General features: G+C 40.7%; 21 protein-coding genes, 1 long non-coding RNA gene and 4 other non-coding genes across 57 annotated transcripts in view; 17 read left to right on the top strand and 9 right to left on the bottom strand.

Annotated features, from left to right (window-relative positions):
• Positions 1-1,353: 1,353 nt before the first annotated feature.
• Positions 1,354-19,485, bottom strand: chd4b (chromodomain helicase DNA binding protein 4b). Of its 6 annotated transcripts, none has more exons than XM_086077610.1 (40): positions 19,249-19,485; positions 18,875-19,038; positions 18,239-18,360; positions 17,176-17,424; positions 16,965-17,080; positions 16,749-16,848; positions 16,451-16,673; positions 16,155-16,270; positions 15,950-16,073; positions 15,698-15,870; positions 14,308-14,553; positions 14,034-14,237; positions 13,729-13,940; positions 12,796-12,927; positions 12,605-12,704; positions 12,248-12,439; positions 11,692-11,892; positions 11,445-11,582; positions 11,183-11,304; positions 10,900-11,073; positions 10,671-10,812; positions 10,330-10,579; positions 10,107-10,231; positions 9,525-9,617; positions 9,286-9,427; positions 8,828-8,997; positions 8,555-8,744; positions 7,806-7,892; positions 6,133-6,224; positions 5,915-6,048; positions 5,398-5,542; positions 5,133-5,289; positions 4,918-5,003; positions 4,601-4,826; positions 4,475-4,519; positions 4,119-4,283; positions 3,904-4,012; positions 3,633-3,765; positions 2,525-2,720; positions 1,354-1,718 (listed from the first exon to the last, which is right to left on the bottom strand). In XM_086077610.1, exons 1-40 carry the CDS (start codon positions 19,353-19,355, stop codon positions 1,501-1,503), a joined length of 6,120 nt encoding a protein of 2,039 aa, XP_085933736.1. In that variant the 5' UTR covers positions 19,356-19,485; the 3' UTR covers positions 1,354-1,500. The 6 variants fall into 6 exon arrangements, with proteins under 6 accessions (XP_085933736.1, XP_085933733.1, XP_085933739.1 ...); XM_086077607.1 differs by having other exon boundaries at positions 18,875-19,110; XM_086077608.1 differs by having other exon boundaries at positions 1,375-1,729; positions 18,875-19,110; positions 19,249-19,484.
• Positions 19,486-26,419: 6,934 nt separating this feature from the next.
• Positions 26,420-34,909, top strand: wnt4b (wingless-type MMTV integration site family, member 4b). Of its 3 annotated transcripts, none has more exons than XM_086077716.1 (9): positions 26,420-26,712; positions 26,836-26,923; positions 27,583-27,805; positions 29,175-29,328; positions 30,085-30,169; positions 30,255-30,386; positions 30,894-31,252; positions 32,209-32,371; positions 32,532-34,909. In XM_086077716.1, the coding sequence occupies exons 3-9, from the start codon at positions 27,717-27,719 to the stop codon at positions 32,699-32,701; spliced, it is 1,152 nt and encodes a 383-aa protein (XP_085933842.1). In that variant the 5' UTR covers positions 26,420-26,712; positions 26,836-26,923; positions 27,583-27,716; the 3' UTR covers positions 32,702-34,909. The 3 variants fall into 3 exon arrangements, with proteins under 3 accessions (XP_085933842.1, XP_085933843.1, XP_085933841.1); XM_086077717.1 differs by lacking the exon at positions 26,836-26,923 and having other exon boundaries at positions 30,894-31,036; positions 31,112-31,252; positions 32,532-34,906; XM_086077715.1 differs by lacking the exon at positions 26,836-26,923.
• A 65-nt stretch (positions 34,910-34,974) lies between these two features.
• On the bottom strand, positions 34,975-39,299 carry cdc42l (cell division cycle 42, like). Of its 3 annotated transcripts, XM_086077722.1 has the most exons (6): positions 39,142-39,298; positions 37,843-37,947; positions 37,673-37,745; positions 37,476-37,585; positions 36,221-36,418; positions 34,975-36,002 (listed from the first exon to the last, which is right to left on the bottom strand). In XM_086077722.1, exons 2-6 carry the CDS (start codon positions 37,945-37,947, stop codon positions 35,913-35,915), a joined length of 576 nt encoding a protein of 191 aa, XP_085933848.1. In that variant the 5' UTR covers positions 39,142-39,298; the 3' UTR covers positions 34,975-35,912. The 3 variants fall into 3 exon arrangements, with proteins under 3 accessions (XP_085933848.1, XP_085933846.1, XP_085933847.1); XM_086077720.1 differs by having other exon boundaries at positions 37,476-37,745; positions 39,142-39,299; XM_086077721.1 differs by having other exon boundaries at positions 37,476-37,745; positions 39,033-39,200.
• Positions 39,300-39,481: 182 nt separating this feature from the next.
• Positions 39,482-45,145, top strand: mlf2 (myeloid leukemia factor 2). Of its 2 annotated transcripts, none has more exons than XM_086077719.1 (8): positions 39,482-39,824; positions 40,914-41,025; positions 41,103-41,138; positions 41,277-41,351; positions 41,553-41,681; positions 41,924-42,083; positions 43,131-43,353; positions 44,187-45,145. In XM_086077719.1, exons 1-7 carry the CDS (start codon positions 39,781-39,783, stop codon positions 43,340-43,342), a joined length of 768 nt encoding a protein of 255 aa, XP_085933845.1. In that variant the 5' UTR covers positions 39,482-39,780; the 3' UTR covers positions 43,343-43,353; positions 44,187-45,145. The 2 variants fall into 2 exon arrangements, with proteins under 2 accessions (XP_085933845.1, XP_085933844.1); XM_086077718.1 differs by having other exon boundaries at positions 43,131-43,345.
• A 61-nt stretch (positions 45,146-45,206) lies between these two features.
• On the top strand, positions 45,207-54,999 carry LOC147172903 (gamma-enolase). 2 transcript variants are annotated; one of them, XM_086077713.1, is made up of 13 exons: positions 45,207-45,283; positions 47,341-47,426; positions 47,676-47,771; positions 49,625-49,683; positions 49,768-49,837; positions 49,910-50,043; positions 50,810-51,032; positions 52,283-52,480; positions 52,819-52,895; positions 53,816-53,940; positions 54,025-54,133; positions 54,347-54,405; positions 54,632-54,999. In XM_086077713.1, exons 2-13 carry the CDS (start codon positions 47,342-47,344, stop codon positions 54,699-54,701), a joined length of 1,305 nt encoding a protein of 434 aa, XP_085933839.1. In that variant the 5' UTR covers positions 45,207-45,283; position 47,341; the 3' UTR covers positions 54,702-54,999. The 2 variants fall into 2 exon arrangements, with proteins under 2 accessions (XP_085933839.1, XP_085933838.1); XM_086077712.1 differs by lacking the exon at positions 45,207-45,283 and adding an exon at positions 46,669-47,079.
• A 1,356-nt stretch (positions 55,000-56,355) lies between these two features.
• atn1 (atrophin 1) lies at positions 56,356-65,705 on the top strand. 4 transcript variants are annotated; one of them, XM_086078816.1, is made up of 10 exons: positions 56,356-56,595; positions 57,829-57,948; positions 58,049-58,150; positions 58,368-58,487; positions 58,656-61,414; positions 61,562-61,778; positions 62,183-63,722; positions 63,849-64,016; positions 64,123-64,303; positions 64,974-65,705. In XM_086078816.1, the coding sequence occupies exons 2-10, from the start codon at positions 57,922-57,924 to the stop codon at positions 65,005-65,007; spliced, it is 5,148 nt and encodes a 1,715-aa protein (XP_085934942.1). In that variant the 5' UTR covers positions 56,356-56,595; positions 57,829-57,921; the 3' UTR covers positions 65,008-65,705. The 4 variants fall into 4 exon arrangements, 3 of the variants coding, with proteins under 3 accessions (XP_085934942.1, XP_085934943.1, XP_085934944.1); XM_086078817.1 differs by having other exon boundaries at positions 63,849-63,992; XR_015095391.1 differs by lacking the exon at positions 64,974-65,705 and having other exon boundaries at positions 63,836-64,016; positions 64,123-64,272.
• Positions 65,706-67,607: 1,902 nt separating this feature from the next.
• On the bottom strand, positions 67,608-72,038 carry LOC147172905 (uncharacterized). 2 transcript variants are annotated; one of them, XR_015095392.1, is made up of 3 exons: positions 71,782-72,038; positions 70,035-71,441; positions 67,608-68,299 (listed from the first exon to the last, which is right to left on the bottom strand). XR_015095392.1 is itself a non-coding variant. In XM_086078819.1 (2 exons), the coding sequence occupies exons 1-2, from the start codon at positions 71,945-71,947 to the stop codon at positions 70,861-70,863; spliced, it is 747 nt and encodes a 248-aa protein (XP_085934945.1). In that variant the 5' UTR covers positions 71,948-72,038; the 3' UTR covers positions 69,888-70,860. The 2 variants fall into 2 exon arrangements, 1 of the variants encoding a protein (XP_085934945.1); XM_086078819.1 differs by lacking the exon at positions 67,608-68,299 and having other exon boundaries at positions 69,888-71,441.
• A 702-nt stretch (positions 72,039-72,740) lies between these two features.
• Positions 72,741-74,642, bottom strand: LOC147172906 (uncharacterized). Its single transcript, XM_086078876.1, has 2 exons — positions 74,398-74,642; positions 72,741-74,320 (listed from the first exon to the last, which is right to left on the bottom strand). The coding sequence occupies exons 1-2, from the start codon at positions 74,558-74,560 to the stop codon at positions 73,692-73,694; spliced, it is 792 nt and encodes a 263-aa protein (XP_085935002.1). The 5' UTR covers positions 74,561-74,642; the 3' UTR covers positions 72,741-73,691.
• An 806-nt stretch (positions 74,643-75,448) lies between these two features.
• On the bottom strand, positions 75,449-80,932 carry tpi1b (triosephosphate isomerase 1b). Its single transcript, XM_086079309.1, has 7 exons — positions 80,727-80,932; positions 78,565-78,688; positions 78,388-78,472; positions 78,172-78,304; positions 76,996-77,081; positions 76,092-76,179; positions 75,449-76,010 (listed from the first exon to the last, which is right to left on the bottom strand). Exons 1-7 carry the CDS (start codon positions 80,833-80,835, stop codon positions 75,892-75,894), a joined length of 744 nt encoding a protein of 247 aa, XP_085935435.1. The 5' UTR covers positions 80,836-80,932; the 3' UTR covers positions 75,449-75,891.
• A 1,198-nt stretch (positions 80,933-82,130) lies between these two features.
• On the top strand, positions 82,131-82,185 carry LOC147172908 (U7 small nuclear RNA). The gene has a single exon (XR_015095477.1). It is a non-coding gene; the product is annotated as a U7 small nuclear RNA (small nuclear RNA).
• A 301-nt stretch (positions 82,186-82,486) lies between these two features.
• LOC147172909 (U7 small nuclear RNA) lies at positions 82,487-82,543 on the top strand. Its single transcript, XR_015095474.1, has one exon. It is a non-coding gene; the product is annotated as a U7 small nuclear RNA (small nuclear RNA).
• A 301-nt stretch (positions 82,544-82,844) lies between these two features.
• Positions 82,845-82,901, top strand: LOC147172910 (U7 small nuclear RNA). The gene has a single exon (XR_015095475.1). It is a non-coding gene; the product is annotated as a U7 small nuclear RNA (small nuclear RNA).
• Positions 82,902-83,205: 304 nt separating this feature from the next.
• LOC147172911 (U7 small nuclear RNA) lies at positions 83,206-83,262 on the top strand. Its single transcript, XR_015095476.1, has one exon. It is a non-coding gene; the product is annotated as a U7 small nuclear RNA (small nuclear RNA).
• Positions 83,263-83,857: 595 nt separating this feature from the next.
• On the top strand, positions 83,858-103,991 carry lpcat3 (lysophosphatidylcholine acyltransferase 3). 2 transcript variants are annotated; one of them, XM_086079491.1, is made up of 13 exons: positions 83,858-84,148; positions 85,556-85,663; positions 89,391-89,500; positions 91,567-91,660; positions 91,840-91,877; positions 93,203-93,381; positions 93,470-93,578; positions 93,661-93,747; positions 95,457-95,620; positions 97,332-97,479; positions 97,747-97,902; positions 100,998-101,128; positions 102,480-103,991. In XM_086079491.1, the coding sequence occupies exons 1-12, from the start codon at positions 84,064-84,066 to the stop codon at positions 101,115-101,117; spliced, it is 1,398 nt and encodes a 465-aa protein (XP_085935617.1). In that variant the 5' UTR covers positions 83,858-84,063; the 3' UTR covers positions 101,118-101,128; positions 102,480-103,991. The 2 variants fall into 2 exon arrangements, with proteins under 2 accessions (XP_085935617.1, XP_085935619.1); XM_086079493.1 differs by having other exon boundaries at positions 89,394-89,500.
• Positions 103,992-104,351: 360 nt separating this feature from the next.
• Positions 104,352-132,620, top strand: clstn3 (calsyntenin 3). The gene is made up of 19 exons (XM_086078013.1): positions 104,352-104,650; positions 105,465-105,531; positions 109,354-109,476; positions 110,663-110,873; positions 110,950-111,158; positions 113,026-113,175; positions 114,070-114,255; positions 115,413-115,700; positions 117,132-117,244; positions 118,330-118,489; positions 120,092-120,139; positions 121,686-121,834; positions 122,078-122,226; positions 126,380-126,606; positions 126,739-126,900; positions 127,735-127,880; positions 127,997-128,126; positions 128,328-128,512; positions 129,578-132,620. The coding sequence occupies exons 2-19, from the start codon at positions 105,465-105,467 to the stop codon at positions 129,743-129,745; spliced, it is 2,871 nt and encodes a 956-aa protein (XP_085934139.1). The 5' UTR covers positions 104,352-104,650; the 3' UTR covers positions 129,746-132,620.
• Positions 132,621-133,387: 767 nt separating this feature from the next.
• Positions 133,388-146,653, top strand: pex5 (peroxisomal biogenesis factor 5). Of its 4 annotated transcripts, none has more exons than XM_086079314.1 (17): positions 133,388-133,612; positions 135,843-135,999; positions 136,087-136,125; positions 136,210-136,327; positions 136,416-136,562; positions 137,797-137,881; positions 138,143-138,233; positions 138,468-138,590; positions 139,198-139,311; positions 139,612-139,695; positions 139,890-140,009; positions 140,100-140,243; positions 141,123-141,193; positions 142,020-142,241; positions 143,237-143,402; positions 143,629-143,786; positions 145,028-146,653. In XM_086079314.1, the coding sequence occupies exons 2-17, from the start codon at positions 135,886-135,888 to the stop codon at positions 145,278-145,280; spliced, it is 2,049 nt and encodes a 682-aa protein (XP_085935440.1). In that variant the 5' UTR covers positions 133,388-133,612; positions 135,843-135,885; the 3' UTR covers positions 145,281-146,653. The 4 variants fall into 4 exon arrangements, with proteins under 4 accessions (XP_085935440.1, XP_085935441.1, XP_085935442.1 ...); XM_086079315.1 differs by having other exon boundaries at positions 135,846-135,999; XM_086079316.1 differs by lacking the exon at positions 139,198-139,311.
• A 446-nt stretch (positions 146,654-147,099) lies between these two features.
• Positions 147,100-150,745, top strand: cdca3 (cell division cycle associated 3). Its single transcript, XM_086078672.1, has 6 exons — positions 147,100-147,221; positions 147,825-147,987; positions 148,301-148,412; positions 148,879-149,676; positions 149,773-149,822; positions 150,478-150,745. Exons 2-6 carry the CDS (start codon positions 147,856-147,858, stop codon positions 150,568-150,570), a joined length of 1,185 nt encoding a protein of 394 aa, XP_085934798.1. The 5' UTR covers positions 147,100-147,221; positions 147,825-147,855; the 3' UTR covers positions 150,571-150,745.
• Positions 150,746-150,853: 108 nt separating this feature from the next.
• Positions 150,854-162,145, bottom strand: gnb3a (guanine nucleotide binding protein (G protein), beta polypeptide 3a). Of its 2 annotated transcripts, XM_086079264.1 has the most exons (10): positions 161,907-162,145; positions 158,799-158,880; positions 158,599-158,694; positions 155,646-155,791; positions 155,494-155,557; positions 154,280-154,442; positions 154,122-154,188; positions 153,155-153,356; positions 152,858-153,074; positions 150,854-151,659 (listed from the first exon to the last, which is right to left on the bottom strand). In XM_086079264.1, exons 3-10 carry the CDS (start codon positions 158,653-158,655, stop codon positions 151,553-151,555), a joined length of 1,023 nt encoding a protein of 340 aa, XP_085935390.1. In that variant the 5' UTR covers positions 158,656-158,694; positions 158,799-158,880; positions 161,907-162,145; the 3' UTR covers positions 150,854-151,552. The 2 variants fall into 2 exon arrangements, with proteins under 2 accessions (XP_085935390.1, XP_085935389.1); XM_086079263.1 differs by lacking the exon at positions 158,799-158,880.
• LOC147172917 (uncharacterized) lies at positions 154,032-174,222 on the top strand. Of its 3 annotated transcripts, none has more exons than XR_015095432.1 (9): positions 154,032-154,183; positions 154,335-154,469; positions 155,355-155,460; positions 168,815-168,927; positions 169,899-170,175; positions 170,710-170,831; positions 173,310-173,401; positions 173,556-173,826; positions 173,924-174,222. It is a non-coding gene; the product is annotated as an uncharacterized LOC147172917 (long non-coding RNA). The 3 variants fall into 3 exon arrangements; XR_015095434.1 differs by having other exon boundaries at positions 173,680-173,826; XR_015095433.1 differs by lacking the exon at positions 169,899-170,175.
• p3h3 (prolyl 3-hydroxylase 3) lies at positions 165,692-174,664 on the bottom strand. Its single transcript, XM_086079262.1, has 16 exons — positions 174,321-174,664; positions 173,659-173,843; positions 173,306-173,464; positions 171,571-171,763; positions 171,355-171,486; positions 170,668-170,810; positions 170,330-170,419; positions 170,201-170,253; positions 170,057-170,136; positions 169,861-169,988; positions 168,807-168,902; positions 168,588-168,738; positions 168,408-168,525; positions 168,084-168,159; positions 166,901-167,041; positions 165,692-166,658 (listed from the first exon to the last, which is right to left on the bottom strand). The coding sequence occupies exons 1-16, from the start codon at positions 174,592-174,594 to the stop codon at positions 166,485-166,487; spliced, it is 2,193 nt and encodes a 730-aa protein (XP_085935388.1). The 5' UTR covers positions 174,595-174,664; the 3' UTR covers positions 165,692-166,484.
• A 1,026-nt stretch (positions 174,665-175,690) lies between these two features.
• usp5 (ubiquitin specific peptidase 5 (isopeptidase T)) lies at positions 175,691-185,681 on the top strand. 4 transcript variants are annotated; one of them, XM_086079261.1, is made up of 20 exons: positions 175,691-176,001; positions 176,499-176,627; positions 176,706-176,772; positions 177,537-177,664; positions 177,938-178,083; positions 178,810-178,913; positions 178,986-179,080; positions 179,163-179,356; positions 179,628-179,699; positions 179,781-179,868; positions 179,953-180,078; positions 180,165-180,318; positions 180,555-180,717; positions 180,795-180,883; positions 181,743-181,928; positions 182,574-182,717; positions 182,817-182,956; positions 183,107-183,257; positions 183,352-183,436; positions 185,054-185,681. In XM_086079261.1, exons 1-20 carry the CDS (start codon positions 175,894-175,896, stop codon positions 185,145-185,147), a joined length of 2,463 nt encoding a protein of 820 aa, XP_085935387.1. In that variant the 5' UTR covers positions 175,691-175,893; the 3' UTR covers positions 185,148-185,681. The 4 variants fall into 4 exon arrangements, with proteins under 4 accessions (XP_085935387.1, XP_085935385.1, XP_085935384.1 ...); XM_086079259.1 differs by having other exon boundaries at positions 176,709-176,772; positions 178,729-178,913; XM_086079258.1 differs by having other exon boundaries at positions 175,693-176,001; positions 178,729-178,913.
• A 2,015-nt stretch (positions 185,682-187,696) lies between these two features.
• On the top strand, positions 187,697-204,354 carry cd4-1 (CD4-1 molecule). Its single transcript, XM_086078523.1, has 14 exons — positions 187,697-187,800; positions 187,918-188,061; positions 189,315-189,364; positions 189,462-189,582; positions 190,650-190,823; positions 193,745-193,860; positions 198,154-198,211; positions 198,281-198,442; positions 198,526-198,684; positions 199,923-200,168; positions 201,453-201,839; positions 203,467-203,831; positions 203,894-203,937; positions 204,074-204,354. The coding sequence occupies exons 7-14, from the start codon at positions 198,160-198,162 to the stop codon at positions 204,144-204,146; spliced, it is 1,488 nt and encodes a 495-aa protein (XP_085934649.1). The 5' UTR covers positions 187,697-187,800; positions 187,918-188,061; positions 189,315-189,364; positions 189,462-189,582; positions 190,650-190,823; positions 193,745-193,860; positions 198,154-198,159; the 3' UTR covers positions 204,147-204,354.
• A 6,586-nt stretch (positions 204,355-210,940) lies between these two features.
• On the top strand, positions 210,941-225,403 carry cops7a (COP9 constitutive photomorphogenic homolog subunit 7A). Of its 2 annotated transcripts, none has more exons than XM_086078547.1 (8): positions 210,941-211,065; positions 215,231-215,353; positions 218,066-218,141; positions 219,086-219,174; positions 221,011-221,213; positions 221,327-221,432; positions 222,637-222,798; positions 224,485-225,403. In XM_086078547.1, the coding sequence occupies exons 2-8, from the start codon at positions 215,231-215,233 to the stop codon at positions 224,530-224,532; spliced, it is 807 nt and encodes a 268-aa protein (XP_085934673.1). In that variant the 5' UTR covers positions 210,941-211,065; the 3' UTR covers positions 224,533-225,403. The 2 variants fall into 2 exon arrangements, with proteins under 2 accessions (XP_085934673.1, XP_085934672.1); XM_086078546.1 differs by having other exon boundaries at positions 222,637-222,806; positions 224,485-225,395.
• Positions 225,404-229,050: 3,647 nt separating this feature from the next.
• Positions 229,051-245,105, bottom strand: pianp (PILR alpha associated neural protein). Of its 4 annotated transcripts, XM_086078200.1 has the most exons (6): positions 245,065-245,105; positions 244,599-244,651; positions 244,151-244,527; positions 243,738-243,816; positions 233,101-233,247; positions 229,054-232,757 (listed from the first exon to the last, which is right to left on the bottom strand). In XM_086078200.1, the coding sequence occupies exons 2-6, from the start codon at positions 244,607-244,609 to the stop codon at positions 232,736-232,738; spliced, it is 636 nt and encodes a 211-aa protein (XP_085934326.1). In that variant the 5' UTR covers positions 244,610-244,651; positions 245,065-245,105; the 3' UTR covers positions 229,054-232,735. The 4 variants fall into 4 exon arrangements, 2 of the variants coding, with proteins under 2 accessions (XP_085934326.1, XP_085934325.1); XR_015095353.1 differs by having other exon boundaries at positions 229,051-230,645; positions 232,612-232,757; positions 244,151-245,082; XR_015095352.1 differs by having other exon boundaries at positions 229,052-230,717; positions 232,612-232,757; positions 244,151-245,082.
• A 413-nt stretch (positions 245,106-245,518) lies between these two features.
• Positions 245,519-261,327, bottom strand: LOC147172923 (uncharacterized). Its single transcript, XM_086078198.1, has 13 exons — positions 261,056-261,327; positions 258,397-258,503; positions 257,225-257,421; positions 256,019-256,142; positions 255,620-255,741; positions 253,811-253,897; positions 252,141-252,230; positions 251,796-251,884; positions 250,143-250,356; positions 248,889-249,011; positions 247,784-247,949; positions 246,699-246,784; positions 245,519-246,600 (listed from the first exon to the last, which is right to left on the bottom strand). Exons 1-13 carry the CDS (start codon positions 261,143-261,145, stop codon positions 246,497-246,499), a joined length of 1,599 nt encoding a protein of 532 aa, XP_085934324.1. The 5' UTR covers positions 261,146-261,327; the 3' UTR covers positions 245,519-246,496.
• Positions 261,328-262,461: 1,134 nt separating this feature from the next.
• Positions 262,462-279,193, top strand: part of znf384b (zinc finger protein 384 b) — a 20,685-nt gene continuing 3,953 nt past the window's right edge. Inside the window, exons 1-7 of one of the 3 annotated variants that reach the window (XM_086079051.1) lie at positions 262,462-262,661; positions 264,054-264,121; positions 264,703-264,916; positions 265,158-265,271; positions 266,534-266,664; positions 267,875-267,966; positions 268,392-268,616. In XM_086079051.1, the coding sequence (XP_085935177.1) occupies positions 264,059-264,121; positions 264,703-264,916; positions 265,158-265,271; positions 266,534-266,664; positions 267,875-267,966; positions 268,392-268,616 (839 nt within the window). In that variant the 5' untranslated portion in view covers positions 262,462-262,661; positions 264,054-264,058. The remainder of the gene's footprint in view (positions 262,662-264,053; positions 264,122-264,702; positions 264,917-265,157; positions 265,272-266,533; positions 266,665-267,874; positions 267,967-268,391; positions 268,617-279,193) is intronic. The other 2 variants (XM_086079052.1, XM_086079053.1) reach the window with 2 other exon arrangements.

Genomic DNA, 279,193 nt, shown 5'->3' on the forward strand with positions numbered 1-279,193 from the left:
GCTTAAAAGCAGAAATAGGACACAAAAAAAGAAATCCAGATCCATCCAATTAATGTTGAGAAAACCAAAAACACTTTGGGAAAAAAAACAGTTGACCTTTTATTGTGGTCCATTGAAAAACAAAATGTGATAAAAACAACAACGTGGTCATCTTCATAAACGATACATGTACAGAAATTAATTTAAGTTAAAGATTGCTGACATGTCACAAAAAAAAACTGTCCCCTTTCTTCCCCCTCCTTACGCGTACCTTATTTTGAGCAAAATATAGGAGCTTCCGGGGATTTAAGGAATGTCGGGGTGCATGTTGGTGCGTGAGCTGAACTGGAGGCCAGTTCAAGTGAAGTATTTTGGGATGGAGGTAACAACGATAGTCTTGTCGGCGTATCCTGCAGTGGTGCACCAAATATGGCCTGTTTCATTCACATATACAGACAGTATATATATATATATATATATATATATATATATATATATATATATATATATATATATATATATATATATATGTATGTATATATATATATATATATATATATATATGTATGTATGTATGTACAGTGCAAAAGTGTTAGGTGAACACATTTAGTTGCTTCGTTAACTATCCGTCCATTTTCTATTTTGTCCTCATGAGGGCGATGAGTGAGTTGGAGCCTATCCCAGCGGTTTAATTTTTGAGAGGAGCAAGAATTTCGGGGTACAAGTGAGTCATCTTATGAAATGGAACCCCTACTGTTTTTAATGGCATTGATAATACTTGTGTTATCTGTTTTAATGTGCATTTATTAAACAGCAATGCTTATGGTGACCTAAGACTTTTGCACAGTACTGTACATATAATTATATCGTCGAAAAGTTCCTTTAATTCAGAAGTTCAATTCAAAAAGTGAAACTTAAGTTATAGACATACATTGGACAATGCTTCCTAATTTCTAAATTGAAAATCTTTTGGATTATTTTGTAATATTCTGATTTGTTGAGATGCTGACGTGAAAGAATTTCCCTTTTTTAATTTTTTTTATTTGAACTACTGAATGAAATAAAGTTCTCCACAATATTTGACGTGAGATGCGCCTGTACATACCATTGACTGACAAACACGTAAAAGGTGAGAAGATTACAACTTTTCAAGAAAAAAAAAATGCTTTAAATGCCACAATTTCCTACAAGGGAAAATGAGCCAAAAATAAAAATCAGTTCAATTCTCCAGCCGTCTCCAAAAGTCCAAACACTGCAACAAAGATCCGGGATTTCTTTTTTTTCTTTTCTTTTTTTCTACAGTGTACACAGATGCGCATGACTCTGGACAGTTCGGCCATGTTTGAGGAGTTCCTTCTTTTTATATTTCCAGTCTTGGGCGTCCCGTTACACAACTGATATCCTTTGTGTTCAGAGGCAAGTTGTGTGTGTGTGTGTGTGTAGGCCGAGGAGGACTAACCTGCCTGTGCTGTACAAGGTGTTTGAAGGGGCCGGTTTGGGAGTGGGGGGGGGGTCCCGCCGCTACATGGCGGTGAAGAGTTCCCACCTCAGCGCGAAACCTGCAACTGCTGCACGCTCTGCGACTGGTTCTGGGCGCTCACCTCGGGCCCGCGGCTGGCCAGCCTGCTGAGGATGTTCCTCTCGGACATTTGCAGCCGCACGGCCACGGGCGGGATCCTGGCGATGGTCGCCGGGAGGCGCGTGACGTCCGCCTTCATGTCGCTCAGCAGCTCCTCCAGCTGTTTGAGAACTGGAAGGTGAAAACAACTCAAGCTTGAGCATGTTTACTTCCTACATATTTTGACTTTCGGTTTGTCCCGGTTGCTACGGTCAGCAAAGGTGATGATTGTGATAAACGTGCAATTTGGGTGACATTAAGTCGATTCTCCTGTCTAAGGGGTCCCGAGACCTAAAAATCTGATATCTCACGTTCTGAATAGAGGTGTCAAAATGAGTGCGTTCATTTATAGTTCTTTTATTTTTGAACGTACCATTAATGACCGCCCCTTACTCGGAATGCCTGTACTGGGGTAATTCCAGTCGCGACGCAGCAGACACGTCCATGTCAGAATTTAGCTGTAATCAATTTAATAATAATGCATATATTTGTGGGGACTTACAATTTTTAAAATGTGCAGAATTTCACAAGTTCATGTTAAAGATTAGATAGCTCTTAACTTGAACTTTAATATGAAGAGAAAAAAAGCACAGAGCTGTCACAATCTTACAAATGCAATTACACCACCTAGTGTCAGAAAATGACCTCAACTCAAATCAATATCACACTCAAATTTAAATTTTTTTACTCAATTTTATGAATTATGAAATTACTGTATCAATGACTAAAATATGCAGCCATATTTCTATTAGTTTATTTCCCCCCAGTTTTATGCTAACAAGAGTACATTTAGAACAGATGTACATTTTGCAATTAATTGCGAGTTAACTATTGAAGTCATGCGATTAATTACGATTAAAATTTTGAATCGCCTCACACCCCCTAGTTCTAAATATTGAGTTACTGTCAGCGTCACTTTGTCTTTACCTTTATGCAGGACTGCATTGGCTGGCTTGTTTCCCGACATGGACTCCTTGCTGAGGTGCTGGTGGGACTCGGCCAGACACTCCACCTCGCTGAAGCGCGTGTTGAGCGCCATGGAGGGGTGGGCCGGGTCCTCAGTCATGTTGAGGTAGGCCGCGCGGCGTAGCTGCTCCTCGATTACCAACGCCTGCTCTAGTAACTGAGAGAGGAACATCATTGGCCAGTGAGACGCAGCACAGAGACGACACGAAGGTTGCTGCCATTTGATGAGAAAAAACTAAATGCATAGTGGACCATGGTGGTTGGTTACAGCATATCAAAAGTCATCTCCAAAAGCGTGAGCAGAAGTTGATGATCTTTTTTTTTGTCTTCTTGAGCATCTTGATTGGTGGCTACTACCCTATGATGAGGGAGTTGCAACAAAATGCGAATTTGTACACCATAATCTATCACTAACCTGTCAGGGTTAAAGCAGAAAATCCGCTTGGAGACAAGATATAAATGTTTATACACAACCAACAGTCTAATACCTTCTTACGACACTACGTTGAACAAGTTAATAATACTAATTATTGAATACACAGGTTACATGTGTTTAAATGGAACAGTGTATATACATTTTCCTTCAAATCATATCAGTCAAATCCCAATTGCAGTAAATATTTGGATGACAGTAAAATGGCAACCGAGCGTGCTTTTGTGTGCTGCGTGACGACATATTTTTATTATTATTATTATTATTATTTTTTTAGAGCTCAGTATTGTTCATTCGGAAATTTCATCATCATTGCTCTTTTATTATTATTTTTTTATATATATATATATATATATATATTTTTTTTTTTTTGTGTGTGTGTGTGGGTGAGTATGTGTATGTGCGTGCGTGCGTGTATTTGTTAGCTCACCAGAAAACCTATTAGAAAAAATCTCATACCCAAAAAAAATCCCAATTGCAGTAAATATTTGGATGACAGTAAAATGGCAACCGAGCGTGCTTTTGTGTGCTGCGTGACGACATATTCTTACGCCATTGTTCAAAATACGCCGGGACCCGATGTACATTAATTGCGTTTCAGCATTCACACAATTGCGGGTGGATGTTCAAGTTCACCTTGAACCTGCGTGCCAGGAACTTGTTCTTGATCTCCAGGAAGTTGCCCCTGCTCATTTCCCCCTTGAAGGGTTCGTTGAGGATGGCGAACCTTACGTCGTTCTGCACGTCCTGCCATCGAGCATAGCCGTGTCTGGGGAACGTGACGGTCAAGCTTATAACAATTTACAGATCTTAAGTCAGCTTTTTTTGTTTTATCACAAAACTTGTTATAATACTCGTAACAAGTGTTTTGCTCAAAGTTTGACTCAAATGTGCATCGAAAGGATACTGTATGATGCCGGCCAGGAGCCAGTAGTCATGACGACGGTGCCAAATCTCAAAGGTCTTCTTAGTGACGGTCGCTGCCCTCTCCTCATTCTGCCAGAGGGAGTGAAGCTCTGCAGGGCGGAAAGGTTATGAAACAAAAAAAATAAAAGCAAGGAAATGTGTGCGTGTGTGTGTGTGTGTGTGTGTGTGTGTGTGTGTGTGCGTGTGTGAGTCTACCTGTGAACCCGCCGTCTGCTATGTTGAACATGAACCTCTGTTTGCTGGCTTTCCTCTTTTCTTCGCTCACATTCAACATGGACAAAGCTGCTTCTCTGGTGTTCTCTCCATTCTGAAGTCTGCTCGATTCGTCCGATTTCACGCCGTCTTTGTCCTCTTGATGATCTGTGGGAAATTACATGAGGAGGCACAATAATGAGATCCAGTACAAGTAGTGTGTCGAAACATTCTATGGCACAGCAAGGGCGGTATTAAATGAATAAAGTTGGTATTAAGGTAGATTTGTATTTCATCATAATGGGAACCTTTTCAAGGGCACTTTGAGAAAATGCATAATAAAAAGTGGGTATGCGCACCTTTCTCTGTGTCCATCTTTTCATCTTTAGCCTCTTCAGCTGAAACTGAATCAATTCGATTTAAAGCACATGCCAACACACAAAAAGTAGCTGGCAAAAAAAAAAAAAAAAAAAAAACTGCCTCACCTTTAGATCGATCCTCCAAATCTGTTTTCCCCTCTGTTCCTTCACCTTTGAGATCAGGAGGAACACCCTTGTCACCCTTCTCCTCTCGGTCCTTGCTCAGGTCGTCGGGCTCGTTCCCTTCATCTCCACCTCGCGTCTCCTTTTCTTTGTCCTCCTTCCCCGCAGGATCATCATCTTTGTTTTCAGAGGCTGGCGACTTGTCGGACTCATCTGGGATTTCAATAATCTAAGGCAAAGAAAATGACGATGAATTGAGTGAAAATAATGTCATTGATTACGTTCGCGGCATTGATTGGCATGCAAGAATGAGAAATTACCTCTGGATCGTCTGTCTTTCTGGCTAATTTGCTGTCCTCTGCATCCTTCTTAATGTCCTCTTTGTCTTCTGTTTTTGATAGATCTTCTGTTAATACAAAGTCAGAAAGAGCAATTTTCATCAGTATTGTTGGAATGCAAAAAAATAAAAAAAATAAAAAAAATAAAAAAACTCAAACGGCTTGCCATACTCTAGCAGCTTTGTGTGTGCGTGTACCTGGAACAGGAGTGTTCGGTTGCGTATCCGCAGGCGTCCCACTTGAAGGGGTCTTGGGATCTTCACCCGCAGCCAAAGCCGCCGCCCTCTTGTTTTCCTCCAGTTCTGCCATCCAAGGCATGGACCACTGACCATTCACATGCTCAAACTCCTGCACCTGTCCAATCAATACATGCAATCAAGTGATCCATTGTGTCATGATGCTGGATAAATCAGGTATCCGACTGGATGTCGATGACTTAATGCAATGCGGGCATAATCCTACCTTTTTCCTTATGAGGGACATGACGCCAATGCGAGTGAGCACGTGTTGCCTGGACAAACCCTCTCGTGGGACGCCATCCGCAAAAGTCTCTGCTCCGTCCGCTCCCGGCTCGCACAGGTGCCTCATGAACAGAGACACGTAAGCCCTGTAGGCAAAAAAATAATAATAAATGAAAAAAATAAAAAATCACATCAGATGGAAAACACTTGAAAATATTACAAATGGAAACGACTCAAAAGAAAAACTACCCATAAAGACAAACATTGCAATAAACACAAAAAAATTCTGTTTCTAAACATATTAGTAATACTTTTTTGAGTGACAACATCGGACTTTACTATTCAGCCTAGTTTGCTCTTGTGTGGAATTGCAAAGCATCATTTTGACAGTTTGACACTTAATACTCTATTAAAAGGGGTTCTTAACAACAGAGTAGCAGACAAATGCATTTTTATTTTTAAGTAACTACATTTTAGGTCTGGGCGATATGGCTCCCCAAAAAAAAAAAAATCCTCACTTGAATTCCTTCTCAGACTTCCCTCGAAGGTCCCTGACAAGCCACTGGTTGGTGAAGGCATCCTGGGGAGGCATCCCGTAACGCATCACTGCATTCAGGAAAGCCTTCCTCTGCCGCGCGTTGAAGCCCAGAACCTGACAGGTGATTCGACCGAAACAAGTCAGAAATCGGTCAAAAACAACTGAAAGCCAAGTGGAAAACATGTAGACGAGACTCACCTCAATGTTTCCGCCCACTCGGGCCAGGAGCGGAGGCAGAGGCTTGTCCCGGTCGTTTCTTAACCCTTTGCGGTTCGGTCGGCGGGCGTTTGCTGCGGTGGGACAAAAAAAATCATCAGAACATCTCACACTAAAAAGCGTGCACGTCACTGACATTTGGAATGCTTGTGCTGGAACTTAATTGAGTGTTTGTGTCCTGTGGGATCCACTGTAAGAAGGATGTCGACTGGACTTACACACGATAACGGCACCCTTGTGCTGAAGGTGCCCCTCTCGCTCGCTCGCTCTCTTTCTCTCCACACCTTTACATCTATAGCTGCCATTTCCTTTCAGGACACTTAGAACTAACTGTAAGCAGCACCATTTAATGCAATTCCAGTAACAGCGAGAGATCCGTGATTAAGGGCAACAATGGTTTACAGTCGATACAAAATGTATCAATTTGAGAAATAAACGAAGTGCTAACAGTTACACTGAACATGTGAACAAATTTAACTTTTGAGTGCAAAGAACAATTTTTCTTTTAAATGCAGGCCACTTTCAAGGAGGCGTCTATTGTTTTCTGCTGCTTCGCCACCGCCACCTCCTTCTCCACCTCCAGCTCCACCAGCTTTTTCTCATCTTGGCTTGCCATTGTACGTCCCGAGCAGATGATACATGGACACCTTCTGCTCTTTTCTGGGCTTAAGTCGTAGCCGGTGTAGCTTCCGTCTGAATCGGTACACATATCTGCAGGGCGGAGGTGGTTGTGAAGCTTGTTAGTAAGGGAAAGAACTGCAGCTTGAAGAAGCCTATCAGACAGTTTGGCTTAGTATGTTAAGACGGACTGATGGAGAGGAATTTTTTCATCTTAAATTAGCTGCAGTGGAACCTCAAAAGTTGGACAAATGATATATCTTAAATTCAACTCCGCAAGTGTGTTGTGTGTTTTTGGGGGCTTTTGCCGCTGATTGTGTAGCAGCACAGGCAGGCGGCGTAGATTCTTCTTTAAAATGTAAAATGTTACTTTTAAAATATTTTTTATCCATCCATCCATTTTCTGTACCGCTTGTCCTCACAAGGGTCGCGGGGTTGCTGGAGCCTATCCCAGCTGGCTTCGGGCAGTAGGCGAGGTACACCCTGAACTGGTTGCCAGCCAATCGCAGGGCACACAGAGACGAACAACCATACTCACAATCACACCTATGGACAATTTGGAGTGTCCAATTCACCTGCCATGCATGTTTTTGGAATGTGGGAGGAAACCGGAGTACCCGGAGAAAACCCACGCAAGCACGGGGAGAACATGTAAACTCCACCCAGGAAGGTCGAAGCCCGGACTTGATCTCACAACCTTTGCACTGGGAGGCGGACGTGCTAACCAGTCAGCCACCGTGCTGCCTTTTTATATTTTTTATATTTAATAATAATTATTTGACAGTAATTATTTATTTTTTATTATTTATTCTTAAAAGTGTCATGAAAGACTAGTTATGAAAGTGACAGTTTATGTCTGTAAGCGATTATTTCTATTTTCAATATTCTGAAGGGTAAACCGGTTTTGAGTTTGTTAAGTAACGCCGCTTTGACCTTAAGAGGTTCCACTGTGCTTTGATAAATCCTACAGAGAACAGAGAATTGATAGATGACTTCTGCAGCACCGAAGCCGACACAGCCCAGAAGAGCGGGTGTACCTTCAGCGCGCTCATCAAAGTCCTCGTCGCCCTCCTCCGACGCCACCGAGTAATCAGACTGGTTGTCGGATTGGTCCTCTTGCCAATCTGGATGGAAGAAGGTGACAGGAAACACTTCCTTAACTCTTGGTCAGAATCTAATTCATAGTCAAGTCCACTAAAATATCTTTAGCTCTTTGTTTTTAAATTGTTGTATTTTTAATCGCATACCATAAAGCACCTTGTGCATGAAATAGACTATATAAATAAAGCTGCCTTGCATTAAAAAAAATATCTAAAACATGCATTGTTTTAGCAGGTTCAATTTTATCCACATCTTTATAACTTTGATAAAACAAACAGCAGACTACTAATTCAAATAGAAGAAGTTGCAGCTTTCAAATTGTGCATCATTTGAAAAAGTCAAATATTCAATTAAGCTGAATCTCTATAACACCAAATAAACACCACACATTACTGTTTGAACATTTACTCCATATCCCTATTAAATAGCTGCACACTATTTGCAGTACAAGTGAAACACTAGATGTTAGCTAGTACAATTTTATAAAGTCACTAGTAGCATACATTTATCATTTTTTTTGCCTCACTACGGTACAAGCGAGGGCACTTAATTGGATATTAAGAATATGGAATAAACGCTCAAATGTCTTAGCATGCACTCACAATACGGACACAAACACAAATGACATCACCATCACAGCACATAACAATAAGAAGAAGAGGTTGCATTATTTATGTTTCTGTACCCTGTCTTATGCTTCGGTCCTCCTGAGAACCATCATTGTAGTTAACCGGCTTTCGAGTTCTTTTGCCTTTGCCCAGATTGCGGGCCAGATCCTCTTGCTGCTGCTCATAGTGATGACGAAGCAGCTTCTCCCAGTAGTCGGGGTCTACGCTTTCCTCCTGCTTGATCACTTCCCGCTCCACTTCCTCCTCCTGAGAGGAAACATTGATCAACATTTCTTTGCCAACCGTCCTGCCTGCCGCCGCCCCCGCCCGCTTTCGCTTCTATTGCGTACCTCATCCTCCTCATCTTTGACCACATACTGGGCAACTTTAAAGGAGCTGAGGTATTCGTTCATGCTCTGAATCTCGGTGTCGTCTGTAGCGTCCCGGTTCCGGTCCAGCAAACGATCGATGGCTTGGTCATCGTAGTGGATTACACTGCTGTCGTCCTCCTTATTGTCCCCTTTAGCGCAAGAAAAATGAGTACCTTAAGTATAAAATGCACTGATCCAATTGCAAATTGAGAGCCGAGTAGAGGTTGAAATGCCTTTTCCATCAACTTCAAGCACTTTCAGAGCAGCATTAAAATTCTGTCTAAATAATAATAATGCTCATTTTGTATTAAGTCAATAAATATTGTTGTGTATTATTGCAAACTGAGCATTATTATTTGTTATGTTCTGTAACATTGTTAATCATTAAGCTTAACTGTTAACGGTTTATCATTAACAGTGGACATGCAATTGCAAACCTTCTCCAGCCTCATCTTTAAATAACTCCTCGGTTCCAAATTTGAGGATATCGTCCAGTTCCTGCTTGGACATGGAACCGGTCTTGGAGCCGAGGCCGGGTCGCACAACCAAGTGGGTGAGCATCATTTTTTTCTTTGCAACCTGATAAGAAAATGGGGGACAAATAAGCAATCAGAAGGTTGAACAGTAAATAAGGACTTGGGATTTTTCTTCTTTTTTTTTTTTTATGCTACTTCACCTGTGTGATCCTCTCCTCTACGGATGCTTTGGTCACAAAGCGATAGATCATCACCTTCCTGTTCTGGCCAATACGATGAGCTCTGCTGAACGCCTACAGCACACAACAGTTTAAACCCTTCTGAAATATTTTTTTCTTAACTTACAGGGGAACATCATAGCCCAAATTATTGGCATTTCCATTATTTCCTATGGGGAGAAATTCTGGAACAGATTGTTTGACCTTTGTTTTGACAGTTCTAACAATTTTTAATCTCCTTTTACGCTGAAAGGGGATATACGTTTTCCAGATCAACCCGCAATAGGTGAAAGCCCACGATACGGCGAGACCATAACATTGACACAGATTTTAACTTATTAAAACTGACTTTTTAAATTTCATTGTACACAAACTAGGAATCGTGATATAGCATTTTTCCTATGTAATGTTAACCTTCTTTGTGTATTTCCTCATTGAAGATGAAGCAATTTAATTATGTATTTGTTTGCATAACTCTCCTGCATTTTTTTTGTAGTTTGTGATCAAACAATGGTACAAAAAGTGCTTTATAATTGAATTTAATGAGTGGTGGGCGCGTCATACCTGGATGTCATTGTGAGGGTTCCAGTCAGAGTCATAGATGATAACGGTGTCTGCAGAAGCAAGATTGATGCCCAAACCTCCTGCTCGAGTTGAGAGGAGAAAGGCAAACTGGGGAGCACCAGGAGCTGTTGAAAAAAAAAAAAAAAACCCCACCAAAACAAAAGTTAAAAACATACAAACTGTGCTATTTAATTAGTCAATAATATGAGGGGTAAATGGTCACCATTAAAGCGGTCAATGGCTTCCTGCCGCATGTTGCCGGTGACTCCGCCGTCAATTCTCTCATATTTGTAACCCTCATTTTCCAGGAAATCCTCCAGCAAGTCGAGCATTTTGGTCATCTGGGAGAAAACCAGCACTCTGTGACCTCCTTCCTTCAGCTTTTTCATCATCTTGTGCAAGAGCATCAGCTTGCCAGATGCCTTGGTCAGAGCTAAGCCCTCATACATGCCGTTTGGAAGTTTCGGGGCCTCCTGTCATGAGAAAGGATCATGTGGATTCATGACATGTTCATGTTCATGTTCAGGCAGTCCGTCAGCATTATAATAAGACAAAAGGTCATACGGCGGCAGCAGCAGGAAAGAGGTATGGATGATTGCAGCACTTTTTCAGATCCATCACCACATTTAGCAGAGAGACTTGGTTTCCTCCTCCGCGGGTGTTCAAGGCGTCGAAATTCCGCGTTAAAATAAACTTGTAGTATTTCCTAGATGAAAACAAGTAAAAAGTCATTTTGAGAAAAGAAAAGAGATTCCTGATCATAGTCCAAATGACTTCATAACGTAACACTGACTTCTGCATGGGGCTAAGCTCCACTCTGACAATGAGTTCAGTCTTGGATGGCATGTGTTTGAAGACGTCAGCCTTCAGCCTCCTGAGCATGTGCGGGCCCAGCATGTCGTGGAGCTTCTTGATTTGGTCCTCTTTGGCTATGTCGGCAAATTCCTCCAAGAAGCCTTCCAAGTTGCTGCAGTGGAAGAGGGAGGGAAAGCAACATTGAGCAAAACGAGGGCACGCGTGGGTGTCGCCGGCCGCCACTAATGCGGCACTGCTCATGGTGAGGATGATGTACTGACTTGAATCTCTCTGGAGTCAGGAAGTTAAGCAAGTGGAAGAGCTCCTCCAGGTTATTCTGAAGAGGCGTGCCAGTCAGCAGCAGCTTGTGTTGCAGTGGGTAGTTGTTCAGCACTCGGAAGAACTGACGGAAGGGGGGGGGGATGCGTTAGAATATGCAAATCCAGGGAAATACAATCACAATGTAGTAGCTCTACCAAATTGTATCCCCAAAGAAGCAAAAAAAATAAAAATAAAATAAAAATATAATAAAAAAATTCTCACCTTGGACTGGTTGTTTTTCAGCCTGTGAGCCTCATCCACAACCAGACAGGCCCATTCAATGGAGCCCAGCACAGCCTGGTCGATGGTAATCAGCTCATAGGATGTCAGAAGGACATGAAACTTAACTGTTGAGTCTTTCTGCACAGCGGACATGAGAAAGGGAGAGAAAACGTAAATTTTAGGCCTGGGAGCCACAAGGTATCGGTTCAATTTAACGATACATAATGTTATGTTGGTTCTTTCTCACCTTCATCTTGGATGCCTTTTTCCCACCTCGGATGGCGTTCCCTTCGAAAGAGAACTCGTTCTCGCGGATGACAGCCCTGCTGTCCTTGTCGCCCACGTACGTGACCACGTACATGTCTGGGGCCCACATCTCGAACTCTCGCTCCCAGTTGATGATGGTGGAAAGAGGTGCGCTAACCAGGAAAGGACCTTTGGAATGACCCTGACAGAGAGGAGGCAAGGCAGAAAGCATAATGTCAACATAAAAAAAATTCAACTTGCAAACAAATGTCTTGCCCTGCCTTTAGGATAAAGCTCCTGACTTTGAGCTGCTCCCCTTTGATGGGCACTGTTGCTGTATGTCACATGTCCGATACCCCCAACTGACACTGACTGACAAGAGGAGAGCCGACGAGACAAAACTGAATTTATACTGTACAGTGGTATCCTCACCTACAAGTTTAATCCATTTGGCAACCAAGCTTGTAAAATAAATATTCCCCATTGAAATGAAATGACATGAATTTGCTCCAGTCTCGCCAAAAAACACCACAATTACTCGTCTCTTCCCCTCGTACCTCCTTGTAAAGCGAGTAGAGGAAGACAGCGGTCTGGACAGTCTTGCCTAAGCCCATTTCATCGGCAAGGATGGTGTCGGTGGCCTGAGCCCAGGAAAACCTCAGCCAGTTCAAGCCCTCCAGCTGGTAGGGGTGAAGAGTGCCCCCGGTGCTGTCCAGGTAGTCGGGCTGACGGTCAAACTTGATTGTAGGCTGCAAGAGGAAACATGGAGAGTGATGAATGACACTTAATATCCTCCTTCATGATTCCTAACTTGACAACATTTTGATTGTTTAACAATTGATGTTATGACTGTTCAAGTGCAGTTTACGACCCAAGAAATGCAAGCGTGCGGTTGGAAAGGTTGGGTTACTTACATCTACCACTGGGTTAGCAGGTGGACGCTCCGTCTTCTTAATTTTGACAGGCTTCTTCAGCTTCTTACCAGGTCTGCCCTCATCACCAATCATCAATTCTCTAGTTTGTTTGAAAAAAAAAAAAAAATATATTTGTTTTAGTGTGAAATGACACAGATGACTCCTGTTGGAGGACGCAAGCTTCTGCATACCTGTGATTCCAGTAGGTCTGCTTGTAAAGGTCAAACTCGGGGATGTCCATGTCTTCGTTCTCCCACGTCGCCTGGTCGTAGGCCAGATCTCGCCATTTGATCAGGTAGTGCACGTTGCCCTTCCTGTCCACACTGAAATGGAAACAGGGAAATCAGTTAAACAGCTCGGCGGATTTTGATCATTTTTGTGTGTGTGTAATATTACATATTATAAAAGAGTGGTTTTCGTCTGTTTCTATAACTAAACGTGAGAGGCCAAAGTGAGTGAACAATATTGTGAGAAAAATTTAAACTTCTTCCCTGGTTTTGGAGCTTTTTTCAGTTTTCACAAGCCTGAAGTCAAATGTACACATTCAGCAAAAAAATTTAAATATTTATGGCGGTTTAACCCCTTATCATTCAATTTGAAGCTGTTCTTGAACCATTTGGAGTTTCGGCATAGTTTTGGTCTCTTTTTAAAGATAATACTTTGAATTTTTTTCTCCCAAAGAGTCAGATTCTGTTTAAATGCTACTGGCACTGAGAAATGGAAGTTTGAATACAAAAAAGACGAATTTTATGTTTGTCTAATAATTTTTCACAAAATCTGCTTCGAAAATGAATGTAGAATGCTGTGGTGGGCTGGAAAACACTACAGGATCAAAGCTTGAGGTCTTCCCTAGTTCCAGTTCCAGTTTGACAGGTTTTTCCAAAACAGGGGTCCAAACAAACAAGTGTGCCATTTGGGCTTTAATGTAACTTTCTATCAAGTCAAACTATACTTCTTAAAAAGTGATATTTTACACCAGTTTAATAATTTGACCTTTTAAATATTAGCATCTTGCGTGTTTAAAATCTACAATTAAAAAAAACGGTGACAATAAAACAAAATCAATAATATAGTGTCATTAAAGGGACTTTGCATTCATTTGACTTAATGCCCCAAGCGTTCACCTGTGGTTGAGGATGCGGTGTATCATCAGCCACTCCATCTTGACTCCGTAGCGGTAGAAGTCCGCCTCCATGTGGACAAAGAGAGGATCCTTGTTCTTCCGCTTGGTGCTCTTGTCGTCGTCACCCTCGCCGCCAAAGTCCACGGGCGGCGGCTCGTCCATGTCGGTCTTTCTCTGGTAGTTGCGGAACATCACCTGGCAGTTCAGCTCCAACTGGCGACCCACAAGCGGGGAGGTTGGAAGGTGCGTAGGTTCAAAAAAAAAAAAACGACAACAATGTGCAGTTCTGTCGGCTTCGGCATGCACCTGTAGCTCGAGCACCCACGAGCAGTGCCAATAGGACATATTGCACCATTTTACAAAGAACTCCCTCTCCCTGCGGCCAACCAATGGCGGGGGATCAGGAGCGTCAGCGGGCAGGTCGGCGGGCCGGGGGACGGGGGCAGGGGCAGGCAGTTCTCCCCAACGCCATGTTATGACCTTCTGGACTTTACCCTTCATTGGTGGGCACTGTCAAGAAGACGATAGGAAGTCGGCGTTGCTTTTATTGTTTCCAATCAGAGGCCACTTTATCGGGTACCTTGCAGCGGGGGCAGATCCACTCGCCGTTGGGGATCTCGGGGAGGGGCGGGTTGAGACAGTGGATGTGATAGGACGAGGGGCACGTGTCGCAGCAAAGGAGCTCCCCTCCGTCCTTGCACACCCTGCAGTACTCGATGTGGAGGTCGTCCTCTTCCTCGGCGCCGTCGTCCTGCCTGTCGTCCTCGTCGTCCACTTCGGCGTCAGAGAGTTCTTCCCTGGCCTCCCACTGGATGCCCTCCTTCTCCTGGTATCGCAATCAAAAGGTAGAGGTGGGGTGCATGAGTAAAAAACAGATTCTTATTGATTATTAAGGAGGTCTTAGGCAGCTCGGGAAGGAGGTTAAGTGTTGGGTTGGTAAAAAGGCAGCAACAAATTTCAGGCACATGGAAATGTAAATAGTCAGGTAGGTAGCCCTCTAGAGTGGTTTAGATCCTATTTGGCAGGCAGGACTTTTTTGTGTTGCTCTGAGTCCCACTCTGACCACTGTCATATGGCGTTCCACAGGGTTTACTGATGGGCCCCCCCTGCTGTTTTCATTGCATTTGCTACCCCTATCTTAAGAAAGCATGGTATTTCCTTTCACTGCTATGGGGATGACGGTCAAATTATGTCGGCGCTAAGCAAAGAGGATGATTTCCTCTTAGAAATCAAAACCTGGATGGCACTGAACGTCTTGAACTTCAACGAAAAGAAAACACAAGTTATGGTGTACTCTTTTTCCATCTCACCCGGTTGACTTGAGTTCCCTGCCGTCAAACAGTCTCGAATTAAGAGTTTTCAATTGGACAGTCATTTTAAATTGAACCAGCCAATTGGTGCTTCAAAATCTAGCGTTCTATTTCGTCCCTCCCGACCGCCAGATGGCTGTGCTTCAAGCACTGGTTGTTCCCTTCGGTGCTTGAAGCACCGCCATCTGGCGGCCGGGAGGGACGAAATAAAACAGTAGTTACAGTCGTAACTTTCATTTTGTATCGTAGGCAGCGAGCTAAATCAAAGCCTCTTCTTTTGCAAAAGCACTCAGTGACCCAGTAACCCATGCCTTTGTTACGTCCTAGTTAGATTACTGCAATGTACTTTATTTTGGAGTCAGCCAAAGCTCCCTCAAGCGTCTCCAGTTAGTCCAAAATGCCGGAGCTCGAAGGTGAGAGCATATAACGAGGATAGACAAATAGGTAAATAAGTCTTGAGTAAGTATGTAGGAAAATAGGTAGGACAGACAGAATGTAGGTAGATATTGAGTTGGTAATGGTAACTTATATCTCAAACGTATTCGAGTACTGTATTGGGAATGACATGTAAAATTACTTTATTAAGACTCAAAGACATGATCGTCATTTGTATTACACATTGAAAAATGGCGTAAAATGAGCCACAACAACAGGACTCACACAATGCGGGCAGCTCCACTTGCCCTCGGGTGCCTTCTCCATGTCAGGGTCCAAGCAGACCATGTGATAAGCCCTGGGGCAGGTGTCGCACAGAATGATCTCTCCTCCCTGCTGGCACACCTCACAGTAGTCCTGGTGGTCCGTCTCATAGCCGTCGCCGTCCTCTGTCTCCACTGGGAGAGGAAGCGAGTGGACACGTGAGTTGGGATTCTGAGTCGAGGACAAAAGACAGAAGTGAGTTTCACACCGCACCTTTCTTCCTTTTCTTCGCACTCTTGGGCTTCTTCTTGTTGCGGCTACCGCGGTTGGCGCCTTCTGACACGGAGAAGTTGCTTTCGTCAAAGTCGCTGTCCGCATCAGGCTCATCCTCATCACTCTGATAGGGAGAGCAGCGATGCGTTCTAACACTGACAAGTCGGCAAAAGACAGGAAGACAAGGAGTTGCGAAATATCTTACAGAGGAGCGCTTCCTCTTGTTGTTCAGGCCTCCCAGTTTGATCTTGAGTGGAGCCACTTTCTTGGGTTTGGGCTTTGGTGGAACTTTAGGCTTGGACTTTTTACGGGCGTTAGGGCCTGACACGGGAATGAATGAAGAAAGGTTAATTCAAGCAAATAAACTAGCTGTGTTCAAAATGTCTCCCCATCCATTAGAATAGTCCACTATATAAAAATCTCTACAGGTATATCGCGATAAGTGAGTCATTCCGAACACAGCCCATGATGTTTTTTTCATATACACTTCCATCCAGTCACCTTTGCCTTCTTTGGTTTTAGCCTTGCGGAGAGGTGGCGGCGGCGGCGGCGGCGGCGGCGGGGCTGGCGCCGGAGCAGCGGGCGGCGTCTGAGCAGTGGCAGCAGCGCCGTCGGTGGGTGCGCTACCACCGTCGGCCGCTCTGTCTGTCCCAGCCACCACCATGTTCTCCACCGCTGCGGCCACGTTGGCGGCTGCCAGGGCTGCGTTGGCGGACGCCGAGCCCTGCGAGGGAGACAAACACGTCAGAAACGAGGAGTACGCCATTCGTGTCATTTTAATGGGAGTCGATGTAATAACCTTATGGGGGTTGTTTGTGCTGAACTCCCTCCACTTGGCCATCATTAAAGTCATCATCTTGGACACAGCGATTTTGGGGTTCTTGGCTGCAATCAAGGGCCTGAGGAGAACAACAAATGCCACAGGTAGATCAAATTGACGCGTTCTGATATTTGTGTTTTAATAATGGCTGTAGAAGTTCTTTTTTTCACATCAAATAAAGTAAGGTTTTCGCACCTGACAAACTGACTGAAGGCCTTGTAGTTGGTGAGGGAGTTGTAGTCTTCCTGAGTAAAGACGTGGTCGATGTCTTTCATGCCCCAGGCCTCCAGCATCTGGGAAGAGCTTTTCGGCTAAGGAGGGAGGGGACAAGAGAGGGAAAGAAATTAATCCCCAGTGGAAATGAACACCCCTCACGGCACCTGCCATGTGAAAATTCCCAGTTTACCTGGCAGTCGTCATCGTCGTCTTCATCATCATCCGGCTCTGGATCTTTGCGTTTGCTCTTGGACGAGCCCCCTTTCTCCACAGACGCGCTGGATTTCTTCTTGTCTTTGGTCGAGCTGGAGCGCTTTTTCTTCTTCCTCCCCGGGGCGTAATCGCTTCCGTCGCTGTCCGAGCGCAGGATTCCCTCATCCGGGTCCCTCTCTGTTGCATCCCCTCCAATTAGGTGCTCGGGAGAACTCAGCGGCAACTCCTGTTTGTGTTGAAACGGCATCGAAAACATCAAGTGACGCCAAGGCAACCGCATTAGTACGGAAAACTGGCCGCATCTGGCATCCATGACGGGCAAAAATTGAAGCGATTCCAACCCAGGTCCCATCAGAGAGCATTAGAGGTAATTAACCAATTTAATTTATCAATTACAAATATATCTTTGTTCATCTATCTATGCCTGCGACGTATAGTGAAAGGCAGAACAATGAAATGCTCTTCTATTAGATGGCCGAAGGTGCAATAAACCTGTGTATGCGTATATCAGCTTTGTGTTCAATTAAACACGCACAGAAAACAGATCATCATTACGTCACTATCACTATTGGGAAACACCGGCACAAATTGACAGAGACACGGACAATGGACAATACATTTTAAAAAAGGACCAAATAAAAACTTTTACATCTACTCTATAAATTATATTAGTTTCCACAGATGCATCTATTGATTTGTGATTGAAAACACATTAAAATGATGGACACATTATATTGAATCTCATTAATTAGTCATTAGTGAAGGCAATCTATATGTTATTCTCATTCAGATTTAATAATGCTCTTGGTTTTAATCATTACAACTGTGCAGTGCTTTTGCACCACTCTATACTACACTTTTTTTGTGTTTGTTTGATGGCGTGCTATGAGATCTCTCTCATGTAAAATGAGTGCATCCACTCAATAACTGTTGGGAAACACGGATGCTTAAGTATTTCTTCCTATACAGCTAATGTGAGTACATTTAAGTGGCTGTGCGTGCATCATAAAATCATGTGACATCCAAGTGATCCGACTAACCTCTCTGACAGCTCTCTGCCTCTTGTTGCTTCTGCTCTCCCTGCTGCTCTTCTTGGCCTTCTTCTTCTTCTTGGACTTGGGAGCCTCTTCCACTTCGGACATGACGTCCTCGGGTTTGTTGTCTGCAGGTGACATTCAAATGGCTTGTCACTCTTTTCATTCACACGTTTATTCTCTATTTGTGTGTAGGGGGGGGGGGGGGGGGGTTGTGGCGCAGGCGCAGACTTGCACGCCCCTGCAGGCTCGACAGAGTGGAGGAAGAGGAGGGAGGAGGGGGAGAGGTTGGGGGCGCGTGCACAGAGTGGCGTGCACACACAAATCCGCGTGCACGCCTAGCGTGTGGCACAAAACACTATGCTTGAACAAGTTGTGGGGTTTTCTTTTATTTGGCACAACTTTGACAGTCGGCGGTGGCCCCCCTTGGCGAAAGCGCGCGTCAAAATTGTAAATACGGAAAAGTAGGGGGTGGGGGGGGACACCTGCACGTGAAGTTAGCTTAACTAACCTATCGTGACCGAAGCGACGCGAAGCTAGCTCGGGCTAACGTTAGCCTCGCTTTGAAGGCGCCCCCCCTCCAACACGCACGCACACCCCCGGTCCGAAACAACAAAAAGTAGACGAACGGTTGGAGCTTACCGTGGAGTAGCGAGTGCTCCTCGACGGCCCCGAAGTCGTCCCTGTCATCGTCGCTGCCTGACATGTCTCCAGTGTCCCCCCCCACCTCCTCGCTCGAATTAATCCCTCCTAAAGCTCTCGCTCCTCGGTCGGTCGACGAGGGAGGAGGGGAAAATGACGTGGGACTGCTGGAGAGTGGACCGAGGTGGGTGTACTGTCCAAGGGGGGGGAGGAGAGGGAGAGGGAGGGGGCGGCTACTGTGTGTGGGGGGTGGGAAATGGCACTGTGTTTACATTATCAAACAAGTTGGCTAATTAGGTGTAAACGCACACTACACACTTGACACCCGCAAGTTGGAACACGGCAATGGAAAGTTGAAGCCAAAAAAGGCCTACCTTGGAAACTTGCTGTAGCGTGCGCGTGCGGTCCCAGGTCGAAGTGAAGCGCTCTCTTCCGCTCGTATTACCTCAACTCGGCTGCTTTTTGTCAACCCAGCGTTCATTCATTAGGGGACAAACAAAAACACCGTCCCCTGTCCTCTCCCCCAGCCTCAGAGCTTAGCTAACATCCTCGCGAGCACACAAAGGGGGCCAGACATCCCATAATAATCCCCCCTCCCCTCCCACACGCGCGCAGGACTCTGCATGGTTACCTCGCAACCGGCAGACCATAATACTCACAGGGCCCAGCCTGCCCCCACCCTCCCCCCTCCCCCCTCCCCCCGCCACGCGCGCGCGCCTGCTCACTCGCACGCATTCACGCACATTACCACTCCAAGACATGCATGCTCCGGCCCTCGGAGCCACCTCGTTGTCATGGCGACCCCCCCCCCCCCTTCCGCCCATGTGTGCCTCGCCAGACCATAATATTCCAAACGCGCTACATCCCATAATATACTACACCTTCAAAATACAAGGAAATAGGAGGGAAAACATGGTCTCTAGAGGTAGGCCGAAACCCACCGGTGACAGCCCATAATAGTCACTGAATGAGCATCTACCTGGGATGACCAATAAAACAATGTGCTCAAAACAATATCCACCACTGTCTACCTGACTGACTGTGATCGGGTTCAAGTCCAAGGTCCGCTCAAAGTGTGTGTGTGTGGCTGTGTCAAGTTTGTGCCAGGGTTCGAGGAGGAGAGGGCGGTGGAGAGGCCTAAATGGGAAATGTGTTGAGATGAAGATGTTGATGCAGCATGATGCCTTGAGTGGTTAGCACATCTGCCTCACACTCCTGGGGTTCAAAGTTCAAGTTTACATTCTCCCCAATCCCCATGCATGTTAGGTTAAGGTTCATTAAATACTGTTTTTTATAGACAGTTTCACCTCTTCCACACTCTTTAAACTTATTAAACTCATTCACTGCCATTGACGGCTATAGACGTCAAAAATAAATGTGAACTATTTCTATTAAAATTGTTCCATTTTTGTTAAGAAGAGTATGAAAACCTAGACAAAATATTGTATATTTAGAACAGATGTAAAATTTGTGATTAATCGTGAGTCAAATGAATTTTTGACGTTTATAGGCGTCAATGGCAGTCAATGAGTTAAAATACACTTTTTAAAGTATTTCTTGGCACTTGTTCTTAGTTTCTCACTCCAAATTTTCCAACTTTCATTTACCGTAAAACTGACAGAAAACAAAAGAGAATCAAACATTGTATATTTAAACACCACAACGTTCAACCAAACCATATTTCATCTAACAGTCTAGCTAGCTTAATGCTAACATATAATGCAAAACACAACATACAGTCTAATGAAATTAGCATAGCATTCTCTCTGCTCTGTGGGAATGATACGACTTTACAATTATGTATAGCTGGGATCTGCCCAGCATGTTGTGGCACAATGTGGTGGTACTCCATCGAAGGCTCACAACTAAAACCCACAACAACAACAAAAAACAAACAAACGTAACACCGGTCTGTACAGAAAATGGGATTGTGATGTTGACGTGCTAAACCACTATAACCCCAACTACATCAGATCAAAACAACATTCTGTAATTTTACCTACAAGTTGTATACAAACAAGCGTGAAGTGAATGTAATTACTACAGCTACAGTCAACTTTTAATGGAATTATTTCTTTGATCTGTGATCTTGCTGCTGATTATGCCATTTTGATTCACTGCTGCTTCGCTCTCGCATTGAGTTCATTTAATGTTAAAAATGAGAACAGCAGTAATATAGCGCTCGCATCCAATCACTAATGTGTTGCTTCCTTGAAAGCTGCATGGAACAGTCACTGATGAGAGACTGAAAGCAGCGTGGTAAACATCTCAAGCCCCTGTAAACATGGCCGCCATGTACGGCTCTACGTTTACTTTGATGGGAAAGCCGCCCCTGCCAACATGGCCACCACAATGGCATGTCTGTTAGCCTGCTCTAGTCTACTGTGACCAATTGCCGCCAATTCTAGAACTAACAGACTTTGACGCAGCAACTGTACTTGGAGTGAATTGGACACTATTTTCTGTCTGTTAAATCCGGAGTCCTTAGTTCCAGGTCCGTTAAATCGAGGATGATGATCCTTATTAGAGTGGGTTTGCTAGCTAATCACTTTGCAGTTTCTTAGCTTGTTTGCGTTCACTGTGGTTACTGCCTAGCCTGAAATGGCCACCACCTGATGTGGCGGCCATTTTAGGCAAAATAAAAGAAAATTCGTAAACGTGGTCGTTCGTAAACCGCGGTTCCAGTGTAATTGTTATTTTTACAGGTTTTCCGCTTCAATGGCCTCCTGTCATACAGTACAGTACGCACACTTCGCATAGCAACAAAGGCCGCATGCGACTCTCCGTCCGCCTCCTCCTGGCATCTCAGCCGTCTTCCTTCCACCTCTCACGCACAGGCCCTCGGCCCCCCTCTCTCCCCTCCCCCCGCCACCACTGTGCACTTTTCCCTGCCTAACAACACGGCCGCCATCCCATAATATTCGTTACACCGCCGCGCGCGTGGCTCTTTGTCAGCGGGCGCGCGCGCGCAAGCTCACGCGCGACGCAGTGATCCTAGGATGCGTAGGTAGCAGGTGAAGGTGACATGTGGAGATGGGGGAAAACGCAGTGGTGGTGGGGGAGTGTGGTGGTGGTGGTGGGGGGGATTAGCATTAGTGTTTTGACATTATTATCATCTTAACTGTCACTGAAAGAGCCCTCAGTGGTCAGGCTGCCTCGTACTTGGTGGATCTGGTGTCATTTTATTGTCCTGTTAGGTCGCTGTGGACTGCTGACTGCTTTTTACTTCCTGTTTGTTTACTCAGTTGAATTTCATTGATTCGGAAAGTGTGGTAAGGTAAATAATCAATGTCACTTCATGTATATGGCATTTATATTTAGGCTGTCATCAGCATAAAAAAATGTAAATAATAAGTGATGGCATGCTTTCGGATGATGAAGTAGCTCGATGGAGAAGAGGCCCAAGAATGGAGCCTTGGGGGACTCCGCATCTGATGGGAATTGTGGAAGACTCAGCAAGCCCATGAACATATGCTCACGAAATGGCTTTATTATTGTCCTAAAGTGGAAGTCAACCATAAACATTTCTTGACAATAATATGTTATATGTGACCTCACTAGTCCAAACATGACATTCTGATGAATATTACATTTGTGGAAAATAAATTAAGAAGCAAAATCCATCCATTTTTATCAATCTCAAGGGGCGGCCATTTTGCGAATCACAGCTCACCTGTTTTCTGAAGCTGAGCTGTGATTGGTTGTTACCTGAGACCTGAGCAACATTGATGTCACTTTCAGTCGACAGCAAGTAGCAAAATGGCCGCCCCCTGAGATGGATAAAAATGGCTGGATTTTGCTACTTAACTCATATTCCACTAACACAATATCAACCAGAATACCATATTTAGACTAGTGGGGCTGCATAGAACATATTATTGCCCCAAAAAAATTTGGTGTGTGTGGGGGGTGGGGGAGGGAGGGGGGGGTGGGGGAGGGAGGGGGGGTAACTTCCCCTTTATAGACTAGTACGCTATTTGTCTTTACTAGTAAGCAGAGGGGGCAAATCAAAGTCCATAAAGTAAAAACTCTGTCACAGTTTGGCTTTAGCCCCTCGTTCTAGCTAGCTAGCTCCCTAGCTAGCTGGTGTTCGTTTACATGCCAGGGAGCTAGCTAGTTAGCTAGCATCAGGGGCTAAAGCCAAACGGTGGCAGGGTTTTTACTTTCTGGACCTGGATTTGCCACCTCTGCTTGTAAGATAATTCCACATACTAGTAGAATTACAATATGGTGCACTAGGAGACCAACTGTGTTTTACTAGTAAAAATGTTTCCACTATTCATGCCACTTTTGGCATACTAGTCCACAGTTTAACTTTTCAGTAAACTATTTTGCTGCACTAGTAACAGTACTAGGCCCAACTAGTCACCATGTGTCGTGCACTAGTAGCCCTCTGGACCTTATTAGTACCACCAAAATGCCCACCGCTCGTAGTTTTGTCTCACGAGTAGCATCTACGTATCCTACTAGTACGCAAAAAAAAAAAATGTAGTAACACAATCTTTCTACTAGTGTGCTGAATTGTCTTCGTACTGAGGATGAAGAGCATACTAGTGCATGCGTATGGAGGATATGGAATAAACGCTACATCGGCTTATTATTAGACCTTGCAGCTCAGCTACAGTCAATCAGCAGCGCATGATAAAATGTCCCCAAAATGGAGGAAGGGGGGGGTTTAGATAAAGATTTCAAAAAGAGGAAAAAAAAGAGGGGGCAAGTTATTTACGAGAGGAGGCTGAAGGAAGGGGACGGGCATAACAGAGGCGCCGGACGTGACAGCGGGCCGCTCATCACCATGGCGTTGCCGTGGGCGACTGCGGAAGAAGACGTCACCGGGAGAGCGGTGGGTGGGTGGAGGGATTACACAAAGGAGGAATATGACATGAGGGGGGCGGGAAATAATATACTAATTTGGGTGGGTGTGGGGGGTGGGGGGGGGGCAACGGGACAGCAGGATTCCTGTCTTGATAGGTGGGGGGCAGATTTTCCTCAGGAAGCGGGTGTCACAGGGTTCACGGTGATGGGCCGCCGGTGTGAGGACCAGCGTGGCGACGGCCGTTGTGGCGAAGTCTGCAAATGTTTGATGGCAGCGGCGCACCGACCGATTCAACCAAATGAGCCCCAAGCCCCCCCGAGTCGTAAATAAGGCTTGTCGCGGGTGTAGCTCAGAGCCGTTTTCGCTTTGTTGGCACGTCAGAGGGGGGGAAAAAAACGAGAAGTCTCCACTTGATAAATCCATAAAATCCTGGGAATTAAACTGCCTCTGTCAGGATGAACCAAATGGCTTATCAGTGGTGAGCGTTTGGGGTCATCAAGGCCTTCTCTGCTGGTCCAAACATCAGAAGCACTGATTTGCAACCTAAATCTTACAATTGTCCCATTAAATTGTAGTCATTTATTCCCAACAGTCCTTTCATATTGTATATTTAGGCTAAACTGCTTCCAGTATGTTTTGAATATTTTCTCCAATCAGATTTCAGCTTCTAATGGTTTCTACGGTAATCTAATCCGCTCTGAGCCTTCAGACTCAGTCGTGCTGGCCTGCACGTATTTTAGCGATTGGACTTTAGCCAATCAGATTTCAAATTTGTCCTGGTAGGGCCAGAGAGGTGGCCTTTGATGATGTCAGCATTTTTCCGTCTTCTGATTGGTTGGTCGGGGCAAAACTTGTTACATCCTAGCATTTCAACAGGGGTGTGTAGACTTTCTATATACACTGAATGTTGACAAAAAAAGGAAAATAGATAGCTTCAGTCTTTTTACAATTGGAAAAAAAAAAGTCTTATTATATACATTCATGTAAATTAACAATAGGAATCATGTAATAATCCCAGCCCGTTTGCTTATCCCTCGTCGGCTCCCACCGCCCAATTATTTTGCCAGCATATCGATAAATTGCCGCATTTTCTTCAGCTCAGCGTTGTCAAGCGCTGCTTTACGGCCCCTTCCCTGCGGCCAATGTAAATGGAGCCGCGTCCCATTGGCCGCCTGTGTCCCTCTGCCCTCCTATCTGGCGTGATTTATTTGCCTCAGTTCCAATATTTGTCGGCACTGTGTTTTCCTCCCCCTTGTCTAAATGTCACCCCTTCTTCCAAGACAATATAGGGGAGCGGGAGAGACGGAGGGCAAGAGTGGGGGTGGGGGGTGGCATGGTGAGGTGGGACGGTGGGGAAGACGTAGGGAAACTCGTAAAAAGAGCAACAAAGTTTGGGAAAATTAAACATTCGCTAAGCTGCGCTCTCTCACGTGCGACTACTGTACGGGTTGCACGCACCCAAGTGCTGTGTCGGTGTTTGGAAATCATGCGTTTACTCTTTAACTATACACTTCACTTCAGTCAAGAAACTTTATTTATATATTTTTTAAAAAATCCGTTGAAAATTCTTCAAAGATATAATATATTAGTTTGTTTTTTGAAAAGGCTGTCAAAGTCATAGAAAATACAAATAAAATACAAAAAACAAAAAATATATAAAATAAAAAAATATATATATACAGTGGAAAATTCCAGAGTAATTATTAGTCTTATTGTGTCATTTTTGTTTTACAATTAAAATGTTTTTAAAACAATAGGAAAAAAAATTTCTAACTTCATTTAAAAAAATTCAATAAAATACAAAGAGTTTTAATAAGGTTTTAGCAGATATTCTATTAAAGTAATTGCTTGTCCTATTGTGTTCTTCCAATTAAAATGTCCTTAAATAATACATCATATTAATGTAACACAAATTCAATATGACATTTAAAATATTTTGAAAAGGTTTTCAGCAGAAAATTATAATAAATAAATAAATAAAATATAATAAATAAACAGTGTGTGTTCTTCCAATAAAAATTTCCTTAAATAATACATAATATTAAATATAATACATAAGATTAAAATATTTTGAAAAGGTTTTCAGCAGAAAATTCCAGTATAGTACATTTTATGCTCAATTTGTCCTCCTTACAATTGATTTTTTTTATTTATTAGAATAATAGCAAATATCTACTCAGTTTCCCAAAATAGAAATGGAATGTAATATTAATTAATGTATTTTATTAGTAGTACAGTATTTTTTTAACCACTTTATTGTTTTTAAAACAGCAATACAGACTCAAATATTACTCAATAAAAAAAAAAAATTAAGCATTTAATTATTTTTCCAATTAACATATTTATTAAATCAGAGGAAAAACAACTCCCCGGACTACGGGTTTTTTTTTGCTACAATTTTTTTCAATAATAGAATAAAAACGATTCGAAGTATATTCACAAGTTAAGTAAAACAGCTCAAGTCACTTCTATTCGGCCCATGCCCTCATTTCACGCCACTACAGGACCAATAAAGAGCTTTTATACACTGTTGCCATCTCTGTTAAATACTGTACGTGACTATCACCCCCCCCCCCCCCCCGTCTCCCCCCTCTCCGTGCATCCATCCATCCCTTCCACATCCCTGGATCACGCCCGTCCATCCTCGCTCCCACCCTCACTTGGCCCGCCTCTTTATAACCCATCAGTGCTTCGTTGTGGCCGTTTACAACCTGGAATTTGTTGTGCGCGCACAATGGAAGCCGCTCATGACGCAGTGCTCCAAACTGATTCTTGATAGATGCTTCCGGAAGTGTGAGAGTTCATTTCTTGTCAACGGAGGAGCCGTGGTTTTGCTCCGGTCCAGTCAACACGTGGACTTGTTTTGTGGGAAGTCTGAAGAACCCGCGTGCAATTTGTGGAAAAGATCCACATGAGCATGCTTAGTGGGAAGTGAGGCGAGAAATATTTGTTTAGAACAACTTGGATTACATTTCAGTTTGATTTGCAAATATTAAACTGGATACCACAGCACTGCAGACTGGTAAGATGAACTATTATCTATTATACTATTAGAAGTTTACAGCAGAAAATTCACCCACCAAAAAAAAAAGAAGATCGTCATTTTATAGTTTTTTTGTGTGTGTGTTTTTTTTTTTGATAACAGACAAACAGCATTCTGGACAAATCGGAAACTGCTGGGTCAAAAGCAACCGAATTTGGGTCAAAAATTGGACCAAGCCGCTAACTTTCTGGTGTGTATATATACAACAACAACAAAAATTAGGGTAACAAATTGACCCAAGTTTTAGTGGGTCGATCCATTTTTTGACCCAGCTGTTTTAAGTTGTGTATGCATTTTTTTGGTATTTTTTAAGACTCTTTTTAAAGTCAAATTAAATCTTTATTTAGTCATAGAAAAACAGCACTAAGGCTAAAAATCAAACAATGCTTTTAAATATTTATCTATTTAATATATTTTTTAATTTTGAAAATTCTTCAATTAAAGATTTATTATTTTATTTATTTTTACATTATAGTGAAACAGCAGTATGAATTGTCAATTGACAATTTTCAGTGGAAAAGTCTTCAAAAATATATGACAGTTTGGGCATTTTTATTTAATTATTTTGTCTCTCTCAAATATTACCTTAACAAACACTACTCTAAAAATGTATTTGTTAAAAATTTATAAGAATAAGATTCTTTAAAAATAAGACATTAAATAATTAATTTTAGTATAAACATTCCTGGAATGGCTGGCAACCAGTTCAGGGTGTATCCCGCCAAACAAAAGTCACAAAAAGTGCTGACACGGGTCAATTGTACCTCCTGCCATCTAATGGAACCTTTGGTTCATTGCCAAAGTAAGTCTCCGTCAACTTTGTTTTTGACCTGTGACCTTCCCACCCAGCTATGAGGGGCTCAAGCCCAGGTTCAGGAGCAGGAACATAGAGCAGACGGACGGACGGACGGACGGACGGACGCGCTGTCCAAAGACCCCGCCTGACCTGACGCACGCAGACAGAACGCCTGCCGGACAGTCTGATGCCAAGCGTCTCCACTGTCAATCTCACGGCACCGCTCCTCCTCCTGTTGCTATGGGCGACCCAGCCCACCATGGCAACCAACTGGCTGTAAGTCGGACGCGCGCGAGAAAGCGGGAGGGAAGTTTGTTTGTCATGCTATAACGTTTAAAAGATAGTGACATGTCTCCCCATCCTTTTCAGCGGCTACCCGCTTTTTTCTTTGTCTCCCCGCCGGTGACCTTTCCCTTTTCTTTCTCTTTGCCGTCATTGGAGCTTCTCCGTCTTCTTTGCCCCGTTTGTCCCCTCGTTTCCGTCCACAACCCCCCACTAAAAGTCGGACAACTTGTTACCTTGTCGTTCTTTATGCGCCCTACCGAGTTCTTTGCTGTGTCCTCCTGAATTATGCCCGCCTTTGGGCCCCCTCAATCCCGCTGTGCGTCACTAAACTGTGTAGTAAAAGCACAGATTCAGGTAAAATTAGTCATTTGAATCTTGTAAAGTGTATTCACTTATTTATGAGATGATAAATGTTTGAAGACAATTGTGAAAGCGCGCAAAGACTGAGAACTAGCTTGTTGTTATTTTTTGGGGCGTGGCTAAAATGACGCCCAGTCAGGTAGTCTTATGCTGCATTCGAGAAAGGTGGGAAGTCGGACACATGCCACTTGGATTCTTCCAGTTCCGACCTCAAAGCATTTGAAGCGAATGTAAACAATAAAGATGGCTGATTCCGATAAATTGTTTGTTCTGGTTAACAGTCAGTCGAAATCATGTCGGGTTACATTTCGAGTAACATCAGATTCAAACCGCTTGGTGAAGTCGGAACTTTATTTGGATGTATATGAAACCCCTGGCTGTCATGTGTGTGTGGTGTTAGTTTGTTTTCTTCATGTTGTACACTAGTATACTAATATATAATGTATGTTTCATTTTGTTTAATTCGGGTATAGTGTTCTGTACTTACTCTATAATTCAATAAAGCTGATTTAAAAACAAAAAGAAAAAGGCTGTGAATGGCAAAACATAATTTACACAATTATAAACATATTTGCCTATTTATTTATTATAACATTAATTTAGTTATTCAAAAAAAAATCACTTTACGTAACCAAACGGGATTCGACTGATTGTGTTAACCAGTACAACAAACAATTTATCAGAATCAGCCATCTTTGTTGTTTACATTCGCTTCTAACGCTTCGAGTTCGGAACTGGGAGGTTCCAAGTGACATTTTTTTCAATTTCCCACCTTCCATGAATGCAACATTAGCATAGACTTTCAGTCCGCTAGCCTGATGCTAATGCTAATTATATTCTGGTGCGGAGAAACAATGTAACAATAGCTTATTGTCACATACAATTTATTTTTCATTTACCATAGTTTTGCTAACTAACAAAAAAAAAAATCGCTTAATTAGTTAATAACGAATAAAAGACACCTTACGGTTTTTGTATTACTTCTGCCCTATGACCTCAGCTCCCTGGCGAGGCTGCCTCGCTCCAGGCCCGTGTCGAGTGCTGCCCCATGTGCGCGGCTGAGGGGGCTGACCCCGGGGCAGGTGGGAGTGTGCAGGGCGCGGGGGGAGGTCATGGAGTCCGTACGCAAGGCTGCAGAGATGGTCATAGAGGAGGTAGGATATTATTTTAGTACAACAGCCATGCATCCCTTTTCTATAGCGCTTGTTTAGAGTCTGCAATGGCACTCGTAGCTAACCACTCGTCCACCCTCTGTCGCCCTATTCTACAGCAGCTCAGCAATAAATGTTCCCGTTCTGTTTTTTTTTTATGGAATTCATTTTAAAAGCGCAGAATTTATTTTTATTTGACATCCAGGACGCCGTGATTTGTGGCTTGAATGGAATTTAGGCGACAGTGAAAAGCGTTGCTCATATTTTAGGACCATAAAATATGAAGGACGCCTCTTGCTGTCATAAAGTGGAAGTAACTTCAATAATTTAACGATAGCCATTAGAAGAGCTGTATTTTACTGTAGGGCCCTTATAAAGATTATAATGACAGTTTTGATTTACAGTTTGAGAGCATGTCACTAATGGACGTGGGCTATTTTAGAGTCTAAATTATAACATATATGTTTTTGGAAGCTGCAGTAACTGAGGGGGGGGACACAAAAACAAACGAGGGATTGTTACACATTAACCACATGCACTATAATGCAACTTGTAACAGTAGTAGTGAGTACACCCCAAAGTGAAAATGTTTAAAAATGGTGTGAAATATTTCAATTTGTGCAAAGTGAGTCTACCCAATTAATTAAATGGACAAATCGATTATTATCCTGTTTGTAAAGGCAGATTAATCTTCTAGGTCTTCTGATAGGATTGTGCACGTGTACCTAATGAACTTCATTTTAATCACGTCCAATCCAGTGCCAGCACCAATTCCGGAACCGCCGCTGGAACTGTTCCACCACCCCCCGAGGGATCAATGTATTTGGCAGAGTCATGAACCAAGGTATATGCCCACAATTGAACCAATCACAAATGTGTGTGCACGTGTTTTTTTTTACTAGACTTTTTCTGGATTGTTATTAAAACAGGCACTCGCGAGGCAGCCTTCGTGCACGCGCTGTCCTCGGCGGCCGTGGCGGTGGCCGTGACGCGGGCGTGCACGCGCGGCGAGCTGGAGAGGTGTGGCTGTGACAGGAAGGTCAGAGGGGTGAGCCCCGAGGGTGAGCATGGATTCTGTTACATGGAGAATTGCGGCACTGGGGGAGGGGGGTGGGGTGTGGGTGGGGGGAGGGTTGGATGCGCAGTGACTCAAATCGAAGGACATGGAAGCGCACTACTGCCAATCAAAAGTGTCACAGTCCAGTGGCAATGTTGTGGGTTTGAAAAGAAAAAAATGCCATTTAGTCACTTTCATTGATAAGGAAAAAAAAAAATGCTCATACTCTTCAATATCATTGATAGCGAGCCTCTGTGTGAAGATTATGACTCCGTATTGGGAATTTCAATTACAATACTTTTTTTTTTTTTTTTTTTTACTCACCCGTTTGTCACCGAACCTGTCACAGGAAGGATAAAGCAGATTCGAACCCAGAACCGAAGAACTCTTAAGGCAGCTTAAGCTAACCACTATTCCACCACGCTGCAGACCTGGAAAAATATTTGGGAAAAATGTCATCAATAATAAAATAGCACTCAGAAAGTTTCAATATTCTTTCTGTCCACCACAGGTTTCCAGTGGTCGGGCTGCAGCGACAACCTGTCCTACGGCGTCGCCTTCTCCCAAACTTTTGTGGATGAACCCGAACGAGCCCGGGGGCTGTCTGCCGGCCGACCGCTGATGAACCTTCACAACAACGAGGCTGGACGAAAGGTTGCTCATCACTTCTTCCGTTTAAACCCCCCCCCCCCCAGTTTCAACCATCATTTCCACGTCTTCCGTCCTCAGGCCATCCTTCACAACATGCAGGTGGAATGCAAGTGTCACGGCGTGTCTGGCTCCTGCGAGCTGAGGACCTGCTGGAAGGTCATGCCGCCGTTCCGCCGCGTCGGCATCGTGCTCAAGGAGCGCTTCGATGGAGCCACAGAGGTACGGCGCGCGGGCGTAGTGGGTCACTCCATGTAAAAGTGACAATAAAAATGGATTCACCCTCAGATTTTCTTCCAAATTTTGAGGTGTGGTTGGAAATGAAAACGACTTAACACAAAACAGTTTTATAGCTTAAAGTTTCTCTTGATTTTTAAACATCTTTTAAGAAGTTTACAATTTCCTATAAACGCCACAAATTGGCTCAACTCACTTCAACATAATTCCTTGACAACAAGATGGCACTAAAGCAACACTATAGCTACAGATTAATAATAAAAAAGGAAGTCACCCCCCCCCCCCCAAATCTTTAAAATATTATGTCTATGTAGCCCCACTAGTCTAAATACTGTATTTTGGTTAATATTGAGTTAATGGGATATGAATTAAGCAGCAAAATCCAGCTGTTTTCATCAATATCAAAAGGCAGACACTGCTGTTGAGTGAAAATGACATCACAGTTGTAACTACCAATCACAGCTCAGCTTCAGAAAACAGGTGAGCTGTGATTGGTTGTTGTCTGAGCAACTGTGATGTCAATAAGTGGCAAAATGGCCACCGTGAGATAGATATAAACTGCTTGATTTTGCTGCTTAACTCATATTCCACAAATGTAATATTAATCAAAATGTCATGTTTAGACTAGTGAGGTCACAAATGACATATTATTGTCAAGAAATGTTTTAAAGTTGACTTTAAGCCTAAAAATCTCTCAAATACAACTAAAATACAGCAACAGTAATCTGCAAATGCCGAAATCCAGAATAGAGGGTTTACTGTATCGGTCTATTGATAATATTGTACACAGATTGCTGATTTTAGGAATGGACATGTACCGAACGAAAACAAAAACAAACTACCGGATCACTTCTATTTTTAACCACACCAGAAAATTGGGAGAAAAACGGAAAAATCTTGGGTTGCTTTCACACGGCATGACCCTGCGATTCCTCCGGCAGGTGCGCCTGACTCGCATCGGATCCAGGACGGCTCTGCTCCCTCGCGACCCCCAGGTGAAACCCCCCGCTGCCAGAGACCTGGTGTACCTCGCACCGTCCCCGGACTTCTGTCACCTGGACCCTGACAACGGCATCCCCGGGACCGCCGGCAGGAGATGCAATGGTGAGATTTATTTTTTTCCCCCCCTAGAGACGGAAAAACAATTCATTGCAGTGAGCTTGTTTATTGCGGGGTTCGCGCACTAAATCCGTGATATGGAGGCAGAAGTTCTTTATTTATGATTTTGATTATTGATGTATTTTTTTCCAATCCACGCCCTCAGGAACGTCACGGTTGGCACCGGACGGCTGCGAGCTGGTGTGCTGCGGGCCGGGCTACCGCGCGGGCCGGGCCGAGGTGGTGCAGCGGTGCTCCTGCAAGTTCTCCTGGTGCTGCTCGGTCCGCTGCCAGCAGTGCAAGAACACGGTCACCGTTCACACCTGCAGAGTTTGAAGCCGCGCCTGTCCCCGACACGCAGCCCCCTTTTGATTCTCGGTATAAAAATAAACCTAACACCTTAGAAGAGAGACCCCCAAACAAACAAACAAAACGCCAGACAGACACTCCTGAACCACGGGACGAGGATAGAACTATTTGACCACAGGTGACACGTTTGTTTATCTCTTAATCATCGTGCTTTTTTTTTTACAGCGCGGCCGTTCTGAATTCTAACGTACAAGTTGGCCCGCATACACGCTCGTAACACTCAAACCGACAAGCAGCAAGCAGACGCGCATGCGCACTAGTATGCTCATCACTTGCTACGGAAAATGGTTTGAGCATTTATTCAATATACTTGATATCCATCTTAAGGTTCATGTGCTAGTAGTATGCTTTTTGTTATTAGTACTAGTAATGCCTTTTCCACTACTAGTATGCAATTAAAACTGATTAGTTACCTACACCTGCACTAGTAACACTATAAGTATTTTGTACTACCAATTGATACTAGTACCACCAAAATGTCCACTAGTTGTTTTAGTTGTAACAGTTTTCCTACTAGTATGCCGATGTTGTCCTACTAGTTAGCTTAGCATACAAACTTCGCTAGCAAGACATTCACTCTACTAGTACACCTTGTAGGACTGACTTTCTTTGAGTAGTTATTTGATGTAAGGTCCATGTACTAGTGTTGTTGTCGAACTAGTACACACAGTTGTGCATAGCACATAGAGCATTTTTATACCTTGATTTATCAAATGACATCAAGTGCTCGAGCTACTAGAACAGCTAGGGGGCACTAGTAGAACAATTTTGTCTTACTATAACCTTTTTTCCCCACTACTGCGTTTCCATTTCTGCGCACTAGTAGGACAAATTTGGCATATAACTACAACGTCTACAAAGAAAATCGGTGGACTAGTTGACAACTGTATGCAATTAGTACTAATGACATCATGAAATGCTACTAGTGAACATCTAGCGCTTCACTAATAGCATGCAAACATCAACTAGTGCAATTTTGCCAACAAGTGTGCAGTAGTGTGTGTTGGGAGAATTCTACTAGCAAGGGGTAAAAAAAAAATGCTACTAGTAAGACACCACAGCTATTACTTTATCCTAATACACATTTTCCTCACTAGTACGACAATTAAGCATTCTAGTAGAATGACTATCTTACTAGTAACTTTTTTCACTACCATCTGACTGCACACTAGCATTCTAGAACACCTACATGTTAATGTGCACTAGTTGACAACTGCATGCTACTAGTACTACTAGTGAGTCGTGACATAAAATTATACTAGTTAACATCTAGCTTCTTTATTAGAACTAGAAGCATACCAACGTCAAATAGTTCATAACTTTGCCTCACTAGTAACATGTAGTTGTCCTACAAGTATGACAAAGTTGTCGAGTGCAAAGACGTCAAGTAGTAAAACCGTTTTTTTTTACTAGTACGCCCAATTATCCTACAAGCGAGGACAAGGAAGATACTAGTACATGGGTCTTAACTGGCTATCAAAAATATGGAATAAACGCTCCATTTTCCGTCATTCGCTCAAACGTATCAGCTAATCAATCATCTACTGAACCGACAACGCTCTCAAAGCTGAACGCGATCGACACTAATGGAAACGTTACGGTACTAGTATCCTCTCCGTTGCCGTCTTATTTATTGCACACCGGAGCCGTTGCTGCACTTCCGCCTCCAGCAGACACGTAAGCCGCAGAGAATAACTTCTACTGACACCCGTGTCCGTCTGTCTTGTGTTTCGCACCGCATCGCATCGCATCGGTTGAGCCCGTACGCGCACTCGCAGTGCTTTTCGCTTTGCTCGTGTCGTCTTAATAAAAATGCAGTAGTTTTGTCCCACTACGACATGAAGTGCTTTTCTTTGGTCACGTTTCAAGACACGCTTCGCATGTGAAGTTTCGAGTCTGCTTCCTTGCCTAACTGGGAATGGTTTGAGAAGCGAGAGGATATTTGAAATTGAAATTTTGATTGATGAACGAACCCAACACATTTTGACATCATCGACGCCCAACAATTGATTACCGGTCATCTGCGGATTCAAACAAGATGTCATCAGCGGGTCGCAACAGCGATACTGGAAGAGTCTCAAAACGGCATACAAGTGGACTTTGTTGGGAATTCAGTGCTAAAAGTACTCCCAAAGAAGCACCGACGTATGCAAGCTCAATTTTAGCACGAGTTCCATGAAATTGTCTTCATTTACTCCCAACAGTAGAAAAAAAAAAAAAAAAAAGCAGTTGTGTTCATGTCAGTTCAACCATTTTATTACAAATATTTTGCAATTACAAACTCCCACCAATTTACTAGCAAAGGTTAACATCTTAACCGCTCATGATTAAGATCTATGCAAAATATTACAGCTTAGTTTTTTGTTGTTTTGCATTAACAATCACCCTGTTGGTAGTCTAGTGATGTCACACAAAAAAACTCAAGTTTCAAAATGGAAAAAAAAATAAAAAATTACTGCTCAAAAGGTCCCAAAATAAAGTCACATAAAATCAATGCAATATACACAAAGAAAGAATAAAATATAAATTCTTTAAGTCACCCGCAGAAGGGAAGGAAAAAAAAAGTGAACATGGCCTCCCCCCACTAATCGCCGAGTGCTCAGGAGGAAGTAGCGGCTACAGAGCACTTTGTTTGGAGTGTACGAAATCTCTTGTGCTCCCATCATTCAAATCAGTCAAAAAAAAAAAAAAGATATGAGAGTACCACTTATCATTAAGTTGCCCCTTTACATTATAACCAAAGTTGACTAAAAACTTAAAAGTATTTTTTTTTTTTTTTTTACTCCATCAAACTGGGGGGGGAAAAGCCCCAGCAGGCCACGTGAAGTCAAAAGCAAGTGATGGAATAATAATACAAATCTCTTGAAAGGGGAGGAGGAGGGTTCCCGCCCCCCTTTATGGAGAACACTATCTTTCTAAAAGCTTTCAGCGAGGAGGAGACGGCTGATACCACCCGCGTTTACTGTACTGCACACTGACTTGTCACTCCCTTTGCTTCTTTCAACTCTTTATGTTTGAAGGCACGCTCACCACAATCCCCCTTTTAAGTCTCTTTGTACCTTCCCCATTGTCTCAATTGGCCACTGAACTCAAAGACATTTTCACCCCAACCACCCCCACCCCCCTCCCCCCCATATGTTTTTTTTTTTATACCGTTTGGTCTCGGACTACTGCTCATCTATAGCAGGACGCACTTCCTCTTGGTTTTGGTCTCGGGGGGCTCCAAAGCAGCCAGGATGGCCTCGTCGAACACGTTTTTGAGGCCTCGCTGGTCGACAAAACAAAAAAGGAAGCAGGCGTCACATGCGGATGCGGTCTCAGAATCGGAATGCAATTATGTGATTTGTTTCAAGGGGCGGACCCCGCAAGAAAATGTATTTCCTTCTTAAGGGAGAACATGAATTGGATTTCGTTTCAGGATTCAAACAGCATGGTCTCGCTACCATAGAACGCGCGTCGTTTCGGCAAGTACGCGCCGCGTCGTACCTGTGTGAGGGCCGAGCACTCGACATATTTGACGGCCCGGAGCTCCCGGCCCAGCTTCTCGGCACTCTCGGGGTACAGGGGGCGCTGTTTGTTCTTGGCCAGCTTCTCGATGGTGTTGCTGTCCTCCCGCAGGTCCACCTGAGTGCCCACCAGCAGGAAGGGCGTTCGTGGGCAGTGGTGGGAAATCTCAGGAACCCACTGAAGTCGTGGGGGGGGAGAAAAAAAAAAAACGGATTTGATGCTCAGGAATGAGAACAATTTACCTTAACAGATTAAGCAGTGTTCTAACCACTATATTGCCGTGGCCACATTGCATTGAAGATTTTGCAGTATTTTAAAGCATCAAATATTTGCTACATCACAGAAATCTGCAGTTTATAGTAGTTTTTTTTTTTAAATGGGGTTTTACATTAATATAAATAAATACTGTATTGTCAGTTTCAAAACGATGCTCTTTTCCCATATCTGTAATTAGGGTCTTCAAACAAAGTATTTTTAAATTCACGTTTTCAAAAGTATTGTTCTCACACTCTAGGTAGGCTCTTTTAGTAAGCACATTTTTATTTAAATGTCGTACTTTTAATTACAGAATGTGCAGCATACTGAGTTACATTGTGTATGAAATCAGCTATAAATCTGAGTCTAGTTTTTTTTTTTAGGTACTGTTAAGGTATCGGGAAACAGCTAAACAAAGTGAAAAATTATAATTATTTCTTATTAAGCCCCTTGTATAATACCCTCCTTTAATTTGGGATATTGTGTGTATTTTTTTTTTTTAATATATATATTATTTTTATTTTATTATTATTATTATTCACAGAATTTTACAGTAGTTTTGCGTAAAGCCATACGATGCCCCCCGCCCCGAGCACCCTCCATCTGCAAAGGTTTCTAGTTTTGAGCCTCGAGCACCAAATGGTCCGATTCCAGACTGTCTGGAGTAAATAGAACTCCTGGATATGCTTCAAGAAGAACCACCGTGCTAGGCAAGTGTATTCTGAACGCTTCATTTAAAATTATTTTTTCAACCTAACAACCAGCTACGGAACTCTTAACACCTTGAGCACAGCAATATTGATACTGTACAGCAGTATGTTTACAAATGTGTTTTAATACGTTGAAACGAAAAGAGGGACAGAACTACACAAAAATGTGTGTTCTTGCTGATGAGTGCGAAACGTATACCCCGCGTGGCAAACAAGGTGTCACGGTCAAGTTGAATCCTGAACCCTACCCGGTTAAGGGCAAAACTGACCTTCTCCTTGACATTTTCAAATGATGACGGGGAGACGACAGAGAAGCACACAAGGAACACGTCTGTCTGTGGGTAGCTGAGAGGACGCAGCCTGTCGTAGTCCTCCTGACCTGAGCACGCGGGAAAAACAATGATGCTTTTGTCATGTGGTCCGAGAGCGACACAAACAAATGACAAATCCAGTTCAAATTCCTTACCTGCAGTGTCAAAAAGGCCTAGTGTGTAGGGCTCGCCCCCGATCATCACTGTCACTGCATAGTTGTCAAAAACCTTTAAAAAAAAAAAAAAAAGAAAGAAAAGATGGGCCATCATTTCCTCAAGCAAATCAAAAGTAAAAATTAAGATTTCCTAGAGGAGATAATCTTACCGTAGGCACATACTCTGATGGGAACTTGTTGGTCGTGTAAGAGATGAGTAAGCAGGTCTTTCCTACCGCACCATCCCCGACAACTACACATTTTATAGTCTGCATCTAATGAAGCAAACACAAAATAAAGAATAAAACATCAAAGTGCAGACATGGTTGCCATTGAATTTCTTTTCTTATGAACTCAACAGAGGTGTTACACATCAAGTTAACAAATGTACGGTATATCTGACAGGTTCCCACAGTTGTAATCTCCGTTTATGCCATAGCCATTTTATTGGCATCACATGCTGTTTTTTTTTTTTTTTTAAGTATGCAGCAACCAGAATGCCAAACATTGCAATCCAACTTTGAAAGGTTTTAAGCCTTTTTGTGAGTGTGCACTATTAACACTATACAGAAAAATAGAAACAGGAAGGAAGATTGGGTAAGATTTGCTGCATGACGCTAACTTTAATATTACAGCCCAATCTTGTGATTTATTTTTACACATATAGACACAAAATTTAAGTCATGATATCAGAAACTCTGTACTTGTTACCTTAGGTTTTATTGGTTTGTAATTGTGGTTTCCATCACCTCTACAGCACCATAATAAACATTTAATGAGTTGTTTAAAAGGGACAACTATTCATACAGACATCGCTGTCACCTTATTTCACCCGTTAATCGCAATTGAACTTCATATTTTATAAGGCAATAGTTTCCCCCCCTGCCTTAAGAGGATTTGCTCGGAACCGAGGGAGGCTCGTCGTGCCAGACTTGTTAATACATGTACAAGCAGAAAAAGAAAAAACATTCACGACCGTGGATCACTTCCGCACAGGCCACATAACAACGTCCAATAAAAAGGTAGCATCAAAATCATCTCAAATAGTCGCTTCTGCAATTATCATAAATTAATTAGCATAAAAGCCCGTTATATAAACGACATAAACTTCAAAGCGGTGAAAGTAAAAGGCCACAAATACACAAAGGGCAGTAGAAAACAACAAAGTAGTACGTGTAGTAAGTTGCCTTTATCGTATCAAAGGGTTGCCAAGCGATATTTAGCAAAGAAAAACGTTTTTAAATATGTAAAGTGTACCAAATGTGACAAGTGCATAAAACAGATTGATGCTAGCCCCAACATTACACACACACACCCGCGCACACGTACAGCTCGGCGGCAGGCGGTCGAATTTACTCACTTTTCACTCGCTGTGAGTCGCGAATGCTCAAAATGTTCTCGTGCGTGTGTCCACTTGTGGAAAGAGCACGAATTTGTCCGTTAAAAGCGGCTTTTACAACTCTACTCACCGTTTTTTCCTTCCGACAGGTTAGGCGTTGGTTACATCCGGGTTTGAGGGTCGAAAGACTTTATGCGCGTGCGCAGAAGAGACGTACCGCAACCTCGTCCGAAGATGAAACAGCGCCACGCAGAGGAAGCGGACACACGAGAGACTATAAAAATAAAATTGAAATGTGTGTGTGGAAAATGATCTTTCTTTTCTTTGTATTTGAGAATTGTGAGTTTTCATTATCATTTGTGTGATAATCATAGTGACATATTAGCATGTGATTTGTTAAGATAGCCTATGAAGGTATGCATATCACTGTGGTTTTTACACTTTTGTTTTGATAAATGTATACCCGGAAGTACCGATGGTCTACACAAGCGGCCCGTAAGCTAATTTTGCTTCTCTTTGTCAAAATTTGACTTCCGTTTCTCATGTTTTGTTCGGGCTTCTGGAATCTGCCATCCCGGCTTTACGGCGAATTCGTTTTCCGCTTTGCTTCCCCTAAAGTATTTCGGACAACAGAGTTGCCCCCATTTTGATCCGGGAGGGGGGCTCGAGTACATCGTGTGGTCGTTGGTGGCAAACAACGTCTATTTACCTAGCAAGCTAGCTAGCTGGCTAACAGCAGCCAGCTGAGTTGCATCACCAGCCGCCGAGCATGTTTCGATTCCTGAATGACGTCGATGACGACCCCTACATGCTGTGAGTAAACACTCCGAAATTGCAGCTTAAAGACACCGATTGCATTTAGAGCTTCGTTTTGGAGCACATCGCGTGTGTTTCTCGGTTTGCTCGGAGGCAGGTTTACTCGTCCCCTGGCCTACTGTGTTGCACCAGACCTGTGTTACTATGAGCCCGGCGACATCACTTTTCAATCACGATGACTTGAAATTGCAGGTCGATTGCGATGCTAAAGCATGTTGCAAGTATCTCCCAGAGAACGTGATGTGATTGATGGTGATGCAATCGCTTTGGTTCAGAGGTTGCTTCTGCACAACAGCATTGCACGTCATGCTTATTAAATATTAAATATAAATCAGGGCCAGCAATATGGCACTTAAGTGAAAATCGAGTGCAGAAGTAAATCCGACAAGAGATATGACTGGCAGAGCCACCCATGAACGTAGTTCATATTTCGATTCAAGTGCAATTAATGTCTCATTTAATGCTAGGATATTTATATAAAATGCTAGATCTATAATCTGATGTCTATTTGTTCTTTTTTTGGGGGGAGGGGGTGTGAAAACTACCAGGTAGTTGATGGATAGGTACTTTTTTTCCACTCTGATGGTAATTAAATGGTCGGATTTATCTGGGTTTTGTCTTTATTTGCACTATGTAGCTATAATCATCTGGAAATTATTTGGTGATAAAATGACATCTAAAGAATCGGAATGATACAAATGTATTTACTCAAATGTCACAAATTATTTTTTTTCAGCGAAGTCTCTTAAATTTGGGTCTGGAAAAAGTATGACTTTTTGAAAGATGTGTAGTAACCCTTTGATATTTTTTGAGTGATATTAATTGACTCAACCCAGTGAATGCCAATCAAAACAATTTTTACCTTGACTCTCAGACTTACCCGCAGTCTATTCAAAAGTAACACCTGTAGTATATTTAACAGGAAATATTTTGGTTCCTTCCACGTGCAAAACAACACCTACATTCTCATTCATCATCCACCAGAACATGCTGAAATTCTGTAGCCAACGCATAACTTTTGTGTCTTATTTCACCCAATCACAAAGTGAAAGGTTAGTGACACCCCTTGTTGATTTTGCCACGTAGAGATCCATTCGCCGCTCACAGGCAGCAGATGAGGAGCATGTTTGGACCCTTCGGCATGGAACCTTTTGCACTGGCGCCGCAGATTCAAGCGCCTCGTGCACCACGACGGCAGGTAACGGAACAAACATGTCTGGGATGTGTTTTTATTTGAGGTTTTTGCGCTTACATTCGCTACGCATCATTTTCCAGGCTGGTGCACTGACCCCGTTTGGCATGATGGGAATGGTGAGCGTCTCCAATATCTTCTTTCAAGCGAATCAGTAAAAATAGATTTTGAAACGGGACGTCACAATTGTTTCCATAGTCAACCCTTGAGATGTTTTGAAGCTGGCTGTGCTCAAGAAAGGATTTTCTTCTGTGCAGGGCACACACTGTTTGCAGGGCGGAGGAGGGTTCATGGACATGTTTGGCATGATGGGGGAAATGATGGAAAACATGGTGAGTAATTCAACGGCCCACTTCAGAGTCAAATCTCTTGATTTGAGAAGTACACAAAAAGCCTTGTTTCCATCGAGGCGTTCAGTTCCATCTATCCGTGATCTACAACGCTTGTATAGACAAAAAAAAAAAAAATCACAGCTATGAACATTTGGGATCTTCAATGAACCTAAGATGCATGTTTGCTTTGTTCTCTTCCAGGAGAGGATGTCCGGATCACCCAACTGCCAGACCTTCTCCTCTTCCACAGTGATTTCCTACTCTTCTATGGACTCCGGGGCTCCTACCATGTACCAGCAAACCCATCAAACAAGACATGGCCCAGGAGGGGTGAGAATATGCCCTTAAATGCTCACAGAAGACCTTGCCACAGTGCTCTCCTTATACCAATTCCAAACCTGGGTCGTCGCGGGCTAAATCATAGTTAAGGTTGCCCTTTGGGGCCACTTATGAAACCACATAATACAGAAAAAAATTATAGCAGCTTCCGCTTGGCCCGCGGGCCTCGAGTTTGACACCTGCGTGTCAACGTTATCAACCGGTTGCGTAAACGCAAGGCAATTTGTTTGCAGATCCGCGAGACCCGTCAGTCCATGCGAGACAGCGAAAGCGGCCTGGAGCGTCTGGCCATCGGCCACCACATTGGCGAACGCGCACATATCATGGAGCGCTCGCGGAACCGCCGGACCGGAGACCGCGAGGAACGGCAGGACTACATAAACCTGGATGAGAGTAAGTCGTGGTTTTATCGAGAATGCTGTGGCTGTGGGCAAGGAGGGTTTTTAATTCTTTTTTTTATTATTTATTAAAAATGGAACATAAAATTGTTTTTGGCGAGTCTGGAACAGATTAACTCATTCACTCACAGCCATTTTCACTGAAGCAACCCCCTTCGCTCCCACCCGTTTGACTGGATTTTGACTGATTTTGCAAGGCTCACAGAATATTGTGTTCTATTGCTATAAAAAAAACATGGAACCTACCAAAAGAAAGATTCGAGTCTCTTTCATCAGGAAAAAAATATTTGTATCTGTTTACGTTTTGCAGAAATTAGCATTAGAATATAGCTAAGTTTCATCATTATTCACAAATCTATTGAAAACACTGGGAAAAAGAGGTTGTTGCAATGTTGCTCTGATCTCTTATACTCTGCTGGCCGTTTTTTTGTGATAACTACCATTGCTTTAAGCTGTATCAAAGCTTTCTGTATGCTCTAGCATAAAAAACAACATATAAACATTTTTGGGGGAGTGAAGGACAAAGTAATAAAAAATATTTATACGTTTTTGGGTTTGAATGAGTTATAATTAAATAAAAATTGTCATAATTTCTGAGATGTTTATATACAGTTTCATCATTATTCACAAACCTGTTCAAAACACTGGGAAAAAGAGCTTGTTGCAACATTGCCCTGGTTGATCTCTTATACTCTGCCGCCACCTGCTGGCCGTTTTTTGTAATAACTACCATTGCTTTAAGCGACTTCTTCAGGTCAGAGGCTGCAGCAAAGCCTTCTGTATGCTCTCATATTAAAAAAAACATAAAAACCGTATAAATACGTTTTGGGGACCATGGCAATATTTAAAACAACGTTTTTGGAAGCAAATGAGTTCATGATAGGGGAACATTTATTTGATATAAAAAAAAAAGAAAGAGTTACAAGCTTGGTCACTGAATAAATCAAACTTGTAAGTCAAGGTAGCACTTTATTTGTGTTATTTGAGGGCTAACGTTGCTTCAGGCTTCGCGTTTTATTCACTGAACCTTCCTGTCCGTCAGCCGAGGCCGAGGCATTCGACACCGAGTGGAGGACTCAGGGGGGGCGATACGCTCCCCCCAGCGCCCGGGGGCTGGACTACGGCCGAGACCGACGAGCAGGGGGCCAGCAGCTGGCTCTCACCGCGCCACCCAGCTCCACGACCCCGCCAGGACACCGGCAGGACTCCCCCCGGCACCAGCCGCCCCAGTCCCGCCCCCGTTACGACTGGTGAGAGGTACGGGGGTGCGTATTATGAATTGCCTTCTATATGGGTTCCACAGTTCGGCTTTGCCGTTTAACATCTTCATCAACTTTGGGGGTTCATTTTAATTGTATTGATTTTGGTATTACTGTTTGTTAGTACATAAAAAGGAAGGTCTAACAGTCATTTGAGAATTGTAGTTTACATTATTACTACTTAGTGACTTTTTTTTATTTTTTATCTGGCATCTGAAAAGTACTCCCATTATATTGAGGAAAAAATAAAACTACTGGTAATACAAAAAAAAAAAAAAAGATAGCGAAAACAAAGCATTTTTGAAATAACTAACAAAACTGCTCTAAAATATATCAAAATGAAATTAAATAAAAAAACTACAATGAAAAATCCCAAACTATTAAAACCTTAGCTCCATGACCACATTTGTTTTTCGTGTGTTTTTTTTTTTTTTTTTAAGGGGGAGTCGACCCAAAAACAAATTTCTTAACAATAATATGATATGTGACTTCACGAGCAAAATCTAGCAGTTTCTGTCAATATCAGAAGGCGGCCAGTTTGCCACTTGCTGTCGAGTAAAAATGACATCACAGTTGTTCAGGTCTCAGGTAACAACCAATCACAGCTCAGCTTCAGAAAACGGATGAGCTGTGATTGGTCGTTCCCTGAGCACCTGCGAGTGGCAAAATGGATGTCACACTGAGCATATTATTGTCACGAAATGTTGACGTTCAACGTATGCCCCGCCTATTACCCAAAGTCAACCAATGGGATAGACTCCCGCTTACCGGGCGCAATAGAAAATGGATGACTGGATAACCTGCCTGATAAAGTGACCCTCCTCCTCCTCCCCCCACAGGAAACCCACCTGTAAACATGAGCCGACCGGGGGGGAGCGGAAAAATCTTTCCACGGATGCTGTGAACCACGTTGATCGTTCCAACTTCCTTGTTGATGTTCGAGTTGACCGGACTGTCTATACATAAACACGTAACATAGCCCCCCCCCCCCATCCCCATACAGTTGATAGTCTTAGAACGAGTCCTCCGCACACTCCCACACTTGTATAAAACACTCTCGCTTCCTCCTCAAGATTTGATGTGTGTGTGTTTTTGCCCACTAAAAGTGCTCCAAGTATAAAGTGCATCTGCTGTACAGTTCGTTTTATGTTTGTGGAGACACGCAAATGTGTCTGTGAAATGAATTGTATACTGTTGGCTAATTAAACTAGCTAGATTCAGGTGTCTCAAACTCACGGCCCCGGCGGGGGGCCATTTGCAGCCCCATAGGATGATGTTTTGCGGCCCCTAAGCTGACATCAAAGTATTGCTAGGCGCTTCCTGGTTTTTTTTTGTTTTGTTTTTTGCCGTGTTGTTAACAGCCCAAGGTGTTTCATGTTTTTATTTATTTATTTTTTTAATCACTTTTGGGCTACTATAGCTCAGTTTTTTCGGCAACATGTAATTGCGAAGTGACACCAAGTGGAAGGAAAAGATATGAAGAGAATTTGGTGATGAGGATTTTACTATTATTATTATTGTTATTTTTTTTTGCACACAGGCACCTCCACATGAACAGCCAAAGTGGCAGTGCTCAAGAAATCAGTCGTCATTGCTCAAGAGATGAGATCATGTTCATATTCTGAAGAACCATTAATGTTCTGAAGAGTTATTAATGATTGAGAAGATTGGATTCGTTTTTTGAGGAATACTTAATGTGGCGCAGACTCTTTTCTCCAGCGGCCGCCCCCCCCACATAAGTTGAGCTTGAGACCCCTGAGCTAGATGAAAGTTAATTAAACATTGCTAGATAACTACAGGCTGTGTCTTTTCTGTTCCGTGCGGTGTTTGTGACATGTATACTTCAAAGCGGGAATTGTTGGCTTTAATGCGATGAAACCTGGTTAATCGAGAGCGGGGAGTTCTAGACAGTAGTACAGTGGTTCAACAAAAAAAGGTATTTGAAAAATAAACACTATTTGTATATCATCAAATTTATAGAGAAGTAAATGTGTTAACTTTTGGTCTTTCCATGGTTTGCTGAAGATCTGAATGATGAAACTTCCCGCATGACATGTGACCCATGTTGAATATCGCTGGCGTCGGGCCAAAACCTTGTACTTCCAAAGTTGTCGCTTTTCAGGACAACTCAAAAAGGGCGAGTTTGTTCAGCCATTAACATTGCATCATCAAAGAGGAGAACACCATTCTCAACACTTTACATTGGTTAATAATCCGTAAAAATTATACCTGCACTTGTGGACTGACCAAAAGTATAGATTTTTTTTTTATATGAAATTTGCCAAATTGTGACTTAAGAGGCTTCGGCCCTTAAAATGTGTCAAGGTAACATATCTGTGAGAAAATCTAAGAATAGAACTAAATTGAACTTTATTTTCTTTATCAAAAACTAACTTAAAGGATAGTTTTGATAAGGAGTAACACATATGTAAAAAGGATATGCTGTTCATAATGAAATCTGTTCTCATGTGATAGGCAAAAAAAAAAAAAGGTACTTTTCTGCTCTTAACTCATTCACTGCCATTGACGGCTATAGACGTCAAAAATTCATTTGAACTATTTCTATTAGTTTAACATTTTTTTTCAAGAGTAGGAAAACCTAGGGGAAAAAAATGTAAATTTATAACAGATATAAAATGTGTGATTAATTGTTAGTTAACAAGTGAAGTCATGTGATTAATTACAATAAAAAAATTTAATCGGGCCTAAGATATAAAATTATCATGTGATTAATTACGATTTAACGCCCCTTTTTTTTATGTTATAAATGTACAATAAAAAAATTGTAGGTTTTCATAAAAAAATCAAATGAAAAAAAAAGTTCAACTAATAGAAATAGTTCACATGAATTTTTTACGTCTATAGCCGTCAATGGCAGTGAATGAGTTAAACGTAGTTTAAAATCTTTGAAATTACGCAATCAGATCAACATGCAGGACACTGCTTAATAAAATACATAAAAAAAAAAAAGTATTTTATAGTCACATGGCACTGATTCAGTGGAATGGCCCTTCAAAGACTTTTTCGAGCTCAGGAAAAAGATGTTTTTTTTTTTTTCAAATTCACCCTTTTATGAAATGATAAACATTAGCATTCTGTACACGGATGTGGAGGGCACCATGAGTGTTTTTGCCTCATGACGAAATATGCCCCCCGAGTCGCCGTCACTTGGACACCTCTGATCTATGCGACATACAGATGGCGCTTGCGGCCCAGCCAATGAGAGCCCCCCAAAAAAATCCCTCCAATAGGAGCCCCCTCCCCTACCAATGACATCCACGACTATTTTTAAAAGCACGTCGTCCCTTCAGGCATCGTCACCGGTCTACCTGTCTCCTCCTCGCCTTTTCATCACGGCCGTTGCAAGATCACAATCCACTTTGAGGTTGCTAATTTTAGGAATTTGAACAGATGTAAGACGCTCGCTTTGTATCCACAGAGCATCCTCAAATGTGCGATTCTGTAACAACAAACGGCAGCCAAGTCAAGCGCCATCAGACCCCCTGCTATTCCACTCCATCCCCATCTTTGATCCGCCATTCCTCCTCGTACCCTCTCCACCTCCCTCCGCTGTGCACCCTCTCGTGACTCATCAGACCCCCCCCCCCCCACCCCTTCCTCTTGCCTGTGTGTGCGTAGTACTCGCCCTCCTCCTCATCTCCCATTTCTCTCCTTCCTCTCTTTCCCGCACATCCTATCGCTTCCTCCGCCGGGGCGTCAAACAGGCTGCAGGTAAGAATTTTTCCATTCACTCACTCAGTTCGGCAATCCTCCATCTTCTCTCTCTGCTGTGATGGTGATGATGATTCAGCGACCATGAGCGGATTCCCACTTGAGAATGCGGCATTTGATTTTTATGTCATGCGTCTTCTCCTGCAGGAATAATACGCATGTGTTACTGCCAATATAAAAAGAGGGCACCGAAAGAGGCATTCTTTTTGCACAAATACTGTGCCACCTAAAATTGAGTGTGATTCATTTGGATTTTTACAGGATGTCCATAGTGAACATTGTTGCCAGGGAGATCCTGGACTCCAGGGGAAACCCAACAGTGGAAGTTGATCTTCATACCAATAAAGGTTATTGTCCATATCCAAGGTTGAATCCGTTTATATAATTAGGTCCGGAATTATACATGAAACAAATGTCCAAATACTTTTGAGCACCTGCAAATGAAGGCGCTCTCCATAAAATACAAAATTTAAACTCTTAAATTAAACCCCAAATCAAATATTGAGTATTTTCTTTCAAATCTATTGTGACAAAAGCTGACAAGAGGCCAAATACTGTAAATGCACCGATAGCTCACCCTTTTGTCCCCAATCCAGGCCTGTTCCGGGCCGCTGTGCCGAGCGGCGCCTCCACCGGCATCTACGAGGCTCTCGAACTCCGCGATGGAGACAAGACCCGCTACAAGGGCAAAGGTACGTCGTAAGATGCTGCAGAGTAAACGATAATACTACTGTAGAAGCGATACGACAGCCCAGTGGTGTCAATGTTGTACTGCATCATACTGAGAGATGCTTCTAATGTTTTAGGTTCACTTATTTAAATACATGTCAAGGACAAACTTTGATAAACGTGTTGTAAAAATTCACCGAATTTGCATGCGAATGCTCAATGGTGCTGTCAGTGAGGACTGATGGAAACAAAACACAGAATACCATAGAAATCCCCAGAACATGCACCTATGTCCTCTAGTGCCCCCGAGGACAATACGCCTATTATTGTGGTGCAGCGATGTACAACGGATATAGAAAGTCTACAGAACCCTGTTCAAATTCCAGGTTTTTCTGACATACCAAATACCAATCAGTGGTAGCACAAAACCTTTTGGCTTCTGCTCGAAAGCACAAAATCGTCAGGAAAAGCCTACTAGAACAGCTGAACTGGGGTTAACCAGATGTGTGCTGACTCCCATTTAACATACAGTGCCTTGCAAAAGTATTAGCCCCCCCTTGAACGTTTTGACCTTTTGCCACATTTCAGGCTACAAATTGAATGATCTAAAATTAGATTTTCCAATTGGGACACAATCATGAAGTCGAATAAAATTATTTTTATTTTATTTTTTTTTACAAAAAATAACTAAAAAGTAGGACATGTGAAGATATTCACCCCCTTTTCTCTCAGTGCAGCCAACTTACTCTAGAAGCTCCCTGATGATTTCTGAACGATGCACTGTTGACCTGCAGTCAATGTCTGATCAGGGGGGCTACTACTTTTGCAAGGCACTGTAAATTTCCATGTGATTGGTTAATTGTTAACGCAGCCACATCCCCACTTATAGAGGGTGTGCACACTTGTGCAATCACATTATCTCAGTTGTTTATTTTTAACTCATTCAAACCCCAAAACGTATATATATAAGTTTTGTAATACTTTGTCATGTACTCCCAAAAACGTATTTATACGTTTAAAAAAAAAAAAAAAAAAAGTGTGTGTGTGTTTCTTTTTCTAGAGAATACAGAAGGCTTTGATACAGCTTGTGACATGAATATATTGCTTAAAGCAATGGTAGTTATTTAAAAAAAAACGTCCAGCAGGTGGCAGCAGAGTATAAAAGACCAGCCGGGGGCCATTTTTGCAACAAGCTCTTTTTCATAGTGTTTTCAACAGGTTTGAGAATAATGATGAAACTTAGCTATATTCTAATGCTAATTGCTTCAAAACGTAAACAGATACAAATATACTTTTTTCCTGTTGAAAGACGAGATTCTAATCTTTCTTTTGGTGTAGGTTCCATGTTTTTATAGCAATAGAACACAATATTCTACGGACCATGCAAAATCAGTCAAAATCCAGTAAAACAGCCGGGAGCGAAGGGGGTTGCTTCAGTGAAGTTTTAATTACCCTCTCGAAAAGTTTTAATTCGCTTTTTGTAGCTACAGGTTACATTCATGGTGGAGAAAAAAAATGAAATGGTTTATTGGGACTCTTTTTTTTCTTTTTTTTAATCACAAAAACCTGGCATTCGAACAGGGGTATGTAGACTTTTTATACATATCTGTTTTGGTCATATTTGTTTTGTTTTTTTATTTAAAAATTAAGGTCACGCGCACGTGCCAATTTTTAATAGCGACTCCTTCAAAACAATCATCTAACTTTTTCCCGCCATGCTCCGCCCACATTGGATGGCCGAGGCTTGAATTCTCTGCCCTGGAGTTTTCCCAAAAACGGCTGCTTCAAACCCCGATAAAACATTGGCCCTCCCTCCATCAAACCTCATGCAAATATAATCTTTCAGTGTTGAAGGTTTTCTGTGTTTGTGTCTTAGGCGTAACCAAAGCAGTCGGTCACATTAATGACACCCTTGGACCTGCCCTCATCCAGTCAGTGAGTAGGACTGCAGCAGTAGAACATACAGTCCAGTAGCTGACTTCACATGGTGACTCGATGTCTCTCCTGTGTGTGTTTCAGGGGATCAGTGTGTTGGAGCAGGAAAAACTGGACAACCTGATGATCGAAATGGACGGCACCGACAACAAATGTAGGCCTTTGATTCTCGCTTATAGTCCAACGTTTGAATCGGATACAAAATGCATCCGTTGCTTCTGCGCAGCTAAGTTTGGGGCCAACGCAATTCTGGGCGTGTCCCTTGCCGTATGCAAAGCGGGAGCGGCGGAGAAGGACGTCCCCCTGTACCGTCACATCGCCGATCTGGCGGGAAACCGAGACCTGGTTCTCCCGGTTCCTGTGAGTCCAACTCCTGCTTCCGTAACTGCAACTAACAACGTCGCTCAAGCAGGGGTGGCAGAATGAGTGCGTTCATTAGAGTTCATTTAAAGTTCCTTTAATGCCACAAATTTTTCTTAACAAGTGATTAATGACCGCCCCTTACTTGGAAAGACGTTTCTGGGAGAATTCCAGTTGCAACACAGCAGACACATCCACATCAAAATTTTGCAGTAATAAATGTATTATCATATATTAATAATGCATATATTTGTGGAGACTGGGGTCAAGTTGTATTCTGCGATTTTAAATATGTGCACAAATTCACAAGTTACTTCATGTGAAAGATTAGGTCGCTCTTAAAATGAAAAGAAAAATACAGTGAGCTGTCACCAATGTCTTACAAATGCAATTATGCCATCTAGTGGCAGAATAATGACCTCAACACAAATCAATATCATACATCATTTGTTTTGTTTTTACAGTACAGTACATATTTTTAATTTTAACTCAATTTTATGAATTATTATGAAATTACTATATCAATGACTAAAAGATGCAGGCATATTTCTAATAATAATAATAATTTTAAAAAAATTCTCCCCCCCCAACTTTATGTAAAGAGTATAAAACTTAGGAAAAAAATATTTTATTGTATATTTTGCGATTGATCATAAGTTCACTATAGAAGTCATGCGATTAATTACGATTTCAAATTTTAATTGCCTACCTTCATGTCATTCTCATTGAAATCCCATTGAAATCACTTTCTCTCCTTGACTTTTAGGCTTTTAATGTGATCAACGGCGGCTCTCATGCTGGGAATAGGCTTGCTATGCAGGAGTTTATGGTACTCCCCGTAGGGGCGGAGTCATTCCGTGAGGCCCTGCGAGTGGGGGCGGAGCTGTACCAGACCCTGAGGGGCGTTATAAAGGAGAAGTACGGTCAGGATGCTACCAACGTTGGCGACGAGGGGGGTTTCGCACCAAACATTCAGGAGAACAGCGAAGGTGAGAATGCAGAAATCATACAGCGAAAGCTAAACACGGTCATTCAACTCAGGTGGTGCCATTTGTGTCCTCAGGGAATAAAATTAAATGTAATTTTTCTTTTTATAAGGAAAGTGTCATGCACATGAGCTGATTGTACATTTCATAAATACAAATTTAAAGACTTTGAACACTGGAAAAATAACATTTGTTGCCTGCTTCCTAAAATTAGACTTTAGCATGGAATATAATTAAAATTCTTGAGAAATGTTTTTACATATTTGTGTTATTCCTTTTCCCAACTACATATACTTTAAGGTCATTTTCTTCAACAACAATTTAAATTCACACTTTAGTTATGTCCCTAGGTTTTCACTTAGTCATGTTATGTCAAATAAAAAAATAAAACAATGACATTATTTTTATTTTTTGTATTTAGTGTAAATACAATAGGGTATTTCACTGTAATATATATTTTTTAGGGGGGATAAAAGCTAATCACTGTTTAATACAGTGTTCACATGAAATACAGTGGGATAGGGATAGAGCCCTACCATGAGGAGCAAAAATTTGTGAGTAATTGGTGTCCGCCCAAAAGGTTTATAATTGGCTACAGATGCCATAAAAGGACGGCAAAGCACTTTTTGAAGCTCCTCAACTCAATTCAGTATACTTCTTATAGACACCAAGATGGCACCAAAGTAATACTTTTATACATGACATGGCACAAAAACAGAACAAAGCCTAAGAAAAAGTATACTTTAAAGTGGAATTCAACATTTCCTGACAATAATATATGTGACTAAACATGACATTATGATTAATATTACATTTGTGGAGTAAGAGTTTTGAAGCAAAATCCAGCCATTTTTTCTCCATCTCAGGGGGCGGCCATTTTGCCACTTGTTGTCGACTGAAGATGACATCATTGTTGCTCAGGGTTCAGGCAACGACCAATCACAGCTCACCTGTTTTCTGTAACTGAGCTGTGATTGGTTGTTACCTGAGACCTGAGCAACAATGATGTCATCTTCCGTCGACAGCAAGTGGCAAAATGGCCGCCCTCTGAGATGGATAAAAATGGCTGTATTTTGCCGCGTAATTTATATTCCACTAACACAATATTAACCAGAATACCATATTTAGACCAGTAGGTCTGCATAGAACATATATTACTGTAAAAAAAAAAAAATGGTGTCCCCTTTAAGTCATTATTTCTTCAAATCTTAGTTGAACTAAAAATTGTACCGTGTGACCGAACTTCCCTGCAGCTCTGGAGCTGATCAAGACGGCCATCGAGAAGGCAGGCTTCACAGACAAAGTGGTGATCGGGATGGACGTGGCCGCCTCCGAGTTCTTCATGGAGGGCAAGTACGACCTGGACTTCAAATCCCCGCCCAACGCCGCGCGCAACATCAGCGGCGAGGAGCTGGCCGGCATCTACCAAGGCTTCATCAACAACTACCCAGGTTTGCGAGTGTGTGCGTAGCTTCTGCTGCTACCTCATTATGTAGATTATCGTCATCCTCATGCCATGGTTTGTCATTTCCTCTTTCACCTCAAGAGACAAAAAAAAAAAAGAAGCAGGGAACAAGTACGCTTGTTGCTTCCTCAAACCCCCACAATTAGACCCGTTAAAGAGCTTTTAATTACGTGCTACGGCGCTCATTTGGCAGGCGAGGATGTGCCTCCTTGCCCTCGTAATAGCGCGTGCAACTGCGTGGAACACGATTGCACGGCGGTGTAAACGACTTGTCGACCGCTTAGCCTCAAGGCGCGCAATGTGCTACTCTTTCTTTCCCCGCAGTTGTTTCCATCGAGGACCCCTTCGACCAGGATGACTGGCCAGCTTGGACTCAGTTCACAGCCTCAGTGGGCATTCAGGTACAAGGTTTTATTTTCATTATATATATATATATATATATATATATATATATATATATATAAAGATCATTTCAAAAATATATTTTTTATACCTCTTATAACTGGGGATGTGGCTGTGCTCAGAATTAACGACTCATATTCAAACTCATGTTAAACGGTAATTAGCCTACCACCATTTAGTGACTTTGATTAACCCCAAATAAAGTTCAGCTGTTTAAGAAAGGCTTTTCCTGACATTAATTTGCTGACTTTACGTTGCTTTAAATTAATTACTTACTTTCTCAGTTACTTACAAAAAAAAAAAAAAAAAATTGTTGCGCCAAAAGTAACCCAATTATGGATCAAAAATGGACGGATCCACTTTATGGGTCAATTTGACCTAACTTATGATAAAAAAATGAGGTCATTTCATATAAAACACCCCATAAAGTTGCGGGCATTTTGTATGAAACAACCCAGAAAATCAAAAGAAGAAGATGATCTGACCCAACTTTCTGGGTCGTTTTATACAAAATTATCCAATTTTTGACTCAAAGTGGAGTCAAATGAACAGAAGTAGAGGATATGACCCAACTTAATGGGTTGTTTTATATAAAATGACCCAATTTTTTTTTCCATAAATTTGGGTCAAATTGACCCAAGTAGACGATCTGACACAACTTTCTGGGTTGTTTTATACAAAATTATCAATTTTTGGACCCAAAGTTGGGTCAAATTAACCCAAGTAAAGGATCTGAACCAACTTTCTGGATTGTTTTATACAAAATTACCTTTTTTTTTTTACTCAAGACCCAAGTCGATGATACTTAAATGATTTTTCTTGGTCATTTTTTACATTTCAAAAACCTGGCATTTGAACAGGGATGTATATATTCCCACTGTAGATAGATAAATAACCACACACATACCGTGTTGCGCAGGTGGTCGGGGATGACCTGACCGTCACCAACCCTCGCCGGATCCAACGCGCCGTGGACGACAAAGCCTGCAACTGCCTGCTGCTTAAAGTCAACCAGATCGGCTCCATCACGGAGGCCATTAAGGCGTGAGTTGATTGCGTGCTTGGCGTGAACGCGCACTTACCCGCACAGGCAGCTTTTCTTGTCTCAAATATCATCTTGTTCTTCAGCTGCAAGCTGGCTCAGGAGAACGGCTGGGGCGTGATGGTGAGCCACCGCTCGGGTGAGACCGAAGACACCTTCATTGCCGACCTGGTGGTGGGTCTCTGCACTGGACAGGTGAGAAACGCGTCATCGATGATCAGGTACAGACTTGCCTTGAGATACAAGTGACCCAGCTTACAAGTTTTGACGAGATACGAACTGTTGTCCGACCGAATCAGAGAGACTTTGTAGTCCTTTTTCCATGGATTAGCAAGCAATGTACAGTATACTGACTTAAACGTTCACTGTCATGCAACACTTACGCTATATATCTTTGACTCTCCTTAGATTAAAACTGGAGCCCCGTGCCGCTCGGAACGTTTGGCCAAATACAATCAGCTCATGAGGTGTGTATCCACATGTTCATATACAAATAGTATAGTCATTGGTAGAAAGTAACAAAGTCCGGATAAAATACTTCTCTACTGTACCTAATTCAAATTTTCTCCATTCTCCATTCATTTGAAAACATACGTGTACGTTGTGAGTAGGCCTCCATCTGCCAGCTCTGCAAATAGTCACTAATGTGTGCAATTTGTCCCACTCTTTCCCAATCCCCTCCATCAACTTCAGGATTGAAGAAGAGTTGGGTGAGCAGGCTCGCTTTGCCGGACACAACTTTCGCAATCCCAGCGCGCTCTGAGCACGCCGCCGCGACGTCGGCAATCATTTGTGCCGCTTGCGCAATAAATGCTCCGTTGCGCTCCGCTATATTGATCCCAGGCTTTGTTATCAAGTGGCTGAGTTAACCGACTGGTGCGAGCACCTCCCTGCACTGACCTCCCATCACTAAGTTCTGTCAACTGTGGATGATTTTTGCCCTTAAGTGTTTGTTGCTTTTGTCGTCTTCCCTGACTTTCCTACTGTGAATACTAAGCAGCTTTAAATGAAGTTATGTGTGTGACTTAACTGTGGCAAATAAAAAGATGGGCACATGGTGACTCTATATTCACTTTAAATGTACTTTCACGGGCCCCTACATTAAATGCACCTGCAAATCCTAATGGGACTCAATGCAACTGCTTTAGCCTGAAACCTTTCCAATTATTTTGTCCCTTTCCTGCTCGTTAATTACCAAAATATGAAAAACAGCTGTTGCTGTGACGCAGTGCAGTAACACATCACTGCAGACTCCTACCACAATAATAAACAGATGATTACACTTCAAATGTATTGTCACAGATGACCATGCACAACGTAGCCCACAACACAGTCAAGAATATTGTTGCAAAATTTGAACAATGGCAAAATACTTTTATTTTTTTCTTGTGAGATAAAATTATATATTTGTTTTTAAGTGATGACTTTTCCCCTTCATTCTCTTATATTTAGATTTTACTAGTAATATTCAAAATTTCAAGCAATGCTACAATTGTATCCCCTTTAATTTTTTCATTCTTGAAATTCCAACTGTCATCTATTACAACTTTTCTCTTGTCAAATGTGGCTTTGTCGTTACAATATAACTTAAATCATGTAATCATCAAATTACAGTTAATACAGTCAACTGTATTTTTTAATTATATATCCATACTTCTAATTAAAGTATGTGAACACTTTTGCCACCTTTGGTATTGGATCTGATGATCTTGGCGCATGTGTACCTAATGCTGTGGCCATATCGTGATCCCATGCAGCCAAGAGACGTCACGTGCAATTTCACGAAGCGAACCGCAGGGGGAGCCCGAGTGCTCTACCGTGTTCAACGTGCGTGTTTGTGCGCGTGTCTGCCTGTTGGCTGCTCCGTGAAGAGTCTTGTGAGGGTGGTCGATCGTTTGTGGAGCCACGCATGCGCACTGAGCACAGTCTCCGGCCAGGTTGCTATGGTTACCACACAATAGGAGACGGGACAGGGGGCTGCGTGAAGGAGAGAGAGAGAGGGAGAGGGAGAGGGAGGAGAAAGAGGAGGTCTGCAGAGCCGCTTGGCTGGACACAAGCTTCTCCCAGACAGACAGCTGCAGGACAGACGACCACCAACTAAATCGTGATTAAAAAAATCAAACACTATTTTGTTATATAATATAATATTCAATATTTAGTCGACTGTAGAGGTGGCTGCTCCCTCCCTGTCCTCCTCCTTTTCGTTTCCCCTTTCTTCCGAGTCTCCTTATTCAAATCACGCCTTCCTCTCTCTCTTTCTCATCCCTCTCTCCATTGCCTCTCTCAGAGCCAGGAAGAGGTACATAAATATATATAAAAAGTCGTCTTGGAGGAAGAGGGGGGTAGGTGGGGAAGAGGAGGGGGGGCCAAGGCAAAAAAAAAAAAAAAAAAAAAAAAGGGGGTGGGGAAGAGGCGAGCGCACATACGCATCAATTTGTACAGTTCAGTTTTTTCCACGCCGCTACCAGGAAGATTTCAGCCGCATTGTTGCTATCGCCCGGGTGCTGCTGCTGCTTCTTTTCTTTTTTTTGTGTGTATGTGTGCAACATGAGGCGGCGCGCGTTGCGAGAAAAGGCGACAAAAAGGAGGGCGAGGAAGGAAAAAGGGGGAGTGAGAGAAGCAGCGGCGGCAGCAGCACGCATCGCTGGATATTAAAGGTAAGCACAATTAAGGGAGGAGGTAGGGGGGGGGGGAGCATGGGGGTGCAATATAATGCATGCTTATGCTGTGTGTTTTGGAATCTACACCACCGTCATTGCCCCCCCACTCGCCTTTTCTATTGTGCCTTATTGTCATCCTGCGTTCAAGATGACGACCACATTCCTGCAAAGCAAAGCAAAAAAAAAAAAAAAAAAAAATGAAGAGGGGGGAGCCGGTGCTCGATGCAATCATTCCGCCATTCTCGATCCTCTCATCAATGCATGTGGTGCTCCTGGTGAGCTGCCTTTGCATGCGTGTGTATCAATTACACTGCAGTGGGATCATTACTGTATTTTTTTTTGCAAGTTCATGACCAGTGTGACCAATGTCAGGGCAGCCAGTTGCCACCTGTATCATGCATCATGCATCTTATTAGTGCAGAGTGGGCCCATAAACACGTGTGTTCCATCTTTTTTTTTGATTGTGTGGGTCTCATCGACTTAGTCACTGCAGCATGCACTAATAATTAATGCACAGTCATGTGTAGCGCTGCCGCTGCAGCGGACGGTGTTTGTACACACGCAGGCCAGCTAAAAATGACAGTTTCCCCATCTGGCAGGGCACACTATTTTTATCCCTCATTCAAAATACATCGGCCGTTTTTCACCGTGGCATGAATGAATGGATGCGGCCATCTTTTTTTTTTTTTTTTTTTTTGGCTCACAAATGACTATTCTCGCAGCGGGAAATGAGCATGCGATGCTTGCCAGTCATAACCAGGTCATGTGGGTTAACCACAAGTGGCTGAGGGTTAGGGATGTTGTGGTGAAGGAGAGACAGCAGGGAGGCAGGGGGAGTGGCTTCCATTTGCCGGACAGTGTGACCAAAAGGCATGCACGCCTGCGTGTACGCACGCCTAATACCAAGTGTTCTTTGGTGGCCAAACCACCAGGGCCTTCGATGTGTGCCAGTAGGTTTTTGGCCAGCGTGTGACGGTTTAGAGCAGCAGTGAAAAACAGTGGCGTTGGTGTGGAGCGGGGACATGCTGGGAATTCAAATGCTGAAACAAGGCTTTTGCAGTTGTAAATTACACGTTTAAACACAATGGCGCAAATTCTTCCTCGGCACACATGGTGTGCAATTCTATTTTGCGAGCGACCAAGGTATCCCCTTGTGATTCTATGTCTTGAAAATCAGCATTTGAGTCCAAAGACCCAATAAGGCCTTCTTTTGTTTATGATCCTTTTCAGGTTTTCCCCTGGTCTAACAGTTGAGCGAGTAAGCAACCAATTCAGTCCATAAAATGGCTTGTGTAGTCAAATGGACGCCATAAAGAAGAAATCATGAAAACACGGACGCACAAGGAATCGGTACGCGCAAAGCACATGCAAACATTTACTTAAGAAGTTAATTACTGGACTACTGGCCCTTCACCACATCCGGTTTCAACACCTTGTTCTGGCCTTGCAGGTGCCCATACGCAGTGGGCGGCGTCGGGGAGCGAGCGAGGAGAGGAGGGGTCGACGCCCTCATGCCAGCCCCACTCGCCCTGAGCGCAACGATAGGCAGACGGTATTGCGCCCTCTTTGTTTTCAAGCTTATTCCATGTGTGCGTATTAGTACAGATCGGCACCCTTGAAAAGTTAGTGATGTTCCATAGCCCATTTATAACTTATACATCTGTGAGGATGCATGTTTGATGTATAGGCATGTACGTGAAATGGTCTAAACACAGACGTTAGGTATTCAAACGCATAATGGAAGAATTCAAAGTATTGTATCGTTGTAGCCAAGAGGTGGCGGTGAGGAACTGGCTGGGAATCGCTTCAGTCGCAGATCACAAGGCCATGATTCATCAGAGAGCGAGGGGGAGGAACTTGTGTCTCCCGCAAAAAGGCAGAAAGTTCAGGTTTGTCTTACGTTTCATCAGCTTGTTATATAAAGCTGGAAATAATTCATGTGTCTGACCAACAGGGAGTTATTTTTGCCATGCAGAAATATGCTCTGGCAATAGATCCTTTCACAACATTGCTTCTTTTTTTTTTGACTTGATCCACAAATGATCTTTTCTTGTCAGGATTCGGCAGCCACCCCGAACCCTCCAACATCAACACACACCGCTGACAGCTTGGCTCCCTCTGCTGTCCCGCCTCCCACCTCTGTGGCCAGCCAATCCCGCGAGAGTGACAATGAGGATGGCCAATCCCAGGGCAGCAGGAGTTCAGTTGTCGGGAGCCTGGCGAATAGCAGCAGCAGCTTGAGCAGCGGGCGGGACATCGACCAGGACAATCGTTCCTCATCCCCGAGTCTCTCCGCTTCCCCCCTGGGTAGCCTCGACTCTGATTCTGAGGGCCCAGACTCACCAAAGCAAGGAGAGAGGGAACGGGAGAGAAGTAAAGATGGAGGAGCGGGAAGCGTGTCCATAGAGGACAGAAGGACGCTACGGGAGCGGAGAGGGGAGGATCCCTGTGGAGACGAACAAAAGACGGATACAGATGCACGAATTGAGGACTGTGCACTTAAGCCTATCCATCCTTGCCCCTCCTCTGGGCTCAATTCCTCGGTTCGTGGCGCTGGGGATTCTTCTTCAAATGACAGCACTGGTGGGAGGAAGTCGTATTTCTCCCTGGACTCCAAACTAATGTCTAAAGTGGAGTATGGTGGACCAACAGGCACTGATGCAGTGTCTAGTGGCAATAGAATGAATTCCAAAGCCAACACACAATGTGTGACAAAGACATCTGCCGCAGGTGGAGATTTTTCCCATAACAGCCCCGGCATTCCCCACTCTTTGCCCCCTACTCTTCCTCCTCCACCTGCCCTAAAACCGCTGGAGCTTGGGGGACAAAATCTTCCCCCTGAGGTTAAAATAGAAAGAGACAAAATGGAAAAGGCAGATAAGCACCTGGACAAGGCCCAGTCCACGCCCCCTTCTCTTTTGCAGACTGGGCCCCAGCCACAGTCCCAATCGCAAACCCAAACTCAAACCAACACCCACCCACATCATTACAGCTCCCCCAGCTGGCAAGGTGGCACAGCAACTGGTTGCCAGGGGAGTTGGGGATACACCCGTTACCCTGGCAACCATCACCCACACCAGCATCAGCCCCCAGTGCAGCAACAGCAACTTCCCTCTGTTTACAACCCTCCTTCCTCTCGACACGCCTCTTACCTCCCCCATCCGCACCCTCACTCCCACAGGGAGTACCTTCCCAGGTATGCTGGAGGGGGAGGGGACAGAGAGAGGGGGCCCCCAGGAGACAGGGAGAGGGGAGTGAGGGGTGAGTGTGTAGCGAGGGAGCTTAACAGGGAGTTTTCTGCTCCCATAGGTAACAACAGCAACACTACTAGTGGGGGTAATAGTGGTGGCCCAAATAGCATCCAAGGCAGGGAGTTTTCAGGTCTGTCCGTGGGTCAGAACCGGGAGTTCCAAGGCTCTGGAAGGGATGGACCTTCTGATAGAAAAGACTTTGTTCCAGCTTTCCGTGACAGAGAGCAAGACAGGGAACGTGATACAGGAAGAGAGTTTTCCATGCCAAACCAAAACCAGAGTAGAGACTTTGGCTCCAACGGAGCTGGAGGGGGGCATCCAAGAGACAAAGATAGAGGCAGATGGGGTGAGTTTGGAGGACAAACAAGAGAAGTTGGTGGAAACTGCAACCCAAGCAACAACTCAATCTCCCAAGGAAACCACCCAAGTTCAAATAGTGGACTACCCGTGAACCCCATGCTAAACCGCGACACACCGGCATCACCCCAAAACAACAATACCCATCCAGCTCATTCGTCCCTGCCCCCACACTCACATCCCACAAACTTAGCCAGTCGGGAGTTTCCTCCTCCCATGGACCAGGCACAAACCCCTTCCTCTGCCTCTGACCCTTTTCACAGAGAGTATCCTCCCACTGGTGGGAAAGAGTTCAATGCAGGGGGACCTCCCTCCACTGGAACTAATAGAGATTATCTCAGCCCACCTGGCGCTACTTCTAATCTCGTAAGAGAGTTTTCAGGGCCTGTTGGAATCCAAAATCCTCACCCTTCTCATCCCCATTACCAGTCTGCACCAAGAGAAAGAGAGAGAGAGTCAAGCCTGCGAGAGTCTACACTATACCAAAACCGTGGAGGTTCAAATCAACCTCCCGCTCTCTCTCCATCCTCCTCGACCAGTCACGGACACCCTCCAAATGCTACCTATCCTCCCCCACCACCTCAACCTCCATTACCCCCATCCCAATCTTCTCATACCCAGCAACTCCCACCAGGTATGGCACCCAACGTTCGCCCCCAACTCTACCAGTCATCTGCCCAGACTCCTCCAACACATGTATCACCACTACCCAGCCCATCGACTAATCAGATAGCAGGCTTCTCGTCGTTTCCTCCTGGATCCGCCTCCGCACCCAACATGTCTCTTTCTGGGCCCGGTGTTTCTTCCAGCTGTTCACCTGGATGCCGCCCTTCCTCTTTGCATGGCACCTTGAACAGCCACCCTACCTTCAGTGGAACATACCACTCCAACGGAAGCAGTGGCAATAGCCTGGCGAACAGCAATAGCAACAGTGGCACACCCACTAACAGCAATACTAACTCCCAATCACCTCAGAATGTCTCCAAGGGCCCCCCACCGCTCACTAACAGTGTTACAACACCTGCCCCTAACTTATCGCATCCCGGTGGAGACAGCCATCCAGATTCTGGCCTGCCCCCAACACCTGTCATTAAAGAGGAGCCGCTAGAAGACAGGGAAGAGAGTGAAAGTCCACCACCAGTGTTGAGAAGTCCATCTCCTGAACCAAAGCCTGTAGACATTCCTATCCACGCTAGCCAGTCAGCAAGGTAATGTCAAAATGTAATTTGTCAGTGTTTCCTTTTGTTATTTGTCACCCACTTCAGTTTTAGATAAAGACAGATCGCAATGGCAGCGGTATTGACTTCGAGTAGTTAAAATTAACGATGTACTATATCGATGTGTCACTTGTCCAGGTTTCACAAAGTTCTTGACCGTGGTAGCGGCAACTCCTGTGCCCGCAGCGATGTCCTCTTTGTTCCATTGGACGGCTCCAAATTGTGGAAGAAGAGGAATGAGGTGATAGAAAGAGCTCGGAGGGAGGTTGAGCAACGTGCCAGAGACATAAGGGAAAAAGAGAGAGAACGAGAAAGGGAGCGGGAGAGGGAGAGGGAGCTGGATCGCCATCTACAGGTAAGCTCAAAAACCTGTCATGTTTGTTCAGGTCTAAGAAGGAATGGCAGAATGGGTATTTACTTGTCGCTAATATTCTGTTTATGTTCCCCCTCAGCTTTTGATGATAAGTAGCAAGATTTACAACAACAATATTTTTTTGCACATTATACACAATGTCATAAAGCATTGACATTTACAAATAAATCGACATAGTTTAAAGCCTGTTTTCACTCTTTGTCCCAACATGGCGAATGGTCAGATGGCCATGGATAGAGATGCATGTTAAAAGCACAAAGTGATACATTATGTCTTTATTGGAGGTTTAGATATAGTAGCACAACCTAGCGAGAGGAAGACAGTGACACCAGATTCATGGGATTTCACAATGGGGTTAACAAGATCTTATTTTGTTCTCTCTATAGCAACAAAAAGATGCCAATGCCAATGCAGCGGCTCGCCAGGGATCCTCCTTCTTCTTTCCCTCTTCGTCCTCCATCATCCTCGATCCTTCGTCGTCTTCCTCCTGTCCGGGCAACATGGGCGGCCACCCTTCACATCACGTTCAGCATCATCCATCACATCCACATGCTCACCTTACTCCGACACACCACCTCCATCCCAGCCTCTCTCACGCTATCCCACACTCTCTTCTTCTCCCATCCATGGCAGGAGCATCAGCAGTAGTGGGGGGCCCTCAGGGTGCTCTGGGAATTGGTATAGGAGGTCCTTATCTTGGTCCAGACACCCCAGCTCTAAGAACCCTTAGCGAGTATGCTCGCCCTCATGCAATGTCTCCCCTCGGGGCAGCAAGTCGGGCCCAAGCACATCACTCTCAAATTCATCACGGTCATCCTCATGTCCATCCCTCATTCTTTCTTCCCCAATTCCAAAATCATGCAATGGGCCATCCACATCACCTACCTACAGATGCTGCAACAGCTGCAGCCATTTTGGGCTTTCTGTATGGTGGCAGCCTGGAAGGCGGCCCAGGTATTGGAGGCCACCCTGGGGTAGGAGGAGGACCAGTACCTGGAGGAATTGGGTCTTCAGGGTTTGGAGGAGTTGGCTTTCCTCATGCGGTTGCTGCTCACCGGGATCGCATGAAACCAGGATTTGAGTTTAAGAGTGATGAACGGGGCTACCCACCTGGGTCCATACATGATCCTGCAGCTCTTGCCCTTGCTCATGCTCATGCTCATGCTCATGCACATGCTCATGCTCATGCTCATTCCCATGCCAATGCCCATACCCATGCACATGCCCACTCATTGCTCCTTGGGGGAGGGGGAGCAGGAGCTAATGAGGTGTCACTCTATTGCACTCCTCCTCCCCCAGCTCCAACCGGCCCACCACACCTTCAGAACCCGACACTGGCCACAGTAACTCGACCTCCAAACCCCCCTGCCCCCCAGTCCCTGTCCAATCCACCTCCTTCGTCACTCCACACGTCACCTTCGCACCCTTCTCACCCTTCATCTGCTCCACCTCTTGCCGCCCCTCCCCCTGCAGCCCCTGCTGCACCTCCAGCGGCTCCACCTCCTCCACCTGCTCCGCCAACCTCCAACGCCACCTCAATTCATCACCCAGGCCCCAATTCTTCTTTTCCGAGTTCCCTATCCTCTCATCAACCGTCAGCCCCGGCTACTTCAGAGTCTTACCCGCCTCCCGCTCGGTCACCGACATCCTTTGAGCGAGACCGCAGTGGAGAACGGGAGCGGGAAAGGGAACGGGACAGAGCGGCATTGCCAGCCTTTGCGGACAGGGAGCGTGAGCGAGAGAGGGAGAGAGAAAGGGGAGGAAGTGGAGGAGGAGGAACAGGAGGAGGCAACACAAACGGAGGAGGAACAGGTGGAGGAAGTGGAGGAGAAAATATGAGTCGTGTCCAGATGCTGAATGTGACGCCCCACCATCACCAGCATTCCCACATCCACTCGCACCTTCACCTGCACCAACAAGACACAGGTACCAACTGCGACTAACTATGCTACCTTGTTTGAGTTGATATAATCTCTATTGTCAGTGTTTCTGCTGTTTCTTTGGCTCCTATTAAATATCTCCTTTATTTCCTATTACATCATTGGCATCTAGCGGCGGGCGGGGTTCACCCCCTGATGGACCCGCTGGCGTCAGGGTCTCCTTTGGCGCGACTTCCTTACCCAGGAGCGACAATAGGCACCCCCATCCTGGCTCACCCCCTCACTGACAGCGAGGTGCTTCGCCAACAGCTGTTTGGTGAGGAGAAGACTCCTCGTCCATGTACTCGCTCACTTTTTTACTCTCAAAACAGTCCTTAGAGTTCATAGATAACGTTTCGGCGGTGATACTGATGATATCCCAATCCGGGACACTTCTTTTCTCCCAGGTGCTCCTTTCCGTGACATGCCCCAACCGTCCTCCCTCACTGGTCCCATGTCGGCAGCCCATCAGCTCCAGGCCATGCAGCAGGCCCAGAGCGCAGAGCTGCAGATCCAGAGACTGGCCCTGGAACAACAGTGGATTCACCACCATCACCACCACTCCCTCACCCAGGACGAGTACTACAGGTATGTTTGTTTGTGCTTATGATCAAACTAAGGCCTGACACCAGTTTCTACAAATCCTGACATGATCCAAATATACCACTTGCCATTGTAGGAACGCTACCTGACTAACCTGTGTTAGCTGTAAAGTTAGCCTGCCAGCGAGTTAGAGAGAATTCTGCTTGAGGATACAGCTGCTAGATACAGTGGTTCTCAAACTTTTTACACCAAATAACACCTAAAAAAATATATATTTAGCTGTCCAAGTACCACTATTATGGCCAACACTAAAATAAAGCAGGCTCGTGTAAGCCACTGCAACATTATGCAGTTTGACCACGAGACTGCACTTGAATTAAGGAGCATTAAAACTGTACTTAATTTATTTAAACATGAAAATTAATTAAAATTAAACATAAAAAAAGTTCTAAGAGATTAACATGACGCAGTTTGAACATCTAATACAGTGATTCTTTTGCGTACCACTAGTGGTTATTGTACCACATTTTGACAATCACTGTAGCTAAGTTTCTCTATCACAGGCAATTTTTAAAACAATGCTTTAAAAAGTACTCTCTTTTTTTGTGCGATTTGAAGTTTCACGTATCACAGAATAAATTGCGTGACGCGAAAGATTGCAACATGTAAAAGTCCTGACTTTAAAATTAATATATTTTCTCCTTTGACCCTTCAGTCACCTGAAGAAAGAGAGTGACAAGACCCTGTGAGGGAGGGACCCAAGAAGGAGTGGCGCGGAGGGGGGAAAAAAGGGAGAACGTGTGCAAACTTTAAACAAAACAAAGGAAAATAAAAGCACTAAAAACTATGACGAGACAAAGACTGACAACAAAGCCGGACGGGAGGAATTGACAATCCGTCCCTGTCAAGTGCACCCCGTTGAAGTTCCAGACTCTTTTCCTGCATTGTGTTCTTGAACTTCAGTCCTGTTTTGTATTGTGTTCTGTACATTATATGAATTAGATGGGGGCGGCAATAGAATGAGTTATGTGTAAAATACTTGATGCCGGACGGAATGTGTACATGAGTCTTTTTAATGTCATTGCATGTAGCTTTAGGAAATTATTCGGATCTGGTGGAACTTTTGGTTCTTCATTTTAGTAAAAAAAAAAAAAAAAAAAATGCCCTCATTTGTACCTGAGGGTTCTATATGCATGAGACCAGCCTTTTAATGTTCTGTTTACAACAGTATTGTTATTATTATTATTATTATTATTATTATGTCGTCTGTTTGTTGATAATGATATAATTATATATACAGTACATATTATTTGCATTATTTTTTTACATTTTCATGGTATGACTGTCAGTCTTGATTTTTATTTTAAATTGACCTTGTGAAACAAGATGCAAACGAAAGCGGAAAAAAAATCTGGAAATAAATTATCTCTTTTTTGCTATGTTTTTACTTGTGCACGCGTGTCCCACGCACTCCTTTACATTGAGTCTATTAGCCGCCGTCTTTGTTTTATACAAGTCACTCATGCACAAAGCATATCAAATTCCTCATGCGCCTCCCCCTCCCCCTTTTGCACTCCCTCTGTCTCCCCCCCACCACCACCAGTCGAACCCCTCCTCTCTCTTGGCGAGTGTGGCTAATAGGAGACACATGGGATGAGTGTGAGGCAAGGGAGTTGAGTTGCTCCATTGAACAGCAGCCGCCCTGTAGAGCTGGCATTCCATAGTGAACTGTTAAAAAAAAAAAAATGAAAAGAAAAAAGGGGGAAAATGGAGGAGAGAGGAGGAGGAGCCGCGAGAGTGTGATTTACGGACTGTGCTGAAGGCTCGGCGCGGTGATGTGTTTTCTCGCCACGTCCGGCCAAAGGAACCTCCTTCAAAATGGACACGGATCACTGAACGAGGCCTTCAGACACTGCAGGGATATGTGGCAGAACAAACTACAATCTTCTCTTTTTGTGATCATGATATACGCTACCCGTTGTCTGCTAAGGTTAAAAGGCCTGAAAAATGCAATAAAATCTCAGATGATGATGGATAGGCTGATCTCAAGCGCAGGCTCGGGGTAGGATACAACAGCTAACGTGTCATTAAAAGTCACCTTGACGAAGTGTGTCAATGTAATGTATAAGAATCGGATTGTCCTCCATCTGATGACATCACATCTGCGCGTGGTATTCTTAGCGCTTCATCAGTCCTTTGTGAGGAAGGCTAAGGACGTTGTGAAAGGTGAGCTTGAACGACGACCAAATCTCAGAGTGCCCGTTGTACTAAATTCAATTCAAATGCTTCTCTGTTGTTGTTCTTTTTTGCTATTCGCAGAAAAGCTCACCTTTTCATTGTTTTCGTGCTCAGGACAAAGTATTAGTCTAGTAAACATTTTAACATTATGATGAAGGAACAGTGTGTTAATGTTAGTTTAATGTACTGAAGGCCCAAGAGCTAATTAGAGCTGCACCATAACAGAAAAATATACAGCATCAAATACTTTGAGATTCATTTGATTCGTCTTCCACTTCTGGATTTTTTTCTGCCTTTTTTTGCTATTAATTTTCTGATGGTAATTATGGTAATTTTCAGGATTTCTTCTTTTGTTTTTGGACATTTTACAGTTACATTTTAAATGTTTTCTTTTATGTCTTTAAAAAAAAAAGAATTTTCTGCCTTTTTGGCAATTCTTTTCTGCCTTTAAAAAAAAATAGTTTTCATGAAATTTTATTTTAATTTTCTGCTCCTCTTCCTTTTTGGACATTTAACGGTCACTTTTCAGACATTTGTAGGTAATTTTAAAACTTTTTCATCTACTTTTCGTCTCTCTTTTTCTGACAATTAAAAAATTTGGACTTTGACATTTAAAAATTGTTTTTAATTATTATTTTTTTTTATCTAAATCATTAATTATTTAAAGAATATTTTATCTAAAAAAAATTATTTAAATATGTAAAAAAATTTTTTTAATTCCTACTATTTTTTTAGAGACCCACAGGGAGCCACCGGAGAGGGTCCAGAGCCACATGTGACTCCAGAGCCGCAGGTTGCAGACCCCTGGCCAGGTATATATATATATATATATATATATATATATATATATATATATATATATATATGTTGGTGTTTCACTCTATGAGATGTCCTATTTTGTTCGCACCTCATTCACAGTCAAAAGTGAAAGTATGATGCTTCTCTTCCGATGCAGCTAGCAGTTTGTGTTAGCATGCTCACTAATACTATCGATGAGCCTCATGGGAAGGTGGTTATGTGTGGAATAATTTAACTACAGAATACTCCCAAATATGTAATGTGTACATGCTAGATGCATAATAATATTTAAATAATCCTCTCTGGTGCAAGAGCTTTGCCGCCATTTTGTGCCATCGAGACACAATTAACGTTTACAATAAAAAATTAGCATTTCTCAGAAACTCTACATTTAATTTACTATCAATTTTACAATCAGCAAAAAAACAAAAAAAAACAATTGAAGCTTGTGTTAAGATGGCTCATTCAGATAAATGTGAGCCTGGGATGTAGCGAGTCCCTAAACGGTCCACATGTTATGTTGCCACTGTGTTGACATGTTTGATGTGACGTGAAGAACACTTGGCCGCATTCTTTGAGCTGACGTAACAACTCCGCATTCGTGTCTTGCCTCCTGGAGGAGCTGTCAAAGTCAATAAAGGTCGCCCCGAGGCCACCAAAGCTTAACTCTACCGCGCGTTTTCTCTGCAGGCACATGTTTGCCCCACCGGCCTGGAAATGAGACTTGAGGCTGGCTGTCATTTTCTAGTCTCGTCACAGTCACACACGTGTTGCGTTGAGAGGCAGTGAACAAGCGCGGCGCTACATCGCATTCATTCATCTTCAGGAGGCAACTCACAGAAGCAGCTGAGTGGGTCGTTCTCTCTCTCAGCCACTCCACTCCATTGCGGTGAAGATGATCCCAGAGGATCACCTTGAAGCGTTGTAGGACATCTCAAGCAGCGGACGAGGGCTCTCTGCCTGCCTGAGGAGCTGCGACGGACGCTTGTCTGGAGATTTTCTCACCTGCAAAATGATGCAATTATTTTAGGGACGGGATGGTTGGAAAGCAGGGGAATAAAATAATAATGTAAGGTTTAAGGGAAGAAAAATAGTGGCCATAAGATAGATAGACGGTTTTTTTTTTTATTAAGGCATTTGTCCAAATGATGCCTGACTTGGGAGGCTTGAGGGCTTACGGAATAAAATAAATAAATAAAAACTAATAATGGCCATTAGAGAGATTGAATGAGAAAATAAATTAAGAAATGGTTATTATTTATTGTAACAATGAAAATAAATACAAAGAATTACAATGAATAAAAAAAATAAAACAATTTTGTGTTGTTTTTTTAAACACACATGCTCATTAGTAGTGTAGTGCTTAAAGAGTGCTTTTTCCCCCCACGCAAAAAGTGCCATTTGTGAAGCCCTCCTGCCCACCCACAAAGACATGCATTGTATTTTCACTGAAGGAGGCAGCACTTCATCACCAGATCCTAGAAGACCTGAAGTTGTCATTGACAGCTTGTTTGAGGCTAAAGTAATTCACTATCACCCGCTGAGGAACAAAATGGTGCAACAACTGTTAAATGACCAGATGAGGTCACATCTGGTAAACAGAATCTTCTGAAGAAAACACATTTTCACTTTTTTCATGTGGATTTACCAAGTATGAAAAAGAGAAAACAAAAACTTTCCCTTTCCAATCTTTTTGTCTGGGCGCTATTGCACCATCCCTGGCAAGTAGTCAGTAAAAGGTGTTTCCCTCCTCGCTTCACAATAACAGCCAGGCAGAACTCTTAAACGCGTATCCAGATGGAAGAATAAAAAGGATTGGTAAATACGATGAAATATGTGCCTACCGTACAACCACACAAACTAATGTACGCACGCCTTGTTGTACACAATCTTGGAACACTGGCCTGGACTACACACCTCAATGCCGCTCTCATTACTTCTTTAACGAGATTTATGAAGTCATGTGTAAAAAAGTCAGAATAGGAGAAATAAAAGAGAGCTGTTAGTACAGAAGAGAATATTCAAAAAATGTAAATAACAAAAATTTTGATTATCATGCTATTTGTGTACTTTACATATACAGTGACTTATATGAAATATAATGTGCTATTCAATGTACAGATATTTTTTCATTGAATAAACAAAACATTTTGTGTATTTAAATCACTGAAGCATGTTAATCGTGTACAGAAAACACACAAAAAAAAGAATGTTACTCAATCACACACTATGTATAACTTGTACACCACGCTTTTGGCAGGGGAAAAAAAGAAAAATAATCTGTTTTCTTTTTATTTTATTGTAGTTTGGCCAAGCCTTTTTTTTTCTTTTTCTTTTTTTTTTACAGCGCATATATAATAACGTATAACATTTTGTGGTGATGCCACTCTAGTAAAATCTCATGATTAGTCTGCAGGTGTGCCTTTCAGAAAATTTTGGAGGGGTTGAGAATTTACTCAGAGGGTAACTTTAAAAACAAACTAACTAACCTATATATATATATATATATATATATATATATATATATATATATATATATATATATATATATATATATATATATAAGTGTATCTACAAACTGTTGTCTGGGTACATAATTAGCTAATTAGTAGCTAGCAATTTACAGTAAATCTATCTTTTCGTGCAAAATGGACAGAGCAAAACTGCCGTACATGATACAAACAGATGCTTTTAACCTTTTTTTTTGTGTCCTTTCTTATCGATTAAGAGGTCAACTTACGTCATTTCTATTTTAAAATGTTCGATTGATTCCAATAAATTGGTCGTCCAGGAAATGAAGCTCAAGCTCAAGCTCAAATTGATTTATTCGTTTCTAAACAAATACCACACATTAACGGCGACGCGCCACTGCTGCCCCCTACAGGATTGCGCGGAAACAGCATCGGTTCAGGAGACAAGAGGCAGCCTAAACCAAAGAATACAAACCACAGCATCGCTATCATATCAATCTAAATACAGTCCTGATGAAAAGTATTATTCATCATCTGTATTTATTGCACTAAATAAGTGTTTCAGAATTACAAGATAGTCAATAATTTACTGTTTTAATGATGCTGATGTATTCTTATGATATTTATTGTTTTAATAGTCTTGAGCACTTTGTATGCAGCGGCGGTTGTTTTAAAGTGCTCTATAAATATTGTTGAGTCGACTTGAGAGCAAAAAATATACATGCCACTGTGTTAAAGTAGCAGTAGTGTGAAGTTTTATAATTACCTACCGTAGCATCTATGCTAATACCTCTTAGTCCATCTATGGGGGTCTGCATTATATGTTAGCATTAAGCTAGCAATTTTTTTAGACAAAATGTGATTTGGTTGAACATTTTGGTGTTAATATATGTTAAATTTTCTACTATATGTCAAATTTACAGTCAATTTTAACTTTTTTTCTTTTTTTGCATTTGTGTCGTGAAACTCTTTTCTCAATTTGTTTATTTAGTTTGTTTGCACTGGGAATAAAACAATTAAAAGAAATGTATTTATATGGTCTCTCTGTATTGCAGTACTTTATAGCTAAAAAGTTTCCCACAAATCACATTCTTGTCATTGAGGGGAGTCCGATCTCTTGTGGGCAATTCTCATATGCCTCCCGAGAGAGTCCATCCATTTAAAGGTTTTATTGCAGTAAATGCACACGTGGCGTTTGCCTTCGGTATGTATGGTCTGGTGTCTGTTGAGGGCGCTGGTGGTGACGAAGCTCTTCCTGCAGATGTCACACATGTAGGGCCTCTCGCCCGTGTGCGTCCTCGCGTGAGCGGCCAGGTGTGTGCAGTTCCTGAAGCGCTTGTCGCAAACCGAGCAGCTGTAGGGCTTCTCGTTGCCGTCGTCGCCATGATCAAGGTGAAAGGGCAAGATGGGGTCGCGCCCAGCGCCTGACGCCAAAGGCATGTCCGACTCCAGATCCTCCAGAGGTTCCGGGCCGTGGCCCAGCCACAACTCCCTGAGGCTCCTCTCTGGTTCTTTCTTCACCTGGGGGGCAGCATCATCAGAATGCTCCAAGTTGCTGCTGCTACCATCCTCCATGTCGGCCGGTGCTGCCTCCTCATGTTTCTGAGTAGGGGGAGGATGAGGAGAAGGGAGGTGGTGAAGGGTGTACTCCTGCTGCTGGATTCCGTTACATTCATCTAAATAGACAAAAGACATTAAACCAGACAGATTATGCCCTCCTCCACATTTAGAACAAAAACAAACAGCTATGTTAAGCGCTGTCATTTGTAGCTGCCTAAAAGCGTCAGCCGGTGGCCAACCACAGTATGTGAATGTAATGCAAAATTGCAAGGGTTGTTGCAATGCACATTCAAAAGGAGCATGAAGGAAAAAGCGATCTGCATTGTTTGCACAGAAGTGAAGATAAAGACGAAAGTTTTCCCGAAAAGCTGAAAAACACATTCCAAAAAGAGAAACTAAAAAAATAATTCCCCCCAAAAAACCGCGCACATTGGTGTCTAAAATAACTTGACCGACCTTTTGTAGGAAGGAGACTCAACTGCATTCGGAGGCGTCCGATCTCCAAGTCCTTCACGCGGCAAAGCTCCTCTGTGTACTCATCGACTGTCCTCTCGACAGCGTTAAATATTTCTTCCGCTAGAGCCGCCAGCCTCTCGTGGAGAAACGTCTTCAAGGAGAGCATTTTGAGAGACAAAAATAAATAAATATTTTTAGATGGGGTACAGTATTTTACCACGAGAACGAGACGTCATGCTCCGCTTGTAAACACGGAAGTGAGCTGCCTAAGTGCCTAGGGTAGAAAAGTACACTCGTTTTCTGCCCCCTACTGGAGCGGAGGTGAAACTGCCAGCTGGGGTCCAATCAGTTTTTTTTCTATTTCTAGGGTTTTATCGTTCTTTAAAAAAATAAAAAACAAAAATAACATAAAAAATTAAAGTCGTACAATTATCACTAGTAGTAGACGAGCTCTCTCTAGTTATACATAATCATCACAGAATAAAGTATTTCAACTGTGCATCATGTTATGGAGGTTTAAATTAGTTTAGCTTATTTCACTTTTAATGACAATACCATAACATTCACTATTTTAAAACTGACCCCCCCCCCCCCCACACACACACACACATGTTAATTTAGGTACAATGTTAATCAACTTTCATGTGCAATATATTTTAATTGGTTATTTAAAGCTGCAATATGGAACTTTTTTTCTCAAAAATATCTTTACAGTAGCCTTTTTATTTGACCATTTATGACTGAAATGTCTTCTAATTAGCATATTAACACCTTAGCTGTTCACAATGGGTACTCCTGCAAGCCTCTAGCCAATAGCTTTCAGAATGGATTCGGGTTCAAATTTCCTGCGCTCTTGTCGATTCGAAATGGAATATTCTACGTTCAGTAGCTTTAAGTACAATATTTTTTTGAGTGGCTTATGCGAACGCATTAATGTAGATAAACAAGACACTACGACAGTCTCTCAACAGTTTTATTACATTTTCTTAACATCTCTTCCTCACCCTCAAAATCCATCAACATGACACGACACGTAATGGGCACGCGCCCTCTCTCGAAAAGTATCCAATGAGAACGCGGCTCATGCAAGGCTACAAAGAGGTGAAAGTCACAGCATCGTAAACACACAGGACAGGAGACACAGATATTAATTTGAATCATTTTTCCTCACAACTGGACGCACTCATACAAATGGGAATGATAACACTGCACAAGTACTTTCAATTCAAAAAAAGAATTGCTATCTCTCTACAAGTGTTGATGCACCGTGTGCACAAATATCTGTAGCACTACGCACAACTATCGATGCTATTTGTTAGCCTGGGTTTTGCATTGTTTGTTAGCATTAAGCTAGCAGAAGGCAAAGATGTGCGGTTGTTTTAAATTGACGTGTAATTCTCTTTTTTATGTTTCGTTTGACTGTAAACTTCAAGATGGAGTGGCAATAAACAGCTTTAGCCTCTTTTTTTTGTAAGAATTCTTCATTATCTGCCCAACGGCTTGCTTGTTGTGACAATGAGTTTAGTTAAGAGCCGCCACGTGGCGCCCCTGTATTTAATCGCAGTGTTAATGTTCAAAGTTCAAACTGTGCATAATGTAACATTACCCAACAATATTAAATGTACTTTTAGGAATATGACCTCTAGTACATTTTAAAGTGGGTCATGATGGCGGTACTTGGAGAGCCAAGCAATTTTTTTTTAAGGGAGTATAAAAAGTCCAAGAACCACTGATTTAGGGTCTTCGATAACAGGCATGTTTTAGGCATGTTTTGGGAATATGGGAGGAAGCAAGAGGATGTGGAGAACACAAACCCAGAACAGGCGAACCACCAGTTCACCTGCCAAATAAATACTACTTATGACTATGATAAATACTACGACATACATTTCTTTGCTCAAAATTTGAGGTCATTGAGGCGCATTGGGCCTCTTGTGAGCAATTCTCACATGCCTCCCGAGAGACTCCATCCATTTGAAGGCCTTGCTGCAGTAAATGCACACGTAGTGTTTTCCCTCGGTGTGTATGGTTTGGTGTCTGTTGAGCGCGCTGGTGGTGATGAAGCTCTTCCTGCAGATGTCACACCTGTAGGGCCTCTCGCCCGTGTGCGTCCTGATGTGAGCGGCCAGGTGGGAGCAGTTGCCGAAGCGCTTGTCGCAAACAGAGCAGCTGTAGGGTTTCTCTTTGCCCTCGTCGCCGGCGCCGCCGTGATAGAGGTGAAAGGGCAAGATGGCCTCATGCAGGCTGGCCCTCATGCCCGACGCCGAGGACATGAAATCTTTAATGTCTGACTCCAGGTCTTCCAGAGGTTCTGAACTGTGGCCCAGCCAGAACTCCCTGAGGCTCCTCTCTGGTTCTTTCTTCACCTGGGTGACATCATTGGGATGCTCCAAGCTGCTGCTGCTGCCTTCTTCCTCGATGGGCTGGGACTCAGAGGCCTCCATGTCTGCTGATGCTGCCTCCTCATGCTTCTGAGGAGGGGGAGGAGGAGGGAGGTGATGATGGATGTGCTCCTGCAGCTGAGTTCCGTTACATGCATCTAGTTATGAGAAAGACATTAGGGAAAAAAAACAGACAAAGAACGCCTTTTGATTGATAGACGTCATTGAAACCGACCTGACTTGAGAAGCCTCAGCTGCATTCGGAGGCGGCCGATCTCCAAGTCCTTCACGCGGCAAAGCTCCTCTTTGTACTCGTCTATTGTTTTCTCGACGGCGCCAAAAATCTCGTCCGCCACGGCCGCCAGCCGCTCGTTGAGAAAAGCTTTCAAGGAGAGCATCGTGGTCGCGTGGAGTGGAAAGGGAAAAAAAAAGCTCAGATTTTGCACCTCCGAGACGTATTTTTTCACGGGACCCTGAACGTCACGCTCCGCTTGTAAATACGGAAATGAGCTTCCGTCGGAAAAATGTACGTTTTTATCTGCTGCCCCTACTGTACTGGAGGTGCAATTGCACGACGGTTTATATTTTAATGACAAATCATTGTATATTTTTTAATTTTGGTAGATTTTTAGGTTGTCTCATGTATTACGGAGCTTTCCCTGAAAATTATCAATTTTAAATAGTTAAACAAATGAAATATAAATTAAAGCTACACTGGTAAATATTTAGGTTGCACTATTATCATGGTATTTTCGTCTGAAAATTATTAATTTTGAATAGTTATATAATTAAATAAAAAATGATTAATACATTCTAATCATGTATCATGCACTTGTCCTCAGAATTAATAATTGTAGGTAAACAAATTAAATAAAAAGTAATTTTAGTAAATATTTAGCTTCATGTATTATGGTATCGTGTCAGAATTTTTAATTACAAGTGCAATGTATTACAACTCTTTTTTTCTTTCAGCCCATAGATAGACAAACATGAATATCTTAGCAAGTTTTTAGAAAATAATATATTTAGAGACAGAATAAGAGTTTAGGTGGAAATTTGTCTAAAAATCTAAATTTATACTTTTATTCCACTAGAAAATGTAATTTGGTTTGTTTTCACGCAGCACAGTCACAAAGTGGTCATTGAGCTCAAACAAAGCTATATTCTTGCACTCTTTGGCAGTGGTAATCCTTTTTGCTTTCAGTGTCCACTTCAGTTTTTATGGTCTTCAGAAGCCACACTAAATCCACCAAACTACACTCATGGAGCAAAATAAGACACTAAGACAGTCTTTAATTGGTTTTATTAAGTTTCCTTACAGCCTTTTCACCCTCAAACCCAGCGGCCGTGACAACATGAACGGACACAAAATGGATACGTCAATGTGAGCGCGGCTCATGCACAGCTAACGGGGAGGTGGAAGCCACAGACGAAGAAGCATTAGAAACACACGGGAGACACGCGCTCATAAGAAATGTGATTGAAGACGGGCTGCTAACCGTTTCAACTAAAGAAGTGGTGGTTAGTCTTTACAGCTCTTTGTGGAAGTGGTAAGTTCACACAAGTTTTCAGTGCATGTGCCAACCCGCTCCAATCCTCTATCCTCAAGACGAAACGTGCCCAAATACATACAAGGAGAGCGTGACAGCATTGCACAAGTATGTTTCATTTAAAAAAATAAAATAAAACGGGGACAACTAAGTGCGGAGTTGGTGAGTCGTCAGATTTTCTACATCTTGGCGTTGATAATCTCGACAAATTCGGGCTTGAGGGAAGCGCCGCCAACCAGGAAACCGTCCACGTCCTTCTGGGAGCCAAGTTCCTTGCAGGTGCCGCCAGTCACGGAACCTGCAAGAAGAGCACGCGAGATGAGAAGGGACGCAAGACGCTCGTCAGATGGATCGTTTGTTTTTTCGCTCCGCAACAGACCTCCGTAGATGATCCTCACGGATTTGGCGACGGCCTCCGACACGTTGGTCTTGAGCCACGCCCTCAGCTTCTCGTGAACCTCCTGGGCCTGGAAATTTGCAACACAGGCGGGGATGAGGCAATCTGTCACAATATAGCGCCATCTACTGCCGAGGAGGACTTTATAAAATCCGATATTTTTTTTTGTCTTAAATGGGGAAGTCAACCTTAAAAATGTCTTGACAATGTTATTTGTAACCTCACTAGTCTAAATATGACATTCTGATTAACATTACATTTGTGAATTTATACGAGTTATGCAGCAAAATCCAGCCATTTGTCTCCATCTCAGGGGGGCAGCCATTTTGCCACTTGCTGTCAACTGAAGATGACATCATAGTTGCTCAGGGCTTGACCAATCACAGCTCACCTGTTTTCTGAAGATGAGGTGTGATTAGTTGTTACCTGAAAAACTGTGATGTCATTTTCACGCAACAGCAAGTGGCAAAATGGCCGCCTTCTGATATTGATAAAAACTGCTGGATTTTGCTTAACTCATTCCACCAACGCAATATTAACCAGAATACCGTATTTAGACCAGTATTATTATTGTCAATACATTTTTTGGGGGGGGCTTGATTTCCCTCTTTAGTATTGGCCTATTTTACTTAGACTTTTTTTTTCAGCCTCTGCGGATGATGACATGACCAAAAAAAAAAAAAAAAAGGTAAAGTCAATAGTGGTTGAGATTGGGTATTATTAAAAAAAATGACAATAAAAAAATAATAATATTTGCACTATTTACTTTTGGTACATTTCAGAGTCTGTACATTTTTGCACTTAAGGTGCAAAGGAGTACAAAATACTTTTACCACAAATATCTGTACTCTAAGAGCAAGTGTTGGCGTCCGAGGGAAAATTTTACCTGCTGGGGGGAGGCCGTCTTGCCGGTGCCGATGGCCCACACGGGCTCGTAAGCGAGCACCACTTTGCTCCAGTCCTTGACGTTGTCTAGAACAAAAAACGAGACATTCGATAAGACGGTGAGAATTCCCAAAGTACTTAAGCCACAATTGTAGTCGGGCTCGTTTATCACGCCACATTGCAGCGAGCTGCCGTTTCCGCAATCAGCATTGTGCGCCGAAAAGAAAGAGGCAGCGGATGGTAAAGAGTGACTCCATCGGAATTCCAACAATAGTATTTGCGCTTGTGTATCTGATCATATTGCAGCATAGGGTTAGGGTAAGCCGTTTCTGCATTCTACGGTGTGCAACATGACAAGAAAAAGAAAGAAAAGTCACACACAATAAAATCAATAATGTGGAGCTCTTGCTACATTGAAGGAAAATGGGGAAATTCCTCAAGCGTGACTGGAACTGACTTGCGGGACTTTTCCTATCAAGTCCTTTAAGAGCTCAAATGAGTTTTTGAAAAATATGAAGCATACATATAGTCTATTTCTACGATTGGATGAGCCCAACTGGAGCTTTGCCTTTTATTTTGGAGAGCTGTGCGAGCGAGAGACTGACAACGGGCTCTAAAGATTTGAAGTGAGTTTTAGTGCACTCATCAGAATTATATCGTTTTTTTTTCAATTTGTCATTATAGTCGTTTTTATTTCAGTTTAACTTTTGTATCTTAAATTTAATTATTTGAAATTAATTTCCAGGGCGAGTTAGTTAGCTTTTTTTTTATTTTTATGTTTTGTTTCATTTAATTTTTTATTAGTTTTAGTATTGTTTTTTTTATTTTATATATGGCATGTAAAAAAAAAAAAGTTACTTAGTTGCATAATAAAGTAAAGAATAATTCCCAAACAACTGTTCAACCTTCTTTTCTTTATTGATGTATAGGAATGCCAAAATAAATACTTTTAAACTCTGAAAGCTCATGTATGATATTAATTGTTAATTAATTTTTTAACAAACACAAGATGCAGTTTCACTTCTTTTTTTCCAAACGTAAGATGCAGCTTCACTTTTTTTTTCTTCTATTTTAATGTAAATATCATTTAATTGATTTTGTTATTTTTCCTAAACTATAGTAACTCTAGCACTCACACAACGAAGAGGTCAAACTAAACAAAAACTGTCGGGCATACCTGCGATGACCTTCGTCTGCGCAAAGACGACCTTCTCGGTGATGCCTCCCTCCCTCTCGTCCAGCTTCTCGCCGATGCAGGCAATCACGCCGAGACCGCTCTCCAGCGCGTGGGCCGTCTTCTGCCCGATGAGCTGACGAGAAAGGACGGACGGGCGAGCTCTCATTGGCGTTCTAGTCGAGCGCCTTCGCGGCGAATACGCACTCACTCACTCACCTCGTCACTCTCGCCGAAGACATGGCGCCTCTCCGAGTGTCCCAGGATCACCCAGTGGACGCCGCAGTCCATGATCATCGCAGGGCTGAGGGCGGATGGAAGTCATGGGAGAGTTAAAAGCATGAGCTTTTTGTGTGGTAAAAAAAAATTGGTTAGGGGGGGGGGGGGGGGGCATACCTGATCTCCCCAGTGAAAGCCCCCTTGGCGACTTTGTAGCAGTTCTGGGCGGCGACACCGAACTTAGAGTCCAGTTTGGACCTGGCAAAGTCCAAGTAGATGGATGGGGCGCCACACACCACATCTGTACAAAATGTAAAGTGCACCTTTTAGATTTTGTTTTATTATTATTATTATTATGCACGAGCATCCATATTAGGGCTGTGCCCCTTTCAGGAGATTAGTCTGGGGTTAGTCCCCCCCCCCCCTCCTGTTGTTTTTTCCCCTCTGTGAAAACAGGGCACTAAAACAACAGTTTTTTCTGTCTCTTGGACAGGTTGTGTGTCTGTTCCATTTCATTACACTCTGTGGCACAATGACAATAAAGTTATCCTAATTCTGAACATTTTATCAAATTTTAATTGCAATTTTGCAATCACAAAGACTGGAATTTGAAAAAAAATAAGAAGCTTCATTTGGGTCGTACGCAGGCTTTGGTTTTTATATACACTCATGTGTATTTTATTTATTTGTTTTGTGGTTTAGAAAAGTTCAGTGCTAAAGAAGTTCAGTCTACAAATTGTTTAGTGAAACATGAAAATGTGAAGTGATGAAGTCACAGATTTGCTTGAATTATTTCATCCAACTTTTGACTTCCTGATTTATATTCATGCCACACAATTTTGTGAAATTGTCATAGTGAACACAAGACTGCTAGTCAGTGTAAATAAAAATAAATGGACTAATTTACCTTTATTTCAGTGTAAACCTAACCTACATGTATAAAAAAAAAAAACATAAATCAGACATAATTTATTGTAATATATTGTGTTTGTTAAACGGGAAGGGGACCTTATGAAAAAAAATCACATATTAAATCATAATCCCAATATTTGGGGATCACAATAATTAAACAAAATGTTTCCCCCTAATTTCAGGCACACAAAAACATATTTTTATTCAATTTGTTTGATATACATTGCACTATAATTAGTCTACTTCTCCACTATAACGCACATATAGATACCCGACTCCTCTTCATATAGTAGGTGCGATAAGAATACACTGTACATCAACCAGAATAGTCGTATATGCATACCCAAACACGAAGCTGGATGAAAGACGTTTTTTTTTGTGAATTTTAGTGCTCGCTGCTTCGATTTCTCCATCATATCAATAAATTGTGTCACAAATGTCATTATTTGAGGTACATATAAAGACAATCTGAATCCAGTGTTTCTAAATAAGCAAACACTTGAATCTTATCAAAGTAAGTACAGCGTGCTCGGTTCGCACAGAGTACAGTGAAGTTGATACACCGGTATTCAAATTGTAACTGTACCCCCCTCCCGGGCCGTCTATATTAAAACGCAGCCCCGTGTCATTAATGCTGTGCTAAAGGTCAATTCTCTGCATAAAGTTCAGCACCGCTAAAAGGTCATCGACAGGGTCGCATTCTGCAGGGGTCACGTCTGGCTGATGGTAAAAGAGCGCGCTTCAGATGGCATTCTGAGGGGCGTATGCATACATGGGTCAAAGTTCAAGAGTTTCGGGTGTGCGTTAGTGGGGGGGGGGGGGGGGGGGGGGGCTGTGATTGACACTCCCACACACAATTGTCGCATAATACAAAAGTAAACCAGACAGCGGAAACCGGCTTCCACACACTCACTCAGCAACTCCATTGTGTTAATGGCAGGGATTAAAAATACAGTGCAAGCAGAACTATCGTGGTTGGCTTGCCAAGCCTGCAGGAAAAGGAGGTTACTGCCAACTGTTGCCTTCAAGCCACAATTGGAAAAATCGGACACGGGTGCACTTCACGTTCTCGTTTTGATCAATGAGTAACAATTAGTTGCGTTTGCGTCTGGCAATCGATCTGGTTTTATTGATTTAACTGGCTATAAAGAGCACATATTGCATGTACTGTATAACAGGCTAGTTTTAAGGTGAATAATAATTTGAGCAGGCTGGGTGTACGCGAACGCACCGCGACAAGCAGCCGCAAAGCTGGACTACGTGCCGCCGCAAACGCACGCCCTCCATTGACCGATTAACGTGACACAAAACCCAATTTAAATCTCTATTGCCATGCACCGTTCCTTCTGCAAAGGGTTTCTTGTCAAACTGTGTAGTGGTTTGTGCAGCTAGATTATTTTTGAACGCTGCAATTGTGCTTTTCTTACCGACATTGGGATCCACCTTGGCGGAGTTCATGGTCTGAATGAGCTCGCCGAGGCTCTTCTTGTCGCCATTCAACTTCCAGTTTCCACCGACGAAGAATTTCCTGCTCATTTTGGCGTTTGGTGGTGTGTGTGTGTTCGCTGTCGAATGAAACTTGGGAGGGGAGAAGAGCGAACGTCAGTGAGCCGTTCGGCCTATTTATAAAAGACGGAGACGTTAACTCCTCCTCTGGCCCGGCTGGATTGGTTTGTGTCGGACCGCCCGTAAACGCGCCTCCATGTTTGTGGAACGGGGACCAGAATGTCATGAGACGTTCAAATGCTCTATAGAAAAACAGACAGACAGACAGACAGACAGAAAGACAGACAGACAGACGCGAGATGAGGTATTTTAAAAACGATATTGAAGTACACGTTTGTGTGTGTGTGTGTGTGTGTGTGTGTGCGCGCGCGCGTGCGTGCGTGTTTTAAAGACTGATGTAAAAGTACTTATTTAAAATATATGCCATTGTCTCTTTAAGCCGACGATTGGTCAATTTGGAATTAACTCATGACAGACAGCTGTAGGTTTGGTTGTGTTTTGTTTGGTTGTTTTTACTCAAATCACCACAATCTATTTATAATATAGTTATCGTCGGTATCGATTTACATATTTAAAAAAAAAAAACGCTGGATGACACTAGCTATGGGATCAATACTATAAAACCCCAACGTTTAAATTTTACTTTCGACAGAATACTCTTTAGATATTTGTCTAGTAGGTTTCCCTGAAAGACAAGTCTGCCCTTGAACATAAAAAAAACAATGTTAATATCATGATTTTAAACTTAACGAGTCAACGGCATATTGAAGCGAGAGTAACTTACAATGTGTTGTTGATTACTCGTATGCAACTGTTGTGTTATACAATTATGAACCCCATGAACTGATACAAATTTTATTCCGCATGAAGCAAACAAAAATTCAACTTTTGGGGAAAACAAGGCACTTGGTTGAAGCCTACTTACAAATAAAAAATGATCAATGTCTATTTGAGTCAGCTCGTATGAATGAAATTAAAACGAAAAGACAACTCGAAAAAAAAGTAGGACTGTGGAGTGACGTTATGCCATTTTATTGGCTCTTTCGCCGTCGCCCCTTCCTTCTCTTTAAGCCGATTGGTCGATTTCGAGTTGACAAGTGAATAATTAGCAGACAGCTGTCGTTGTTTTAAACTCAAACCACCGCAATCTAAATGCAATGTATGTTATCCTCGGCAGATTTTTAGCAGTAGTTATGTTGGATATTCGATAGTTGAGAGGAGGGAAAAAATAGCGGGTGGGTGGAGGTGGTCGACTGGACGGCACCGTGACCAAAGGTTATTGGTCTAATGCTATAAAAGCACTACCGTGGCTGGGTTTTTTTCCGGAATAATTACTCTTTAGATATTTGTCCAGCAGGTTTCTCTTAAAGAGAAGCCCACCTAACACTGTAGAAGTCAATGCTCAATTAATTACTCAACGTTATCTTTCTTGATGCATTTCCCTTCGACATCCGGGAATTAAAGATATTTCCGCAATGCAAATTGCTTTTAAACTGAAACTACCGCAATCTAAATGTAATGTGTGCTATCCTCGGCAGATTTGAGCAGTAGTTATGTTGGATATTCGATAGTTGAGAGGGGGAAAAAATAGCGGGTGGGTGGAGGTGGTCGACTGGACGGCACCGTGACCCAAAGTTATTGGTCCAATGCTGTAAAGGCACTAGCGTTGCTGAGTTTCCCTCGGAATAATAACTCTTTAGATATTTGTCTAGCAGGTTTCTCTTAAAGAGAAGCCCACCTAACATTGTGAATGTCAATGCTCAATATTTTATTCCACGTCATCTTTCTTGATGCATTTCCCTTCGACATCCGGGAATGAAAGATATTTCCGCAATGGAAACGCTTATAAACTCAAATTACCGCAATCTAAATGTAATGTATATTATTCTCGGCAGATTTGAGCAGTAGTTTTGTTGGATATTCGACAATTCAGAGGGGAAAAAAATAGGGGGTGGGTTGGGGGAGTTGGTCGACTGGATACCGTGACCAAAAGTTATTGGTCCAATGCTGTAAAATCACCACCGTTGCAAAACTTTCCTCGGAATAATAACTCTTTAGATATTTGTCTAGCAGGTTTCTCTTAAAGAGAAGCCCACCTAACAATGTGAAAGTCAATGCTTATTAATAATGTACTCAACGTCATCTTTCTTTGATGCATTACCCTTCGACATCCGGGAATTCAAGATATTTCCGCAATGCAAATGCTTTTAAACTCAAACTACCGACATCTAAATTGAATGTAGTTGTCCTCGCGAGATTTATAGCAGTAGTTATGTTGGACATTCGACAATTGAGAGGGGGGAAAATAGGGGGTGGGCTGGGGGAGTTGGTCGACTGGATACCGTGACCAAAACATATTGGTCCAATGCTGTAATAGCACCACTGTTGCAAAACTTTCTTTGGAATAATAACTCTTTAGATATTTGTCTAGCAGGTTTCTCTTAAAGAGAAGCCCACCTAACATTGTGAATGTCAATGCTCAATAATTTACTCAACGTAATCTTTCTTTGATGCGTTACAATTCGCCATCCGTGCATTTCATTTCCAGTTACTTCCGCAATGCAAATGCCGTGGTTTTAAACTCAAATCACCACAATCTAAATTTAATGTTTAATTTAATAAAAGAAAAACGACTACTGGACGACACCGTGACCAAAAGTTTTTATTCATTTATTCATTACTTTTTATGAAGACAGACAGCCCCTGATACTGTCAACATTCTCGCCAATGTAGTTCTCACATGTAGCCACATGGAGGCACGCATGCTCCGTTTAACCGTTTGAGTATATTTTACGCTCTCGTGTTTAAAAGCAGAAAAACAAAACAAAAGCATGATGGTGCCTCGTCATCCACCCGCAAAACTCCAAACAACCAAACGTGTGACGACGTGTTATTATGTAATACTACTGTAAAAACTAGTCATCTGAAGGACTACTCCTTAATATTTATAAAACACGCTTCATGATTGGCTGAGGACCATGGTACTCTTTTTTTCACCCAATCAGCTCCTGCTGACCTGACGTATATTAAAAAGCACGTCGTCCAACGTTGCCCCAACTGGCTCGCTGACAAGACGACGTCGAGGGAGGGGAGAATGGTCCATTTCTGAGAGGACGGAGGGGGCCGAACCACGGCGGGTTCCCACGCAACGTGGTCTATTTTGTGTGCGCGTATTTGTGTGTGAGCGTGTGGATGAACGCCGCGAATCAGGAGATTTAAGTGACCCGTCGCGTAGAGACGTTTCCGCCCACAGTAAAGATGGCGGCTCCCTGGTTGGAGAATCTATCGGAGTCTTTGGGTTCTTCCGAACCTGCAGTTCGCCTAATATTGTCAATCTTAGTTGGTAAGTTTTTCGTCTTACAAATTCGGGCAATGCCAACCCTAGTTTAGAGAGGGTTTTTTTGGGCTTCGTTTAATTGGAGCGAGCGTGTTGTTGTGTGGAACTGTTACCAAAACGTCTTCCATGTATTGTTGTGACAGCGTCAAACTGAGTTTACACACGCAAATTAACCCGCTAAGAAGCGTTTTTATACCCACGTCAGACCATTAGGGGAATTGTCAATTGTGTTTGCTTTCAAAATAACAACATCGATGTCAACGATCAAACAACTTTTTGAGCGCCGATAAATGTGTGTCATTTCGTCACTTTGGGGGTTAGTTTCAAATCAAGTGGTCGACATAACAAGTATCGTCGTGTAAGGCATCAGATAATCACTTGATAAGGCTTCACGAGCTGAATATGTTCCAGGCTCAACATTGTGCCATTGTAATTGTAAACTAACAATTGGCATTTCCACCAACCAGCTTGACATGAACCAGTGTGAATGCATGGTCAATATGTGAAAATGTTCTGTAAGTGTGTTCCTCAGAACTTTGCCCTGACACATGTCGAGGCTAGCATGGTTACAAGGCTGCCTCTAAATGTGATAATGTCTGCATGTGTATTGCTTAATGGGTCTTGTGTAACCTTGCTTACGAAGGCAAACACCCTTTTAAAGGTTGAAATAAGAAAAAATGGGCTGGGCGATGAATCCATTTTCTCCCCCAATTAATTCAAGTTTTTTTGCCTTGAAGTTTTTTTTTTCCTGTAAAAACCTACTGACGTGCATTCTTTACACTAACAACATGGTTGTGAGCAGAGAGGAGCTAGTTTAGAAAATTGGAATCAGTGCTGCCTAAAATAGCTATGTGGTTGCTGTATAAAATAAAATCCCAACAGAGAGAAAAACGTATTTCCAACTGTCATTTTCATTCATTTTTACTCAAATTGAAGGGGAGAAAAAATGATTAAAATCAGAATTTTTGTGGAGAAAAATCACATTTTATTTTATGGCTATATTGGACAGATCTAAAAAAAAGTTTCATCATCGTTTATGCACTGCTTAACAAAGGAAGTGGGACAAAATATAGACATTGCAGTGCATCATTTCATTTTATTAAAATAAGAGTATTGATACAAAAGTGTCAAATATTAGTATCACTGACACTCCTACGTTGAAAGCAGTTGATCTTGTAACTCGGGTTTAATTATGCTGCGGAAGTACCTCACACACTTGGGAAGAGGGAATATTGGCTGAGATTTTAAGAGACTCATAAAACTATATTTAGCTCACCTTTTACACACTGGCTCTCTGTCTGTCTGACCTTTCCGTTACCTTTTACAAATGGACTCAACTTGTATTGGATGTCACCGTCATTTTTGTTGTTCCCGGTATTGATATTTCCTCCACTGTCTCTCTCTCTCCTACAGGATATCCCTTCGCATTGATCTACCGGCGTTTCTTGTTCCACCAGCCCGCCACCGTTATCCACCTGTTCCACACGTTCTCCGGACTGGCCCTCGCCACGTTTAACTTTGGTGAGATGCAAAGCGGGCCCGAGGTTTTCAGCCTATTTGTGGCTGTGTGGATGATAGCAGTTATTACAGCTATGTTCTGTTCCTGTTACAGTGGAACCTCTAAACGTGTACGATATAACAGAAGATCTGCAATTTGACTCTTGGCGCAGAACACCGAAAAGTTATTTTTAAAATATAAGTTACATGACATGTAACTTACATGTTTATAATAAATACAAATCGTTTTTGAAAATATAATCAACTTTAGAGGTTCCGCTGTCTCTTTTTTGTCGCTTTGGTTTCCTGGAGCTTCTCATGACAAGAATGTGGTCTTTGTTTTAACCTGAAGGTCGGACACTGTTTACATACTACGCTAGCACAGCACGTGAAGCTGAGCTCATTCCAGCTCAGAAGCTGGACCAGGTCACATGACACTCTAATGTCAACCACCAAGTTTGTAAAGTGTCGGTTGTGGCCTCTTCAACAGCCGCAGCATCTTCTGACTGGGAGGGATGAAGTTATGGCTGTGCAATTAAATCGAAATTCAATTACAATTTCAATTATTATAAAATCGGGGGGGAAACTTTATTGATCAATTTCAAATACATAGACAATTTATGCACAGATCATCAACAGACATATCAACATACAACCCTCCCCTAGGACTATAAGAAAAAAAATACAAAGATGACAGAAAGTGATAACATCCAGTCAATGAATGAAAATATACACTAAAAACAATAAATAAATAAAAAGGCCTCAATAATAACATTCAGCGAAAAAGTCTTAAGTTGGCAGTTGACATCACATCAGCAATATGGACAATTACAAAATCCAGCTCCTTCAAAAATAAGATTATTAATACTAATTTTGAGTTGTTTAAATTTATATATTTGCACCTTTTTTATTTTTAAAAATACTAATTTAATAGATCTTGTTTGGTCCAAAAGGTAGTTGCGTAACTAAAGTGTTTCAAAGAAATGTATTTTTTCTTAATATTTTTTACATTTTTTACAATTTTGTACCAAAAAACTAATGATTGTCGTAATCGTAATTTCAATTATTACCAAATTAATTGTGATTCATATTTTCTTCATAATCGAGCAGCCCTCGATGAAGTGCACAATTTAGCATTTCTCTATGCTTCTCAAAGCAATCGACAGCACTTGAATGGATGTTATTTTATTTTATTTTTTTAATTTAAGACATTAAGGATATCGAGCACTTTTTAAAAACAACCACCGCTTTTTTTTTCTTCTTAAAATGAAACGCAAAAGCAGCAGATGCAATGAAAACAGCAGAGGCCCCCAGAATTGAACCCTATGGAACACCATACGTTCCGTTATACATGTGAATTCATTTGTCCAACTATCTTTTGTTGTTGTTGTTGTTGTTTTTTTGTGCTTGACATATTTAAAATGAAGCACGTATACCGTAGGCCAGTGTTTCCAAGCAGACCAGTGAGGAAATATCAGCCAATGAATACACTCCACAGCACAGGATAAACGCATCAGTAAACACTTTCCACCGCTTATAATTGCCTTCAATGTCAGCTCGTAAGTGTTCTTAACATAGCCGCCGCTCGCTGTATTTAGAACTTAGACCTCCGAGCCGCGAACAGCCCACCCAAAAGTTTGAGGATCAATCAATCATTTTTTGTGAGAGGTAGAGCCCAAATCAAATTCTACTTGCATTAAGGCCCTCGATATGTAAATGTGTAGATACTAGTCCCAACTTTATCACCACTCGTGCCTTTTCAGTGGAATTTCAAATCAGTTTCTTACCTCTGTCTTGAGAATATCTCTGGGCTCATGAGAGCGTCTATTTATTTTTTTCCTTCTTTTTTTTTTTTTTTTTGCATGCGAGATTTGGGATTAACATTTCCGCGGGCTGACATTGCCGCTTCTCCTAGCGGTGGCTCACCACCTAAAGCCACCGCTGTGCATTTGGGTCTTATTTGCATGCAAAGCAGTCTCGCTTGAATGCGAGTTGAAAGGTTTTTCAACAAATTCAGTTATTTATGGAGAGGAACTCCCCAGGCTGCTTACAGTAACCCATTTGTGGATTAGGGACTTTAAACAAAAAGCTAAATAAAATTTTCTCAGTGTAACTTGGATTGGATGTAATAGTAATAATAATTTATTTGTTCTTGGTTTCTATACAGCTGTTGCAATGCATTACTATCACAAATTCACAATGCGTTTTTTTTGTTTTTTTTAACTTCACCCATTAGCTTAGAAAAAAGTCTTTCCAAGAGGAGGAAGTATGTACAAGTGCAGTGGAACTTTTAAAACCGACGACAATTCGGTTTATTTACGCTGGTTAAGTCGTCGTCGTTTTAATAAATATTTTTTAACATAGGGGTCAATTATAACAGAATCTGTTACAAATTCAAACTGGCCTTCTTACAACTGTAACGATACAGCGACTGCTGTCATACAAGTTTACACTTAATGTTAATTAACTTTGATGAACGTTAGAAAGGATCATGAAAAGTTCAATTATATCAGAGTAGGACCTTTTTTTTTTTTTTTTTTGCTCAGGGGCCATATTAGATTGATTGATTTATTAATTAACAAATTTATTTATTTATTTATTTTACATGGTCCAAGGCCAGCTCATTCGTAGATTGTGTTAAGAACAATAACGAAATAAACAATTAAAAAGTGTATGTAAAATCAGTGGATATCAAAACATTTTACACAAAGTATTACCTAAAAAAAATACTCAACCCTCTACGTACAACCACAATGGCCAACATTGAAATACAGTAGTGTAGTATTTATTAAAAAAAAACTAAAATGGGTATTATTCCTAGGAAGTATATTTCAGATTTTTATAAGCCACTGTAACAATATGAACAATTTAAGTATAATGTAACAATTTAATTCATATGTTTATTTAAATAATGAAAAGAACGATTCAATTAAGACGCATTGGTTTATATATATATATATATATTTTTTTTTAAGTACCTAAATTAAGGTTTAAGGTGAAAATTGCTTTAAAAGTTAAATGATAACTGAACTATACTTAACAAATGTAATGTACTGGATTAAAACATTTTTTTTTAAGTGTAACATGCACAGTGAGAACATTCTAAGTACCCCTTTTAAAAGTAAAATAGCTAACCTAATACAGCAAATAATACAGGGCTGTTAAAAATATAAATGCTTGGTTGGCAAGATTAAAAAAAAATTAAGCGGGCCACGCTTTGTCGACCCTTGACTTATTTTGTGCTGAGCAGCGAGGTTGCTCCATGTCTGATATTGTGGCAAATATGCATAAGACAGGAATTACCGTTGGGATTTATCACAGCTCACCATTATCATGCAAACCCCCCCCCCCCCACCCCAATTTTTTTTTATCAGCCTGGACAGACACGCATATGTGTGTGCATAAGCATGTGTGTGGTTTCCTCTTTGCTAACCATGGTGCGTTTCTGTGGTGGCCTCACAGGAAGAAAAAAAGAAAAAGAAAAAAAAGTACCTTCTAAAAGGTTGCATTGACTTTGTCACTCGCGTTAACATTGATCCTTTCTCTCTTCTTCCCCTCTTTTTATTCTTTCTGGCTGCACTTCGGGTCTCACAGCAGGTCTGTTGCCTAATCTCGCCTCCTTGTGTTAAGACTTGAAAAGCTTGTTGCACCGACCAAGTGTGTCTGATAGCTCGTCACCCTCACTTGTAGAATCAACCCAATCGCGTAGAGTCCAACAAGTCCAATTGAGCTGCTCTGCTTTCGTTTCTGACAGGTTCCCAGATCTATCACTCGGCGGTATGCGTCCTTGCGCAGTTCCTGATGCTGAGGCTCATGGGAAGGACGGTCACGGCCATCCTGAGCAGTTTCATCTTTCAAATGGTGAGACGTTCTCATGTGAAAAAATAATAATAATAATAATAATAATAAAAATAAGACACTGCTTATTTATTTTTATTTTTTTTAACACAAGCACCAATACTTAAGTCATTACATTCAATATGTGAACATTCTGTGGGGTAATAAATGAGACTGCGTAGAAAGCAGTTTTATTATTTCTCAGAATTAAACTTGTGTACTCTGCTTGTTGTAAAGGAAGTAAAAAAAAAAAAAAGTATTTAACACAGAAAATACCTTCAAGAAATAGGAATTGCATCCATACCATGTTCCAAATACAAAATACTTGCAACGTAGTAAATTATTCCGTTTATTTTTATTCCCTGTACGCTATGCACCATTTAAACATGAACACTGCTCTTAAATATAGGAAATTTAAGACGACATACATCAATAATAATTCAGTTAAAAATATACAAACTGTTCTTGAAGATGCAAAAAAAAAAAGTTGAATTCAATGTAATTGCAATGATTCTATCTTAGTTATGTCATCTCTGTCTTTCTATAATGTCACATCCACGTTGGTATTAAATATAGTTTTCCTATAATTAAAATAAAAAGTGTTTTTTTTTTACTATTTGTTAAGAAATATAGATTAAAAAAATTTTTATATTACACTCAGGCCAGCAGTTCCCCACATTTCACACTTTTAAATTGTGGGCTGATCCTAACACTGTTTAAACATTCACAGGTTTTATTTTGAAATGTATTACAATGCCTAAATGAAATTACAAATCAACAAATGCTGAGCAATCACTGCATCATATACATAATTAGGGCGTGCAATTCATCGAAATTCAATTACAATTTTAATTATTACCCTCAACAATTCCAAAATCAGCATCATTGTAAAAAAAAGAGAGATTATTAATGTTAATTTTGAGTTGTTTAAATTGATATATTTGCGCCTTTTTTTATTTTAAAATGACTTATTTAACTTATTCACTGCCATTGACGGCTATAGACGTCAAATTCATTTGAACTATTTCTATTAGTTTAACATTTCCCCCCCACTTTTATTAACAAGAGTATGAAAACCTAGAAAAAAAATCTTGTACATTTAGAACAGATAAAAAAATTCTGATTAATCGTGAGTTAACTATTGAAGTCATTACAATTAAAAAATGTAATCGCCTGATGCGATTTAAAAAAGAAAAAAAAAGAAAAGAGAAAAGATTATTAAAAATTAGGGGCGTCAGGCGATTACAATTTTTAATCGTAATTAATCGCATGACTTTACTAGTTTACTCACGATTAATCATAAATTGTATATCTGTTCTAAATGTACAATAAAAAAAATCTAGGTTTTCATACTCTTGTTAACAAAAGTGGACAAAAATGTTAAACTAATAGAAATATTTCAAATACATTTTTGACTTCAAAAGCCGTCAATGGCAGTAAATTAGTTAATAAATATTGTTTGGTCCAAAAGGAACTTGTATAATTATAGTGTTTCAAAGAAATGTATTTGTTTTAATATTTTTTATATGTTTAAACATTTTCTTGTTTTGTCGCAAAATACAAATGATTGTCCTAATCGTGTTAAATTTTTTCTTCATAGTTGAGCAGTCCCATACATAATTTAGCCTACTGTTTTACATATTTTACATTAAAACTTCTAATTATTTCTTAGTCTAAAATGCATCCATTTTGTTATTACATAGATGGAAGCTTAATTTGCAGGTTACGTTGATGTTTATTTAGTTTGTTTTTCTGAAGCAGACGCTCCCTTTAAAAACCTGCTTTCTACTTGATGAAATCATTAAGAGGCGTCTCAAGACTTTTTTTGTGTACGCAGTCGATTTTTCGAGGGTGAAAGTCCTCCTTTTCGTCCTCATTGTTTCTCCAGTCTTTGCTCGATGTTCCTTTCCACCATTGCAATCGCTATCGCCCGTTAATGAGTAACTCGTTTTCCTTGCTCCTGGTACGACACTTTAATTGAGCGAATGAGTTCTGAACGTTTTCTTGTCCTCACATGTGGGCTAAAGTGCCCCCCCCCCCCCACCCGCCCAGTCATTCTTATGTTTTGTTTTTAATTATTTCCCCTGTAGTTATACCTGCTGGCAGGCTATTACTTCACAGCGACAGAGGAGTACGACATCAAGTGGACGATGCCTCACTGCGTCCTCGCGCTCAAACTCATTGGTAACCACCTCCGGCCGACGCACGCCTCGCTTTCTGTTTTACAACCGCCATCTATCAGCGCTTTATCACGACCATTAACCGCTCGTGCACGCTGTCCGTCCTTGCTAAAGGTCGTGATTTCACTCATTAGTCACCCTAACACGGTTCCTTACGCCCGTTTTTACGCTTTCTGATTTCAGGTTTGGCATTTGATTACTATGACGGCGGGAAAGAACCAGTGAGTTGGTTGATGTCGTTGCTTTCCTTTCTGCCTTTTGTTTGTCTTTTCCACGCGCACTCAGCGGCCACTGCATTAGGTACACCTGCATGTGCCATTCATGTGAGCGTCACATAGTTTTGTGGTATAAATAAACGAGCCCGAGATAAATTTACTTTAACTTGATCCATTGTTGACACGAACTTCAACAATACAATCAAATATGTATTTGTTTTTTTGTATTAAGAAATAATGTAATAATGTGGTTGCGTAAGTGTGCACACCCCCCTATGAAGGGATCTGGCTGTGTTCAAAATGAAGCAACCATATTCAAACTCGTGAAATGGGAGTGAGCACACACCTGTCAGACACTATTTAAAGTGCCGCATATAAAGTTCAGATGTTCTAGTAGGCTTTTTGTGACATTTGTTTTTGCTTTCCACACTCTAAAAAGGGAATTGTTGAACCAATTTAAGATTAAACGGAGAATTGATGACCAACTGAATAAACTTTTTTAAATTGTAATATACGATTTAAATTAAGTTAATCCAAAGTGATATATTAAGTTAATCCAAAGTGAATATATTAAGTTTAATTAATTATAAATTCATTAAATGTAATATATTCACTTTGGATTAACTTAATTCAATTTATGTGTTACACTGGAAGCAATTTTATGAAGTTGGTCAACAATTCTCAGTTTAATCTTAAATTGGTTAAACAATTCTCTTTTTAGAGTGAACAGAAGCCTGAAGATTTTGCGCTAACACAACTTTTTTAAGTTTTCAAAATTCTCCCCTCTGTCTTAAGGTTTCAGATCTTAAGGTTTCAATATTAAGACATGTCCTGGGAGCTCCCTGAACTTTTTGAAAGGATTTATCTTGAGATCATTTTATGTATTACAAAAACTTGTCACGAGAACAGGGGTGTGTAGACTTTTTATATCCACTCGATTTACTAAATCTGAGTCCTTAGAAAGTTTTTTTTTTGTTAGCTTTCTTAAAGCTTCGCACAGCGTATGAAATTGCTTATTTAGGGTTGAAAATAGTAGAAACGGCTCAATAATGAACACAGTTAAATTTAGCATTATATTGGATTATGCAGGTGTACCTAATGTTATGACCAGTAAGTGCAGTTCACTGATTGAAAATTGAAAACAATGACATTGCTCTGTATTAGTTGCACATCAGTTGCGTTCCTAGTTTGATAGAATCTTGACTCATTCTTGAACAAAATATGGATTTCACGCAGCCACCCAAGCTTGCAATCAGAACCCCCCCGCCCCCCCCCCCCCAGCTGATCGTCATCAAATGTTTCTCTGCTGACGTCCAATCCTCAATGATTAGGCGGAGCTGAACGCACAGCAGAAGAGCGCCGCTTTGCAGTGCGTGCCCTCGCTGCTGGAGGTGCTCGGCTTCTCTTACTTCTACGGCGGCTTCCTGGTGGGCCCGCAGTTCACGCTGCGCAGCTACCAGAAGCTGGTGGCGGGGGAGCTCAGCGACCGCCCGGGAAAGCCTCCGAACAGGTAAGAGAGGTTGCTAGCCCAAAGACACTGTCAGCAGATGGAGAGCTTCATCTTCCCTTCACCTTTTTATGTTTTATCCCTCTTCCAGCGTGGTACCAGCTGTAAAGAGATTCTCTCTGGGTTTTCTCTTTCTGGTCATATTTGCAATATTTAGTCCTCATTACCAAGAGAGCTACTTCATGACGGATGAGTATGACGTGAGTGTTGGCATTTCAATTTTCAACGATCTTTTGTTTTTTTTTCCCCCCCGCTTGTGTCACTTTTGTGTTTTCTCCACAGGCTCATCCATTCTGGTTTCGCTGCATATTCATTATGATTTGGGCTAAAATCATATTGTATAGATATGTCTGCTGCTGGCTCATAGCCGTAAGTGTGAACGACCATCTGCATGATGTTGATGATGTTTAAAAAATATATATATATATATATATTAATGAGAGTGAATGCAAGAGTTGTATCAAAAACTTATATTTGGCTTTTGGGTGACATTTCTGAATGAACCTAAAAAAACACTAATTTTTACATGTGAACTTAAAGGCATACTTGACTCATTGAGCCATTTTCAGCAGTGAAAAGTTAATATTTTGTCTATAATTAATGTGTTACCTTCATTATTTTTCATGTTCAATTAATACCTTTAAAAAAAAAAATTGTCGACTGAAGATGACATCACCTGTGCTGAGGAAATAGATAACGACCAATCATGGCTCAGTTTGCTGACCAAACCCAGAAAACAGGTGAGTCATGATTGGTCGTTACCTACTTCCTCAGCACAGGTGATGTCATCTTCAGTCGACAGCAAGTGGGCAAAAATGTTTTTAAAGGTTTCTGTTGTACATGAAATATAATGACGTTATCAAATTAATTATAGACAAAATATTAACTTTTCACTACTGAAAATGGCTCAATGGGTCCTTCTCTGAACTTTTTAATACATATTATCTGTAATTGCTGTTCTCTAACAAGAAGCTAAACAGCAAACGATTTATTACTTACCCCCCCCCAAAAAATAAAAATAAAATATTGACAATAATATGTTCTATGGAGCCCCATTAATCTAAATATGGTATTTTGGTTAATATTGCATTAATGGAATATGAGTTAAGCATCAAAATCCAGCAGTTTGTATCGATATCAGAAGGCGGCCATTTTGTCACTTGCTGTCGACTGAAAATGACATCACGGTTGCTCACTGGTCTCAGATAACAACCAATCAAAGTGCAGCTTCAGAAAACAGGTGAGCTGTGATATATCGTTGCCTGAGCCCTGAGCAACTGTGATGTCATTTTCAGCCGACAGCAAGTGGCAAAATGGCCGCCCCCTGAGATGGATAAAAAGGGCTGTATCGTAATATTAACTCATTCACTGCCATTGACGGCTTAAGACGTCAAAAATTCATTTGAACTATTTCTGTTAGTTTAACATCTTTTCCACTTTTAACAAGAGTATGAAAACCTAGAAAAATGTTTTTATTGTACATTTAGAACAGATATAAAATTTGAGATTGATGGTGAGTTAACTATTGAAGTCAAGTGATTAATTACAATTAAAATTGTAATCGCCTGCCGACTTAATTTATAATAATCTTTTCTTTTTTTTCAATCTTTTTTTTTCAAAAACCTAATTTGGAATAATCTTTTCTTTTTTTTAAATAATATTTTTTCAAAAAAAGAAAAGATTATTAAAATTAGGGCGTCAGGCGATTAAATGTTTTTATTTGCAATAAATTGCCTGACTTCAATAGTTAACTCATGATTAATCACACATTTTCTATCTGGTCTAAATGTACAATATTTTTTTTCATACTCTTGTTAACAAAAGTGGAAAAAAATGTTAAAACTAATAGAAATAGTTCAAATGAACTTTTGACGTCTATAGCCGTCAATGGCAGTGAATGAGTTAATCAGAATGTCATTTTTAGACTAGTGAGGTCACATGTAACATATTATTGTCAAGAAATGTTTAAGGTTAAGGTTGACTTCTTTAAAGCACTCTAAACATTCATCACTATCCAATATAAGAATTCCTGCTGTGATTCGAGATGCACAGTGATATCGATGATGATGTGTTTGCAGGAGGGCGTGTGCATCTTGACCGGGCTCGGCTATGACGGCCCGAGGGACGGCGAGCCCCAATGGGACGCTTGCGCCAACATGAAGGTGTGGCTTTTCGAGACCACGCCTCTCTTTGGCCAGACCATCGCCTCCTTTAACATCAACACCAACGCTTGGGTCGCCAGGTTAGTACGACAGCCAGTAAAGAAAAGTGCATTATTTAACGTCCGCTGATAGCTGAAATATGGATGAAGCCGACGTGGCGGCGCTTCAAAAGGCGCTCCTTCGTAGTCACATTCCATCCGCTCTTTTATCGGAACGCATTATGCAAGATGGGACAGGTGCAAGCATGGAGAGACTTTACAATATTTATTTTGTATCTTTAAGGGAAGAATGACTTTGTTGAAATAAAAACGTTCTTTCCAGGACCGATGCCACTTTTGGCCTTCTAGTATACAATTAAACGTTAGTCATAAATCACTGCGTCTCACTAGAAACACGTTTGGGCCCAATTAGCAGGCATGGATCAAGTCTAAGTCAAGTTTATGTATGTATTCCGTAATCACAAAAGAGTCTCAAAGGACCTCACGGGCAAGGAAGAAACATTGAGAAGACATGTTTGAAGTTTCAGGGGACCCCCGCATACTTGTGCTCCACACCAAGGGTTCTTTGTGGAAAATTTGTATTGCAGATTTATGGATAATTTTTTGGGGGAGTTTATTTTACTCTTTTATTTTATTTATTTCATTTTTTTATATATATATTTATTTTTGCTTTATTTTATTTGGTTATTTATTGTATTACAAAAAATAGATAGTTCCCCCCCCCCCCCCTAATGCATTTTCAATGTCCATCATCAATTATACACACACTTACCGCAAATAACGGGGTTCCGCTGTATAGTTTTAAGTTGTAATATCACACTTCACCACTAGATGGCAGACGTGTCTTATACTACAACGCAAGTAGGACTAATAATTCTTTGCTTATTTGGAATGACATGCAGGACAAACAGTAACATGAATAATCTTAAAATTTTGAGTGAGTTTATTTTTTTTCCCACTTAACTCTTTCACTGCCATTGACAGCTATAGACTTTATAAAAAATAATTTTAACTATTTCTATATAACATTTTTTCCCATTTTTGTTAACAAGAGTATGAAAACCTAGATTTTTTTTAGAACAGATAACAAATTTGTGAATAATTTGTGAGTTAACTAGTGAAGTCATGCGATTAATTACGATTACAAATTGCAATCGCCTGATGCCCCTAATTTTTAATAATCTTTTCTTTTTTAAAAAACAAAACTTTTTTTGTTTAATTTTTACTAATCTTTTTCTTTCTTTTTTCAGAAAAGATTATTAAAAATTAGGGGCATCAGGCGATTACAATTTGTAATTGTAATTAATCGCATGACTTCACTAGTTAACTCACGATTAATCAAACATTTTATGTCTGTTCTAATACAATTAAAAAAATTCTAGGTTTTCATACTTTTGTTAACAAAAGTGGGAAAAAATGTTAAACTAATAGAAATAGTTCAAATGAATTTTTGACGTCTATAGCAGTCAATGGCAGTGAATGAGTTCATGTTAATTTGCTGTTCAGCCATTTTGTTTTTATGCACAAGAGCTTTGCACTGAGGAAGAAGAAAAAAACCACAGTATGCGGTTATTTTTTATTGTTAAAATTGTTTGTTGTTTAACGCTGGATCTTTTATACATTTAATTGAGAAATGTATAAAATAAATAAATTAATGTATTAAGATACTATGATGTACATTGCTCCAATAAATTGTTGTAACTAAAGTAGAAATAAGTTCTAAGTTGAGAGTTCAATATTATTTTTTTATAAGATAGCCAGTCCAATTAGTTTCTTTGTTTTGGTTTTCCAGGCATGTGTTTAAGCGGCTGAAGTTCTTGGGCAACAAGACGCTCTCCCATGTGTCCACTCTACTCTTCTTGACAATATGGCACGGTCTTCACTCGGGATATCTCATGTGCTTCTCCATGGAGTTCTTCATCATCACTGTTGAGCGACAGGTTGGTTCCGCTATTATCATTCTTATCAAACCATCAGCGGATAACTCATTTCCAAGTAATCATTATCTGTGTTTGCCTCATTTAAACCTGCTCAACCTTTTTAATGAAGAGACTTCCGCTTCTTGTTCTTAACTGACTAAAGCATATTGATCCAATGCACCTCACTGTTAAATGCGCCTATTATTAAATATTGACTCTGGTCTTAATTTGGCAGAGGCAAAGTCATTACTGGTGTGTGTATGTAATTGCATGTTCTTTGTGTGACAGTATCAGGCATTGGTGCGGGACAGTCCAATGTTGATCCATTTGGCCAGCGGGCCACTTTACCCGCTCATCTACGTCATCCAGCAGTTCATCCACTGGCTCTTCATGGGCTACGCGCTGGTGCCCTTCTGCATCTTCACTTACGACAAATGGCTCAAGGTACATGAAAAATCCAGATATTAACATAAAAAGATGACTTAAGTCGTGTTATGTTTTTTCATATGTAGCGTTTTGTTGTCGTCGTTTTAGTATTTGGGCCAACCTAACCTAAAACATATGCAACAAGATTAAAATTGGACTTTTAAAAATATAGACATGCATATTTTCAAAATAAAAGGTTTTATATTTCCAAGATAAAATGTATATTTTCAAGGTTAAGCTTGTAACATGACCAAAATATTATTTTTAATATTGTGAAAAGAGTAATATATATATATATATTTATGTAAATGTGTTTTTGATTGTTGTACGAGAATAAAATTATATAAAAAAACATTTCACGGTTAGATTTGTAATAATACGAGAAAAATAATTATATAAATATAACGATGATTAAGGTTATAATATTAAGAAAAGAAAGTTATTAAAAAAAAATTTGGGGGTTAATCTGGTAATTTTTGGGGTGGGGTAAAGTGGTAATTCTGCAAGGGTAAAGTTTTCAATTTTTTTTGAATATTTTGGGTATTAAAAAAGTCAGCAAATTCAGATTCTGAAGTTGTAATTATAGAAGTTAAGTTGTATATTTTCAAGAAAAAAGTTGTGTATTTTAGTGATTAAAGTAAGAAGGGTCAAATTTTCAACAAAAATGTTGTATATTTTTGAGGGGAAAAAAGTTAATTAATTTCGATGAAAGTCAAAAGTTGTAATATTCCCAGCAAAAAGTTGTCTATTTTCTCATTTAATGCCATAAAATTACGAAAATTAAGTAATATATTTTCAATAATATAATTGTCATTACATTACCTTAAGACAATGCCTCCTAGGTGCCACTTTCTTTTATTTTCAGTGTGGCCATAATAATAATTTGTCAGAATTGAAAGAATGATCAATTAAGTTTTTTCAATGAGAATGGATGTCTACTGTAAATTTCAAACTTGGAAACAACTTTGCTGATGCACAACCACCGGTAGATGACATCCATGCCCCATTTTAGACATGAGATCAGCACATGCGAGTCCACTGGGAGGAATGACAAACTTTTTTTTTTTTTCCTGGTGTAAGGAAGAGAGTCTATACTTTCATTTTGTGTGTGTATAATCATTGAACACAACATCATGTTGCTCTTGAAAATAGCAGAATGCTCTAAACTGGCTTCAATTAACCACACTAGCCTCAGCTCTAACTGTACGTAAAAGCTGTCCTGGCTGGGGCCACTAAATATTTTGCGGCTCCCCACGGCAGCAACAGATACGCTCGTCTCCTTTTCAGCAGCCAGTTGCACCTTCCAGCTGGCAGTGAAGCTGTTTTTCAAGGTTGGGGAACGACTGCCCGCGTGGCCTTGTTGATCCAGCTCAACATTCAATTCTACAAACCAAAACAACCTCAGAGGAGCGGTTATTAACTCATTCACTGCCATTGGCGGCTATAGACGTCAAAAATTCATTTGAACAATTTCTATTAGTTTAACATTTTTGTCCACTTTTGCTAACAAGAGTATGAAAACCTAGATTTTTTTTTGTACATTTAGATATCAAATTTGTAATTAATCGTCATGCAATTAATTACAATTAAAAAATGTAATCACCTGATGCGATAAAAAAAAAAAGAAGAGAAAAGATTATTAAAAATTAGGGGCGTCAGGCGATTAAAAATTGTATTCGTAATTAATCGCATGACTTCACTAGTTAACTCACGATTAATCACAAATTTGATATCTGTTCTCAATGTACAATAAAAAAATTATAGGTTTTCATACTTTTGTTAACAAAAGTGGAAAAAAAATTTAAACTAATAGAAATATGTTCAAATGATTTTTTGACGTCTATAGCTGTCAATGGCAGTGAATGAGTTAAAAATACATCTACGCTACAAATGCCCATATTACCCAGCATAAGAGTAAACATTTGTTCAACTGTAGCCTCGTATTCGTTCATAAATTCATTATGGCTTTAGCGGCTATGGTCGCTAATAACAGAAAAGTTCCCAGCCGCTGCTTTTAAAAGGTGCACGTAATGCGCCTGTCGTAATGCATTCTAAAATTAGAAGGGCAGTTTAAGACATTAGTGGCGAATACGAGATGGTGAATTGGCACGGGTCCTACTGGGACTTGTTTGTGAAGACAGTGAACAGAAATAGCTTCTGAAGATTCGTTAAAAAAAACACACACAAAAAACAGCCTTTTCCGTTTCCAGAGGAAGTCGAGGGGTTGCCATGGGAATCGCAGGTGATGAAGATGACACTTGACTGGCATTTGTGAAAGGAAGTGATTTAAAATTAAAATTAAACATTTTCCTTAGCTGCAACACCTTTTACTGCCTGTTACGACATTTATTCACTACCTCTATATCGTCGGTTGCTGTAGTAAATTCATTGATTACAAATAAATAAATTGGGTTGGGGAACCTATCCTCCATTATTCACTGGAAAAACAAACAAACAAAAAAATTCTGATGACATCATGTTGCTGAGCATTGTTTGAATTGAGGACCTTCAATTAGACAAAAGTAGTCCTTGGCGGCCAACTTCATCAATTGCATCTACAGTCTAATCTGTAGTGGATTTTTTACTGGATATAGTAGACTGTCTCCACTAGAATAGGGATTATTAGAAGCCGCTGTAAAATTATGCACAGTTTCAAAGTGTGTCAATTAAATCATATTGCACTTTTTGTTTATAAATTTGTTTATCAACAAACAGTTCATAAAGATTAAAAGCTACTTAAAAGTTAAATACAACCGTAAATACATACAAAAAAGTTTAAACGGGCGGTATTTTTTTTTATACAAGCTTCATTCTAATTCATGTTTGATTTGTAAATTTAATTTGTGTTTATTTTTTTTATTTTATTATTTTTTATTTGTTTGCCTTTTAGTCCACTAGCGTCTTAATGCTAACACTAGATAGCATCTATATTGCTGTAACACATGCAGAAAGACAATATAGTACTCAGTCATGTTGTCTTTATCCTCTGTGAAGAATGACTAATATTATATTAGTGGTGTGCCTCAACAAAACCGTATATACAGTATTCCCCCCCCCCAATGATTCTGAATTTTTGTACTTCCTGACGATGACTCTCCACTTTTGTGTTGCAGGTGTACTTCTCCGTCTACTTTTGCGGTCACGTCTTCTTCCTCGTAGCCTTTTTAATCACGCCGTACCTGCGGAAGGCGCTAGTGCCTAAGAAGGAACGCAGCCCGCAAAAGCAGGATTAAACGACGGCTCGGTACGCACTTGTACAGTTTGTTTAAAAAATATCCAAAGAATAGCGTTTGTTTTACACATGCATTAGAAATGCAAATGAACCTTACGAGTAAATGATCATACCGCACTACTTGGCCCACCTTGTAGGCATATGGAACATGTCAGGACTAGTAGCCTCCTGCACCCTACTAGTAGCACCAAAATGCCCACCTACTACGCTGATTTTATTTTATTGCTTTTAATAGTAAGGGCAAACGGCGTACTAGTATAATGTTAAGTTGGATAATAAAGATACAGAATAAATGTTCAAACTGATTGAGCATTTGTTCAATGATGCCAGCTTGAAGGTTTATGTACTAATACCGTTTTTGTTGTCACTAGTAGGCGGCATACCAGTAGGACAACGAGATGAACCGTACATTTGTTGACAACTGTGTGCTACTAGTACAGGCAGTCCTCAATTTATGAACACAAAGGGTTCCGAGAGGTTGTTGGTAAATCGAATTACATAATTTTTTTATTTTTTTTTAAATAAATAAATAAAATAATAAACATATAAAATGATTAAAAAAAATACCTCATTCAATTATATGCAGTATATACTTTGTATACAGTACGTATATAAAAAAATATATATATATATTTCAAACATATTTAACTCATTCACTGCGAGCCCAGTTAAAATAGATTTTTGACGTCTATTGCAGTCAATGGCAGTGAATGGGTTTAAAAAAAATAAAGCTAATTAAAAATTAGGGCGTCAGTGGTTGAAAAATTTCTCAAGATTAATCACAAATTTTATATCTGTTCTAAATGTAGAATAAAAAAAATTCTAGGTTTTCATACTCAACAAAAGTGGGGAAAAAAAATGTTAAACCAATATAAATTGTTGAAATTAATTTTTGACATCTCTAGCCGTCAATGGCAGTGAATGAGTTAATTGCATCATCAATCCGTCATCCATCCATTATCTGAGCCACTTTTCCTCACAGTAAATGTGATTTAATTTTTACACAAGTACACTGCCATAAAAACAAAATAAATATGCTTATATGTGGAGGAGTTATTGAGTTGTGTTCATGTGAGGCTGCTGAAATGAAATGAACTGTACCGTAATGTATGAAGAGGCGCGCACTTAAAAATATTAACTTGCAAGCAAAAATAGCATTTATGGAGATCAGTCAGCCTTTGTTCGTATCTACGAATGTTCGCAAGTCGGATGTTCGTAACTAGAGGACTACCTATTGACATGATAGCATTCTAGTGCATGTGTATGCAAATGACAGCCTGTTCTAAGGATTTTAATTTTACGTACTCTGTTGGCTTAAAAAAACAAATATATATGTTCAAGTGTCTCTCTGCTTCCTTTGCAGGTCAAAAAATCCGCTGAAGGGAACTGTGACTTTCAAAAGGAGTGGAATGGAAAATATTTTAAGGCCTTTAAGTATATATAATCTAATATATACGTATGTCCATGTGAAAATAAATCTCTATATATTTTTGTGTAAAAAGTAAGGAAGCTTTTATAAACATTTTTGGAGAAATGTTTACAAGAAAAATGACCATTGTGCCACACGGGCTAACTGGGGAGCCTGTCAGGGGCAACTTCCTGTATGATTATTATTATTATTATTTTTTAATCCTCTGAGATATATACGATTTGCACTCACGGGTTCGGAGCCTTTTGTTGGCCCCTAAAAACAATAATAATATTTCCTTTTATTTTTGTCATGATTCTTTAGACTTTCTGTCTCCAAACAACAACAGCACCAACAATGATGTGGAAGCGAGGTGTCAATGCACTTTTGGAATGTAACCATAGAAGGCTGCTGCTGAACGCTTGGAAGAACAAACTGTTGAAATGTTGGGTGTTCATTTGCGAGGTCAACAAAAGCACCGCAATACACACACATGTCGTATCTTACAAAAGTGAGGACACCCCTTTTATTTTTTATTTATATTTCATTATAGCTATTCCTGAATGAAACGGCACTTTGCTATTTTGTAAATTAGTCAATGTACAAACTGTAAAGTTGCTGTCCACACCAAATAACTCATCACAGTACTGCTGTAAAAAACAACAACTCAACATTAAACCACTGGCAACAAAAGTGAGTACACCCCTCAGTGAAAATGTCTGACCAAATGTGACCAGTACTTTGATATAAATTTGCTGTCCGAAAATGTCTGACCAAATGTGACCAGTACTTTGATGTAAATTTGCTGTCCGCACACAATAACTCATCACCCATAGAGGTGTACTCACTTTTGTTGCCAGCGATTTACAGTAGTATAAATGTAATTTCTTCGTCCAAAGAAAATATTTAAAAATATTTCCAAAAATGCGAGGGGTGGACTCACTTTTATGAGCTACTGAACATAAACATACAGACCCGACTCAACATTGCCTTTTTGTTCATGAATGTTCTGCTGTTCATTTGCTTGTAATTTGCGCAGAAAAGAAATACTTGATTTTGTAATTCTATGGAAATGTTTTGTCGTTCGGAATAAGGAAATTACTCTTGCCACCTGCTCTCATCTATGGCTGTTATTTAACTTCAAGGTTGACACTCCCTTCAGTTGTGTTGTTTGTAAATGAAGAAGATGAAGTTGTGTTGTTATTATTTTAAGTCTCCATTTTTTGGGGAACAGTTAACTCTCGTGGTGAAGCGACTACTGAGGAACATTGTGTGCTTCACCTGTGCTGCCTCAGCTGGTGATGCATCTCATCATCATCCCACCCTGCAGGGACTGCCTGTAGCAACTGCCTGTCAATTTTTACACAAGCCCATGACTATGATTAATGGCTTATTTCAAGGGGGTTATTTTTATTTTATACCTTATGTACAAAAATCTAAAATAAATAAAAAAGGAAAAAAATGGGACAGATCCATGGGGGAATGTGATTTTTTTTAAATGCAATTTTTCTAATGTTGAATAATTAAAAAAAAAAAAAGTGCTGCATTTCAAAACTGAGATGGTCCTGTTGCCTTCTTTTGCTATGACGTCATTTTGCAGTCGTGTGCGCGCGTGTCGAGGAAATCTATCGATGAGATTAAATGTATTATTTATTTATTTTTGTTTACTTTAAGACATTATGACATGATTGTTTTAGGTGATTAAAAGAAAAAGAAGAAAAAAAAGATACGGATCTGCTGGGGGAGGACGTAGCCGGAGAAGGACGCAGTGTGGGCGGGTTAACGCACGCCGGGGGCGGGGGGAGGAGGAGGAGGAGGAGGAGGAGGGGGGACGCCAGCGTAACATTCCCACTCAATCTCTCCTTCCTTCCTCCACAGACGAGAAAACAAGGTTACCGCTCCAGTTTACGCACCGAATCTCTTCTTATTCCCACCCCCCTCCCTCCCCAACCATCCAGCTCCTTCCACGATCACCGGGAGCTTCGGGACCGCTCGAGCCGAGGACGAGGACGTGTGCGCGGGGGACGAGGCAGAAGCGTGAGAGGCGGATGCTGCGAGGCTAAAAAAAAAAGAAAAAAAAAAGAGGCAGCGGGTACCGAGCAGGCATCACTGCTGCAGCCGACACGGTAATGTCACTACTTCTTCTTCATCATCATCATCATCATCATCATCATCGTGCTCACGCTTGCTGCGACATTTCACCTTTACTTTAACTGGGCAGCCATTATTGAAGCCTTAATCTTGCTCTTCGGATGTGTGTCACTATCACGCACTCATGTCGCATTACAAGTGGGAAAGGGAACACATGCATTGCCACGTCCAGGCCCTTCTGGACGTCAATATGTGTACAGTATTGTGTAGAATGTTGCTTATTAGGTATATCGGACCCCCCCCCATCCTCATCCTCATCCCTTCATTCCATACCATCCTTCCCTGAGGAGTCATTTTCTGCTCCGGCCACAAGCTGGCAAACCACAATTAAAAGGCAGGAAAACACCCACTTGAGTCGAAACACTCACACGCAGTTTTTGCCCATTCAGTGCTGTGACACAAAGTGACCGGTGCAAAAAATGAGCAGGTTCTCCGTTTTTTTTGCTATTTATAAATACAGTGCAGGTATGTGTTGACCACATCATTGGCAAATACAAATATTGTCATTTACAGACTATTTCCGAACATGAAAAATGGTCTTTCGGAGGTGTTGTGTGTCTTAGCAGCGACTGTTCAAAAGCAAACCTTCCCAATTCCATATGAAACATTTAATAGATTTGTGCATTGGCAATCAATATGTTTGTTCCTGCATGTTTTCTTTTTTCTTTAACCTCTGTGATTCTTCTTCTGGAGTGCTAATGAGTTGTTGTTGCATGCCCCCTCCCCTCCCCTCCCCGCCCCCCCCATCCCATCCTAACCCCCACCTTTTCTACACCTCTGCTCCCCCAGATGGACACAATGAAATGTCTCTCCTTCCTCTTCCTTTGCTTGACTTCCGTTGCCAGTGGCAACAAAGGTCAGTTACTCGTCCGGATCGATATTGACAGCTCGTGTTGACGTGTTGTGTTCTTTATTTTTTAAGCTCGTTTTTTTTTATGCTTTGCCACTGCATTAGGTACACCTGTGCAGTCCTTAAGAGACCCAATACTGAAATTAAAAGCGTTGCAAAAAATGATCAGTTTTGATGGAGAGGTTTTCATTGGACAATTTACGACTGGGATTGGCTGGCGACCAGTCCAGGGTGCACCGCACCCCACCTCTTGCTCTGAGTCAGCTGGGATGGGCTCCAGATCAGTGGGAATGATAATGATGACAAATGTCGTGAAAATGAACGGATGGAATATTAATATGATGAAATGTTGCCTCGGTAAATTGGAAATAGTATCGTTGTTGGTTCCATTTTTTTTAAATGAATGAATAATTATAGGCAAATTTATTTATTATGTTTAAAAATATTATTATTGTTATTAGTGGTAGTAGTATTTGTCATTGTTTTTATGAAACTCATTAATGAATTTAATACAATGAATATAGATTTATTTAGGTATTTATTTATGTAAGATGTAGATACATTAAAATTACTACAATTTTAAATTAATGTTATTGTATTTATTCTTTGTTAGAGTCTAAATAGAATGTATAGTTATTTGAAAAATAATATTTTACTATGAAATACCGTTTTTAAAATTGATTGATTTTCATATACATAAATATAATATACATTATCATTATTTTAAACATTGATATTTTGCAAATAAAAATAATTTAAATGAATGATATACATATATATTTTTTAAAATTTTTATGTTAATTTATTTTATTTTATACATCATGGATCAGTTATAATCTACATTATTAACCTCTGATTTGCTTGTGCTGGTGTACCTAATGAAGTGGCCTACATATCCGTGCGCATATGTGCAGTTGGTATTTGTACTGAATGCCCTTTTTCTGACAATGTTTTCATATGACCTCGTTCAAACAAATATTGCTGCACTGCGAGCTGTTTAACCGTCAAGCGATGTCAAAATATTAGGAACCCCTACACCACGGTGAGGGTGGGCATGTCTTACTTTATGGCACGAGCATTGATAGGTTCCTTTTTCTTTTTCTATTTCTATATCACAGTCCCTCTGTGAGTTTGTATTTGTTTTTAGAATAGACAATCACAGTTTCTTGAAGGGCCGTATATGACCCACGGGCCTTATGTTGCCCATCCCCACCCGAGCTAACAGCCACTGCAGCGAGACTGTGTTATCATCGTGCCTAATAAACAGGCCGGCGCGATTTTGGCCAGTGTCCGCCATGTGCGTGACTCTATTTCTTCCTCTAACATCAGCTTTAATCATCTCTCCTATTCCAAGTCGGTTCTCCAAAGAGGTTGAGGGAGGGGGTGGGGGTGGGGGGGTCATTGGGGAAAAGACAAGGAACATGATGTTGAAGGTAGAGAAGAAGCAGTGACAGGAGGAGAGGCAGACATGGCCGAAAAAGACGCAGACAAGGAGGGAGGAGGAGAATGTGAGATCAGTTGGGGGGGGGGGGGGGTTGATGCGTGCGCGTGTGTGCGTACGCGTGCGCCGAACACCAGGCGTGTTGTGGCGAGATAGAGTGACAGCAAGGCGACCGGTGCCAAGGGAGATAGAACGATGGAATGCCTCTCAATCTGTAATCCGGGATGTAATCCACACGCCTGATGCCTCAGATTAATGCTATATGGAGGGAGGAGGGCGGCGGAAGGGTGGAGGCGCCAGGGCGAGGGAGATAAATGACCAAAAAAGAGAGTGTTGATACAGAGGGGCGGACGTGGCCAGACTGGAGAATTGTGCTACCACCGATACATAATGACAAAAAAAAAAGAAGACATCGAGTAAATCCTCCATGGCAATATTTTGGGGTGATTTTGTTAAATTAAATTTTATATATCAAAAGTTCTAAAGGTACTCGGCATCTTTGAGTACCCAAAGTGTGAATAAAGTAGATAAGGTCAGCAGTTAAGCAGGGCTTGTAGTAGGGCTGGATGGCTTTGCAAAATAATCAAATTTTAATTTGTGATTATTTTTTCAAGGTCCTCTTTTCATGTATTTGAAATGATAAACAAACACATTATTCCGGGATATTGAAAAAGGTTTTATTGTGACAATGTTTGTTTACCTGGTTCCTTCCATTTTTATAATATAATTAAACTTTTACCTTTTTGTTTGTTTGTTGATGCTGTGTTTTGTTCTTGTTGTCATTGCACTTCTTAGTTTATGACTTGAATGAATGAGCCGTAGATCAGGAAGCAGTTTTCGCCTGCTTCAACATGAAAAATGGCCGTAGGTGACAATTGGTGACTCTGATTGGCTGGCTAACAGCCAATCTGAAAGGGGAAGTGACAAACGCAAACAAACGGCAAAGAAAAGGGCATTATCTAGTTAGCTTGCTAGCTCCCTAGCAAATAAATGAGCACCAATGGAACTAGCTAGCTAGCACCTGGGGCTAAATACCACAGTCTGGCTTTAGCCGTTGATGCTAGCTAGCTTGCTAGATCCCTAGCAGGTAAATAAGCACCATGGGATCTAGCTAGCTAGCACCAGAGGTGGCAAATCCAGGTCCAGAAAGTAAAAACCCTGCCACAGTTTGGCTTTAGCCCCTGATGATAGCTAGCTTGCTAGCTCCCTAGCAGGTAAATGAGCACCAATGGAGCTAACTAGCTAGCACCTGGGGCTAAATGCCACAGTTTGGCTTTAGCCCCTGATGCTAGTTAGCTAGCAGGTAAACGAGATCAATGGAGCTAGTCAAATTGTGACAGGGTTTCGACTTTCTGGAACTGGATTTACCACCTGTGCTAGTTAGTAAATCATTGGCATCAGGCCAAAAACTTAAAAGTGGCAAATGTCATATTTAAAATAAAATCTATACTATTGGTCAGTCCACATGTGGGTGTCATTTTTTTTTCGAATTGCTGACCAATCTAAAGTGTTGAAAATGGCTTGCTCTCTTTGATGATGCACTCTTTTAATGTTTGAACAAAAATGTGCCATTTATGGGGTCTCTAATAAAGTGACAATTCTGGAGGTGCTTAGCTCGCTAAACATTGAACATTGGACGAGGTTGATCATGTGTAAATTGTATTTCATGAAACCCCGATTGTGTTATGATAAACATTTCGCCGCCATGTTTAATGTGTAACAAGGCTGGTCTGGCAGTTTTGGCGCGGCATTTATTTTTTTTCTCTTTTCAAATTGGAGGTACGTACACTACAATAGATTGACGGACAGACTGAAGTGCAGCCACGTGAAAGCTTAGCCCTTCTTGTCTCGAAGGTGACAAACAAGCACTTTTCCAGCCGCCTCGCACAGACGAGCGTTTGCGGGACAAAAGAGGAAAAGACGGAGAAGAGACAACTCGGCTTTGCCGCGGCGCCGAACAATCCTCGCTTCTTGCTCATTAACTTGGCCTTTGATTCCTTTTTTTGCGCTGGATGAATACGATGGAGGATGAATAATTAATTGGCAATTAAAGGTTAAATTCGCAGGAAAACCTGGGGCGTTTGTGTCCTTTCGGCGGGATATTGTGCAGCCGCCGAGCCGAGGCCGGTTGATTGATGGCGGCGCGAGAGAGATGAGCGTGTGATTAAAAAAGAGGACATTTCGTCGGGGGTTTAATTGTTCTCCGAGGCAGAAAGTGGACAAGGAGAAGTGAAGCTGTTAATGTGATGTAGCCTCAAATAGTAACCAAATTTGTCTTTCTCGTCTTTTGCCATCCATTTATAATGCCCCTGACAGTGAAATGGCCTGGACGCACGAGAATATTCACAAGCGCAAACATGCATTGTACTTTGTTTGATCTTTCTCAGCCAATAAGCACAAGCCATGGATCGAGACGGAGTACCAGGGCATCGTGATGGAGAACGACAACACGGTCCTTCTCAACCCGCCGCTTTTCGCGCTGGACAAAGACGCGCCGCTCCACTACGCCGGTAACGCACCAACAATAACCGCACACATTTCGTTATTGCACTTCGACATCACAAAAAGGTAGTCGGCGCGTGGCCATATTTCCTCCACCCCTCGCTTTAAGATGCATGTATGAATTTTGTCCGGCCGGGGGCGTCTATTTTTAGAACAGCGTAGTGAAATTGAAGCCGTCATGGCAGCAGCAGTCAGCCGCTCGATCATGCGTGCGCCCGAGCACCTGAAATAACCACGATTCAGTCCGATGATAATAGAGAACTGGAACAGGTTCGCGTTACTCATAAAGTGAATGTTTCGTTGGTAAAATCTGCGAAACCTGGATCAGATATTGCAGTCGTTCGCATGAAGGGCCGACCTCATTCTATTCGACACAAGTGGCAGGACGAAAGAATGACACTGCAGTAGTTCACGAAATTTATTATATATACTATTTAAATAGTATATATATCTATTTTTAAATAATTACATGTATATTTTGTCAGATTTTACTCAAGTAATTATCGAAGAAAAAAGTAGAAGCAGAAGTAGAAAAATGTGATTAACCATAATTAATCGCGATTAATTAATTAAAAATTTGTAATCACTTGACAGCGCTAATATATATAATATATAGTGCTTGCTAGTGCTGTCAAAGTTAAAGCGTTAACTCATTGATTAATCACAGAAAATAATCATATATTAACGCAGATTAATCATACTATTAATTTTGACAGCAGATGATCCGTTGGTTATGTAAAAGGTAGCGTCGGTGGTGTTTGAGCAATAAACATAACTACATGCATTAAAGTAAAGAGTCGAATAAATGTTTGCATATGACATTCAGAATATTTGTTCATGTCAAACAACTGGAGTCTTTTTTAAATTTTTTATTATGTGAGTAATTAACTGATTCGAAAAAAGAGGAGGAGCATGAGAGCGGGCAGTGGATCGAAAAATGTTGAAGACCTCCTCGTAACATTAAATGTCGAAAGAATTAACGGGTGGTCTTCAAATTTGGCGAGCGATTAATATGATTAAAAAATGTCATCGTTTGACAGCTCTAATATATATATATATATTTATTTATTTATACAAAATCACTGATGGCCTCCATTTTGCGCTGCACAAGATGTCAACGTCAGACATAAACATATTTGCACATGGCTCGTCCTCCTCCACGCTTCTATTCATTGTCGTCCCACCCGCTCTCAGGTGAAATTTGCGGTTTCCGGGTGCACAACGGCCCGTCGGGCTCCGGCTCGGTCCAGTTTGAAGCGGTGGTCCTGGACCGCTCCACCGGCGAAGGACTGGTGCGCTCCAAGGAGCCGCTGGACTGCGAGAACCAGCGGGAGCACAGCTTCACCATCCAGGCCTACGACTGCGGCGAGGGGCCCGACGGCGTCAACAGCAAGAAATCCCACAAGTGAGCGCGATCCTGCTGAGAGCCGGTGAACATCCGCCGCCCCTTTTCCTTCTTACGACGCCCCTTGTCGCCTCAGGGCCACCGTACACGTGCGTGTTAACGACGTCAACGAGTTCTCCCCCGTGTTTGTGGAGCGTCGCTACGAGGCGTCGGTACCGGAGGGGCGTCTGTTTGACCGCATCGTGCGCGTGGAGGCCCTGGATGCCGATTGCTCCCCGCAGTACAGCCAGATTTGCTTCTATGACATCATCACTCCCAACGTGCCCTTTGCTATTGACAACGACGGTGAGACACACAAATAAGATCTCTGCAGTGCTTGTGAATTCAATCGTAACTGCCCCGTATTTGCTAGCCATGGCTACTAGGTTAAGTGTCAGCTCAGATTCTTGTTGTTAGGCAGAATTCACAGGGGCTCAATTATAACTGCCCCATTGACCAAAGAAAAAAAAATAGGACATGCTTGTCAAGTCCAGTAGTCAGATTGAACCACAAAATGGGACCTCATGGCCAAAAATTATTTGTCCCGCTATTTGTTGCTAGGCAGAAATCATAGGGCTGAATTACTACAACTGCCCCACAAGCCAATAAAAAAACTGGCATGTGCTTAATCAGCCACTAGGCTGGCAAACGGGGGAAGATGAAAGTCACTGAGAATGTTATGGCAAAAACTTTACAGCTGATTCACTACTCTGTATTAAATATGAAATACATTTTAGAAAGAAAGAAAAACAATACCTACTACTGGATCAAGTGGGGCAGTGCCCCCTTGGACCTGAATGCAGTGCTTTATTATTGATTTTCTTGGTCATGTCACATTTTCACAGCAGCCCACTTGTTGCTAGGCAGAATTCATGCGCTCAATGATAGATGAATGAATGAAAAATAAATGGCATATCATAGCCGCGCCCCCTAAGCTGTTTGATTGCCTTAATAGAGCCTGGCGGCAACAAATGTTAGCCTTGCCATTTGTTGCTAGGCTGCACCGCTGACCAATGAAAAATGTGAATATGCTAGCCACGCCCACTTGAGTGTTAGCATGATAGAATAGAGCCTGATGGCGCCTTACAAAAAGTATTTGCCTGGCGTCTTGTTGCCAGGCAGAATTGATGGGGCTTGATTGTAACTGCCCCATTGACCAATAGAAAAATAGCATAGGCTAGCCATGCTCTCTAATCTGTGAGAATGACAAAAGGGGGTTCGACAACACTATACCAAGTGTCTCCACAGTCTTGTTGCTAGGCAGAATAAATGGATCCCCAGAGGTCATTAAAACAATTGTAAAAAGGCTACTAGCCAAAAATAGGGTTTTCGAGGGGTATTTGTAACGCATTATTATTATCTCCAAGTATATTTATCGAGAAATGGGTAACTTCTCTGTGTTACATATAAAAAATATAGCGGTCACTAAAATACTATTTTCTTTAGATTCTCTTTTATTGTTATCATACAATATAGAGCAATTTTCTTGTGTTTTTGGGGTGCGGAACGAATCGACAGCATTTCAATTCATTTCAATAAGGACGATCGACTTAAGATACGATTAAATTCCGTTACAAGCTTGGCCTCAAACTTGTAAGTCAAGGCTGTAGTGAAATTTGGAATAAATCCTTAAATCGTAGATAATGGCGCACGGGCATGGAGTCAAGCAATTGCGTCATCTTCCTTCCCCTGCCAGGTATGAAGCCAAAAATGTGAAAATAGACTTAGCGTGGGCGGGACTATTGTTGTGAATTTCTGCATAAACACTGCAGCAGCAGCAGCTGTTCAGGTGATGTCTCCCGTCTATTCCCTCACGTCCTTTTTTCTCGTTAGCGCAAGCGCCGCCCGGCCGGCTGACTGACAGCGAGCGAGCGCCTGCTGTTTTCGTAACGACAAAGCGAGCGAGCAAGAAGGACGGCGGCCTCACCGTGACTCGGCACAATTTGCCGGCTGACCCGAAAACCCCGTGTTCCGACCCCGCCGTTCCTCCTTTATGCTCTGTTCCTTCCACGTTGCAGCATTTTAACGCCGGACGTGACTTTCTCTCCCCCTTTTTCACACGACAAAAGCTTCTTTTTTTAAGAACGGACAAAGCGGAGGGAAGCTCTGCGCTTGATTCTTGTCCTCATTATCATCCTTCTTCCTTTTTTGTCCCGCTCTCTGCGTCTCCTAGGTAACATTAAGAACACGGAGCCGCTGGACTCCAAGCGTCAGCGCGTTCACACCTTCTGGGTGACCGCCTTCGACTGCGGCAAGAACCGCGCTCAGGCCGACGCTCAGGTGGCCGTCACGATCAAGCCGTCCTGCAAGCCCGGCTGGATCGGTAACTCGCGCCCTCGCTCCCTTTTGCGTCATTTTCAAGCCGTAGGTAACGCGGCCGTGGGTTGGGATCTACGCGGGCTGGTTGGCGATGTGAGTCAGCTTGAGTTGAAGGAAGTGTTGTGGAGGCTTGCGAATAGCAAGGGGTCTAGAAATGCAACTGCTTTAATCGTTTTTTTGCAATCACATTATTACCGTTGTGGGCGGTCGATTCTTCTGGTAGTCTAAACGCCATCAGAAGCGCTGACCTACATTTACAACTTCGAATAAATGAAGTCTGTTCGCTTTATTTGATGTGTGTTTCTTTCGGCTGTATTGCTTCCAGTGCGTGTATGTGGATTTTTGGGCCAATCGGATTTTTCAGCCTTTAACTCATTCACTCGCAGCCCTTTTCACTGAAGCAACCCCCTTCGCTCCCGGCTGTTTTACTGGATTTTGACTGATTTGGTTATGTTGCTATCAAAACATGGAACCTACCAAAAGAAAGATTAGAGTCTCGTCTTTTAATAGGGAAAAAAGTACATTTGTTAAGTTTCATCATTATTCACAAACCTGTTGAAAACACTGTCAAAAAGAGCTTGTTGCAACATGGCCAAGGCTGATCTCTTATACTCTGCTGCCACCTGCTGGACGTATTTTGTAGTTACTACCTCTGCTTTAAGCGACCTCTTCATGACAGAAGCTGTATCAAAGCCTTTTGTATGCTCTAGCATTAAAAAAAAAACTTCTTTTTTTTTTTATAAATACGTTTTTGGGAGTGAAGGACAAAATATTAAAAAACTTATTTATAATTTTTTTTTTTTAATGTTTTTTGAGTTATGTCAATCTAATCTGTTAAACTATATTAGCAGTGGGACCAATCGTAACGTCAGCATTTCATTATTATAATGTGTTTCAGGTTGGACCAAGCGGGTGGAGTACACACCCGGCTCAGGTAGCATCCCGCTCTTCCCCACCTTGCATTTGGAGACTTGCGAGGAGACCGTATGGAACATCCAGGCCACCGTCGAGCTTCAGACCGGCCACATCGGAAAGGGCTGCGATCGAGACAGCTACTCGGACCGATCCGTGCGACGCCTTTGCGGTGCGTAAATCCCAAAAACATGACTAGGCTGTTTCTCAAGAAATTCAAGAAAGTCAAGTTAAACTTGAAGCAAGTAAAGCCATTACTTAGGTTAAGCTAGTCATAATTTAAGTCATACATCCAACATTATTTTTTTTTTCTTGTTCCAAAACCAGTCCCCCTCGTCTGTTAGTTTATTATCTTACCAATTAAATACATAACTGATATAAAGCTTAGTTTGACCAGCTATTAGTTAGACTCTGATGCTAACGTAGCTTAGCGTTCTGTGGTTTTCTTGCGGCGATGAAGTTTGATGCCATAGTTGTTATGTCTCTTACCATCGTATCGTTCCTTTTGTCACAACTTAAAAGTATATTATCATCACATTAGCCACTTTTCACTGAGCTACATTGACATGTAGCATCAACGTTATCTGTAGCTACTAGCGGTAGCTAGTTAGCTGTAGGCTACTCGCACATTCACAATCGCATCATTTTTCTTCATGTTTCCCAAACCACATTTTATTGTCTATCACTTTGTTTTCTTCTCAATTAAATGCATAAATGACAAAAAGCTTGGTTAAATGGTAAATGGAATGTACTTATCGACCAGCCGGGGGTTAATTATTAGGTTAGCAATTAACGTTGCTTACCTTGCTTTACACGTTTTATAGTAAAAATGAAGTTGAATGTCATTGAGTAGTTCGCACTCTAGCTACTTTTGACTATTAGCTTGTAGCATCACCGCTAGCTGTACTTGCGTTAGTTAAGTAGTAGTAGTAGTAGTACTCATCACTCACAATCGCATACATTTTTCTTAATGATTCCAAAACCAGTCTTTATTAATCTATGACATTTTCTTCAATGATGAGGAAGTTTATGTCGTAGTTGTCGTGTCTCGTATCTTGAGTTACAAAACTTGCATGTTGGTCCAAAAAATTCTCCCTGAATCCAAAATGAATCATCGTCATTCGCGTCCTTCATAACTCTGAAGTCATGAGGTAGCTTCTGCGTGCCGTATCATAGAATATAATATATAATAATAAGAATAACAAAAGAAAAGTCATATTGTGTTGAAAAGCAGATTTGCAAATGTAAACACAACAGACGAATCGACAATCGACGTCGTTTGTCTCACGTCTCCGCACCTCTTGTCTTAACTTACTGGTTCCATCTTAGGCGCCGTTCGGGGCGAGGTTGACCTCCTCCCACCGCCATCGCCCGCAGCCAACTGGACGTCGGCCCTTCCCACTCTGCCTTCCTCGGATTCCTCGCTGGTATTCTCTTTCAATGGGTCCAACCACGTGGCGGTGGTGCCGGACGCGGTGGTCTCAGGGCTGTCCGGCGACCATTTCACCCTGCAGCTCTGGATGCGCAGGTGGGGCACCAACGTCCAACCGGCTGCCGCTCAGTCTAAAGCGAATCGCAAGGAGGAGGAGACTATCGTGTGTAGCACCGTCAAGAATGGTGAGTTATGCTAAATTAGCCTACATTAGTTGAACTACATTAGAACCATTGGTTCAAACAAACTACAAAAAATCGTCTTGTGTACCATAAAAACCCCTCCAATATGTTTTCCAGGTCTACAGTCTTTTTTTTTTTTGGAACAGTTCATAACTATTTTGTTCTGCATACTGTTGATTGTGACTGTAATACCACTGCCTGCCACTACATGGCAGCACACTATTTAGTTTGGCACTGTAAATTTGACCAAAGAATAAGATTGAAAACAGGAAGTACAGTATTTCCGATCAAGCTAGCTTTATGCTAAAGATGATTATATTTCAGTTTTCTCCAATCCTGCTTTTTACGTCTACAGAAAGTGACGGCTTTAGGTTAATTTTATAATGTAATATCTTTGGGCATGTTTTTTAATGTATATTGTGAGAAAAGTTATTTAAAAAAACAGCATTTGTTACCTGTAACTGTAAAGACACATGTATTGGTACACTTTGTTACACTGTTATGTACAATATTTTTGTGTTTTAAAATTGGCAACAACAACGAAAAATCAACAGATTTTTTATTTTTATTTTTATTTTTTATTAGCACATTAACAACATAAGACAAATACAATGACATTCAAACATCCCCCCCAAACAAATCGGCAAAAATTTTTGCATTTTTTTGCATTTTTTTCTGTCTGTTGTAAACTTCAACAAATACAAGGACAAGTATTGTAAAAAAACAAAATCTAATGTTGTGCCTCCAATTCATATCTTTATTGTTGTAAGCATTAATGGACCAAAAAAATTGTTATTTTATTAATTATATAATTTTTAAATGAATTTAGCGGCTTAATCTGTTATCATAATTTTATCCTGTTAAATGTTGGATTTGGCACCGGCCTTAAAAATCCACATTGGACGTATGTGAGTTATTTTGGTTATTAAAGATCTTAACAAAAATAAAATGCCATGAATGCCTAGTGTGTTTTTAAATAGGGTATTTCGATATCGTAGATTTCATTTATTTCATAATGGAACATAATAAATGTAAAACAGACCGCTAAAAAACGGACTGGTCCACTGTTCAGTTGGAAGCTCCTCAGGATGGATTTTTTTACATTGTTGTCGGCAAATTGGCTTTTCTTGGACGTTATTTCACAGCGCTAACCTCCAGCGAATTATCACCGCAGGTGTTCAGGGCGCACTGTTTACGGCCTCAGCGGGCAAGGTGCTCTTGAGGGAGCCACTTAACCTCCACACACTCGGCTCCCAAAAAAAAAAAAAAAAAAAAAAAAGAGTCAATCCGCACCACAGCTGCTGTGTGAATACTGTTTGAAATGAGAGCCCTGAGAAAGAGAGATTGAAATGAAATGTAAGAAATCCATAGAAAAGTCAAGTTAAAATCCCGAGCGCGCGAACCCGCTAATTAATTGCGCCTTCTTCTCCACAGACGACTCGTTATCCCACTACTCGCTCTCCGTGCACGGCTGCCGCCTCTCTCTCTTCTACTGGCCTGACGTCTCGGCTGCACGGCCTGTCAAGTTCCTGTGGAAACTGGAGCAGGTACGGGGTGGGGGGGGGGCTTCACTTAAACATCAAGCTGTTAGGTTAATAGTCACGCACGCGGTAAATGCGCGCATAAGGCCGACATGTCTGCCTGACTGGCTGCGGTGGGAGAGTGAAGGCTTTACTGGTGGATTCAGTTTTCAGACAGGCTGAGGAGGATTACATTAAAGCTGATACAGAGTTAAGATAAGATTTGTTCAGATCCTTTGGTCTTTGTCTGATACCTCGCACCCTTCCGCCCCCGCCTGCTAGACCAACAAGGATTGTAAAATAAAATAAATAAAATATGCAAACAAACAACGAGCTATAATTTATCATTTAAAAAGTATGACACATTTTAAAGCATGATAGATACTGGATATTGTAAGAAAATTATTTTTGCCAAAATGTACTGTACTTTTAGCATATAATATAAAAAATAAGAAAATATATACACTATACTGTATATACAATATACATAATAAAATGTATGGATGTGTTGGAAAATAGCGTAAAAAGTAAATATATATTTAAAGAAAAAAAAAGTCATAATTTGATAGGACTGCTAATTATGTAATGCTAAAAGAAAAACATTTGACCAAAAACGTGTTGTTTTTAAAACAGCTAAAATATATTTACTACTATTACAAGCAAATAAAAAAAATGTAATCCAAACTGTTTTGTTTTTAAAATATGAAAAAATATATGTATAAACAAATGCTAATAATTTAATAGGTAAAATATTTACTTCTAATACTAATACTGTTACTACTACTGCCACTACTACTACTAATAATTAATAATAATAATAATTAAGGCTTAAAATAAGAAAAAAAATTACATAAAAATAATAGTATATAAAGTTAAATATACTTATGACTTGAAAAATAATATTAATTGTAAAATATAATATAGCATATGTTAAAATAATAATAATATAGGCTGTTCAAAAGTTGCAGGTAACAAAAAAAATTTTTGTACCAATATAGTTAAAAAGAAATATATAAACTAATAGTCAAATTAATAATAATAGTATTTTAAAACAGTAAGTATTAACGAATTATCGACTGACTGACTGATGATCGATCCCGTGTTATCGCCAGGTGTGCGACAGCGAGTGGCACCACCTGTCCCTCAGCGTCCAGTTCCCCTCGGTGACCCTGTACGTGGACGGTGTGACCTTTGACCCCGCCCTCATTCACGACAACGGCGCCCTGCCCAACCCGGCCCCCCGCCAGAGGATGTCCATCGGCGCCTGCTGGGGTGAGCGCCGCCGCGCTAACGAATGAATATGGATTTTGATAGCAGGCGAGGGTGAAATACGTTTACGTCTCGTTCTCTTATTTATTTATTTTTTTAATGCCATTTTTCATGAGCTGAAGTTAATCTGTCTCTTAATTAGACAGTATGATTATTGCACAGGTGTGCCTCAGCCCACAATAGAAGGCACCTCTAAAACATGCAGTTTGGCCTTTTTTTTTATTATTATTTTTTTACTTGTTTTTGCTCGCTTGTGGGCTTATTTCTTTCCATATCGTACCACCGAAAAGAACCGTTTGACTTGTGTACAGATTTTTACAGGCAGTTCCACGTGACGTGATTTCCAAACTTCAGACGCTTATGATCAACAAATTATTTTTCGCTCCGTCACATGTTGCGGTTGGGGACCGCGGATGTAAATCACGGCGTGTGAACTTTTCCTAAAGCGCGTCGGTGGGCTCTCGCGGGACATTTTACACGCTTTGCTCGCTTATGTGATGTGTTTTTACATCTTTGAGGGCTAATAATATACGCAGTCATCAATTATTCATCTGGGCCGAGGAGCACAGCACGACGGCCAGGCAGCTATCAGGCCTCGTTTAGCAACGCTGCGCTAAAATGTCTGAATCTCTGGCTGCCAATTAGCGAGACAGAAAAACAAACGCTGTGGAACGCGGCTTGGTGGTAGCTGCTGCTGTTTAGAGAAAATGGACTTCAAAGTTAGAATGAAATCATGCCAAAGTTATTTCCTCAGCATCGAGTTAAGCCAAATGGGAACTTTTTGATTTTTGATAAATTTTTGGGCTTTCTTTATTCATTCAAAAGCCAGCATCCAATTTAAACTCAATTCAATTCAATTCAGTTCAGCAAGACAAGAAAAAAAACACACGCACTCAAAACAAACAAAAGTACCAAGGAGGCATTTACACAACACACTGGCAGCATTTTTCTTTTTCTTTTTTTTTTTTCTTTTTCTTTTTCTTATTCTTCCTCTTTCTCCTACTCCTTTCTTCTTCCTCTTCTTCTTCATCTTTTTCTTCTTCTTCCTCTTCCTCCTCTTTCTTCTTCCTCTTCTTCATCTTCTTTTCTTCTTTTTCTTCCTTCTCCTCCTCCTCTTCCTCCTGCTTCTTCTTCTACTAAAGTTTAATGGCGTTTGACTGCTACCCCAGTAGACCCCCCCCCCCCACACACACACACATAGTAAAATGCATTCAGCAATTACACCAAAAAAATAAAAAATCAGTTCATATAATGTTTTTATACAATCCAATGCTGTTTTTCTTTTATTAAAAACATTTTTAGGGACTCAATCACTTCAATGTGAAAAATTGATGCGATAACAATCTTTGGACACGTTTTCCATTTCCACAAGGAAAACATTTATACTTTGAATTCCAATCCGGTGCACGTAACGCGTGTGCATGTAAAAGTATTTTCTCTCTTAGGCTGTCTGCATTTTTTTTGTTTCGGGGCAATGTTCATTTTTCATTCCTTCCTGTCACTCTGTGGCCCGTTCAGGCGTCACCTCGAATCCTCTTCATACATTTTGATGAGTGTTTGTCTCCTTTCTTTTTTTTGTCTCGCCCACATTGCTATTCCCCGCAGAGCCGGAGGACAAGCAGAGGGAAATAGTCAACAACAGCATCCCAGAAGGTAAAGAAAAGAAGCAGGAGATCTTACGAGGCACCGTCGGGGACGTCATTGAGGATTACCTCTCACACGCACGCAGCTGAAATCCTTTCACACGTCATACTGAAATACACTCGTATAATACTGTGACATTTCCGTAGTGTGTGTGTTAAAAGTTTTTCAGCAGTGTGAGTGAAGAAAATTTCAGTGTGTGAGAGACCATTTCGCTATTAAGTGTGAGAGAGCCCTTCAGTAGTGTATGTAAGCGAAAGGAATTTATAAGTGCGTAAGAGCATTTTAGTAATATGTGTGAGAGGGTTTCAGTATTGCATGTGAGTGAACAAATCAGTAGTTTTGTGAGAGCATTTTTCTTCAGTAGTATGTGAGTGTTTCAGTTGAGTGTGTAAGACCATTTAATTAGGTTGCGATCGTGTACAGTAGTTGGTGTTAGAGCTTTTCAGTAGAGTGTGTAAGAGTGTTTCATTTGTGTAAATGAGAGTATGTAGATGAGAGTATTTCAGTACTATATGTAAGCAAAAATAAATGTTTAGTAGTGTGTGTGTGAGTGCATTTCAGTAGCGTTAATGACCGGAAATATTGATAAGATAGTGTGAGAGTGACAACAATCCAGACGTGAATGTGAGAACTTTTTAATAGTGAGTATGAGAAGGTTTCGAAAATTGATCATGAGAGTGTTTCAATATGTGTGAGCCCAAAAAAGATTTAGAATTGTATGCGAGAGCCTTTGAACAGTGAGAGTGTTTCAGTGGCGTGGATGAGAGTGTTTTATTAGTGAGTATGAGAGTGTTTCAGTAGTGTTAGTGAAAATATTCATTAGGCGCTATAAGAGCAAAAAAGAAATTCAGGAATGTGAGAACATTTTAGTAGTGAATATGAGAGTATTTCAGTAGTGTGTATGAGAGCAAAAAAATATCAGAAGCGTGTGTGAGAGCCTTTTAGTTGTGAGTATGCGTGTTACAGTAGTGTGTATGAGAGTGTTTCAGCAATGTGTGTGAGAGTGTTTCAGTATGTGTGAGCATGAGAGAGCCTTTTAATAGTGAGTGTTTCAGTAGTGTGGATGAGAGTGTTTTATTCGTGAATGAGAGAGTTTTAGTAGTGTTAGTGAAAATATTCATTAGTCCGTGTGAGAGCAAAAAAGAAATTCAGGAATGTGAGAACTTTTTAGTAGTTAGTATGAGAGTGTTTCAGTAGTATGTATGAAAGGGTGAGTGAGAGCGTTTTTGTTTCTTTCTTTCTTTTTGTACGGTGAATTAGAGCATTTCAATAGTGAATTTCGGAGCGTTTCAGTCGTGTCAATGTGAGAGTTTCCCGTTTGTTTGAGATTTTTTCAGTGGTGTATTTTGAGTGTTCCATTCATGAATGTGAGGGGGTTTCAGTTGTGGTGTGAGATTGTTGCAGGAGCGAATGAGAGCATTTCAGTTGTGAGCATGACAATGTCTCAGTAGTATGCATGAGAGAGAGAGAGGCGAATGTGATTTACAGCATGTCCCTGAAGGTATCTCATTGATCTCTGGTTTAATTTTGTTGTGTGTATAATGTGTGCTCTCAGTGAAATACGCCGGCGGTTACCACGGCCTGTTGTCGGGGGTGACGGTGCGTCCGGGCAGCGTGGAGCCTCACAGCGTGGTGGAGTGTCTTTACGCCTGCAGGGAGGGCCTGGACTTTGGAGACCTGGAGACGTTGGGATCCGGGATGAAGGTAAACGCCTCGGGAACCGGTGACAATCGTACTCATTGATGCATTTTATATTTATTTATTTATTTATTTATTTATTTATTTTAGAGCTCAGTATTGTTCATTCGGAAATGTCATCATCATTGCTCTTTTTTTTTTTTATATATATATAATATTTTTTTTTTTTGTGTGTGTGATGCATTTTATATTAACGCGCCAAGAAATGCAATTTCCTCCTTTTTCCTTCCCTCCGTTTGATGCTTTCAGGTCCACGTGAACCCGAGCCAGTCGGTGTTAGTGCTGGAGGGGGACGACATCGAGAGTTTCAACCGCGCCGTGCAGCAGGTGACCTACAGGAACTCCCTCCGCTTCGCCACGCCCGGAGTGCGACCCCTCAAGCTTACCACCTCGCTCAGGTACGGCGAGCTCCCCCCCCCCTGCCGCCGCGACTTATCGCCGTCAAAACACATTTCGGCGCCGGCGTAAACAGCGTGCCGATAGACTTATTTCATTTGCAATAACACACTCGGGCCAGAAAGGCAACGCGGGCTGCCAAGCTTCTATAATAGACTTTTTATTCCCCACTTGGCTGTTGAATCAATAGAAAATGAAGTCAAGCTGAGGGGGATGCGCCTTCATGATGTAAAGTGCGAAAGTGGAATGTTTCGTGGCGGAAATGTTACACCGGCAGGCGCTCGTCTCATGAGTGTCACTCCGAGGGCATGTCAACGACTTCCTCCATCGACATTGAACTCGTCGAACGTGAACCTTCGCCTCGCCGCTGATAAGGGGAAATAATCACGTGGAGATAAGTCAGTATCTTATCTCCCGTTTGCTGGCTTCAGCCCCAAAGTCACCTGCGCTCCTTCTTGGCAAGCTGGCACATTCGTTTACTTGGCTTCCGGTAAAGCCAGGTAATTCAATTGGCAGCAGCCCCATGTCCGCTCAATTACCTTTTCAAATAGCGAAAAGGAAGGATGATGAAAATTCAAACTCTTGTGAATATCAAGCAGTCTCAGCATTGCGGTATGAAACGACGTGTGGGCAGATAAAAAAAAAAAAAATGGTCAGCACGGCGTGACATTTGCAACCTGGAATATATTTTTTCTATGAAATTGTATAAACTCTACTTCATTCCCCTCGTTTTGTTGCGTTTCTCTTCGCAGCACTGCTTAATTATTTTTTTTTTTGTCCAATCAGATTTCAGCCTTTATGTGTTGTCATGTCAATGTAATCTGCCCGAGGGTTTCAGAATTAACTAAATAGCTAACTGAGGTAACTTAACCCCTTCAGACCCATAGATGATTGCAGTGGACATGACATATTTGCGTGTCTAAACCAATAAAACGCATCATTTGTATGATGTCAGCACTTCTGGTTAATGATTGGATCCTAACTAACCAATCACAATCGCAAGTTGATGTGCATGATGTTAAAAATGGTGCATTTACAACACGTTACAGCCATGTTATCTTGGCGTCCATTATGACAACTAAAAACATGAGAATCCACTCTCCCTGCTCTTCCGCCTTTTTACCCGTGTCGTGCGTGCGCTCATGGCTGACAACAAGGCACTCTAAAGAAACCACGCCAGTGCGACGCCGCAGTCCACACAGCGGCTATCAAGTCAAGTTTTTTATTTTTTATGATCTTGCAATTATTTTTCCCCCTTGTTCTTCTACCCTTCTCACTGTGCACTCACAGCTGACAACGAGGCGCTCTAATGCAGCCACTTTACTTTGCGAAGCCAGATACATTTCGATTATATAAACCAAATGCATTTGGTTTTATTTGAACAAATCTATTACCTGTTACCAACCTTATCGGCCTGATGCCGATATTTGCCAAAATGCTAAATATCGGCACTGATGATTGGCCCGGCCGATAATCAATCTAGCCCTACTATTTTTGCACATCACATGTAACTAGTTGAAATAAGATATGATTTATTAATTTTTTTCTGCATTTTTTCAGAAATCAAAACGTGCCGTTCATTTGTCTTAGACTAAAGTGTAGCGTAAAATGCACAGAGCGGTCTTTCGTCTCGGGTCCGCGCTCATGCACACAACTTTTCTCTGGCTTTAGCCGTCGCTTTTAGTTGGTGAAATATTAATTCCCCCTCAGATTAGTGCAGTCCAGTGCATGTATGTGGTGAGCTGCGTATTTATATTTATATTTATACCGCAGCGAGAGGGAGAGAGGGAGAGAGAGAGAGAGAGAGAGAGAGAGAGAGAGAGAGAGAGAGAGAGAGAGAGAGAGAGAGAGAGAGAGAGAGAGAGAGAGAGAGAGAGAGAGAGAGAGAGAGACAGATCGCATCAAACTCAAAATCCTGAGCACATATTGCATCTTTCTAAAAAATTAAATGATTTCCCGGCGACCAGTCTGGGGGGGACCAGAGTCAGCTGGGATAGGCTCCAGCTCACTCGGGATCCTAATGAGGTCGCACCTTATAGAACATGGACGCGTGATTTCCAGGCCACACGTTTGTGCCGGGGGGGCTTCGGGGGCTTCGGTCCCAGCCATTCAAGGTCATGAAGAGATTGTTTCCGTTTCAGCTCAAGTGTGCCATTTTCTTTCTGTCAGCCCCCCCCCCCCCCCCCCTCCTCCTCATTTTGTTGCGTGTGTGAAGATTAGATTGATTTGGGGCCAGGAAGTCACCCAGATGGCTGAACAGCAGGCCCTTCTGGAGAAGCCGATAAAAGCAGCTGCTCACTCTGATAGTGGAAATGTAGCGCACGCATTCATACGCGCTGCTGTGCTTAATCCACACTCCAATGCCATCGTGACGACGTACACCACAAATTAATAAATATGTTTAAATAACATGGCACCTGTACGGCAATATTTATGGCATTACGGTTAAGTTTAAAGACGCATTTGTCTGTCTCCGAGAATTAAAGGCAGGACTGATCTGTATGCGCACTTTGGCGGCAAACAGCAGGGGGAGCTATAGATTCAGGTTTTATATAATTGCCTGCTAAAGAAGTGGACATTTTTGCAACGATTTTGACTGTGGATGGACAGAAACGTCAAATCCATCTCTGAATTGTTTCTGAAGCATCTCGAGATGGAGGCAAAATGGAGAGTTGTCGATTCAGGCTTATTTTCTGGCTGAAGTTTTTCTCGTTGTGAAGAAATGGTAGAAACGTGGTGTGTGCGACCAGGCAGTAATCAGCAGTGGGAGCTTTTCATTCAAGCCCAACTTATTTGCTGGCTAAAGAAGTGAAAATGATTACAATCGGGAGTTAAAAAATCAATTAGTCACGAATTGTTTCATAAATATTTTATTTATAAATTTTGAAGAGGTAGAGGAAAATGGAATTATGTGCTGGTCAGAAAAATGAATTCATGAGCTAATTGTTTCTCATGGAAAATTGTCAATGACAGCAGAAGGAGCTTTTGATTCAGACCAAATTTATTTTCGGGCTCAAGAAGTTGGGATGGCCATAAAAATCCGTTAGTCAATGAATTGTTTGTTCAGCATTTTCTCAGTGAAGTCATGAAGAAATGGTGCCAAAAATGAGTGTTTGACTTGGCGGCAAACAGCAGAGGGAAATGTTGATTCAGGCTCGAACCATTGGCTGGCTAAAGAAGGGCAGCTGGCTCTGTGAAAACGCATTTGTCGATTCATTGTTGCTTGTGAGTATTTTGTTAGTTAAGTGTCGTGGCAAAAATGAGCGTGGCTCTTGGCAGGAACCAATAGAGGGAGCTGTTCAATTTATTTGCTGGCGAAAGGAGTAGACTGGGATGGCTTATGAATTGCCAATGAATTGTTTCTTAAGGATCAGCTAGTAACTTCTTAAAGAGATGCTGGCAAAATTGAGTGCTGCTGATCCAGGCAATGTGTATTTGCTGGCTAAAGAGGTTGGGATTGCCATAAAAAAAAAAAAAAAATCAATTAGCCAATTGATTGTTAATTGTTTCTGAGGCATTTTGCCGGTGAAGTTAAATGGTGTGCGCTGCTTGGCAGCAAACCGCAGAGGTTATAGTTGTTGCTGGCTGAAGAAGTTGGAGGGATCACAACCATTTTGCGTCAAAATGTACCCAAATTGGGTCACAAAGGGGGCTGACCCAACATTTTGGGTTATCCCATTAACCCCAAAACTTTGGGTCAAATGAATAAACCAACCCCAAAAATTGGGTTGATTTGTGGGCAATTAATATCATTTGACCCAACATTTGGGACTCAATACCTCAAAAAGTTGGCTCGGTTCATTTTTGACCCAATGATTCAACTAACTCAAATTTGGTTGATTTGTGGATTAGTAATTTCATTTGACCCAACTTCTGAGGTTAAATGTTTTTTTTGTTTTTTTTACCCAATTCAATTGGGTTATTCAACTAACCCGAAAAGTTGGGTCAAATTGATAACCCATAAAACAACCCAAAAATGGGTTTGATTTGTGAGTGATCCATTTAATTTGACACAACCTTTTGGGTTAAATAACTATAAAAGTTGGGTTGGTCCATTCTTGACCCAATTTGGGTTATTTTTACCCAACTGTTTTTCAAGTGTAAATGGACTTTCCCATCTTTTTGTCACACAACCTGCTTCCCGCCTCCTTCCAGATGTTTCAGCGAGGAGAGCTGTCTGTCTCTGAAGCCGCTGGAAGGCTACCTGGTGGTCCTCCAGCCAGACGCTCCTCAGATCTCTCTGTCCGGGGTCGGCCCCCATCTGGCTCGCCCCGCTCCCGAGTTCGAAGCTGCCCGAGGAGTCCCCCTTTTCCCAGAGCTGAGGATCGTCTGTTCGCTGACTCACGCCGTCAACACGGCTGCGCAGGGGATGGAAGGCGGCGGTGAGTCCAAAGAAACGATCTATGAATGCGATATTTCAGTTCTTCATGTTGAAACGGGTTCTACGTAACCGTCATCAATATGTCCAGGGGTGTGATAGTGAAATTTTCCAACGGATTTTGGTGGTTTTGCAGCACTGATGTCCGACGCCGTGGCGCATACTTTGGACGGCTGTGAGGTTCAACCTCTGGGCGAAGAGCTGGACCTGGAGCGGGAGGAGCTTCTGGTCGATATGGATGTGGTGCGAGAGCGGGGCTTGGAGATCATCAACACCACCGCCTACATCGCCATCACAGGTCATTAAAACAATCGACAGCTTTCGAAACCAACGCGATGGAGAGTTTTTGCATTCACATTGTAAGAGGATCCAGTTGGTGCGCTAGTTGACTTTGGTTCTTTGGATTATATTTTATAGTGAGATCTGGATTGTCCTGAATTTGATTGTAGTGTTTACATATGTACAACAAAAAAAATCTGAATTCGTTTTTGAGTTTGTTTGGCTGATTAAAAGGAATCAAAGTGAAAACACCTTGGAAGTAAACGAATACAAAGGGAGCTACAATTATTTGCCGGTCAATTTAATCCAGTTCGTGTTTGTTTGTGTTCACATTGCACAGTTTTAATCACACCACTTCAAAAACTGGTAAACTAAATTGAGACTGTAACTTGGTTGGAGGGTTCAAATCTGTGCAAAAAAAGAAGAAGAAATGAAACAAGGTAAAAAAAAAACAGAAAGTTGGTTCAATTATTTTGACGTTCCACTTCCGTTTCTGGTCAACTTCTGATCCAGATCTGCTTGAGCCTCAATCAATAGAAAGAAGATAATGTGACAAGCACAGGTTAAGCAAAGCACTTGAAGTGACTTGTTGGATTAATTTCAAAACAGATCTGAGTCAGTTACAGTATTCACAAATGGAATGTGCAAAAAATCCTGATTTGGATATTTGCAAGGGGTCGAGGGGAAAATACCCTAAAAGTAAAATAATAGAAAAAGGATTCGGTTCTTACTGCTTTCAAGAAGATCCGCTTCTTTTTCTGGCCCACTTTAGTTACAATGCCATCTGGAGTGTTTTTATACTTCACTACTCATCATTTCAACCCCTTTCGACGTTTTCCTCTGGCCTCTCCAGGTGCTGAATCCATCTCCGTGTACGAGGACGTCCTTCGCTCAGTCCGCTACCGACTGTCCAGGAGCTCGTCCCGCTTCGAGAGACGCTTCCGTCTGTCCTGCTCTGAGATGAACGGCAGGTACACCAGCAATGAGCTGACACTGGAGGTGAGGAGACCGCTGGTAAAAAAAAAAAACTTTCAGAAAAAAATGGCATCCTTTCGAGGGACGTATGTTCCAGAATTTATAACGTGAGGGATTGAATGCAATCTTTCCTTTCTTAGGTGAACTTCCTCCACTCCTTGGACAGTATGTACCACCCGTCCCACTTGATGGCCTCCCAGCAGCAGTTTCTCCATCAACACGCCGGCGAGCTCAGTGGACACGCTTTGCCCAGCCTACATCGCAATTCAGGTGACACGTTCAATTCTTCTGCCTGCGATTTCGACAAAACAAAAATATCAGATTTCATCATTTGGCCTCATAAATGAAAAAGTGGTTGGGAAGTGAGGACTGTTTTCAGGAGTAGCTGATTTTTTTGACCGCCTCGACATCTGATTCATCTTCAGAGCATGTGCCTGATTAGCCATTTTGTTGTCTTGTGTTGTTTGTCAGTGGTGCCCGGGGCCGCCACCATCATCATCATGGTGTGCGTGGGTTTCCTGGTCGTCATGGTGATCCTGGGCATTTTCCGGATTCGCTCCATCCACCGCCGCAGCGAGGAGGCCCGCGAGGCGGCCAAGGAGGGCTGCAGCCAGTGGGACGACTCGGCGCTCACCATCATCGTTAACCCCATGGAGGTAAAATGAAAAAGACGAGGGCCGGATGTTGTAGATGGGCAGGTAGTACAAATTCTTTGTTATTGTATTTAGGTCATTTTTTCAAGTATTCTGTACTTTACTTAGTATTTTTTTTTCTGATAATTCTCTACTTTTACTCCCTACATTTGAAAACAGATATCTGTACTTTTTTGTTCTTATTTTCTCAAACTAGGCTCATTACTTCTTTTAGTGTCTGCACTTGATAAAGCTTAGCTAGCTAGCGCTTAAATAGCATGCAACATGTAAAGTGATTTTTTTCCCCCCCTTATTGTTCTTCACAGTATGATCACTATATAAGTTAATAAAATGGATAACGTTATTTTTTCATTGTACCAAGATGTTAACTTGTTTTATCGGCTCCTTTTTTCAATCTCTGCGGATGATGACACTAGAGAGCTAGCTAGCTAGCGCTTAAACTAGCATGCAAGATGTAATGTGATTTTTCTTTTCTTCATCTGAGCAATGTTTTAATCTTGCTCCCTCCCTACATTTACATTTAAAAACAGATATCTGTACTTTTTAGTTCTTATTTTCTCAAACTAGGCTCTTCTTTCAATCTCCGCAGATGATAAAACTGAGCTAGCTAGCTAGCTAGCTAGCTCTTAAACAGCATATTAGATGTAATGTGATTTTTCTTCTTCTTAGTATGAGCACAATGTAAGTTAATAAAACTAGGGAAAGTATTTTGTGTATAATTTTTTTCATTGTGCCGAGTTGGTTATTTATTTTGTCAAAATAGGCTAATTGTTACCTTTTTCAACCTCCTCAGATGATAAACCTATGAGAGCTAGCTAGTTAGCTCTCATATTACACGCGAGATGTAATGTGATTTTTTTTCTCTTCATCTCAGTACAAGCTAAAATTTGATGGAATTTTGTTTCATTGAAAATGTTACTCCTTACTAAATTATGACTGATCCAAATTTTCCCCATTTAATATCGTATTCTCATAATATATATATATATATTTTTTTTTTACTTGTATTTTGCAACATTTTTCTCTTAAGTACAATCTAAACACTTTTCGCCCCCGCTGTTGTCACAGTCCTACGAGTCTCGCATGGGCGTGTCCGCCGACACGGAGGGAGGCGGCGAGGAAGAGGAAGAGGAGGAGGAGGAAGAGGAGGTAGCCGAGTCGCCCGACAACGCCAGCGACGACCAGCGGATCATCTACAAGAAGGAGTGCAAGGACGGCAACGCCCGTCGCTACTGAGCTGCATGTAACTCCCCCCCCCCTGCACCGGTTCTCATGGAAACCAACACTTTAACGATCATGTACGGAATGTATACCCGCAAAAACACACGACGCACAACACATTCGATGTAATACTCAGCCACACGACGCCATACGTGACCTATAGCCAACGGCGGGCGGTCGTTCTCCACTTCGATGTTCAGCGGCACAATGTATAAAACTCAATGTAATTCAACTTGCCGAGCGACCCAAATGACTTGTGGCGCAGCAGTTCGACATCACAAGATGATAATAATAATAATAATAATAATAATAATAACGTGTCTGTATCGTGTGATGCTGGATGAGTGAGGCTGCTTTGTTTAAGAAAAACAACAATTGATTGTATTGTATTTTGTTATTGAACACATAATTGAACCCTTGCTTGGATAAGTAGGCAAAGGCCCTGATTTCCACATGTCGACACGCACGAACACACACACGCACACACGCACAACTTATTAGACTGAACCACAATGTCTGCGCACAAGCTGTCTCCTCCCTCTTTGCGACCCCACTTGACACATTCCGTGATCAACATTTGTGTTTCGTTAGACTTTCATCTGCAAAGGAGAAATAGGGACACACTCATGTCATCGTATTTGGAGAATTCAGCTAAAATAGTTAGAAATATAATATTGTAGTTTAATGAGAATAGTCATAATACAAGGATAAAAAGCCGAAGGAGGAATTGGTTCATATAAGAAAAAAACAACAATTTTACAAGAAAATGGTTGTGATTTTAAGAAAAAGAATTGTGATTTAATGAGAAAATTATTTTATGAGATTATGTTATAATTTCATGAGAAATTGTTATAATTTTATGAGAATAAAGTGGTAATACACAAAAAAATTGCAATTTTAGGAGACTAAAATGGTAATATATTTGAAAAAAAAAAGATTGTAATTATACAAGAAAGCTGCTGTCATTTTACAAGGATAAAATGACAAGAAAAAATACAGTGATACTTGTAATATTTTAGGAATCTTTTTTTTTTTTTACATTTATTTTCTTGTGGAAGATTTACTTTTTACCTTTCTTTCCTAAATGACGACTTATCAGCTTTTTTCCCCTCATAATATTATGTCTTTATTTTTTGTATTTATTTTTTAAATCAAATTTTATATCAAAATTTGTCTTACAAACTTAAATGAAATAATTTGTAATTCTCATAATAATTCTGTAAAATACTTTTTGTTCAGAATATTTATGTATTTATTTATTCTCATAACATCAATACGTTTCCCAAAAATATTATTTAATTTAAAAAAAAAATGCTACTTTATTCTCATAAATCTAATACTTATTCCCAGTAATATGACTTTTTTTTTTTTTTTTAAACTTACTTTACTCTCATAACTTCCATTTTTTCATACTATATACTATCATACCTGCATAGTATGACTTTATTCTCATAGCAGTGTGACTTTTCTCGGGAAAAAAAAAATCTGACTTAATTCTCAACTCAATATACTTAAAAATGGAATGTGAAGGAGCTTTTCTAATTTGCATCGGGAGGTCATTCCTTAGTTTGGGGGGTTCATGCTCCCTTTTACGTGTTCCAGTTTAGGATGCAAATGTCAGCATTTTTATCATAACATTGTGACTTTTTTTTTAAAGCAGTTTTACAATTCCAGTGTGTCCCAATTACTCTTGAGCTTTTCTCGATCAACCACAACCTGCTGTCCCCTCTATGGCAGTGTTTCCCGACCTTTACTGAGCCAACACACCCCTTTTAGATTTAAAAAAATGAAGAAAAAAAAGCGTCACAAAAGTTTTGAAATGATCTCATCTCAAATTGTCAATGTTCTGTCTTGTCACTCACGGGGCATAGATAGATGAAGACCAAATTTCTGACAAATTCACACGAGCTCTCACGGCGATCCTGGTTGGGAATCACTGCTCTGATGCATTTTACGTTGACGTCTGGAATGTCTGTAGCACACACGCACACGCACGCACACTCACACGACACCGCTATAACCCCCTGCTGTCCCCGGAATGTCAGCTCAACTTGAGCTTCTTTTTTTTTTTTTCAACTTGAGCAGTTTTGACTGTATTGATTGTAATGAATTTTATGTACATACGATGAGAAATATTATGATTAAGATTGTTATTATTACAGTAATTCTACGATTGCAGCCACTTTTTCGCACACTCGAAGAGGGAGCAGAGGGTCATTTCCCCTATTTATTTATTTTTTTTGTTCATTGCCTATTCCAGCATTGAGAAAACAGTAGGAAAGTACTACTAGTAGTCGTGGTGAGGATGATATCTGGCTTGATGAGTGTGTCTTACTTTTTTGTGTGTAATAATGTTGTAATTTAAGAATTTGTCGATATAGGATTCACAGAGAAAAAAAAAGGGAGGCACATTTGTTGTATACCTGCAACTGTACATAAACGCTATCTTTCACACTCTTTTCCATTACTATTCGATTTGACTGCTTCCATCTGAAACGCCATTTCAGGGAATGTGCAACTTGTGCTTCCCACCCGCCCCTCCAGACACATCTCCGACACCCGCGACCTCCCCCCCCCCCCCCCCCCACCTTCGTGTCTCTTGCTGTCCGTCTGTGTAGCCTCTCAATGTGCAGTGCTATATATATAAAAAAAAAAAAATGTCCGTAAATAAAAAATAAAGCCTGTTTGTTTTTTTGTTTTTGTTTTTGTTTTTGCAAGTGTGATGTCACAAAGGAGAGTAAAACATTGCATCGAAATAACTTATATTATATTACTCTCACTACTGGAACATTACTTGTAATTATGATGAGATGGATTGTTACAGAGAGAAAACTGTCGGACAATGTGACAAAATTCATAATAAAAATGATATATGACGTCTCCACAAGAAGCCCCTTTTTTCACACCTTGAATGTTTCATTCTGAAATTATATAGTCGACGGAACAAATCTAATTTAACAGCTTCATCTAGTATGTATGTGCAACTTATCAGTCGGCATGTATTAGTGCTAATCCATCTGTGCGGCCAACAGAACTTAATGCAGCCATGCTTACCTTTTAACTTGAGCACAGGTCTCACACCAGTGGGGGATGTGGATGTTTCTGCATGTTCTTCAGGAGATTATGTTGCTTGAAAGTGGCTGTGGATCTGCACCCAGTTTGGCTGAACAAGTAAACTGTGTGGGGGATTGTTATTATGAAAATTAAGGATCAGGTAAATAATGATGTGCTGTACTTGTTTTCTCACTCAACCCATAAAGGCTGCTTCTCAGAATTCAAATCCAACCACATTTATCAATATATAACAACCTCAATGAATTTATAATAATAATTGACTGAGCTAATCTGAAAACTTGGATTTTAATGAATCACATGGTCACCTGATTTCGTTAACCATCTCATTTGCGGAACAAAACGTACACAGTGGGAAAGACAACGTTATGTGTTGGTTAGATAAACTTTAACACAATTAGTTAAACTTTCATCTCAACGTGCAGTACAGTATTTGATTTTCGTCTTGTTTTGTTGAACTTTGATATTTTACGACAAATATTTCGACGTAACTCCTTCAGCGAGTTAATGCACCAGCGTATGTACGTAAATCCGTTTCGGGAATACGTTTCCGACGTTCCTTAACACTAGCTTCTTCTTCGGGCTTTGAGCGTGCACTGTGCGGTGTGTCATGGGGGTGGAAGGTGAATAGAAGAGCCGCGCTTATAACAACACAGCTCGGAGGATTTCGTGGCTGTTGGTGTGAGAGATGGCAGTCTAACGGCATCAATTTCAGTCCCGACGCGGTTGTAAAAGCACAACTGAGCGAGCGGACGTATCGCAGAAGGAGGCACAACGGTGGTGAGCTCCAGGCAGAAGCTTCGGCGAGCGGTGAGCTGAACGTCACGCTATCCGTTTCTCGGTGCGTGTTCGGCGGCGAGCTGTCTTGTTCCGCACCGCTGGTCTTGGCTCGTTAGCCTTGTGGCTAGTTAGCTTAGCGAGCTAACATTTAGCTTGCTATTGTTGGGTGCGTTTTGAGTCGTTTACGATAAATGCTGCGTTTTGAGTTCTGCTACTAGTACTTTAATAAACATATTTATATATAATAAAATCATTTTAATGTTTCTGGGCGATGGCATATTTAATATTAGCATCGAGATCACTGTCAATTCATTTGACACATGACAATGAACAGTGTCAGTAGTACCTTCTGATTTGCTTGTGTACATGTTTTTGAGTCGTCTATTAAAAGTAACGTACATTTAAAAATGAAAATTATTTATATAAAAAAACGACAATACAGGAGTCAATATGTAAGTGTTAGTTGTATAAACAGGTGTCACCTTGGAATATTTTGTTGTACACAACACTCACTGGACATTTAATTAGGAATGGTTAATGAGGTCAATACAACAAAAGTTCAATATAAAACTATAATAATGCTGTAATATTAGTATAATGTTGTATAAGTATAATACAGTATAACCATATTTATAACCATGTTTTAGAACTGCACTGCGTCATGCTGAGGGTTGTTTTCATTATTTTGACCCCATTAAATGTCAATCAAAATTGGGTTTGAGAATATTTGATATTAAATAGTCCGTAAGTGTAAATGTGAGCGTAAGTGTAAACGCTTGTTTGTCTTGCTTACCCAACCATACCACTTTATTTATACAACACACAAGTCGAAACCAAAGTGCTGTACAAGTTGAAAGACAACAAACAAATAATACATGAAAACATAAATGATGGTGTTATATGAGCAGCCACTCAGAAAATGTGCCCTTATGTGCCCTGCGATTGGTTTGGCGGCCAGGCCAAGGTGTACCCCGCCTCTCACCTAAAGTCAACTGTGTTGACACCGTGACCCCGTGACCCTGATGAGGACAAGTGCTGTACACAATGGATGGATGAATATCAGCAGACTATTTGCTACAAATATTGTACTGGATCTGATGACACCAGTGAGTGTGGTCTGCGACTCTGCGTGTGTATTAATATCTTCTTATTATCCTCTTACTTCTATCCTGATTACATTGTATCAGCACCATGGGAATCAGTGCAGGGCGTTGAGTCACGGCCTCGTCTGTAATTGATAACAGAGGACGGAGACTTACTTGTCTTATACGATGCGTTGTGTGCGTGCATGAGAGAAGAATGCTGCCCGCTGTGATTTATCTTCCATGACGGTTCATTTTTGGAAATTGTAACTCATCTCCAGGGTAGTGGAGTTGAGTAGGCCAGACCCAACTGTTGATTGGGTTTCGTTATGTGTATATTGTACTGCGGAATGGCTCACGGTTATGATTTATAAGAAGTCGCTTCAAAATATTGTATAATCCTCTTATAGTGGCCAGGGTTTTTTTTTGTTTTCAAATGATAATCTATTAAATTACTATGTAAGGCCTCTGTCATTGACTCAAGAGCTTAAACTATTTTAGCATCTTTAAAAAATATATAATAATAATAATATGTGTATTATTTATTTTTATTATTATTTTTATTTTATTTTATTATTTTATTAATTTATTTATAATTATCGATATTTAGCATTTCTCCACAGTAAGTGACACTTAATTTAAAATAATGCAGTAAAATGTTATGGTTATGATAACCATATTCATAGAATACAATTATAATTGTGCTGGAGTTTTGCTTCTATTTTTTTTTATTTTATTTGTTCAGCATGCTTTTGTTGCTGCATATTATGGCCTGGGAGTTTGTTTAATATGACACGCCACGGTATTAAAAGCTTTGAAAAACAAAGCACTAAGTCAGTCGGAAGCAAAACTGGCGGAGCGTGTCTTGTGTGTGTGCTGGCCCATCGCAGCCTCATTATTCATGGTTGAGCCGAACAAGGAAATGACATGGAAAACAGCAGATGGAGCTTTAACTTTGGTTATGTGGCAAAAGATAAACTGGGGCACAGATTTTGCCTCGCTTGGCCTTTCAGCTCTGAAAAGCAATCGGCTCGAAAAAACGCGTTCACTGACACGGTCTTTAAATGGTCATACTTTGTCTCTTTGTTGTCAAATTTGACCGTTGAGAACACAAAAGTGAACATTAATAACTTCAATCCGGATGAAACACTTGAAATTAATCTATACCCTCCTCTCAGTAGTCAGGTGGCCCAATCGGGATCGCCTCATCCTTGTGTTGCCATGGCGATGCGGGAGCTGGTGGAGGCAGAATGCGGCGGGGCCAACCCGCTTATGAAGTTGACCGGTCACATGACCAAGGAAGGCGGGGCATGGCGGCACCGCTCCACACCTACGGTGGGCGCATTTGTTGGAACTGCCAACGTAATAAATGCCTGGAAAGTCAACGCGTCTCAATTGTTTTTATATTTGACTTCAAACTAGATTCCGCCAACTCCCATTGAAATAGCAACGGAAGACGAGGTCAGCTCATGTTTTTCACTTCCGCAGCATTATTTAACTTTGTGGTAAAAAAGTTAGACTAACATATTTTTGGGCCGTCCCCAGCTGGTCAATGAATTCCTTCAGGCGCCCCCACGTCCCCCGCACACCTTCGACATGGGTCAGCTGCTGGAGGAGATGCAACAAATCGACCAGCAGAGCTACAGACAAGCTCCGCAGAGAGGTAGCGGTAGTTCTTCTCGGGGTCACTCGACTCACCTCGCAGGTGCCTCCAGGCTCGCGCCAATGCGATGTTTACTGTGGCGTCACAGCTCCAGATGTGGCGGCGTTGGCTCTCTCGGGCAACTGGGCGGCAGAATTCATCTCGGGCTCGGATTCCGCGTCCGCGCCGGGACTCGTCGCGCTCGGCGATGCAGCGGACGCCGACTGGACCAAAGAATTCATCGCTCAGGCCGCAGGTAAGACGCAACAAGCGTAATGGATATTAAAGATAATATTCATACATTCCCAGAGAAGTACGTGCGTGTGTATGTGGTGAATTTACCATTTCATTCCATCGTGTATTTTTTCTTTCTGTGTTTTATTTGGCATGTGGTCGTTTCACAAACCGTAAGAAAATGTTGCTTTAATGTATGATATTACCATCATCGGCATAACTTCTTCCTTTTACCTTTTAAGGATGTTGCCCCATGCATTATTTAGTGGTATCGTATTTCCTCAAACAGTGGCTGCCACTCTTAATATGTCCTTAGTAGGAGTCGAGCGACAAAGATTTTTTGAGTCGACTAAAATGTGCTGGAAATCAAGTTGAAGTTGAGTAATTGTCTGCCCGTCTTCTCGTAAATATAATAATGTGACAGGTTGTTGCTGTGCAAAAAAAAATGTCAATGGGGGGTCAGGCGATTCAAATTTTTACTCTGAATTAATCACATGACTTCAATAGTTAATTCGATTAATCACAGATTTTTTATCTTCTAAATGTACAATAAAATGTAAAAAAATAATAATAATCTAAGTATGATACTCTTGTTAACATAAAAGTGGAAAAAAAATTAAACTAATAGAAATATGGCTGCATCTTTAAGTCATTGATACAGTGATTTCATAATTCATGAAATTTAGTTAAAATTAAAAATATGTACTGTACTGTAAAAAAAACAAGTGTGATATTGATTTGTTTTGAGGTCATTTTTCTGCCACTAGATGGCATGATTGCAACTTGTGAAATTCTGCACATTTTTAAAATTGTAAAACACAACTTGACCCACATGTCTCCACAAATATATGCATTTTTATTCAATTTCTTACTGCAAAATGTTGACGTGAACACGACTGCTGCGTTGTGACTGGAATTCCCTCAGCGCAGGCTTTCCAAGTAAGTTGTGGTTCATTAATCGTGCATTAAAAAAAAGAAAATTGTGCCGTTAAAGGAACTATTAAGTCAACTCAAAATTAACCCACTAATTTTGACACCCCTAATATATATTATTTTAAATGCATTTGTAAAATAAAGACCTCTTTTTCCAAACGAAACCTTGCTTGCCCCTCTCGCCTGCCCTGATGCTGCAGAAGTATGCATGTTGCTGTGCTAGCTCTATATGTCTATAAACCTGCACAGTTTTTCTTCAGTAGATGCAGTATGAAATTTCTTACTGTGTGGTCTCTTGGCGTGTATGTTTTCCCTTCATCCAGATCCTGGACGCTGGGCAGAGGAATATCTGGAACAGTCGGAGGAGAAACTGTGGCTGGGAGACTTTGGAGACAAGGAGAGCGAGTGGTGAGGAGGATTTTTTGCTAAGCTGCAAAATGGAAGGAAAATGGATCAATACCGTACGGTTCGATATATCTTGATCACAGACTTGCCATGTGAACAGGGGGGGGGGGGGTGTAGACTTTTTAGAGCCACTGTATTTATGTGGTACATATAGAAAATGCCTGTAAATAAAAATAAAAGTGCAGTGATTTTCCAAACACCCCGTTTAAGGATTTCTATTATTTAATTTTTTTTAAATGGTCGTCATTTGTTGTCATTTAACAGGACAAAGGAATACCAGCCAGGAGAGGAGTTGAGAGAGACGGCCAATGAGCTTGTCTCTAAAGTTAATGACCCCAAGTTACAAAACACAGAGGTGAGCAGCAACTTCCTGTCCGGCAAGCAAGCCAACATTGACACCTTTCATGACACATCTATCACTCGACTCTCTTTCCATTCTTTTCTAATCATGTTCGGGTGCTGTGGCCGTTTATTTTCGCACGTTAGCAGCGTAGCGGCATTAATGTAAGCTAGCAATGGTAAATGCTGATATATTTTATTTGTGGTTTTCCTTGTTTTCTTTTTGTTTTGTTTTTTCGCTGCTGTGTAGTTCCTGCGGTTCATTAGGCAAATTGGCGAGGGCAGTGTGACAGTGGAGAGCAGGACAGACAAACAGCTGACAGATAAAGCTCAGGCCGAGGAGGCTCACAACTGGGCTTCCAACCTCAACCAGGTACGAGTCTCTGCCCCCCATCAAGGACCAGACACTAGGAATACATAAACAACCCCCCCGTGTGGGATGTGGCCTCCCATTCTTTATATGAATCTTGCGGCTGCAAGTTTTTTTACGCATATTAACTTGACTTTCAAAAAAATGTAAACTTTGATTTATTTTCACTGTGGTGTTGAGTTTCTGTCAGTGAAAAAAATCCGAAGCCAAACAAACGTTCCAGGATTTCCCCTTCAAATCCCCGTCGAAGCCCACTTGTGCCAAGAAATGACATAGAACAGATTTAAATCACATTAGCTCCTTCTGGTTTGGCTGCTCATCTATATATATATTTTTTTTTCATTGGCTGTTACCGTTTGATAAAACACTTGTTTTCCTGCCAGAAATGATGACTGTACTACATTGCATGTTTTAGTGATGACTGCCTTTTCATAACCGCGGGACCTCTTTAACGTTGCCATGTACTCTTCCCGTTTTTGACCCCAAATTAACAACCACAAATCATCTACCTCCCTGACCCTCGAAAACAAACTCCCGCCCTTGAAAACCTCAAAAACTCCGTCCCGTTCCTCCTCCTCCTCCTCCTCCTCCTCCTCCCCCCTCGGCTTAGTTCCTGACGGAAACGGGGGGAGGGAGTCTTCCCTTGGAATCCACAGAGAGGAATGAGAAGATTGACAAAGCTAAAGCTAAGCAGGCACAGCAGTGGGTCAAGGTCGTCAGGCAGGTAGGACCGCCTTGGTCGTGCCGCTGGTAGACTGCAGCAATCTAGTTTGCAAAAGCGAGATGCACACGAGTCTCCCACGCTGAGCGCATGTCACATGTTAAGCAGGAAGTGTGTGTGGAAGAAAAATTGGGCTTTTTCCCCCGCTTCATCTTTTTCCACCTTTCCGTTCACTTTCCGTGACTTTTTATTTATTTATTTATTTATCCTGATTTACTGTTCCCGCCCCTTCCATCCCCACACCTCAAAAAGTTAGCGCATAAAACTCGGAGCAGCCCGCCTGATCACGCGTCTCTCCTTCAGGTGTCGCAGGAATCCGCCGAAGCCTGGGTGGACGAGTTCACCGCAGCCGGACCGGATTTCCACCAAGCCAAAGCCGCGGTGGAGGTGAGTCAGAGCCAGCGGTGTGAACCGCGGCGCTAATTGGATGCAGGGAGGAAGGCTGGGGAAGAGGAGGCACATTGAGAAGTGCAAGATTTGCACATGAATTATGTGACTTGAGGCGGGGGAATTCCTCCACCTCTTCCTCCTGCTCATAAATCAAGTTTTTAAAGGCCAGCGCCATGTGCGTCCTTTTTCAGAGCGATGTGGATTTCTGGGAGAAGCTGCAAGAGGAGTGGGAGGAGATGGCGAAACGGGACGCAGAAAGTCATCCCTGGCTGTCGGACTTTGATCAGATGCTCAGCTCGTCTTACGACAAGGTGGCGCTCCCCTTTTGGAACGGCGCCTCCTTTGCGCACGATTCCGCCTCGCAGAGTTTGACGCGAAATCTCTGCTCGTCTTCCTCTCAGGGGTACCAGTTTGAGGAGGACAACCCCTACTTGTCCCACCAGGACCCTCTGGCAGAGGGTGTGAAGAGGATGGAGGCGGGGGACATCCCCGGGGCCGTGCGCTTCTTTGAGAGTGCGGTGCAGAAAGAACCCGACAACCAGCTGGTGAGATTGTAAAATCGAAATTAGAGATAGACTGATGTTTTTTTTCCGGGCCGATGCTGATTGTTAGTAAATAAATGATATTTGGAGCCGATAGTCATTTTCACTAAAAGGGAGAATAGCATCAAAATTTGGGAAAAAATACAAACTCTAGCTGTTATTTATTTATTAATTTGAAAGCATATGTTTATTGAGCAACTTAGTCAATATACATTTTTGTTTTAAAGATCAACAACAACAAAAAGTTCCAGGAACTCCCAGGGGCAGTAGCATGTTTTCAAAAGTTAAATAAAAACCTAAACAATTGTTTTATACAGTGAATAAAGTATTCAAAAATTTCGAAATTTTTACTTATTTTAGTTTTATTTTCAAACAAAAACAGAAGGTGCAGAGAGTCAGTTCCCAGGGTCAACAGCATCTTTGAAAATTTTATAAAAATAATTAATTAAAATGAGTTCCCTGGAGTTAACTTAAAAAAAAAAAACATCTATTATCGACCATGTGATTCTTCAAAATGGTCGATGCCGATATTCATCAAAATGCTGAATAATAGCCGATAATTGGTCTATCCCTAATCAAAATGCTAGTTTCTAGGGCTCGGTAGATTAATCAGACAGCTAATTTAATTGGTGTAAGATTTAGATTTTTAGATTTTACACATTATTACATAGATAGTGACATTCAACCATCACCATAAAATCAGCAACAACAACAACAAAAAAGCTGCCCCCCCCCTTTTTTTTTTTGTGTTGTACAATTACGCAAGTACTAAATGACAAAATATTGTACAACAGTCAAATGTTATGCCTGTAATTCATTCATTGTGCATTGTAAGAACGCGTTTACAATCATTGTTTTGTGCTGCAATTGTCATTTTTGCAGGCTTGGCAATATCTGGGAACATGTCAAGCAGAAAATGAGCAAGAATTTGCTGCCATCAGCGCCCTCCGCAGGTCAGTCATAAACATTGATTACCTGCACTAAGAACGGGGCGAGGCAATTCATTTTTGTGTGAAGGGACCATATGAGAAACTGGAACGGTTGTTTGGGGAATGCCAACATGATCATTTCAATCATTTATTAAAGCATTAAATGTTATTATTTAAATCAAAATGTTAAAGTAAATTCAAAATGGTGAGCAATAATTATGTCACTTTTTTTTTTTTTTAAATCAAGATTTACAAAAAAAATATTTTCTTTTTAAAATCTCGCATGAGCACCACTAATTTATCTATTTATCTGTTCTCCACTAGGACTCCTTACCAAAGCAAATTCTGTTCTTCCCTCCACCTTGCAGAAAATAAGAATGTTCTAACATGAGGACCACAGTTGGCATTGTTGGTTGGCATTGCTATTTTGTAAAAAAAAAAAAAAGCCAGAGTAGTCGGAAATGTCGCTACGCAGAAGACAAGTCATCGCTCTTGCTCGCTTTGCATACATTAAAATAAAAGATCTTTGCCAGTTTTTGCGAAGTTAACATCCTTGGCGGTGACACATGAAAAATGGCTACGCTTCGGTGAGGTTGTTTTATAGCAGCTCTCGTCGACAATTGATTTGCTTTCTATAGTCATCTATTTCTGAGGAGTCGTGTCGAAAATGATCGATTTGTAAAACAAAAGTCTGAGGAGGCGAAGGTGCTTTTCGAGAGTCGCTCCAAATGTTATGATTTAACATCCAGTACGCAGATGTGACGTATTGCTCCGGCGGCTTTGCGCTTTCCCAAAGACAGCATCCATAAATACGACGTGAAAATCCTCTCCCCCCCGTGTCATCCGTCAGATGCGTGGAGCTGAAGAACGACAACCTGATCGCTCTGATGGCGCTGGCCGTCAGCTTCACCAACGAGTCGCTGCACCGGCAGGCCTGCGAGATTCTCCGCGACTGGCTCAAGCACAATCCCAACTACGCCGCCGTGTGGGAGCAACACGAGCGGGAACGCCAGCAGGACGCTTCGCGAGAGAGGGAGAAGGAGAGGGAGCGCTTTGGCTCGCTGCTGCCGGAGTGAGGGAGCGATCTGTTGTTTTTGTTATACTGCCCCCGGGGGTGGCCGAGGTGCTCGCATCGGAAGCAGCGCAATGGCCATTGAAGTGAAGCGAAAAATATGACAGAATTGCTTACATTTTTTACTGCATGTGTTTATAATATTATCGGGCATTTTGACAAATATCGGTGTTGGCCTTTTTTTCACAATCTGACGGCCGATAAAAGGTCAATCTAAAACCATTTTAATCTCAGGAAACTATTTATTTCAATTTTGCTGCTGACCCTGGGAACCTTCTGAACATTTTGTTTTTGTTCGACATTAAAACAAAGAAATGTGAAAGTTTAAGATTTTTTTTGGGGGGCGGGCAGCTATGGTATTTACTTCTTTAAGTTTCCATTAAATTTTTTACGACGTACTGATAACCTCGGTAGCTCCCTGAACATTTTTTTTGTGTAGAAATTAAAAATTTAAAGAATTTAATAGAAATAATTCCATTTAATTTAAAGAAGTATAGGCTATTGTCTGAAGTCAAGTTTGGCATTTGTATTTAAAAAAAAATTTGATGCCAATATTTTTCTCCCCTTTTTACTGAAAATGAATATTGGCTTCAAATATCCTTGACTGCTAATAATCGGTATCGGCCCTTAAAAAAACATGTCTGTATATCTCTAAATATTATAGTGCTATTTCTCGCATTAGAAAACTCCTAATGAACTCTTTTTTTTGTCATTATGTGATTAATCACTGCAAAACATGAGTATTTGCAGTCTCTTTAGTTTTGCTCCTTTCCTCCTCCGCTTTTAAAAGCTGAACCCTCCACTCTGCTTAGAAGGAGAAAAAAAAGTTCATTGGAGGTAATGAACTTTACTCAGAACAGACGTGTCAAAAAAGAGCTCATTACTGATGACAGCCCGTTGTTAGCGATTATTGAAACTAGACTCACTTAAAATCACGGCGAACCGTCAAACTAATCTCAAGGCTGTGATTCTGTTTGTTTCTATTTTTCTCCCAGGTCCTTGTTTACGGACGTGCAGAATTTGTTCCTGCGTGCGGCTAACACGGACCCCGCGCAGGTGGACCCTCAGCTGCAGTGCGGTCTGGGAGTCCTCTTCAACCTCAGCGGCGAATACGATAAAGCAATCGACTGCTTCACTGCGGCGCTCTCTGTCACGCCACAGGTGAATTTACACCCTGCAATTTGTGTGTGTGTGTGTGTGTGTGTGTGTGTGTGTGTGTGTGTGTGTGTGTGTGTGTGTGTGTGTGTGTGTGTGTGTGTGTGTGTGTGTGTGTGTGTGTGTGTGTGTGTGTGTGTGTGTGTGTGTGTGTGTGTGTGTGTGTGTGTGTGTGTGTGTGTGTGTGAGGTCAGTTCTGAGGTCAGCCATCTTGATCCCGTCTGTCTCTCAGGACTACTTACTGTGGAACAAGCTGGGCGCCACGCTGGCCAACGGTAGCCGCTCGGAGGAGGCCGTGGCCGCCTACAGGAGAGCCCTGGAATTGCAGCCAGGTTTCATCCGCAGTCGCTACAACCTCGGAATCAGTTGTGTCAACTTAGGCGCACACAGGTGTGATACTGACGCACATACGTTCACGCCGCCTAATGAGGCTATCGTGTTTTATTAACACTGTTAGAAATTCATTTCAACAATCTGTTATTTTTTTTATTACTACTACTGGCTGTTGACCAGTCTGCTGTGCACAATGCCTCGGGCCTAAAGTCAGCTGGGATCGGTTCCAGCTAATGAGCACAAGTGCAATAGAAAATGGATGTTTATTGTGGTTACACTAAACATTGTTAAATTACCTCTACGACAGTTTCCGTTTTGTCTTATAAATGAATATTAGGGCAATGTGAAGAAAAAAAAATGTCGTGTTGGAATTTAAAAAAAAGTTATTTGAAGTCTTGGTAGTACATGAAAAAATATATAATTAATACTATTTAACAGGAGTAAAATGAACTCATAAACTTACAATTTTAAAAATATATTTTATTTAATATTTTTTTGATAAGAATTTCTTGTTTTTTACATGATACATTTAAATCTATATTATTTTTTCAGGTTAAACAGTTATTTATATTTATTATTCTCTTTTTGTCTTATTATTATTATTATTATTATTATTATCATTATCAATTTGTGTTATTCTCACAATTGTAATTAAATAATTGTAATTGTCTCTCTTCAATAATATTGCCATAGATTATTCAGTCATCAAGTGTGATTTTGAATGCAAACTCTATTTTTCTTTTCTTTTTTTAATTGGTTGCATCATACTTAATTAAAATGTATTTAATTGGTCATGTTGGGTCGATGAAAGTTTCAGCATCATTTTGAACCACTTTTAGCCGGCAATACATTTTGACTTGTGTTAATCCACGCGGTGGTTGCACAAAAGTCCTTTGTGCACTAGATGGCACCAATCAGCATTTTGCTGTTCATGCTCATCAAGCCAAAGTACTGCAGCACATGATGCTTCAGAAAAGTGACCACCACCGATTGAAGAAAAAAAAAATCTACTTTCTTACTGTTGCGAAAAATAATAATACGTTTTTTTTTTTTTTTTGCTATTGAATATTTTTCTGACGGTTTTTCACCTAAAATTAAGTAGGCTTGTCAAAGTGACAGATGAAATGTTTTCAACCTCTGCGGATGTCAACACAATGTAAAAAAATAAAATTAAATATAAATAGGGGAGCTTGGGGGTCTTAAAAAGTGTGGGGGGGGGGGGGGGGATTAGCATGGAGGAGCTTGAACAAGGATGCATCAACGACAACGTGCACTATTATTGTTCCCTTCATGTGCAGGGAGGCGGTGGAGCACTTCCTGGAAGCGCTGTCCCTGCAGCGCCAGGCCGCCGCCGGCGTGGAGGCGAGAGCCGCGCCGGGCCCCGGCGTCAACGCGGCCACCGTCATGTCGGACAACATCTGGTCCACGCTGCGCATGGCTCTCAGCATGATGGGCGAGAGCTCGCTCTACTCGGCCGCCGACCGCCGCGACCTGGACACGTTACTGGCGCACTTCTGCCACAGGGAGGTGGAGGGCGGGGGGCCCGAATGAAGGTCCGCCACGGGGGGGATCGAGTGTGAATGCTCCCTGCACGGAGGAACGTGCTTGGGACTGACGAGAAGGAACTGAGAGGGAAGATCCTTTGAATCCTCCAATCATCAACCGGCGTCATTCCGGTTCAAATGCAGTGTTAGTGTCAGCCAACCTGGAGGACATTTGTTTAATTTTGCGTATTTGGCCGTCCTGGCGGTTCCTCTTACGATGCTTCGACAGTTTGTTAATAACACTAATGCTGTTTTTTTTTCCCTCCCTGAAAACAAAGTTGTATGTAGACTCCAGCATGGTTATGATGTACAGTAGATTGATGGTACAGACAGCGTGGGTGCTAGTTTTCAAGATGCGCCACTTTTTGTCACAAGTACTTGCAAAATGGAACGGTTATATCAATTACCGGGATTTGTGGTTTGTATTAACATTATTTAATTTTCTCGTTATCAAGTCTGTGTGTAACTGTGCAAGAAATGCGTGTGCGGTGGAAAGAAATATGTATGTGCGTGTGAATGACAATTTGTGTGAGAAAGCATTTGTGTGTGAGAGAGATTTTAGTAAACTTTTTTTTTGAGAGTTTGCGTGTGAGTAATTTGTGGGTGAAAGGAAGAATTTGTGTTATTTTCAGTTTGTGTGATTATGTGTGAGGCAGTTAACAATCGATTGTGAGAAAGGAGGAATTTGTGAGTTTTTGCCTGAAAAAAAGAATAGTGTGAGAGTTTGGGAATGAGAGAGAGTGAAATAGACTGACGAAGAGAGAGTATGTGAGTGAGTAGTGTACTAATGGACTATATGCCACGGAGGAGGAGGGACTTCCGGGTTTTCACCCATCAACTTCCGTTTCCGGTTTGCGACGTGTGGGCCGCGTCCCAGTACTTGCGCTTCCGCCTTTGTGCTCCTCGGTTGCGCGTTCCCGTCGACGGGTGCGAGGCTGCTGGGGGGCGCGGGGGTTGGGGTGCGAGTGTTGGAACGCGGCCGGAAACGGCGCTGATGTGTAAAACCCGGAAGCCCGTGGCATCTACCCCATTGTGAGCGTTTTGTAAGAAATTGGCTGTGGTAGAGGGAGAGTTTCGTGTGAGATTTTTTATGTGTGTTTGTGTAAGATTGAAAGAGGGAAGAGTTGCGTGAGCTTGTGTGTGTACATGTACAAGCTGAAGGCACATTGAATGATAAGGCATTTGCATAATATGATTGGTTCACCGTGGGCTCCTCCCTCTTACTCAAATCATTCGCCAGACAGTTTGCTCCATTGTAAAATTAAATGTCCCCATATTGTGTATTGTAACCTAATTGTTGCACTATAATTGTTTTCAGGCGACTGATGGCCTGGCTGCAATGTTTAATATAATCATCAGCAATAAAGCTTTGATTTCAAAGTGCTTGTTCGGTTTTGTGGCATATAAAATACAGGGTGATCCAAAGATTTTGAATACAGTTCACAAGTTTACTTTCGTTTTTATGTTTACATTTATTTATTCAAATTGCATGTATTAAATGCAATTTAAATTATGTTTTCATGGCAAGTTTGGAATTTGAAATAAAGGTTAAAATAAAAAATAGTTAACACACTTACACGCATATTTTTGAAAAAGGTTACGAAGCTGACAGTTGGCAAAAATAAATACATAAAACTATAATGATTCAAGTCAAGTACATGCTTCTGAAATTGCTCGGTCACGTGCGCAAAAAAACACATAACCGTCAGTTGTTTTCCTTCAAAATGACGACCCGCCTACTTGTCGATCACTGTGCTCTGAACCAATCAGCGACGAAAGCAGGGGGCGTGTCTGCCCACTGATTGGCTTATTCAAAAAAAGCGTGTGCCCAACCGCGCCATTTAAATGTAATAGAGAAAGTCGCCGAAGGTTGTTTGTCACGTTATTTCAAGTGTTTGGACGAACGTGTAAAGTCTCCTCGACCCGTCGAATCTTTCTACTGTTAAAGGTAAGCTTGAAATATATTCGAGGCTGTCTCACATATGTTTTTGAATTATTGTATACTTTGTCTACGCTGTTGCACTAAAAATACAATAAGTAAATGCGAAGTAATCTTCGATATGCAACGAGGAAATGGAGACATAACATAGCATAACATTAACTAGCGTGCAAACTTACATTTGAAATCATGTGGCGTGTTACCGAAATAAAATGTTACACGGAATTTACTGTCTTGTATTTATGATCGATACCTACTTTTATGAATAAAGCGCTTTCAAGAGCTTCAAAAATAATTTCACATAAAGAAATGAACGTTAAGAGCACGAACCAGTTCATAAGCATAACTTGACACGCGTCAGGATTTTCTGTTTTGTTGCATTTGATTACGAAATAATTGAAGTATAGTGAACACGTTTGAAAAGTAACCTTTAACCATGCGTGATTAAAGTAGTCCTTAAGGAAAATTCTCATAAATATAATTTGCCAGTCTACCTCCTTCAACCTACCATAATTATGTGATAAGTGCACTTAAATAGTTTTTCCACGTAGAAGATATTTACAAATGAAGAATCAAATTTTTTCATTATTACTCCATTCATCCGTCTTGTAGTTGTACAAGTTTAACATAAAGAAAACTAAAGATGGGAGCCAGTGAGAGTAAGATTACTGAGAGGGCGGCAGCCAAGCCAGAAGTGCCCGTCACCAACTCCCGGGTCGCCCAGCTCATCGATCCACGCTCCCCATCGATGGCCATTGATCGCACACCCATTCAGGTATTGTATGAACCACTAGATTGATATCGTTTTTATTGTGGCCCCAAATTGTCGCGATGGTTGCCATCACAGGGTGAATGAATAAATGCCGAAATATCACGGTTTGGTATATAGTATGTACTTTGGTCGACATTGGGTACATTAAGGGACGAGAAAGGGAATAAAAAAATGCTAAACAAACTGCTCATAGTGTGGTGTGCCAAGTTGCCACCACATGGCTCGGCTATAAATGCCTTTAAAAGATTCACCTGGTTGTTTAATTTGACACTTCCCCCACCCCCCCTTTTAACGCAGCCATTCTTATTTCCCTCAGGTTGGCGGTACTAAAATGGGTCAAGTGACAAATGAGGGTCCTTTGGAGGGAGGCGATCCCCGCTCGCCCACCGTTGGCATTACCCGCACGCCTGTCCGAGAAGTCATGAGAGGTAACTTTGAATTAGGCTGCGTTTATGCCGCTTGCAACTCAAAATCACACGCCGATGCTTACATCCTGGCCAACATTAGAAAATGAAACTGTTTTGTTTGTTTTAAATAATCTGCCTATTAATTGGCCTGGAACCTTTTTTGCTACCAGATATCTGAATTGGCCTTAAAAAAAAACATTTAAAAAATCATATTGGCTATGCGCTAATAAGAATTTTGTTTAATGTTTTTTCTTTTTTTTATATATATATATAAAAAAGAAAAAAACATTAAATAAAATTCTTATTAGCGCATAGCCAATATGATTTTTTATATATATGTATATGAAAAAACATACCATCTACATTCGTGTTTTTTTTTATGAGCAATGTTACATCTATAAATTTAGTGATGATTTTTTTTTTTTTATTCAGATTTTGGCATTAAATCATAATTGGACACCTGTAATCTGTAACTTGCCGTTTGCAGCCAAAGTGGACACCCTCGCTCGCCGTCTGGGCATGTTGTTCCACATGGAAGCCGAGGGCAAAGTCCCCCAAAATGGCGTCTCCACAAAAGAGGATCATAACGTCCTTAAGAGTGAGGAGCTGGATTCCACGGAGCCTCTCCTGACTCCTCAGAGGCCCCGCGTTTTCGGCTCCACGAGCGAGCGCGCCAACCTGGTGGCCGCCGCGCCCGTTCCGAGCAGGGCCGCTTCCTGCAGCCCCTTCGCGCTGCTGGAGGAGGAACCCCAAGTTGAGGTGGAGATCGAAGCGGACAACGTGAGCCTGGAGGAGGCGGAGGAGGCCCGGGAGTCTCCGCTCCACAAGAGGCTGAGCATGAGCCTCATCACCTGCCTCGAGGGCGCGCCCTCCGCCCAGACCCTCGCCGAGGTGCACCGAGACAGCGGCGGCGCTGCGGAAGCCGAGTCTCTAAACGCGGCGGACCACCTATACGCCCTTCCCGCCGTCGCACTCGGCGCCACTAAGGACTCCGCAAGCCCGCCTGCACAAGCGCAGAGGGAAGCTGAAGAAGTCGCCAAGAAGACTCCCGAGGCGGCCAAACCGCGACTCGCCACCGGCGCCCACCGCCTCACCCTGGACATCAAGAGTCCGAGTCAGGTGGTGTTCAAGCCGCAGTGGCTGAGCAAAGGGTTCGGGGCCACCGGGCTGAGGGCCAGGGCGGTGCAAGGCGCCAAAGGGGGGTCCTCCCCGCTCGCAGTGTCCGTGGCGGTTAAGAATGTCAATAATGAAAACAGGGGCAACTGCGGGAAACAAAGGCCGAAAGGTGCGTGTGTGTGCCGACCACTGATTTATTTATTGGCCGGTTATTGTTGACATAACTTTAATTTACTGAATGTTTCCCCCTTTTTTCTCTGTACAGAAGGTCGCTCCCCGCTGCAGATCCTTAACTCGCACAGGGAACATCCTCAGGTATTTAAAAAAAAAAAAAAAAATAATAATAATATTTATTTATTTTTAAATAATTAAATGTTTCATAAACTAATTTGTCTATTCCCACAGAGTATTTTACCCACTTAACAGACCAAAGGTGAAATGTCCTGCAAATTGTGATTGGAGTACAGTTTATCAAATCCCGGTCCAGAAAGTAAAAACTAGCTAGTTAGCACCATAGCAGGTAAACAAGCACCATGGGAGCTAGCTAGGGAGCTAGCTAGCTAGCACCTGGGATTAAAGTCAAACTGTGACAGGGTTTTTACTTTCTGGACCTGGATTTGCCACCTCTGTAATATAGTAGTAGCTTTCTGTAAAGTGTGATCATTAAAATTTTGGTTAGTGTGTGTTTGTGAGTGTGGTAAAACTTTAACCCGCCAGTTATAATTAGGTATACATTTATTGCTTGGCTATAGCATCGTTAGCTTTAGCTGCTAGTAGTGTATCTATCCTAAATCCATCCATTATGCGTCTACTGTGTCTAACTAGCCATTACATACAGTATAATATTGATCATTCTATATCTTTCTATCGTCTAGCCATTCATCGGCCCCTTTAGTAACTAAACATTGATCTGACTCATTAAAATTGTCGTTTTAAAAGGAGTAATTGGCGCAATACTGTTTGATCCCAGATGAAGCTGAAAAGTTCCACCCCAGAGAAGCCTCGGCTCGGCCAGATGGACCACAGACTTCAGGCCGTGTCTCTGAACAAGGAGAATCGCTGATGTGCAAACAATTTGTAGATATTTTCATCCTTTTTTTTTAATCTCGTTACTCAAGTTTTTATATGTTGTATGTACCCCTTTTCTGCGTTTTACTACTGCCGTGTGCAGTTTTTCTCATCCTGTTTTGTCATTTCTGTAAATTGTGAATAAAAGTATTAACAATAACCAAAATGCATTTGTTTAGCGATTTTTTTTATTTTCCCACATCTTAACCTCCTATCAGGGATTAGTCTAAATGTGTCTTAAATGTGATGCAACAGAATTTTGCAAAATGACCACAGAAGACAAATGGAATCTCATCTTTATTTGACAGTCTGTTTAGAAAGCTATGCTAAACATTGCAAAAACTCTAAAAAGAAAAAAACCTGCCAGTCTGACTTTTCCTGGCAGAAGAAAAGGTTGACTAGTATTTACAGCAAATTCCCCCCCCCCCCAAAAAAAAAAACAGCGCTCACATGTGCACAATAGCATCCATTAGCAGGTCCTGAGACAAATAGGTCGTTGCTTGTGTGTGCTTAGCGAACTGTTTTTGTTGTGCCATCTGTCGGCTGTCTATCACATATTTGGTGGGGGGGTCCGAACAAGCCACATTCAACAAACACAAAAAAAACCCTCTTCTAAAGTAGGACGTTCAAAGCTGTTTAAAAAAAAAAAAAGCAAGTCAACCTAAGCATCTAATGGAAAACTAACCCCAAAAAAATCTTGATATAAAACACAGCAAACCAAACAGTATAGTTGGTGTCAAGCTACATAACAGACATCAATCCAGTGTGCTTCCGTTCAGCGACCGCTCGACTGCAGCGGCAAAGTGTGCCGGACCACGACGGTACGTTAAATAATCAACTACAGAGGAATTTTCATTCACATTAACAAACCCAACTTCACAAATTGGCACAATTAAATACCACGCCCCCCGCCCGTGACCCTCCAAGCAAATCCCCAATGCAGATCCAGACGCAGGTCCGAGGTCGGGTGCGAGGCCTCAATTCCAAATTTTCAGGAAGCTGTCCCACGAGCCCGTGCAGCACGCCATTCCATCTGTGGATACGCCGATGCAGCTCACTCGGTTGTCGTGGCCGGCCAGTACCCCTTGGAGTGGGGGGGGGGGGGTGGAATGGCTTTGTGATTATTCCATACAAATAGTCGGGTCTCCAAAAGTAAAATTACACAAAGTTTTATTGCTTATTTTAAAAAAATGTATGTGAGCTATTCTTCACTTAACTCATTCACTGCCATTGACGGCTATAAACGTCAAAAAATAATTTGCCATTAATCGCGAGTTAACTAATGAAGTCATGCGATTAATTACGATTAAAAACTTTAATCGCCTGACGCCCCGAATTTTTTATATTTTCTTTCTTTTTTTCTTTCCTTTTTCATTCACTGCAATTGAAGGCTATAAACGTCAATTTAGAATTTTTTTACTGTGCATTTAGAACATATAGAATTTGTGATTAATCGCGAGTTAAATAGTGAAGTCGTGTGATTAATTAAAATTAAAAACAAATAATCGCCTCTCGCCCCAAATTTTTAATAATCTTTTTATTAAATGAATTTATGGCAGTGAATGAGTTAAAATTTGCCCCAATGTTATGCAACCTTCTAAATTTGATTTTGAATTGGTAGCATTTGATTTTCAGTCGGTAGAATCTGAATCTAAATCAGTCCTGTTTGATTTTGAATTGTTAGCATTAGCGGCTGAATGTGTACCAATTTCTCTCTGATTCTAAGTTGGTTGCATTTGAGTATGATATGAACGATTCGATTCCAAGTTGTAGCATTAGATGCTAAATGAGTAGCATTTGATTCTAAATTGGTTATTACATCAAATTAACTCTTAGGTAACCGATTTTAAATTTGCTTCTGAACTGGTAGCGTTTTATTTTCAATTGGTAGGATTTAATTTAAGTCGCTAGCAAATGATTCTGATATTTTTTGGGGGGTAGCATTTTTTTTCTGATAGCATAGCATTTGATTTTGAATTCCTAGCATTTAATTCTGAATTGGTAACCTCTGATTCTGATTTGGTAGATTATTAATTTTATTTTTTGAATCGGTAGGTTTTGAATCCCTCTAACATTTGATTCTGAACCTGAAGAATTTGATTTTAAATTGTGAGCATCTGATTCTGAATTGGTAGATTTTTATTTTGAATCTATCATTTGATTTTGAATCTGTGGAATTCCATTTTAAATTGCTGGTATTTGATTGTGAATGAGCAGCATTTCATTCAAAATTGGTCGCTTTTGATTCCCGACTTGGTAGCATTTGATCCGGGTCAACTTACCGACTCGCTCCGCTTTGAGCGAATCCCAAATGTTGACGTTGAAGTCGTCGTACCCGGCCAGGATGAGGCGTCCCGACAGGGAGGGGGCCAGCGAGGTGACGCCGCACATGATGCCGGAATCCTGGTAGGTGATGAGATCCTGGTCGGCCCTCAGGTCGTACAGCTTACAGGTGGCGTCGTCGGAACCCGTGATCACCGCGTTGCCGTTGGGGAAGAACTGCGGAGGAGGTGGCGAGGACCAATTAGGTCACATCTGGATGGGAATCCACGTTATAATCGCCATGCAAGTGTCCTCACCCCGATGGCGTTGATGTCGCTTTCGTGGCCGCCGAATGTCTGTCTGCAGTTGCCCTCCCGGATGTCCCACAGCTTGGCCGTGAAGTCGCACGCTCCCGAGATGAAGAACTTGAAGTCCGGGGAGACGGCCAAGGACATGCAGTCTCCCTGGTGGCCCGCAAAGATGGTCTTCTGGGTGCCCGTCTCGATGTCCCACAGCACGCTGGGACCAAGACCACCACCAGGAAAGTCAGTTTTATCTAAATATACTGTATTCGTTTTTTTAAACTGTTTATGTTCAGTGAATTTCACTGCTCTCTAACTTTAAAACATGAACAATGACAATCAATTTGATTCCATTCTATTCACATGCACCATAAATGCATTAACCTCACAAAACAGATTATCAATGGCATTTCACTCGGCAGATCCGTTCGAGGCGTGCCGCAACGTTTGACTCCGCCCACACGGATTTTCGAACTCGAAGCACCTTCTTCTTTCTTTGTTGTTAATCCTCCCAAAAATCTAACCATAACCCTTCCACATCACGTTTACAGTATTTTTGAAGACTTTATTGAGCAATGAAAATTAAAAACGGACCGCAACCCAAATACTAACCTCAAACGTCGGCCGCGCTATCTGCTGGAGTCATGTAGTACTGCACTTTGGCCTTTTCCTCAAACAGTTTACTTACTGACTGACTGATGGTTGAGTGTTTGTAATTTTTAATGGATAAGGACAACAAGGAAATTCTGCGAGAACAGAACTAATTGCAGCGTCCGTTCGTCTGTTAGGTTTGTTTGTTTGCCCCCCCCCCCCCTTCTCTCGCCCTAAACAACGCCTGATTGGTCCGACGTAAAAAAAAAAAAAAAAAGGGCGGCTACAAAATTATATCACCGGGAGCCGTACAAGATTTTATCCGGAGTTTGTGAACTCACAAATATCGCGAGAATTCAGCTTGCCCGGCAAGGTTATAAATGCATCTCACCAAGTGCAGTCTCCCGAGCTGGTGATGATCTCGCTGTCGCTGACGAAACGGCAGCACGACAGGTAACCTGCCATGATGACAGTATTGGAACAAAAACTCGAGAGAGAAAAAAAAAAATGCAGCAGAGTGTCAAACAAAAGCTTTTGGTTCCCACTCGCCTGTGTGCGCCGCCAGCTCGCGCATGACCTTGACGTTGCCGTCCTTGCCCTTGAGGTTGTAGATGGAGCACATGTTGTCCAGGCCGCCGCACGCCACCAGGTTGCCCGACGGGGCGTAAGCGCACGTCATCACCCACGACGACTTGAGGGGGATGGCGCTCACCTGGGAGGAGGAATACACCTCAATCAAGTAAGCTGCTATAGGTTTAGCAATGGTGGCCGCCAAATAGATCAAAAAGAAATTGTACTGCATCAAAACTGAGAGCTGTTTCTAATATTTAGGCTTCGGTTTTCAGCTCCGGACAATTTTTGCCACAAAAGGATAAACACATTTGTCTCAAGTGTGCAATTGAAAATATAAATAATAATATAATTATTATTTAGCAATTTGATAAATGACATCTGCTTTGAAAATATATTTAAAATTGTTAATATATTTTTAAAAGTAATTTACATGTAAATATCTTGTTTAAAGAAGAGTTTAAAAATGTGTGATAAATAATTACTGGAGATAATAAAGGCTTAAAAATAAATAAAAAATAAATAAATAACTAGTAGATGACCCTTAAGCGGTTCAGAAAATGGATGGATGATAATAAAGGCTTGAACAAAAATAAATAATAGAAACATAATTTAGTTTACATTTAAATAGAATATAGTTCAAAGCTATTCAATTATGTGTAGTAATCAAGATAAAGACTTTAAAAATCGTTAAAGAAACTAATATAAATAATGCAGGAAATAAATATTTTAATAAGTCCTATAAAACAAATTTAAACAAAAAAAATACATTTAAATATTACTTTGTTGAAAGACGATAATAAAAAATGAAAAATGTTTGACATCAAGATGTCAGGTGGGATTACAGTAGTGCTTCTCAATTATTATTATTATTATTTTTACTAGGCCCCTGCATGAAGAATAAAATATTTCCAAATATTTTCTAATCGTGGACCAATCTTTAAAGAAAGCTGCTATAACTATCATATATATATATATTTTTTTTTTTTTTTGTGCCTTACTCTTAACAGAAGCATCAGCCTTACTTGTTACTGACATTTTATGTTCCTCACAGGCATCTGTTTGGAAGAGGAAAAACCTGCTCGCTCGTCGCCGCCCGCTCGACAAACACTGAGCCGTCCGTTCCCCTGAGGAGCCCACGGAGAACCAAACAGCGACAGGTGTGTAACTAAGTTCTTCCCGCTCCGGCTCACCTTGTTGGTTGTGATGCTGTCCCACACGATGAGCTTCCCGTCTTGTGACGCACTCACGCACAGCCTGCGGGCACGACAACACAAAAATCTTTCCCATTTCTTACATAACCTTGCAAACAAAAATATATATATTTTTTTTAAACGACGCTTACTTGGAGTCAGTGGACCAGTGCATCGCGTAGATCTTGGCCAGGTGGCCCCTCAGTGTTTTCCTGGTCTTCAATTGGACGCGGCCCACCACGTTGATGCTGGTCACGGCCTCCTGCAGGGTTGTGTCCTGCATGGACTTACGCGCCGCCTAAAGGAAGGGAGTGGAGCGGAGTGGGGAAATTGTCTGGGAAAATGTGTCTGAAAAGTCGAATCTCAGTTTAACTGTGTCTTTGCGATACCGCCGCAGAAGGGTCCCTAAAATAACTTACAATTGGAAATTGTATGTTTTTGAAAGTCCAAGGCCCCAAAGTCAGTTTCTCTTAGCAGCATGACATTTGGTGGACATGTCTATTAGTAGCAGGCCCACAAAAAAGTCTCAAGAACCCACGCTCGAAAAGACAACAGGAAGTCTGCAATTTCGGTTTGAAGTGGCCATTTTAGGGAAACTTTGGTAAACTTGCCTGACAGATATACAGTATAAAAAAAATGCAACCCTGGAAGACAGTTTTTTTTTAGCAGCATGACATTTGGTGGACATGTCTATCATGAGTAGAGCCACAAAAAAGTCTCAAGAACCCATGCTCAAAGACACAGGAAGTCTGCCATTTTGTTTTGAAGTGGCCATTTTAGTGCCACTTTGGCAAATTTGTCTTACAGACAATTCAGCCCCGAAGCAAGATTCTCTAAGCAGCATGAAATTTGATGGACATATTTATTAGTAGCAGACCCACAAAAAAGTCTCAAGAACCCACGCTCGAAAAGACAACAGGAAGTCTGCAATTTTGTTTTGAAGTGGCCATTTTAGTGAAACTTTGGTCAACTTGCCCGACAGATATACAGTATAAAAAAAATTCAGCCCTGGAAGCCAGTTTTTTTTAGCAGCATAAAATTTGGTGGACATGTCTATCATGAGTAGACCCACAAAAACGTCTCAAGAACCCATGCTCGAAAAGACACAGGAAGTCTGCCATTTTGTTTTGATGTGGCCATTTTAGTGCCACTTTGGCAAATTTGTCTTACAGACAATTCAGCCCCGAAGCAAGATTCTCTAAGCAGCATGAAATTTGGTGGACATATTTATTAGTAGCAGACCCACAAAAAGTCTCAAGAACCCACGCTCGAAAAGACAACAGGAAGTCTGCAATTTTGGTTTGAAGTGGCCATTTTAGTGAAACTTTGGTCAACTTGTCTGACAGATATACAGTATAAAAAAAATTCAGCCCTGGAAGCCAGTTTTTTTTAGCAGCATGAAATTTGGTGGACATGTCTATCATGAGTAGACCCGCAAAAAAGTCTCAAGAACCCATGCTCGAAAAGACACAGGAAGTCTGCCATTTTGTTTTGAAGTGGCCATTTTAGTGCCATTTTGGCAAATTTGTCTTACAGACATAAGTCTGTAAAACAAATTCAGCCCGGAAGCAAGATTCTCTAAGCAGCATGAAATTTGGTGGACATGTCTATCATGAGTAGACCCGCAAAAAAGTCTCAAGAACCCATGCTCGAAAAGACACAGGAAGTCTGCCATTTTTTTTTGAAGTGGCCATTTTAGTGCCACTTTGGCAAATTTGTCTTACAGACATAAGTATGTAAAACAAATTCAGCCCCAAAGTAAGATTCTCTAAGCAGCATGAAATTTGGTGGACATATCTATTAGTAGCAGACCCACAAAAAGTCTCATGAACTCATGCTCGAAAAGACACAGGAAGTCTGCCATTTTGTTTTGAAGTGGCCATTTTAGTGAAACTTTGGTCAACTTGTCTGACAGATATACAGTATAAAAAAAATTCAGCCCTGGAAGCCAGTTTTTTTTAGCAGCATGACATTTGGTGGACATGTCTATCATGAGTAGGGCCACAAAAAAAGTCTCAAGAACCCATGCTCGAAAAGACACAGGAAGTCTGCCATTTTGTTTTGAAGTGGCCATTTTAGTGCCACTTTGGCAAATTTGTCTTACAGACATAAGTCTGTAAAACAAATTCAGCCCGGAAGCAAGATTCTCTAAGCAGCATGAAATTTGGTGGACATATCTATTAGTAGCAGACCCACAAAAAAGTCTCAAGAACCCATGCTCGAAAAGACAACAGGAAGTCTGCAATTTTGGTTTGAAGTGGCCATTTTAGTGAAACTTTGGTCAACTTGTCTGACAGATATACAGTATAAAAAAAATTCAGCCCTGGAAGACAGTTTTTTTTAGCAGCATGACATTTGGTGGACATGTCTATCATGAGTAGACCCACAAAAAAGTCTCAAGAACCCATGCTCGAAAAGACACAGGAAGTCTGCCATTTTGTTTTGAAGTGGCCATTTTAGTGCCACTTTGGCAAATTTGTCTTACAGACATAAGTCTGTAAAACAAATTCAGCCCCGAAGCAAGATTCTCTTAGCAGCATGAAATTTGGTGGACATGTCTATCACGAGTAGACCCACAAAAAAGTCTCATGAACGACACAGGAAGTCTTCAATTTTGGTTTGAAGTAGCCATTTTAGTGTTACTTTGGCAAACTTGTTCCACAGATATACTGTACAGTATATACAAAAAATTATCCCCCAAAGCCAGTTTCTCTAAACAGCATGAAATTTGGTAGGCATATCTATCATGAGTAGACCCACAAAAAAGTCTCAAGCAGCTCTGTCAGAAAAGACACAGAAAATCCGCTATGGGGGTCATTTTTGCCATCTTCAGGGCTCCTTCAAAGGCAAACCTGTCTTACTGATGCTGCGAAGGGAAAACAAATCTGCCTCTGAAGATAGTTTCTCTCAGCAACATTAAACTTGGTGGACATGTCTATCACGAGTAGACCCACAAAAAAGTCTCAAGAACCCATGCTTGAAAAGTCATAGAAAATCCGCTACAATCCTTCAAAGGCAAATATGCCCTACAGTTATAACGAAGAAAATTGTTTTGCTTTTCTTTTTGTTTATTAATGATGAAGTGCTAAAATATCGCATACTTACAGTAATCTGGTCCTTGAGGCTGTCTGCCTCCTTTCGCAGTTGCTCCATTTCACCCATGCTGATGCTGGTCAGGCACTGTCAGGGACGCTAGGAAAGCTTGAAAAGGCCCCCCCACGCCGAGAAAAGAAACACAATTCAGTGATTGCCCTTCCCGCCGTCCATCCACGCGCGTGCCCAAAACCCCGACAACTGAGCGTTACCTGCGGCAGGCGAGGAAGTGACGTTTTTGCAAGTCAAACTGGGCTCTTGGCTGCTTTGCAAACTTCAATAAACACACAGAAACTGGTCCAGCACGCCCACATGCACACACACAACATGCACGTTATCTCACCGTCACACACACACACACACACACGCACACACACACATCCAGTCGAGCTCATGCAAGAGTGTATGAATATTCAAGCAGGCCTTTAACAGTAAAACTATTTGCTCTAAAGATGATTTGTCCTATATGTACACACGAACCAGTACGTCCTGTCAGGTTGTCGTCACGGGGAAATATCGGGAGGGAGCGAGGTGTGTGCGCGCGCACGCGCGCCCGTGCGTGTTCAAGCGTCCAAATTGTTGATTGCAATTGAATTTGGTAATGTCGTGATTAAAAGAGCAAGTTTATCCTCTAATGGGCAAAATCTGTGAGTGGCAGAAATGACGCATGGTTTCTTTGCTGAAATGGCACAACGGCCTTCAATGAAATTTGATTTGTTTGTTTTGGTGACAAGCGATTTGATGAATTTCTTCTGCTTTGTGTATACAAAAAAAAAAAGAAGCAAAGTTATTTTCTTATGAGATTTGCTTTATTTCTCTTGATACCAAACATGCTTTGAATTTTCACAGAAATAATATAATTATTTTCTTTACAGATAATGTGGGGAATTTTATTTTTTATTTTTTTAAATGGCACACTTGCAATTAAAGGTGTCAAAATTAACTAACTAATGGATCATCAAATTAATTGACCTAAAATTGACCAAATCCTCTCACCAGTAAGTATTTTCTGATTTCTGCAGTCCTTTATGAAAGCAGACTGATTTTCTTTTAAACAATGACCAAACCAATAACTGAATCGGTTTTAAAAACGGTTGGTCAATCCCTCTTATGTGATATTGCCAATTTTTTTGTTTTGTTGCTTTATTTAATCACTCAACAATACCAAATAAGTTGCTTTGTATTCATTGCAAATAAATAAACAAACAAACAAACAACAGAGGTGGCAAATCCAGGTCCAGAAAGTAAAAACCCTGCCACACAGTTTGGCTTTAGCCCCCTGATGCTAGATAGCTAGATAGCTCCCTAGCAGGTAAACGAGCACCATGGGAGCTAGCCTCAGCTAGCTAGGAAGCTTGCTAGCTAGCACCTGAAAGTAAACACCCTGCCACAGTTTGGCTTTAGCCTCAGGTGCTAGCTAGGGAGCTCGCGAGCTAGCTAGCTCCCCGGGTGCTCATTTGGCTCAAGCCAAACTGCGGCAGGGTTTGTACTTTCTGGTCCCGGATTTGCCACCTCTGATCATGATCAACAACAATAATTGGTTCATGATCTGGGAAATAAATAATTTTGCAGTGCACTTAAATGCAAAATAAGATTTTGATCTGATGAATCGATAGAAGACTCAATTCTAAAATTATTCGACAGTGATAGTCCTACTTGCAATGCGCTGCTGTAGGCCACAGCTTACACCCAGCTCCTGCTGTAACTCCCTAGGCCACACCCCTTAAAGGCACACATCTAACTCAAGAATACTACAACGCTTACAGTAGTCCAACTTCATAAAACCAGTTAATTTCTTTGCATTCTCTTTTATTATATTTTAATTTCACAATGCAATTGTACATATAAATAAATATAACCGTATATAATATAATAATATAAATGTAAATATGATGCAATATTTGTTTGTTAAAAATATGTAATGAAATTAATTGTGTGGCGTTTTTCGATGAGCTATCCGATTTCCGCTTGCACTTTCCCTCACCATTTGAATCAGACGACACATGACCTGATGGATTTGCCTCTCATTTGTATAAAGTGAAAAGGAGACGATTGCAGGAGGGCAAGTCGGGTGTTTGTGTGACTTTACTGAAAGTCGAATGAAATTACGCTGACAATTTATAAGTGCGGTTGATTTAGTGTATTACGATTCCAGATGCAAAGTCTTGTCCCGTCATTGTTTTGTGTGATTAAATGGCTGCAATCCTCGGAGCGTGGCACTCGATGGTGAACTGCATTAAGTGGAGTGGGGGAGGGGGGATGGGGGGGGGGTGAATGAGGGGAGTCAGGAGACTGAGTGTTAAATCCCGTCGTGGTTGGAGGGCGGGGGGTTGGGGGAACCTTTTTGAATCAAATCTGCTCTCATCCGATTACTGACTGCTCTTTGCATGTGGATCTAAGATGGGGAGGGGGGAGGGGGGAGGGGGGTGACACCATGGGGGGGGGGTGCTCAATGGAGTGGGAATTGTCTGACATAAGAGTGAAGGTCAGGTTAGTCAAATTCTGATTATTGGCCACAGTTTTCAATTATTTATTTATTTATTGAATTCATTTAATTATGAAGAAATTTGTCCTCTTCCCTAGATACAAACGGACTCTTATATTCTCATTCTATTGACATGCATGTGTAAGATTAATGACAAACAACAGAAAATACATCACTGTTGGGGATCGAAAAATACCAAAATCATCATTCAAAGTCATTTATATATTTTTTTATACAAAAGAGGCAAGTTTTGTTTTGTAAACAAATGCAACAAATAACAACAAATGGATTGTCAAATTAATTGATAAATATTTTAATAACTGACTAATCGTTTTCGAGATCTTGTTAGATTTGAAATTGTCCAAATTCTCGGAATTTCAGCCTCTCGCCAGTAAATATTTTCAGATTTCTCCACTCCTCCATGAAAGCAGATTGGTTATCTTTGTGCGGGTTTATTTTTATTTTTTCACAATAAAACATTTTCAACCATCTGCCTTTACTTTGGAAATCAATGATCAACATTTTTGCCAATTTTCTGACATGCTACGGAATGAACCCACCCAGAAACCGAATCACGATTTTTTTTTTGTGTGCATTTTTTTGCACTGTCAATTTGAAATGTACATGTTTTTTTAAATGTGATTAATAATTGCCATCTTTATACCATGCTTTATTATTATTATTTATGTTTGTAATTAGAAAAAAGTCAGATAAAATAAAATTATATTTAGTAATTATTTATTATAATAAAATTCTAAATAAAATGTTTTATGATTTTGTTAATTTATGACTATTTTATTTACAAGAACCATCAATAAAAAAAAATGGGCCTCACCAGTTTGGAGACTCCTCTTGGAATGTTCCAGATGATTAAAATAAATAAAATAAAATAAAATCAATTGTAATCACACAGGTGCAGCAGTCAGTCACCTTGTGACTGTTCCAGAATTTTCCATTCACTTTTGCAATGGACGCTGATGCTCTACTCGTCTCTCCTCTCCTGTCCTATCCTGTTCTGTCCTGCGAGGAACAGATGAGGATTGCAGGGATGATGTGAGATCAGGGATGAGGGGATAAACCCAGCGATGGACAGTGAGAGTTGGCGCTGGGGGGTGGGGTGGGCGGGGGGGGGGGGCAAAAAAGAGATAGCAGACAAGGGGGCAGACCAAAGAAGGCGCTTAGTATGGTTGCAGCGAGGGGGTCACAAGACACGAGCGTGGGGTGAATCAAGGGCTGGAAATAATAGAGGGGAGGGGAGAAGAGGAAAATAAGAGGGTCTGACTTTTTATGGCGCAGGAGTCGGTAATCCTTAAAGTTCCGTGAGGGGCATGATGACCAAACCTGAGAGGGAGCGGATATGAGCTGCCCAGAACAAAAGTGGGTTAACTCCATTTTTGACGTTTTGCAGGAGAGCGAATCAAAAAAGCTACCTATATAAATACTGGTTAATATTTGTATACATATTCATACAGTATGTATGATATATAGTATATTTACATTATGTATGTGTCCAACTTCCAAAAAATTAGCTCACTTTTGTTTATTTTTGTTATTGTCCTTTAAAAAAAAAAAAAGCAGTATTGAATATTTTTGTTGTTCCTTTTAAAAAATATTAAAAAAACAAAACAATCCATAGGTCAAAGTTCAGCCTTGTAGCGCATGACCAACGGAGAAACGGCGATGTGATGATTTATCCCCAAATAATTTGAGCCAATTTGTTACTCAAGAAGAGCATATCAAATTGGTCGTAGTGCCTAAGAAGTAGCTCTCAGTGTCAGAAATGTTGCTGACGCGTGTATAGGTACCGTATATACACGTGAGCAGCTAAGCATTTCAGCCTGCTAGCTTAATGCTAATTGCACCCTACATTGTAATACTTTTATATATTCTTTATCCTCTGCGAAGAATGACTAATATTAGTGTCATACTGATGAACTGAGAGTAACTGATGTCGCAATACTGTGTAGTGCTATTTTCCTTATTAAAATACACGTTACAATTTTTGTTTTTATGGGGAAGGCTGGAACGGATTAACTGCATTTTCATTAATTTCAAAGGAAAATTATGATTTGAGAGACAAATGACCCATTACTTGAGGCACCACTGTAGTTTATTCTTTGCGTTACAATGACCTTTAAAAAAATAAAAAATGCTTCAATTTATTGTACACAATATGGTGTCATTTGTGACACCCTATATTATTATTATTTTTTTTTAATGTGAATTGATTTAGATTTTCTCCATGATTGCGCTTTTTAATTTTAAGCCCTTGCACTCTTCCGTCACATCAGCCCAATTCACACGATGGAGCCCATTCCAATATCTCAACGAGGCCTTTTTACGTAATTTCTCGTCAAATGCATCATGAAGACGGCGTGACCCGGACTTCCCGCGCCGATTGTCTAATTACGGCATCGAGTGTGAACTTCTTCGCAGATGTGACAAGATGCACTGTGTGACACCGGCCTAAGAGCGGATTAATGCAGATGTTTAGGGTACGCCGGGCTTTCCGCCCGTTAAAGTCGACCCAATTCTGCCCAAGTCCTAGTGGTGGTGGGAGGGGGATTATAACACAGGGACGAGGAGAGGGCGAGAGGTGAGAGTGTTAATATGGGACATAAACAGTACTTGAGTCTGCTCTGAGGAGATGAGGGGGGAGGGTGGCCTGAGGTTGTGTGTGTGTGAGGGGGGGGGGGGGTTTGCGGGCCGAGAGCGTCACTCCGCCCAATGATTAAAATCATCTCTCCGGCTGGATTACGCGTCCATATTCTAAATGGGAGACTTTTTAAGCTTCATAAACAAATGCACTCGTTTATGGAGAGATTACCGGTAATCTCTCTATTTCTATCCTCCCTCACGAACCCCTCACCATGTCTGACCCCACGCCCACCCCCCTCAAGCCATTTGCCTGCTGCTGTTGGTTCCCCGTGTAACTAATGGACACTTTAAACCTGGCTTCCATCTTTGGTACTTATGCAAAACTGGCCCCCACGCACCCGTAGTCCGTTATTTTAGCCGTAAACATATTTGGCCCGAGACGAGATTAAAGATCCTATTGTAAAGTTTGTTTCATGACTTTTTTTTCTTCTAAATGCATTAGATATGTTAAGCACTTGAAATGCTGAGATGTAACGTTAAACTCTCTTTCACCTTCTAAATTGTCTGGATTTTGGGGGGGGGGGGGGGGCGTGGTTAAATCGGGGCCTGGTGACGCACTTGCGTTTCTAATATTTTAGTCAAGTCGTTTGAATGTCTTGGTCAAGTCATTCGAACGCATTAGTAAAGTTGTTTGAATACATTGATAAAAGTCGTTGAACCTGTTGGTAAAAATGTAGGCTAAATGCTAAAAACTGCATTTTTTTTTCTCATTATAGCCTAACATGAGGTAATGCCACAACTGTGCTTTGAGCAAGTCAATTCCTTGTAGCATTATGGGGAATTAAAAAAAACAACGTTTTTTAGCATTTAGCCTGTTTTATTTATATGTTCGAACAACTCTTTCAGTTTAAACAACATAGCAATTCCATGCCACCATGTGTTTGCAAGATAAATAACGAATAAATAAATGTAAAAGTTGGCAACATTTCTACCGTCACAGTGTGCAGTTAGCTATCTAGCTATGCCTACACCCCCCCCCCCCCCCAAATGTATTTGTCTCGTGGTAGGCTATTGGACAGCTCCATTACAAACTGGCCATTGTTAGAGTAGACAATATTAAGTATTGTACTCTTTGCGTGTTCAATTAACTGAATGGTGAGATCCTGGTGAAGAAGTCCCTTTGCAAAGGTAAATAATTATCAGAAGCTTCTGATGACAAAAGGCTGACGACACTGAAGCCGTGTTCTATCAGGTTGTGTGACCGGCTCTCCGTCACATCCTTATTTATTAAAAAGTGGGCGAATACGAAATGTCTCCACCCATCAGCCCACAGTACATTTGGTTACAACTCAGTGAATACAAGAGAATCTGTTCCCATGGGTATAAATCAGATTAGAGAAAAACAATAATAATAAGCCTGTGACTCCCTTCTTCCGACCGGCAGAGACCGGCCCTCCCATTAAAGATAGCAAATGTACAAACCCGTTGCCCTTTCTCTCATGAAAGTAACACAGATAAGAATACAATTCTATTCATTGAGCCATACTGCTATAACTAAATCCAAAACGGCTAAAATATAAATTGAAACTAAAAAAAACAATGTTAATAACTCATCACCATCTAGAAGGCAGCTAATCGCTATTAGCTATTATGATTAGCTGCTAGCGGGCTTTCGGACCAGCTGACCGACATTGGGTCCGTCCCAATACGCCACAACAGCGTTATTCCATGCGCCGCACGTAGATTCACGCAAAGGACACACTGAACGTCAAAGGTAACTGTTTGTTACGCTTGCTAGCCCGCACGCTAACAAGCTAATGAGCTTGCTTAACCTTGGCCATCTTGCTTAGTGTGTGTGTGCGTGTGTGACATAAAGGAGACTCTTATGTGGAAAGTTATCTTTTTATTAACGTTCTTTCGGAATAGGTGCGTTTTGTTGCCGTGTCCGCTTGTGGGAAGTTTCAAGTATGTTCCAAAAGACTGTGATTTGTGAGGGGAAACTAAAAGAAAGGCACGCACACATTTGGGGAACCAGAAATAAAAAGTTTACTTACTTTCATCTGAGTAAGTTTAAATACAGTAACTATATATACACACACACACTTTTCAGTCAAGGTCATACTGAACGCTGTCGCTAATAAATACTCACAAACCGTGTCAAATGTCACTGAAAATGAACAGCATCAAGATAATGAAGCGGCCATATTATTAGGAACACCTCGGAAAATTGGTCATTGCTATCATTTGAATGTTTTTTTTGGGGGGGGGGCAGGAATTCTTTGGTGGAACATATAAACGTCTTGGAACAGAAAGTTGTCTGTATTATCACTTTCACACTGAGCTGGTCCCAGTGTGGATTTAGAGCAAACATTGGCAATAATTATTTTGATAATTTTTTCTTCTTCAGAAAAACACTCAAACTGAGTTTGAATTTGATTTTTTACTAATATATGTTATACTCAAACTTCTAATTTTGCTTTGCTTACCATCAAAATAAATCAGATTCAACAATTCTGTGTCAAAAATGCAATCTCTTAATTAAAAAATAAAATTCAGATGGCACAAAAATATCAGTTTTTTTTTTATCTGTGAATAACAATTTTAACATCACTGATTTTCTTTTAAACCATTAAAAAAAAACAAAAAAACTCTGATGGCACAGATATACTACACAGGTGAACCTGCACTTTTTTCTTTCGATATTAAAAAAATCTGTTGCAAATTTCATGATTAAAAAAAAAAAAATCCCATAAGAAGCCAGCGAACTCTGAACCCAACCAGCTCAGTGCGAAAGGGTTCATTGAGATGATGACATTCACAGTTCATCTTTGCCCACCGTCACCCGTCCTCTGGCTCTCCCCTTGGCTGGCGCTTGGTTGCGAACGTTCCGAGGGGCGGGCGCTCCACCGTCACCCCCACCCTCCTTGTCATCCGTCCGTGCCGCACCTTGCCCGTCGGGGGCCCACCCTTTCTCCACCTCTTCTCGCTCCTGCGGGGGAAAGAGACGTGACAAGTTGGAAAATCTTGCAAAAAATCTAAGAAGATCTAATATATCTTAATAAATCTGCATCGATATTGAACCTACGCGACATCCTTTGATAGTGAAGATGTCAAGGTTACGATCTATCTCCGTGACATTACATTGTCCCAGGTGACGACCTCAATGAGGTCAACTCGTACCACCAGATTTGCATAGCGCTCTCGGTGTCACGCCAACGTGTCGCAACTCACCACGTCCCTGTAGAGCTTTTCTTTGGTGAACCAGAGAGCCAGCGCGCAGCGACGACCTTTTGTCACCGCCGCAACGGCGTGCGGATTGATGGGTCCTGACGAGAAGCCGACCAGACGGCCGCACGTCGGTTTGACCCGGGCCTGCGGGGCGAGGCCAAAAATGTCAAGAATCTGGTCAGATGAAAGAAATACTGTATACAATGTACCCCCCCCCCCACCGTCCTTCTCAATATTCACTTTATGAACATTTTTAACATATGAACATTAAGTTTTTTTTTGGGGGGGGGGGGGGTAAAATTAGAATTCCAAATTTACAGTTGTGCGCCTTCAGTTTAGCACTTAGTGGTGCTAAGTGCTAAACTGTTGTGCTACTATATGCTAGCGACCAGTAGCTAGCATTCCACATTATATGTTAACATTAAGCTAGTGGATTTCTGTTAGACGGAATTACATTGTTTAGGTGAGCATTTTGGTATGGAAATATAAAATGTGTAATTCTGTTGTTTATGCTGCACTCTGTGTGCTATGCTAGTTTCCAGTAGCCCTCTATGACGTTGTTAGCATTAAGCTAATTCTTGTTAGGCAAAATTATGACCTGGTTAGTCAAGTGTTTAATTATCCAATATACTTTGTATAATATACAATGTAAATATACATATATTTTGTTTAGTGTTTTTTTTTTTTTTTTTACCAGAAACTTCCAACTAATAACAAATAAACTGAACTGTGCAAGCAAGTCTCCCATTCGTTGACAGCAAAAGAGTGAGAACAGGTTTCAATAAGTTTTAAGTTTGTTTAAAATGGGAGGGTTAAAACTATTATAAACTATTATATTAAAAATACTATACTAAAATGTGTAATTCTGTTGTTGTATGCTGCACTCAGTGTGCTATGCTAGTTTCCATTAGCCCTCTATGACGTTATGTTAGCATTAAGCTAATTCTTGTTAGGCAAAATTATGACCTGGTTAGTCAAGTGTTTAATTAATATACAATGTAAATATACATATAGTTCGTTTTGTATCTGTTTTACCAGAAACTTCAACTGGAAGTAAGAAATTAACTTAAAGAAGAGGTTTAACTGGGAGCGTTAAAACTATTATTTTTTATTTTAATAGTCTCTCTAAATCAAATCATCTCGGTCAATAGATGGGCTATAACATAACATAACATAACATCCTTACCGTGACTGTTTTGGCGTCCCGGTTGGTGAAGAACAACTCACCACCCTCAAAGTTGTCATTCAGGTAGAGGACGGCGCTGTGCGGGAAAATATTACATTCATTTCAAATTCAAATGATTGGAACTCTCAAGACAGTGTATTAATACACCAGTTTTAAATATATTAGCTTCAATTCTGGCCTTCATACTTCCAACACATGGAGACAAACCATATAAAAATAATAATCACGGGCATATACTCTTTATCCTCTGCAACAAACAACTCATATTTCTCTGGTATTCATGTTGGTGACATCTGTAACGACTTCAAAAGTCCAAATGTGTACCTGAGGTCTCTGTGTATGAAGGCAGGCGGTTCTTTCCAACACTTCCTGGTGTCCGGCTCAAGGAGACAGTTGTCCACATGGACCGGGTGAGACAAGTCCATTCGGCCCTCTTGGTCTCCTGGTCGACACAAAATATATATATATATTTTGCTTACATTTTGAACCCTTGTTGGTCTTTACCTTCAATGGCATTCCGACAGACGAGGTGCGTGAAGGCCACAAAGAGTCCCGAGGGGCTCCTGAAATAGGAATGCAGCAGGATACGCGCTCGCTCCCCCAGCTCGTGCAGCAGCTTGGCGTCCGTTTGGTTGACGAGCCCGTCCTGAGCCAGCTGTCGCGTTCCAATAAGACAGAATGTCTTGCCGCACTTTGCTTGGACGTATTCATTTTTGGTCTCACCTTCACAGCTCTGAGCAAGGTGAGGCCGTCCAGCGTCTCGTGTGGCGTGTGCGGTGACCGTCGCCCCCGGTAACCGTCTCCCGCCGACGCAACCGCCTGTCAAGAGTGCCGAGACGAAAAGGTGAGATGGTTTATTTGGCTCGCTTTACATGGAAGCAAACCATAATTGTGGCGTTTTGAATTTTGTGAAAAGTAAGCTGCAGTAATATTATTAACTCATTCACTCGCAGCCATTTTCACTGAAGCAACCCCCTTCGCTCCTGACTGGTTTACTGGATTTTGACTGACCTGGCAAAGTGCACAGAATATTGTGTTCTGTTGCTATAAAAACAAACCAAGGTGCCATGATTTTCCGTTTTGCAGCGATTAGCATTAGAATATAGCTAAGTTTCATCATTATTCACAAACCTGTTGAAAACAGTCAAAAAGAGCTTTTTGCAACATGGCCCTGGTTGATCTCTTATACTCTGCTGACACCTGCTGGCCGTTTTTTGGTGTTGTAATAACTACCATTGCTTTAAGCGACCTCTTTATGTCAGAGGCTGCACCATGACAAAAATGTAATTTCACGATTTAACAAATTTTCAACGATTCCATTTTTCAAATAATGATGAATTGTATTAACTAGATTTTTCTGCCCAACTTTATTCTATATGTATACAAAGTGGTGCCTTTACGTACAAATTGAATTCATTCCGTGACCTAAAAAGTTCATATTGCAAATCATTTTTCACCATTGAAATGAATGGGAATACCATTAATCTGTTCCATCCTCCAGCTACTTTTCTGTATGCTCTAGCACAAAAAACAAAAACACATATAAATAAGTTTTTGGGACCATGGCAATATTTAAAATATAACGTTTGTATACGTTTTTGGGAGCAAATGAGTTATAAAAAATATTTTAAAAGATTAACTTATTTTGGGTTTAAGTTTTATTGGGGTTTATCCCCATTTATTCAAGATTTTTCTTGATTTTTCTGCTCTTCACCGGATAACCGGGTTCCGTCAATGGACTCGTGTAGCTGTAGACTTTCACTGTAATCCGACTTACTGCTGCCAGCTGCAACATCCTGTCACACTCCTTGTCAGTCATGACTCCGTCCAGCACCACCCGGTTGGTCCCGTTGAGGAGCAGTTCGTCCATGGCGATGGTCACACCCTCCTGAAGGATTGGACCACCTGCAGGAAAGGACGTGTGCAAGTGTAAAAATGGCGGAATGAATGAACTGAGGAGGCGCGTGTTTAACCTGCGTAGAAGCCGCTGTCGTCCACCTCCTCTTGCTGCTCTTCCTCCTTCGTCATCTCGGTCATCTTCTCCTTCTCAGCTCTAAGAAACACAAGTTTGGATCAGCTTCCATTTGAGTTTGTGAGTTAATTAATTTTTTTCTTACTTCCACATTTCCCTCAGGGACTCTGGGACAACATCCTCTGGTGTCCAGAGATCCTGCACAGGACAAACATGATAACTCGTTTTCAAAAGTTTCCCCAATGCAAATTGAATGTGAATGATGGAAACCTACTGGGTCAGTGAAAGTGTAGTTTAGGTTCTCCATGCCGAAATAGAGAAGCTCCTTCTCTTGCAACGAGCGTTTGACATAGCGGGCGATCTCCTGTGACGGTAAACGCACAAATTGAGAAAAATCTACAGCTGCCTCACAGTCAGGAGATCTGAGTTCGAATCTCAGTTAAAATGTCTCTTTGGGGATTTTTCTGGTTTTCTGGTTTACTTCCACAAGCCAAAACATTTTCAGACTTGAACCAAAGTCAGCTCTGACAAGTTCCGGCTCACCCGTGGCCCAAATGCAGGGGGGACAAGTGTGTAGAAAAAGGATGGGATGGATTCGTGTGGACGTCTTACTTGAGCAGGCCGTTGGTCCTGTGACTCTCTGTCTCCCCCTAGCGTCTCCTGGTAGAGCTGCAGGTTGTCTATGGAGTCCTTGTCTGAGGGGTAAAAGAGGAGCAGGGAGCGAAGCGTCTGCACGGCGCCTCTCACGTCTCCGGCTGTGAGCAAGCAAGACACAAGTATTAATTAATAGTATTAATTTCATTTTATTATTTATTATGATTGTATTATATATTTATTTTATTAATTAATTTAGTATGAATTACTAATGTTGCTATATATCCAATCCACTTTTTTTCTATAGCACATTTTACAAACAGATCTGCAAACTATCATACACATAAAATCTATACTATAATTATTTTTTTTAAGTCAATAAAATAATAAAATACAATGAGCAAAATAAAGAAATAAATACTTTAAAATAAATTTTAAAAAACTTTAAAATAATAAAATTGAAAATATTTGATATGGATCGACATGTCAGACTTTTTAAAGACCGGAGATCGGTGATCAGACGGAAAATTGTGATTGGTCCTCCCCTAGTTGCAAAACAAAATCAGCTGACGGAGTGAATTGGTGAATATGCGTGGGAACATTAACGCCACCATTTGTTTCTTTTTGCCAATAGATGACAGTGACTCAGTGGTCGCGGGTATTTTTTTTGGAGGAATGCAAATGTTAACCTTCACAAATGCGAACCTTTAAACTGTGCGATGTGCATGTGTTCCAACTGAGTGGGCAGGAAGTCGTCCTGAGAGGAGATCCTGCCGGGACGCGTGGCCACCTGAGTCACGCACGACTGCTGGCACGACAACAGCGAGAGGGAAAGCGCTAAATGACGAAAAAAAGCAAAAAGAAATGTCGTTTCAAGCGTTTTGTCCTATTTCATCTTTCGAAACCGACAGCTCTGCGTACCCGCGGCCTTCTCGAAGACACCATCCACGCCGTCCACTCCTCGGTCCTCAGGCAGACGCTGAGCGGCCACCGCGCATTGCACCCTGCATTCCTCGATCTTACGCAGCGTTTCGTTAACGCACGCTCGCCATTCGTCCGCCGCCTGCGCCCACTTGGACGCCTCCTCCAACAGGAGTGCCGAATCGTACAGAAACTGCGAGGGGCATCACAAAACCAGACAATTATTTTTGCTGAATGTTGATATAGACTAATCTAGCTCATCAACAAACAACTTTTTGGTAAACTAGACTAATTGCAATTTCTGCAGAAATTGCGCGGGAATGCTGAAAGCTGAACGCTCATGAAGTAAATTGAAAGATAAATGATGTGAAAATTACAAAGTATTAATTGTAGTTGAAAGATAAAGGAATAAAAAGAACACTTGAAGTGTGAATTTTTGAAGCAAATTGAAATTTATTGCGTTATCTGAAAGTACCCTCCATTCATTTAGATGGAAAAGTAGAACTAATGATATCCAATGGAAAAATGCACACAAAAAAATACAACTCGATAGCGCCACCTAGGCATGCAGTACCCTCCATTCATTTAGATGGAAAAGTAGAACTAATGATATCCAATGGAAAAATGCACACAAAAAAATACAACTCGATAGCGCCACCTAGGCATGCAGTACCCTCCATTCATTTAGATGGAAAAGTGGAACTATGATAGACAGTTGATATAAATGTATATCCCTTAGCATACTTGCCATGAATATATTTGCAATGTACAGTGGGGGGAAATTTGAACAGTGTAAATTGGAAGTATTATGTGAGAGTTTATTGTATTATTTGGACTATAAGTGGCGCTTCGTCAAAGTTTGGTTGGGCGTGCGACTTATATGGTGCAACGTGTATACTGTATATTAATTTAGAGCTTGGATTTACCAAAAAAAAAAAAAAAATCCCCATCCCCTAATTGTGTTGACGGCAGCGAGCGAGTCCCGGTCGGATTCAAAACTTCCGCTTCAAACTGCAGGTAAGTTGTTCTTCTTAGTTTAAAATCGCTTGAGTCCTGGTTGGTTATTGCGCCGTTTTTATATGTGAATTGTAAAATTTTCTGATTTGAATAATAATCCCTTTGAGTATGGAGCAGAATCTTGTGTGAGCCATCTCGACTTCATTCCCTCCTTTCACTGTTTTTAAATTGTGCTAAATAAAAATGGAATTGGGTAATAAATCTGTGAATATTGTTGCATTTCAGAAGGTGGCGGGAATGCAACCAAAAGTATTTGCCAAATGCCAAAAGAAAGCAGAAAAAGAAGAAATAAGAGAAGAAGGAATCATGTTAGCTAGCCAGCTAGCTAGTTTTTTTTTTTTCAAATACAAACAAAAATAGCTAGCTTGCTAGTTAAAGTTTAGCATGCGGCATCCACCACAACAAGGATTTTCTATTCACAGAGCCAAAAGGTGCAATAACCAACCAGGATTCCACAAAGTGACGCTGGATTTGAGTTAAGGTAAACTATTTTAAACTAAAAAGGAAAACGTTTCCATAGTTGGAAGCGGAAAGAAATTTCGAATCCAACTGGGATTCACTTGCTTCCGTCAAAACAAAAATGCAACTTATATGATGCATGACTGGCGCGACTTTTGTTCCGGAGCTACTTATAGTCCGAAAAAATGCAGAAACAATTTGAATAATAATAGTCAAATCTAAAATTCTAAGGGCGTCAAAGCACATTGTTTTTCCTCACCCAGTGCTTCTCGCTGTCCAATTCTCGGTCGTAGAAGTCTTCGTCGGTCACTCCCTCCATCCTTTGGTACTTCTCGATGTTGTTCCTCATCTCCAGGTGAGTGGGGTTGGCCACAAAGTAGGTCTGGGACGCCGCCGCCGCCTTCTTCAGCTTTTCCATCTGATGCGGAGTAAAAGGACAACATTATAAAATGAGCACATGCACACCTACAACGTTTAAATTACATTGTTCATCACATCTGATTCTGAAGGCACTGGGCAGATTGGACTGACAATGGCAGCATCAAGCAGCGCAGCAAAGACAAGAAGAATTATCTCCAGCAGCTAGCGACTTAGCTGTGATTGGCCACCAACCTTATAATATGTAACCTGCAGGAAGTTGTACACATTGCGGGAGCCGAACTCGTACTCGATGTCCGTGGAGACGGGAAGCTGTCCCACATGGCTGACCGAGCGTCCCACGCAGAACCGCAAGCACTCCGCCTTCTTCTGCACCCAGTCCAGGGCCCAAAGGTCCCACAGGTTCCCCTCCTCAGTGTCTTAACAGTATAGAAAAGTGGTAGTGACTACTGGCATCATATAACATTTTGTCATGCTTATTCTTTTTTATGAAATGAAGGATGCAATTCAATGGACGTCGCGCTGGATCTTGGCCACCTGGGGGCAGTAGACTAAATGGATGTGGATATATGGAAACGGTCACAACGTCTCAGTTTGAGGAAGTAATGTTTGTCGTCCGTCGCAGGGGATAAAGATTATATGCATGAGAGTATTATATCATCTACGACAGGTGTTACGTCATACAAAAACTTGCACGTTATGTTTCTAGTATCTCAAGGCACATTACAATGTATTATCATTTTGATGACAAATAACTATTTTTTTCTGGTGTAAAATATGTGTACCGGTTCAATAAAGGTTGGGAAATATTGAAGTACTGACATATGACGACATAACGAACTTGTGCTACACACAAGTGGAAAGACCAGAACACAAATACTGTATATGCAATGTACCTAGTTTTTGGAGTGCATCTCCTCCCGCTGTTCCACATTCCTCATAACACCGACTTCGGACCTTAAACAGAGCCTCCTTGGTCACAATGGACCTTTCTATCAGCTCTGCAGCTTTCGCCCACTCCCCTTTAAAATACGAACGTACCCCTGCGTAGTATAAAAAGTCATAGGGCTGCAGCAGCGACGAAACGCCGTCCGAATTGGCCGATCCCGCGCATAGAAAAAGGATTTGCGACGCCACGTATACAGCGAAGAGGTCGGGGGGAAGCGCCATGGTCCCGCAGAAGAGGAAAGACCACGGAAAAAGAAAGTTTGGGAGGGAGGTGGGACTTGCAATACCGCGAGTGGCCGATTGGGAGCGCTGCGTACGGGCCAACAGCTATTACCGTAACTATCATAAAACAGAGATAAAGACCGTGTAATAATAATGCATTTTTTAAAATGTTTTTTTCTTCTTTATCTTAGCATTATTACTGTTTCTATCTTTTTTTAAATTTCATTTTCAAAAGACTTAACATAAGAATTTAATTAAAAAAATAAAATTTGTGTTTGCGCTATTATCATAACTATCACAAAATGGAATCAACAATTGCTTAGCTCTCTCATTTAAGCGGTGTAAATTATATATGTATATTAAAAATAATATACTTTAATACTAAACAGACTTAACAATAACCAAATAATTGCGGTAAAAACTTTAAATCAGTTTTGTCCAAACTCGGTCCTTGAGGGCCTTCCTGCAGGTTTTGGATGTTTCCCTCCTCCAACGCGCCTGTTCCAATGAACAGGATCGTTATCGGGCTCATGCAGAGCTTGCTGATGAGCTTCAGGTGTGTTGGAGAAGAGAAACATCCAAAAATCTGCAGGACTCCGGCCCTCTAGCACCGCGTTTGGGCACCACTGCTTAAAATTAACGCATTTCCGTTTGAGGGGGAGGCGCATATTGCAATAGTTACGGCAACAGTTCGAGGCTTTACCGTAACAATCACAAAATGGAATCAACTCTTGTTCTAAACTCTCGCTTATAAAGTATACGAATAACTACTAACACGTGGAGTAATTCAATTCATATACTAACTTATCAATAACAAAGTATTAACAAGACTGTGATCAAGCTTTAAAAACAACACATCTGTTTTTACGGTACTATTGCAATAGTTACGGTGATAGGCTGTTTGTGCGCAACAGCATTACCGTAACTATCCCAAATGCAATAAGCTCATGTTTTAAACTCTCTCTGTTATACAGTGTAAGAGTAATCACTAACATTTAGATCATTATTATAACTTCATTAAATATACGAGTAGAAATTATGTGCGTTTAATCTTTAAAACAGCGCATTTTCATTCCAGGAGGAGGCGCGTATTGTAGTAGTTACGGTAGTATCTGCGCGGCAGCTGAGTTCACGGCCTTCCCACAACACAAGGCAGCAGCGTCTCATGGTTCATTCAAGCCAAACACACGCACAGCGTTTGACGGGCTTCAGCAACATACACTCACTCCGAGCCGGTGGAATTACGGTGCCCGGGGAACCCACGCTTACTTACCAATCGTCGGCACCAGCTAACTTGTCATGGCGGACGTCAGCGAGGTTTTGATGTCGGTTTTGTCCACAATTCGAGTGCCGAAGCCCGGGGACCGCGTTCACAAAGATGAATGCGCCTTGTCATTTGCCTCCCCGGTGAGCCAACCGCTCTAAATTTCTATTCGTTTTCCAAGCAATGTGAACACTCATAGACAGTCCCGCGCTACCCTTTGTCTTCGTCTTGTATTATTATGACGGAACGTTAAACAATGTCGTGCTTCATTTACCTCAAATGCCCCATGAACGAGCCCGAGAACGTTAAGCTAAGCTAATGGAGCTCCGTAAGCGTAATGGGGAAACTTAGCTGCCTTAGCATGTTAGCTTACAGCTCGACTCTCACCCGGAATTCCGTCAAACTGTCTCATGGGATAACTTTCCCGCCTTTTTTGTAGTCAACGTTTTCATTTTTTAGTAACAATAACATGACACATTCGCAGTTTTCTTGTTAGCGTTTTGTGACATGTTGACTGTGACATGGCAATTAAGTTAGCAACGTCGTTGCCAACTTCTTCTCAACGTCTTTTGGTGATGGAGGAAAGGACAGGTTACGCCGAGTGTTGTTTATAAAAAAATGTCTGCATTTGATTTCCCAGGAAAGCGAAGGAGGCTTGTACTTGTGCATGAACAGCTTCCTGGGCTTTGGAAGTCAGTATGTGGGCAGGCACCACGCTCGGGGTGGTCAGAGAGCTTACTTGCACATCACAAGGACTCGCAAGGCCAAGGTAGACACACACATTTCGTCTCCTTACAATGCCTAAATGTGAGTCGCATTATCGTCAGCTATTTCTTTTGTCTATCAGAAGGAAGAGGATAAGAACTCTGGATCTGGACACCCGCCCAAGAAGAAGCCCACCAGATTGGCTATAGGTGAAACATTGGAAGCATATCGATATAAAGTCCAGTGGTACTTTTAAATTCAAGAGGTCTCATCCACCATCCGTTTTTGTATATGGTGAAGCCTGGATTGGCAGCCGGCTCGGCACAAACGACCATTTACATTTATGGATAATTTTGGGTCTTCAGGAATGTTTTTGGAACATGGGATGAATGCCATTTTATCATGTCCAATTTCAACACTGCTTATAAGTGTATAATTGAGGATGTGACTGTCTGATCAACTTAAAATTTAAACTGAGGATGGTGCGCAAAAAGTTGTTGAATACTGACCTATCAGGGTAATGGGAACAGAAATCGAGAAATGGAAATCCACCAATATAAAACCTGTAACTGCATTAAACATTACTTGGTAAGATAAACATCATCGATACCTGTCATGACACTGTGAATGAAACATTTGCTAATGTTGGACAAAAGTACTGGGACAGCAACTAAATCTGGCATTCTTCTCTTAATGCCGTCTTATTTTCTCTTCTGTTAGAAAAAGGCAACGGAAAGAGCAAAATACACAGTTAAGCCTTTGCTGGCTGAAATAAGGGCTAGTGAGGTGCACCGGCAGCGCATGTGCTATGTTGACGTGATGCTTTATGACAACATTTTGTATCACATTTAATGCCCTCCTTAATTTTGGCGGAATTTCAAATGTGTACCTTCAAGCTGCTGCTGTAAATGCAATCGTGAATCTATGCTGTATATCTGGAGCTTATCATTTGTCACATTTGTGGGCTGCCCAGGGATCGAAGGCGGTTTTGACGTGGAGCAGGAGAACTTTGAGGAGGACTACAAAGTTGTCATCTTTCCTGACAGACTGGAAGTCACATCGGAGGACCTTGGAGCCATGCCCGACGTTGTTAAAGAGCGGGTGAGTGATTCCGTGGTGCTTTTAATGTATTTTTTTGTGTTTTTGTTTGTGCGTTGGGTTGTGTGCATGTCCGCAGCCGGTCGCGTGACTAAAAATGTAGTACGGTGGTACCTTGACTGACACATTTTTCCAAGTTACCAGCTGTCACTTTTGTGGTTCGTGCTTAAAATTGATTTAGTTATGAAATAAACCAAAATTGCCAAGGTACCACTGTATTTTGAAAGTATTGTCTTTGGTTAACCAATCTGCTCTTTTTCCACACGTCCCGCATAGGTATCCCTGTCAATGGCAGGCATTATAGCCGCAGACTCAGTGTCTCACACCTTGCAAGTACAACAGTGGGACGGTGAAGTGAGACAGGAGTCGCGATTTGCCGCCGACCTCAAGCAGCTCGACAACGGCACCAAGATCCCGCCCAGGTAAGTCTTGGCCTCACCACCGCATAACTTTGTTGCGCGCAATCCTTTTCGGGATGGCATACCTCAAATTTGACATCGAATCTACGCGTTTTCTCGCCAAATTTTAACGTATCACTCATTTTGATTATAATGAACCCATTTTATTTGATAAAAATAAATATTAAAATTGCCTTTTTACTGCTTCAGTATTTTATTTATATTAAGCCACTTAACCAACTAACAATATAAATGACAATTTTATTTTATTTTTTTCATGAATAAATAATTTCATCAACTAATTTTAAAGAGGGGAAAAAAGCCAAATAAATGCAACAAATCTTACGGGATTCTTGATGATATAAATGCTCAGTGGGCCATATTAAAGATCGGAATGTTCCATAGCACCCAAGCTGTGTATTGGTATCTAATAATTGTTTTTGACATTAAGGATATTGACAGCGTAGTGGGGAGCACCAATGAGGGCGAGCAGATTTTTCAGGTTCCGCTTTAAAATAAATAATTCTTTCTCATGTAGGTTTAATGCTCCACGATCGCATCTTTCTGTCTCCATTTGTAAGATTTCCATAAACACAGACTTTAAAAAAAATAAAAAAATTGCGCTAGAGTACAAATCGCTGTCATCACGTGTGCCCCTCCGTGCGATAGTGGCTGGCGGTGCGAATTGTGCGGCCTCCAGGAGAATCTCTGGATGAACCTAACGGACGGCAAAGTGTTCTGCGGTCGCAGGTACTTCGACGGCTCGGGCGGCAACAACCACGCCCTGCTCTACTTCCAGGAGACGGGCTACCCGCTGGCGGTCAAGCTGGGAACCATCACCCCGGACGGAGCAGGTAAGGCGACGCCGCTTGAAAGAACGAAGTCGCAAAATGCGGCTTTACCAAATTCGTTTTTTTTACATCCAGATGTGTATTCTTACGACGAGGATGACATGGTGCTGGACTCCAAGTTACCCGAGCATCTTTCCCACTTTGGCATCGATATGATGACCATGGAGAAGGTAAAGGGCGCTCGGCTGCAACGTCATCAGCATTGTCGCTCAACCTGAGCCTTTCTCGCGTGCGCGTCGCGGACCTTCTCAGACCGAGCGGACCATGACAGAGCTGGAGATCGCCGTGAATCAGCGCGTCGGCGAGTGGGAGGTCATCCAGGAGTCCGGGACCACCCTCCGCCCGCTCTTTGGGGAGGGCCTGACTGGCATGAAGAACCTGGGCAACAGCTGCTACCTCAACTCCGTCATGCAAGTGCTCTTCACCGTTCCAGACTTCGTGAGCAAGTTAGTATCCATCCTGCCTCCCCCCCCCCCTCCTGCTGTTTACTGGCTTTTCCAAATAGTGATTGAAAATGAATCCGAGCATTTGATTTAGAGCTGCCGGAGCAGAGATTTTTTTTTTTATTGGAAATCCAATATAAAGAAAGCTCCAAATTATACTGGTTCTCTTTTCTGATTAAATTATATTTATGATTATGTTCAGTTCAAAATGCGAAACAGCTGAGTGTGCCTAATCCGTAGTTGCACTAACGTAATGTTGCAAACGGCGTTCCAGGTATGTGTCCAACATCGACAAGATAATGGACGAGGCCCCGAGCGACCCCACTCAAGACTTCAAAACCCAAGTGTGAGTGTCTCTTCTTGGTGTCCGCGCGATGCACAATTCAGCTTGTCGGGGTCAGTGATGTCATAATTGGCCACCTCACAGAGCCAAACTGGGCTACGGCCTGTTGTCGGGCGAATATTCCAAACCAGCACCGGATCCTGGGGATGAAAATGGCGCAGCTGAGGTTAAGGTAAGAAAAAAAATGCACATCTTGGTTTCCTCTGATAAGAAAGAGTTTGTCAAACATTTTTTTTTTTTTAATGTTTACTTACAGGATTACCAAATCGGCATAGCACCAAGAATGTTCAAAGCACTTGTGGGGCGGGGCCACCCGGAGTTCTCCACCAATCGGCAGCAGGACGCACAGGAGTTTTTATTGCACTTCATAAACATGGTGGAGGTAGATTTGAACGCCTCCTCCACGCCTCCATCTGAGCCCATTCGGCTTGTTTTCCTCCTCATCGTGTTACTTTCTTTCCACTGCAGAGAAACTGCCGCTCGGGGCCCAACCCGTCTGAGGCCTTCAGATTTCTGGTGGAGGAGAGGATTGTGTGTCAGCAATCCCAAAAGGCCAAGTACACGCAGCGGGTGGATTACATCATCCAGCTGCCTGTGCCCATGGATCAGGCCATCAACACAGGTGAGTGGGCTGATAGGAATGTTCATTTGCTGTCGGTTTGAAAATGTTTCATGGTCATTTCTTTGCGGTTGCGTTTTTGTTTGTCTCTCTGCCGCTGCTTATGTGGTGGTACTTTAGTCTTTTTTTATTATTTTTATTATTTTATTTATTTATTTTTTTATTTTTTTCAAACCACACAACTTGTAGATTTTTTTTCCAAAGGGAACATTTCTTAATCTATAACGTGCGCTCAACAGAAGAGCTGCAGGAGGCGGAGCGTCTGCGTGAGAACGGCGACTCGACGGTCATGCCCGTGCGAGCGCAAATTCCCTTTGCAGTTTGCATGGCGGCCCTCAGCGAGCCCGAACTGCTCACGGACTTTTGGAGCTCCGCCGTGCAGGCCAAGACCACCGCCACCAAGTATGCGCACACCGACAAGGAGTAGCAGTCGGAATGTGTTTTGTTTTTTATCGACCTGACTTATTTATTTTTGTCAGAACGACCCGCTTTGCCTCATTCCCCGACCACCTGGTTATTCAGATTAAGAAGTTCACCTTTGGCCTTGACTGGGTCCCCAAGAAACTGGGTGAGTAAAAGCCAAGACTTATATTTTTGGATGGATTTTTACTCCTGGATGGACATACTAATTCATGGTTCATTTGCCTTTATTTTAATGTAAGTCGAACCTATAAGACCAAAACATATATATGTCATAAATATGATATTGTTTATTTGTAATACAGATTAATTTATTTTTTGTTTTTTTAAATGATATGGTCTCACTACGTCAGGAAGGTGTCTTTTTCGCGATAATCTAAAGCCATTGTCACCCGTGGACTCACTTCGCAACCAATGTTATAGAAGTTAAGAACAATTATAACGTTTTTTAAAAAAATGTGTTTTCTTTTGTTTAAAAATGTACAGTATATTACATTTGTAAACGGAATTTTAAATGAGCTTGGCCTACCGCCAAAAGCACGTTGCTAGCCTTGTAGTTTGCTAGCCAAAAGTTGAGCTGCATTGTTTTGTTGTTTTACAGAGTTGCGAGTGACTTGAGCACAAGTAATATGACCTGACGCTTACTCAATGTTGTATGTGGGAACTTGCTACACCTCCAGTACTGTTCTGAAAAAAGTCATTTTTTAGTAGCTGTCGGTAGTGATGGCAAAATGAAGCTTCATGAAGCATTTGCGATATTTTTTGATTCCTCTAGATGGTGCTCTTGGTTTAAAGATAAAGGCAAGTGCAATGAAAATGGATTACATTTGCATTGCATCTTTGAATCATGAGTGCCATCTAGAGGAGTCAAAAAATATCGCAAATGCTTCATGAAGCTTCATTTTGCCATCATTAGCTGTCGGCGACCTACCCAGTTGACAACCACTGATCTCGCATTCAGCATGACGTTGCCTTGGAAGACATTTGACTGGTGTTTTTCTGCGCAGACGTGAGCATCGACGTCCCCGACACCCTCGACCTGAGCGCGCTCCGCGCGTCGGGGCAGCAGCCGGGGGAGGAGCTCTTACCAGAGGTGGCCCCGCCCCCCCTCATGACCCCCGATGTGGAGGTTAAAGGTATCCTGGGCTCCCACAGCAACGAGGAGGACGACTCTCTCTACTCCCCACTGCTGTGTCAGTCTGTCTGTCATTTCTGCTCCTTTGCTCCCTCTCATACACGTCCACTCGTCTTGTCCTCCTTTTCTTGCTTTTCTGCCTTTGACGTCCTCATGTTGCCTTGGTTATTCACCTTTTAATCACGCCGGGTCTTTTTTGGGGCGGGGTTCTGGTTTAGACCAGTTTGTTGTATTATTTATCGGCATTTCCTCAAATTGTGGCCGTGCTAATATTATATGTTTTATCCATTTCTTTTTTATGGATATTATCTTCATTCTAATCTATATTTATACACAGTGGTGTGTTTATGTACAAGTTTAATTCATTCAGTGACTTAATGCAAATCATCTTTCATGATTGAAATGGATGGGAATGGCATTAATCGGTTCCAACCTCCAGCTACTTTTCTCCATAATGGTAGTTTTTATTTTTTTACTTTTTTTTATTTTATTTACTTTTTTTGGGCATAGTGTCATATACTGCGATGATAACGTTCAATATAATTGTAAAAATGCCCCTTCTGAAGTTAAATAAATAAGCATCCCCAACCACCCACCATAAGAGGAAATGTGTTGTGACACTTTAATTTGATTCATGTCAATTTTTTTACTTACTCTTAAAAATGAAGCCATCAAAGTAATTCAGCCTTTTAACAATCCTCAGCTCCGGTCCTCGACGACTCCACCGTGTCGCAGCTCTGCGACATGGGATTCCCCCTGGAGGCGTGCAGGAAAGCCGTCTACTACACCGGGAACACCGGCATCGACTCCGCCATGAACTGGGTGATGGGCCACATGGACGATCCAGGTGCGCTGAGAGGCGGGGATTGCGAATCGGCGGCGATCGGGCCCGTTTGAACGCTTCTCTCAATTCCGCGCTTTCCTGTCCTTTCCGATTTGGCCGCAGACTTCTCCGCCCCTTTGGTCCTGCCCGGCTGCAGCGGCGGGACCACGCCGACGATGGAGAGCGTCTCCGAGGAGCACCTGGCAACCATCGTCTCCATGGGCTTCAGCCGAGAACAAGCAACCAAAGCACTTCGAGCGACGGTGAGAGGCGCAGATTGACGCGTCGATACGTTTACACACAATAATAATAATAATAATAAACCAAAATGTTAAGTCATTTAGTTAAAGCCCAAAGTAGGACGTAACTTACTAAAATGTCACATTTATCGTATGTCAACTGTTCTCCGCCAGAGCAATACTCTGGAGCGTGCCGTGGACTGGATCTTCTCGCACCTGGATGACCTGGAGTCAATGGAGGTGTCCGAAGGTGGTCGCTCGGCCGCCGAGAGCGAGGCCGCTCGGGAGCCTCCGCCCGGGCCTTGCGTCAGAGACGGACCAGGCAGTGAGTTTTTTTTTTTTTTTAGAGTCCCTTATAGAAATCTTTTCATGAGGATGGCTTGATCGTAACTGATCGTGTTGTTTTGTGCTCCGTCCAGAATATGAACTGTTTGCCTTCATCAGCCACATGGGTACGAGCACAATGTGCGGCCACTACGTCTGCCACATCAAGAAGGATCAGCAGTGAGTGTTCTCTTCAGTTATCGCACTCGCGTGACGAGACATTTCTTTCCCGGTGCGCATTCTAACACCCGGCAGCCACATGGAAATGAAAACCATGAGCTCTCTTCACTTGCCTGTCGGTGTTTGTGCTCAGGCCAAAACGATAAAAGTAGTACTTTGGCGTCATCTCGTGGATTCTGCGTGTTGTTGTTGGGCGTAATCCGTTGAAGGATCTTATTGTGTTCAGTGTTTGAGATGTCCTGTTTTGTTGGCATTTAACTCATTCACTGGCAGCCATTTTCACTGAAGCAATCCCCTTCGCTCCCGGCAGTTTTACTAGATTTTGACTGATTTTGCAAGGCCCAAGGTTCTATTGCTATAAAAACATGGAACCTACCAAAAGAAAGATTAGAATCTGTTGATACTTGATGATCCTCTCCATTGTGAGGGCTTTGCCGCCATCTTATGGCAACTGTACGCAATTACAAAGCCCTTTTAGCGGAGGCGTCAGTTATTTGTGAATTCTTACTATTCACAACCCCCCCCCCCACACACACACACACCATCTCCGCGAACAGTGGTGGCTCACTGCGCTGAGGTTCTATTTTTAATTTACAGCCACAATAACGCAACGAGTGACGCTTGTGCTCTTTTTATGAGCATTTATTAGGTGTGTATTATTGTATCCATGTACTAGTATGCTCTTCCCTGCAGAGGGTGCCGTGTCGCCATATGAAAACACAGGCTCGTAAACAAGGTCTCTCAAAAGACCTGATTATACAAAAAAAGCATTTTGTTTTAGATTCATTTTATTTTACTTTATTTGTTTATTATTTCATTGATAGAGCTTCCTAGGGTTATTTTTTTTTTAACTATTAAAAAAAATAAAAGTATGTACGTTTTTGGGGACAGAAACTCTCATTTTGCATTATTATGTTTTGTTGTTATATTTTATTACATAAATACAGGAGGGTAGTCTAGTCTTACAGTTTTACCATTATTTCATTAAATTAATTTCACTTATTTGTATTTAGAAGACAATGGATCCACCAATTTTGCTTTTTTTTGTGTGTTTTGCTTGAGGGTTATCTGAAAAAAGATTTTTCAATTTTCCCATTATGGTGTAAGAGATGCTTCACAGGAGTGCCATCTACATTGACCACAAATTAAACTTCTAATATTTTGGATGGTTCTGTGCAATTAATCGAAATTCAATGCCAATTTCAATGATTACGCTCCACAATTACAAAATGGGCATAATCGCAAACAAAAATAAAAGGTTATTAATACAAATTTTGAGTTGTTTAAATTTATATATTTGCGCCTTTTTTATTTTTAAATGACTAATTTAAATAAATATTGTTTTGGTCCAAAAGAAACTTTCATAATTATAGTGTTTCAAAGAAATGTATATATATTTTTTTAAATGTTTAAACATTTTCTTGTTTTGTACCCAAAAACAAATGCTTGTCTTAATCATGACTTCAATTATTACCAAATTAATCATGATTAATATTTCCTTCACAATTGAGCAGCCCTAATTTTGTACATATAAATTATTATTTTTTTTTTTTTTTTACAAACGGCACTCCTGCTATCATCGTGACGTACGCCTGCGTGTGTGTGTCTTTGTGACAGATGGGTCATCTTCAACGACCAGAAGGTGTGCGCCTCCGAGAAGCCCCCCAAGGACCTGGGCTACCTCTACTTCTACCGGCGGGTGGCGGAATGAGACCAAGGGGGGGCTGGCTGCTGCAGCACTTTTTTTGGGGTGAAAGTGGCGAGTGTGGATTCTCTCTCTCTCTCTCTCTCTCGCACACGCACGCACACACACACAGCTTTTAATGGCGCACACACGTCCTTACAATGTCTTTGAAAGACCCCGGCACACTTCATAACTGTAAATACTCTGCGATGTCTGCTCGCCGTTTGGCTGAGTAAATTTTTTTTTTTTATCCAATTTTTCTAAGTTTTTCCTTCATGAAACAAACTCTCACTTAATATCCAAGGCCTCATTCAGCCTCTAAAGTTGTGTGTCCATTATTGGTTTAAAATGCATGTCTTCCCCTATGAAAAGTAGAGTACACGTCTTTCCGGACTTGCCCTCTCCTTCCTCTTATTTGACATCACTTCAGCCAAGTCTGCCTCCACCTTATTCATTCATTCATTCATTCATTCATTCATTCAGAGCGAGAGCGAGTACAAGTGAGCATGTCGGCTCTAATGTGTCCTGCGAAAGAAAATAAAAACACCAAATCAACGGTCAGCCTATATGTTGTTATTGTGCGTTTGATTCCATTTCGCTTGCCATTTCCTTTCGTCCACTTTTGGATGAACGTTTTCAATTTGCCATCATCCAGTGGAGTGACGTGTGAATGAGGTGGAGACATTATTACGTATTTAAGATGTGTGCACAATCTCAGCTTGGTTGTTCATAAAAGTGCGAAAAGCAAAGCCACAGTGGGGTTTTTTTTTCTTTCTGTGTGGTGGAAGTTGCTCGACAACTTTGCAACTTTATCGTGTGCTTCTTTTCAAGTTTTGCCTCCTACAGTGTTTGACATCCTCGCAAGTGTAGCAAGAGGATGAGCAAAGATTTGTGTCTTGAATGAGAATATAGTGCACATAACCGCCTCAAAATTCAGGTAAGTATTCATGAATGAAGGTGTATAAGTGGGCTAACTCCATTTTGCTGGCTTTGCTGTAGTTACTGTAGAAGTGTGTCACTTGTTTCGAGATTGAGCTTGTTTTGCTGCACTTACGCGGTGAGAATTGATTTTTTTCTGGTCACGTTGGCACAACTTATAATGTTGCTACAAAATGATCGTTTTGCTAATGTCACCTTTGAGGTTTAATCAGTATTCGTATTACTTTTATTTAGCGGTAGTTATCTATTTTTCTATTTTTTTTTTATTTTTTAATTTAATTTATGAATACATTTTTAAGAGTGCCTTTTAACTCATTCACTGCCATTGACGGTTATAGACGTCAACAATTAATTTGAACTATTTCTATTAGTTTACTTTTTTTCCCCACTTTTGTTAACGAGTATGAAAACCTATATATATTTTTTAGAAATACAGATATAAAATGTGGGATTAATTAAAAAATGTAATCGCCTGACGCGACTTAAAGATTATGAAAAATCCGGGGCGTCAGGCGCTAATTTTTTTAAATTGTAATTAATCGCATGACTCATAACTCACAATTAATCATTTTTATATCTGTTCTAAAAAATAAAATAAAAATACAATAAAAACATTGTACAAAAACAATAAACTAATAGAAATAGTTCAAATGAATTTTTGACGTCTATACCCGTCAATGGCAGTGAATGAGTTAATGACTCGATGTCACCTTAAATAACAAATCAACGTCTTAATAAAACTGAACCATTTTCCTCACGAGGAGATGATTTGGGGGGGGGGGGCTTTGGTAATTATTTTAAGAGGGTGACTAAATACACATTTTATGGAAAGTCAACTGTTATATGTAATAGTTGTTTTTAATTCAATCTTAAAAATAATTAAAAAAAATACATATATTTAGCTCATAAAGAGAAGAAAATAAGTAACAATGCATCAGTAGATATAGTTTACAATTTTTAAGTTTAAGATTAAATGAATGGTTGATTCATAGTATTTTTTTATTTTAATTGCTCTGGACCTCCTAAAACAAAAATAAATGGTTTATAAACGGAGCAAATTTCCTTTGCTATCCTACAATATTTCAATACAAGCATTTCTTTTGTGATTTTGCTAATATCTTTTTTTTTGGTAATGCTATTTTTTTAAATGTATTTATCTGATAGCTGTCTTTAATTAAAAAAAACATTTTCCCTATTTAGCACATTTTATGTAAAGGCACCTTGAGGCACAATGTCACTTTAGAAAAAACAAAAAAACATTTTAATCTTTCAAGTTGAAGTTCAGATGATTTTCTCAATTCATGTATATTCTAATAATTGTGGTTTTATTTTCATTTAGAAAATATAAAAGTCAACTCCCAAAACTGTAAAATAAAAAAGAAACCATTAAAATAATGCGTGACATATATTATAAATACAGCAGTACCGATGGGTGCGCCTTCGTGCAGATGGATGATTAAAATTCATTGCTATTTAAATTTGGACACAGAAAAAACACTGGGTTTTTGAAAATATGGCACATTTTCCAGTGACATCTGGAATTTACCAGCGTTTTATTTTTATTTTTATACAAGAACGAGATGAAGAAAGTGAAGAAGAACTTGGGTGGTTTTGGAATCTGCTCTTTCGTTCACATCTATCCTGGATTTAAAACTACACTTTGACTTTTTCAAACATTTTTTTTGAAGAGTTTTCCGAGTGACATCTTTCCTGTTGAAGACCATCATGTGGCCTCCACTGGGTAAGTCAGTATGAGATTATCACCAACATTTAATCATGCATAGTTCTTGGTACGAGACAAAAAAGTCACTCATCCAATCGCTCATGACTTCATCCATTTTGTATTGTCTCCTGCCAGGCACCGAGAGTAACATCGTACGGAGGGCAAGCTTAAGGCAGGAGGCTGATTTGGAGATCTCTGCGGTGGAGGAAGGCGACGCCGGCGAGTTTGCGTGCTTGGTGGACAATAAGGAGAACGTACACGCGCTTGTGGTGGTCTCTGGTGAGCACTAAACTGCACACAAAATAGATTTGTGAGTTTATAAAGACTTGATTGACATTTTTTCTAAAAACAACAAACTATGTCATATGTATGGTTTAGTGCCCCCCCCCCCCCCGATTACTCTTTATTGTGCTTGGGGTTTCATACTTTGTATAGTAAAAAAAAAAAAAAAAAGGAGGATTGATAATACCGGTTTGGTCATTGTTTTCCAAAATAAAACAGATGACTTATTTTGATTTAACACAGTCTTCTTTCATGAAGGTCTACAGAAATTAGCGAACAATTACTGTTGATATGCTGAAATCAAAGAATATGGATAATTTGAAATTTAAAACAAGGCTCCAAACGATTACTCGATTATTAACATAGTTGCCGATGAATTTGATAATTGATGACTTGTCGATTCATCAATTAATTTTGACAGCTTCGAGTATTGTTACGTAATTAAGTCATTCACTGCCTTAAATTCATTTTTAAAAAATTATAAAAAATTTGGGGCGACGTGCAATTACTTTTTAAAATTTTTTATTAATTGTATGACTTCCCTAGTTAACTCACAATTAATCGCACATTTCATATCTGTTCTAAATGTACAATAAAAAAAATCTAGCTTTTCATACTCGTTAACAAAGGAGGGAAAAAATGTTAAACGAATAGAAATAGTTCAAATGCATTTTTGATGCTTTTAGCTGTCAGTGAATCAGTTAAAATAACAAAATAAAAACTGTTAAAAATGTATAATCTATAGTTCTTAAAAGGAACCCCGACTGTAATGACAAGTTTGCTCTATATTATTTATTTGCTTGTTACTCACATAACTATAAGAATCATTTTTCATTAAAAAAAAAAAAAAAAAAAAGAATCATTTTTCAAAAATCATTTCCAGTTTAATACGTTTTGTAGAAACTTTATTTGGACATACGGCGCCATTGTGATTTAAGTCGCAAGGCATTCAGTGCGTCGTGACGTAGAATGTCATTAACCTCATTAATAATGGCCGAGTAAATAAATACACAATGTGTCATTTTCTTATTTTATGTTTAGTTTTATGGTAAGTTTATTTTTTTTTTCCTTTGCTTGTTATTTGATGCTTGTTAAGTTTGCTGCCATGAAAAGCTTGTAACTGAATCTTCTCTGCGCAAACTTTACGCTGGACTTACTGCAAGTTGAAAGAAAATTGATTACAAAGCTGTGTTGAAAAAGTAAAAAAAAAAAAAAAAATCAATAATGCTTTGTTTTTGTTTTTACTTCAGAAAAGATTCCTACAGATGAAGAACAGCCGCCAATGTTGCCAGTTTCGCTGGTATTTCATCTCCCTCTTATCCCCCCTGCACTCAATACGCTTATTCGGCAGCCGCCGCTGTGCTAATTAGAGCCAAAACCTCTCGTCTTTATCGCAGCCCGACAGCTGCCGCGGCGCCACGGCGGCCGGAGACGAAGAAGAAGAAGAAGAAGAAAAAGAAGACGCCGCCCGCCCTCCCGACGCGCTGAAGAAGAAAAATCGAGAGGAAAACTAAAAAGGTGACGTTACAGAGAGAAAGAGAATCAGTGATGATGATGAAGCGTTCGCGACCGGTGACGTGAATACAAATAAGATCGATCTGAACTCATTCACATACACGCAGCATGAGAAGAAGCTCCAGTGAATTTTTTAATGCTCTTTAAAAAAAAAAAAAAAAAAAAAATTTAAAGATCTGCATTGACTTTTTCTACATAAAGTTTTCAATAAATGCAGTTTTTTGATTTGACGACACATTGTATTGGATAACATCTGTATTTCCGCACAACTGGTGCATTTAGTCACAACAACGCAGGCGCACTCGCACACAAAGAAAAAAACACACCAAAGCATCTGAAATTTCAATCGGAGAGAAGATGTGCGTAAAAAGGGGAGGAGAGAAAAACGATAAATGACAGTCACCGCTTCCATGAGATTTTGGATTGTTTGGGCAAAATGATGGCAAACATGGCTTCATGTATCTTAAATGAGTTGAAATTTTTCTTTTATTTTTAGTTAATCACAGTAAAGTTGATCCAAAAATGTGTTTTTAATTTGATATTTTGTATATAATGTAATTTATTTTATATATTTAAGCCAATGTTAATTCTATTTAAAAATAAATAAATAATGAATTTGTATATCTGTTTCATACATTACAGAATGTCTTATGTTGATACAACATTAATATTTTGATTTATGTTTGCAATATTTTATTTACATTATATGTAACGTCTTTTATATAAGAATAAGATGATAAAACAATTTGATTTAATTCATATTTTATTACGTATTAGATATGTATATAAATGATAGCGGTAATTATTTATTTTGTATTATTGTTGATCAACTTTACAGTTAACTAAAACAACAATCATTTTATATATTCACATTTTTACTCATTACATTAAAAGGGGCATTGAACTCACAAATTCAGTACGTAAACATATTTAAGAAAAAAAAAAAATCCTATCTATAATCTATGTATGTATCTTTTAGTGGGTTATTGCACAAAGTCAAATGTACTGCTTGTGCAAGTGTGATACAAGTGTGACTTCCTGTGTGTGTCATTGTTTGTGTGTTTGTGTAGGAGACACCTGCACGCGTTCCCTCAGAACGGCAATGATCACATCATTTGACACATGCAAGGCGACTTCCATCGCTATCGCGTGTCATTGTTCTTTCTTGCCCCGCACTCAAGTTGGGGCGGGAGGCGGGCTACGCCCTGGACGGACAACCTGTCAATCACAGCGCTGACATTACAGTAAGTGCTCTCATAATCCGCCAATTGATCATCAAGGTTATTCGTCAACGAAAACTAATGAAAAAAAAAATAATCAAAAATTTTTTTCCGTTAAAATAAAATAAAAACAAAATGCTTTTTAAAAAAACAAATGAACTGAAACTACATTTTATGTTTACAAAACAAACTAAAATTATAGCAAAAATGTGGTAATTAATTTAATACATGAGCCTTTGGGGTTGAATTTAAATGTGATTTTAAATATTTCTATTTCAATATTAACAGGAATAAAGACGTGGTGGGAATCGCTGGTTTTCACTAGTTTGGACGAGTGACACTGAACTAACGTTACATGCGGTATATCTGGTCGTGACACGTTTTTTTTTCCTTTAAAAAAAAAAATGCCAGTAAATAAATTTACTTGAAAACTTCTTGGGTGGCCCGCCCAAGTATTAACATGGTGTGGGAAACAAAACTAAATGAATAAAAAGAAAACTTGTCCTGCAATCTGTCTAAAGTGGGATTCAATCATTTCAGAGAAATGATAATTCATTTCCTGATATGATAGTCAGTTGTTATACATGTAGATGACTTAAAATAACGGCCATGGGTAAATTTGCAATGCAATGAAAATGAGACAATGTCTGACCCATTGAAAATGAATGCGGAAAAGTTGATATTTAACGTTAAATTGTGTGAATACTGTAAGTAATGTGGAACCAGACGATATGAAATTTTTAAGCAAGTTGAAATTTGAACAGTGTCAATCAGAAGCATTATGTGGGAGTTGTTTCACGGCAAAAAAAAAAGTGTGGAGAATAAAAATCACAATAACATACGTGGGACAGAACTAATTCAAACTAACTCCATTAAAAAAAAAAAAAAAAACGGAATAAAAACTAACTCAAATGAAAATGGCAAAACTATAATAACCCTGGTCAAAACCACGACAAAGTGCTTATGCTTCTCTTTCGAGATCCTCTCGCCAAAAAGTTCACTCTTCTCTTATATAAGCCTTTTTCATTACAAACAACAGGATTCCCTTTTCACGGCTTCGTAACGACCTGAAATAATCTGCGCGCGTGTGTGACGCTAATGAACGCACTGCGTTTGTGTGTTCGCTCTCATGTTTTTGTACCTGGGGTGTCGTCCCATTAGCGCAAATCATCTCGCAGCCGAAGTGGCGTCAGATGATGGGATTTTTCCACAACAAAATCATCTCTCGCGCGCGCACGCAGCGGGCCACGCGGTGCGAGCGCCTCGCCATGAAAATAGAGTAAAGTGATTTTGGTAACATTTGCCAAATGAGAGGCAATCACGATGCCGCTGCTTCTTTTTTTTCTCGTGGGAATTTAGTAGGATTTTGTACCCCCCCAAAAAAATTGCAATGTAATTAGCAGAAAAGGGGCCGAAAGTTTGTTTATTATTAAAATAAAAATGTCGTCAGGATGGTCAGGACTTGTTCTTGCTAACCTCATACTGTGTGCAGAAAGGCATACAAGTGGGGATCCTTTTTTTTCTTCTTTTTTTTTTAACACAAATTTGTACAATATCAATAAAATGTCGGAGCGCCATTTTCGTTTGTCTAAATCCCTTTTTTTTTTTTTTGTTATACCGAACTCATCTCCTGGCCTGCATCGCCATCTAATACCTCACAGTTACCCAGTGCAATATGATAATTCACTTTTATCACTTTAACGTGTATCCCTCTAGGAAAATGTGATCTACACAGTACAGGATAATGATGTGATTAAGGGAGACATAATTGAGCAAATATGCAAATTAGACTGCAAAGATGCCAGCTATGCTGTGAGGGGGATGTGGTGCCATTATTATTATTATTTTTTACTATATTTACATACAATATATAGCACTCCTCGAGTCCTTGAGTTACGCCGTTTCGACTTTACGGCGCCCGTGCCACGTTCGTGGCATCTTCTTTTTTTGTTAATTTCTCACAGTAATCACGCCATTTTAAAAAATTATATAAAGTTGCGTTGTTGTTACCTCCAGCAACGGACGTCCGTCGAGCAGGAAGGCTCGCCATCGGGCGCGTCTCGTTTCCGTGTTTACGTTTGAATTAGCCTCTGACCTGAATATATTACTGGATAGCCGTTGAAGTCACACGGCGGCCATCTTGCTCCTCCCACCTTGCGAGCGGACTGCTGTATGAACTATAAGGTATACGTACAGGTGAGACATTTACAGCTCGTTAGTTAGTTAGTATAAGGCCGGTGGCGGGGTGGTCACTATTTTTTAACAAGAAAAATATAAATGAACAAGTGGACGGAATGTGCTGCTTTTTCTTTTGTCGCTCAGTTCCTTAGACCCCAATATGAGATTTGGCATCTTTCGTTGAATTACAGTTATAATTCTTTAATAAGGAATATGCTTCTATATATCATTAAGCATATAATTTATACATGTATTTAAGGCAAGTCGTAAAATGTCTGAAGTCCTCTTGTTAATGTTGAACAAATTTCAAATGTTCTCTAATTTGGATACTGTAAATGTTATAGGATCGTATGCCGAGAAACGTTTGTTGGGAGGAGCAATATGGCGGCCTCGCGACTTCAAAAGTCTTGGCCTGTAGGCTATCCAGTCATTTATTCAGATCAGTGGAATTAGCTCCGCTCTGCCGTCCGTCAGCAATGAATGTCCGTGCGGAAACAGGAAATATTGTTTCCTGTTATTCCGGGTCGCGCAAATATGTTTTATTTTTATTTTTTTATTACTATACAAAATATTTTGATGTAAATATTGGCTTTAACAGTGAAATCCGACTTAAGTCGTAATTCGGGTTACAACGCCAGCCTAGGAACGGAACTCTGCCGTAATTCACAATTCTTATTTTTTTTTTTATGTAATTCTTATTCTATAGTAAAAAAAAATATCTGTAAAATGTCATCATCAGTGGATAATATTGTAATGCGCTTGTTTAGTTTGTTTGCAGGCCAATCAAATCAATGCGTGTTGAGGGAGGTGCAACAGCGACCGCACCGCCAGTCAAAAGACGTTCTGTGATCAGCACGATAGAACAGAATCGTCATCTGCAACTGTAAGTACGCCAAACTCTTTGACGTGTAGTTTCACCTGCTTTCTTTACGGAATAAATAACAGTGTTACTAAATCATCACTGTACATTAGACCAGCATCCAATATGTGAAGTTTATGTCACTGTTGGAATAACCAAACAATTTTTTTATCTTTCCGTAATGGTTAATAATGTAGAAGCTCGTTAACCCAAATTGTATTTTTAATGATAAAATATCATTATTATTATGTGAAGTCTCAAATGTACTGTTGAGAGAAAAAAAAAGTACAAAATAGTAAAGCACGTTAGTTCATGTTTCTTGATTTAAAATGTCGAATTCTAGTTTGTTTAATCTGTAATCTGAGTTTTAGTTGTGCTTGATTTATTTTTTTGTTGCCGTCAATTTGGCGATAGAAAAAAATGCAATTGAAAAAAATTTGAAATTGTAATTTTTGTTGGAAAAATGTCGCCAACCCACTAAAATAGAAAGTGTCCATATTTAAGCACATCAATACTGTTGGATGGGCTCTTTCTCGTTTTTAACCAAAATAGTCAAATATGATAAGTAATCATATTATGCTGTCATTGTTTTGACCAGCTTGATTGTCATTTATTGTTTACCTTCATCTTAGTTTCTTTTTCATAATTATTATTAGTTATCATTATAGTTTGAGATCATATTATTTCTCCCCCTGGTAAGTAATCAACATCTGGTTTTTGGAAGGTTCTTAATATTTTTATTGTTTGACAAAAGATTGTTTTTATTATTAAACAAAATTCTGCATATTTTAAGTGATTAGTATTCAAGTATATTATTAGTACATAATCGTTATCCTAAAAGCATTCTTGCCTGTCATTTTTTTGTTCTTTTTTTTTTTTTTTTTTTTTTTTTTTTTTAATCCAACCAATTCAACAAACAAAAAGAGTCCCGTTCCTTCGATTCAACCATCACTTAGAATCTATATTTAAAAAAATAAATAAATAAATAAAATAAGTAATTTTTTTAGCAAGCATGTTGGTATTATTTATTGATATCGTGAAATTAAAATGGCTTGGGCAATTATTAGCTATGAGGCTAACGATATAGCCCATATTATTGAATGTAAAATGGATTCTATTCTCATGAGTGGAGCACGTAAAATTGTATATGTATAAAAAAAAATCTATAACATGTGCCAATACAAACGCAAAGGCCAAACCAACCAAAAGGAGATCGTTACCTAAATTCCCCCCAAGCACCTCGCAAATAACATCCCAGCATGCACCAAAAGAATAATGACAGCAGTCGTCATGCTGGCTTTTCAAACGCCTTCCCATTATCACAAACATTGCTCCACGGTGTTGTTGTTGTCGCGTCGCATGCCGTACGTAACGCACACGCAGGGAGAGATGATTGACAGTTTGTTTGCCAAAATGAACCGGTACTCTACCGTACGCGTTCGCGTTGTGCCTAAAAGCAGTGCTGGAACGTAACAGAGTCTAGCACAAAAGGCAATTTGACACGATTCTCGATACAACAATTCAAGGTTGTAACGATTTAAAAATGTTTCGATTACGGCGGTAGCATTTGTCACGTATATTCATGTGCAACATGTAAAAGCTTGCTGAAGCCGACGCTACCCAAGTTAATTAAATAAATAAAATAAAAAAAACATCAGTAACGTCAAACCAATATTCCCGGTGTCATAAAACACATTTTTAAAATGTATCTTGATATATGGGGTGCAGTATGATTGACGTAAATTAAAATGTAACCATTTGATCCGGTTCGTGAAATCAAAACAGATTTTCTTTTTTTCTTGTTTCACTTCTGTCACAAAGTAAAAAAAAAACATTTTGATAATACTGCACTCGGGTAGATTTTTCAGGTATCTCTATTTTACTTGAGAACTTTTTATGATGACATTATTTGTGCTGGTATTTTCACAAATCAGTATCGGCCTTGTTTAAAAAAAAAAAAAAAAAAAAAAGTTTAAAATCTGACAGCCGAAAAAAGATCCATTTGAAACTCTATTTATTTATTTACGTAAGTTATCATTTAACTTTATTTTATTTTTTTTATGCTGTTGCCCTTGGGAACTGTGCACCTTTTATTTTTGTCTGAAATCATAAACCAAAGATGTGTGAAAGTTTAACATTTCATTTATTTTGTATTTAAAAATAATAATAATAATATCCTGTCAAACTCTAGGGAGCTGTGATATTTGCGTGTTTACGCTTTCATTTTTGTTAAGCCATATTGATGAGCTGGGAGAGCTCCCTGAACTTTGCAACTTTCCAATATAAAATGCTGTCGTTACAATAACCAACGGAACTCTTCTAACAACCGCGCTGATGGAAGAGAAATTTAGAAATGAGCTTCAAGCGCAGTCTCCGTGCGCTGTGGTTGGTTTTGGAGCGAGGGAGGGATCCGTCTTTCTTGGAAGAGACGACGGGGTTGTGGGAGGAAGCACGAGAATCAGGATAAGAATCTTGACGAAATCAAGGCCCGCCGCAAACGTTGACGAAAGCTCGCGCGAAAGCCGCCGCAGGACGCCCACTCTTCGCTGTCGTCGACTTTTCATCTCCACTCCTCAAATCTGAGACCACCACAAAGGCGTCACTTCCTGCTTCACACCCCCCCCCCCGCCACCCCCACCCCTTTCTATATATTTTGCACAAAAGCAAGAATTATGAGTCATTTAGTGAATTTTTATTGTTTTTTTTATTTCAAACATAAGCAAACAAATACCAAAAAAATATGAATTTTTAGCACAACGGACACTTTTCATGACAGTATAAATCGTTAAATAAAAAAATAAAGAAATCTGATTAATGATGTCATCACTTCTTCACAGTGCTATTTTTTGATTAAAAAATATCATATTACTTTTTTTGGGTGGGCACGAATGGATTAATGGCATTTCAGAAATTTGAATGAAGCAATTTTCATCATCTAACTTGAGCTAGAAGATCTGGTGAGAAATGTCGCTAACAATTAGCATCTAAGTGGCCATGTTGTTACATATATGAACTAGAGGTTTCAGGCGATTAAAATTTTTTATCCAAATTTTATTGCATGTCTTCGATAGTTCACTCGCGATTAATCGAAAATCTTATATCTGTTCTAAATGTACAATAAAATATATAATAGTTTTCATACTCTTGTTAACAAAAGTGGAAAATTGTCAGTCAAACTCATGGAAATATGGCTTCATCTTTTAGTCATTGATACAGTAATTTCATAATAATTCATAAAATGGAATTCAAATTAAAAACACATACTGTACTATAAAAACAAGTGTGATATTGATTTGTGTGGAGGTAATTTTTCTGCCACTAGATGGCATAATTGCATTTGCAATATATTGAAAGCTATCTAAACTTCAACGTGAAGTATTTTGCGAAATTCTGCACATTTTTTTAAATTGTAAAATACAACTTGATCCCAGTCCCCACAAATGTATGCATTACTATTCAATTCAATACTGCTAAATTTTGATGTGAACGTGCCTGCTGCGTTGTGACTGCAATTCCCCTCAGTTTTATTTCCAATTCAGGGGTCGTCATTAATTTGAAGCGTTAAAGGAACTATAAATGGATTCAAACTCAACGCACTCATTTGGACACCACTAGACATGTGCCATGTGTACACACTGTTAAAGTCGATAATATTTATATTCTACTCTTTGCGTGTTCAATTAACTAAATGGTGAGATTCTGGTGAAGAAGTCCCTTTGCAAAGGTATCATTAAAACAGAAGCTTCTGATGACAACAATTGACGACACTCAAATCGTGTTCTGTTCAGATTGTGTGTCCTCTCTACTCCGGCACATCATTATTTATTGAAAAGTCGGTGAATACGAAAAGTCTCCTCCCATCAGCCCACAGTACATTTGTTTACAACTCAGTGAATACCAGAAAACCCCCCCTTCTGTTCCCATAGGTATAAATCAGATTAGAGAAAAACAATAATCAGCCTGTGCCTCCCCTCTTCCGACCGGCTGAGACCGGTACTAGACTAAACTCCCTTTAAGATAGCAAATGGAAGAAACCCGTTGCCCTTCTTCTGAGAGTGAGACAGATAAGAATACAATTCTATTCATTGAGCCATACTGCTATAACTAAATCCAAAACGGCTAAAATATAAATTGAAACTGAAAAACAATGTTAATAACTCATCAACACACACATAACAACACTCACGAGCATTTATTATTTATCCTCTGTGAAGAACGACTGATAAAACTGCCGTAATAAAAAGTTGAGGAGGAGTTGAGCCTTCCCGATACTGCCCCCTTGTGGCATTATGGATACTAATGCTTTCTATTTTCCAGGCCAGCATGAAGGTCATCGTACAGATGCTGGTCGTGGCTGCTCTCGCGTGGACGACAAGTAGGTTGCGCCCCTGAAATCATTCACGCCCGCACTTCCTGTATTTACTGGCTCGGAATGCTGACGCAGGCTGCGAGGAGGTGGTCTACGTCAACGAGGGAGACGCGGTCACCTTCAGGCTGGAGGGGCTCTACCCAACTAGCAAATACTTGTACTGGTCCCACAGTAAACTCCAGCAAGGCTGGCTGGCCTGGCTGCACCCGATGCTCCGCGACTGGTCCGTCACGCAAGGTGCGATTGTGTTCCCGCGAGGTGACACGCTTTGTCCCGATTTTTTTTTTTTTTTTTTATCATTATCATGTCTTTGCTCGCAGATGAGCGCTGGGCAAACAGGTTGCTCGTATCCAAAGACGCACTGACCATCAAGGAAGTCACACAGGACGACTTTGGCAGCACTGTGGTCTTTTCCGGACTTGTTGATAATCAAGGTGACATCACTCCGATGAAGACCTTTCGAATCTCCAAAATCACAGGTGGGCCAAATCAGGGATGTTGGATTTTCCGAATACCAATACGACATGTATTCATGGTTTATTTATCCAGCCAGTTCAATAAATCCAGTTAAAGCCACAACTTGTTTTGGGGACGTTTTTACTGAACTACGGTGTGAGAGAGACTCAACTTTTTTTTATTTTTTTTTATTTTTTTATTTTTTTTTGCTGATAAACTGTAAACAAAAAGTTCAATCCAGATTAAACGGATTCAGATTTACAAATCCCACCCGGTATTTCCAAATGTTGCTGAATTGGATCAGAATAATTCTGATCCTCTTGGATTAAGATTTCCCAAATCCATCCCCGCGCCGAGGATGAAAGACGGGGGGGACAGAAAGTATGTTCTGTAGACCTCAATATTGCAAATGCGAAAGGTGCGGCCATTTTGCCACCTGCCGTCCAATGAAAATGACATCCTTGTTGCTCAGGGTAAACGCAATATTAATCTGAATGCCGTGTTTAGACTAGTGGAGGCACAGACAACATAATGTAAAAGGGATACTTGACTCTTAACTTAATTTTCAGCAGTAAAAAAGTTAATATTTTGTCCAGAATTAATTTGATAACTTAATTAAAATTTTATTTTTTCTTGTACAATTAATAACTTTGAAAACAAATGTTTCCACTTGCTTCCAATCATGGTTTACATGTTTTCTGGATTTGGTCAGCAAACTGAGCCATGATTGGTCGTTACCTACTTCCTCAGCACAGGTGATGTCATCTTCAGTCGACAGCAAGTGGAATTGTTTTTTATTTTAAGGTATTAATTGTACGTGAAAAATAATGAAGTTACCAAATTAATTCTGGACAAAATATTAACTTTGTGCTGCTGAAAATGACTCAATGAGTGGAGTATTCCTTTAAGAAAAATTTTCGGTTGAGTTCCCCTTTAAGTTTTATTGCTGTAAAATTTTGGGTTGAAACTATTTCTTCTTCTTTTTTTCATCGTTTGGACTTTTTTTGGTCGGCATAGATTTTGTCTCTTTACACGGAACGACCAATCACGGCTCAGTGACCAAACCCACAAGACAGCTATGCCGTGATATGCCGTTACCTGAGCTCTGAGCACCTGTGATGTCATATTCAGTCGACAGCAATTGGCAAAATGTGGTTTTTTTTTAGGGCTATTAAATGTACATGAAAAATAATGACATTATCTTTGACATTTTTCAGACTTCTACCTGAAACAATGATCGGCAATCTCTTCCTCTCCGTAGTGTCTGCCGACTCGAAACACACTCCTCTGCTGACCCTTGAAGCCGTGTTGTTCTCTTGCCGCGTGGACACGCCTCCAGGCCACCGCCAGCCAAGCATGTACTGGTTGGATCCGGCGGGAGAGAGAATTTCTCAGAGTGGAGGACAATTCCGATTGGTTGTGACGAGCAGAGACAACGGTCGCTGGAGCTGTGTCGTCGTGAAGGACGGCGGGGAGGACAGGGCCTCACTTTTCATTACAGTTATTGGTCAGTCAACTGAGGCCTTTTTGCTCGATTACTGTTCAATCCTGTGAAACACCATTTTTAGATCCCAAATCGAGGGAGGGGTATTATACCAATATTTATTGTACACAAGTATGGGTCGGGGGGGGAGATTTGCTTGAAGGGGGTGTTTTTTTTTCTCTCTGCTTAACTCATTTGCTCCCAAAAATTTACAAATATGTTCTATTTTAAATATGACCATGCTCCCAAAGACGTATTTATAAGTTTTTATGTTGTTGTTTTTTTAATGCTAGAGCATACAGAAAAGGCTTTGATGCCGCCTCAGAACTGAACAGAATGCTTGAAGCCAATGGTAGTTATTACAAAAACGGCCAGCAGGTGGCAGCAGAGTATAAGAGATCAACCAGGGCCATGTTTTACTGTTTTAAACACATTTGTGAATAATGAGGAAACTTAACTTATTCTAATGCTAATTGCTGCAAAACACAAAAGATAGAAATATGCTTTTTCCTGATGAAAGAAGAGATTCTAATCTTTCTTTTGGTAGGTCCCATGTTTTTATAGCAACAGAGCAGAATATTCTGTGGGCCTTGCAAAATCAGTCAAAATCCAGTAAAACAGTGGGGCGCGAAGGGGGTTGCTTCAGTGAAAATGGCTGCGAGTGAATGAGTTAAATGAAAAAAATCTTCATAAAAAAAAATCAAACATAAGGAATTTATTCCTTGAACAAACTTTGAGTAGCCTCAGTGGCATGTAGGATGACCTCAAATTTCAAACATACAGCTTCAAAACAGTTGGGTCAAAAATGACCCAAATTGGGTCAAAAAGAGACTGACCCAACTTTATTAACTTTATTTATTCAACCCAACTTTTTGGCTTATTTATTTAACCCCGAAAACTTGGGTCAAAACAACCCCAATATTTTTTTCCACACACAAAAACAACAATTGCCTTATTTTGTACAAAACATGTTTGGGTTAATTATTTAACCCTATTGTTTGGGTTAATAAATTATTCATTTAAATCTATTAAACCGACCGAAAACCCCAAGCAACCCACTATTGGAGTTTTTTTTTTTCTTCAAAACAACAAGAAAAATTGCTTTATGTGTTATTTATTTGACCCAACCTTTTGGGTTCAATGAATAACCCACAACATTGGGTCAAAAGTAGTACATTCATTTGGCTAAACTTTTTGGATGAAATGAATAACTGAAAAAGTTGGGTCGGCCCCTTTTGAACCCAACTGTTTTTAGAGTGTCAATGAAAGCGCTCCCAAGCTTTTCTTCTCTCTCCCTGATTTTTCCAGACCTCTCACCAGCTCCCGAGTATCCCGTGTACACCTCGGAGCGGTCGTCTCTCACCGTCCGCTGCCCTTTTGCCGGCAACGTCTCCTGGGAACAATTCCAATCCCGGGGCGTCTCGAAAGTCCGCTGGCAATACAGTTCCAAACTATTAGGCCATCAAATCATCATAAATGAAGAGACACTCTCGACCTTCTCCCCGCCGAACGCCGAACGGGGCTGGAGGTCAAACAGCAGCAGGGGGAGGAGTTTTGACGCCGACTTCGAAACGAGCAGCTTGGTTTTAAGCAAAAAACATTGGCGAGCCGAAGACAGGGGACATTACATGTGCAGCTTCGAATTCAGCGACCGCACCTTCTTGCAAAGGGTCGTCAGTGTTGAGGTGCTCCAGGGTAAGTCCAGACCAACTACTTTAGACATGTTGGTGAGTGTAAAATGCAGTTTTTTAAATGTCAATTAATCTATTTGGAAATTTGCTAACAGTATGCATTTTTTCAGAGATAAATGCGGAAAAAATTCTGTCCAATTAGGTTGAGAAAATAACTGGTTATCTAATGGGAAAATAATATAAAATAGGAGTTTAAAGAAAAGAATGGCTTCACCAGAACTAAATGAAATTTTTCGGAATGGGCAAAAGCCAAAACACAGACCTAAGTCTGAGTCCACTTTTTTGAGGGTGACCTAAAGAGGGCTTGAATATGATCACAAATCATGATTATTTATTCCCTTTTTTTTATTTATTTGTTAATTGTTATAGTAAAAATAAATTTAAAAGATAACGGGGTTGCATATTTTCACAGTGCCCTATGTAATCACATTGTAAGTAAGTATACAAGTAAATACAATTTACATCAATAAATTAATAAGAAAAAGTAAGTCAAATAAATAAATAGAATAAACATCAAATTCACAAGACAAAATACAGCAGACAACACAAAGCACCGAAACAAATAAGAAGAAAACAACGCAATGACTAAAACAACATCTTCCTTGTGTTGCTAAAAATACATTATAAAAAAATAATGTGGTGGCATATATATTCATAACGCCATTTTTTAATAACAATACAATACGAAAAGTATACAACAATAATGACAATATAATCATAATAATCACAATGATACTAATGGAAATTGTTGTCATCATTGGTGTTAATTTATTAGAATTATTCATGTTTATTGATGTTTTTATTATTATTTAATGTGTTAATGTTTTTGCACAAATAAATGACTGATACTATAAATGGCGTAGTGAACTCAACCAAATTACATAACACGGTATTAAGTTAAGAAAGGAAAGAAAGTGATTTTTTTCTCTATTTTGATCATTATATTATTTTTTTTTTTTTTTTTTGTGGATATTTTCTGATTCATCAAGATGTGAGTTGGCAACGGGAGAGTTGTTGGTCTTTCATGTTTCCCCGGTGTGATTTTTACTGTGGATAAAACGTCAGTGTAGCCCCATTTGTTTTAATGGGATCGCACAGCAGAGGAGCAACACAATCTCAATTTTTAATTGTTTAATCTTGTGTTATGGGAATTTCTCATCTGGAAAGATGTTTGCAATATTGTGCTCATTTGCTTTTACTGTGGAATCTTTTTGCTTGAAAAAGGGCCAAATATTAGAAACGACTCCCAGTGTGATGCATTGCAGTTTACGAACCTTGAACCCGTTTGCGTCGTGAACAGGATTATAAATGACAGAAATGCCTTGACTTACAAGTTTAATTTCTTCCATAAACAAGCTCATAAGTCAGTTTACATGGTTCATTTCCCCTGATGTTATTTATTGTAATAGATTACTTTATTACTTGTGTTTGTTAAAAAAAAAATACATGAAAATAGCCTATAACCTAACCAAGCAATATCACGGACACTATAAGGAGGGAGGAGAAGCGGCAGTAAAACAGTCCAAAGTACAGATGGCTTTGAAATATAAGGTACCTCAATACTTTTCTTGAGTTTGTTTCTTCTTGGCAGCTTTAACGTAACCGTTATGTCTTTCTGTCTATCCATCTAGTTGTCTCCTCTGCCGGATCGGTGCTTGACAGCGGCCAGAGTGTCACTCTGACCTGCAGCCTGGGCAAGGCCTTGCCCCGAGACCACTGGCTGAAGTGGTCCCCACCCGAACGCTCGGCCACGCGGTTTCTGTTCGGCTCAGGCCGTCCGGACCCCGCCCGAATCGTCATCCCGGAAGTGGGCCCGGACGACGGCGGCGGGTGGGGGTGCGAGCTGTGGTGCAACAGCACGAGGCTGACGCGGGCCGAAATCACGTTGACCGTCAACCGACGGTTGAGTACGGGGATGCCGGTGATTCTCAGCGGCGCTGCGGTCATCATCGTCGTCCTTCTCCTCCTCATTTGCATCACCTGGAGACACAGACAGGTAAGGAAAGTGTTATTTCTTTTCCGTTTTTTTGCATAATCATTTCTGTCTGTCTGGCTCAGCGGAAGACGAGACGCCGCCGACATCGTGTCTGCCGCTGCAAACAGTACGTAGCAACAGCCGCCTACTGTGGCCGTGACACAACGCCCGCTCCCCGGGGGGGGGGGCGCGCCAATCTGAATAATACATGCAGTGTTTTCTTCAAAGAAAGTCTCTTTCATATTTTCCCGTCTCTGTTGCAGCCCCAAGCCCAAAGGATTCCCTACGTACGATGACAGCGTTTCAAAAGAAGGATTGCACTTTCAAACCAGGTAGTGCAAGTCCCGTAGCGCGCCGATGCTAACAAATATTGTCGCCTCGGGACTGTAATGTAGCTTAATGCATGACAGCATATTATGCAAGCACAAAGACTTTTTTTTGTTTTTTTGTTACAAATAAACATTACAGGCATGCTTTTGGATAAGGACAATTTTCTTGGTTCGGATTTATCCATCCATCGATGTTCGTGTCCTCATTAGGTGAGCTTAGTGGACCTCAACATGACTAAACATTTTTGTAAGGGCGTGCACCCTGGTGAAAAATGTAGGGGCCCCAAACATGGTCCCTGAAAAATCACTCAATAGTGCCCCACTGGAAAATTGGGAAGAAATTAGCTCCCGAAATTAAAAATTTGGTGGACATGTCTCTCATTACAGGCCACATGAAAAAGTCTCAACAGGAAGTCAGACATATTGGTTTGAAGCAGCTCAGGGAGGCGGGGAACCAATCATTTGTTTTTATCCTTCCATTTTATCCATGTACTCCAGCATCCTCCCATTTTTGAAAAACATGTTTGTTTGTTTGTCTTATGGTTCATTTTAATTGCAAAAGAGAATTTCACTTCCTGCTTTTAAAGAGTGTTTCCAAATTTGAGTTTAATAATTTGGCTGTTGGGAATGTGTGAACACAGTTTTCAAACCTGAGGGCACACATTCTGACAGCTGAATTATTAGAATTTTCACACAAAAATAATTCAGCTGTCAGAATGTGACAGATTAATTATTTAAAATGTCCACAGTTTTTTTTTAATAATTGAGCTGTCAGAATGTGTGAACACTGTTTTTAAACCCGAGGGCACACATTCTGACAGCTCAATTATTTGAATTAAAACATTTTTTTTCATTAATTCAGCTGTCAGAATGTGTGACAGCTGAATTATTTGAATTAAAAAAATAACACAATTTTCCAAACTGAGGGCACACATTCTAAAAGCTTAACTATTTGAATTTTTATAAAATAAATAAATAATTCAGCTGTCAGAATCTGTGAACACAGTTTTCAAACCCGAGGTCACTCATTCTGACCGCTCAATTATTAGAATTGTTTTAATCAAATTCAGCTGTCAGGATGTCACACATTCTGACAGCTGAATTATTTGAATTTTAAAAAAATGAATTTTTCTATTTGATGACATTCATGAAGCTGCTGCCACAATTATCACTTCTGGCACACACGATAGATGCTCACTGTTGCTTCAGCAGACCGTCATCAGTTTTCTTTCCTTTCCTTGTACTTGTGGTATAAAGATTTCTCTTTAAAGTCAATCTTCGACAAAGCCCCGTTACTTCACCCTGTGACTCTCATCTGCCGTGATGCAACACGGGGCAATCTGACAGCCAATCAGGCAGATAGAAATCACATCAAGCCAATTAGCGGCGGGAAGGAACATCCCCTGTTTGGGAGTCACCCTCATAAGTTATACTAAGGATGACGCGTGTGTCTCATAGGACCGACGGTACCAAAACTCATTTATAACAATAAATTGGGCTATGGGCTTCAATTTATCAACATTTGGCTGCAAATTCTATTTCCTGGAGAAATATTACTACTGTACTTGAAAGTTGTTACAAATAGTCTAGACCGGTGCACAACTTCCAAAGTTGATTTTAATTTTCAGTACAATTTTCTCTTTTGGATAAATGAGAAGGAACAGATTTTTGCAAGTATGGAAAGAAGGTGTGTGCAAAGCGGACAAGCGGTGATGAGAAGTGAAGGGAATACACGGACCCATCTCACGCAAAACACCATGCCAGCCTGCAGTCCAATTAGTTACATTTTGTACAAGTACAGCAAATGGGTATGTGTGAGGCGGGCAAGTGGTGATGAGAGCTATCGAGGCAATAAACAAACCAGTGCGAGTGGCGCAAGTGGGTGTGTGTGAGGCAGGCAAGACATGACGAGATAGATTTAAAAAAATAATAATAATAATAATAATTCAGCTGCCAGAATGTGACAGCTGAATTATTTGAATTTTCCCAAACAATTTAAATAATTCAGCTGTCAGAATGTGAAAGTTTATAAATCCGATGGCACACATTCTGACAGCTGAATTATTTGAATTGAAACATTTTTATCTAAATAAATTACTTGGTTGAAGTGGTATGTTTCTCACCTTTATCAGAATTTGTTTTAAATTATTTTATATATATATATATATATATATATTCAAATAATTCAGCTGCCAGAATGTGTGACCTTCTGACAGCTGAATTCGATTTTTAAAAATTCGAATAATTCTAATCAGAATGTGTGACAGCTGAATTATTTGAATTAAAAAATAATAATTCAGCTGTCAGAATGTGTGAACACAATTTTCAAACCCGAGGTCACTCATTCTGACCGCTGAATTATTAGAATAAAAAAAAAAATCTAATTTAGCTGTCAGGAGGTCACACATTATGGCAGCTGAATTATTTGAATATATATATATAAAATAATTTAAAACAAATTCTGATAAAGGTGAGAAACAGACCACTTCAACCAAGTCATTTATTTAGAGTAGCTTTTCACACTAATCAAGTTGTTTATAAGCTTTTTGCGAGGCAGGCAGGCGGTGGAGAGATATGACGCAACAGACAGACCACTCCAACTAATCAAGTTGTTTATTTAGAGTAGGTTTTTGCGAGTGTGGTGTACGAATAAAGTTGATGGTAAACCAAGGTGCAACAATTAATCAATATTTTGATCATGGATTAATCATTTTACATTTAAAATGGTCCCATTCAAAGTGATCACTCTCAAACTTTTATTATATTGACCGCGTTGAGTTAACGTCTCCATTTTGAGCCACTTAAAGTTGCTTTGCTCTCAGCACATGGCGGGATGGCGCGCGTGGGCGCGTACGAGCAAGACATGTACTAATTAAATGTAATTGCCTCAAGTGCAATCAACAGCTACTGGATTTGTACTGCAGCCCACCTTAGTGCTGCACAAGGAAATGTGCTGTGATGCGCACGGCATTATTGTTTATTACCATCTACGCGCCACCTCTATCACGACCCGACTTTTATTTATTGAGTAAATAATCCAGATAGACGACCTCGTTATTGTTTGAGCTGCACTGTTGTGTTGAACAGAAGTTGGGAGGACTGTATTTCACAACATGGAGGGGAAGTGCAAAAGGTTTTATTGCCAATGAGAGAAAAGCAGTGAGGTGAAGAAGGCTTAGTGGAAATAATCATAAATGGCAGTATAATGTGCTTTTATCCATATTCTCAGTGTACATAGTTCTCACAGTGTTTCTTTCATTGGGCAAAGTCAAGTTTTTCCTCCCTTGAATTCTGCCCAGCAACAGGTGACCACTGGGTTGAGCGGATGTTTTGGGTGGCATTTAATAAACTCTCAGTTAAAGCTTTTAAACATTCATCCATTTTCTATTGCGCTCGCGGCGCAAGCGCAAGAGCTGTTGTGACTTACATTTCGGTCGACAGCAGAGGGCGGTGTTGCTCAAAATGGCCGCCCCGTGAAATGGACAGTATCCCGATTTTTATTTATTTATTTTATTTAGTCCAGTCAGCAAACTACTTGTTTGGGCCATGTGTATGTCAATTATACAATAAAACAATTTAAAAGGAATTTAACAGTTAAATGACCGGAAATTGCACTACTTCCTGCTTCAGTGTCTAATCGTGAAAAATGTTTCTGGCGGCGCATTAATTTGTTTAGTGCTTTATGAACTGTCAGCCAAGATAGCATTTAGCATTAGCTAACCACCAGTCACCAGATTGATGAGCGATTAAATTTGTCATAAATACTTCCTCGTGAGAATTTATTGTATATGTATTTGATTTTCAGCGAAATTGTAGCGTCCCAGATTTAATTTTGAAAATCTGGTCAACCTCGATACAGATAAAAATGGGAAACTTGGACCAAATGTTATGTTGTGTATCACCAGCAAAGTAATCTAGTGGTTAGCGCGTCTAAAAATCGTAGCTGAAATTAGCTTAAAATGGTATTTATCTTCTTTTTTTTTTTCTCTCACTATGCTGCCATCCGCCTCATGTCATGAATACACATTTTCAAAAGAAGCTCATTTGCTCTATAAATTATTTTGCAGTACAATGGTGTATATGTAGTGAAGAGATGTTGACAAATGCCTTCAATATAATTTTTTTTTTAAAAAAGCTACACAAAAAATCCACACTGTTCTGCAGACCTGCACTCAAATGCAACTTCTTCCCATTAAATAGCTTCTGTAAATATAACAACTGTATATATGCAATATTAACCAGTAGACACATCAAACATGTTGAAGGGAGCACAAAACAGAAACAGAACAGCAGAAACAAAGTACTGAAAGATTCTATAAACGCATTTCCCCCGGGATCAATAAGTACCTGCATTATGCATGCGCTATTATCGTACAAGAAAAGCGGGCGCACAGAAGGCAATAAACAACACTTAACCTGCGTTTTTAATAAAATAACTCTCTCTTTAAGCAAAATCACCTTCTGTATTTTTGTATGTTTAATACGTCTCTTTAATATACTGTATGAGTCGCGCACTTTGAATTTAACTATTGAACCAAATAAACTTTTGCACCATATTATATTTTATTGAGATGTGCATGCATGTACATATTGTCTTTTTTTTTTTTTCTATTTAACTTGGACCGAGAGTGCAATTTAATCCACTCATTTCACTGGTCTTGTTCTCGCTGACTAACTGCATGAAAGATAGTCCACGCCTTGAACTGCTCACCTTGCATACCACCACCCGCACGCTCCGTTCCAGCTATTTTTATTGACCTCGTCATCCCAATAAGGACATTAAAGCTGCCTTCAGAGGGAAGTATTGAAACTTTTCCTAACGAAAGCCGCCGTTATATATGGCACTAGCCTATATGTACACAGGCTAACAGTTAGCATCCATATGGCTGTGTTGCGTCACTTGTTACCCCTTTAAGTAATGCGAAGAATGACATGAGTAAATATTGTGTTTTTCTCTCCGCGGCCTAGTGAAAGATTAAACGCAGCGATAGGACAGCTCTCACGCTGTGACTCTCTCGGCTCCCGACTTGACTCTTTGGCCCCCCCCCATCTGCACCGACATCATCTTCCTCCTGGCAGGCTAAACGCTCCCTTACACAACAAGCACACTCTCTTCGCCTACAAGTCGGAGTCCATTTCACTCCTTTCCTGATTACTCTGGCTTTTATTTCAGCGCCGGCGTGCTGTCGGACATCTTTAATTGGCCATAAAAATCATAAAAAAAAGAAAGAAGATAAAGCGCCCTCGGAGTCCAGAGAGGGTCATGTAATAGAAGGGGAGGAAAGCACCAGAAGTCCATAATTGCAAAAATATTTTCTCCTGCAGGGCCAAGAGACGCTGTTGAGGACTCTCGCTCGTTTAAAACAAACACCGAGCGGGGTGTCAGCTTGATCTATCGCGGACTATGCACGCACACACACACACACACACACACGCGCGCTTGTTTTGTTCAATGGGGTTCAGCTCTTTGGTTACTGTGCTGTGTGTACTCGAATTCATCTTCCCATAGGACAATAAAGACAAACACACACACACACAAGTACTTGGTTTCTTAACTCCAATTTAATGTCTGACAGTTTATATGACAACAGTCCTTACTTTTGAATGGGCATTACTTATAGAATAAATCCATATTATTTGACCCTGGATGTTTTTATTGGTCCAACTGGTTACACTGAATGTTGTTGACGACTGGTATTTTTCTTCGCAGGTGCTGTATGTCTAAAATGTTTGGTTTTGGGTTGGCTTATCTTTGAGTAAATTGGCAAATCATGGTGGCTAGCCTGCTAGCTAACGTCAGCTATTACGCGCACGGTCCCAGGATTTTTTTTTCTGTCCCGGGGCTTAGGGCGGGCAACACAAGCATGTTCGGTATAAAATGAGTTTTTACTGAATTTGGCCAAAGAATATTACAAATAAATAATAATAGAAGTGACCACAGGACAAGCGCCAAATCACTTGTGCCATTCATCGAAATAATAAAAAAGTCAATTACTTGTCTACCTACGTCTGAATTTCCATCACATATATTTCTTAACCTGTTACAAACTTACATGTTGAAATCTTTTCAACTGACGGACGCTTTCCACATTCAAACTACAGCGCTACAGAAGAAGGCTAAAATCACCATTCAAGCCATTCATCTTGTTTTCTCAAGCACCGCTTTGGTGCGTGTAGCCTAAAGGTTTGAAATGTTGTGTGTTTGTGACGTCATGGTGAAAAGTAGGTGGTAGCTAGTACAGCATCCGGTAAATATTCACAAACAAATATTTTCCAAATCCTCCCACAGATCTGTGGCTTTCATTTTGGATTTTTTTTTTCTTGTGCAGTCATTTCACCAAACTCCATGTTTGTAAAGTGTCAGGTGCAGCTGTCCTGTACTCCCCCCCCCCCCCCAAACACACACAAACACACTTACTTTTGTGACTTTTATGTGTTTGTGGAACCCCGCTGACTGGCGCAGGTGTTCAGCTACCACATTTAATTGGCTCGGGGACTTCACGTCGTCTACAGACGAGCAACCCGAAAGCTGCAGCCAAGGTTACAGTATTACTGTATTTATTTGTCCTGAAGGCACCTCATAATTTAGAGTGAAATAGCATGTAATTAGTACACTTTACTTTGTATTCCCCCCCTTAAATATAAAAGGCATAAAACATATTTCGGGGGGGGGGGGCTATGAGGAAGGAGTGTAGGGTATTTGAGAGTCATTTTAAACTTGTATGTGTTGTTATGACGTTGAACGGCCTCTGGATGTCGCGCTGTTGTTCTCAGCTCCGTCAGGCTGGTGACGTACTGCATCAACAAACCACGCCCAGTTACAATCTGTCCAATTAGCGCGCACGTTATCTTGTTGACGTACGTGTGCTGAGCGGAAGTGAACGACCGACCGGGAAGGCTAATCCGCTTGATATCAACACAACAAGGTAATATTTACTCACATTTGTGTTATTTTGAATTGCTTTATGGTTACTTTTATGCGTCCCCAGGCTTTTTGATTCACAAATGAGGCTCCTTGTATTAATTACCGTCTGTGGAAAGGCTTACATTAAACCCATGGCCTAGCGTTCCTTGAGCGTTGATGATGCTAACGTGCTAGGTGGACATGCCGAGATTTTAGTAGCGCAAATAGCAAAACAGTCGATTAAAAAAAAAAGGCACGAGTCGACAAATTGTCCAATTTTTATGCCGTGTCGCTTCGTTTACCGTCCTTAGTGGATGTAAAACAATGGCTGACGATTGAGAATGTTTGTGGCCGAGGAGGCAAGGGACACGCAGGATTTTTAACTCGAGGTGCAATCTAAATGTATATAAATATTGTGGCACTGAACGTCAAACGTGGCTTTGTTTTTTTCCTAATTGCTTTATTTTAAATTTAGTTTTAAAAACTGTTTAGAGCACGCTTGTATCGTCTATCTCGTTTACTGGTGTTAAACACATCAATTTAAATCATTATTTGTTATAAAAAAATCAAAAAAAAAACACTTCCGCCGCTTAATTGAGAGGTAGACATTTCACGATGAAGCTTCTTTTTTTTTTTCATTCCCAAAATTAAATAACCAATTTCTAAAGCCATATACTGTATGTCAATGGTTCTCAATCATGTTCCAATCAAAACAAAATCCAATATGAGATTTCAAAGTTAGTCTAGAATTCAAATTGTATGAAAAATTATTTATAGGGATCAGAGTCAATAGTTTTTGTTAGATTATTAACATTGTTTTTTCTGTTTCGATTTATATTTTAACCATTTTGGATATTAGTTAGAGCTGTACAATAATAAGACAATAGTTAATTCATATGTTAAGTCAATCTATAGTCCTTTGTTCTCTTGCCTGGGAAAGAGGAAGGTAACAGGTTTCTTTTCTATATTATCTAAAGGGAGTATAGTTTGTACGAGTCTCTGTCCGGTCAAAGAGAGTCCAAGGACAGGCTGATATACTGCTGTTCAAGTCTAATCTGATTTGTACCTTTGGGAACTTGCTGAAGGGAGGGGGGGGGGGGGTTTTCTTGTATTCACTGATTTTCAATAAATGTACTGTGTGCTGGAGGAGGAGACACACTTTTGAACAGATCACTGCTTGGGTGACTTCATTTGTGTGATCAGAAGCTTCTGAATAATTATACCTTTGCAAAGGGACTTCTTCACCAGAATCTCACCATTCAATTTATTGAACACGCAAAGAGTACAATAATTTTGTATACTCTTATCATTTTCCACTAGGGACCTTAATCTTAATTTTAGATTTTAAAAGTGAGTGTGATTTACTTTTTTTTTTTTTTTAAACAATAGTTAGCCAATCTATCTCTTCATCATCTGAATAAGCAGGTTGCTTTTTCGCCTACTGGACCCGAAGGCGGAATCTTCCATCGTGCTCCTGTTTGCTATCAACTGGTGGCCAACGCTAGCTGCTCCTTCGCTAATATGACACGATTTATAAGGATTGCAGGGCATTTGGCTGTCATCAAAAATACACAGATCGGCGCAAAACATGTTTTCAGAAGCAGTTTGTGTTTGCCAATTTGATGTGAGTTTGTGAATAAGCGAGGGTTCGCCGTACTCTGGATGCTATTTGCTCGTTTATCGTACTCCTCCTAATAAGGATCAGAGTATCTTATTCAAACACCGGCTCGTCAGCAGAACGGCCAATTCTTGTTTACATCTGCGGAAAACGCTGCAAAAGTCATTACATTATAAGCGCTTTAGAGGCAGCGTTTAATTTCAGTAAAACTCCAGTAGTAAAAATGGCTGGCGGTGATCTTCAGAGTCATCACTTCTTATTAACTGCAGGACTTGTTTTTTTCCCCCTCTTTTTATTATTAAATTAAGTGCCGGGTGAGTTTGTGTTGGATTGTAACCTTTTTTTATTTTTATTTTATTTTATCCAAACACTTCTAATAAATCAAGTAACACTAAAGTAAAAAAAAAAAAAAAAACAGCATGGATGATATGCCGGCTAGTATTGGGACGAGTCTAAGATTCATTATTTAACGTCTGGTGCAGAATTCTTTCTTTCTCGTTCTTACTCGCCTGTCAAACGTGTCGACTAAAGCCCAAACTGACTTTGTGATGAGCGGCACTTCATTACTCGATGATGTCCTCCGCTGACCCGACTGTCAGCTGTTGGCTCGCAGACGTGCGTTTTGAGCTGCGCTCTTCGTCTTTTGAATCTTGGCTATTAGGATGCCATCTGCTGCTGAACTCAATTAAACATTGTCACAAAAAAAACGCCTCAGATGGGCCCGGCAACACAAGATGTCACTAACAAGCTGCTAAATGCTTCAAGTTGTTTCGCCTGCCTGTTGAATCACTCCCAAATGACGTTAGGTACCCTATAGCGGGACTCGGCAAGATTCATAAAGATTTTTTTTTTTTTTTATGAGCAGAACATGTGTCACTGTTTTATTTGTTAACAAGTTCACATTTTTGTTCTGCCTGACATCAACATTCATTTGATCAACCCTTTAAGCATGAAACGGATGCCGAGATTCCGCGTAGGTTGTTTTGGCTGCGACACCCGCCAACTCGTTTGTCCCAACGCGCTCGATTTGAAATATGTTTCCTTAAAGCGGCGGCACTCCGGTGGGGGGCGCCAGATGTACGCGTGAGCTGGTGACTAACGCACCTCCCGTATTAGACGATAACATGCAAATTCCTTTTAATAAGTGTCAGCGCAAGATGAAGAAGAACCAAGTCAGGTTTTTTTTTTTTTTTCTCCCAAAACGTCTCTCTCTGTGGCATTAATTTGAAGACGTAGCCCGCAGTGGTGAAAGTGGTCTGATGCAAGCTGAATAATTGTATCATGTATTGCTAGACGAAGATGTCCCAAGTGGGCCACCAAGTGCTCTCTGGGAGGAAGCTCTTAAAATAGCTGATCCAAGTCAATAGCGCATGATGCCACTTTGTTCTCTCACTTTTAATTTGACAAGTTGAAGCAAACCTTCATCCCACTTTCCCCCCCCCCCTGTTCGTTAGTTCTTTATCTTTAGCAGGCTTTTCTTGCCAAATGTACACGTCGCTACAGGAACCGTGATGCTTTGTGGTCACGTTAGATTAGCACACCGAATACTGCGACTTTCGCAAACCTCGAATCGTCATTACCTCGGGCCGCTGTAAACTGAAGACCCCCTTTGAACTAATTCAAAACAAAAAAAAACGCATTCCCAAAAACATATTTTTGTGTGTGTGTTTTTTTTATGCTAGAACATACAGAATGCTTTGAAGCAGCTTCTGACCTCAAGAGGTCGCTTAAAGTAATGGTAGTTATTACACAAATTGCCGGCAGGTGACAGCAGAGTATAAGCGATCAACAAGGGCCATGTTGCAACACGCGCTTCCCCCCCCCCCCCCCAGTGTTTTCAACAGTTTTGTAAATAATAATGAAACTTTGCTATATTCTTAATGCTAATTGCTGCGAAATGGAAACAGATACAAACATGCGTTTTTTTTTCCCTGATGAGAGAGGAAACTCTAATCTTTCTTTTGGTAGGTTTCATGTTTTTATAGCGATAGAACACAATATTTTCTGTGAGCCTTGCAAAATCAGTCAAAATCCAGCAAGCCGGGAGCGAAGGAGGTTACTTCAGTGAAAATGGCTGGGAGTGATTGAGTTAAGGTGGAAAATCAAATGCCAAATTTGGATTTTGGTCAAAGTTTATAGGAAAAATATGCCTCTTCTTTATTTATTTTTTATTAAACTCTTGCTGATCTGTGATTGGCCCAGAACCCCATAATCATATAAAGCCTAATGACAATGACACAAGTGAGGAGAATGTGCCGTAGAAAATGGATGGATAGATTGCTTTTTTTGTTTTGTTTTTTCCCCTTTCTCTAATTTACTATATTTTTTCAACAACAACAACAAAATCACTTTTTGTGCTTTTGAGGCGGGAGCAGCTTTTAAAGGGCACAAGAAGGATGCCCGCACTGAGCTTGTACTTCCACTCACGAGCAAAGGGAGCCCCTGAAAGTCTGTTGTGTGACGTTGAGCGTCTTAACACACGGCCGGCGATTACAACGCTGATATTCCTTGAATGCATCGCAGCTGTCGCGTGCGATTTAAGCAGCCGTCTGCGTCTCTCGTTCTGCAGATGGAAGTGGACCAGCTCCTGTCTCTGTCCGGCTCGGCGCTGGCCCAGGCTGTCAGCGCTCTGCTGGAGACGCCCGGCCTCTACGTCTTCTCCGACATCCTGGAGCTGCCGAATGTCAGAGAGGTAACTGCTCCACCCATGTACGTTTGTGCCCGATACGCTGCCGCTTGAGCGAAATGGGGGGTTTAAAAAAAAAAATTCTCGAGCAATTGAGGTACTGTAATGCCCTTCACGTGTGGGCAAGGAGAGCCAGAATCTCCAAGGCATTTACAGCCATTTAGTGAACAGGACAGTCAAACACAAAAATCATCTACGTTATTGCGCAATTGCTTTTGTCATTTTTGAACATTGTCGGAAAACAAGAAAAGGGGCAACAGATTGATAACCAAATATACCAGGGATGGACCGATTATCGGCCGGGCCAATTATCGGTGCTGATATTTGGCGTTTTGACAAATATCGGCCTCTTTATGAATCTGAAGGTCGATAAAGCGGGTATTTCACTGAGCAGTGCATGCTTGCGAACGTCGCGAATTTGGGGTTTTCCTCAGGAATTGTCTGATGTTCACAGTTTTTACTTGTCGTAAACACATTTGGAACATATTCAAACAATTTTTCGCTGCAAAGATCTTTTGAAACGTTTTTTACGAACGAAAACCCCAAATGAGCTACATTCGCATGCATTTGTCGCTCAGTGAGATGCAGGGAACTTTCATTCATGGATTTATTTAAATTTATTTGAAAAAAATAGGAACTCCCTACACTTTTTGTTTTAAATAAATAAATACATTTTGTTGAAAGTTTAGAGAACTTTATTTACAGTAGAAAACTTGACTTGCTTAGTTTTTAATTTAGCTTAGCACATGCTAATGACCCTGGAAGCTCCCTGCAATTTTTGTTGGTTTTTAAACAAATCTATTAATATAGCTTAAAATAAAAAGGTTTTTTTACGCTAATATTTTCTCCTTTACTGCAAATGAATATCGGCTTGAAATATCGGTTATCGGCCCCCTTGACTACTTATAATCTGTATCGTATCGGCCTTTAAAAAACACATCTGTCTATCACTAAAATATGCATTATTAAACCAGTGATTTTCTATACAGTGCTATTTTTATTAAATAAAACCACATGACAAAAACATTAGTGGCGGTTGTTAAAATGACTAAAGTGTCAGTCAAAGCATCGCAATTTTATACTGCTACTGATCCACATGGCACCCAATTAAAATGCTCATTTTTTTTTTTAAGGCAATTTCTAATCCAGCGCTTGTGCTGGATCTCATTAGATGGCGTTAGGTGTACCTAGTGAAGCGTGCATGACGAACGCCAAGTGGCTCACTCGCTAATATTTGCAAAGTTAAACGCTGTCGGGCCCGCGCAGTCACTTTGTGCTAATATGCATATTCATCTTGCGCACTGGAGCGGCTAATTTGCTAATACACTTGTTTACTTCCAGCCGAATTGATTCCAAATCCCGTCTTGGCTCATTCCCGGTTATTTCTGTTCTATCTTCTAAAATGCCTTGGGTTGCGTGAATTGTGGGATTAATGAAAGGAAACAAAACGTCTTTCTCAAGCAGCGAAATGAACAATAGTGCAAATGCGCAGCGTCCTTGTCTCTGATTGGTTAATCCGGCGCTGAGCGTGGGTGTGATTAGTCACATGCGCGCTGAAGAGCTGCTCCTCTTCGTCACTGTCAAGGACAACTTGACCACATTACTTTCTGCAGTCAGTGATTTTTAATAAAGGCAAAGAAATCAGTCAGGATATTAGCGGATTGTTTCAAAAAGAAGAAAGGCAGGCTTGCTAATCACGACCAAGCAGATGACGTTCTCGACATAAAAATGACTTGCAGTACAGGAGAAGGACTGATGGGCTGCAAGTGGCAAAAAACTGCAGGTTATTGGCACCACTCCATAAATGTTTCCAAATTGCACTAAGATGGTGCCCAAGCACTACTTTTCTATTAGACAGGGCTTTGGATTGTCGACTAGAAGTTCCTCTCCTCCAGGAGCGTAGCCATACATTTTTCCATTGGGGTGGCTAGTGTGATTTTTATAATAAATAAATCAAATATAATATAATAAATACAATTTTAAAAATAATAATAATCAATAATTAATAAAAATAAGAACATTAAAGGATCTTTGCGCAGTTTGTCACTTTTTTCCTCGCGACTGCCACCTCTGGCCCAAAGCGTAACTGCAGCATCTGTGTCAGATATAGAAAAAGCTTTGACATGACCTTTTTTAAATTGCACAATGCACCTTTAATAATGATAATAATCATCATCAGAATCATAAATAAAAAAATCACGGATACTAAAATTTTCCCTTAGGTATGGGCGTGTACCATGTAGCTCCGCCCCTGCTCTCTTCCTTTCAACATAATTCCTTGGCACCAAGTTAAGATCAAAGCACAGGGCTTTGGTGCCATCTTGTGGTATCTGTAAGCATAAAAAAGCAGCAAATAAATCTGTCAGTAATTGCCCCCCCCCCCCACCAAAAAAAACCTTCAAAAAATGTGATGGTGGCAAAGCACTACTTTCCATTAGACATGGCTATGGCCTGACTAAATGAAGCTCCTCCTCTCACATCAACATTTCCTTAGCAGCAAGATGGCGCCAAAGCTATACTTTTATTTAGACAGAACTTTGAATAGGTGAGTTTTTCAGTAAATGACACAGGACAGGTTTAAAAAATAAAAAAACACACACACAACAGAAACAGCAGAATTTTCAAATAGCAAATACTCTTATTGGGAATTTCTGTTAGTGCTCAGTCACTGTTCCTGCTCTCATTCCTAACATCTTCTTTCATTTTCTGCGTCGCCAGATGGAGAACGGCCCCCACGCCCCGATGTACCAACTCCTCAATCTCTTCGCTTACGGAACCTACTGCGACTACAAAGGTGCGGTTCGACGATACACGTGTCTGCGCGTCCCCCTTGCAAGCTGACTCTTTTATTACAAGCTGCATTTTGTTGCTGCGAGGCAATCGCCTTGACTGGGAGCCATTAAATAAACATGGTCTCGCAAGATGCCGTAAGGCAGGTGCTTCACAAACAAATTGCCGCGCTCCCTCTGACTGACTCGTTACTGCCGCTGTCAAAACAAGAGACACACACACAAAAAAAAAAAAAACATTCGTGGCTCTGCTGTCTCTTTATTATTCCAGGCTGGACACACCAACTTGAAGTCATTAGTCGATTAATCTTGACCTTCATTGCCGTATCTGGCCTGGACGCTGTTATTTATTTATTCGACTGGAGAGGATACGAAGAATTGTAAAAAAAAAAAATGTTATGCTTTCACGGTGTAATAGTACTCTAATCTAGTGTTTCCCAAACTTTATTGAGCCAACCGCATATTTTATATTAGAAAAAAAAAAAGGTCTTGGCATTTCACCAAACAAAAATTTCACAAAAAAGGGGGATGCATTTTCCTGTCTCTTACTATACATCGCTAACATTGACAGTTGAACAAATACTTTATTTGGCCAAGTTATTCTATATTATTATTTTCGAGTGTATCAATTAGGGCCTGATGGATTAATCGGCCGGCCAAGATCATCGTTTAAAATCAGCCCTAAATTTTTATGTCCTCCTAGTGGCACCGCTTATTTTATGTTTCTAACAACAGTGAGGGAGGGGGAAAAAAAATAAATCTTCAAGTCCACCTGTAAATGAGTGGTGTCTATTTTTAGCTACATCGAGGCAATGCAGTTATACAGTACAGCAAACTACCGTCACAATAAATAAATAAAATAAATGAATATGTCTCAACACTCAATGTGATTGCTGTGTGTGCCTAATTTTGTGACCAATTGCCATTCTTTGTTTCCGCGCACTTTCAGAGCGAGCGGCGTCCCTGCCAGAGCTGACGCCCGCTCAAAGGAACAAACTTCGCCATCTGTCCATCATCAGCTTGGCCTCCAACCTCAAGGTACCTTGTTCTCCGTTGTCGGGTGTTCTCGCCCCGCAGAGGAGCTGGATTGTCTCGTTATAATCGGACATGTGATGTGCTCCATTGTATCGCGCGTTATTTTCAACCCATCAGCTTGATTTTTTATTTATTTTTTTGCGGCAGCATGACCAATTTGCACCTGTCTTTCTTTGCACGTACTTTGTTTCTGTACTTTAAGGCGAGTAAAGTGGCTGTGCAGGATGAAATATGATGCTCATTTCTCTAGTTCAGCTTTCAAATGTGTAATCCGCTTACCACACAGTTTGTTAAACAGAAAAACAGGCTTTATTTGTTGAATTTTTTTTGGGGTCACTGTGGACACTTTGGCTAGTTAGCATGTCACGCTAACGGCTTACTCTGCGGCTAACAACAGTTTTGATTTAGTAGGACTGGGCATTGATTCTAATTTCCTCATTTTAGTCGATCTCGATTCACAAGGATTCAGTTCGATTCGATTTGGATTTTTCCCGATTCGATCGTCTTCAATTCAATCGATTAATTACGGAACATCAATTCTTCTTAAAGATCAAGGGCATGTTTAAAAACTCCACAAACAAATTCCAAATTAAATTTAGCTTTTACGGCCATAAATGGTTAAATAATTCAATAATTGTAAATAAAGATTCTGAATGGTCTTAAAGTGCAAACAGGTCTTTCATTAATTTAAGAAAATACTTTTAAATTCATGTGATCAGTAAATAAATAAAAAACAGTAAGATACAAAAAAAATCTATTTTCTTATGAATTTATTGGTAAAAGGAGATATTAACTCATTCACTGACATTGACAGCTATAGACGTCAAAAATTCATTTGAACTATTTCTATTAGTTTAACATTTTTTTCGCATTTTTGTTAACAAGAGTATGAAAACCTAGAAATTATTATTTTTTTGTGTATATTTAGAACAGATATCAATTTGTGATTAATTGTGAGTTAACTAGTGAAGTTATGCGATTAATTATGATTACAAATTTTAATCGCCTGATGCCCCTAATTTTTAATTAAATTTTCTTTTAAAAAAATGTGTGTGTGTGTATATATATATATATATATATATATATATATATATATATATATATATATTATATAATTCTAAATTTTTATTTATTTATTTATATATATTTTTTTATTTATAAAGAAAAGATTATTAAAAATTAGGGGCGTCAGGCATTTTTGAATCGTAATTAATCGCATGACTTCACCAGTTAACTCACAAATAATCACACATTTTTTATCTGTTCTAATACAATAAAAAAAAAATCTAGGTTTTCATACTCTTGTTAACAAAAGTGGGAAAAAATGTTAAACTAGTAGAAATAGTTCAAATGAATTTTTGACGTCTATAGCCGTCAATGGAAGTGAATGAGTTAAAATCGATTCATGGTTTTTATGAATCAATGTCGGGCTCAAAAAGGAAAATCGATTCGATATACAGTATTCATGTTGACGAGCCGAATGACTGATTAGATAAACAAATCACGATTTGTTATTTCTTATCTCTTCTCTTACTTTGAACTAATAAACAGTCGTGCCTCCAGCCTACAATTGAATCACAGCCGCGATGATGTACAGTATTTGACCACCCCGAGCGCGATCATGCTTAATTACATCCCATCTGACGTCCTGCTGCGGTTCTCCCCATGCCGCGTTTTGCCGCATTTAATGTCACGAGCCCGAACTCTCTAATTGCCCGGCAGATTGTTCCCGTCTCCCTCCTTTACCGGCGACATTTAAGCAAATGTGCCATTTTCCCCCCACAAAAAGTTCCCGCAGCCATTAGAAGGGATGTGACGCGCTGCGTTTTGTCCCCTCAGTGCCTGCCATACTCGCTGCTCCTGCAGCAGCTGGAGCTGAAGAATGTGCGCGAGCTGGAGGACCTGCTGATCGAGGCGGTGTACTGCGACATCATCCAGGGTAAATTGGACCAGCGCAACCAGCAGGTGGAGGTGGACTGCAGCGTGGGCCGTGACCTGGGCCCCAACGAGCTGCCCAACATCGTCAACACGCTGCAGGAGTGGTCAGTAACGGCCCCATCGCAGCGCCGCGCAGCGCCGCGCCGCGCGGGTGCGGGCGGGCGCGCTTCTATTAAGCCGGCCCCCTCTCCATGGCGTGCTTCTGCTCTCCTCGTAGGTGCACGGGCTGCGAGGCGGTGCTGTGCGGCATCGAAGAGCAAGTCTCCCGAGCGAATCAATACCGCGAGAGCCAACTGAAAGTCAAAGTTCAAGTGGAAACAGAGGTCAGTGTTTTGACGCCTTGAGGACCTTCCCGCTCCATCGATGCGACTTGTTCAGCAGCCTTCCCTTTACGCCTCGGGCTCCTCGCGATATTTAAAAAATGAAAATCCCAACTGGATTGTTTTTTTTTTGCTTTTCTTTCCCCCATCATTGCCCCCTGGCTGGAGTGCTTATGGTTGCGTTTGCTGGTCGACCATCCCTCCCTTATGAAAGTCATCTCTCAAGAGCAGCTCCATGAAATGACTTAAGCGCCTTGTACGCTGTAAACTGACGTGATGAAAAAGGTCACTGTGACCAAACGACAGTAAACCAAAAACTCGTGTACATTTTGCCTTTTCAGCCACAAACTATTCCTCATTTTATATTTTCAGCCATTAAACTTGTGTACTTTTTAAGATGTCAGGTCTCATACAAAGCAAAGTTCTACATTAGAGGCTACAAACTACTGCACATTTTAAAATTTTAGGCTGCACTTATTATTAAGTGGACGTTTTTGGCCACAGGCTATTATAAAATGGATTATTTTGCCATAAACTACTGTCCATTTTGTATTTTAGCCTACCAACTAGGAGGTGGGAATCTTTGAATGTCTCACGATTCGATTCAGATTTTTGGGTGCGCGATTCGATTCAGAATCGATTTTCGATTGAGAACGATTTTTGGTTCAAAATGATTTGATTGACAATGATTTTTGCTTCAATTTATAGATGTGCAAGGAATCGTAATGATCTACTCCAGTCGGACTCGCTAATGCTAATTGGCGCGCTACTCGCGGCACTTTTATCATTCAAAAGAACGGCTCCATGCTGCAAAAAAAAACTTTTATTGGAATAACTTGATCGTGACTTTTTCCTTCTACTCTCTAATGTGGCTACAACGGTGTATTAGACCGCGTGGGACCACACTGCCTCTAAGTGGCCAAATTGGGTACAACATGAACAGCGCTCACCTCTGTTGGCAACTTATTCCATTTGTGTGCAGCATAACAGCTAAATGGCGCTTCACCATGTTTGGTTTGAAACCTTTAGGTCACAAACTAGCGTAGATCATACTTTGCATGCCACAATTATTCCAAACTTTTGTGCATTTTACATTTCGAGCCACAAACGCTGACATTGAAAGGCCACAAATGAGTGTACATTTGAGGCAAAAACACATTTCGGGGCTAAACTGAGAGCTCATGACCCAATCGTCGTTCTTCCTCAGGTGTCAAACCTACAGAAAACCCTGAAGGCCAGCGCCGCCTCGCCGTCATCGGGTCCCGCCCCCGCCGGCGCAGCCTCCAATCAGGATGCCGACCAGCCGGCCGAACCGCGGGACCCCGCCTCTTCTCAGGAACCGCGACAGCCGGGGAAAAAAAGTTCTAAGGTGAAAGGGTGAGTAATATGTTCTTGCCCCCCCCCCCCCCATTTCTAAACTTTTGTTTAGTGATGTCATTTAACTTAGTTTGTTTTTCCCTGAAATCTTTAAAAGTCAATGCATTGGCATAAAAAGCATCACATGGAATTTTTATTTCTGTATATATAATTGTTTCATCTTCATTTTTCCTACGACGCACTTTGGGCTTTGGAAAGTGTGCTTCATAAATATGCATTTGGCGAGTAATAACGACAACACGGCTAAGTGTCTCCTTCAACATTAAATGAAAGCCATTAGTCCAATGTTCTCGCACAGAGCAAAGTTAATTCAGCGGGGAGCCACTGTGGGTGCATTTCTTTCAATAAACACTAAAAAGCCAGCTGCCGCTGGAAGTGGCTGTCAGGGTTGTTCTGCTCTGCCTCCATTACCAGCTTCTAACTGCACATCTGTCCCGCATTGTAAAACGTCACCACAGCCACACATGCGTGTTCCGGGGGCACTCGCCGCCGTCCACCTCGTTCCGCAAGTCGTCATTTATTGATCTATTTATTTTTTTACTTTCATGGCTGGCTGAGCCCCACGACCACCATCTTGTCGGTCAGGCGGAATGAAGATGTTTCGAAATCCAAATTAATGATAGCTTAACCTCAATCCCGGAATTAAAACGAGTGATGACACCCGTTCTTCAAAAGCTGCAGGAAGGATGTGAGCGTTAAAGGGGACATTTTTATGAGATAAAACATTTTCCGGGTGTCTTAATAGCACTGTATTGGGATCCGATCAATTACAGGGTTTCCGCGGGTCATTAAAAGGATTTCATTAAAATGAAGGGCTTAAATGGCATAAATAAGGCATTAAATACAATGTCCAGGGGCATTGGCAATTTAAATACAGCTTATGTTAAAAACATTGTTGTTCATGCTTTATTTTACATTCGGCGTTGTGCAAAGGAGTCACTATAACACAAAAATAAATATACGTATTTGTGTGGACTGATGAGTATTTGTAATTTACAATGAACAACGTGGCCTGGAATCCACAAGTTGCTTCATGCTCCAAATAGCAATTGCTCTAACTTTGGGGAAAAAAAGAAAGAAAGTACTGCTAATGTCACAAATGTCCAACATGAAACACTAATGCCAACTAGTGGCAGAAAATTACCTCAACGCAAATCTATGTCTCAATGTTTCACACTCATTTGAACTGTTTAGTATAACTTGATAAATGACTTACTATAAAATTATTATATCAATGAATTTAAGCACGCAACCACATTTGTATTTGGTAATCATACATGTCCACTTTTATGTTAATTAACAAGAGTACAAATATTTTGTTGTACATTTAAAACGGATATAAATAAATTTTGGATTCATCGTGAGTTAACTATGGAAATCATGCTATTAACGATTACAGAATTATAATCGACTGACAAGCCCTACCATATAAACGGCATATGAATATATGTATGTATGTGTGTGTAATTAACTTTTATTTACATTTAAAAAACATTCAATTTGATGTGACACTGAATTAAAACGTCTATTCTCCATTTTACATCGATGAGAGCGAAGGAAATTGAACACAGCAAATGGTTAACACCGCCCCTACCCTCCCTCTTATTTTGAAAAAAAAAAAAGAATAAGAGAGAAAAAAAACTCCAAATAACCAATGACATCATTCTCTACTCGCCAGGCTGCGAGGCAGCGGCAAGATCTGGTCCAAGTCCAACTGAAGAAGTGACAAACGGCACCACTGATCCGCACCCTCACGGGACTCGTTGTGGGACAAAAACGGAAGCGTTCAAACAAAGTGATCGGCGTGGGGCGGGTGGGCTGGGTTTTGGGCTCACACCCTCGCCACCCGCCCCTCTGACGGGAAGCTTCACAGGAACGTTTAGTTTTTTTTTTTGTTTAGTCACCTAATCTCACCTTGACGGATTTGCGGCCATCGCGGCATCGTCCTCTCTCCTGCCGTTATGACGAGAGTGAACAAAAACTGGACATCCGGTTGCCTTGGCTCATGAGCAGGAGCTTTTCTCATGCATTTGATTGTGTGCGTTTTTGTTTTCATTGCTTTCAAAATGCTCCTTTTGGCTTCGACTCCGTTTTGTCATGTCCCCCCCCCCCCCGATCCCGCGCTAAGTTGAGAATTGTATCAAAGTCTTGAGTATAAATTGTTGGGAAATAAAAGAGAGAGAAAAAAAGCCCTTGCACTTATCGTGACGAGCTCTCATTAATGTCACTGTCACATCTTTTAATACGCGCGCATCTCCGGAGGGCGTCGCCGCTAAATGTTAACTCACAGAAGGGGGGGGCTGCCGTTAGGAGGTCAAGCCGTTAATTAGGGCGTGTCCCCGTAGACGCCCGTGCATCACAAACGCCGAGGCTTCATTCAAAGGGCATTCGATTCGTTCTTATTTCCTCCCGTTTTGCGCTTTGAGCTGAAACCTCCCTCACGCTCCTGCAATTATGGGACGGGTCTGAAGTTGGGTGACACCGGCACCGCTTGGCAATAAATCTCGGGGGTTCCGTTTTTTTTTTTTTTTTAGATGGCACCACAGAAGGATAACATACAAGAAATTGATAATAAAAGAATATTGCATGCATGCATGATTTTTAAATTTATTTTCACAACAGCATTTGATACCGTTACATATCGTCAGAGATGGTAAGTAACAAAGTACAAAATACTTTGTTACTATACTTGAGTAGTTTCTTTGTACTTTCCTGAGTATTTATTTTTTAGACTACTTTTTTACTTTTACCAGTTACATTTTAACATGAGTATCTGTACTTTTTACTTGATACATTTTTTGTTTACTTTTGTTTTTAAATGCATGAAAACGTTCATGTATTCTGGCTCCGCCAATCATGTGACGTGTACGCACGCGCGGTCCCCTACATCCCAGCTTGTGATTGGCTCGACGGCACGCTATCACATGACGTGCAATTGGCTAGATTAGAACAACCCGTAACTATGAGGTTAGCTGATAGCTTTCAAATTGACGTAGAGGAACCAAACATCCGGTAAAAATACTTTCTACTTTGAATCGTCAAGTACATTTCAGAGCCTGTACTTTATTACTTTTTTACTTGAGTACTTTTACCAAAGTTAGTTTTTTCCGCAAGTAATTCTGCTTAAGTACTTTTCCCATCTCTGCATATCGTGTGAAACGTCATTTATTTCAGTCAATCAATTTAGATGACTGCATGACATACAGTGAAATATTCAATCATTACTTATAATAAATTGAACCATTATATCTTACAGCTAACAAAAAAATCCAGCTCACTGTCTAAAGAAATTAGAATACAGTATTACATAAACAAAATGATTTTTAATACAATTAAGGTAGGAATTCCGAAAAGTATTTTCAGACGAGTTTGACCTTTTTCATTGAACAACTCAAATAAACCGCTAGCCTAATTGGAATGTTTTGGAAAACGGGGGAAAAAAACTGTCAACAAATTATCTCAGTTTCTACGATTCAACCTTTGTGGATTACCATGACCTAAAACACTGAATTTACACAGACTCTTTGCACAGCTTGACTACTTCCTGAATTTAACACCACTCCTTCATTTCCTGTCTTTCATGAGTGGACAAACTGATTAATCCAGGTGTGTCTGGCCATTGTCGTCGTGGTTACTAAAGTCAGGCACACCTGGATTAATCAGCTTGTCCACTCATGAAAGACAGGAAATGAAGTAGTGGATTTGTGCAAAGAGCCCGTTATCTTCTTAGGCTGACGAAATGTTGTATGTAAAGGACAAAGAATTGCAGTTTTTCTGGTGCAGCGCATCGATCAATGTTCGGTACTTAACTCATTCACTGACATTGATGGTTGTAGACGTCAAAAATTCATTTTTACTATTTTTATTAGTTTAACATTTTTTTCCCCACTTTTGTTAACAAGAGTATGAAAACCTATAATTTTTTTCATTGTACATTTAGAACAGATACAAAATTTGTGATTAATTGTGAGTTAACTCGTGAAGTCATGCAATTGCGATTAAAAAATTGTATCGCCTGACGCTCCTCATTTTTAATAATCTTTTCTTTTCTTTTTTTTAAATCGCATCAGGCGATTAAAAATTGTAATTGTAATTTAATCGCATGACTTCAATAGTTAACTCACGATTAATCATAAATGTTATATCTGTTCTAAATGTACAATAAAAAAAATCTAGGTTTTCATACTCTTGCTAACAAAAGTGGAAAAATGTTTAACTAATAAAAATAGTTCAAATGAATTTTTGACGTCAATAGCCGTCAATGGCAGTGAATGAGTTAATCATTTGGTGTGTGCCAAAGAGTCGCCGACTTGAATTTGTTTGCGATGGTCCACTGCACTCGGTGTGCTACTGTCAAAACCATCACAACTCACCCTGCTAACACCCCCCTGCTGTCCCGTCTCTCATGGTAGCAATTCGCTGTTGGGCGAGAACAGTCATAATTCCGTTGCTACCTTGCATCTTGTCCTCCACATTTATAAATAGTGGCGTTAATTTCACTCAATGTCATGGAACTCACAACTCCCCCAACCCCTCATCGGCGTGAATTGGAACAACTTTACATCTGAGTGTGCTTGCCAGCGGAAGGAAGGGTGTCTAATCTGTCGTCCTTTTCAATATTTATTTTCCCCAAAGGTGTGAGCACGTGAGTGATGGCGCCGCAGCGGGCACGCACGGCTTCACACCCTCGCGGGTCAGGTGCCGCAGCGAGTCGCTCACCTCAGCCAGACCGATCAATTACCCCGATCGGTGAAACATCCCGACTGGGCGGACAGTAATTTTGCGCATCTCGATACACTCGTGTGGCGTTTCCCCTCCGGCGCGCTCCTCCCTGATTTGTATTGACACGAGCGTGAGCAACTGTGCACGGGGGAAATTCTCAGCGAGCATCTCGCTAATCTGCCCGCAGCTGGCGGAATGCATACGAGGTGTCGAGATAAACGCGCGCCTCGTTCCGAAAGTCCCTTTGGCGGTTGGCGTGATTGACACGTGCCGCGGGATTTGTTTCAAAGCTGCAAAATCAAATCAATTACTCCACATTTTTGCTTTAAGGGCGAGAACGCAGGCTGGCTATTCAAATGAGACTTTTGCTTTTGCCAGTGGTGCAGCGGCCACTGGAGAAGTGGCTATACTCTAAATTCTACTTACTTTTTTCCCCCGCTTCTAGAAAAACACCGTTTTTTGGAGATGGTGACAAAAAAATAAAAAACATCATTTGTATTTACGCACAATAATAAAATGATCATGAATGAATTAGGAGCAGTTTGTAATTTAAAATTTTATTGTGAAATATATAATGAATATGTTATCTATTATAACATTAAGTCATTCACTGCCATTTTTTTAATTGTACATTTAGAACAGATGTAAAATTTTTGATTAATCGTGAGTTAACTAGTGAAATCATGCAATTATTTACGATTACAAATTTGAATCGCCTGTACCTAATTTTTAATCTATTTTATTAAAACTAAATTTATAATAATCTTTTCTATTTAACAAAATATTTTAATTATTTTTAAAAAATGTAAATAATCTTTTCTTTAAATAAATATTTATATTTTAAGTTTCTAATCTTTTTTTTTTAATTGTTAAAAAAAAAAAATTATCAACTTTTCATTTAAAAATTTTTTAAATTTATTTGTTAATTTTCAATAATATTTTCTATTTTATTTGTATATATTTTTTTAAATATTTTCTTTAAAAAAAATTCTTGCTAACTTTAGGATTAGCCTAGCCGAAACACACAGTTTAACTACAATGTCTTGGCGACAAAAAAAAAATCCTTACAGTGATATTGCTACGTTAAAACAATGATTTATTTGGAAACAACTTTCAAACGTACCTGCGTATCACGTTTTCATTGTATGTACGGTATGTTCGGATAGCCTGCATGCCGTCACTCACTGGAAAGACGTTTATTTATTTCTGCCTCGCGCGGGAGACGGAGCGACCTGTCAATCAACTGGAGAGGCATGACCCGCCTTACTCATTTTCTGATAGGGCCATCAGTTCTCATGCCTCGAATGAACCAACAAGACAGCCAGTTAGAGGAAGGTGGGTCATGGCCACTGATCTGTATATATGACTGGATAGCCGATAGCACAGCCCGGCTATGGCTGAGCCGCTCCAGTAATATATACTGATCAGTGATCAGTGGTCATGGCCGAATGGTGCGCAAAAACTGCGCATCCAGGAGGATTCACGAGTGGGTAGACGCAAAAATTTACTGAAAAATGAAGTGGGTATACACACAGTTTAAAACACTAGTGTTGTCTTTATTGAACTTGCATGGTACAGAAAGACCATAGTCCTACAGGAGTTGTACTAAAAACCACAAGACTGGATCACGGGCCACGCATGACGTCACCAGCACGACGCTTGTCGTGGAAGAAACGGCATGAGGGCAAAAGTATTGGGACATCAGCGTTTATTCCATAACCTTGATAGCCAGATTAGGGTTCATGTACTAGTATGCTCTTTTTCCTCATTAGTAAGACAATTAAGCGACAATTGATGAATGTAGAATTGCCCCCCGCCACCCCCACCCCCACACAAAGTGGATACTATTCAGGCAAAAGTGTTCACATCTGTACACTAGTTATTAGTACAGTTGATCTATAATTGGTAGCCATTATAAATGCCTTTGGAAAGAAAAAACTTTTTTTAACCCACAAAACTCTTGAAAAAACTGGAGGTTGGCTACCCCCCCAAAAATAAATACATTTGGAAACAGATTAGTGAATAGGTGAATCTGCGGGCGCCAAACCGCTAGTCAAGTGATAGATGTTAACTAGTGGAATTTTATAATGTCTCTAGTGGCACACAGTTGTTCAACCAGTACACTAACGTAGTTGGATAATAGTGAAGACCATGTAATCGTGTTATGTAATAAAATTTGGGGGGAGGGAATAAGAATGTATTAAAATTTGGGGGGGAAATTTAATCGCGTTATGTATTAAAATGTGATATATTTTTTTGTATCTTATTATACAATAATTTTAAAAAATCATTATGTATTAAAATGTGAAAAAACTAAAAATTTAATCGAATTATGTAATTAGAATCTTTTTTAATCGTTATGTATTAAAATTTGAATAAAATAAAAAGTGTAATCTTATTATGTAATGCAATTTGAAAAAAGTAATCGTGTTACGCAATCAAATTTGGGAATACTTTTTTTTAAATCGTGTTATGTATTAAAATTTGAAAAATAAAAAAAAATTCATTGTATTATGTAAAAAAAAAATTTTTTTAATTGTTTTTAATCGTGTTATGTATTAAAATTTGGAGAGAAAAAAATTGTGAGGACCAGGAATGGGCTGTGAACAAAATTCCTCCATCCAGGAAAATGTTCTTCAACGGGGATGTGAGGGACTCCGGGCGACGGACATGTTCCGAAACCTATCCGTCAATGTGGGGGATTTGACCTCCCCGAAAATGTACCGGGGTGAGGGCGATTGGCCCAAAAATGGACCAGCTGTTCAGGAAATTCCTGATGGCCAGTCCTGGTGGGGGGAAAAAATGCGTACTAGTACGTGGACCTTGCGCAATACCACATTTGAAAATGGCCTCGTGTCTCAATACTTTCGTCCGCATGTCATCTGAAAGCTGCTTAGAAAAGTTTTCATCGAAGACAAACTGACACGTGCCTTTGCGAGGTTCTAGAAGACGTCACAAGCCGATAGATAAAATAGACATTTATGAATAATACATTTGATTGTTATGAGGCGGGCGACATGAACGTTCCCTCGAAAGTTCCTTTGGTGCCTCTTTCCAATGATGAACAGTGATTAGATGTGAAGGCAGATGATGGTTCTTATTTCCACAATGCGATACCTGTCCAAAAATAATAATAATAATCCACGTTGCCTTGTGCGGTCGTTCTCGGCTGTCCATGACGACATCAATCTGTCAGTGTTGTCAAGCGAACACAAAGACGCACAAAAAAAAAACAACCTTTGTGATTGGTTGCTCCAATAGCCAGTCAGGTGATGGATATTTTGAAGAAAAGTAAGTGTTGCTCATCGCATCCCAGTGTGAACAAAGAGGTGAAAGCCAAAATAATTAAGGAAACAAATCATGAGGAAAACCAGCAGGGGAAAAAAAAAAAAAAAAAACACACACACATACAAAAGAATTAGCATTTTTCCGAGGCTTGAAGCGGGAGTGCATTTTTAGAGCGTGACATGTTAAACACATTGGCTGCAGCGCCGCCAAACAGATTTGTGAAATACACCAATCCTTGTTCGGAGATGAACACGGGTGTCAAAATCAAGGCTCGAGGGCCAGATGTGGCCCGTCGCTTCATGTTTTGGGGCCCGCTAAAGCAAATAATGTCTACTTTGTTTCTTGCTTAGTGGATGCTTGCAGAAAATCTGGACTGAAATAGAAATTTTAATTACTTAATAACAAATATTGGAAGCCATCTGCGTATTTGCGGTTCGGTCTTCACAGTTGCACAGATTTGTAAAATTCTCCCTCTTATTCCCTGAAGAAGTTTTCTACTCGGTTTTTGTGCTCAGCCAAAGTGATACCATCTGCTGGCATTTTGGGGCCTTGGAAAGATTTGACAACTAATCGATATGATCAAAGTAAGCGATAACTGTCTGGACTATCATTTTGAAATGATGTCCTGTTTTTGAATAAAATGATGGTGATAAAAAAAAAATCCAATTCATCAATTAATGAAATAACTATTTGTCAGCTCCAGATCGATTATTGAAAAAAAAAAAGTGAGTTGAGGGTCTTCACTTGTTTAAATGGCATTTATAGAAAATTACAAAACCACCAATTACCGGTAGTTTTTTGGCTTATTCTACTTGAATATTTTCACCAAGTGACTTTTGATTTCCAATTTATTTGGTTGTTAATATAATATACAATTGTACCTTGAGATACGAGTTTAATTTGTTCCATGTCCACGCTCTTAATTTAAAAAAAAATAAAATAAAATAAAAAAAATAAATTCATATGTCAAATCATTTTCACCCATTGAAATGAATGGAAAGGCCATGAATCTGTTCCAGCTTCCCCCCCGAAAAACATTTTTGTAACATGTTTTATGGTCATCATATAATGTTGTACTTTGTACAGAAATATAGTTATACCATAATTAACTCTAAAGAATTAGTTTGTGCATCAAGATTAATTCATTGCAGCAGTATGTTTCATACAAAGGAAGAAGATTTTCATAGAGAGAGAAAAAAAAGAATATACAGTATGCCTGTGAGTATTGTTATATTGTAAGAACTTCAAGTTCACTGCCATCATAGTTGTTGAAAAGCAAAAAAAAATCGATGATTTTCGTATCTCAAGGCACCAATGTAAGTAACACCAATCAAACTGCAGCGGCAATTGTGCGCACGTAATATGTCATAAATGTACTTTTCACAATCATAACCGCCCTCCAATGTGACCTGTGATGAAAATGACATCGACACCCGCCATTTTACAAGCAAGAAAACGTGATTTTTGTTGTTGTTGTTTTGTTTGTGGTGTGAGAATAGCGAACCGCCTGGCGACGTGCAGTTGTGCGATTGGAAGCGCCGGCAGCGAGATTGGGCCCTCAAACGGGATGCTGCACGGCTGTTAAATTGTTTGTTTGCCAATTCGTCACGGCGAGCTCGCGCTTGGCACAGCCCGGGGCCGTGACAGCCACGCAGAGGATATTTGCGCCGAGCACGCGGGAACGGAAGGAAGGAAGGAAGGAAGGAAGGAAAGAAAGAAAGAAAGAAGCGGGCGTGATGAGTTTAGGTTTTAAGACCTCAGGGAAGCCGAGGAGTTTGCGCGGCGGCTTGAATACCTGCGGTCCCTGAACGTATTTCACAGTTTGGGAGAAAATGAAAAATGCTGCTGCCGGCGGGGGAGACCCAAAAAAAATTCAGGAGGCTCCGTAGAAGTGTTCACCATATGGAAAAAGAGCCACTTCAGAGGTTGACGACCGGGATCCTGACACAGACGAGAAAGAAGTGTTAAAAAAAAAACACACGACAAAACTAAAACAGAAGTCTGTGTAAAGTGGAACGGAGAGGCCTGAAGCTGAAGATGGAACGCACTCCCAAACTGCTCAAGCTGCATCGCAAGGGACTGAGAAGGAGAAGTGCAGCACTATAATTATCCTTATTGAGATTAACTCTAAATACCCTTGAACACAAGCATCATGCTGCGGATGGTGGCCGGGTACCCCCCCCCCCCCCCTCTTTTCACATGGGGGGCCCCAAAGTGACTCTTCACGGGGAAAAAAAAAATGACAGTACACGGCGCTGCACACTTTTCTTCAGCGAGTCCTTACCTCTCGCGGTCGGCGAAGGAGGAGGAGGTGCTGTGCAGCGTCTGCCGGCTCTCCTCCGACGGCAGGGAGCACGGGAGCGCGCGGGAGAGGGGCGGGGCCACGCCGCGGGACAGCGGGGGCGGATGCCGGGAGCAGCTGCGATCGTAACTGGAGAGATGGATGGATGGATGGATGCAGGCGAAGAAAAGGAGAATGAGCGCGGTTGAGGATGAGGGATGAGGTTCGAAAACACCATTTTCAACAGCAATGCGTATAAACCGCCTACAATCGCTAAAAACTCTTAATATTGAGGCACTTACTTGCTAATTGAGTTCCTCCACAAATTGACTCGTTCACAAGCATATTACGTGACGATTAACGTGGATTTTAAACATAGAAGGGCCAAAACATCCCTTATGAAAATTAAACTGCACTGAACAAAACTAGCCACCAGAGGGTGCTAGAACTGCACTTATGGAAATCAACCGGACTTTTTTAACAGCTACTTTTAATATCGTGACATGACGATGACAATATTGTGGCAGTTTTAATATCGCGATATCACGATATTGCCGTTATCGTTACATCCCTAGTATTAATACCATCACTATCGGGTCACAATAGCAGAAAATACAAAAAAAAAAAAAAACAGCACACAACTGTCACATATATTATCGACAGCAGGACCGAATCAATATTTAACTTAGCATAACAAAAACAAACAAAAATGAATGCGTAATCCTCACGAGAGATGCTGAATAAATAACATAAATTAATCGAAAAATTGTCTGTAACAAGGTTTTACTGTGACCGATCAATGAGAGGATGGAAACATGCTGATGTCATCATTGAGTGCCAGGGCGGCAAATTCGAAATCCGATTGGAAACATTGCTAGTATAGCTTGAATTACAGCAGCCAGCACTACTAATTGTGAAAGATAAGGGCAGATTAGATTGACATAGCAACACGTGCGCGATGTAATCTGATTGGACATCTACACGTATCACGTACACGTAGTGCTAATTGCGATTGGACTCCTCTCCAGCTATGTGGCAACTTTGCATAGTCACGATTGAGACAGTGTCAATAGTTGATCTCTTATACTCTGCTGCCACCTGCTGGCCGTTTTTATTAAATAACTCATTGCTTTAAGCGACCTCTTAAAGCCTTCTGTATGCTCTGGCATAAAAAAAAACAGTATTATACGTTTTTGGGATTGAATGAGTAAAAAAAATAAAATAAATTGAGTTAGACCAGCACAACTGATTGTGAATAAATAAATAAATAAAGATTATAATTTGGGTTGTAAATGTAGCCCCGTGGCCACCACTTACGAGGAGGACGAGCCGAGAAACAAACAGGGAGAGAGCGTCGGGAGCAGCCGAGTCATTTTCACATCGGCAAACGCATTAACGCTGCCAATGCGGGAGAGGATTAGTCGCCCTCATTGGACTCATTAAAACAACGTCCGTGGGAAGAGAAGTGGGAGGCGCCGAGTCAATCGGGGCGGGGCTGAGCTTTGCTAGCTTTGCTCGTAAAAGGAGGTGAATTATTGTGGAAGAGTTTTGTTGGCACTCTAGAAGACATCTTTTGTTTTTAATGCCACTTAACGTGACTGTTGGGAGGTGCGAGAAATGGCGGGCCGGGCTTGCGACGGCACCGACGAACTTTCCGCAAATTCGATACACGTGGCTGCAATTATCCCCCCAATGGGGAATAATACGTTATATATGCCTTTGCAGCAAACATGCGTCTGTACCGGAACAGGACTTTAACTCATTTGCTCCCAAAAATGTATAAATATGTTCTATTTTCATGTTTAAATATGATTAATTAATAATGACGTTTTGAGTGTCCCAAAGACGTATTTATATGTTTTTATGTTTGTTTGTTTTTTGTGCTAGAGCATAATGTTGTGTTTCATACTTGACGGTCGTGATATGTTTACACACAAAAATATGAACTAAAAAATATGAACTTTAATTTATCCACAATTTAGTGTTCATCTGTAGTTTGTATTTAAATTTTCAACAAATGCGAAAATAAAACTGAATGGAAACGCTAGAAATTCGAAAAAGGGCCTAAAATTCGCCCCAAAAAACTTTTACGCTGAGAGGGGGTGGATTTTGCGTATCGACGGACGATAAAGTGAGGTATGTTTGAGGGGACGACAAAATTTTAATCTTTTTGGAATTAATTAAAAAATGATGGAAAACAGAGAAACGCTACAGTTCAGTATCAAGAATTACAAAAGTGCAGTCACTTCCTGGTCTTCTTCTTTTAAATTACTGATGGATCACATGGTGTATACTGCCCCCTACAGCGGCGGAGTCCCTTCTCAATATCTGCGGGGTCGCATGTCCGGGTTTGCGCATTTTCAGTAAATTCTCTTAAAAATTCGAAACAATTGGATGAGACCTGACTTGTGTTGCAATCAGACAAAAAACCTTTCGAAGAAGTTTCTTTTTAGAATTTCATGTCAATTATTTTCTTTCAACAACTCTTTTTATGTCTCTAAGTTCATTGGTTCTTGAGACTGTTTATTCTCTGGAAAGACCCTGTCTCCAAAATGTCATGTTGCTCGGTAAAACTGGCCGCAGGCGCTTGACAAAAAAGCTTGAAAAGCAAAAGGTGTGCATTTCTACGCACACAAAAACTCCTTGCCTGTATATGTGGAGACCCAAGATATGAAAACCTTAATAAGTGTAGCTTGCGCCTGGAGCGGCCGTAAACAGCGATGAATGCACTGGAAGTGGCAGCTGTCTCGACACCTGTGCTGTGACATCAGAGGCTTTGCTCGTTTGCATGAGAAGATGCCGCAATGTGTCCCACGGACAAGAACACGTGACAAATACAATTCTTTGAACGACAGCAGAATAAGCCTCAAACGAGGAAGCAGGCAAAAAGTCAAGCAGCTTTTTACATACAAAAAAACAACGTTTCAATACTTCTTGTTTTTCTTGGGGTTGACAAGAGATTGTCAATCACAAATATTAACTCGGCTCTCACTTTGTTGTTCGTTACTGATGTAGTGATAGATTGCGACACGCTAGGATAAAAAGCTGTCACAAGACTGTCGCGGCTCAAAACAAATCATCATCTCTGATGTTCACGTCGTGGTTGCGATCCGCTTCCGCTTCAGACTGCCGCCTGCAAATGGTTTCTTCTCCCGCGTCGTGTGACATTCGGAATGCTAATACGCACGCTCATGAACGAGGAACCCTTACCTGAATCGCAACTCTGCTGCTGTCGTAACCGGGCCACTAAAGCCCACATTAACCTTCACTACTGAATCAAACCTGTACGAGAGGCACGACAATGAATCGATTCATCAATGATAAAATTAATAGATCATTATTATAATAGTCAATGAATCGTTTAACTATCTTATATTTAAGATTGTCCAAATTCTCACAATTTCTGCTAATCAACAGTAAATATTCTCCGATTTCTGTAAAAGTGACTTTAACTTTACTGAAACAATCCAAAAAAAAATCCTCACATTATAGACCAAAACAGAATCACTTAATGTAATGTTTGTACACCTGCCGATTTAAAATATTGTCCTGATTTTGGAGAAAAAAAAAGAGATGGAAATGTAAACTTTTTTTGGGTCATCCGATTAATCGAAAAAATTATTGACCGATTAATCGATTACTGAAATAATCGTTTGTTGCCGTCCTAAACTGTACCCATTGAACCCAATGCTAAACCGACCCTTCCACTAACCGAGACAATGCCACAAAACTTACTCTAACCCAGTAACTAAGCGTCCCCTAAACATACTGCTAACCCAGTCTTAACCACTAACTACCACTTTTATGTTAACAAGAGTATGAAAAAAACAAAACAATTTTATTGTACATTTAAAAGTTGCAATTAACCGTGAGTAAACAATTAAAGTCATGCAATTAATTACGATAAAAAAATGGAATCGCCTGACACCCCTCGTTAATAATTAGTTTCAGATGATGAACTAATGGGGCCAGTGGCAATGCAGAATTTGTAAAAAATAAATAAAAAAAAACGCCAAAGGATCCATAACCGAGCTGTATGTTCTCCACAAAAGCAATCCTTTGTCCTCGTCCAACCTCGGCAACTCCTGTCCTGTCCTCAGCCTCCGTCAAGCTCGACTTCATCACGCCAACCATTTTTAGCGCCCGGAAAACAACTCATATGCCGCTCTTCTGTAATCACACTCAGATGGACGCTGGCCACTTTCCACTATACGCTATCGTTTCAGTCCATCTGCACCCCCCCCCCTTCCCTCCTTTCCTCCCATCCAACACATGGCGTTATTTACACATTTATGACACCCGAGCGCCAGCCAGTCTATCACGCTTCACAATGTGCTACCTCGCCTGCAGTTTGAATAAGGTCATGGCCGAGTGAAATTCGAGAAGCAACAATTAGGTTCTGTCTTGTCGTGAGGGACGCGAGTGGTCGAGGGATGGGGGGGGGGCCCAAATGCGGGAATCAAGTGCAATATGAGGAACTTTAACGAAACGTAGGGAGAAAGGTGAGCAGACAATCATGACTGGACGGGACGCGAGTGGACTGGTCGTCATGATTGGAACGAGCGTGACGGGACGGGGCCTGATGTGCCTTGACTTGACTTGGGCTATGGCTTGGTTAGCTGTGACGAGGACGGCTTGGCTGTGGCCATGATGACTTGGCTGTGATGAAGGCCACTTGGGTGTGACCAGGCCGGCTTGCTTTTTTGTGTGACAAGGACGGCTTTGTTAGCTGTGACGAGGACGGCTTGGTTAGCTGTGACGAGGACGGCTTGGTTAGCTGTGACGAGGACGGCTTTGTTAGCTGTGACGAGGACGGCTTGGTTAGCTGTGACGAGGACGGCTTTGTTAGCTGTGACGAGGACGGCTTTGTTAGCTGTGACGAGGACGGCTTGGTTAGCTGTGACGAGGACGGCTTGGTTAGCTGTGACGAGGACGGCTTGGTTAGCTGTGACGAGGACGGCTTGGTTAGCTGTGACGAGGACGGCTTGGTTAGCTGTGACGAGGACGGCTTTGTTAGCTGTGACGAGGACGGCTTTGTTAGCTGTGACGAGGACGGCTTGGTTAGCTGTGACGAGGACGGCTTGGTTAGCTGTGACGAGGACGGCTTGGTTAGCTGTGACGAGGACGGCTTGGTTAGCTGTGACGAGGACGGCTTGGTTAGCTGTGACGAGGACGGCTTGGTTAGCTGTGACGAGGACGGCTTGGTTAGCTGTGACGAGGACGGCTTGGTTAGCTGTGACGAGGACGGCTTGGTTAGCTGTGACGAGGACGGCTTGGTTAGCTGTGACGAGGACGGCTTGGTTAGCTGTGACGAGGACGGCTTGGTTAGCTGTGACGAGGACGGCTTGGTTAGCTGTGACGAGGACGGCTTTGTTAGCTGTGACAAAGACGGCTTGGCCGTGGCCAAGATGACTTGGCTGTGGTGAAGACTTGACGCACGAACTTCCACGCATGACATGGACAATGCACCCGCCCCGACTGGACAAACGCAACAGACTAAATACTGAGAGCAAGAAAGCAAATCCCCGCGAGGCGAACCGAGGCCCAAGTGAGAAGAGCAGGACGAGGGGAGGTTTTGATCATTCAAGACAACTGTGAGGGCAAACCTGAGCCGAAGTACGAGAAGGGAATTTGAAGTGGAGCAAATGATAGCGTTCCAGGCGCCGAATCGGAAAATTACGATTGGCAGTAAGGAGACGGCGAACGGAGGCATAAATAAGCGACATAAAAGAAGAAGAAAGAAAAAGCATGACGGAGGAAGATGCGGGAAAACAAGAGCCGGCGGTCAAATCAACTTGACATTATTGGTCTGATCAGCAAAGCGTGCAAGTGCTGCACTAGATCATCTGGATGAGTCCGCCATTTCCCGCTAATGGCCGCTCTCCGCCGGCGCAATATACAAGCGACGTGCATTAGCCGCGGAACGGCAGGTGGAATATGACCGTTTTCTAAGAGTGAGCGCAAATCTTTAAAAGTGTTATCAATACAAATGGGAACAAACGAGCGGCGTTGCGGCGCTCGTTTGCGATTTGCCCCTCGAGCGGCGACAGTAAGACGGAAAATGGCGGGTGCTGCTGATTTGGTTAGCCCAATAGTGACATTTTCTCTATGTGCGTGTGATCTATGATTAGAGACAATTACACGCGGGGAAGAATTTATGTCGAACGGGGGATGAACGCAGTTTTGAGAAAAAAACATTTTACGGTGCCTTGAGATATAAATGACACCATTTACATATTTTTAGAGGAACGAGCCGTCATTTGAATGATTTTTTGTTTTGTTTTGAGGTGCAAGCGTGACCTTGAGATAGGAGTGCTCTTTGGTGGCAGTTTATTGATGGGAAAAAGAAGCTTCGTGAAGCACTTGCTACTTTTTTTTTTTTTAACCCTCTAGATGGTGCTCTTGGTTTAAATATAAATAAATATACATTTCTGCTGCCGTAGGGGAGTCAAAATATATCACAAGTGTTTCATGGAGCACAAAAGGTGGCAAATCCAAGTCCAGAAAGTAAAAATCCTGCCACAGATTGGCTTTAACCAATGGTGCTAGCTAACTAGCTAGCTAGCTCCCTAGCAGGTAAACGAGCACCATGGGAGCTAGCTAGCGAGCTAGCATCCCACAGTTTGGCTTTAGCTCCAGGTGCTAGCTAGCTAGCTCCCTAACAGGTAAACGAGCACCATGGAAGCTAGCTAGGGAGCTAGCTTGCTAGCACCTGGGGGCTAAAGCCAAACTGTGGCAGGGTTTTTACTTTCTCGACCTGGATTTGCCACCTCTGAATTGAAGCATCATTTGTCCACTACTAGCGACAATCAACCCAATTCAATTTATTTCATAATTAGCACACCTTTCGCATATAGTAAACAATTAAAAAAAAATTTTTTTTTTGGTTAAGTTTTGTTAAACTTAACGTGTACAAGTTGCGGCTTAGCCTTTTAGTCTGCTAGCTTAACTTAACACATTTGCCCATTCAAATACTCAGTCATGTGTTTATCCTCTGCAAGGAGATGAAATGAGCTAAGAGGAACTGCTGCCCCCAAGTGGCCAAGGTGAGCAGCAGCACAGTGGATTCAGTCGATTCATGCAAAGTGTGAAAAACTCAAAAGTACAACTTTGTCGTATCTGAAGGCATCGCTGTATTTTCTACTAACATGAAATGAATACGAGTTCAAAAAAGGAGTCTATAAATGAAAGGCAGACAAACACACACGGGGTTTCTGCTGAAATCTTTCCGCGCGGAACGGCACGTTCTTCCCGTGCGAGGGGCTGACAGCAGCTCGGCTCCGAGCTCCCGCCCGCGTCTTAACTCCTCAGCCTCCTGCGTTGAAGGCAAAAAAAGCCACAGCGGAAGCAAGGTCAGCCGTGGAGTTCATTAGAGGGCGAGGACGGATGGAAACAGCGCTGACAGCTTAGTTTGGATGTTTTCCCCCTCGCGCCCGCTCTCGGCGAGCTTCCTCCAAACACATGTCGGGCTGGATAAGTGGCAAGTCCAAAGATCCTGCGCCGCTGTGGGCGATGGCTTCAAATTCACATTTGAACAAACTTCATCCTCGTTTCGAACTTCCTCGTAACCAACACGAGCGATCGGGCTGTATGGCAACGTGTGAAATATCTGATTTCCGATCTCCATGCAAAGCTTATTAACTTATTCACTGGCAGCCATTTTCACTGAAGCAACCCCCTTCGCTCCCGGCTGTTTTACTGGATTTTGACAGATTTTGCAAAGTCCACAGAATATTGTGTTCTATTGCTATAAAAACATGGAACCTATCAAAAGAAAGATTAGAGCTTCTTCTTTCATCAGGAAAAAATGTATATTTCTATCCGTTTCCGTTTTGCAGCAATTAGTATTAGAATATAGCTAAGTTTCATCATTATTCACAAATCTTTTTGGAACTGTGGGTAAATGGGCTTGTTTGCAACATAGCCCTGGTTGATCTCTTATACTCTGCTGCCACCTGCTGGCCGTTTGTCTAATAACTACCATTGCTTCACCCGTTCTCTGCAGTTGAGAGGCTGCATCAAAACTTTCTGTATGCTCTAACCTAAAAAAACAAAAACAAGCGTATAAATACGTCTTTGGGACACTTCAAACATTTAAAATAGAACATATTTATACGTTTTTGGGAGCAAATGAGTTAAACAGTTTGAGTCACATCAGTTACTTACATGATGCTGTAATGCTGCAAATGCTGTAGTAAAATCCTAACTAGCCCCACCATTATGGATTTTTTCGAGGCCGGTGGCGATCCTGATATTTGGCAGAACAAAATTCCGCTAACCGATTACCGCTAATTAAAAAAATATAATATGAATAAAAAGTTATTTTCTGGTCAATGTACTTTGCATATCAAATTCGTTTTCTGCATTGAAATTCTCTGGAAAAAAAAGTCCATTTATCTGTTCTAGCCACACACAAAAAACAATATAAAACGTTTTTTAATAAAAAAATAAAACATACATATAACAAAAGAGAATGTAAAGGAGTAAACAAGTTTTATAAAGCAGAGTTACAGTACATACTGTACTCGGGCCCCATACCGATTAATTGTCCAATATTATGTCAAGCTGGCTTTAAATGTGCAAAAAGGGCGACCAAAATTAAAGGTCGATTATTGCTCATTTTTTAAACACATTACAAAGACATAAAGGCACAGAAATTCAAACACCCCACCCTAAATGAATACTAAAGGACAAAATAATGTAAAGAAAGCAGCTCTCCTTGCCCACTGCACAAACAATCCAATGAGAAACAGCACGTACGGCAGTAAATGAATGTGGCGCTAACTCGCTGGTCGCGCATTGTTGTTCATAATCTCAAAATGTCATGCAACTTAACCAACCGTTCAACTTGAACAAGCAATGACTGTGGCACAAACTACCTTCATATTTTGTCATCATTAACATCCATGTGGCAAAAAATAAATAAAAATAGAATATAAAAATCCCACGTGACGGCAAGAAGATCACAAATGGAAAACAAGCCTAATGGCTGTCTTCTTGCGTACCTTTATAGAACCATGGGAAATGTTAACTGTGTGAATTACAAATTGATCCTCTGTTCATCCTGCAAGGGACTGCGGCACATTATTGCTCGAAGAGCCCAAGAATTTCCGATTGAACCTCTTACCGATCTGCTCATTACTTTAAAACCGTCCGTTGTTTTGACCGTACAATCCAGTCCAGGCCGAAACATTTAGCAGTATTTCGCTATGATTTTTTTTTTTTGTCCAATCAGACTTCAGCTTCTATGTGTTGCCATGTCGATGTAATCTGCCCAGGGCCTTCACCATCCACAAAACTACATCAGCAATGACATTGTTTCTTTAAAGGGATACGAGACTCATTGAGCCATTTTTAACAGCAAAACGTTAATATTTTGTCCAGAATTAATTTGGTGACTTCATTATTTTTCATGAACAATTATTACCTTTAAAAAAAAAAAAAAAAGTTAAATTTGCTGTCAACTGAAGATGACATCACCTGTGCTGAGGAAGTAGATAACGACTAAATCCAGAAAACAGGTGACCATGATTGGTCGTTACCTACTTCCTCAGCACAGGTGATGTCATCTTATGTCGACAGCAAGTGGGAAATTTTATTTTAAAGGTATTAATTGCGCGTGAAAAATAATAAAGTTATCAAATTAGTTCTGGACAAAATATGAACTTTTTATTGCTAGAAATGGCTCAGTAAGTCAAATATCCCTTTAACCAATCAGATTTCAAGATCATCATCAAGGGCCAGAGTGCTGGCATTTGATGATGTCATCATTTTTCTGTCCCCTGATTGGTTGGCCAGAGCAAAGCCCATTATACTTTTAATAATCAGCATCTTTGGTGTATTTAATTAAAATTTCTTTAATTAGTAGTATTAGTGATAGTTTTTTTTTTTATTGTGTAGAAGATTTCTAGAGAGTGATTAAAGGGATACTTGACTCATTAAGCCTTTTTCAGTAGTAAAAAGTAAATATTTTGTCCAGAATGAATTTGATAACTATTTTTCTTGTTCAATTAACTCAGTCACTGCCATAAATTCATTAAAAAGTATATATATATATTTAAAAAAAATTAATTATAATTAATCACATGACTTCACTAGTTAACTCACGATTAATCACAAATTTTATATCTGTTCTAAATGTACAATACAAGTTTTTTTTTAATAGTTTCTTTTTTAAACTTTTGTTCTCAAAAGTGGGAAAAAAATTTTAAACTAATAGAAATCTTTAAAATTAATTTTTGACATTTATAGCCGTCATTGGCAGTGAATGAGTTAATAGCTTTAAAAATGTTTTTTTCCACTTGCTGTCGACTGAAAATGACATCACCTGTGCTGAGGAAGTAGGTAACGACCAATCATGGCTCACCTGTTTTCTGGGTTTGGTCAGTAAACTGAGCCGTGATTGGTCGTTATCTACTTCCTCAGCACAGGTGATGTCATCTTCAGTCGACAGCAAATGGAACCTTTTTTTTTTTTTTAAGTTAATAATTGTTCATGAAAAATAATGAAGTTACCAAATTAATTCTGGACAAAATATTAACTTTTCAATGAGTCAAGTATCCCTTTAAGTTCCTCCGCAACCGAAGGCTCGGGTACCAAACGCTCGGACCGACGGGATCATAAGAAGAGGAAGTTCCTACCAGAGTTTTGCCGTGATGATGATTGCGGTGAGGATGAGCAGCGTGGAGATGGTCACAGTGACGTAGAACTGAGGGTCCACTGTAACACACGCACACACACACACAGTCGCTATTGTCAGAGCGTGACCGTGTCTAATTGCGCCAAGAACAAAAGAAGAAATCAATGAGGGCAGCTGAACATGAAATTGGATGTGCAAAAAGACAAAAAAACGCCATCCCGCGGCAGCGGCGGCAGCGGCTTCCACATATATTGACGGCGGCCGATTGCTCGCCGTGAGTGATGCCAACTTTATGAGGCTTTCCAGACGCAGCTGACTGCGCTCGCACGGAAAGAGGGGGGTGGGGGGGGGACAGCCTTCACCCGCATGACAGTTAATTCCCAGGAGCCCTCCTGGCAATGCGGCGCTACCCACCTTCCTGCAGCTCGGCCTCCCCGTCCTCCACGCCCTCTCGCTCCCACGACTCTGGGGACGCCGCCTCTCCGGGATGCGTGCTGGCGTCGGGGTACAGCCAGTCCTCGGAGGCGGCGGCGGCGGCGGCGGTGCTGGCCTCCCGCTGGCTCCCGTGCTGGAGCAGGCGGTAGGTCTCGTCCTCCAGCGGCTGCGTGGGCCCCCACACCACCGCCCACAGCGGGGTGGGCGTCGCCTGGGCGGTGACGGACATCTGGACGGCCAGGGCGTCCACCCGCTCCTCGCCCTCGTCGTCACGGTGACAGGTGGAAGGCTGCGTCACCAGGGCAACCAGGACGAGGGAGACCAGGGCGGTCAGTCGTGCGACAGGAGCGATGGAGCTGGAGGAGGAGAAAGACCCCGAGAAAATGAGAAGTTGCCTTCGTTTTCCCACCCGGAACTCGCTTTTTACCATCTCTCCATCGCTTCGCTGTGTTCACTGACACTCCGGCGCGCCGATCATCTCTGGAAGACGAGACAAGACGAGCAAAAAGAGAGGAAAACAAAAAGGGGGAGGGTCCAGCTTTTCTCTCTATCTCCGATCCACACAGTTGATAATATTGGCATAAATCCCGCTCTCTAATCTTTTCTAAATATACACGCTCCCTCGGGCCATCTCAAGTTTGAACGCTCAATTATGTACCACACGCTCTCGCACATCTGCGCGAGATAAACGGCCCCCCCCCACAAAAAAAAGTACACCCGGACCGGTCGCATGCGTTGACGGCCAAACCCATAAATCATCATTAGCGACGTCACGTCAAGCACGCGGCCGATACTTCGCAATGATACTTTGAGCCAACTTCTCATCTATTACTCGAGCGCACCGATGCCAAGCAAACGTCACTCACGCGCTCCCGACGCGTATCGGTGCCTACCTCTGCTGAGTGGAAAGAGGGAATGAGACGCGGAGAAAAGGGGAGATACACAGCGCGGAAGGGGGGGGGGGGGGGGATGTAGGGTTTGGTTGCCTTAGCGACCGAGACATTTTGAGCCCGAGAGAGAGAGAGAGAGAGAGAGAGAGAGAGAGAGAGGAATACAGGGAGGCAGACTGTCAGAGAGAGATTTAAATGCTAATTATGTGTGTTTTTAAATGAAAAGGGAACACATTTGACGTGGCAGAAAGTGATGTTTATAAGCTCGTTTCATAGGAAGGAGGAGGAGGGGGCGGGCACAAAAAAAAAAACTTAAATTATAATAACTGCGAGGATGCTTTAGAGGGAAAAACAAAGCCGAGGGAAGATGGAGTATAAATGAATTTACATTCATTTACATGCTCGGTGAACGGTTAAGCCGGGTCGGGTCGGCGTTTTGAAAACAGGACCAAATACAAATTTGGGTTCAGACGGGTTTATTTAAACAATCACACACAAGGTAGGCTAGAGTCACAAGTGTGAAATTCCCAAGATAATTGATTTTTTTTATTTTTTATGTATCTTTCAGGTGACAAGTGTTTACTCCGCCAGCGTCAAACGTGGGCGGTGACAACGCGGATGTTGTAAACAATAGCGTTACCGATGAATTGAAACGACGTCAATCTGCCCAGACTCCCCTGAACATTTATTTTGTCAATGACTTTTTAATAAAGAGAAAATAGCACTGTTTATTTGAAGAAGAAAAAAAAGTGTTAATTACTCTACATACTGTATAATATTGGATGTTTTTCATGAAGGGGTGTGGCCTAATGAGTGACATCATGAGCTGACTGAGGCTCACATGCCAAGGCATTAGAGAAACTGCTCCATTCTGACAAACTTGCTTATACATAAAGAAAAAAAATATTTAAGCGATGTCTTGCTAATTTAAATATTTATTAAACAGTCTTGATTTTTTTTTTTATTAATTTTTTTAAATGTTTAAATGGCGTTTAAATCGGGGCCTTGAATGCAGTTCTGCTGTTTCTTTATCAATTAGGGTTTACTTTATATCAAGATTATTGTACACATATGTGCCTGTTATTCGAATATATTTATTTAACACAGTATTGAATATGAATAAATGAATATGATATGAAGTCATATTTATAGAGAGTGGGTGCAAATTCTGCTCCTCAAGTAACAGGACGTTGGCCTGGTTTGACGCTTCCCAACATTAAATGTAAAAAAAAAAAAAAATTACCATACAAAAAAAAAATCTATAAAAATATGTAAATGATGACTGATTGCATTCCCCCCCGCCCCCCCCTCTTTACGCTGCCATGACTCCCGTCCCAATTGTGCCATTTGTGAGCCCCCCAAAAGTGAATTGTGTCACTTGAAGCATGCAAAGTAACTCCAGCCTCAGGCTCCTCCTCTCCTCCATCATGGCTCCTCACTGGAGGACGCAACGTAACCACGAGCCGGCGGACCCCGCGTCGTCCTCATCTCCTCCCGCGTCGTCGCCGCCGCCGCCGCCGTCGTCATCATCAAGATGTTCTAAGTTTAACAAGGAGGCCACAGGAATTTGTCACGACGCGCGCCGTCTAAAATTAAACTCTCTAATCCGTGAGGCGGGAGAAGCGCGCGTCTTTTACCGTCCGTCTCCTCGTCATCTTCCGTGTCCCCCTCGGACTCCAGCGGCGTTTCCAACCGGACGTCTCTCTTGACCGTGATGTCGCCCCTGTTTGCGTTTAAAGCCGCATATTCAGTCACTTTCACAAAACACGTGTTTTCCTCATTAGGGTCTCTAATAAATAAGCCAACAGGTCGGATAATCCCGATTTTCATGACGTGCGCTTTTTCGAGCCACAGGCGGGCCGCCATCAATTTTGTTACCGTTTTGTCTCATGCAAATGGGATACTTGCCCCCCTACGACCCTCAACTGCGGGGTGTGCCGACTCAAGTAGGGCTTTGGCGTTACCATGACGACCACTGAGTGGGAATCCTGGGCTGCGGGAGCCCGGAGCAAGATGTCGGTGAGTCACTGATATTGAAGATAATGATATTGCTTGTGCTTTTGTTGTCGTGCTGGTGACGTCATGATGCTAATCGAAGCCAAATAGCGGTTAATCATCTGACAGCCATAAGTTGAGGTTCCACAAAATAATTTGCAATCAATTGTCATGTCATGTCAAAATATTATGGCGCAACAATTAAGCAATTACTCCTCCCGCTTGTAACTTTTGGCAAATTAAAAAAGCTCTTAATATGCTTGTGAAAAAGTTCCTAAATATTGCCGCCAAATTACAACGCTGACTGCCTTAGGAAAGTAGTAAATGAAGAGCCACTTTAAAGTTGTACGTCTGCCACTGAGATGCACCTCGGGGTCATATTTTGTGGAATATTTACAGTTTGAAATATTACCACCGGCAATTATAAAACATTTTAAGGCGGGCGTCAAATGCTTCGCTCTTCGGGGCAAGTCACGGGTGAAGAAACTCCGTGTCAGGGTGCGCTATTATTTAAATGAACCCGTAACATCTTCTGACAGGGAGCTCACAAAAAGAGTACTCGGTAGTTTAATTTCACACTTGATGGGTGGGCAGGCACTCCGGAGACCCTCAGATGTGCGTAAGCAATTAAAATGTCCCATTAAACAAATGCAATTAGCAATGCGAGGGGAAAAAAAAATGAATATGCAAATGAGGGAATATCATTGACCGGAAGACGGCGGCGTACCTCTGCTTCCCGGCGCCGGGGAGCTGCTCCCACACGACGAGGTCGCGCCCGCCGCTGACCCACCGGTGGACGCCGCTCCCCGTGGTCCACGCGGCGAAGCAAAGCATCCTGGGGGCTCGGGGCCAGGTCAGAGAGGCCAGGTAGTCACACTGAGGCAGGGAGAACACTGCGGGGGGGAGAGCGCAAGCGAGGGAGATTCAGAGGGAGCTCGTAACTCAACGTACTCGCTTCAAATTCATTTTCACCATTGGAATGAAGTGAAACTCCAGTTTTATACGTTTTTAACTCATTCACTGCCATTGACGGCTATAGACGTCAAAAATTAATTTGAACTATTTCTAGTAGTTTAACATTTTGTCCACTTTTGTTAACAAGAGTATGAAAACCTAGATTTTTTTATTGTACATTTAGAACAGATATAAAATGTGTGATTAATCGTGAGTTAACTAGTGAAGTCATGTGATTAATTACCATTTAAAAATGTTATTGTCTGACCCCCACATTTTTAAGAATCGTTTCTTCTTTTTTTTTATTCATTCACTGCCATTGACGGCTATAGACGTCAAAAATTCATTTGAACTATTTCTACTAGTTTAACATTTTGTCCACTTTTGTTAACAAGAGTATGAAAACCTAGATTTTTTTTATTGTACATTTAGAACAGATATAAAATGTGTGATTAATCGTGAGTTAACTAGTGAAGTCATGTGATTAATTACCATTTAAAAATTTTATTGTCTGACCCCCACATTTTTAAGAATCGTTTCTTCTTTCTTTTTTTATTCATTCACTGCCATTGACGGCTATAGACGTCCAAAAATCATTTGAACTATTTCTATTAGTTTTATATTTTTTCCACTTTTGTTAACAAGAGTATGAAAACCTAGAATTTTTTTTTGTACATTTAGAACAGATATAAAATTTGTGATTAATCATGAGTTCACTAGTGAAGTCATGCGATTAATTACAATTACAATTTTTAATTGCCTGTCGCCTCAAATTTTTTATCTTTTTTTTTTTTAATGAATTTATGGCAGTGAATGAGTTAAACAAGAAAAATAGTACATAAGGGAATGTAAAGAAATGTATTTTCGAAAGTACTCACAGTTAAGCATACTCTCGCCATTGGCTACGTCGTAGCAGGAGCCAATTAGGAGGCCGGCTGTCTGGTGCACGCAATCGGTCACCCCGGTGACGCTGCTGTGATTGGTCAGTCTGGATACGCTTCCTGTGATAATTGGACAGATGTGAGGTGAAATATGAAGGCGTCCACGAGCTGCGAGAAAAGCAACCAGCAGGTAAACGCTCTTGGGAAATGTAAAGTCCCAACAGCAATTTTATAAATTGCAAACAAAATTCATTCAATCATTATTCTGTAGAAATGTGTTTGCATGAGGGTACAACTTTATTATATTATAAAACTCTAACTGCTTTCTTTTCATCAAATTAAGACTTTTGCCAGACTATTCTCATTTAAATGATCCTTTTTTTCCTCTTTATACTCTGCAAAAAAGGTATTTTATCTAATATTACTATTTTACTCAAGTACAATAATAGCATATATTCCTAACTTTTTTCTTTTATTACAATAGCTATTTAACTTTCAAAATGATGTATTTTTCATCTTGCATCTTTATTTGCATAAATCTCTTACTATTTTTCTATTACTATTACTTTATTATTATAAAATTAAATATTTTTTCCTCATTCTAATTATATAATGACAACTTTACTTTTTTATTATAATAGTACTACTTTTTTTTTTTTATATCAATTGGATGTCTTCATTAGCATAAATTTCTGACTTGTTTTTTAATTTGACTATATTCATAAAATTCTGACGTTTATACTGATGGCAAATTTTTTCCTTATAATACTACAACTTTATTCATATACAGTTTTTACTTGTTGTATTATTGCGTTATTCTCACACAATTACAAATGGCGGCTTTTTTCTCACGATACCTTGTCCTTGTCAAATCCCAACTCTTGTCACACTACAACTTAGTTCTCAGTAAAATAAAATGTAAATAGCTAAATAAATAAAAATAGCTATAACAATAAAATAAAAACTCCTGATTTGTTTTAAATTTCTTTGCAACTTTATCCTTCGATAATTCTCACACTTTTGTCAAAATACAACTTTATTCTCTCTTTTTTTTTTAATTCTTAAAAATTACGAAATTACAACCAACAACTCAATTCTTATTAAATGGCGTCTTTTTTCTCATCAATTTCTGCAACTTTTCCAATGCTCATTTTTTTCCCTTTCTTGTTATACTTTATTAACAACTTCATTTCGACAAACTCTCTCAACCCGACTTCATATCATGACTTGTCGGAAGTTACGCCCTCTCACCCGTGGTCCAGTGCAGCATCTTGATCCACGGCCGTCCATAGGCGAGCAGAACTCGGTCCCCCCGGGGGCTGAGGGCCAGGCGCCCCCCCGCGCAGCCCGTCACTCGACCGCTCCAGCCGTGCAGCAGCCTCAGCGGGGCTCGCTCGGTAAGGCGGTTCTCCCACACCGACACCCCTCCGTCGGACGAGCCGCTGAACACCAGCGGACCCTGGGACTGTGGGCAGGCCACGGTTGTCATGGTGACGCCGGCATGCGTTTGCTTTCGAGGGGCGATTGTTAAGAAATGGAGGCTGCGCTAGCGGAGATGAACAATGACGGCGACGCGCTACGCTTGAACGCCTTAGGCGCACTGCGATGATTGCAAATTGAACAATAACAGCTCTGGATTGCAATATTCATATTTATATATAAAAAAAAAAAAGGATTTTGCTGTACATTTATATGACAACAAAAACCCAATTGGAAGCCGATAAACGGGCTCGGATAAGAAAAGGCGGCTCGATTTTTCAAAAGCTTTTTTCTACCAACACATTTCTTGAAAACGTGTCGTCACGCTACTGCGAGAGAGGGAGGAACATTTGTTTTCATGTTTTTCACTTCCGCGAGCTGCTTCAAAATAGCCAAAAAAGGCGGATAGACACACAAAAGAGTTTCTTTGGCAAATCCCCCTGGGAAAGGATGGAGCCAAATTCTTTACAAAATGGCAGCCACAATGACGAGTAAAGTCTGTGGTGCTATAGTGCGAAAACTAAACGAAAATAATTTCGCCAACACACATTTTTCACCGGACTAAAACTAGACTGGACTAAAACCCTCATTTACTCATTCACTTGCAGCTATATTCACTGAAGCAACCCCCTTTGCTCCCAGCTGTTTTACTGGATTTTGACTGATTTTGCAAGGCCCACAGAATATTAATGGTTCTATTGATATAAAAAAAAACATGGAACCTACCAAAAGAAAGATTAGTCTCTTCTTTCATCAGGAAAAAAAGAAGTATCTGTAGTTGTTTCCGTTTTGCAGCAATTAGCATTCGAATATAGCCAAGTTTCATCATTATTCACAAATCTGTTCAAAACTTTTTTTCAACATGGCCCTGACCTATCTCTTATACTCTGCTGCCACCTGCTGGCCGTTTTTGTAATAACTACCATTGCTTTTTAAAGTTATTAATTGTACAAGAAAAATAATGTTATCAAATTCATTCTGGACAAAATATGAACTTTTACTGCTTAAAATGGCTCAAAGAGTCAAGTTAGGGTTGCTTGATTATGAAGAAAATATTAATCACGATTAAATTGGTAATAATTGAAATTATGACTAGGACGATCATTTGTTTTTTGGCCGCAAAACAAGACAATTTTTAAATATAAAAAATATTTTGGCAAATACATTTCATTGAAACACTATAATTATGCAAGTTTCTTTTGGACAAAACAATATTTTTTTTTATTAAATAAATGTTTTAAAAGTGTAATAATTGAAATTGTAATTAAATGTCAGCCCTAACTCAAGCATCCCTTTAATTCTTTACATTGATGCCATTACTGAACTCGAATGTAAGACTTTACGACCCCCCCCCCACCCTCGTCTCTCTCCACGAGGTCATTTGAGTAATTTCCCGTCTGTCGCCATGGCGACGGAGCCACTTACCTGAATGGAGGTGAGCGCTTCCTGGTGCGCGTTGATTGATTGGCAGTTCTCCAAAGTGCGCCAGCTCCAGGCTTGAACCTTGCCCCCGTCTGCGGAGCGGGGGTGTGACAGAGTGCCGGGTTAACGCTCGGCGACAGGCGCGCGGCGGCCATTAACCGCTAGTCGCGGCCGACGCACCTGAGCCCCCCGCGCCTGGCCTAGATTGCACACCTACACCTCCCCCCGACCGCGCGCGCTCGCCGCTCACACATAACGGTCGCATTCGTCTTCGCGCTGCTTGATATCACATTCCTTTGTCCACACTGGACTTTGACTGACGTGCTTTTGTTATTTCCACACACGAACCTGATCCAGTTACGATGTAGCCGTCGCCCTCGGGCACAAAGCAGAGCGCCGTCACAACGTTGAATGTGTAGATGGACTTCACACACTGGCCTGCGTGGGAGAAATTGGGGGGGGGGGCTTAATTACCATGACACCGACCACTGCTCACACACACAAACAAACATGAAAGTCTGTTTTTGGCATCACACAAAGGCATCATTTCAGTTCAGTTGGCTTTACTGTCCTTTAAGTTATTCTGATTCATATATCGCGTTAATGCAAGATGAGTTATGCAGCAACATCCACACATCTTTTTTTTTGGGGGGGGGGGGGGGCTTTTGCCACTTGACCAATCACGACTCGCCAGAGCCATTATTGGTCATTACCTGAGTAACTGTGATGTCACTTCCAGTCGACAGCAAGTGGCAAAATGGCCGCAATTAACACATTTGGAGAATCATTTAGTCTTTTTGTGTGTGTGTTATTTTAGGACTTCATTCGGAATGAATTAAATTACAATCGTTTTCTTGTAAAAAAATAAATAAAATACATCTCAGTTTACGGCGTTAAGCTTTTTAAATGACACTTTTGCACATAAAATGTATCTTTCTTAATTCAGCATTTTTTTTTTTTTTACTAGTTTACTCTCATACAAACACTTTTCCCATATTTTTAATTTATCGTCATGAAATTCCGACTTTTCCCCCCTCGTAATCTTTAATACTTCATTGTCAGTTTAATTAATTTTCATAAAACTAGTGGTGGGCGGATGGATCCAATTATCGGATCGATACTGGCACTAAAATATCGATCTAGTTTAATTTCAGTTTGGCCTTTTTTTGTTGTTGCCTGATCATTTTTAACATCTTGTTTATTTAGGTTGAAAAATAAGTGATGAAGGCAGAATTTTTACTTTAGTATTTGTAGTTTCTCAACAGTATATGATAAAGTATTTGTTTCAATGTCTTTTCCTGTGATCACTTTGTGCACTTTATTTAAGAAAGTAAAAAAATAAATATTTTCTTATGGTTGTAATGTTTCTGGGGGAAAAAACATTGATAAAGTATTTTCTGTCTAAAAAGGAAACAAAAACACTTAAAAGTTGAAAATTGATTGTGAATAAGCCATTCAATGATACAGCTAGCTTAATTGAAAAAAATAATGATATACCATAATCAGTATCAATATCGGTATCGGTGATACTGCCCCTGTATTTACTTGGTATCGGAGCGATACCAACATTTTCAGTACACCGTTATATAAAACCTTTTGTGAAATTGGGACTTTTAAAAAAGTTTTTTTTTTTTTTTATTATTCTGTTTACACCTCATCTTCCCTGTATAGAATGTTGTTAATGTTTTAGGGAGAATTTGTACGGTTAAATTGTTATTATTTTTTTTCCCAAGCATCTGATTGGGCATCATTTTTACGTGAATTTTAGCTTTCCGTGGACCGGCCTGTCTCAAGACACGCAGTAGATGAGATCCAACTTCTGATTGGTTCGCGGATGTTTGTTTTCAAACTCACTGATCGTTATTAGCTCCAAAATCGTCACGGCGTAAAGCCGAATGATAGCTTTCGTCATTCGTAGCATGTGTAGCAAAAAAAGTCCCATAAAAGTGCAGTTGCTGCCCGAGCGATGTTGCTGCGGATTTAAAACCTGGTCTTGTACTGTCGCGTCTTCATCTTACCGACGCTGAGGGCCCAAATCTTGACGTTGCAGTCCGCCGAGCCGCTCAAAATGAACCTCTCGTCGTCTGACAGCGACAGCGACCAGGCTGCGGAGAGGGGGGCAATCAAGTTGACGGGGGGGGGGGGGGGGGGGGGGTTACATAATTGTAAATAAGTGCTTGATTTATGCTTGTGTTGGGAGCAGCGCTGAGGGGGAGGAGCTAATAGAGTAGACGTTATTGAGTGCATGAGTTCAAGTGTTCGCACTCGGTCAGACTGACACGAGAGTCTTATTTCTCTCTGGACCTGATGTGATGAAGCGCTTCAATAATTAACACGCACACACACACACACACACACGTCTGAATGCATTCCTACGTGTGTGTGCGTGTGCATACCCTCGTTCATTGCGGGAGACAAGATCCAGACGCACCTTCATTAGGTGAATAAAAGGTGAAAGTGCAGAAATATGAGTTGACATTTGCCCCAAAATGAATTATAATTGCCTGAAGATGTGAACAGGTGACAGCAAAGCACGACTTATGAAGCTTCTTAATCGCACTTTTCTTAGCGCCAATGCACTACTTTTGTCTACATGAAGACTCTCGAGTCACCAATTCTTGTGAGGCACCAGGATGCTACAAAATGGCTGCTAAGTAGGGCTGGGCATCGATTCAAATTTCCTCAATCGATTCGATTTCAATTCTCAAGAGTTCAGTTCGGTTCGATTGCGATTATTTAAAAAAAAAAAATCCCCCGATTCGATTCATTTCAGTTCAATCAGATATTGATTAACTCATTCACTGCCATTGACGGCTATAGATAGTTCAGCATTTTTCCCCACTTTTGTTAACAAGAGTATGAAAACCTAGAAAAAAAATATTGTACATTTAGAACAGATATATAAAATTTGTGATTAATTGTGAGTTAACAAGTGAAATCATGCGATTAATTACGAAAAAATTACGCCTCTAATTTTTAATAATCTTTTCTTTTTTTTTAATAAATAAAAGATTATTAAAAATTAGGGGCGTCAGGCGATTTTTTTTTTTTACTCATAATTAATCGCATGACTTCACTAGTTAACTCTTGATTAATCACAAATTTTATATCTGTTTTAATTTACAATAAAAAATTAAAATTAAAAATAAATTCTAGGTTTTCATACTCTTGTTAACAAAAGTGGGGGGAAATGTTAAACTAATAGAAATAGTTCAAATGAATTTTTGACGTCTATAGCCGTCAATGGCAGTGAATGAGTTAATTATGGAACATCAATTCTGCTTAAATATCAAGGAAATGTAAAAAAATAAAATAAAAAATAAACTCCACAAACATTAAATTCCTAATTACATTTTGCAGAGGCAGTAACTGGTTAAATGATTTATTTTGAAATAAAGTGTTATAATCATTTAAGTGTTACACAAACATTGTAAAGATACAATCTTGTCATAAAGTGCAATAATTCAGGTCTTCCATAAATGTAAAAAAAAAAAACTTAAAAATTCGATTTTCTTGTTAATTTATGGGAAAAAGAGATTCTAAAATAATCAATCCAATCAATGGTTTTATGAATCGATATCACGCTCGAAAAGAAAAATCAATTCGATATTGATTATTTGATTTTTTTTAACCCAGCCCTACTGCAAAGTGCTCTATAAATAAAGTTTCAGCTTGGGATGCAACAAAAATATTTTTTATTTGTATTTATTTATTTTTAAGACGCAACTGTGTCGGATCAAGCTGAATCGTGATACATATCGAATTGTCTTTTTATTGCACTGATATACCAAAGACAAAATAGCAGGAAGGGAAGACTGTTTCCTCACCCAACTTCTTGCAGTACTCAGCGGGAGGGGCAACCAGGCTGGTGACCCCACCGGTGTGACCCCCCAGGTTCTTGTGCTCCGTTGCCGTGGGAACGTGCCATACTTTGATAGTAGTATCGCGGCTTTACGTGCGCAGAGAGAGAGAGAGAGAGAGAGAGAGAGAGGGGGATAAAATGAGTGCAAGAGTTAAAAGTTAAAATAAACTGCGAAGAGATCTGAAGCAAGTGATCAGAGCGGCTGCGAACATAAACCAGTTGACACAGAAAGAGAGAGAGTATTAAATGTTACACTCGGGGTAATGCAATGCAATAAAGATCATAGGCAGACGTTGAATAATACATGAAAGACTCAAACTCGCACTCAGAGCTGTTTAAATTCACGTAGTTGTTTTTTTTTTACCTGCCCGAAATCACCAGGTTGTCCACGGCGAGCACGCAGGTGATGATGTCATTGTGACCCTCCAACCGCCTCAAGCGGAACTTTGCCTTCTGCCAGCGCGTTTTCAGGGATGTCAGCTCCGCATCTGAACGAAAAGAACACATTTAAGATGGTGTCATCATTCAGGTTGTAGCTCTTTCTTTTTTTTTTTTACTCATTCACTGCCATTGGCGACTATAGACGTCAAAAATTCACGTGAAGTATTTCTATTAGTTAAAAAAAAAAATCCATTTCATTAATTTTTTTATGAAAACCTAGATTTTTTTAACTGTACATTTATAACATATAAAATTATCATGCGATTAATTACGATTAAATGCCCCTTATTTATAATTGTTTTTTTTAATTAGGCCCATCAGGTGATTACATTTTTTTATTGTAATTAATCACATGACTTCACTAGTTAACTAACGAGTAATCTGTTCGAAATTTACTGTATATTTTTTTATAGGTTTTCATACTCTTGTTAGCAAAAGTGGAAAAAAAATGTAAACTAATAGAAATAGTTCAAATGAATTTTTGACGTCTATAGCCGTCAATGGCAGGGAATGAGTTAAAGTTAACACATTAAAACATAAGAATTACTAAAGGACAAAGCTGTCAAATGTTCTGTCATTAATTAATATATTTATTGTTGTGAGCATTAAGGCACCAAAAAATAGGTTATTTGTTATGTTGTTGTTTTTTTAATTACTTGGCCGATTAATCAGTTATTGGAACTGGCCTCAAATCCGTACAAGCCCGACTAAATGCGAACAGAAGCTACCTAAATTATATTGTATTCATTCATTAATTCCCAACACCCCCCCCCCCCCCGCGCCTTGATTGGTCAAAACAAAATGTGCAAAGATGCCCAATCAGCTCGAAGTATTGTACAGCAAGCCCCGCCTTTCCCGAACAGGTCCAGATTGATCACGTGAAGAACTCCCTCGAGTGAATCCCAATTATCAATCTGACTGGCAAGGTTAGAAATTCCGATGATTTTGACAATTTTAGGTCTCCAAATGACGAATCGATGATCAAAAATGACGATTATTTCATTTGATAATCAATCAATCATTGCGCATCTACTTGAGAGCATTTTTTTCTTTTAAATCCCAATCGTCTCATCTCTTTTCCTCCCTTTTTGATGCTATTCGTGCAAGTGTTTTATCCGCTTCAGCGCACCTCGATCCGGACGCTCATCGGACGCGTCTGGTCCGTCACATGACACGGCCGTGACATTCGGTGACCTTTGATGGCGGCGGGCCGTCTCCGCCGAGCCTCCTGTCGCCCTCCGCGTGGCAGGCGGCGCCTCCTCCGGACCCCTCAGGATCTTGGAGGCCGAGGGCGCTTGTGATGGAAGGACCTCGGGGGCGTCGTCCCTGTGCCAGTGTGCAAAAACAAAGGCTGAATGAATAAGAAGCGCTGTCGGTGGCTTTTCGGGTCAATACTGAAATGTGCTTTTCATATATTGGATTAGAATAAAAGCATTTTTCATTGTTGGTGTAAAAGGTTTGAGAACAACTGTTGTTGTTTATCCCCCTCGGGGCAGGGCGGGGGGGGGGGGGGGGGGGATTTCATAGTCATGAACGTGGCACATAATGAGCAGGAGAAAGTTCACTTGCGTTCTTAACTCATTCACTGCCATTGACGGCTATAGACGTCAAAAATTCATTTGAACTATTTCTATTAGTTTAACATTTTTTTCCACCTTTCTTAACAAGAGCATGAAAACCTAGACATCTTTTTATTGTACATTTACAACAGAAATTTAATTTGTGATTAATAGTGAGTTAACTAGTGGAATCGTGATTAATTACGATTAAAAAAATGTATTGCCTGACGTCCCTAATTTTTAACAATCTTTTGATTTTTTTTTTTTAATCGTGTCAGGCGATTACAATTTTTGATGGTAATTAACTGCGTGACTTCAATAGTTAACTCACGATTAATCACAAATTTAATTTTATTTATTTTAAATCTAGAATTTTTTCGAATTAAAAAAAAAAAAATATTAAAAATTTGGGGCGTCAATTACATTTTTTAATTGTAATTAATCACGACTTCACTAGTTATTAATCACACATTTTATATCTGTTCTAAATGTACAATAAAAAAAATTCTAGATTTTCATACTCTTGTTAAAAAAGGAGAAAAATGTTAACTAATACAAATAGTTCAAATGAATTTTTGACGTCTATAGCCGTCAATGGCAGCGAATGAGTTGAAGGCATCGTTTGACCTCCACCGTGTTTGCAAGCACACACGGAAAAAAAAAGATCAAATGCTTCCACGTCAATGTTTGGACTAATTACGCTTCTCTCCATCTGGCCGCTTCCTGCCTCTCGCTTCCTTACGCTGCTCTTTTCATGTCGGCCTCCGGGATCCCAGGGGCTTGCTGGGGGCCACGCAGCGGCGGCTGAAGCTCCGCCAATCTGCGCCGCAGCTCCTCCTTCCTGGAGATCTGAGAGAGACGAGACGGAGACGCACAAAAAAATTGGCTGTAAAGCAAAGCCGGCGCATCCACAGGTTGTTTATCCGCGCGGCTTTCCTTCTTTTTTTTTTATATGGCGTCAACAAGCGAAGGTGCGCCCGTCGGGCTGTCTTGAGCTTTATTGGGTTTGAATTAAGGCAAGTGACTTTGCATTAAGTGTCTGTTTGCTGAGTTAGAGGAGCACTCTGTCTATTACTCACAGGGGGATAAAAAAAAAAAAAAAAAAAAAAAAAAAAAAGGTCGGCTGACTCGGGGTTGCGTCAGGAGAAGAGATAGACACACGCCGGGACACTTCATTAGGTACCCCCCACGCAAGATTATGACGAGCTGTATCAAAAGGATTTCTAATATTTTATGTTGATAAATAACACAAATATTGCATTTAAAGACAAAATTATTCATGTATCAAAATTATATTAATGTTAACCTAATTTGGATAAAATTTTAATTAACACAAGTACTTGAATTAAGCATGTAATTACAGTTTGGTGATACTGTACATAAAGTGTACACAGTATATTATGCATACAGTTTGTTTGGACATGAGCATGAATGTGTTTGGTTAATTTTAAACACAGTCGCATTCCCAGTTGTAAGAGGGTGTGCATACTTATGCAACAAGTGCCTATATTTACTTCCTTTTTCAGATTTTTTTTTCCAATTCAGTTGTACAGGTCACATTAATAGTAGGAAAAAAAGTTATGACATAATTTAGCTTAGTGTCATTTTGTTATTTCACCCAAAAAAACTAAAAAAAAGCTAGGGATGGGCGAGGACTGATACCTGATCTTGTTTCAAGGTATCGAGTACTCCCAATATCGGCTGTGCGGCTGTTTTGCAATCAGGAACTATAAATTCGAAGAATTAGAAAATTGCCATTAATTTCATGCAGTTTTAAGGAGGAATGCGATATTGAGATATACAGTATAAGTATTTTTTTATAATTATCTGGTATTGTTTTGTTTTTTGGAAATTTTAAATATCAAAAGTACTAGTGGTATCATCAGTATCTGTGTCTACTCAAGAATTGAGTACTCCTAATGGTATCGGGGAAAAAAAAGTAGTATCGACTCCCCCCTAAAAAAAACAATACAACTAATATTTGAACAGGGGTGTGTAGACTTTTTTTTTAAATCAACCGTATATCTGTGTACTATATATTTTGTATATAGTATAAACAATCATGTAATAATAAATTATTTAATTTCTAAATTTAACTTAAAAATAATGTATTTCAAAGTATAGCATTAGTTGTTTTGTTTTTTATGACTTAAAAGTATTTAATCATAAGAATTTGAACAAATAAGATGAGAAGTTGTCCGCTGCAATTTTCGATGTGTTCGAATGCCCCGTTGCGAGTCCTCATTAAGCATGTTTTGAAACAACGCTAAGCGCCGCGGTGTCGTCTTTGAAAGCAACATATTTTGAAATGTTGCAAATAAACAAGCAGCGCTAAAGTGTCGGCTCAACGCAGATCGATGACGCTGGAGCCCACAACGGAATCGCTTTATGTGTTGACTTCCAATTAGGAACTGTGGGGAAAGTTCACAAAGTTGCAGAGGCAAAAACATATTATGATATAGAAAGTCTACACACCCCTGTTCAAATGCCAGGTTTTTGTGAGAGAGAAAAATTAGACCAAGATAAATACTTTTTTTTTTAAATGTTCCACCATTAATGTGACTTATTCAATGCAACTGAAAATAAGTTTTAAAAAAACAAACAAACTGAGATTACATAATTGCACAAGTGTGCACACCCTCTTGTAACTGTGGATGTGGCTCATGTTAGGAAGTCATCAAACACTATTTAAAGTGCCTCTGGTTCACCCTAATAAGGTTCAAATGCTCTTATATTCTTTTCCTGACATTTTTTTGTAGTCACATCATCATCCAGCACAAGCCAAGGTCCTCAGACAGCTTCCACATCATCAGAGGGATCTATCTCCTTTTCCCAAATGTATCAGTCATGAGACGGGTACAAAAGAATTTCCAAGGGACATGGAACACAGTGAATTGCAAAGAATTGTACGTCTCTCCAAAATGGACGAGAAGACAACTGATTAAGGGGGCAAGGTGCGGCTGTTTAGTACATCTGACAACAATCTCCTGCCTTGTACATAAATCCAGGCTACAGGTTAAGGTGTCAAGATGAGTGGCATTTTCTGGCATATGAACAAGGGTGTGTAGACTTTTTATACACTGTTGGTGTGCCAGTCTTGTGACGAAAGGATGTGAGTACTTATGTAACTACGATTTGTTTTATATATATAAATTTGCAAGGATGTAAAATAATGTTCACGTTGCCATACTTAGGTGTTCTGTGTAGAATTTTGAAAGCCAATTTTGAAATAAGGCCTTAATGTAAAATGTGGATTAAGTGAAGCTTAGTGAATATCAGCATTCGTCAATATTTGGGACAGAGCAACTATCGTACATTTACGTATGTAGTCAAAGCTTTACTTCATGTGAATTTGTGTCCTCGAAACAACCAGAAAATAGATAATAAGCGTCTTCGAATACCTTAAATCTCTCCTCAGAGTTGAGATTGATTTTTATCTCCAGATTCTCAATCTGCCTCAACTTCTTCTGCAGTTTCCTCACCTCCCCCATTTGGGAATCAAAACTCCTCTGCTTGGATGACTAACACACTCACTCTCAAATTGGAAGATATTGTGAAGGGAAAAAAAGGAGGAAAAACGCGTAGGTTTGTCATTAAAAAAGCGCTAAGCGGATTTAAATAGCGATGTGGGAAGAAAGATTGGGAAACGTGTCGCCGGATGTTGATGCGGAAGACGTGTAGGTCTCAGATGTCGGTCTGTTCCTACAGCGACACCATGTGGACTGTTTTGGAATTGTTCTGAGGCGCGTGGGCCACCAATGGACAGCCAAGCATTTTTGCATTATTAATTGACCCCTATCGTCACTAAAATGGGTACATTATTTAAAGTCAACTCGATTTTATTTATAAAGCACTTTAAAACAACCATTGCTGCATACAGAATGCTGTACATGGAGTAAAAATCAGTCATGCAAAAAAAAAAAAGTATCATTAAGTGGGTAAGTAAATAAAAGAAAGATCAATAAATTAATAACACAAAATACCATAGACACCATAAAGAGTTTTATGCAGAGTCAAAAGCCATGAAATATGCGTTTTAAAAGTGGATAGAGTAGATTTTATTGCAAATTGGTTGATTGATTATAAATAAATTCATTCTAATTTGTACTATTGTACTATTACCGAATATAATTGATTATGTTATTGTTTTACAAAAAAAAGTAATAAATAGAATAATTGAAATTAAACATTTTTATTTAATTGTATATTTCGACAGTTTTTTTCGTTTTGTGTTGGTCTCCAAGAGCAAAAAAGTTTTCCCACCCTTGAGCTACAAAGTTAGTTAGCCTACTAGTCCATGTTATGAAATATGCATAAATTACACAAATTCATTTTTTTAATTATTATTGCATGACAAAAATGACAATACGTTTCTAAATATTACTTTTTTTTTTAGACAGACAGATAGATAGATAGATAGATAGATAGATAGATAGATAGATAGATAGATAGATAGATAGATAGATAGATAGATAGATAGATAGAAAGAAAACACGGATGCAAATTAAATATAAGATTATTTATGTATTTAATCAATAAAAAGTAAGCGTGTTTTTGTAAGGAATCCTTGTTTTTACAACAGCACTGGAAAGCAACACTTGTTCCGAAAACGCGGTTTTAAAAAAAGTGTCAACATTTTTTATTTTTCTGAATTAAAAAATACTTACATGAGCAGCATATACTAAAAAAGGAGAGACATCTTTAAATCGTCTAATTGTATGTATTTATTTTAATAGTAATAATAAAGCTGTGCCATTGCCGGACGTGACGTCATCACGCTGATCTCCTTTTGTCTGACGACCTCATCCGGGGGAAGTGAAGTGCCAGACGAGGCAGTCGCCATTCGAGAGAGAGAAAAAAAAATTGGGGAGGAAAAAAAAAAAAAAAACTTCATCGCGTTTTTTTTTTTTTTTTGGGTAATCCACACATTTGGGAATTTTATCCGTTTTGAAGCAGGCGAACAATCTTTGGGGTTTGGGGGGGAGACCGAGTGGACGGTGCAGTCGGGTAAAAATCTCCTTCTTGTTGATGTCCATGCGTTTGCTTGCTATTTCGTTGCTGGTTTTGCATGACTCGGCAGGCGGAAGTGTGTGTACGTGCGCGAGCGTGTGTGGACGCGCTTGTTTTTTTTTTGTGCTCTTTTTTTTTTGTCATCCGTTTCTTTTTTCTTTTTTGTCTTTTTATTTGTTGTTAGCACGTTGACACGCGTGCTAGTGCTCCTTGCTAACATGCTAATCAGCACACATTGGGCCCGATTAGATAAGATCAGTCTAAACGCTAGTTCATGTATTATTGTCATTTCTGGGATGTTAATGTCATTTTGAGCGAAACAGCCTTTAAATAATAACATGGTTGAATGTTAAAGCACATACATTTACGAAAACTGTAGGCCACATGAGGCTAATGCGCTAAAAATAATCTCAATTTGTAACATTTTACTGATAATATGACGTTACTTACGTTTTTGTCAGTACTTATTATTAATTCGATAAAAAACACACAATGGGCTTTAAATATGATCATAACTTGCTTTAGGGGGGGAAAGTATCCCATGCATCCTCATTTTTGTTACATAACCCTTTTGTGATTATGTGTCTTTTATCTTTTGATGTGCTGTACATAAATCTGACAATAGCAATTTTACAGATCATTCTAGGATCAGAGGTTTAGGGATGTGAGCTCCTTGCCAGGCAAGATAAATAATGTCACCTTTTTTGTACGTTGTAGCACAATTTCAATTTCATTTTCTGGGGGGGAAAACAAAACAGTTTTTGGGAAATGCTGTGACACAGCTGTCACATCTGATAAAGATCATTTAAATGTTGAGCCACAGCAAAAGAGGAACAGATTGGTTTATGGAACAAAAAATATTTTAACCCTTCTAAATTTAATTCTGGGAAAAGACATAAATGTGTTTTGCGAAGGCAGTACATTGAATACTAATATGGGAACTAAAGCCAGAGGAAGTGTAACAGGTCTGCACTGAAACTCAGCATTGACAAAAAAAGCTCAATTCAGCAGATGCTTTTGGAGAGTGATTCCGCATTACTAACTCCAGGTTGTTGGCCGTCATAAATTTGCCTTTGAACAAATTTGGACTGGACAAAAAAATGGAACGATATGTTTACAAAAAGTCAAAGTTGGCTTGACGTATGTACTTTGAATGATACCTGAAACTGAAACGAAACGGACAAAATGAAGTGTATAGTGACTTTTGGGACACCCCTTATATCATGTTTTATGTTGTTTATATCACAATAGATATAAGCAAATACAAAAATTAAATAATGCATCCATCTTTTGCAGCATAACACCATTATTTCTCTGTTTCAACATTTCAACCTGTTCTTAACCATCGCTTTGTCACATTTGATTAACTTTTTGTTGTCGCACTTGCAGGAATAATGGAAGATTCTCATTTTAACTCGTCCTATTTCTGGTCTCCCATCCCCACTGTGCAAGGACAGGTAGGACACATTCATTTGACTTAATTGTTTAGACCAGCTCGTGTTGTTACCATACCAAAATTCTCACTTAGATGCTACGCCTAATAATATACCCTGAATCCGATACTGAAATAATATCGGGGGTTAGATGGAGGCAACTGATTGACTTCTTAAAAGTCCCTTTGGAGCTTTGAAGCGCCTCCCAGACTTCAAAAGCTCAAACAGGCAGTGCAGAGAATTGACAGCCGTCTGCCAGAAGTCTCATCCTGTCAGTGTAAATGTGGCCCAGAGGCTTCCGAGGTTTCCCCCACAATTTTACTAGCCACTTTCACAATTTAGTTTAGCTCGTTGTGCTTAAACTTGTGGTTGAAGTAACCAAAACCAAGCACAGAGATGAAAAGTTAAGGCACGTTCAACAAGTAAGGATATTTTTAAAATCACATGATCGGATCGTGTTAAAGGACTTAATTAATTAATTTGACATCTTTGGTCTGGAAGGAGAGAAATGGGGACAAAAAAAAACAAAACAGCCCGATTGTCTTAAATTGGACCCTGGCTGAGAAAGTGTTTGTCAGTGTTTTTATGTGCCGCCGTGCTTGCAGCTGGAGAACGCCGTCTTCCTGAACAAAGTGAAAGAACATCAGGAAAAGGGCGCCTCTTTCCCGCCTTCCTCGGGGTCCCACTACCAAACGACGCTGCTCACCATCCCGACACCGGGGGGCAAGACGGACGGCGGCGTGACCCACGTTCACCCGCCGCACAGCAGCCAGAACGTCACCGTGCTGCCCGTCCCCTCCACGGGCATCATGACGGCAGGTGGGTGGCTTTTCCCGCCATCTTGTTTGTTCTGCCTCTTAATCAACAACAGCCAAAACACAGCGAGCAACATTGTTGTTGTTTTTGTGTGTGTGTGTGTGTGTGTGTGTGTGTGTGTGTGTGTGTGTGTGTGTGTGTGTGTGTGTGTGTGTGTGTGTGTGTGTGTGTGTGTGTGTGTGTGTGTGTGTGTGTGTGTGTGTGTGTGTGTGTGTGTGTGTGTGTGTGTGTGTGTGCTGTGCAGCGGGGTTGGTCATCACGACTCCCCAAGGGACGTTGGTGTCTCCCACGTCCTCGCAGTCTTTTATGTCCACGCACCCCACGACCACCATGATCGTCTCCGCTGTTCATTCTCCAGGTAAAATGCGCATAATGTATTTATCGATAACCCGGAGTTTCTCAATTATTTATTTTTTATCAACTCATTCACTGCCATTGATGGCAATAGATGTCAAAAATTCATTTGAACTATTTCTATTAGTTTAACTCTTTTTTTTTTTTTTCCACTTTTGTTAAAACCTAGAATTTTTTTTATTGTTAATTTAGAACAGAGATAAAAGTTGTAATTAATCAAGAGTTAACTAGTGAAGTCATGCGATTAATTACGATAAAAAAAATTAATCGCCTGACGCCCCAAATTTTTTTTAAATCGCATTAGGCGGTTAAAATTTTAAATTGTAATTAATCGCATGACTTCAATAGTTAACTTACAATTAATCACAAATTTTATATCTGTTCTAAATGTAAAAACATTTTTTCTAGATTTTCATACTCTTGTTAACAAAAGTGGAAAAAATGTTAAACTACTAGAAATAGTTGGAATGAATTTTTGACGTCTATAGCCGCCAATGGCAGTGAATGAGTTAAAGGGGAAGTCAGCCCAAAATACATTTTTTGCCAATATATTCTATGCAGCCCCATTAGTCTAAATACGGTATTTTGGTTAATACTGTGTTTGTGGACTATAAGTTAAGATGCAAAATCCAGTTGTTTTTATCCATCGCAGGGGGCGGCCATTTTGCCACTTGCTGTCGACTGAAGATGACATCACAGTTGCTCAGGCAACAGCCAATCACAGCGTAGCTTCAGAAAACAGGTGAGCTCTGATTGGTTGTTGCCTGAACCCTGAGCAACATTGATGTCATCTTTAGTCGACAGCAAGTGGCAAAATGGCCGCCCCCTGAGATGGATAAAAACGGCTGGATTTTGCTTCATAACGTATATTCCAAAAATTTCGTATTAATCAGAATTTCATGTTAACTTTAGTGAGGTTACATATAACTTATTATTGTCAAGAAATGTTTCGGGTTGACTTCCACTTTAAGTCTCTCTCCGCCTTTTAAGTATTTTTCCATGATGTCTCTTAAAAGGTTTGTTCAACTGCACTTCACAGGGCAATGGTTTACCAAAAATGTGTACAAATTCCCTTTTTATTGAATATCCAAGCAAGTCTATACCAAAAAACTATACTTTCAACTTTTACTGGTCAGTATAACCCACCACATAACCGGAGGGTTAAAAAAAATAAAAATCTACAAATAGATACGTTTTTTGAGTTGCCAGTTGTGGGAAACTAGTTATTGGGTGTCAACCTTCCTACGTTGTTGAAATGTTCCAAAGACAAAAAAGATGACAGGATGTCCCACGTGGTGGTGATGCCGACACCGTCCAAGCGAGGACGCAAGAAGAAGAGCGTGGTCGGAGTGGGCAATGAAACCGTCATACTGGCTCAGCTCAGCGCCGGCGGGCAGGTGAGATCCTGCTTGATGACACAAGTGGAACATTTGAATTGTGCAAAGAAAATAATATATATATATCCTGGCTTGTTTGTTGGAATATTCTTCTATAATATTGATGGTAACATTTTTAAACGTAAAAATAACAACTTTAATTTTTCATCTTTTTTTTCCTCTTTTGTCTTGTACAAAAAACAGTACAAATGGGCACTTTGAACAGAAAAAATAAAGTCGTAATTTCACGAGGGGGGAAAAAAAGCAACTTTTGTTGTAACATTCAGACTTTTTATTTGTACTTTTACCTCAGTACAGTATTGCAGTATAAAATGCTCAAATGAAAAAATTAATGATACGACATGAAAAAGTCACAATTTGGATTGTAAGAAACTTATACGAGACAGTTTTTATCTTTCTTGTTTTTGATATTTTTTCCCCCACTTCAGTCTTGAATTCTATTGTCTTTTTTTGTGTGTGCGCGCGCAAAATTGCAACTTTTCCCCCCAACAATCTTGAAGGGCAAAGGTTTGCCAGACTATTTCGAGGATCAGACAAAAAATCAGTTCGAAGGCTTTTTCTATATTTTTTGGGGGGTCCGTTTTAATGATATTATTACCGGTAATGTAAATAGTTTGTCTACAGTTGTTATTCCCAATTTAATTGACATTCTAAATTATGATCAATCCAACCCTAACAAATTATTAAAATAAATTATTCACATTGAATTTTGGTTTACACAGTTCTGATATTGAACAGCTTATGAATGGCCTTTTTTTTGGTCTATGGGAAAAAGTCACAATATGATGACATTTACATTTTTTTAAATATTTTTTGTGTAAATTTGTCTTGTTTTTTCCCCCTTCTAAAGTCTTTCATATGGAAGCTTTTTTCCGTCAATTAATGAAAATAGCACAATTCACAAACAGACTTCCATGTTTCTGCCAATAAAAAAAAAAAGTAAAAGTCATAATTACAAGATACAATCTTGTAATAACAATCTTGTACTATTTAATAATTATGCTCAACCACCAATGTTGTTGTGCTCCACGTAAATCTAGCGAGCTTTAAGTTGTATTGCATAATTGTACGTGAAAAAATATGTGGTTAAATAAAGTGAATTGTCCCGCTTCCACTAGAAAGAAAAATAAAATAATAAAACCTACCAGAAAAAAAAAGTCTCTTACTAAAACGTCAACAATTGTTTGTTTGCGTTTTCTTTTCTGAGCAGGTGACCTCGTTGCATCATCACACCAGGGATCCGTACGATCTGTCCAATGAGGACGAAGAGCCCAGTCTGAAGGACAACACCAAAACATACAGGTATGAGGTCGAAAGCGCATTCTGGCCTTCTTGCTTGACCTCCATCTGTAGACGCTTCAGTCGAGTCGCTGTCGGCGTGGCTTTTTGCTTGCATGACGGAGCGCGGCCGACGTGGCCGCTCTGCTTCTTGTGTTTGACACGCAAATACATGAAAACCATTTGTGCTGCGTAGTCTGCCCGCCCTCGAGCACACGGCATGCGCTTTGAGTTTTACACGACGGACGCGCCTTTCCCCGTCTTCTTCTGCTCTCACTGACTTCTCCCTTGACATCTTTCCCTGTGTGTCATTTGACCGTTTTTCTTTCCATTCTGTGGTTCACCTTCCTGTCTTTTCCTTTACGCCGTTGTCTTGCATCTCTTCCCCACGTGCGTCCACCCCTATCCAAAACCCCCCACCCCCGTTTCTGTGTCTCTCCCGCCTGTAGGTGCCGGATGTGCGCGGCGACCTTCTTCAGTAAGTCTGACATGCAGATCCACTCCAAGTCGCACACAGAGGCCAAACCTCACAAGTGTCCGCACTGCGCCAAGTCGTTCGCCAACTCCAGCTACCTGGCGCAGCACATCCGCATCCACAGCGGGGCCAAGCCTTACACCTGCTCCTACTGCCAGAAATCATTCAGGCAGCTCAGTCACTTACAGCAGCACTCACGGTACTGCAGACACCCCCTCTCACGCCACCCACCCACCCACCTACCCTTAAAGCCCCCCTAATTGAGGTCCAGACTTGCTCCTCAGTGTACAGTGGTATGCATCTTGTATGCAAGATGCCATTTTCATTTTGGCTTGCATGGCATAGGCCAAGTGGTCTGCATCCTGGAGCCACGTGTAGCTCTTCAGTTCCCCTGTAGTTTCTCTTTATAAAAAAAACGTAGTAGAAATTATTATTATTATTTTACATTTTTATCTTTATTTTTAGCATTTTCTTTTTTTTCTTCTTTTAAATGAATTAGTGAAGGAGACAAAAACCTAAAAATTTCCAAAAAGGAAGATTAAAAGCAGAAAATAACAATAAAATGTCTATGAAACTGCCCAACAGTCAGAATTTTAATTTTTTTTAAAGGCAGAGAAGAAAACGTTTAAAAAAAACAAAAGAACAAAATTACCATAAAATGTCCAGAAAATTGCCGGGAGGGGGAGGGGGGGGGGGGAGTCAGAAAACTGATTGAAGAAAAGGCAGGAAAGAAAATGTTCAAGAAGTAACCATAAAATAAATGTCCAAAAAACAAGAAAGAATCCTAAAAAGTACTATAAAATGTCCACAAAATTGCCAAAAAAAAAGGACAAAAAATTTATTGAAGAAACGGCAAGAAAAAAAATATTCAAAAATTAACCATAAAATATCCCAAAAAAAGAAGGAATCACAAAAATAAAAAAAACCAACAGAAAATTAATAGCAAAAAAGGCGAGAAAAAAAGGGCAAAAAATTACCACAGCCATAAAATTCTCAAAAATGTAAGAAATTTGACGGAAAGGTCTAAAAATGTATGGGGAGAACATGAATCTCAAAGTATTGGATGCTGCTTATTATTCTGTTATAGTGCAGCTCTAATGAGCTGTTGGGGCCCCTCAGTACATTTCCTTCATCACAATGTTCAAATGTTTTGACAGATTTTTTTGTTATTTGGCCCAAAAAAAGTTATTTTGACTGTAAAGGTTGCCGCCGACCCCTGGCATCGACCCTCCCTTCATAAGCTCACAGACATTTTTCAAGAAAAGAAACCATTCAGGGTTCCATAAAAACTTCATTCATTCAGACTTTGAAAAAGAAAAAGAGAACTGTGCAGGTACTTAAATGTGACTCAACCAAACTGTATTGAACATAAAAGCTACATGATGACAAGGAAAGTTTATTTGTTGAGCATAATTCGTACACAAGGAAATTCATTGTGCTTTATAGCTACATAAAATTACAAGAAGGCAAATAAAATAATTCCATAAAACATGATGGTAATCATAAACTAGAAAAATTCCCGCGGAAATTTTGAATGGGCCTGCTAACTCTTTTCAATGAGCTGAACAGTTTAAACTTTCAACCATTGAAATCGCTCAAGAAATGTGCAAGTTAACCATAATCAAGATCAAATAAAGTATCTTACTGTCCCTTTAAGAAATATGCACATTCACGCACACACATTTGATTTTAACCAACATTTCAATGAGCTGAACAGTTTAAAATTTAAACCATTGAAATCGCTCAAGAAATGTAAAAGTTAACCATAATCAACAGTATGTTACTGCCCCTTTAAGAAACATGCACATTCACGCACACACATTTGATTTTAAGTAACATTTCAATGAGCTGAACAGTTTAAACTTTCAACCGTTGAAATGGGTCAAGAAATGTGGAAGTTAACCATAATCAACACTATGTTACTGCCCCTTTAAGAAACATGCACATTCACGCACACACATTTGATTTTAAGTAACATTTCAATGAGCTGAACAGTTTAAAATTCAAACCATTGAAATCGGTCAAGAAATGTGGAATCTACCATAATTAACAGTATCTCACTGCCCCTTTACAAAACATGCACATTCACGCACACACATTTGATTTGAAGTTGTGAGGAGACGTCACGCACCAACACTCCATTGATTTGTATAGGATTACGCTCACCTCAAACAAAAGCCTCTCGCGACTTAACGGTTGAAGATGCAGATTCCAGAAATGGCTCGTTAGAACGGCAAGGGTTTGGGGAACGCGAGCATGTTCTCAGTTTTTTAATCGGATGAAAAATGACCAAATGAGAGCAGGTTGAAAACTTATGATTGATCGAAAATGAAGAGGGAAAAAACGGCGAAATTAACATGGAGGAGATAGGCGTCAAAGTCCGACTTCTCCTCGCTTAAAGTGAAAATAAAGGTACTAAATGACACCGTAGCCAAATAAAACTTAGTTCTTCAGAAAGCAGAGGCTTGTGGCTACAAAATGTGCGAATTTGATGTCTAGTGAGCAAAGATTGTGGCCATGGTGACGAGTTGAAGTGAAACTTTTGGAAATAGATTTTTTGGTTCCCGTCACTGAAGCCTTAATTAGTCACACTCTAAATAGGCGACTTTTCCCCTTTGCTCACTGTCTTTGAACCCTCACAGGGGGGAGAGCTTTCATTCCTTAATTTTTTTTTTGACACTGAGCTAAAGATGACAAAAATTCCAACAAAATGAGCTAAAATTCATATCGGTCGGTTAATGTATGCGCGCGCAGCGTGTCTTTGAAAAAGGTGCTTGATTGGAGTTGATCTCTTTCGGATTCCCATTCATTCCTATGGGACTTTATTTGGGAGTTTTTTGGGAATAGCGTCGCCATGGTAACTGGGAATTCTTATAAAAATAATAGCGCAGCGAGTCAGAGCGAGCCGCATCGTTTGATACCTCTTTTGTCCCGGTGCGATCTACGGTTCGGGCCGCATTTTTGCGGAAAAGTCGGTGGAAGAATAAAAAAGAAAAAAAATAACTAGAAAAATTCCCGCGGAAATTTTGAATGGGCCTGCTAACTCTTTTCAATGAGCTGAACAGTTTAAACTTTCAACCATTGAAATCGCTCAAGAAATGTGGAAGTTATAATCAACTAAAAGTATTACTGGCCCTTTAAGAAACATGCACATTGACGCACATACATTTGATTTTAACTAACATTTCAATGAGCTGAACAGTTTAAAATTTCAACCATTGAAATCGCTCAAGAAATGTAAAAGTTAACCATAATCAAGATCAAATAAAGTATCTTACTGTCCCTTTAAGAAATATGCACATTCACGCACACACATTAGATTTTAACTAACATTTCAATGAGCTGAACAGTTTAAAATTTAAACCGTTGAAATCGCTCAAGAAATGTGCAAGTTAACCATAATCAAGATCAAATAAAGTATCTTACTGCCCCTTTAAGAAACATGCACATTCACGCACACACATTTGATTTTAAGTAACATTTCAATGAGCTGAACAGTTTAAAATTCAAACCATTGAAATCGGTCAAGAAATGTGGAATCTACCATAATTAACAGTATCTCACTGCCCCTTTACAAAACATGCACATTCACGCACACACATTTGATTTTAAGTTGTGAGGAGACGTCACGCACCAACACTCCATTGATTTGTATAGGATTACGCTCACCTCAAACAAAAGCCTCTCGCGACTTAACGGTTGAAGATGCAGATTCCAGAAATGGCTCGTTAGAACGGCAAGGGTTTGGGGAACGCGAGCATGTTCTCAGTTTTTTAATCGGATGAAAAATGACCAAATGAGAGCAGGTTGAAAACTTATGATTGATCGAAAATGAAGAGGGAAAAAACGGCGAAATTAACATGGAGGAGATAGGCGTCAAAGTCCGACTTCTCCTCGCTTAAAGTGAAAATAAAGGTACTAAATGACACCGTAGCCAAATAAAACTTAGTTTTTCAGAAAGCAGAGGCTTGTGGCTATAAAATGTGCGAATTTGATGTCTAGTGAGCAAAGATTGTGGCCATGGTGACGAGTTGAAGTGAAACTTTTGGAAATATATTTTTTGGTTCCCGTCACTGAAAGCTTAATTGCATATCAGAGTGGCGATTACACTTACTGTCTTTGAACCCGCACAGGGGGAAGAGCTTTCATTCCTTAATTTTTTTTTTGACACTGAGCTAAAGATGACAAAAATTCCAACAAAATGAGCTAAAATTCATATCAATCGGTTAACGTATGCGCGCGCAGCGTGTCTTGGAAAAAGGTGCTTGAATTGGAGTTGATGTCTTTCGGTTTCCCATTCATTCCTATGGGACTTTTATTTGGGAGTTTTTTGGGAATAGCATCGCCATGGTAACTGGGAATTCTTATAAAAATAATGCCGCAGCGAGTCAGATCGAGCCGCATCGTTTGATACCTCATTTGTCCCGGTGCGATGTACGGTACGGGCCGCATTCTTGCGGAAAAACCCGTGGAAGATAATATAATAAGTTGAAAAATAATAAACCCCTTTTCTAGGATAGTAATATGTGCCTGCTTGCTCCGCAAGCAGCAGCTTCGCTGCTGCTTGCTCCGCTTAGCAGGCCCATAATAAACCCTTTTCTAGGGTGGATAGTAATATGTGCCTGCTTGCTCCGCAAGCAGCAGCTTCGCTGCTGCTTGCTCCGCTTAGCAGGCCCATAACTAGAAAAATTCCCGCGGAAATTTTGAATGGGCCTGCTAACTCTTTTCAATGAGCTGAACAGTTTAAACTTTCAACCATTGAAATCGCTCAAGAAATGTGGAAGTTATAATCAACTAAAAGTATTACTGCCCCTTTAAGAAACATGCACATTCACGCACACACATTTGATTTTAACCAACATTTCAATGAGCTGAACAGTTTAAAATTCAAACCATTGAAATCGGTCAAGAAATGTGGAATCTACCATAATCAACAGTATGTTACTGCCCCTTTAAGAAACATGCACATTCACGCACACACATTTGATTTTAAGTAACATTTCAATGAGCTGAACAGTTTAAAATTGAAACCGTTGAAATCGGTCAAGAAATGTGGAATCTACCATAATTAACAGTATCTCACTGCCCCTTTACAAAACATGCACATTCACGCACACACATTTGATTTTAAGTTGTGAGGAGACGTCACGCACCAACACTCCATTGATTTGTATAGGATTACGCTCACCTCAAACAAAAGCCTCTCGCGACTTAACGGTTGAAGATGCAGATTCCAGAAATGGCTCGTTAGAACGGCAAGGGTTTGGGGAACGTGAGCATGTTCTCAGTTTTTTAATCGGATGAAAAATGACCAAATGAGAGCAGGTTGAAAACTTATGATTGATCGAAAATGAAGAGGGAAAAAACAGCGAAATTAACATGGAGGAGATAGGCGCCAAAGTCCGACTTCTCCTCGCTTAAAGTGAAAATAAAGGTACTAATTGACACCTTAGCCAAATAAAACTTAGTTTTTCAGAAAGCAGAGGCTTGTGGCTACAAAATGTGTGAATTTGATGTCTAGTGAGCAAAGATTGTGGCCATGGTGACGAGTTGAAGTGAAACTTTTGGAAATAGATTTTTTTGGTTCCCGTCACTGAAGCCTTAATTGCATATCAGAGTGGCGATTACACTCACTGTCTTTGAACCCGCACAGGGGGAAGAGCTTTCATTCCTTAATATTTTTTTTGACACTGAGCTAAAGATGACAAAAATTCCAACAAAATGAGCTAATTTTCATATCGGTCGGTCAACGTATGCGCGCGCAGCGTGTCTTTGAAAAAGGTGCTTGATTGGAGTTGATCTCGTTCGGATTCCCATTCATTCCTATGGGACTTTTTTTGGGAGTTTTTTGGGAATAGCGTCGCCATGGTAACTGGGAATTCTTATAAAAATAATAGCGCAGCGAGTCAGATCGAGCCGCATCGTTTGATACCTCTTTTGTCCCGGTGCGATCTACAGTTCGGGCCCTATTTTTGCGGAAAAGTCGCTGGAAGATAATATAAAAATAAAAACTAGAAAAATTCCCGCGGAAATTTTGAATGGGCCTGCTAACTCTTTTCAATGAGCTGAACAGTTTAAACTTTCAACCATTGAAATCGGTCAAGAAATGTGGAAGTTAACCATAATCAAGATCAAATAAAGTATCTTACTGTCCCTTTAAGAAATATGCACATTCACACACACACACAACATTTGATTTTAACCAACATTTCAATGAGCTGAACAGTTTAAAATTTAAACCATTGAAATCGGTCAAGAAATGTGGAAGTTCACCATAATCAACAGTATGTTACTGCCCCTTTAAGAAACATGCACATTCACGCACACACATTTGATTTTAAGTAACATTTCAATGAGCTGAACAGTTTAAAATTTAAACCATTGAAATCGGTCAAGAAATGTGGAAGTTCACCATAATCAACATCAACTAAAAGTATCTTACTGCCCCTTTACAAAACATGCACATTCACGCACACACATTTGATTTTAAGTTGTGAGGAGACGTCACGCACCAACACTCCATTGATTTGTATAGGATTACGCTCACCTCAAACAAAAGCCTCTCGTGACTTAACGGTTGAAGATGCAGATTCCAGAAATGGCTCGTTAGAACGGCAAGGGTTTGGGGAACGCGAGCATGTTCTCAGTTTTTTAATCGGATGAAAAATGACCAAATGAGAGCAGGTTGAAAACTTATGATTGATCGAAAATGAAGAGGGAAAAAGGGCGAAAATTACATTGAAAAGAGATCAAAAATGTGCGACTTCTCCTCGCTTAAAGTGAAAATAAAGGTACTAAATGAAACCTTAGCCAAATAAAACTTAGTTCTTCAGAAAGCAGAGGCTTGTGGCTACAAAATGTGCGAATTTGATGTCTAGTGAGCAAAGATTGTGGCCATGGTGACGAGTTGAAGTGAAACTTTTGGAAATAGATTTTTTGGTTCCCGTCACTGAAGCCTTAATTGGGTATCAGAGTGGCGATTACACTCACTGTCTTTGAACCCGCACAGGGGGAAGAGCTTTCATTCCTTAATTTTTTTTTTGACACTGAGTTAAAGATGACAAAAATTCCAACAAAATGAGCTAATTTTCATATCAATCGGTTAACGTATGCGCGCGCAGCGTCTCTTTGAAAAAGGTGCTTGATTGGAGTTGATCTCTTTCGGATTCCCATTCATTCCTATGGGACTTTATTTGGGAGTTTTTTGGGAATAGCGTCGCCATGGTAACTGGGAATTCTTATAAAAATAATAGCGCACCGAGTCAGATCGAGCCGCATCGTTTGATACCTCATTTGTCCCGGTGCGATCTACGGTACGGGCCGCATTTTAGCAGAAAAAAACGCGGAAGATTAAAAAATAAGAAAAATAATAAACCCATTTTCTAGGATAGTAATATGTGCCTGCTTGCTCCGCAAGCAGCAGCTTCGCTGCTGCTTGCTCCGCTTAGCAGGCCCATAACTAGAAAAATTCCCGCGGAAATTTTGAATGGGCCTGCTAACTCTTGCAACTCTTTTCAATGAGCTGAACAGTTTAAACTTTCAACCATTGAAATCGGTCAAGAAATGTGCAAGTTAACCATAATCAAGATCAAATAAAGTATCTTACTGTCCCTTTAAGAAATATGCACATTCACGCACACACATTTGATTTTAACCAACATTTCAATGAGCTGAACAGTTTAAAATTTAAACCATTGAAATCGGTCAAGAAATGTGGAAGTTAACCAAAATCAACAGTATGTTACTGCCCCTTTAAGAAACAGGCACATTCACGCACACACATTTGATTTTAAGTAACATTTCAATGAGCTGAACAGTTTAAAATTCAAACCATTGAAATCGGTCAAGAAATGTGGAATCTACCATAATTAACAGTATCTCACTGCCCCTTTACAAAACATGCACATTCACGCACACACATTTGATTTTAAGTTGTGAGGAGACGTCACGCACCAACACTCCATTGATTTGTATAGGATTACGCTCACCTCAAACAAAAGCCTCTCGCGACTTAACGGTTGAAGATGCAGATTCCAGAAATGGCTCGTTAGAACGGCAAGGGTTTGGGGAACGCGAGCATGTTCTCAGTTTTTTAATCGGATGAAAAATGACCAAATGAGAGCAGGTTGAAAACTTATGATTGATCGAAAATGAAGAGGGAAAAAACGGCGAAATTAACATGGAGGAGATAGGCGCCAAAGTCCGACTTCTCCTCGCTTAAAGTGAAAATAAAGGTACTAAATGACACCTTAGCCAAATAAAACTTAGTTTTTCAGAAAGCAGAGGCTTGTGGCTACAAAATGTGCGAATTTGATGTCTAGTGAGCAAAGATTGTGGCCATGGTGACGAGTTGAAGTGAAACTTTTGGAAATAAGATTTTTTGGTTCCCGTCACTGAAGCCTTAATTGCATATCAGAGTGGCGATTACACTCACTGTCTTTGAACCCGCACAGGGGGAAGAGCTTTCATTCCTTAATTTTTTTTTTGACACTGAGCTAAAGATGGGAAAAATTCCAACAAAATGAGCTAAAATTCATATCAATCGGTTACCGTATGCGCGCGCAGCGTGTCTTGGAAAAAGGTGCTTGAATTGGAGTTGATGTCTTTCGGTTTCACATTCATTCCTATGGGACTTTTATTTGGGAGTTTTTTGGGAATAGCATCGCCATGGTAACTGGGAATTCTTATAAAAATAATGCCGCAGCGAGTCAGATCGAGCCGCATCGTTTGATACCTCATTTGTCCCGGTGCGATGTACGGTACAGGCCGCATTCTTGCGGAAAAACCCGTGGAAGATGATATAATAAGTTGAAAAATAACTAAATAATAAACCCCTTTTCTAGGATAGTAATATGTGCCTGCTTGCTCCGCAAGCAGCAGCTTCGCTGCTGCTTGCTCCGCTTAGCAGGCCCATAATAATAATAATATTAAACACTTTTCTAGGGTGGATAGTAATATGTGCCTGCTTGCTCCGCAAGCAGCAGCTTCGCTGCTGCTTGCTCCGCTTAGCAGGCCCATAATAAACCCTTTTCTAGGGTGGATAGTAATATGTGCCTGCTTGCTCCGCAAGCAGCAGCTTCGCTGCTGCTTGCTCCGCTTAGCAGGCCCATAATAACACCAATAAACCCTTTTTTCTAGGATAGTAATATGTGCCTGCTTGCTCCGCAAGCAGCAGCTTCGCTGCTGCTTGCTCCGCTTAGCAGGCCCATAATTAAAAGCAAGGCGTGCAGATAAAATACTTTGTTGTCATAAATAGAAGTGTTCTTCGACTGGATTTGAACATTGCAGAGTTGAGGCCGTACTTTAGCAGCATAAAACGCAAACGCTATAATTAACAGCTATAAACGTCAAAAATTAATTTTAACTATTTCTATTAGTTTAAAAAAAAAATCCACTTCTGTTAACAATTGTATGAAACCTAGAATTTTTTTATTGTATATTTAGAACAGATATGAAATTTGTGATTAATCGCGAGTTAACTAGTGAAGTTACGCAATTAATTACGATTAAAAACTTTAATCGCCTGACGCCCCGAATTTTTAATAATCTTTTATTTTAATTTTTTTATTCATTCACTGCCGTTAAAATTATTTTAACTATTTGTATTAGTTGAACATTTTTTTCCCACTTTTATTAACAAAAGTTTGAAAACCTAGAATTTTTTATTGTACATTTAGAACAGATTTAAAATGTGTGATTAATCGTGAGTTAACTAGTGAAGCCATGCGATTAATTACAATAAATTAAAAAAAATCGCCTCTTGCCTTTAATTTTTAATCTTTAACAAAAATGAATTTATGGCAGTAAATGAGTTAATGTGACAACATGTAAATGGTTTAATTGATATTCATCCCCCCCTTCAGGAAGCGTACGGTAGTCAAATGCCCATTCCTGCTCCAAACTACAAATTAGTCACACAAATATAATTTCCGGTTGCTTTTTATCATATAATGGCTGTCACTGTCAACACTTTTGTCTCCCTTTTCATGAATGTGCCCGTTTCTTTGTCTGACTGCATGCCATTTCCACTTTTCCCGTGCGCAATTAGTTTCACCTTTTCAACCATTAACCTCTTGTTGAATAACGTTCCGCCATGAATCCTTGTTGCAAGTTTGTGTGAGGTAACCACGCGCTGCCCTGCTCCGCTTCCGTTGCTGCTCATTCATCCTCCTGGTGCCACAAAGTGTTTGCATTCAGTCTGTGTTTACGCAAACCCAATCATGCATGCGCATTCTTTACATCTGCTTTGTGAAGCTGTGTACACACATGGGCGTCGTGTGCACCCCCCCCCCCTCCCATGTCATGTGACTCCAAATTTCAATTTGAATAACTTTGCTGCTTCAGTGTGTGCATGTTTGTTGTTCTGGTTGCTTCTATATTGTGATCATAACAATTGAGATTTTTATTTTTTTATTGCTGCAAATAGTGGCCAGGGGTGTTTATTTTGTGAACTGGAGCGAGGGGACTTTAATTGGCCGTAGTTTTGGAATAATATTAAACAACGTGACTGATCTAATGTAATTTGTGTCAGGTGAAACCAGAGTTTAAATAAAAAAAAATAAGTTGCCTGGTGTTGCCCCCTGCTAACTATAAATATCTGTGACAAGATGGTGGCAAAGCACTACAAGGAACTCCTCAATTCACTTCAACACAGTTCTCTGGTACCAAGATGGCGCCAGTGCAATACTTTAAAATTGGACATGATATGGCCTGACCACATTCATGAATGTGCTATTTAATTAATTTTATTGTGCAGTCACACTTATAGGTTTGTTC

Source organism: Leptonotus elevatus, chromosome 6, assembly GCF_054856555.1.
Source record: "Leptonotus elevatus isolate MCC_2025b chromosome 6, RoL_Lele_1.0, whole genome shotgun sequence".
NCBI classification, from domain to species: Eukaryota; Metazoa; Chordata; class Actinopteri; order Syngnathiformes; family Syngnathidae; genus Leptonotus; species Leptonotus elevatus.

Coding starts and splice junctions, on each gene's coding strand:
- chd4b (XM_086077607.1), bottom strand. CDS start 19,355: ATGAACGCTGGGTTGACAAAAAGCAGCCGAGTTGAGGTAATACGAGCG. Junction 17,425..18,238: donor GGCAGAGAGCTGTCAGAGAG/GTTAGTCGGATC, acceptor CAACACAAACAG/GAGTTGCCGCTGAGTTCTCC. Junction 16,849..16,964: donor GCCTTCAGTCAGTTTGTCAG/GTGCGAAAACCT, acceptor TGTTCTCCTCAG/GCCCTTGATTGCAGCCAAGA.
- wnt4b (XM_086077716.1), top strand. CDS start 27,717: ATGCCAAGCGTCTCCACTGTCAATCTCACGGCACCGCTCCTCCTCCTG. Junction 30,170..30,254: donor TGGCAGAGTCATGAACCAAG/GTATATGCCCAC, acceptor TTATTAAAACAG/GCACTCGCGAGGCAGCCTTC. Junction 32,372..32,531: donor CGCCGGCAGGAGATGCAATG/GTGAGATTTATT, acceptor CCACGCCCTCAG/GAACGTCACGGTTGGCACCG.
- cdc42l (XM_086077720.1), bottom strand. CDS start 37,947: ATGCAGACTATAAAATGTGTAGTTGTCGGGGATGGTGCGGTAGGAAAG. Junction 36,419..37,475: donor TTGAAAATGTCAAGGAGAAG/GTCAGTTTTGCC, acceptor CCACGACTTCAG/TGGGTTCCTGAGATTTCCCA. Junction 36,003..36,220: donor AGTGCTCGGCCCTCACACAG/GTACGACGCGGC, acceptor TTTGTCGACCAG/CGAGGCCTCAAAAACGTGTT.
- mlf2 (XM_086077719.1), top strand. CDS start 39,781: ATGTTTCGATTCCTGAATGACGTCGATGACGACCCCTACATGCT. Junction 39,825..40,913: donor GATGACGACCCCTACATGCT/GTGAGTAAACAC, acceptor TTTGCCACGTAG/AGATCCATTCGCCGCTCACA. Junction 41,352..41,552: donor GGGAAATGATGGAAAACATG/GTGAGTAATTCA, acceptor GTTCTCTTCCAG/GAGAGGATGTCCGGATCACC.
- LOC147172903 (XM_086077713.1), top strand. CDS start 47,342: ATGTCCATAGTGAACATTGTTGCCAGGGAGATCCTGGACTCCAGGGGA. Junction 49,838..49,909: donor GGACGGCACCGACAACAAAT/GTAGGCCTTTGA, acceptor GCTTCTGCGCAG/CTAAGTTTGGGGCCAACGCA. Junction 54,134..54,346: donor TGGGTCTCTGCACTGGACAG/GTGAGAAACGCG, acceptor GACTCTCCTTAG/ATTAAAACTGGAGCCCCGTG.
- atn1 (XM_086078816.1), top strand. CDS start 57,922: ATGAAAACACGGACGCACAAGGAATCG. Junction 58,488..58,655: donor CAAAAAGGCAGAAAGTTCAG/GTTTGTCTTACG, acceptor TTTTCTTGTCAG/GATTCGGCAGCCACCCCGAA. Junction 61,779..62,182: donor AGCTGGATCGCCATCTACAG/GTAAGCTCAAAA, acceptor TTCTCTCTATAG/CAACAAAAAGATGCCAATGC.
- LOC147172905 (XM_086078819.1), bottom strand. CDS start 71,947: ATGCTCTCCTTGAAGACGTTTCTCCACGAGAGGCTGGCGGCTCTAGCG. Junction 71,442..71,781: donor GAGTCTCCTTCCTACAAAAG/GTCGGTCAAGTT, acceptor TTGTCTATTTAG/ATGAATGTAACGGAATCCAG.
- LOC147172906 (XM_086078876.1), bottom strand. CDS start 74,560: ATGCTCTCCTTGAAAGCTTTTCTCAACGAGCGGCTGGCGGCCGTGGCG. Junction 74,321..74,397: donor GCTGAGGCTTCTCAAGTCAG/GTCGGTTTCAAT, acceptor TCTCATAACTAG/ATGCATGTAACGGAACTCAG.
- tpi1b (XM_086079309.1), bottom strand. CDS start 80,835: ATGAGCAGGAAATTCTTCGTCGGTGGAAACTGGAAGTTGAATGGCGAC. Junction 78,305..78,387: donor TCTTCGGCGAGAGTGACGAG/GTGAGTGAGTGA, acceptor CTTTCTCGTCAG/CTCATCGGGCAGAAGACGGC. Junction 76,011..76,091: donor CGTGAGGATCATCTACGGAG/GTCTGTTGCGGA, acceptor CTCTTCTTGCAG/GTTCCGTGACTGGCGGCACC.
- lpcat3 (XM_086079491.1), top strand. CDS start 84,064: ATGGCGGCTCCCTGGTTGGAGAATCTATCGGAGTCTTTGGGTTCTTCC. Junction 85,664..89,390: donor CCTCGCCACGTTTAACTTTG/GTGAGATGCAAA, acceptor TTTCGTTTCTGA/CAGGTTCCCAGATCTATCAC. Junction 89,501..91,566: donor GCAGTTTCATCTTTCAAATG/GTGAGACGTTCT, acceptor TTTCCCCTGTAG/TTATACCTGCTGGCAGGCTA.
- clstn3 (XM_086078013.1), top strand. CDS start 105,465: ATGGACACAATGAAATGTCTCTCCTTCCTCTTCCTTTGCTTGACTTCC. Junction 109,477..110,662: donor CGCGCCGCTCCACTACGCCG/GTAACGCACCAA, acceptor ACCCGCTCTCAG/GTGAAATTTGCGGTTTCCGG. Junction 128,127..128,327: donor CAGCCTACATCGCAATTCAG/GTGACACGTTCA, acceptor GTTGTTTGTCAG/TGGTGCCCGGGGCCGCCACC.
- pex5 (XM_086079314.1), top strand. CDS start 135,886: ATGGCGATGCGGGAGCTGGTGGAGGCAGAATGCGGCGGGGCCAACCCG. Junction 136,563..137,796: donor ATTCATCGCTCAGGCCGCAG/GTAAGACGCAAC, acceptor CCCTTCATCCAG/ATCCTGGACGCTGGGCAGAG. Junction 138,234..138,467: donor CCAAGTTACAAAACACAGAG/GTGAGCAGCAAC, acceptor GCTGCTGTGTAG/TTCCTGCGGTTCATTAGGCA.
- cdca3 (XM_086078672.1), top strand. CDS start 147,856: ATGGGAGCCAGTGAGAGTAAGATTACTGAGAGGGCGGCAGCCAAGCCA. Junction 148,413..148,878: donor TGTCCGAGAAGTCATGAGAG/GTAACTTTGAAT, acceptor TGCCGTTTGCAG/CCAAAGTGGACACCCTCGCT. Junction 149,677..149,772: donor CGGGAAACAAAGGCCGAAAG/GTGCGTGTGTGT, acceptor TTCTCTGTACAG/AAGGTCGCTCCCCGCTGCAG.
- gnb3a (XM_086079263.1), bottom strand. CDS start 158,655: ATGGGTGAAATGGAGCAACTGCGAAAGGAGGCAGACAGCCTCAAGGAC. Junction 154,443..155,493: donor ACAGCATCACAACCAACAAG/GTGAGCCGGAGC, acceptor TCCTCCTCCCAG/GTGAGCGCCATCCCCCTCAA. Junction 154,189..154,279: donor CGAGCTGGCGGCGCACACAG/GCGAGTGGGAAC, acceptor TCATCATGGCAG/GTTACCTGTCGTGCTGCCGT.
- p3h3 (XM_086079262.1), bottom strand. CDS start 174,594: ATGGCGCTTCCCCCCGACCTCTTCGCTGTATACGTGGCGTCGCAAATC. Junction 171,487..171,570: donor TGTCTTCGAGAAGGCCGCGG/GTACGCAGAGCT, acceptor TTCGTCATTTAG/CGCTTTCCCTCTCGCTGTTG. Junction 168,160..168,407: donor TTCATACACAGAGACCTCAG/GTACACATTTGG, acceptor TTTCCCGCACAG/CGCCGTCCTCTACCTGAATG.
- usp5 (XM_086079258.1), top strand. CDS start 175,894: ATGGCGGACGTCAGCGAGGTTTTGATGTCGGTTTTGTCCACAATTCGA. Junction 176,773..177,536: donor GCCCACCAGATTGGCTATAG/GTGAAACATTGG, acceptor TGGGCTGCCCAG/GGATCGAAGGCGGTTTTGAC. Junction 182,957..183,106: donor CCAAAGCACTTCGAGCGACG/GTGAGAGGCGCA, acceptor GTTCTCCGCCAG/AGCAATACTCTGGAGCGTGC.
- cd4-1 (XM_086078523.1), top strand. CDS start 198,160: ATGAAGGTCATCGTACAGATGCTGGTCGTGGCTGCTCTCGCGTGGACG. Junction 198,212..198,280: donor TGCTCTCGCGTGGACGACAA/GTAGGTTGCGCC, acceptor ATGCTGACGCAG/GCTGCGAGGAGGTGGTCTAC. Junction 200,169..201,452: donor ACTTTTCATTACAGTTATTG/GTCAGTCAACTG, acceptor TGATTTTTCCAG/ACCTCTCACCAGCTCCCGAG.
- cops7a (XM_086078547.1), top strand. CDS start 215,231: ATGGAAGTGGACCAGCTCCTGTCTCTGTCCGGCTCGGCGCTGGCCCAG. Junction 218,142..219,085: donor AACCTACTGCGACTACAAAG/GTGCGGTTCGAC, acceptor GCGCACTTTCAG/AGCGAGCGGCGTCCCTGCCA. Junction 221,214..221,326: donor GTCAACACGCTGCAGGAGTG/GTCAGTAACGGC, acceptor CTCTCCTCGTAG/GTGCACGGGCTGCGAGGCGG.
- pianp (XM_086078199.1), bottom strand. CDS start 244,601: ATGGTAAAAAGCGAGTTCCGGGTGGGAAAACGAAGGCAACTTCTCATT. Junction 243,817..244,150: donor GGAGGCCGAGCTGCAGGAAG/GTGGGTAGCGCC, acceptor CGTGTGTTACAG/TGGACCCTCAGTTCTACGTC. Junction 233,248..243,737: donor ATCATCACGGCAAAACTCTG/GTAGGAACTTCC, acceptor CCATCTCTCCAG/TTACGATCGCAGCTGCTCCC.
- LOC147172923 (XM_086078198.1), bottom strand. CDS start 261,145: ATGGGGGAGGTGAGGAAACTGCAGAAGAAGTTGAGGCAGATTGAGAAT. Junction 257,422..258,396: donor GCCGACATGAAAAGAGCAGC/GTAAGGAAGCGA, acceptor ACACTGGCACAG/GGACGACGCCCCCGAGGTCC. Junction 246,601..246,698: donor AGATGACGAGGAGACGGACG/GTAAAAGACGCG, acceptor TGTTAAACTTAG/AACATCTTGATGATGACGAC.